Source organism: Microcaecilia unicolor, chromosome 2 (genome assembly GCF_901765095.1).
Source record: "Microcaecilia unicolor chromosome 2, aMicUni1.1, whole genome shotgun sequence".
Classification (NCBI taxonomy): domain Eukaryota; kingdom Metazoa; phylum Chordata; class Amphibia; order Gymnophiona; family Siphonopidae; genus Microcaecilia; species Microcaecilia unicolor.
The window spans coordinates 112,106,579-112,394,936 of NC_044032.1; the positions used below are offsets into that span (position 1 = coordinate 112,106,579).

At 43.8% G+C, this 288,358-nt stretch overlaps 1 protein-coding gene across 4 annotated transcripts; it reads left to right on the forward strand.

Moving 5' to 3' along the window:
• The first annotated feature begins 59,483 nt into the window (after positions 1 to 59,483).
• Positions 59,484 to 236,159, forward strand: PIK3R1 (phosphoinositide-3-kinase regulatory subunit 1). 4 transcript variants are annotated; one of them, XM_030193214.1, is made up of 15 exons: positions 59,484 to 59,988; positions 174,736 to 174,828; positions 181,061 to 181,135; positions 195,739 to 195,867; positions 196,973 to 197,174; positions 197,381 to 197,460; positions 224,734 to 224,833; positions 226,882 to 226,980; positions 227,077 to 227,257; positions 227,816 to 227,941; positions 229,271 to 229,413; positions 229,869 to 230,045; positions 230,161 to 230,229; positions 230,926 to 231,096; positions 231,717 to 236,159. In XM_030193214.1, the coding sequence occupies exons 1-15, from the start codon at positions 59,655 to 59,657 to the stop codon at positions 231,904 to 231,906; spliced, it is 2,169 nt and encodes a 722-aa protein (XP_030049074.1). In that variant the 5' UTR covers positions 59,484 to 59,654; the 3' UTR covers positions 231,907 to 236,159. The 4 variants fall into 4 exon arrangements, with proteins under 4 accessions (XP_030049074.1, XP_030049075.1, XP_030049077.1 ...); XM_030193215.1 differs by lacking the exon at positions 59,484 to 59,988 and adding an exon at positions 170,300 to 170,516; XM_030193217.1 differs by lacking the exons at positions 59,484 to 59,988; positions 174,736 to 174,828; positions 181,061 to 181,135; ... (1 more) ...; positions 196,973 to 197,174; positions 197,381 to 197,460 and adding an exon at positions 221,486 to 221,706.
• The last annotated feature ends 52,199 nt before the right edge of the window (positions 236,160 to 288,358 follow it).

Below are 288,358 nucleotides of genomic sequence, written 5' to 3' on the forward strand. Positions count from 1 at the left end.
GCCCAGCATCCTGTTTCCAACAGTGGCCAATCCAGGTCACAAACACCTGGCAAGATCCCAAAAAAGTACAAGCTTATCCCAAAAATAGTGGATTTCCCCCCCCCCCCCCCCCCCCCCAAGGCTTATGGACTTTTCTTTTAGGAAATTATCAGAACCTTTTTTAAACCCTGCTAAGCTAACTTCTTTTAGCACATTCTCTGGCAACGAATTCCAGAGTTTAATTACATGTTGAGTGAAGAAATATTTTCTCCAGTTTGTTTTAAATTTTCTATTTTATTAGCTTCATTACATGCCCTCTAGTCCTAGTATTTTTAGATAAGAGTAAACAAGCGATTAATGTCCACTCATTCCCAGAGGCGTAGCCAGGTTTTGGCGTCAGGGGAAGCAGACTTTTCTAAAATACGCGCCAGTCAGTGTCAGCCAGACGGCAGGCTGATGTTTTTGCTCAGGTGCGGTGGCTGTGGCCATCAATGATTAACACAGGTTGCCTCTGCTGCATCCTGCCTATGAGGAAACAGGAAGTTATATCAGGAGGCGGGATCCAGCAGAGGTCTTGTGACTGGCTGGAGCAGGCAGCCTGTCTTCTTAACTGCAATTAAAAATATTCAGATTGTGACCATCACCTCAGAAACAGTATATATACTCCTTCCACTGCTAGACACTTTAAATCAGATGGGCTTTTGTTTGTGTGGTGACTACAGGATGTGGAGACCACTAGTCCTAAGCATTTTTAATTTGGGTGACAACAGCTGCCAAAGGCCCAGAGCCTATTTTCAAGTAGGGCCAGACACTGTGAAATAACACAAAACCCTGCAAAAAGACACTTAAAGCATTTACAGAAAACTTACCACACAGCAACAGCCCTAATCCACCTATGATAAACAGTGCTATATAAATATGACACTGAATCCTAGAGCACCAAACTTACCAAATCATATCAGCCCTAACCCATCTATGAAAAGACAGTGCTGTAAATATTACACTGGGCCCTAGAATACCAATATACCTGCTACTGGGAAACTGGAACAAGCTGGACTGTCATAGATTCCTAGACAGACACTACATGCTAACAGAATCCTTCATCTCAGTTGAGGACATGGACAGATGCTCATCTGATACAGAATAGGGAACATAAAAACAAAAAAAACATGCAGACATGGACACGTCAGGGGGAAAGCTGAAATGGAGACCATCCCTCTTCACACCTGGCCCAAGAAAGTCAGACACTATAAGCAGTACAATACTAGTAAAAGAGAAACAATACTTTGCAAAATAAAAATAGAAAAAATATATACATTTCACAAAGCAGGAACATCTCAGTCCTTAAAAAGTATTAAAAAATATAATTGTTTTGTTTTCTACATTTGTTGTCTGGGCATTTTATTTCAACAATTAGGTTGATCCCAGTCTCTTTCCTCTTTTCATGTGTTGTCAGTCTTCTAAATTTTTTCCAGGTTGGCCTTTCCATTTCTTCTCTCGCCTCTTGTCTTCCTTTCACTCTCTACATCTGTTTGGCACTGATCTCTTATTTTATGGGGTTCCCCCCCCCCCTGCTTTTCTATACTCTGCATTTGTCCACCCATTTGATTTTACTCTATTATCCCTTTCTCTCACCTTCGTCCTTAGTCTCCTTTTCACTTTTCATCTACCTACTGGCTTTCCCCATCTCTCTCCCATTGCCCCCTCTATCCCTGTCCTTTTCCAGTCTCCTATCCCCGTCTTCATCTCTCACCCACTTCCTTACTCTCCCATTCCCATCTCTTAGTCCTCAGCTACCCTCCACTGCCCCCCATTCCCTCATCAGCACCAGCTCCATCTCCATCCCTGGCTCTCATTTCTTCCCTTGCCTCCAGGCCATTCTTATCTTTTACCCTATACCGCATGTCCTTCTGCCTTCTTCCACCATCTTTTTAACACCATTTCCACCCTCACACAATCCCTTCAGAGACCCATTCCCTTCCTGCCATACCCCTCTCCAGTACCCCATCCCTTTTCAATGCCTCTCATCCTCTCCAGTCTTCCAGGTCATTCACATTATATCTCAATCTTCCCTTAAACCTCATCCCCTTATTTTGCCCCTCTTCTCATATCCATTTCACACCTTCACTCATTCCCCCAACCCATCAACATACTCCCACTCATACCTACCAATGCCAAAATGAGCATCCCTCAAAATTCCCATGCCATCTCCTAATGCCTATCCAATTGGAACAGCTTTAGACTTTTTACAGATGGACCACACATTTATTTTTAATAGTCTTTTGCTATTGCTTTAGCATTTGCTATTGTTTTGGTTGAACTAAAGTCTGTATAATGGACTAGATAGGAACAAGTTAACCCATCTCCTGTTTTCTTCAACTTTCCTGTCCAACATCTCCTCTTTCTTCCCTGCCCCTCTCCTCTCTGGGTCTCCCACCACACAGTGAATTTTATTTACAGCATGTCCCCTTTTTAAAATTTATTTTATGGGCTGAAAAAAAGAGTGCATATGTCTGTAATCCCCACCCCCTCCCCTAACACAGCATGCATGATTAGCTCTCTGCTTGCTGGAAAGAACCAGGGGGGAGTCATTTCTGAAATCTGCCCAGGTGGCCATTTAAAAGGAACTGAAAAGATTAAAAGAAACAAACAACAAACATAAACCAAGCCCCTGTGTGAACAGATTGGAATAAGCCAGTGGAACTGTTGGGTTGTTTGCTCAGCAGTGGGTGGTTCTGGTCTCCCTATCTGCTTCCCTCCTCCCTGTCTTTCTTCTCCTGCCCACAGCCAGTGCCGCGGAGGTTGAACTCTTCCATCCCCAGCCTCACACACACAGTCAGCGAGCTAGCCATAAGAGACAGAGCACACAGCACGCACCACAGAACAGTCCCTTACTCCACTCAGAGAAGAAGAACAGCTCTCACAGCCGAGAGGCCAAGCACCAAACAACTGGGCTGTAGCCTGCACCACACACTGTCCGGGCCATGCCTGAGCTGAGGAGTACCGAGGACCCTGGACCTGGGCCCCACCCCCACAGTGCTGCCTGCACTGCGCTTGAAGCTGGGAGGAGAATGTCGAAGGGTGGAGAGAGCTCAGCTGCAGCCGCCGTTATTCTAGACCAGCCACCAGCTCTATTCCTATTGGTAAAGTATGATGGTCAGGACTCAGGAGTGTGCGGGCGCCAGGCGGCTCAGCAGTTAGCACTGCAGCAGTCTTAGTGTACTGCTGGTCAGATGACAACAATCCAGCACATTCCTGTTCTGGTACTGCGTGCGAGCGGGAAGTTGTAGGTACATGCATATAGGCGCCACTTTTTTGACAAATCCACCCCTGCGCCACCCCTAGCTACAGCACTGCCCATTCCACTCCACTCAGTATTTTATAGACCTCTATTGTATCTCTCCACAGTCATCTCTTCTCCAAGCGCTTTAACCTTTCTTCATAGAGAAGTCGTACCATCCCGTTTATCATTTTTGTCACCCTTTTCTGTACCTTTTCTAATTCTGCTATATTGTTTTTGAGATGCGGTGACCAGAATTTCGCACAGTATTCCAAGTGCAGTTGCACCCTGGAGCTATACAAAGGCATTATAACATTCTCATTTTTGTTTTTCATTCCTTTCCTAATAATTCCTAGGATTCTATTTGCTTTCTTAGCTGCCGTTGAGCACTGAGCAGAGGGTTTCAACAATTACACCTAGATCCTTTTCCTGGGCGGTGATTCTTAATGTGGAACCTTGCATCACTTAGCTATAATTCGGGTTCCTCTTTCCCATTTGCATCACTTTGCACTAGCTCACATTAAATGTCATCTACCATTGGGATGCCCAGTCTCGTAAGGTTCTCTTGCAATTTTTCACTGTCCTCTTGCGATTTAACAACTTTGAATAACTTTGAGAGGCATTTTTGATATAGCTATGTCCAGCTTTGGACATTTTGCTAAAAACAAAATTTTTGCTAATTCAAGAGGGGAATATAGACATTTTCAAAACAGAAAAACGTCTATCTTTTTTTTTTTTTAATGGTTATTTGCTAGATGTTTTTGTGCTCTGTGGATTTATCTGTTTGGTCCATTAAAAAAAAAAAATGCAAGTAAAAACTGCACAAAAGCAAGCTATTGGGATGTAGGAGGAGCCAGCATTTTTAGTAGACTGGCCACACAGACATCCCAGGAGAGCAATGGGGCACCCTAGGGGGCACTGCAGTGGACTTCAAATAAATGCTCCCAGGTACTCATTGCAACATTGACCCCCTTATCTTGTCTGATGAGCACCCCAAAACCCACTACCCGCAACTGTACACCACTACAATAGCCCCTGTGGGTGAAGGGGGCACCTATATGTGGATACAGTAGGTTTCTGGTGAATTTTAGAGGTTTCACAGTTTCCACCACAAGTGTAAAAGGTAGGGGGACATATGGGCCTGGGTTCACCTGTCTGCAGTGCACTGCACCTACCACTAGACTACTCCAGGTACTTGCATGCTGCTCTAATGGACCTGAGTATAATATCTGAGGCTGCAATAGTGGCTGGTAAGTAATGTTTTAAATCACATTTTTTGGGGGTGAGAAGGGGTTAGTGACCATTAGGGGAATAACAGGAAGCCATCCCTAATTCCCTCCAGTGGTCATTTAGGGCACTTTTTTGGTGTGGGGAACGTGCTAAATAGAAGCCTCATGGAGCTTTGGGGACTGTCTGGTATAAATGAGTGGCCTGGTGGTTAGCGCTGTGGGCTGAGAACAAGGAAAGGCAAGATTCAAATCCAACTGATGCTGCATGTGACTTTGGACAAGTCATTTAGGTCCTTATACTAAGCTGTGGGAAAAGGGCCTTGCACCAGGGCCCTTTTTACCACAGAGGGAACTCTTACAACTTGGCCATGCAGTGGGAAGCCCTTATCACACCCACTGAGGTGGTGAAAAGGGCTCCTGCACTAACCTGGTGTAAGGCGCTGCCCGACTACTGCCGTGCAAGCCATTTCTGGGGGGTTTCTTTTTCCCCTGAAAATGGTGCATGCTCGGGGGCGGGACTACAACCGCTGGCCACGCTGGGTCAGTGGTATTCCCTGAAGAGCGAGCGGTAAGCCCGCCTTGGGCTTACCTTCACTCTGTAAAGGCCCCCCCCCCCCCCCCAATCCTCCATTGCCTCAGGTACAAACATACAACTAGAATTACTAATATGCACTAATACAATTAACTCATTTTATCACAGGTTCTATTTTATGCAATGGGGCCTAGTTTGTATTAGCATGTAATAACAGCATTAAGGCACACTATGCAGTCATGCCACTAGTAACTATACCTGGGGACAGGGGAATACCTACTGATAATAAGTGTGCCCTGTTTGGTTAATCCCTGAAGAAGCGTTTTGCGAAACAAGAGGCCCTGGTTCGGTACTTTATACTGGAATCCACAAAGATAAGTTTTTGTAGTTATGTATTTTTCAATGACTGTTGGACTTGATATTTACTGCTACTTATCATTTCTATAGTGCTACTAAATGTACACAGTGCTGTACACATTATATTTGCAAATGTGAAATGATTTGTTTCATTTCCAGTTGGGCACTTTTGTTTTCTTTTTTTTCCTTTCTTTTTGGTGTAACTTTTTTACCTTCAAGCCAAGCTTTGTTTTTGTGGAGTTTTTCGGCCAATTTTGGTCTTTTTCTCCTCAAGACTTTTTATGTTGGGTTTAAGACCTATGATTGAATTGGTTCCTTTATGCCCTGGTATTCAATATAGGGTTGAAACACTGAGCTCTTTCCCACTATATTTTTTTCAATCTTCATTAGTGTATGTAATCTTTGTGGTCTTTTGGAGAATGGTAACATCTCTTGGCTTTCTAGTCAGTATTTAGCAGATTTTATTGATTGTTTTGAATATCTACATTGCCAATTCACCTTGAACAACTATTGAAAGGTATAAAATAGAATCCAGATCCCTAGAGAAGAAAAGAGACTCTGCCAGATTTTCAAGCAGCTGAAGAGAGGAAAGACTATTGAAGATGAGCCTAAATGCAGGGAGAACTAGGTGAGAGGAATATAGAATAAGACTTCAGATATCAAGTATTGGTGTGTCTGTGAATTAATGGATGAACTGTGTCACCTCAATTCTGCTGATTTTTTTTTTAGCTTGGGTTTAGTGGCCATTTTTGGTCATGTATATCACAAATATCTTTGGCTGATTTTGAACTTAACTGGCCAGCGCTGCATATTGGCTTGGCTGGTTAAGTTCAAACTGGCCAAAACTAATCTGGATAGTCAATGCCAGTCACCAGAAATGGACCGGCATTGAATATCTGGCATTACCACCTGAATATCTGCCCCTAAGACATTATCTTCAAGACTAAGGTCTTGAAGATCATTCTTCTCCCTCCCCTTAGGTCCCAACCCAGTCCCTCTGAGTGGCCATACCATAATCCACTAGGATGGGTGCCACCCACTTTACAAGAATTAAGAGTTATGATGTGAAGTTATTAAGAGGGAAACGTGAAAAGATACATTTTTGTTGATAGGGTGGTAATGCCTGGAATGGCCAATGGGCAGAGGTGGTGGCAAGCATTTCATGACAGAGTTTGGAAATGCTTGGTACAGGCACAAATGTGGCAGTTAGGGGCTGGTAAGGATTAATAGGTAGAAGAAATTAGAATGGACCTATTTGAGACAATAAATATTTGTAGTTCTAAACTGCCTTTTCAACATTAGCTCAAGATGGTTTACAACATTTTTGAGTTATAAGGCCCTTCCTCAAGAAGCTTTTACTCTAAAGGGGAAATGTATACAGAATGTGCTAATTATACACCTATTACTCTCATAAATGATTAGAGTAATGGCATATATGCATGTATGTATGCACATACGTGTGTAAATGCCAATTTTACACTTAAGTGCTATTCTGTAAATGCACACATTTTACATAGTGTGTATTTTTTTTCCGCAATTTACTACTTAATTCCAAGAATAAATCTTGTTACAGAAATAGGAAATATTAACGTAATTCTTATCTTAACAAAAACAAAAGAAGATACACCTTATCTATACTCCTATTTTAGTCCACAATTTGAAGGTGAGCAAGCACAATACTCTAAGAAATATAACAATAATTTACAAATTTGACTGAGACAGCTGGTGAGGATTGGAAGGTGCTGTGAAAAAGATGCAAGGTCCGGCTCCTTAAGAAGCCTAGTGCGAAACAGGAGCTCGCTGTTGGGCGCGGACATTCGCTATCACCTCAGCATGATCACAGCAAAGTACTTTTATAGTACCTTTGTAGCACAGTGTACATAGGAAAAATTGAAAATAACATTAAAAAAGTTTTCGCTAGTGCTTTAGAAGTTTTAGACTAATGAAGATTCTCGCCAGCGTGTGCTTTAAATTTAGCCATGCAGAGCAGTCAGCAGCCCCGTTTAAATCAGGGCCAGCTGTGACTGAGTTTCTGAAGTCTTTCCTCTATAACTTTACGGTTATCAATATAGTAGAGTAAACTTGCTTGCCCTAAAGAGTGATTGTATTTCTATATAATACTAGTAAAAAAGGCCCGTTTCTGACAGAAATGAAATGGGCGCTAGCAAGGTTTTCCTCCGAGTGTGTATGTTTGAGAGAGTTTGTGTGAGAGTGACTGTGTGAGAGAGACAGATTGAATGTGTGTGGCTGCAAGTGTGTCTGTTAGAGAGTGTTTGTGTGTGAGATTGACAGTGTGTTTGAGTGGATATGTGAGCCACAGCGAGAGTGTATGAGAGTGAGAGAGTGTTTGAGAGTGACTGTGTGACACATAGTGAATGTGATCCAGTGTGAGACATAGCGTGTGTTGTAGACAGTGTTTGAGAGTGAGAGAGACACAGAGTGAGAGAGAGAGAGAGAGTGTGTGTTTGAGAGATAGTGTGTTTGACAAAGATACATCCCCCCCCCCTCCCTCTCTGTGTTCGAAGAACCCCCTCCGTCTGCCTGTGCCACTGTGTTGTCGCAGGATCCCTCATCTCCCTGTCTGGTCAGTGTTCCCCCCCCCCCTCCTCCTCTTATGTCTCCCTGCTGTCCTCCTGTCAGGGCTGTGGATCCCCCCTCCCCCTTCGTCTGTGCTGTGAGGACCCCCTCCCCCGCCTCCATCTGTGGTCTCTGGACCTCTTCCGGCCCTCATCCTCCCCCTCCTTGTGCCTGAACTTTTGCTTAAGGGACTTTTGGGGAGGTGGGGGGGGTGCTGTGGACAGTACTGGGCAGGCACTGTGGTTTATGCGAGTGCCAACGATATTCAGCACTGACCACCCACATTGCTCACTGGGTTAAATTAGGACAGCTCAAAATTGCATAACTCTAATTCTCTGAAAAATCCCCTGATCCCCTCCTGCCACCCCCAAAAGCTCCTGCCCTTCCTATGCTTTCCCTCCAGCCAGCCAGACCCAACACCTCATCCCTCCATGGGCTGCCATATAGTTTTGTTTTGGGGGTGGGGGGGGGATCCTGCTTAGCGCCTCCTCCGCGCGATGCACCCCCCCCCGCCGCCGCCATCCCACCCACCGCGATGCACCTGGCCGCCGGCCTCCCACCCATCGTCACCATCGCACCCACCGTTGCGTAGTTTTGCTGACGGGGGACCCAAAATCCCGCCAGCAGAAGTCCTGTGTTGTCTGAGTCTGACTCCAGCGATCTTCGGCGTTGCTAGCCTGTGCAGGGCGGGGTTGTGTGCGTCTGACGTCCTGCACGTGCAGGACATCAGACACACAGAAGCCCTGCCTGCACAGGCTTGCAACGCCGAAGATCACGCCATAGTCAGCAGACAGGACTTGTGCTGGCGGGGTTTCGTGTCCCCCGCCAGCAAAGCAACGCGACGGTGGGTGGCTTGGGGGGGTTGCACCTCTTGCATTCTGCAGCTTTGGGGGGGGTGGCGCGGAGGGGCCATGGTGTTGCGCCGGGGGGGGGCGTCATTGAGCGTTTTTGCTGCATGAGTGTTATTGCTCCGCCCTCTGCGTCATCATGTTTGACGCGTGGGCGGGGCAGACAGTCATGGAGTAAAAAAGTGGTCTCAGCCGCCTCACTTTCGAACGTTGGGAAAGTGAGGCTTCAATGGAACGTTGGAGGTGCGTTTTATATAGAGAGATAAGGACAAGTACCAAGAACATTGTTTAATTTTGAATTAGTAGAATGAAAGGAAACTTACAGGAATCATTTAGTCCGATTATTGTATAGAATGTCGTAACACTTCTGAAATTGGGGGTGGTGTCATTACCTTTTTTGAATCTAAAAAAGATCTTAAATGATCGGGGTCAAAAAAGCATATTTAACAGAAGACAACTTCACCATACATTTACATGGAAAATTAAGCCAAAACAGGCCTCCTAACTGGACTACCAACGAATGTAGTCCAAGAAAACTTTTTTGCCTCTTTTGGGTCATTTTAGAGACATCAGGAAGCATCCCAATCTTATAACCCAGAAAGGTCTCTGCTCTGTCGAAAAATTGTTTAAGTATCCAGTCTCTTTCTGGTTGCAAAACAAAAGTCAAAATAAGAGTTGCTAATTTTATACCAGCATTATCTCCCTCAAGTATTTGTGTAAGATATAAAGTTTCAAAAACAGCTTCATTTCCATCAATCACAGGCTGGTCAGTTGGATCCTTTTTATATGGCTGGAGGTAATAAATTTTTGCAATTGGAGGAAAAGCTTGTTCTGGTATTTTTAATATTTCAAGCAAATATTTTTAAAGGTTACTAAAGGTGCTATTGACTCCTGTCTTGGAAATTTTATTAAACGTAAAGTTTTTGATCTTTGCTGATTCTCTAGAAGTTCAATTTTACTCTGTATCCATTTATTTTCTTTAATAATATTTATTTGAATTTGTTGAAAATTTTGTATATCCTTACTATGAATTTCAATTTTTTTCTTCAAAAACGGAAGTTTTCATTTCCAAAACAGAGATCCTCTCTTGAGGTATTTGAACTTGTTTTACAAGTGAGACCAATTTTTTTTAAAAAGAAGTCTCTAGTCCCAATAAGGCTTCCCATATCACTTCCAATGTTATAACTGAGGCTTTAGTTGGTAGGAAGGACTTACTCAGTAAAGATAGTTCAGTCGAGGAAAATCCAAAAGGTTCCGACTCCTTCCTCTCCGTTGTTAAACCAGAAGCGCTGCTGCCTTGCTGTATCACACCCATGTCTACTGGGGTGATCGGCAATCTTCTGCTCTGGTCTGCCCCCGCATTAGGGTGGACCAAGTCCTCTTCGGACCGTGGGATTCCTTGCTCATTTGCTTGCATCAGCGGCAGCCTCCTAATCTCTGGGCTGAGTGAGATGTCTACCTCAGGCTGTGGGAGCCTTTCACCTTCCACCGCTCCTGACAGCAATGAAGCTTCACAGCGTCCAGCAAGTCCTGAAGTAGTGAAACGATCCATGGGCCCCGCTTTTGGCTGAACCGGTGTTTCAGGGATTACACGCTGTTTGCCTCTTCGTTTAGGCATCTGGTAAGGAGGGAATTCTTTCGAATTATTCAAAATTAGTGTGGGTCCAGAAGCAGTCTCACTGAGTTCCTTTCATGCCACCATCTTGCTCCCCGCTGTGCCCATAGTGTGTATTTTATAGGTACACATAGGTGGCGTCTGTGCAGAGTGTGGAAAGGATTCACACATATTTAGCATATGGAATACTATAGGTTTCCGTGCGTACTTCTGGCATTTGCACACAAACATTTGCACCATCTCTATGACTGGTATAAATGCTCACACTTAATTGCATATATGCATATACAGTATACATGGTTATTCTAGTATTTTATAAAGGAAAGTAGATGGCGCTTAACTTGTGCCAGAACATCACACCACCCTCCTTGTGTTCTCCCCATTGGCTGACTTTCCCATGATCCAGCTTCTGTCTCTTTCCTTTCCCCTCCCCAACCATCAATTTGGCATCTCTCCTGGCCTCTAATCCCCTACACGTGTAACTTTCAAATGCTGTTTTTCTTGTGCATGCTGCCAGCAGTGAGAAGTGATGCATAATTAAGCACAACTCTTGCCTTTCCCATAGCCTTCACTCTGACACAGCTTCCTGTTTCCGCATAGGTGGGAAGCATCAAAGCGAAGCTGTAGGGAATGTGCAAACAGTGCTTATGCATTGCTACTTGCTGCCAGTGGCCTCAGCAAGGAAAGACATCAATTAAAATAGTACACGGATTGCTGGCTGGGAAAGGGACAGCATGTAGAAATGCTGTACCATTAGGGGATGAGGAGAGAAGGAAACAAGCCAGAACTTGGGGGGGGGGGGGGGGGAGAGAAATGCTGGACCAGAGGAGAAGGGAGAGAAAAGGACATGCTGGACTAGAAGGGTGGGGGAGAAAAGGAGACATGCTGGACTATTGAGGGAGAGATAGGGGGCATGCTGGACCATTGGGGTAGGTTAGGGTTGGGTGGGATGAAAAAGGAGATATGCTGGACCACTGGGAGTGGTAGAAGGAGACATGCTGGACCATTGGGAGTGGTAGAAGGAGACATGCTGGACCATGGGGGATGGGAAGAGAGGGAGACATGCTGGACCATTAAGAGAGATGAGGAAAGAAGACCTGCTGGACCCTTGGGGGGGGGGGGGAGGAGACATACTGGACTATTGGGATGGGATAGGGAGAAGAGAAGACATGCTGGATCATGATGAGGTGGGGAGTGAAAGAGACATGCTGGACCATAGGGAAGGGTGGGGAGAGGAGGCATGCTGCAACATTTCTCCACACCAGAAATCACTGCGGAAACCCAGGCCAAGGTATCGGCCTGCTTATCCGACATTGCTGCCTGGATGTCCAACCGCCACCTGAAACTGAACATGGCCAAGACTGAACTTATTGTTTTCCCACCCAAACCCACTTCTCCTCTCCCTTCACTCTCTATCTCAGTTGATAACACCCTCATCGTCCCCGTCTCATCTGCCCGCAACCTCGGTGTCATCTTCGACTCCTCCCTCTCCTCCTCTGCGCATATCCAGCAGATAGCCAAGACCTGTCGCTTCTTCCTCTATAACATTAGCAAAATTCGCCCCTTCCTCTCCGAGCACACCACCCGAACTCTCATCCACTCTCTCATTACCTCTCGCCTTGACTACTGCAACCTACTCCTCACCGGCCTCCCACTTAGCCATCTATCCCCCCTTCAGTCCATTCAGAACTCTGCCGCACGTCTTATCTTTCGCCTTAACCGATATACTCATATCACCCCTCTCCTCAAGTCACTTCACTGGCTTCCGATCAGATACCGAATACAGTTCAAGCTTCTCCTACTCACCTACAAATGCACTCGATCAGCAGCCCCTCCTTACCTCTCTACCCTCATCTCCCCTTTCGTCCCTACCCGTAACCTCCGCTCTCAAGACAAATCCCTCCTTTCAGTACCCTTCTCCACCACTGCCAACTCTAGACTTCGCCCTTTCTGCCTCGCCTCACTCCATGCTTGGAACAAACTCCCTGAGCCCATACGCCGGGCCCCCTCCCTACCCATCTTCAAATCATTGCTCAAAGCCCACCTCTTCAATGTCGCCTTCGGCACCTAATCACTTCATCTCTTCTCAGGAAATCTCATCTACCCCAACTTGACATTTCGTCTTTTAGATTGTAAGCTCTTCTGAGCAGGGACCGTCCTTATTCGTTAATTTGTACAGCGCTGCGTAACCCTTGTAGCGCTCTAGAAATGTTAAGTAGTAGTAGTAGTAGAGAAGTAGACATGCTGGATCATTGGGAGGGGTGGGGAGAGAAGAAGACATCCTGAACCACTGGGGGATGGGGAGGAAGGAGACATCCTGGACCACTGGGGTCGGGGAAAGGAGTCATCCTGTGCCATTGGGGAATGGGCAGAGAAAGGAGACTGCTGAACTCTGGGGAGGGAGAGAGATGAAATGCTGAACCTTTTCAGAAGGCGTTTGACAAAGTGCCGCACGAAAGACTCCTGAAGAAATTGCAGAGTCATGGAATCGGAGGTAGGGTATTATTATGGATTAAGAACTGGTTGAAAGATAGGAAGCAGAGAGTAGGATTGCGTGGCCAGTATTCTCAGTGGAGGAGGGTAGTTAGTGGGGTCCCGCAGGGGTCTGTGCTGGGTCCGTTGCTTTTTAATGTATTTATAAATGACCTAGAGATGGGAATAACTAGTGAGGTAATTAAATTCGCCGATGACACAAAATTATTCAGGGTCGTCAAGTCGCAGGAGGAATGTGAACGATTACAGGAGGACCTTGCGAGACTGGGAGAATGGGCGTGCAAGTGGCAGATGAAGTTCAATGTTGACAAGTGCAAAGTGATGCATGTGGGTAAGAGGAACCCGAATTATAGCTACGTCTTGCAAGGTTCCGCGTTAGGAGTTACGGATCAAGAAAGGGATCTGGGTGTCGTCGTCGATGATATGCTGAAACCTTCTGCTCAGTGTGCTGCTGCGGCTAGGATAGCGAATAGAATGTTGGGTGTTATTAGGAAGGGTATGGAGTCCAGGTGTGCGGATGTTATAATGCCGTTGTATCGCTCCATGGTGCGACCGCACCTGGAGTATTGTGTTCAGTACTGGTCTCCGTATCTCAAAAAAGATATAGTAGAATTGGAAAAGGTACAGCGAAGGGCGACGAAAATGATAGTGGGGATGGGACGACTTTCCTACGAAGAGAGGCTGAGAAGGCTAGGGCTTTTCAGCTTGGAGAAGAGACGGCTGAGGGGAGATATGATAGAAGTGTATAAAATAATGAGTGGAATGGATCGGGTGGATGTGAAGCGACTGTTCACGCTATCCAAAAATACTAGGACTAGAGGGCATGAGTTGAAGCTACAGTGTGGTAAATTTAAAACGAATCGGAGAAAATTTTTCTTCACCCAACGTGTAATTAGACTCTGGAATTCGTTGCCGGAGAACGTGGTACGGGCGGTTAGCTTGACGGAGTTTAAAAAGGGGTTAGATAGATTCCTAAAGGACAAGTCCATAGACCGCTATTAAATGGACTTGGAATAATTTCGCATTTTTAGGTATAACTTGTCTGGAATGTTTTTACGTTTGGGGAGCGTGCCAGGTGCCCTTGACCTGGATTGGCCACTGTCGGTGACAGGATGCTGGGCTAGATGGACCTTTGGTCTTTCCCAGTATGGCACTACTTATGTACTTATGTACTTATGTACTGGGGGGAGAGAAAATGTAAAATGTTAGACCATTGGAGGGGGTTGGATAAGGAGAAATGCTGGATAGGGGAAAACAGGATGGAAGAGACAATGCGATTCTGGAAGATATGGTCTCCAGAATTGTACACAAAATTCTAAATGAGGTCTCACCAGACTCTTATACGGGGCATCGTTGCCACTTTTTTCCTACTGGTCATTCCTCTCTCTGTGTATCCAAGCATCCCTTTAACTTTCGCCATCACCTTTTCTACCTGTTTGGCCACCTTAAGGTCATCACATACGATCACACCCAAGTCCCACTCTGTTCGCTTGGGTTTTTGCAACCCAAATGCATGACTCTGCATTTTTTAACTGCTAAATTGCAGACCATTCCTTTAGCTTTGCTAAGTCCTATTGCAGATTTTGGTGTAATCTACCAAGAGGCAAACCTTACCAGACAATCCTTCAGCAATATCACTTACAAAAATGTTTAAAAGACCAGCCCAAGAACTGAACCTTGCGGCACACTACTGGTAATATCCTTTTCCTCAGAATGAGCTCCATTTACCACTACCCTCTGTCACCTTCCACTCAACCAGTTCTAACCAAGTCAATCACTGAAGGGCCCAAATCGAAGGCACTCAGTTTATTCATTAGTTGTCTATGTAGAACCATGTCAAAGCTTTTGCTAAAATCTAAATGCCACATTGCCTCAGGTCCTGTATTCCATTGGATTCCAAAAACTACTATTCTCTGTTTTAAAAACATTTCCATTAATTTACTTACCACAGAAGCTAGACTTACTGGCCTGTAGTTCCCAAGCTCTTCTTTACTTCTGCTTTTGTGTGGTGGGATCACATCTGCTCTTCTCCAGTCCTCCAAAGACCACTCCCAACTCTAGAAAAACATAGAAAAGGTCAGTCAGCAGAGCTGCTAGAACTTCCCTAAGTTCCTTCAGTACCCTCGAATATATGCCATCTGACACCAATGCTTTGTCCACCTTTAGTTTAGCCAGCTCCTCACAAACAGTCCTCTGAAAATTATTCAAGGACTATCACCCCTCCATTCCTATTTGTGTTGTGGTCTTTTTCCTATCCCTTCAGTTGTGAAAACAGAACAGAAATATTTTTAAGCAATTCCACCTTATCTTTATCAGCCTCTACTTTTTCCTCCCCTTCACCTTTTGAGTCTCACAATGCAACTTTACAATTCCTCCTATTGCTAACATATCTACAAATAAAATGTCTTGTCGCCCCAATTTTACCATATTGGCTATTTTTCTTCCATTTGCATCTTTGCTTTCCTGACTACTGTACCAGCTTCTCTTAGCTTTTCCAGATCTTGTTGCCTGTCTTCCTCTTTCTGCAATCTCTTGTAGTTTATAAAGGCTAACCTCTTTTTCCATACCTTTTCAGCTACTACTTTTGACAACTAAAGCAGCCTCCTTTTCCTCTTACTTTTATTTACTTTCCTTACAAAAAGATTTGTTGTACTTACAATAGCTCCTGTCAGTTTAGCCCACTGCTTTACAACTTCTTCTAGATGTTTCCATCCAATTCCTTGAGACAATCTCCCATCTGAACAAAGTTAGTTTTTTTTGAAGTCTAGAACCTTCATTTTTGAATGAACCCTCTCAACACCTATCTTATTTATTTAACCACAGCATCTGGTGATCACTGGATGCCAGATTACCTACTATAACATCAGAAACACTCTTCCCATTAGTAAGCACTAAGTCCAGTATGTCCCTATTCCACATAGGTTCCATTACCAACTGCTGGAATAGTTCCCCCTATAGAAAGTCCAGGATCTCCATTTTTCTAAATCAACATCTAGAATATTAAAATCACCTATTAGTAGCACTTCTCCTTTCACAGCTATATTTTGAATGTCTTCAATTAAAGCCCTGCTCCTTTCTTCTATCTGTGAATGAGGTCTGTATCTCATGCCAGTGTAACTACATTTGTCATTCCCTCTTTTCAGATTGGCCCATAGTGCCTTTTCCTTACCATGTAGGTCCTGCAATTGTATGGCTTTAATATGATCTTTAACATATAATACCACTCCCCCTCCCTATCTTCCTACCCTGTCTTTCCTGAACAGATTATAGCTCAGTATATATCCCAGTCATGGTTCTCCATGAACCATGTCTCTGTGATCACCACTAAATCCAAATCAGCCTCTTCCATCACAGCCTCAAGATCTAAAACCTTATTTCCCATGCTGCCTCTTTTCCCCATTTGTATAGAGGTATTTAATGCTTCACTTATCTGAGAGGTTATACTTACCTGGGGGCTTTGATCACCCTGCCCCAATGATTCTAGTTTAAACCCTGTTCAGTATGTTAGCCAGTCTGCTGCTGAAGACCCTTCTTCCCTTCTTTGATAGATGGACACCATCTCTTCTCAGCAGCCCTTGGAAAAGCATCTCTGCTTAAAAGTCATTGGAAAATCATGGTCCAGGAAGCCAAAATGCTCTTGATGACAGCATCTGTGCAGCCACATATTCATCTCCAGGTTGCGAGCTTCTCCACCTTGGCCTTTACCCTCAACACAGAGGATCAACACCACCTGTGCACCTATCTGCTTCATCCTCTCTCCCAGAGCCATGAAGTCACTTTTGTTACATTCGGAGGGATACCTAGCAGCATTATTTGTGCCAACATGGATGAGCAGCACTGAATAATAGTCATTAGGCTTGATGAGTCTCATCAAGCTCTCTATAACATCTTGAATTTTGGCACCTGGCAGACAGCACATCTCCTGGGACATCATATCTGGTCTGCAGATGGACACCTCTGTACCCCTTAGAAGAAAATCGCCAACCACCACTACCTATCGCCTCTTAGTAAACTAATTGTTTTTTTAATTTTTGCCATTTACTAAGACAGAAGAATTTCTTTACAATGTAATTAATTTTTCAAGTTTGATAAGGTGAAAAGTATGTAAAACAAATAACTGGGAATTGCATTATACTGTCTGTTGTTGAGGCTTGGCAAGTGTGATAGGGATAGAAAAGAACATTTTGTTTCAAGCTGCTGTGTATTGCCATATGGTTTCCTAGAAAATGTAGCTGCCCGATTTTCTAGAAACAAGAATCAGATCCAAGGGCATCTGGTTTACTTAGGATAAAATGTTTAATTGTCAAATATTGGATTTATGGACCTTTGGTGTATCTTCAGCTATGCTGTGCTGGCAAAGACAAGTCAGGATTCATAGTAATTAGGAGACATGATTGCAGAGACTCAAAAGTATCTAAAGTGGCTCACGTGGCAAAGGTGATCTATTTAGTCTGGAAGAGATTTCAGAAGAGTATTCTTTTTCCTGATATGAGTTAATAAGTGCCAGAAACTGCTGTATCTTATCAGTTAATAGTGTTGTCTTGTGCATAGTACAAATACTCGCATGCTGATAAGAGAAAGGTACAATATCTCTGATGTAATGCAATATATTATAAATTTGCTGATACTTCACAGGCTGCTTTTTCTGTATACAAGGAAGCACTACTAGGTGTTTTCCAGTGCATGCCCTACAATAAAAGTTAGCATTTTGTTCTAATTCAGTGTTTACTGGTTGGCTACTGGTACGCTACAATACTCATTTAAGTCCAACAAACTGAAATAAAATGTTATTTCACCTGTAAATTAGCATAGAGGACCATTGTATAAACACTGTAATCAGCTGGCAAGTGACAACCTATTCTAATAAGGCCTGTTATCATGCTAACCAGTGACATGTGAAGTCTAGGGGTTTGGGAGTAGCAGGAAAGGATGGAATCCCTCCAATGACACAGCTAAACTACCAGAATCCCCCTCCAATGATGTAGTTAGCTACTAGTGGCCACATAAAAATTTAGAGGTGCTCTTTCTATTACAGCAGGGCAATGAAGGGCTCACATTCCACCCCCTAATTAGCACCTTCACTTATTAATGTCATACCTTTTGGCACAAGGACTGGGCGGTCACCCATCTTTCTCTCTCAATAGCCCTGATACCAATAGCAACATAGTAATATACATAATCTACCTCAGGAAGCAGATAAAAGCCTGGCTCTTCTCCCAAGCCTTTAATATATAGGGTAACTGGCTATATACTCACTGTGCACCAGGACTAGCTTGCTACTCCCACTGCAACTTAGACCAGTTCCATATATCTTAACTGTACAAAAAACTTCCCTTTAGTTTAGCCACCCATTTATATATATATATATAACATTTGTATCCCACGCTTTCCCACACACAGCAGGTTCAATGTGGCTTACATAGTAAAAAAAAAAAACATTACAAAAATCCTGTAAGAAAAATATTACAACTGTAATAAACATAATAATAGTAAGGTTTAAGAATATATGAATTGAATTGGATATGGGGAGGTAAACAAGAATTGGATAGGTAAGAGGAAAGGAGATTGGGAGGGGTATGGTATAGAAAGATGGAGAAGAAAAGATTGGAGGGTGAGTATAAGGAGATTAGGCGATAAGGCCAAAGGTATAATCGGTGTCAGAGTCAGTGTCAATGTCAAAGCAAGAGTAGTGTAGATGGGCTAGTAGGATTAAGTTGGGTCATTAGTGTAAGATCTATCTATCTATCTATCTATCTATCTATCTATCTATATATATATATATATATATATATATATATATATATATATATATATATATATAGACTACTGAGGCAGGCGTTTGTGTCTGCCGAAACATGGACCCATGTCGGGTCATTTCTCTGATGCCTTAAAATAAAGAACCTTTGAACATTCTTTCCCTGGCCGGAAGTCAGTTTGTCGTCCTCTGCTCCTGCTTTGTCGTTCCGTGGAGGGTTTGTCTTGCTTCTCCTTTTTGGCACTTTCTGCATTTGGCCCTCAGCTATATGGTAAGCTATACTGTAGAAAGACATTAGCATCATAGCAATGTTATTTGAATGTTCTAATTGTGTGCTTATTAGGTATTTCATTAGTAAAATGCTGACATTATATTATATGTAATTTGTAATTGTATAACCACTGGTCTGGCGATAGCCTTATCAGTACATTATAAGCCACTTTGAGTCTGCATACATGTGGAAAAAAGTGGGGTATAAATGTGCATAAATAAATAAATATCTTTGTTATTTGAATTTCAGTGTTGCTAAATGTGTATATTTTTAATCCTGTTCCATGTTAGTCCTCTTATTAGGTTTCAATTTGCTGCTTTCAAGTTGTCCTCTTTCATTGTATTTATGTCTATACATATTCATTTCACTGTTGTTATGCTGTTAACAAAATTGTAAGTTTGATGTTAAACTGTATCTATTGAACATCGCCTTGGGTGAATGTCTGGAAGCCCAGGCCAAATATATTCTGCGAATTAAAAAAGGAGGACAGAAGACCAAATGACAGCTGGCGAGGTTACATAGTGAGGTGAAGGAAGCTATTAGAGCTAAAAGAAAATCCTTCATAAAATGGAAGAAGGAACTGACTGAAAATAATAAGAAACGGCATAAGGAATGTCAAGTCAAATGCAAAGCGCTGATAAGGAAAGCTAAGAGGGACTTCGAAAAAAAGATTGCGTTGGAGGCAAAAACACATAGGTACTGTATATTAAAAGCAGGAAGCCGGCAAAAGAATCAGTTGGACCGCTAGATGACCAAGGAGTAAAAGGAGCTATCAAGGAAGACAAAGCCGTAGAAGATAGATTAAATGAATTCTTTGCTTCGGTCTTCACCAAGGAAGATTTGGGTGGGATACCGGTGCCGGAAATGGTATTCGAAGCTGACGAGTCGGAGAAACTTAATGAATTCTCTGTAAACCTGGAGGATGTAATGGGACAGTTCTACAAACTGAAGAGTAGCAAATCTCCTGGACCGGATGGTATTCATCCCAGAGTACTGATAGAACTGAAAAATGAGCTTGCGGAGCTATTGTTAGAAATATGTAATTTATTCTTAAAATCGAGTGTGGTGCCGGAAGATTGGAGGATGGCCAATGTAACGCCAATTTTTAAAAAAGGTTCCAGAGGAGATCTGGGAAATTATAGACCGGTGAGTCTGACGTCGGTGCCGGGCAAAATGGTAGAGACTATTATTAAGAACAAAATTACAGAGCATATTCAAAAGCATGGTTTAATGAGACAAAGTCAACATGGATTTAGTAAAGGGAAATTTTGCCTCACCAATCTATTGTGTATCTGGATTTTCAGAAGGCGTTTGACAAAATACCTCATGAAAGACTCCAGAGGAAATTGGAGAGTCATGGGATAGGAGGTAGTGTTCTATTGTGGATTAAAAGCTGGTTAAAAGATAGAAAACAGAGAGTAGGGTCAAATGGACAGTATTCTCAATGGAGAAGGGTAGTTAATGGGGTTCCCCAGGGCTCTGTGCTGGGACCGCTGCTTTTTAACATATTTATAAATGACCTAGAGATGGGAGTAACTAGTGAGGTAATTAAATTTGCCGATGACACAAAGTTATTCAAAGTCGTTAAATCGCGGGAGGATTGTGAAAAATTACAAGAGGACCTTACGAGACTGGGCGTCTAAATGGCAGATGACGTTTAATGTGAGCAAGTGCAAAGTGATGCAAAGTGATGCATGTGGGAAAGAGGAACCCGAATTATAGCTACATCATGCAAGGTTCCACGTTAGGAGTCACGGACCAAGAAAGGGATCTAGGTGTCGTCTTTGATGATACGTTGAAACCTTCTGCTCAGTGTGCTGCTGCGGCTAAGAAAGCAAATAGAATGTTAGGTATTATTAGGAAAGGAAAGGAAAACAAAAATGAGGATGTTATAATGCCTTTATATCGCTCCATAGTGCGACCGCACCTCGAATACTGTGTTCAATTCTGGTCGCTGCATCTCAAAAAAGATATAGTGGAATTAGAAAAGGTGCAGAGAAGGGTGACGAAAATGATAAAGGGGATGGGACGACTTCCCTGTGAGGAAAGGCTAAAGCGGCTAGGGCTCTTCAGCTTGGAAAAATGGTGGCTGAGGGGAGATATGATAGAGGTCTATAAAATAATGAGTGGAATTGAACGGGTAGATGTGAAGCGTCTGTTCACGCTTTCCAAAAATACTAGGACTAGGGGGGCATGCGATGAAGCTACAATGTAATAAATTTAAAACGGATCGGAGAAAATGTTTCTTCACTCAACGTGTAATTAAACTCTGGCATTCATTGCCAGAGAATGTGGTAAAGGCGGTTAGCTTAGCGGAGTTTAAAAAAGGTTTGGACGGCTTCCTAAAGGAAAAGTCCATAGACCGTTATTAAATGAACTTGGGGAAAATCCACTATTTCTGGGATAAGTAGTAGAAAATGTTTTGTACATTTTGGGGATCTTGCCAGGTATTTGTGACCTGGATTGGCCACTGTTGGAAACAGGATGCTGGGCTCAATGGACCTTTGGTCTTTCCTAGTATAGCAATACTTATGTCTTTTAGATTGTAAGCTCTTTGAGCAGGGACTGTCCTTCCATGTTAAATTGTACAGCGCTGCGTAACCCTAGTAGCGCTTTAGAAATGTTAAGTAGTAGTAGTAGTATTTATGCACTTATCTATATATATAAAAGGCACCTCCAACGTTCGATGAAGCCTCAAGCCGGAACTTGAGGCACCCGAGATATCCGGTTTGGCCTTCAGTGTCTGCCCCACCCTCGCGTCACGTGATGACGTCGAGGGTGGAGCAAAGACACTCGACGAATCACGGAAGCCCAGCTCTGTTTCCACTCCCCACGAGGTTCGTCACCTCCTCTCCACCCCGCCCCAAGTACGCAGCTTCCCCGCCCTCTCCACTCGCCCACGAGGTCGCTGTATCCCCTCTCCACCCCCCCCAGGTCGCCTCTTCCATTCTCCACCCCCCCCCGTTCGACGCTTCCCCTCTCCATCCGCCCGCGAGCGAGGTAGCTGTTTCCCCTATGCTATGCACCCCCCCCAAGGTCGCCTCTTTCAAACTCCATTCCCCCCCCGAGTTCGCCGCTTCCCCTCTCAACCCCACCCCCTGAGGTCGCCGCTTCCCATATCCACCCTCCCCCCTCAAACATTGCCGCTTATCTTGAAAAAAAACAAAAACAACAATGTAGGCAGCCTTCAGCCATTGGCTGTCTGCTCTGCAGCCACTCATCTCTCCTCTCACTGGTCCTGGAGCGCAGGAACAGGAAATTCAAAACAACTTCCTGGTACCTGCGCTCCTACGGGGACAGAAAGAGAAGAGAGGAGCAGCAGCACAGCACACAATCAATGCCTGAATGCTGCATTCAGTGCCTGAGAGCAAAGAACAGGGAGGGAGGAGGCCTTGGGGTGAAGAGGGAGGCGGGGGGGGGGGAGGAGGGAGGGCACACTGGAAAGTTGACGGTGAGCAGAGGGGGAGGAAGAGGAGCACAGAAGGGGAAGGGGAATGCACCACCTGCTTAAAACACTCACACATATACACACACACACTTTTTCAAACACATACACTCACTCTGAGGGGGGGAGGGTGGCCTGGAACTTGAAGAGTGACTGGGGTGGTGAGAGGAGGGGGAAGAAGAGGGGCACGGTAGGGGGAGGGGAATGCACCACCTGCTTAAAACACTCACATATGCACATATACACACTTTCAAACACACACACTCTCTCCCTCAATCAATCACTCACTCACTCACACACAAAGTCTATATATATCAAACACACACTCACATTCTTTCTCACACACACACTCTCACAGACAGCCTCACTCTATGTCACACACACTCGCACATTCACTCAGTCTCTCTCACACAGTCACTCACACACACACACACACTCTCAAACATACACACTACCGATGAAAACCATGCTAGCGCCCGTTTCATTGCTCTCAGAAACGGGCCTTTTTTACTAGTGTACTTATAAAGGCAGTTAATAAATCCCAATAAATAAATAAATAAACCTAGCAAATGTCAGCAGATAAAGACCTTAATGTTCCATCCAGTCTGCACAACAAGGTGGCTAGGGTTGAATCTGGCACTCTGCACAGGTTCTACTTCTTTATGATTATACAGTAGTATACTTAATCTCTCTCTACCTGCCAATTTTGGGGCACAGACTGTAGCAGTCTGCCCAGCACCAGTCCTACTTCCCAACTACTGGAGTTGTCGTCGACGCCCACTCCAGCATTGATCCTGATATGGTTTTTGCCATTTATGGGTCTCAGACTTCTGCCCGACACTAGTCCTACTTCCCAATCTCTGAAGCTGCCATCAAAGCTCACTCCAATTATGAGGTCATTTAAGTTTGCTTTAATTGGATTCCATCCTTTTTCAATATAATATTCCTCTGTGTTTATCCCAGGCATTCTTGAATTTTATCACCATTTTTGTCTTCGCAACTTCCCATGGGAAGGCATTCCAGGCATCCACTACCCTTTCTGTGAAAAGCATTATCCTGTAATATTTATAGGATCAAAGAAGATATCTCTCCCACGATTCTATAAAACATGTGTGCAAATTGATGCTTAGTGCCCAAATTTGTGTGCATTGTTATAGAATAAGGTCAGTTGTGCTTACAAATTAATTTAATAATTGGCTGCTAATTGGACTAAACAGTCAATTATTTGATATAATTGGTGCTAATTGACACCAATTTGCAGTTATGCATGCAACTGCCTTTAGTCGCTACCTGTATGTGTAAATTCTAGGGTGTGCATCTTCAAAGGGGGCGTTGACATGGGAGGAGCATACATGGGTCAGGGGCAGAATATGCATGCATAGTGTTTACGCCTGCACATTTGGGCTCCTGCATTTGCTCCAGCCTTAGTTACTATTCTATAATAGAACGTACATGTGTACTTTGTTATAGAACAGCTACTTAGCTCACAGTTTCCTGGTGCCTAAATGTGGGTGCTCTATATAGAATCTACCCCAAACTGCTTATTTTGATTTGTAACCACACATTTACAGAGAAACTTTAACAAGAAAGAGGCTCCTAAAGCCAAAACTTCCTGGCACATAATACATTTTTTTCCTCGCTCCTGAGAGGCCTTGTAGACGTCCGGAAAAATCCAGATTTTTTTGTCCAAGAAATAGCAGATGCTTTCGATGAAAATAGAATCTCAATATATGATTTCTATCAGAAGAGAAACAAGTCACATGAAGTGTTGCTCTTTTTAACTCCTCATCACCTGGATTTTCCAATGATCCAGACAAGTCTAAGCTGTCTGCAGAGACATCACCTAGCAAAGAACTTCCCCAGCAAACCTGATTCTTTATACATACTCATTAACCCTTGCTTGATGGTTCTCCCTTGAATACTGTGTGGTTATTTCTGTATTTACTCTTTGTTTTAAACATCCCTTTTGTGTTCTCATTGCTTGTTTCATTTGTATTCTGGCTATTGATGTTATGTGGCTGAATTCATACCCCCTTGCATTCCTTATTTTGCAGCCTAAGTAGATTTCCCCATCACTGCAAAGTATATAGGTGCTTTTTAACTGCAGATTCTGCAGCAGTTTTCAGAGTGAAAGCACTTCATTTTGAAAATTCTCTAAAGAAAAAGAACTTGTAGACACATACTCCTGTGTTACATGCAGCTGCTCTTTCTGCACAAGGTCTTGTGGTACACTTGGTTAGGCTGCTAGTCTACCGCACCCACAACCTGAGTACAAATTCCATACTGAAGTACCTGCCAGAAAACTGGCCTTTGGCCAACTCAACTGTCTATCCACTTCTGGTCAGTAAATCAGTATCTGGATATAGCTGGGGGTAAAGATGTCTGGGGAGGTCAATGGCAAAACCACCCTGCTAATAGTCTGCCAAGAAACCATCACACAAGTCGCAGCCCCCCATAAGTCATTTGCAACTTGCAAGTGGGTATGTGTTAGAGTTCTTTGTGTTATAAAAATTACATTAGATGGGAGGGTTTGGTTTTCTTTTTCCTCTCTTGCTGTTGTGAATGTTATCTTTTGGCATTTTGCTAGATTTGTGAGTCCTGAGAATTGGGTCTTCATTCTGTTGAAGACTTTTTTCTCCTCTTTGGTGTGTATCGTTCACTACATTGAATGCCTTTTTCCTGATGTTCAATGCTGGTTTCTACTGTTTATAAATAAAGTTTACAAATGAAATAGTATTGCTGTACCCAAGGAAGTTGAAGAAAACAGGAGATGGGGGTGTTCCTATCTAGTCCATTATATGGGCTGAAGCCAGTAGGTGGAGCTTTAGTTCACCCAAAACAATATCAAAAGATTATTAAAAATAAACGCATGGTCCATCTGTAAAAAGTCTAAAGCTGTTCCAGTTGGATAGGCAGTGTCTTAAAAGATGGAGGACAAAAGATTTGTTTTTACTTATTTGACAGCTTTTTTAATTTATTTGAAAGCTTCCCATATCTAGATATAAATATCATGAAATAAAAATTGAATAGCACTAAAACAGCTTAAACATTATTATAGCTAGTAGAAACAGCAGTTATAACCTCTGTATTTTGTGCTCATTTTTCTACACTGTTCTATGCAATACAGATGGCGAGATTTCACTGAGGATATTCTTTTTCTTGATGGGTTCATCTTAACTGTTGTTGTAAACTGCCTTCGGAAACCTGGTGTTATAAAGATAGAATGTATTGAAATTAAATGGAAGTAAAATTAAACTCTCCTTTCATTGGGGCACATGGAATCACATCTGCATCTGTTTTGTAGAAGCTTGCAGTTTAGATACACTACTACTACTACTTGACATTTCTAAAGCGCTACTAGGGTTACGCAGCGCTGTACAATTTAACATAGAAGGACAGTCCCTGCTCAAAGAGCTTACAATCTAAAATAGATTATTCTGTTTTTAAGCATGTTTCAGGGATAAATGGTTTTATAGGTCAAAATAAAAATAAATATTTTGTTTCATGCAGATCTCTTTTGTTTAAACATAACTAAATGGACTAAAAAGTCCCTAATGCAGTCCATTGTTTTTTCTTATATTTTGTTCTAGTGATGACTTGTACTGTGCCAAAACTGAATTTGCTTATCTCTTCTATCTGGTGATCATAAAAGGAGTTCTTTGTGAACACTATCCACCCTTAAAGGTTGGTTTCTGGCTGTACATGAAGAATTGTGATATTGAATAAATAAGTGTATGTTTCTGTCCCTAGTTATGTATCCAAAGGTTATATAATCCTTTGAAGATAACCAGTTAATCATTTAATTTATTAGTGGAACATAACCAAAGAGGCATGGTATGGTCACATTTTCAATGTGGTAATACTATGGCTCAGCTAAGGAACTGGTTAGTCATCACTGGACCAAACTTGCTTTCATTGTGCCATCACCATCCAGCTGGATAGACAGTGTCTTAAAAGGTGGAGGATAAAGGATTTTATTTTTTTACACTTATATCACACATTATCCCAAGCAAACTTGGGGTCAATGTGACTTACATTTGAAAATACAGTGAGAAAGAACAATAGAATTCAGTTATATCATGGGAGCAAGTACACGGACATGTCTGAAACATTTAACAAAGATGAGATTACCATATATATACACAGCTGGGCATTTAAAAGTCTGTCCTTTCATGATGCCGCATGTTCAGAAATCATATCCATAAGTATAGACAGTTATTCAAACATTATTACATGCATACACCAGAACAGGCACATTTAGACTGCCTCTGGACAGAACTTCTTCATGAAGGAAGCCCCTACCTCATTATTCAATATATATCTGTGAAATAGTACATAAGTATTGCCATACTGGGAAAGACCAAAAGTCCATCAAGCCCAGCATCCTGTTTCCAACAGTGGCCAATCCAGGTCACAAACACCTAACAAGATCCCAAAAAAGTACAAAACATTTTATACTGCTTATCTCAGAAATAGTGAATTTTCCCTAGTCCATTTAATAATGGTCTATGGACTTTTCCTTTAGGAAGCCATCCAAACCTTTTTTAAACTCCGCTAAGCTAACTGCCTTTACCACACTCTCTGGCAACGAATTCCCGAGTTTAATTACATGTTGAGTGAAGAAACATTTTCTCCAATTCATTTTAAATTTACTACATTGTAGCTTCATCGCATGCCCCCTAGTCCTAGTATTTTTGGAAAGCGTAAACAGACACTTCACATCTACCCGTTCAACTCCACTCATTATTTTATAGACCTCTGTCATATCTCCCCTCAGCCGCCTTTTCTCCAAGATGAAGAGCCCTAGCCACTTTAGCCTTTCCTCACAGGGAAGTCGTCCTATCTGCTTTATCATTTTCATCGCCCTTCTCTGCACCTAATAATAGTAATAGTAATAACAATTGTTCCCCGTTTCTACCTAATTAAATTTTTTTAATTGTACTTATAAATAGTAAGTCTGATTGTTAAGTACCTGATTCTTATGACATGATGTCTGTTTGATGACCCTTTACTAGGTGAACATCTCTGCATGAATACATGGAGTGCCTATAGCCAGCCCCTTCAAATTACACAATAATTTAAAATGTAGAACAAATTAGTATTCTAACCAATTAAATCAATACTTCCTCTGTGTACATCCATATGCTGCACAAGCCAGCGTATTTGAAAATGTAAGTGAAATTAAATAAAAATGCTACCACCAACAAAGAATGACAATGAGGATGCACAGCTCATAGGTTTGCTTGTTTTGTTATCAGTGTACTAGATGACGGATGCAAAGAGAAGAGGAAACAAAGGCTTATCTAAGTGACTTCAACTTTTTGACATCATCCCATCTCCTGTTTTCTTCAGCCTCATTGGCTATGCAACTCTCACTGTACATTGGATATCTGCCACAGCTACCTAATAAAATCTGCCCCCCACCGCTTCATAGTAGACCTTACATCCCACTTAAACTACATGCTTCAATAAGGTCTCTTCCCTAAGGAAAACAGCAACATCCTACTCACCCCAATACCAAAAGATCCCAAGAAAAAATCAAACGAAATCATCCCACTGGTGGGATTGATCCAGTAGCATCAATTCCACTGGTGGTCAAACTGATGGAAAGCATAGTAGCCAAACAACTTACTGATTATATAAACAAATTCACAATATTACATGAATCACAATCAGGATTTCACCCCCTCCATAGCACTGAAACAGTACTAATTACCCTCCTAGCCAAATTCAAGCAGGAAATAGCAACAGGCAAAAGCATACTTCTCCTCCAATTCGACATGTGCAAGTGCGTTCGACATGGTAAACCATAAAATACTACTAAGACTCCTAGATTACTTCGGGATTGGTGGACACATACTTAGTTGGATCAAGGGTTTCCTAACCACTAGAACATATTAAGTGAAATCAAGCTCAAACATTTCACCACTGTGGAAAGCAGAATGCGGAGTACCTCAAGGATCACCACTCAGGAAAACTTGGGCGCCCCTTTCGATCATGCCCCTCTACGTCACCTTTAATTGCTCCTTTGGACATGGTTAAAAAATATTTGATAGAGACTCTGGGAATGGATAGTGACTCTCTACCTCCTATAACGCAGGTGCAATACACCTTGGTCCCAGGAGGAACATCAAGGGAATCTCTAGAAGTTACTAGAGAAAAAAATTTTAATTTGACTGACTTCCTAGAATCTCCATTGGAAGTTGTTACTATGAGGACGACGATGGTAGTTACCTTTGATTTGGAACCAGACCAGAATGCTGTGTTAAAATTTTCTTTTACATTTGGATACACTGTTTTTAGGTTCAAAAGTGAGGATATTTCCTGATTTAGCAAGAGAAACACAAACCCTTCAGGCTAGGGGTCAGGCTTTAGGTGCCAACTTTGTTTTGTGATTTCCTTGTATGTTTAATAGTTTTTGAGGGTAAAATTTATTAATTTTTGAACCTAAGCAGTTAAATGATTTTCTTGTGGCTAAAGAAGAAGTTACTATCAATGTATAACCCTGCACATGCTGTTAGGCAGAGGCTGGGATAGAGGTAAGATAGAAAAAAATGTCTTGCACATTTTTCTTTTGTTCTTTTAATTCATTTTCTGATTCTTGGATCTACATTTTCCTTTTTGTGGTTGATAGAAAGCATTATGTAAAATTTAATAAAGATTATTTTTTTAAAAATTGATTCACATTTACCCATTCTACACCACTCAGGATTTTTTAGACCTCAATCATATCTTCCCTCAGTCGCCTCTTCTCCAAGCTGAAGAACCCTAATCTCTCATAGGAGAGGAGTTCCATCCCCTTTATCATTTTGGTCACCCTTCTTTGAACCATTTCTAACTTTTTTGAAATACGATGACCAGAACTAAATGTGATACTCAAGGTGATGTCACACCATGGAGTGATACAGAGACATTATAGTATTCTTGGTCTTACCTCTTTTGTTTAAGGTCCATTTGGTAGGGCAGGCACAAGACACTGCCAGATTCGTTGTTCCTGGTTCCTAGAAAACTGTGAAGAACCTATTTGAGGTACCAAAGACAGTATACATTGATAAAGTTACAGTCAATGTGAGAGTTAAAGAATTCTATGATAGAAAGCAAGCATATGGAGAAGACATCCATGCTTACTTCTATGGGTTGCAGGAGAAGCTGTCCCGAATTCAGGCTATAGATGAGCACTGCTTCAGTGACCCACAGAAAATGCTAAATGAGCGATTTGTGCTCAGTATCATGGAAGATGATAAAATGTTTGGAGACAAAGCCACAACTCACATTCGCCCATCTGTTGCAGAAAGCTGTAAAATGGTCTGAGGAGGACATACCCATTGACTGGGAGAGAAGTCCTCCGAGGCTGTTGACCCAAGCTCAGAGTGAGACAATGTCTCGGACTACCTGTGGTGAAAGTGGAGGTGGAGCTGAGTGAGTTAAAATAGATGATGGCACAGTTGCTAAGAGCTCCTAGGCAACCACCATGAAGCTTTGGTTATTCTTACAGCTCATGGGGGGAGAAGATGATAATCTTAGAAGACCAGAAAGAGATGGAAGTCAAAGCCAGTTCAACAGGAGTGTATGAAATCAAACAGCATCCTTGAAAAATGATCAAGGGGAGTTGGTGTGCTACCATTGTTCAGAACACAGGCATGAGGTGAGATGGTGTAGGCGCGAAAGAGTGGGAAGTGCTCTAAGGGGCCCTTTTACAAAGGTGCAGTAGGCTGTACGCATGTGCAGTGTGTGCTAAAATGAGACTACCGCCAGGCTAGTGCACCCCCAAGCAGTAATTTTGGATTTGGCGCAAGCTCATAATGCCTGGACAAATTAATTTTTTATTTCCTACCAAGCACAGTATTTCTGGTGTTAATTAGCAGTTGGCGCGTGCCGACCGGTCACCACGCATATAGCACAAGAGCCCCTACCACTAAGTCAATGGGTAGCAGTAAGGTCTCAGGCCAAAAATGGATGCATGCTGGTTTGAATTTTACTGCATGTCCATTTTCCAGCCCCTTAAAAAAAAGACCCTTTTTCCTAGACGCGGTAAAAAATGGCCCAGCGCTTGCACTACTGCAGGCCACTTTTTACCATGGCTTAGTAAAAGGACCCCCGAGTGCAGTCTAAGCTGGATTCACTGGGAATCTATCCAATGTTGAATTACCAAGTGCAAGTCCAGTGGCAACTTCTCAGGAGAAAAAAAATACCACAGACAGAAGGTATAGCCACTGCTGCAGTTATGCCTGACTCAAAATAGTCTACCTCAGCTATTTGTCTGCAGCAGAATGATTCACAGATTCAGGAACAAAGGAGGAGTAGAACTTTTGGTACGAGTCCTGTAATTGAGTTCTTGGTTGGGTTTGTTCCTGTACAATGTTGCCTGGACACTGGCTCTGAGATGTCAATCGCCGCCAGTTATTTCCAACAATACTTGGAGGACATAATTCATCTGGGAGATGCATCTTTGGTGAAACTGTCTGCAGTTAACAGTGTGAACATACCAATAATAGGATGTACAAAAGCTGATGTTTCCTGCCTGGGCCACACAGTAGAACATTGTGGCATCCTGTTCATTCATGATGATGCTGCCTACCATGTATATACCGCAGGAGCTGGATTGGAACCTTCTAGCCGATAACTGGTTATGCAAATTGGAGATGTACTGAATCTGGAGGCAGATACGGAACAGTGATAAAGAAAGAATTGGTTTTGTTAAGATGGTGGGGTTAAGAAATGCTATGTTGCCCCCATTGTCTGAATCTATGCTGCTCAGAAGCTGTGTTCAACTTCGGGAGTTTGTAGAAGCACCTGGGGTGGTGGCCAGAGCAGACTCAGCTATAATGCTTGTTGGGTCTTTATTGCTTTCACTCATGAGACCTAATAAGAACAGGAAATTGTGACTTGATTCGGGGGAATCAGTAGCCATTTAGCTACTATGCTAAGAGAGAGTAGTGCTGAAACCAAGGGGGCAATACAAACAATTTATGATCTTCACACTTAAATTGCATCTCAATTGAGTGTTCCACAAGGGGTTTCTCTATGAGTCTCTTATTAATAGCGCTTTTGTACTCTATCAGTCATTTGTTAAACACTCATTTGGTCTTACCAATGTACATCAGTTTGCATGGGCAGTAACCAGCATAGACTATCCTTTTGTTTTTACAGTTAGAGAAATGTCTCAAAATAAACTTCTCTGTCACAGGGAGTACTGTACAATACATTTAGTAGCAGTATTTACCTCACAGACAGAGAAGGTACCACAGGGATAATGCTCTAAAACACCTCTCATTTCTTTTGGAAAGTTTCTAGAGAATGCTGATGACATTAAAATATCTCACAATATTTTTCTTCTTTTATTGTAACTAACAGTTCCTTATCTGAAAAGGTGTCTATAGTAGTAATGAGGTGTCAGTGGTTCCTCAAAATCCTTGCTATGTCATTGGACAAATGGTAAATGTCAAGCTCCTCACCTTGGTGAGGGGCACTCCCGCAACGTGGAGCGCCAGCCATCTTGGCAGGTCCGGTGCTCCGGGACATCCGCTCAGCCTGCTCCATCCAGGAGGGTGGTTCGCGGTGCCGGGAGTTTCTCCTGGTCTGCTCCATCCGGGTGGGTGGTTCGCGGCGTGGCTTGCCTCCCCTGGGAACACCGGACTCTTTGCCCCACCTCCTGTTCCACTGGATTGGAGCCCTGTGGTCAGGCTCCTCCTTCTCCCTCGACAGAATGGCCAACGGGAGACTTCTCTTGCCAGCTGATTCTTGTCTCCCTGATGGTGGGGGCTATTTTAGGAGTAGCTTTACTCCACGTTCTTGCTTCGGCTTCTACTTCGGTAGGTGATTTCTTGCGCTGTCTAATTTCTGTTAACTTCTCGTACCTGACCACTGCTTGAACCCGGATTACTCTCTGCCTGCTGCCAGAACTGACCACTGCTTGAACCCGGATTACTCTCTGCCTGCTGCCTGACCTGACCACTGCTTGAACCCGGATCACTCTTTGCCTGCTGCCTGACCTGACCACTGCTTGACCCCGGATTACTCTCTGCCTGTCTCTGATTTTCCTGTCTGAGCCCGAGTACTTCCTGCTAGCTGCCTGACTCGGTCTACAGCCCGATTGGCCTGATCTCAGAATACTCCCTGCCTGCTGCCTTCTGACCCCTGCCTGCACCCGAAAGTCCTATCGGCCGCCCGCACCTGGGGGCTCAACCCTCGGGGAATGGCGGTCATCACAGGTGAAGCCTCGGGGTTGCTCGGCTGCCCAGCAGAGTGCAGGTTCTAGTCCTCATCTCTGTGTTCCTCCTGGGCACAAGGACTCACAAACGCGACAGTAAATTCCAAACAGCAAACTACTTTATCATCTATATGCTTTTCTGTTGCTTCAAGAAGTGCCTTTCTGTCTTTATCATTAGATCGCATATATCTCTCATCTATATAACGTTCAGGATATCCTCTCTCCAGAAATCTATTTTTGAGATCTCTGACATGTCTTTCATAGGTCGTGCTCTCAGACGTGTTTAATTCTTAAAAACTGACTATATGGAAGATTTCTTTTTAAAGATCTGCTATGACAGTTATCAAATTGTAACAGCTTATTAACTACAGTTGCTTTTCTGTAGATATCAGTAACTAATGTACCCCTCCTAATAATAATTAGAATATCCAAAAAAGGAATACTTTGCTTACTAAAATTCAATTGAAAGTTGATATTAAGGTCAACATTGTTGATCCACTTAAAGAAAGCCTGTAATGCATCCTCAGTACCATCCCATCCCATAAATATATCATCAATATATCTTTCCAAGATAGTATATTTTCGCTAAATTGATGTTCAGTCAGAAACTAATTCTTAAAACTAGCCATATATAAATTTATTGTAGATGCTGTCATTGTACGGACCATTGCTGTTCCTTTCACCTGTAAAGAAAAATTGTCAAAACAAAAATAATTCTGTTTTAAAACAATCTCTGCAAGGGACATCAAAAATCCAGCTGGTATCCTCCTCCAATGTTTATTCCTGAGCAAAGTCTCCTGGACAATCTGTAGGGCTTCTTCTTGTGGGATGTTAATATAAAATGACTCCACATCCATAGTAACCAAAAAAAAAAAAACAATTTTCATTAAATTTAATCATTTCCAAATGATTGATCATATTCAGAGTCCTTAACATAAAATGGCATAGCGTTGGGGCACCCTAGGAGGCACTGCATTGGACTTCACATATGTAAAGGGTTAAAATATATGCACCTGAGCAAAACCTCCAAAGTTAGACATCATATTGAAAATGCCCCTCCAAGTGGAATGAGGGTGCACTATTTCAGAAAGAGGACATACTGTTTTCCTGATAGTGCACACTTGCACACAACTTTGCATAGGTACACTAGTTTGGACATGGTAGTTCCACACTGTACATCCAATGTAGCCCTTTATCCTGGAATCTACATTCATCTATTGCACCAGGTTCAAATTTTGTTTACATAGACAGTTTCTTGTGACTACTGAGGCAGGCGTTTGTGTCTGCCGAAACATGGACCCATGTCGGGTCATTTCTCCGATGCCTTAAAATAAAGAACCTTTGAACATTCTTTCCCTGGCGTTCCGTGGAGGGTTTGTCTTGCTTCTCCTTTTTGGCACTTTCTGCATTTTGCCCTCAGCTATATGGTAAGCTGTACTGTAGAAAGACATTAGTATCATAGCAATGTTATTTGAATGTTCTAATTGTGTGCTTATTAGGTATTTCATTAGTAAAATGCTGACATCGTATTTATATCTTTGTTATTTGAATTTCAGTGTTGCTAAATGTGTATATTTTTAATCCTGTTCCATATTAGTCCTATTATTAGGTTTCAATTTGCTGCTTTCAAGTTGTCCTCTTTCATTGTATTTATGTCTATACTTATTCATTTCACTGTTATGCTATTAACAAAATTGTAAGTTTGATGTTAAACTGTATCTATTGTACATCGCCTTTTGTGAATGTCTTGATAAAGGCAGTTAATAAATCCCAATAAATAAATAAATCTAACAAATGTTGGCAGATAAAGAACTGAATGTTCCATCCAGTCTGCCCAATAAGGTGGCTAGGGTTGAATCTGGTACTCTGCACAGGTTCTACTTCTTTATGATTATACAGTAGTATACTTAGAGGGGCATAATCGAATGGGGTGCCCAAGTTTTCCTGAGGGCGTCCTTGCAGGACGTCCCCGCGAAGGGGCAGGGAAACCCATATTATCAAAACAAGATGGCACGTTCTTAAGCTCTGTAGTTTATTTATTTATTTCTGCATTTGTACTCCCACATTTTCCAATCAAAAGATGTAGGTTCAACGTGGGGTTTACAATTTATGTCGGTTAGACTAATTACATTCTTGTGTGAGCTATGTTCATTTCCGTCAGTGGTCAGGCATCGAGGTGTTTTGGTTGTTGTTCATGTTGTCTATGTTGGTTTGTCGGAGAAAAAGTTTCTGAAAATGTGGGTTTTCAGGTGTTTTAAGAACATTAAGAAGTCATTTGTTTTATGACTTTCGGTATTGTGTTCCAAATCTTGGGGAAGATGTCTGTGAAGCTGGTCGAGTATGCAGATTTGTATTTTAGGCCTTGACATCTGGGGAAGTGTAGAGTGAAGTAAGTTCTTGCATTACTGCATTGTTTAGAGGTAGGCCTATTAGGTTTGACATGTATTTCGATGCAAGACTGAATATTATTCTGTAGGCCAGAGTGCATATCTTGAAGGATATTTATTTATTTGTTACATTTGTATCCCACATTTTCCCACATATTTGTAGGCTCAATGTGGCTTACATAGTACCGGAGAGGCGTTTGCCGGCTCCGGTGAGAACAAATACAAAGTGATGTTGTGGCAGGATAAAGTTCATGGGGCACAGCCACAATTAGGGAATCGTGCAACGGAAGAGTTATGTCCATTACATACTTTAGTTTTGTTGTGTCGCAAAGATCAGGCATTTAGGTTGGATCGGCAGGGTATGCCTTTTTGAATAGGTTAGTTTTTAGTGATTTCTGGAAGTTTAGGTGGCCATGCGTTGTTTTCAAGGCTTTTGGTAATGTGTTCCACAGTTGTGTGCTTATGTAGGAAAAGCTGGATGCGTAAGTTGATTTGTATTTGAGGCCTTTGCAGCTTGGGTAGTGCAGATGTAGATATGTTCGTGTTGATTCTGATGTATTTCTAGTTGGTAAGTCGATCAAAACTGTCATGTATCCAGGGGCTTCACCGTAGATAATTTTGTGAACCAGGGTGCAGATTTTGAAGGCAATGCGTTCTTTGATTGGGAGCCAGTGTAGTTTTTCTCGGAGGGGTTTTGCGCTTTCATATCGCGTTTTTACAAATATAAGCCTAGCTGCCGTGTTCTGAGCGGTCTGAAGCTTCTTTAAGGTCTGCTCCTTGCATCCAGCATAAATTCCACTGCAGTAGTCTAAATGGCTTAGTACCATTGATTGTACCAGGTTGCGAAATGTTACCCACGGGAAGAATTGTTTCAAGCATTTGAGTTTCTATATTGAGTGGAACATTTTCTTTGTTGTGGATGCCACTTGGCTCTCTAGTGTTAAGTTACGGTCTAATGTAACGCTGAGGATTTTCAGGCTGTCTGAGATAGGAAGGGTGTAGTCTGGGGTGTTGATAGTTGTGGGGTTGTCCGCGCTGTGTTGGGATGAGAGGATGAGGCAATGTGTTTTTTCTTTATTGAGTTTTAGCTGAAATGCATTTGCCCATGAGTCCATGAGTTTGATTTCGTTGGTGATTTCAGTCAGTTTGGATTTGTACGGAATGTATATTAAGACATCGTCTGCATATATGAAAGGGTTAAGACCTAGGGTGGATAAGGACTTGGCTAGTGGGGTCATCATTAGGTTGAAGAGGATTGGTGATAGCGGTGATCCTTGTGGTACTCTGCAGTCTGCTTTCCACAGTGATGATATGCTAGAGTTTGATTTTACTTGGTAGGTTCTTGTAGTTAGGAAGCCCTTGATCCAGCTTAGTATGTTTCCACCAATCCCGAACTTATCTAGTAATCTTATTAATATATTGTGATCATAGGCGGTCGGTGGCCCAACTTTTTGGGGAGGCTAAAGGGGGTGGGGTTAGGGTGGAGCCAGGGGCGGAGCTTATATCCATAATTGTCTGATAACACACAGAAAAAATAAATAAAAATAAAATAATCACAATTAATACCTTTTATTAAATTTAGATATTAGATATGTATCATATGTCAAAGAATAAAGTGGTTGCTCAAAGCATATTCTAAGCACAATCGCTCAACTGCAAAACACTATGCACAACTTTGTGCAAAAACACTCTCAGAACCTTACTGTACCATAAATATTACACTGGGCAGAACCTAATACACCAATATACCACCCATACGGAAAATGCGGACCGTCAACAATATGAAACAAGGGATCATATCATCACAATTCTCATGTAGAGCCACAAAACACCCTAATTCATGTTTAGTGTGGGATAAAATGCCATAAATAAGTAAATAAATATAAACTTTTAATGTTGAGCACCTGATTCTCAAAGTGGACATATTCCAAACACTATAATGAAAATAAAATGATCTTTTCTACCTTTGTTGTCTGGTGACTTTGTTTTTCTGATCATGCTGGCCCAGTATGATTCTGCTGCTATCTGTCCTTAGTGCAGGTCAGGAAGTCATCCTGGTTAAATATCTCCCTGGCAACCCAGGACACCTCCAGCCAACCCCCCCCCCCCGCTCTCCCAGCAGTAAGGTAAACAAACCATAAACCAATTTCTACAACTGGACAAGGCTAGAGGGCTTTCACTGCAGCTCCTGCTTTGAGGATGGAGGTAAATCAACAATTTAAACCCCTCAGAACACAGCAGGGGAGGCTTAGCCTGTCCAAGCCTCTTATACCAGGCGCCTATGATTGTGATTTACCATGTCGAATGCACTAGACATGTCGAATTGGAGGAGAAGGATGTTTTTGCCTATTGCTATTTCCTGCTTGAATTTCGCTAGAGTGAGTACTGAGTAGTACTGTTTCAGTGCTGTGGAGGGGGCGAAAACCTGACTGTGATTCGTGTAATATTGAGAATTTGTTTATATAATCTGTAAGTTGTTTGGTTACCATGCTTTCCATCAGTTTGACTACTAACGGGATCGATCCTACTGGACGGTAGTTAGTGATTTCATTTGTTTTTTTTCTTGGTGTCTTTTGGTATCGGGGTGAGTAGGATGTTTCCATTTTCCTTGGGGAAGAGACCTTGCTGATGAATGTAATTTAGGTGGGATGTGAGGTCTTCTATGAAGCGGTCAGGGGCGGATTTCATTAGGTAGCTGGGGCAGGTATCTAGTTTACAGTGAGTGTTGGAGAACCTGCTAATCACCTGGGTAACTGTTTCAACGGTAAGGAGGACGAAGTTTTGCCAGGTCCGGTCAGCCGGGTATGCTCCAGTGGTAGGGTCCAACTCATTAAGGAAGTGATCGATGTCAGTGGTGGCTCGAGGTAGCGTATTGTGTAGGTTAAGAATTTTTTCATTGAAATACTTAGCAAATTTATCTGCTGACGGGATGTCTGTATTCATTGTAGTGACCGAGTTGGTGTCTAGGAGTTTGTTTATGAGTTGGTATAATTTCTTTGTGTCATTGTAATCTGTCCCTATTTTAGTTTTATAGTAAGATCTTTTGGTCTGCCTTATTGCACATTTGTATTTTCTTTGTATCTGTTTCCATGTGTTGAGCGTGTGTTCATCTTTTGTTTTTCTCCATGCTCGTTCAAGTTTCCTGGAGTGTGTTTTTAGTTTTTTCAGTTCATCCTTGAACCATGGTATCAAGTTATGCCTGCATGAGGTTCTTGTTCTTAAGGGTGCTATTTTATCTAGTATACTTTTGCATCTTTAGTCCCATTCTATGAGGTAGTATATGGAGTCTGTTTGTGCTGACTATTCATTATTGTATATCAGTTGCCAGAATGTTTTCGTGTCTACTTGACCTCTTGCGCTGTAGGATGTGTTCTTGTATTCGTTGTGAACCCTTCTTCCTCCAATGTAGGGACAAGTTTAGTTTGTAGTGGTCAGTCCAGGGTGTTTCTATCCATTTTGTTCTGATCTGTTGAAAGCTTGTGTGAGATGAGGTCAAGTATGTGCCCTTTGATGTGGGTTACTACTACTACTACTACTACTATTTAGCATTTCTATAGCGCTACAAGGCATACGCAGCGCTGCACAAACATAGAAGAAAGACAGTCCCTGCTCAAAGAGCTTACAATCTAATAGACAAAAAATAAATAAAGTAAGCAAATCAAATAATTAATGTGAACGGGAAGGAAGAAAGGAGGGTAGGTGGAGGCGAGTGGTTACAAGTGGTTACGAGTCAAAAGCAATGTTAAAGAGGTGGGCTTTCAGTCTAGATTTAAAGGTGGCCAAGGATGGGGCAAGACGTAGGGGCTCAGGAAGTTTATTCCAGGCATAGGGTGCAGCGAGATAGAAGGCGCGAAGTCTGGAGTTGGCAGTAGTGGAGAAGGGAACAGATAAGAAGGATTTATCCATGGAGCGGAGTGCACGGGAAGGGGTGTAGGGAAGGACGAGTGTGGAGAGATACTGGGGAGCAGCAGAGTGAATACATTTATAGGTTAGTAGAAGAAGTTTGAACAGGATGCGAAAACGGATAGGGAGCCAGTGAAGGGTCTTGAGGAGAGGGGTAGTATGAGTAAAGCGACCCTGGCGGAAGATGAGACGGGCAGCAGAGTTTTGAACCGACTGGAGAGGGGAGAGGTGACTAAGTGGGAGGCCAGCAAGAAGCAGATTACAGTAGTCTAAACGAGAGGTGACAAGGGTGTGGATGAGGGTTTTGGTAGAGTGCTCGGAAAGAAAGGGGCGGATTTTACGGATGTTGTAAAGAAAGAAACGACAGGTCTTGGCGGTCTGCTGGATATGAGCAGAGAAGGAGAGAGAAGAGTCAAAGATGACCCCAAGGTTTCGAGCTGAGGAGACAGGGAGAATGAGAGAGCCATCAACAGAAATAGAAAATGGGGGGAGCGGGGAGGTGGGTTTGGGGGGGAAAATGAGAAGCTCGGTTTTGGTCATATTTAATTTCAGGTGGCGTTGAGACATCCAGGCAGCAATGTCAGACAAGCACGCTGAAACTTTGGTTTGGATGCAAGGTGAGATATCAGGGGTAGAAAGGTAGATTTGGGAGTCATCAGCATAGAGATGGTAGGAAAAGCCATGGGATGAGATTAATGAACCAAGGGAAGAAGTGTAGATAGAAAAGAGGAGGGGACCAAGAACAGAACCCTGAGGTACGCCGACAGGCAGAGGGATAGAAGTAGAAGAGGATCCACCAGAGTGAACACTAAAGGTGCGGAGGGAGAGGTAGGAAGAGAACCAGGAAAGGACAGAGCCCTGGAATCCAAGTGAGGACAGGGTATCGAGAAGTATGCTGTGATCGACAGTGTCAAAAGCAGCAGAAAGATCAAGAAGAATGAGGATGGAATATTGACCTCTGGATTTAGCCAGTAATAGGTCATTGGAGACTTTAGTAAGTGCAGTTTCGGTTGAGTGGAGAGGGCGAAAACCAGATTGTAATGGGTCAAGAATATCATGTGAGGAGAGAAAATCAAGGCAGCGGCGGTGAACAGCACGCTCAAGTAATTTGGAGAGAAAAGGAAGGAGGGAGATGGGTCGGTAATTAGAGGGACAAGTAGGGTCAAGTGAAGGCTTCTTAAGGAGAGGTGTGACCACAGCATGTTTAAAGGCAGCAGGGACAGTCGCAGTGGAAAGTGAGAGGTTGAGAATGTGACAGATAAAAGGAATAAGAGTAGGAGAGATGGCATTAAGAAGGTGGGTGGGAATGGGATCAGAGGAACAGGTGGTACATTTTGAGGAAGAAAGGAGAAGTGTAGTTTCCTCAATAGTAACTTCAGGAAAGGAGGAAAGGGAATGAGGGGAAGGAGAGAGAGGGGAACGGACTAGTGGAGGGAGAGCTGGTGAGGTAGAGAAAGCAAGGTTTATCTTTTGAACCTTGTTGTGAAAGAATTCAGCAAGGGTCTGAGGAGATAATGAAGGGGGAGTTGGGGGAGGGGGCACCTTGAGGAGAGAGTTCAATGTGGTGAAGAGAAGTCGAGGATTAGAGCCAAGAGAGTTGGTCAGTTGGATATAATAATCCTGTTTGGCACGTAAAAGAGCAGATTGGAAGGAGGTCAGCATGAACTTAAAGTGTAAGAAATCAGCAAGGGCCCGAGATTTCCGCCAGAGGCGTTCGGCGGAGCGGGTACAGGAACGTAGGTAGCGGATATTAGAAGTCAGCCAAGGTTGGGGTTTTGTACGCCTTACAGGGCGGGTCATCAAAGGTGCAAGAGTGTCTAAGGCAGAGGATAGAGTATTGTTGTAAGAAGAAACAGCCTCGTTGACAGACGTGGATGGTGCCACAGTAGAGAGGAGGTTTGAAACATGGGAGGATAGAGATGAAGGGTCAATATCCTGAAGATTCCTAGATAAATTAGATAGGATAGGACGGGACTGGGAGGGAGGAGATTTAAGTGTGAAAGTTATAAGATGGTGATCAGAGGAGGGATGATCAGAGGCAAGGAAACTAGAAGGTGAACAGTTGGAGGAGAAGATGAGATCAAGACAGTGACCATTTTGATGAGTGGGGGAGGTGGAGCATAGTTGGAGATTAAAGGACGACGTTAAAGCGAGTAACTTGGAAATATAAGAGTTGGAAGGATCATTAGCAGGAATGTTAAAGTCACCAAGGATGAGAGAGGGAGAGGAAGGATCATGGAAGAAGGCAAGCCAGGCGTCAAAGTCACAGAGAAAGGATGAAAGGGACTTATCAGGGGGACGATAAATGACCGCTATTCGAAGAGGCAGAGGAGAGAAAAGGCGGATAGAGTGGACTTCAAAGGAGGAAAAACAGTGAGATTGAGGTGGAAGAAGGGGTTGAAATCTGGAGGAGGGAGAGAGAAGTAGTTACTTGCATCTGTGGCCATTTGAGATCCCATGAGAGGAGGAATTCCTTCCCTATATGTGCTTTTATGGGTAGCCAGTGTAGGTTTTGAAGCAATGGTTTGGCTCTTTCAAAGAGGTTAGTACTGCATATTAGTCTTGCAGCTGTGTTTTGTGCTGTTTGCATTTTCTTTAGTAATTGTTCCCTGCATCCGGTGTAAATTCCATTGCAGCAGTCAGCATGGGAGAGAACCATGGATTGGACTAATAGTGGAATATATTTCTTGGGAAATAGTTTTTTATGCACTTGTTTACACACAGTTTGGAACATTTTCTTCATAGTGTTTGAGATTTGTTTGTCGAAAGATAGGTTGCAGTCCAATGTGATTCCTAAAATTTTTAGGTTGTCAGTTATTGGGAGGGATGTGCCCATGACGCTGATGTTTAAGAACTGATCGGTATTGTGTGATGAAGAGAGGACCAGGCAGTGTTTTTTCCTTGTTCAATTTGAGCTTGAATAATGATACCCATGATTCCATTATGTTTATACCTTCTGCTATCCTGGTCACGATTTCGTGCAGGTTCTTTTTGAACGGGATGTGTATTGATACATCATCAGCGTAAATAAGATGGTTGAAACCATGTTTGGTTAGTGTTCGGGCAAGAGGGCCCATCATCAGATTGAATAGTGTAGGTGATAGTGGAGAGCCCTGGGGGAGTCCACATTCCGCTTTCTATGGAGGGGAGAGAAAGGATTTCATCCTCACTTCATACAGGAAACCTAGGAACCAGTCAAGCACTTTTCCTCCAATACCAATTTTATTGAGTATTATTTTGAGGATTTGATGGCTGACCATGTCAAAAGCACTTGACATGTCAAATTGTAGTAGAAGAATGTTTTTTTCCATTGGTGATTTCCTCTTTGAGTTTAGCTAGAAATGTGATCAACACTGTGTCAGTACTGTGCAGAGGTCTGAAGCCTGACTGTGATTCATGTAGTATGGAAAATTTATTGATGAAGTCAGTTAATTGGTTGGCTGCTATCCTTTCCAGTATTTTTGTTGTTAGATGTAAGGATGCTAATGGATACTACTTGTCTGTAGTTCGAGTTGTTGGTGTGTTTCTTAGTGTCTTTCGGGATAGGTGTGAGCAGTACTTTACTTTTTTTCCTGTGGGAAGCGGCTTTCTTGAAACGTGATTCAGATGGGAGATAAACTGGTCTATGAATGGTCTGGCATTGCTTTTAAAAGGTGATTGGGGCATGTGTCTAGTGTGCAGTGTGTGGTAGAGAATTTTCCTTAGCACTTGTGCTACTGACTCTTTTGTGAGTTGTATGAAGGCGGTCCATGTTCTGTCTGCTGGGGCTTCTTCTGGGGTGTGGTTAAGTTCATCTATGAGAGTTTTGAAGTTTGTGTCATCTTGTTATTAGGTTCTTTCCGATATTGAGGATTTTTTCTTCGAAGCACCTGGCGAGTTCATTTGCTGATGAGTGGTCTTCGCTCTTTGTCATCACAGGTTTGGTGTTTATTAGGTTATTTATGAGTTTATATAATTTCTTTGTGTCTTTGTAGTCAGAACCTGTATGTTTTGTACAGAATTTCGTTTTAGCCTGTCTAATTTTGGTCTTGTAAATGGTTTGTGCTGTCCTCCACACAAGTTTGTGTCATTTTTGTTTTTTGTCCATGCTTGTTCAAGTCTTCTTCAGTGGCTTTAGCTGTCTTTAGTTCTTCGTCATACCATGGTATAGCTTTGTGCCTTTGTTCCTTTTTTTTTTTCTTCAAGGGGGCTATTTTATCCAGTATGCTGGTGCTTCTTTCATCCCATTCTGATAGAAATTCTTCTGTGTTAGTCTTTGGTGACCAGTGGTCTTCGTATATGGCCATCCAGAATTTGATTGTATTGATCTTTCCTCATGATTCGTATGATATCTGTGTTTATGGTAGGAGGGTTTTGTGTTCTTTCCAGTGAAGGGCCACGTGTAGTTTAAAATGATTAGACCAAGGGATTTCTGTCCATCTCGGGTCCTGTATTCTGAAGTTGCTGTCATGTGAGAATCTGTAGGCTAGCAGGTCCATGGCATGGCCTTTGATTTGAGTAGTATTCACTGGTGGTCTTTTGAAGTCCCATAGCTGAAGGAATTCATCACATTCTTTGGTGTTGTCTGATTTCTGATCATCTAGGTGTAGATTAATATCTCTTGTTTACAAGGTATTGGAGTTAACAGTTGCACTATCCCAAATGACGAATCACTATTGTTAGTTTTTACCCATAGCATATTTGTCTTATCAGGATTTTCAGAGAATGATTGGACATCCAAACAAATATCTCCATAAAGACATCATTCATCAAAAGTTTCACAGTTGATAAGCCAGAAATAATGGGAAAAATCAAAACTATATCATTTGAATAAGAAAAATAAACAATTTCCCTTTTCCATAACAAATAATCTAATTCATTCATGTACAGATTAAAAAGAGTAGGAGAAAGAGCGGAACCTTGTGGCACATCCTGTGTCATAAGTGATGCCAAAATCTGTGAGGAGTGCCAGAGAATGTGGTAATGGAAGTTAGCGTATTTGGGTTTAAAAAAGGTTTGGGCAAGTTCCTGGAGGAAAAGTCTATAGTCTGTTATTAACATGGACATGGAGGAAACCACAGCTTGCCCTGGGATTAGTAACATGGAACGTTGCTACTATTTGGGTTTCTGCCAGATACTTGTGACCTAGATTGGCCACAGTTGAAAGCAGGATACTGGGCTAGATGGACCATTGGCCTGAACCAGGGGTCCTTTTACAAAGGTGCGCTGAAAAATGGCTTGCGGTAGTGTAGGTGCAAGTTTTGGGCGCACGCCGATCCATTTGTTAATGCGCCTGTAAAAAAGGCCTTTTTTAAATTTTTGCCGAAAATGAACGTGTGGCAAAATGAAAATTGCCACGCGTCCATTTTGGGTCTGAGACCTTATTGCCAGTCATTGACCTAGCGGTAAAGACTCACACGGTAACCGGGCGAAAATGATCTACATGCGCCAAATGCCACATGGCGCACGTCCATTATGCGCCCCCGAAAATAAATTCTTATGAGTGTGAGATAGGAGTAAGATTCTGGAGACAGGGTCTATCCCATTCTCTGAAAGATGACTACAAGTCCTGAAAGTGGAAAAGTATTTATATAGGAGTAGAGAGGGCTCCAAACAAATCCACCTGTGAAGGAGTACAGGAGATACAGAACAGAGGAGAGAGCACATCTCAGGGGAGACTTTAAATACTTTGAACAAGTTTGATATTTTTTGCTGTCACTTTACTCTGGTTTTATGGACTTTATGTCTCACTATTTTTATAGCATGACTCTTGTATTTATTTATTTGTATTTAGCTCATGCCTTTGTAGTAGCCCAAATTGAGTTTCATTCAGGTACACTAGGAGGCATATTTTCAAAGCCCTTAGCCTTCCAAAGTTCCATAGAAACCTATGGAAATTTGGAAGGCTAAGTGCTTTGAAAATATGCCTCTAGGTATATTTTGTATACTCGATAAGGCCCATGTGAATGGGAGTTTTATTCCGATCCATACCAGCCTCCCTCAATATTTTTTTCCAGTACAAGTTTCTTGTGCCTCTCCAGGCTATTCATAGAATATAGCTAGCCATCAGGGGACTCTTCTACCTGTTCTATGTGCTTGGGGACAGGATGTTGAAGGAGACTATTTTTATAGCCACAGACACTAAAAATAACATGTGTATCCATCCCTGGGGTGTCACCCTCAGCCTTAGTGCATTAGAAACCCAGCTACTTTTACTTAAAATATATACCTACTTATCTATGCCAGCAAGCCAACAAGTTAAACATATTCATTCAGTCATCCTAAGTTGCTTCTTCTGTCAAGGCAATGTGTCTCACGAATGCATCATGTGAGACAGTGCTTGACTCTTAGCTAAGTACCCATGAAACTATTTGTGCGAAGCATCTCTGAAGTTATACTACACAAGCAGAATTACTCTGGGTCCACACTCAAGCTGTTTTTTTCCTTTTGTCCACTGGCTTTGCATCAGTGAAAAAATGTACTCAACATTCACATAGTAAGAAGAGACAGCAAAAAAGAACTGCGTGAACTTCAACAGTTCCAAGTTACACCCAGTATATTGCACAGGTTTCCACCTCAGTTCAATTTAGCGTCTCACTCATAGAAAACCACATTAAGTAAGAGAAGTCTTGAAGATGGTCTGTCAAAATCTTCAAATATTTATGCATGTGCTATACAGATTTTGAACTCTGTCAAAGAATATGTCACCATCTTGTGATTCTGGATTAGAATTCTATTCACTTTCTGGAACATGAGGTGCTGGCTCTTGTGATCAAGGACACTGTGAACTGAATTCAATTTTCATCACTTCCACAATGGAATTCCTTTCCCATTCCTACTCTTCAATGTAGAAACACAGAAATATGGAAAAATGCAGGCAAAGACCATATGGCCTATCCAGTCTGCCTATCCATGCCATTTACTCTCCCTATCACTCCCCTAGAGATCCTATGGGCTTGTCCCAAGCTCTTTTGAATTCAGATACTGTTTTCATCTCCACCACTTCTACCGGGAGGCTGTTCCACGAATTCACCAGCCTTTCCATGAAGAAGTATTTCAAGTTACTTCTGAGACTATCCCCTTTCACCTTTATCCTACGCCCCCTTATTCCAAAGTTTCCTTTCAACTGAAAGAGCCTCGCTTCCTTTCCATTTATGCTGCATACGTTTTTAAATGTTTCTATCATATCTCCCTTTTCCTGCCTTTCTTCCAAAGTATATAATAAAACTTAAAGGGTTGCATATGTGTTTCCATGTCAAGTATTGCTTAGATGGCAACTCTGGCTGCATCAACTAAGGCCGGTGCTGGGCTGGCTTGTACAGTCTGAGTCCTGCATATGGCGATCCAGTTTAAGGTGGGCTGGAGAGAGCTTTAACAGAAACGCCAGTGGCTTGGAATGTGAGAACAGTGCTGGGTAGACTTTTACGGTCTTTGTCCTGCAAATGAGAAGACAGATTTGGATAGGCTGGAGTGGGCTTTAATGGCAACTCCAGTAGTTGGAATATTATTAAGGACAGAGCTGAGCAGACTGTGGTCTATGTCCCAGAAACACCAAAGAAAGACCATGATCAAGTAAATCATATCATGTTCATTGTTGATTTAAATCTTGAATTGATAATGGATGTGACTATTGGGCAGAATGGATGGGCAATACATGTCTTTATCTGCTATCACTTAGTATGTTACTATATATATTGAGATCTCTAAGTCTGTCCCTAAATGCTTTATGACCATTTTAGTAGCCACCCTCTGGACCGATTCCATCCTGTTAATATATTTTTGAACATGTGGTCTCTAGAATTGTACACAATATTCTAAATGAGATCTTACCATCTTATACAGGGGCATCATCATCTCCTTTTTCCTACTGGCCATTCCTCTCCCTATGCACCCGAGCATCCTTCTAGCTTTTGCTGTTGCCTTTTCTACCTGTTTGGCCACCTTAAGATCATCACATACGATCACACCCAAGTCCCGCTCCTCTTTCATGCACAAATGTTCTTCTCCCTCTAAACTGTACTGTTCTCTCAGGTCTTTGCAGCCCAAATGCATGACCCTGTATTTTTTAGCGTTAAAGCTGAGCTGCCAAATTCCAGATCATTCCTCTAGTTATGCTAAGTCCTTCCTCATGTAATCCACACTATCAGGGGTGTCTACCCTATTGCAGATTTTGGTATCATCTGCAATGAGGCAAACCTTACTAGATAGCCCTTCAGCAATATCGCTTACAAAAATGTTAAAAAGAACCAGCTGAAGAACCGAACCTTGCAGAACACTACTGGTAACATTCTTTTCCTCAGAATGAGGTCCATTTACCACTACCCTGTGTCGCCTTCCACTCAACCAGCTCTTAACCCAGTCAGTCACTTTAGGGTCCATACCGAGGGTACTCAGTTTATTTATTAGTCATCTATGCGGAATCCTGTGAAAGGCTTTGCTAAAATCTAAATACACCAACCACATCTAGCGCTCTTCCTTGATGCACCTCTCTGGTCACCCAGTCAAAGAAATTAATCAGATTTGTTTGACAAGACCTGCCTTTAGTGAAACCATGTTGCCTTGGGTCCTGTAATCCATTGGAATCCAAAATCTTTTTTATTCTCCGTTTAAAAGCATTTCCATTAATTTACTTACTACAGAAGTCTGACTTACCAGCCTGTAATTCCCAACCTCTCCCTTACTTCCGCTTTTGTGGAGAGGGACCACATTTTACTTCTCCAGTCCTCCAGGATCACTCTCAACTCTACAGAAGCCATGAAAAGGTCAGCAAACGAGGTCGCTAAAACTACCCTAAGTTCCTTCAGTACCCTCGGATGTATGCCATCCATCCCCATCACTTTGTCCACCTTTAGCTCAGTCAGCTCCTCATGAACATAATCCTCTGAAAATTGTTCAGGAACTACCACCCCTCCTTTTCTATTTGTGTCCTCCATTCCTATTTGTGTTTGTCTTCTGTGATCCTGCTCCTAGCCCTTCAGGTGTGAACACAAAACAGAAATATTTGTTAAGGAATTCTGCCTTATCTTTATCAGCTTCTACATATTTCTCCCGTTTACCTTTGGAATATGTGAATGCGAGAGTGCATGTGCCACTGAAGTCATCATCAAGCATTGACTTAAGCAGAATAGGTGGTCTGTCTTGAGTCAGGAAAAAAAGAAGCAGCCTTCTACTTCCTGGAAAAGTAGGATAACAGTAGTTCATCAAGACCCAGGTGTATTGAGGCAAGTGGTGACATAAAGAGATTGAACAGGATAGGTGACAGGGGAGATCCCTGTGGGACCCCGCAGTTAGGAGAACAGCAGTTGGAAAGTTGGTTGTTTTGCTTGACAGAATAGCTTCTATTTGAAAGGAATTTACTGAACCATTTGATTACAGTCCCTGTTACTCCTATGTGGTCCAGGCGTTCGAGTAGCAATGTGTGGTCAACCGAATCGAACGCCACCAATATATCGAACTGGGGAAGAATTAACTAACTTGGTCGCCTTTGCATAGGTGTTGTTTGCCATACGTAGTTAGAACTAGCAGCAATGTTTCCGTACTATGTGACGATCTGAAGCCAAATTGTGACCAGTGTAATATAGAAAATGTTTCCAGATATAAAGAGAGTTGTTTACTGATGTAGGTTTCTAATACTTTAGTAAAAACAGGTAAGCTTGCAAGCAATGTTACATCTAGCTCAGATCCCTTCAACAATGGAATGAGAACAATTTTGCCCATATCAGGAGGAAGAGAGCCAGTTTTTAACAGCTCATTGAGATCACTGAGTAACCAGTTTACTGCTTTCATAGGGATGGATTTGAGTAGGTATTTTGGGCATTGATCCAGGAAGCAGTTGGCTCGGGAGCATTTCAACAGCAGTGATCTTACATCCTCAACTGTTAGTGGTTGAAAAGATTCCCAGTTTTGGTCAGTTTTGAGTCCTTGGATTGTAAGATCTTCAACTATTGAGACTGAACCAAGGGTTGGACTTTTTTCCTCTGTTGGATTAGCTTTAGATAGTTCAGACCTAATTTGGAGGAACTTATTGGCGAAATGATCAGCTAGGTCTTGGGTGGTGGGACATGTTTTTTGTGAATGTTCATCATCATTAGTGGAAGCTAGTTTTTTTTTTTTTTTTTAAACTAAGGAGAAATGTGTTTTGTTGTAAATATCATCTTCACCAATTAGGCTGCTATAGTACTGATGGTTTAAATTAGCTATCTTCTTTTTGTAGCGTTGGAAGGCTGACTTCTATTTGGATTTATCAGTAGTATCTTTGTTCTTTCTCAATTGCTTTTCAAGGTGTCGACAATCCCATTTTAGGATGGATAGTTCCTCTGTAGACCATGGTGAATTTCTGGACGTCTCGATCCTTTTAGTGGTAAATGGAGCAATTTTGTCTACTATGGCTTTCACCCTGGTATCCCAGCGGGATTTGATTGAACAATATGTAGGACATGAGGTAGTGTGGGAGTCTGTTAGATCAGACCAGAAAGTGACCTTGTGGATTTTACCTCTGGTGGAGATGAGGTTGGAGGACTTGTACCTGGTTAAGCTTGACATACAGATATCAATGGTGAAATCCAGTTGGAAGTGGTTAGACCATGGTACTGGCTTCCATTTGAATGAAATGATCAAGCTATTAGGATAGAAAGTTGTGAAGTCTAACATATGGCCTTTTTCATAAATTGAACCCTCGGAGAATGTAGTTAGTTCATAGTCCTTCAAGAATGATTTGAAGTTGTGAACATCGGTGTCCACATCATTTTCCAAGTGAAGGTTTAAGTCTCCCAGGAATATAATCCTAGAAAATTGGGACATGGCAGAGGAAGTAATCTCTACAAGTCAAGGTTCTACATTGGACCAAGCTCCCGGAGGATGGTAAATGAGGAGTAGGGCGATTTGATTTGCCTCTTTTGAATCATCGCAGAATTTGCACAGCATATTGTCAAGGTGGTGCCCAGGTTCCTTGCTCTCAGTCACCTCGCCCCCCCGGTGGTTAGACCTGGTGGCTGCTTTGAACTGATGGCTTACTGTTTCCCATTTTCCAGAAGATATGCTGGTCCGGATCTTCCAGCCTTCCAGATTGTTTTGGGAGTTTTTTGGAACTAAGCAGTACCCATACTTGGTGAACTCCCTTGTATGCTGCCTTTATTAACCACATGGGAAGGTCTCTAGTTTGCCTTGCAACAGAGGTCCTCAGAAGAGTTTCCTTTGGTGAGAGTTCGTTGCAGTGCTGCTGTGCTATTTCCTGATTGTGGCTTTGACCCTGCTTGTCTCCTGGTTTATTCTTCTGTCTGCTGCCCACCCAGACCCGGCTTGTTTTCTGGTTTTATCTACTGCTTGCTGCCTGCCTGGAACCCCGGTGTCTTTTCTGGAAGTACCTGCTGTTCGCCAGCCGGCTGCTGTTCCTGCAGTTCTGCCTTCTTGCCCTGTCCGGTAACTCCTGTCGGCCGCCTGCACCCAGGGGCTCAACTCCTGAGGAACGGTGGTTAAGTGCAGGTGAAGTTTGGGCTGAATTCCTGTCCTGCTTGCTCTAGCTTGCGTTGCCTCGGCTGCAGTCCTCGCCTGGTAGTTCCTGTCCTGAAGTTGATGGTACGTCTGTTCTGCCTTGTCTGTGTTTGGGTGATTCCTCCTGCCACTGCCGCCCTTTGGCAGTGGCCCAAGGGCTCACTATAACCCCGAGGTTCCATGAGAAGCATGACACATATATTCCAGTTCAGGGAAAACCCCAGAACTAACTAAAGATATGTGGTAAAAACTCTTAAATATAAGTGCAAGTCCACTGCCTTTTTTTACCCAGTCTTGGAGAGTGAAGAATACCATAACCGGGTGGAAAGACCACAACCATTCCTTGCAAAGGCTCTTAGAGTGGCGCGGATTAAAAAATAACTGTGCTCTCTGCAGCTTAAGCCATCAAATCTTTTTACCCTTTACCCTCCCTTGCATTTCTTCTCAGCATGAGGCACAAATTCCCTACAGCTATGAGCATTTCTAATACACATTCTACATTCAGCTATTTTTTAAATTTTTATTAGCAGCTTTTCCTCTTGTTTTTTTTCCTTTTTCTTAGCCCTGATGTTTTAATTTAATTACGTGGCCAGACTTTCCCTCTCACTCTCAGCACATATACACATGTTAAGACTCTCATAGACTTATTACTGTAAAGTCATGAAATCTTAGAGTATAACCTTGGCACACCAATCACACCTAGAGTCTCTATTATTTTTCTGAAGTATCTTTTATTTCAATAAATCACAGATAATTTACTCACAGACAGATGTTCAGAAGTGCTGCTCCAGGGCACAGAGACTCCTTAATCTGAGAGCTGTTGGAGGTGGAGATCTGAGGAGAGGTAGCTTTATTGCAGCGGAGAAAGATAGTTGAACAGGTAGAAGTGGTTCAAAGCTGGGTGACTGGAATGTGCGATATCTCATTAGGGAGGAGATATTTTCAAGGTAAAAAACCAAGTTCATTGCAGGGAGTTTCAGCAGGACAGAGCTGTGTGGAATAAGATGCTGCATGCTCTATGTCTCTAGCAAGATGGTGGAATGCCATGGCTGAAGGGACAAAGAGGTGTTGAGCCTCACACAAGCTCAGGGAGGAGCAGATAGAGACCAATGGGGACAGAGCCTGCCATCGGGTAGCAAGGGGTGGTCCTAGAGGACGGCTCTCGATCGGAGGGAAAGGTCATACCTGGCTGACCTCTCAGGACAGAGATAGTAAGACTGAACAGGAAATGATAGCAGGTAGACACAGGAGCCAGGCTTGGCTGAGAGAGAAAAGAGGTCTGGGCAGCCTCACAAGCAGTGGTAACCGTTCTTATTCATACAGACAAGTGTGGTTGCATTGCCTGTGAACTACATTACACACAATGCCTTGCTCACCTATCTTTGCAGAGGAAACTAAAACAGTGAAGGTCCTTAGAACTGAGAATAACAGTAAGCATTACACACATTTTAGAATCACATTATAAACTAGTGCAAGGCTGTCAGAGGACAGAACTGTTGGATTATTTGTAGTAAATAATTAGCAGATTTTAGTACACACAGCTTCAGCTTTAGAAATGTTAATTTCTTTTCTTCATCTCTCTCTCATTCACCCCAGAATAATTCACTGCTGAGTCACTTTAAAGTTGAAGTAACAAAACATCTGTTTACTCACAGTTTGTAGTTAGATTATATTCAGACAGGCTTATATATACATAATACTATACATTTGGATTATCAGCTCTTTCCATGTGCTTAGATGGTAATGGATGCTCACACCACCATAGATCCTCAGGTTAGGAGAGATCATGAGCTCCATGTGCTGTGTCTAACCCCCACAGGAAGTTGCATGGGTGTGACCTCTCTAAGTAATTCACATCAGAGGTCACAGAGTAATCACAGAGAAAAACATTTCTGACAGGCAATGCATGTAAAATACAATACATTCCAACAAACCCCTTCTCATGCATAACTGTCATGCAATTATTAATTCATACAAAGTCCAAGCTTTATACGCAGATTCTCAAAACGTTCTCTGGGTAACGGTTTGGTCATGATGTCAGCTGTCATCTCACTGGTGTGACAATAGTGTAGACTGATGACCCCTTCTTTCGCCAACTCTCGCACGTTGTGGTATTTCGTTGCGATGTGCTTGGTGCGTGACTGAACCTTGTCATTCTGTGACAGTCGGATGCAGCTCTGATTATCTTCCATTATCTGGATTGGTCTCTGTTCAGCTATTCCAAAATCCAGCAAAAGTTTTTCAATCCACATCAGTTCTCTGCATGCTTCTGATACAGCCACATATTCAGCTTCTGTAGAAGACAGACTCACAATACTTTGTTTATGACTGGCCCATGAAATTTGTACATTTCCATACATAAACACATATCCACTTGTGGATTTATAATCAGAATGATCCCCTGCCCAATCTGAATCACAGTAACATATTAGTTTTGGATTACTATTGGCTGAAATCTTTAATTTACAATCAATGGTACCTTTTAAATACCTTACCATCCTTTTAACTGCAGTCCAATCTGATTTGGTAGGTGAGCTGACCCTTCTGCTCAAAATTCCTAATGCATTTGCTATATCAGCCCTGTATGTGGTAGTTAGATATAAAAGCTTACCTATGGCTGATCTATATTGGATGTTATCTGGTAAAGGTTCTCTTACTGTTTCATCCTTCAGAAAATCAGTGATCATGGGAGTGCTTACAACTTGGGCATCTTGCATACCTAAACTTTCAATAAGCTCATTTATTTTCTGCTTCTGGCTTAGAAGATAAGAACCATCATTTTGTTTCTCAATTTCTATACCAAGATAGTATGACACATTACCAAGTTCTTTTATCTCAACATTCAGGTTTAAATATTTTACAATGTCCTTGTACTCTTGCTCACTTTCGCTTGCAATGAGCAGATCATCAACAAAAGCTAAAATGTATGCATATTGTCCATTTCTGCACCTAGTGTACAAGCATTTATCTGCTTCACCTTGCTTAAATCCTAAATTTGTCAATATTTCATGCAATTTGTCATTCCAACATTTTGCACTTTGCTTTAATCCATAAAGACCTTTGTTTAATTTACACACTAGCTGTCTTTGTTTTGTATTTATGAAACCTGTTGGCTGTTCCATGTACAAGTCTTCAGTTATATCTCCATGAAGAAATGCTGTTTTCACATCAATGTGGTTGACTTGCATGCCTTTTGAGACTGCAATGCTCAGAAGTGTTCTAATTGTCGTGTGTTTCACTACAGGTGCAAACACTTCATCAAAATCTTCTCCATATTTTTGAAGATATCCCTTTGCGACTAATCTGGCTTTATACCTTTCCACTTTTCCTTGTGCATTCCTTTTTAACTTGAATACCCATTTGCATCCTATAGCTTTCTTGCCAGGAGGTAATTTTGTAAGAATCCAAGTATTATTTTTATCCAATGCATCAATTTCTTCTTGTGCAGCTTTACGCCATTCAGCAGCTTCTTCTGCTGGCATTTTCTCAATCTCATCCCATGTTAAGGGCTCTTGAGCTTCTGCTGACTTTGTTAGGTAAGACAGTCTTGGGGGTGGAACACCTTTGTTTTCCCTGGATGAGCGTCTGACAACAGGTTGGTCTGACCTTTCCGCATCCTCTAAATCTGAGAGTCCTTCTCCAATTGATTCCCCTTCTCCAACTGTACTGTCTCCTGCAATGATCCTTTCTGTGTCTGCTTCCTCTGCCTGTTCCTCGTTAGATACAGATGAGTTGCTTTCAGACATCTGCCTTGGTATGGCATTTATATACACTGGCATGTCTATTATGGTTCTAGTTTCATATTCTGGATGATAAGGCTCATCTGGGATAATCCAGCCTTTATCAACCCTTTTGTTTTCATCAAAATATGTAACATGTCTTATGCCAACAATGCCAGTTTTCAGATTCAAAATTCTATATCCTTTGTGTCCTGGAGCATAGCCAACTAAAATGCCCCTTTCTGTTGTGGAATCCAGCTTATGCCTTCTTTGCTTTGGTACATGAGCATATGCTGTACTTCCAAATGTTCTTATGTGTGACAGGTTTGGCTTCCTACCATGCCATGTCTCATGTGGTGTGCGCTCAGCGCCTTTAGTTGGCATTCTGTTTTGTAGGTACACTGCTGTGAGAATGGCTTCCCCCCATAGTCTTTTAGGGAGATTGCTATCTGACAGCATACATCTGGTCATTTCCACAAGTGACCTAAATTTTCTCTCTGCAACAGAATTTTGCTCTGGTGTATAAGCTACTGTTGTGATATGCTGAATGCCTTCTTGTTCTAGAAATGTGCGCATGCTTTGTGAAGTGAACTCACCACCATTGTCGGTCTGAAGAACCTTTGGTTTTCTTTCAAATTTATTGCTCACCATGGCTACGTATTTCTTCAGCATGTCTGTGACTTGACTTTTTTCTTTCAGCAAATAGGCCACACAATATCTAGAGAAATCATCCAAGAATATTAGCACAAATCTGTTATTTCCCAATGATGGGATATTAAACGGTCCACATAAGTCACTGTGTATTAAGTCCAGTACTTTATTACTCCTATTTCCTGTGTATGCAGGAAATGAGGGTCTCACACCTTTTTGAGTAACACAGTCTATGCATTTCTCCATTTTACCAGTATCTGCACTTATCTGAATGCCAGTGGCTAGTTGCCCACTGTGAAGATCCTGGATCACCTTAAAATCACGATGTCCCAGGCGGCGGTGCCAGATTTCCAGACTACATTTACCATCATTCTTCCTTACTTGCGCCAGATGTGAGGCTTCACCTGAAATGCTCAGTTTATAAACATCATTATGCATAAAAGCTTCAGCATACACTTCATCATTTTTAGAGATTGTGCACTTACTGTTTTCAAAATGAATCGCAAATCCCTTCTTATCTAATGTAGATACACTAAGCATATTGCAAACTGCTTGGGGAATATACAAGACATCACTTACAGGAATTTCTTTAACTTCATTAGACACTTTGCATTTTAAGAATCCAATGCCTTTTGCTTGGATCTGAGTAGTCCCTGCGTTTGCAGTTTGAAGAATACCTTCTTCTAGACACATTTCCTGAAAGAAATCCTTACAATTGGTTAAATGGCATGTGCTCCCCGAATCCAAAATCCAAGTACTTTCAGTTGAATTATTATTTACCATAGTCAAAGATTTTTCTACCATTAGAAAGCCCTTATGTTTATCATTGTCTTTCATACATTTTCTGCTTGGAAAGTTCTTTTGTTCCATTGGCTTAGGTGAGCTAGAGGGGGTGTTTTGTATTTCCTTACACCATTTAGATACATGTCCCTCCTTTCCACATGAATAGCAAATCAGCTTGCCCTTGGGTGGAGTTTTCCCATAGCTCCGCCTTCCTCTGTTCTTTGCCAAGAAATTTGTTTCATTTCTCTCTGACTTGCTTTGAGAACACATCTCCTCAGAATCATTAATTATGCATTCCTGCCTCAGTTTTGATGCTGCCTGTTTAAAAGATTGCCCTTCAATGGCTTCATTTACAGACCTAAAAACATCAAACTTCTTTGATAGTGAGGTAAAAAGAAATGCTCTTTTCAATGCATCACACATGGGAATTCCAGAAAGTTCTAACTTTTGAAATGAAGACATAAGATGCATAATGTGATCATTACACTTACTTTTATCCCTTAATTTGGTTTCATTCAACTCTGCCAACCAAATTGGTTGCTGTTTTGCATATGTAGTTGCATACATAGTTCTCAGTTTATCTAACATTTCATTTGCTGTATCTTTTGCCTCCACTAATATGGCTTGTTTCTCTGAGAGAGCTTCCAAAAACATGCACTTCACATAATAGTTTGCATTGTCCCATTCAGCCATATTTTCAGCTGTTCTGTTTTGGTCTAAACATATATTTAATTTCTTTGCTTGAAGGAGACATATGAATCTTAGTTCCCACTGCTGATAATTAAATTCAGTTAATTTAGGCACCTTGAGAGAGTAGAACAATGGTGAATTTCCTCCCTCAGCCATTTTCTTAGCCTTCTGTTTGGTGTGTGGGGGGAGAGAGAGACAGACTGAATCTTTCTTTTAAAACTTAAGAGAAAATATTTCTCTTCTTCCTTTTTCAATTCCTGGCCCTGGGCCCATAACCCTTTTGTTGGATTATTTGTAGTAAATAATTAGCAGATTTTAGTACACACAGCTTCAGCTTTAGAAATGTTAATTTCTTTTCTTCATCTCTCTCTCATTCACCCCAGAATAATTCACTGCTGAGTCACTTTAAAGTTGAAGTAACAAAACATCTGTTTACTCACAGTTTGTAGTTAGATTATATTCAGACAGGCTTATATATACATAATACTATACATTTGGATTATCAGCTCTTTCCATGTGCTTAGATGGTAATGGATGCTCACACCACCATAGATCCTCAGGTTAGGAGAGATCATGAGCTCCATGTGCTGTGTCTAACCCCCACAGGAAGTTGCATGGGTGTGACCTCTCTAAGTAATTCACATCAGAGGTCACAGAGTAATCACAGAGAAAAACATTTCTGACAGGCAATGCATGTAAAATACAATACATTCCAACAAGAACAGATCCAGACGGTTTAACGACCACGCTATTCAGCAGACAATGCACAACCGGGTTCTGTGGGCTGTTTTCCATCCGCGATGGCAGCCAATGGGAATTGAATGCAAATGAGCTGATCAATATTCAAATGTGCATTCCGAGGGATGCACAGCCGTTTTCTGAGTGTTGCACAGAAGCTGCCCCTTTTACAGGGAAATTTTAACGGGAGTTTAGCTGTCAGTAGTGGTTGGTCTCGCCTTTATGATGGACTGTATAGTATCTCCAAGTGGGACATCATTAAAGAAAGGAGAACAGTCTAGCTGACGTGCCCTGAGCTCTGTTACTGCGGATCTTGTGCAAAAGCACCTTTCTGTAAGAGGCGCTAGTCTGCTTCCCAGGACACACCTTACAGCTTAAATATCGTTTCCCTTGAAGTGCACACTTCTTTGTCAGCCATCACTTACCAGAGGGTTTTCTTGTGCCAAAGCATATGTCTTTATTTTAAAAAGGTGTAGCGTCCAATTCCTGATCAAAAATATTTGCATGCGATTTTTTTTTAATTGCTCGCTATTACCGGTGGAAATAGCGGTCGATGTTTTACGAGGACTTTTGTACATCTCCTTCTCAGTGGGATTTTCAGTGTGAGAGCCAATCCCCACTCCCGCACTGACAGGAAGGGGGGGCCATTTTCGCAATGAAGGGAAGATTAATGTGGCGGCATACTACTACTACAAGATTTCTATAGCGCTACCAGTCGTACGCAGCGCTTCACAGTTGAACATGAAGAAAAGACAATCCCTGCTCAAAAGAGCTTACTACTACTACTACTACTTAACATTTCTAGAGCGCTACTAGGGTTATGCAGCGCTGTACAATTTAACAAAGAGAGACAGTCCCTGCTCAAAGAGCTTACAATCTAATAGACAAGTGAACGGTCGGTCCGATAGGTCGCTTTTTTCTGACAGCGCGCACCTTTTAAGATGGTTTTGGATTGCACATCGCTTGACTTGTTTGTTCTTTGCCACTTTTTTCTGCTGCTGGTTTTCATTGTTTACTGCATCAAGGTGCCAAGCTCGTATTAGAAGCTGTGCGTTCACAACTTTAATGAGCATTAGCCCCACAGTGCTTTGTGTAAATTCAAAACTAGGGATGACCACAATGTCTCTCTCCTGGAACTGGGTAATGTGGCCGATGCATGAATTCCCGTTTGCTGTCACGGAATCCATGTTCTATGGAGCAGAAAGAGGAATCAAAACATTCAACAGTTGAGTACGCATTATTATTATTATTAGCATTTGTATAGCGCTACCAGACGCACATAGCGTTGAACACCTGATACAAAGAGACAGTCCCTGTTCAAAAGAGCTTACAATCTAAATAATACAGACAGACGGTTACGGGTGAGGGAAGTAATGGGTGAGAAAGGAGGAAGGGACAAGGGGAGGGCGATTGTGGCTAGGAGCTAAAAGCAGCAGTGAAAAGGTGGGTTTTCAGCATAGATTTGAAAACAGGTAGAGATGGAGCTAGACGTATAGGTGCAAGAAGTCTATTCCAGGCATAAGGTGCCGTGAGAGAAAAGGAGCGAAGGCTGGAGTTAGCAGTGGAGGAGAAGGAGGACAAGAGAGACTTGTCCAGTGAGCGGAGTTCACAGGGAGGAATGTAGGGAGAGATGAGAGCGGAGAGGTAATGGGGGGCTGCAGAGTGGATGCATTTAAAGGTCAGTACGAGAAGTTTAAACTGAATGCGGAAGCGGACAGGGAGCCAGTGAAGTGACTTGAGGAGCGGGCTAGTGTGGGTATAACGATTCTGGTGGAAAACAAGTCGTGCCGCAGAATTTTGGACAGATTGGAGAGAAGAGAGATGGCTGAGCGGAAGACCGGTGAGAAGTAAATTGCAATAGTCCAAGCGAGAGGCGACAAGGGTGTGGATAAGGGTTCTGGCAGCGTATTCAGAAAGGAAGGGGAGAATTTTGCTAATATTGTAGATAAAGAAGCTACAGGTTTTGGCGATCTGTTGAATATGGGCAGAGGAGAGAGAGGAATCAAAGATGACTCCAAGAGGTTACCAGCCGAGGAGACAAGAGAGGATTTGAGAGCCATTAACAGAGATAGAGAAAGGGGGAAGAGGAGAGGTGGGTGAGTTTAGGGGGGAAATGATAAGTTCAGTTTTGGTCATGTTGAGCTTTAGATGGCGTTGAGACAGTTTAAACGTGCATATGTACAGAAAGGGGCGTTCTCTCTTCTTCACGAACACTTGCGGCTTGCGAGAATGAGGCACCGTAAGATTCTTGGCGGTCATATTTGATTTGGGCAAAGAAAGTAATGGTATGCAACAAGTGAAGACACATATTTGGCTTCTGTATTATGTATTTATGATATCTTGGCCGTTAAGATATAAAAAAGGAAATTTCAAACACAAAAAAGTGGATTTAGTATAACTGTTACCTTCAGTCACGCTACACACTAATGTTCTACCATCAAGCGATTGTATATACGCATGCGCACAGAGACCTTGGCCGTGGCTTTTTGCCTGCATCTGCGTCGTGCGGCTCGTGCGTTGTTAAACCAGAGGAGATTTGATGGTTAAACTATAGAGTTGGGCGGGCGCTCTACTGGAGACGGAGCTGTCAGGGTTTGTGCGAGTCTGTGCCTGCAATGTGAGGCGCGCCTGAGTCGGCCAGCGCTGTCAGCCCCCCCTGTATGCAAAACAGCCCCCCGGCTCTTGCGTCCTTCTAACTTCCACCCGCCTGCTCCAGCACCACCATGAGCACGGAAGGCTACCAGTACCGAGCCCTGTACGACTACAAGAAGGAGCGCGAGGAGGACATCGACCTTCGCGCTGGCGACGTCTTGACGGTGAACAAGGGCACGCTGCTGGCGCTGGGCTTCGGCGACGGCGAGGAAGCCAAGCCTGAGGAGATCGGTTGGCTGAGTGGCTGCAACGAAAACACGGGCGAGCGGGGCGACTTTCCGGGCACCTACGTGGAGTATATCGGCAGGAAGCGGATTCACCCCCCGACGCCCAAGCCTCGGCCCGTCCGGCCCCTGCCCGTGGCTCCGGGCTCCTCCAGAACCGAAGCGGACGGAGAGCAGCCCGGTAAGTTTAGCTGCGGCGGCGGCTCTCACGCCAGCGCCGGTTTGCTTTGCACGCTCTGGTCTTCCTGGTGGTGTGCTGTCCGCCTAGGTTTTCCTTAATTTTGCAGTTCCCCCCCCCACCCTGTATAGCTATTTTCTGTTTGTTCCCTGTTGTGACGTTTAAAGCCCCGGTGAGGGACCGTTTTAAAGAGGGAGAGGTAGCAGCAGCAGCTTGGCAGAACTGATTGACGAACCCGTTATAGAAACCTACTTCAGAACGGGGAGACGTAGCCTTAAAGTTTCTCGCAGTACCGATCTGCGTGAGATGCAGTGGTATTTAATATTCATAATGAATAAACCTAACTTAATAAAGCCGAATTGCTTAGCTGTTCCCAGGAGTAACTTATTTGCTTTACCCACAAAAAGTCATGCAGAGCTGCTCTGCATCAGATGCACGGTCTTTAAAGCTAGGCGAGAGCTCTGTGCGTGCGGGACCAGAGGGAGCTAACCTTCCCTCGGGACGGGAGCCCTCATCTCAGCACCTCGATCCTTTGGATGGTGCAAAGGGTCCTCTTCCACCGGTGTCTGGTATTGTGCGAGTTTCTAGACGCCGGCAATTTGACGAATGTGGTTGCTGTGTTAAAAAAAAAAAAAAAAATCCCCGTGGGGCAAAGCGTTAAAGCGTCTGTTTTTTTCTGTCTTAAGGCCTGTATGGTCCGATAGACTTTCAGCTTGGACTTGGCCAAATACAAGCATTTTCCAAATAAGCAAAATACCCTTTGGCCGGGAGTGAGGGGGGGAGGGGGGGAGATTAAACTTGTTTCAGCCTTCATCTCCTTATCCAAGGGTTCTGCAGTGAAGGCACAGATGCATTCCAGGCTGTGGCAGTCTGGCGCCCTTATATTTTAGTTTTTCTGTTGTCTCTCATGTTTATAAAGATATTTCCGTGTGAAGAGGGAATGCTTAAGTGTTCACTAAAGTGAGTGATAAAAATGGCGACGGAAGTTAGATTTGACATAAGTGCCACCTACTGGCCTGAGACTACAGAGTAAGACTCGCACAAGAAAAGTTAATAGATGTTTTAAGTAGAACTCGCATTCCTTTAGGTTTTGAATATATCAAAGTGGCTTAAGGTTGTTGAATCTTTAACACCTGATAATGACATTACCCCCTCATCTTTTTTTTTTTTTTTTGTCCTGGTATATCATAGCAAATTTCATTTGGGTATCTATTTCATAGGCCATTTCAAATAGTCTATAGTAAGTCATATTATAATTCATCCCTGTCAGATTTAATTGTTTTTAAGCCTCACTTAATTCTGCTGTGTCTACTTAGAATAGGAGTTTAGGAGTAGCTTAATGGTAAGTGCAGTGGTTTGAGAGTCTGGCCTAATGGTTAGTTCAGTTCCCACTGCTTGTGACTCTGAGCAAGTCACTAAATCCTCAGCTGCCTCAGATACAAAGTACATGTATATAATATGTAAGGCAGTATGTCAAATACCATTCTGTTGAGTAATGAAGTTGCACACTGCATATAATGGATTCTGGGTGGAATATCCACTTCACCAACCCAACCAGTTATGAAAGTCCACCTCTACAGTTACCCGCCTAATCACTTCCTCTTTTTTCCCTTACTTAATCTCTGCACACTACTAACTGTATCAGATATTCCGGACTGACAATGTCATAACAAAACTATGTAAGCCACATTGAGCCTGCAAATAGGTGGGATAATGTGGGATACAAATGCAATAAATAATAATAAGAAGAAAGATGACCATTTGTGTCCTTGGGGTATAGAATTTGTTGACCTTTCTTGCAACTAAAAATGGGGAAATCTTTAGGTGGAAGGAGAAGGAACTTGATAGGATAAAGGGCCTGATTCATTAAGCTTTTTTCCATAAACAGAAAGCGAGGAAACACTTGGTATACCAAGAGGCTGGCGTTACATTACTGCTTGCAGACTAGTAGTAGTAGTGGCTTTGATATGGTGGATTAGCTTTTAGTTTTCTTTGTCTTTAGATTGCTGAACCTATAGATATTTAAAAAAGTCTTAAGACTAACACTTGAAAACAATATGCTGAGCCACCGGTACCTGTATTCAGAAATATGTTCTTGCTTTATGAACCAAAGTCTGTTTTTTCACTGTTAACATGCAGTTTATTAATGTAAACATACATTTATACTTGCAAGTTAATGGCAGCTTGAAAATTCTGTCATACGTTAACTGTCATACGTTAATGTATGTACCTATTTTTGCAGGTTTGCTGAGATTAGTTATCGGTGTCATGCACATGTTTGCAAGAATCTTTGATATGCGTCTTAAAAATACTTTGACTTGTGAGAGATTCATTATTGTCATGTACAGAACCAATCCATTAGGAGCCATTATGCCAGAACTGAAATAGCTGGCAACTTGCACTTATTTGAAGCAAAATTATCTCTGATACATCATGGCTCCTGTACTGAATGAAGGTGGGCTTGAAAGGCTTTTAACAAAACATTGTATTATGGAATATGACCACTAGAAGTTAATATGTACGATAATTTATTGAATATTTATTGGATATCGCTTTTTAATGTGGATTTGCTATAAGGAGGACTGTCTTAGGAAGAGTAAACCCACCAGACAGACAGAGCTGTCCTGAAATAAGAGAAGAAACATCTCAAGCACTGTCTAGCTTTTAGGAGGACTTTGGGCACAGCTGTTAACACATGTTGTTTTCCAGTTGAAAACTTTTTTGAATTTCATGGTATCCTTTTGTTTTGCATAACTTCCTTTTTTAAAAGAAAAGACAAATTGGGAACCCATGATGTAGATAGAGAGGGTAACTTTCTCATTTATTTACTTTTGAACTGAAAAAGGGCTTATGCTAGTAGTTTAACTTCTCACCAAAGGGAGAGTGACCACCTGACCTTACCATGCCTTGCAGCATTATGGGGGTGGTTCTGCTTTATGGAATCCTTTTGGGGAAAAATCACCTTTATAATGCTACTAGTGGAACCAAGCCCGTTTCGCCAACAATGAAACGGGCCCTAGGAAGGCTGTCATGCAAGTGGTTTTTTCTCTCTCCCCCTGCCCTCCCCTCCATGTCCAGCGATTCTTCCCTCCCTTCCCATCCCATGCCCTCCATGTCCATTGATTCTCCTCAGCTCTGCCTTCCCTCCATGTCCAGCGATTTGTACCTGAATGTTCTCTGACTGACTGGCTTCCGTTCCGTTCGTAACATCCTGACGTCAGCTCGCCTCCAGCATTCCCTTCCCTTCCCTCTCATTGTTCTGCCCTCCTCTGACATCATTACGTCGTTACACGAGGGCGGGACAGTGAGAGGAAAGGGAATGCTGGAGGCTTGCTGACGTCAGGAGATGTTACGAAGCCAGCCAGCCAGAGAACGTTGGAGGTACTAATTATTATATAGGATGAGTCTGACTGATCCATGCTTTTTTCCTTTTCATCAGTTTTATAAATCAGTTTTGGGCACTTTGATAGAAAGCCAAAAACAAAAACTACAATGTTTATAATGAGAGGCTCAAAACTAAATAAAAGTAAACAAACTAAAGGTTGGCGAGAGGATGAAAAACTACTTTGAGGACTCAAAAGTGGAATATTTTTTTGAAAAATATAAATCTAAAAACAAATTTAAACTGATGGCAGTTAACAGTGATGAAGAATTATATTGACTTTGGAAGAAGCAAAAGATGGTGGTGGGCATTCTAGAGGAATGTAACCTAGGTAGGGGATGGTTGAATAAAGCATGCAGCCAAAACCTTCCAATGCAGTTGATGCAAATTCAGTTTATGATTTTGCAAGCAGAAAAGTTGCAAGGAAGAGAGAACAGCAGTGGTCTGGGGCAGACCCCTGTTACAGTGGGTAGAGATACTGCTGTATCTTTTTCCAGACACCAGATTAGATGGGAAATTGGTTGCAGGTGGTAGAAGATGCTGGAAAGGGAGAGGGAAGCAAGAAGAGTGCTGCTGGAGGGGAATAGGCCAAGGGAGGAAGGGGAACAGCAAAAGAAGAAGAAAACTAAAAATACAATGATGTAAACAAAAATTCAGAATTAAATTGTATATTTCCTTGGTGCCTGAGCATTTTTGTTGGGGCTCCAAGTATTAAAGAAAAATATTTTGGCCCTTGTCTGATTGACAGATATGTGAAAGTCATATGTCATGTACAGTGACCCACCACCAATGACACTGAAGTGCTGTGAGTGCTGTCAATCTAGAAATGATTTCTTCTCTGATATGTGAGCTGGGTGCATTCCCACTCTATCTGTGCTCTTTACACTGAAGGGGTCAAAAGGACAGATGTCATATTTTGGAGGGAGGGGTAGTTCCTTGGTTTCTAATGCTGGCAACTCACACTAGTACAGTTAAACATTCAGTTGGTATTTGGAATTCTTGAGGACTGCAAACTGGAAAGAAATTGTTCTAACACTATTTTATGATGGCCATAGTTGTAATTTTGTGAACAAATAGGTAAATACTCTACAGAGCAAATTTCATATATAGGTAATAGGAATGGCAGAAGTGAGCTACAGGCAGGAACAGTAGGTGTTTTTTTTCATATAACCTAGGGGATTTACAGTATAGGGTCCTGGTTCATGAAGACCCTTTCCCATGGAATTGGGGGAGGGGAGCCTTAATACAGTCGGCTCAAAAATTTAGGTCCCAGTAGCTGAGATTACTCGTCCCATCCCTCCAGCATTATCTAGCATTGTCTTCAGTGAATGTTTTGAGGGAGAGGGAGGCATGAATCTTCTCGCAGATCATTTTAGAAACTGGCTTACTAAAGCTCTTTTTCTATGCATGTCTGTGGGCAAAGAAACTTTAGTACATCAGTCCTTTAAGGTGCCTCTCTAAAATTACTGGCAGCTTCCTTCCCAAACATGTCTGCTGAGTGACAGCAGTCCCTTGATAGGAGAGTCGCTTACTAGTCTTGATCCAGTGTGTCCCTTGCTCACATCCCTCCTCCCCCCTCCCCATCCCAGCTTTTGTCCAGAGTCTCTCTCTCTCTCACACACACAGTACTCACTCCCAGGCAACTATTGTGTTTGGGAGTCTGTCACCTGTGCAAATTGTAGGCAAGAACATTATTTTGAGGCCAGGTCTCCCAGGTCTGCACCACACTTCAGCTGAATGTAAGCTTGAGCTGCAGGGTGCAGGCAGGAGTTCTGGATGTTTTGTCGGACTTTCAAACTGTGAGACCAGTGTAGACCTGAGAGATGCTTTTTGTGAGACTGCTCTGCAAAATAAAAAGAATAATGGGGGGGGGGGGGGGGCATGAAATCCAGGGTATAATTTGTAGGGGTTATGGTGACCTGACACCTGGGGTTATTCAAGCCCTGCCTTAGTGAGAGACCCTAAGTTTGTAGCTGAGGCCAAAAGCCACAAAAAGCATCATCAAGTTTTGAATTCGGCCTGCTGTTCTGTCTGCTAATCTACTCATTATTGATAATTTGTAACTTTTCTTAAAAACTGCTGCACCGATTCATATATTTTTTTTTTTTAGGTTCTATGAATATAACTACAGTGATAGCTGCTACTTTAAGTTTCTGGAAGTGTTTGCAAGTTTGTACAAGTTTGGTGTTCTGTAGACAAAACCACAAATGGTGTTGATTATCTCCATATCAGCTTTAACTCTGGGCAGCATGCCAGAGAACCTCTTCCCAGGATGAAGATACATATTTCTGTCCAGTGCTTGCACACACACACTGAATGTATTGCCTTGTCTATAGTCCAAATGGCTTTGTGTCCCCCAGTGGGGTTGGATGGCAGGATGTTAACCTGTTTCTGACCACCACCATTCTGGAAGGTCTCATTTTTAATCGGATATCACTAAGAGACTGATCTCAGCTCATGGCTCATATTTTAAGATTGTTCTTGGTTGAAAAGCATTCCAGCTGTATTTCCCTGAGGGTGCTAGTCTGGGAAACTGGATTGAAGTTTTGTTTGTTTTTTTTCAAGGTGGTGAAGTTTTGCTTGAAGACAGCTTTTATTCTGGTGCTTATTTTTCTGGTCTGTAACTTACAAGCATTTGGCCAGTTTTGCTTTTCCTTATAGTTTTTAACATTTAAATTGGAAGTTTTGAAAAGAGATACACTTACTCCAGGTAGATCAGTGTGGTTATTGGTATAGGCTTGGTTATTATATAATGACCATGTCTGAGCTTGATAGACTGCTTTCAAGGCTACATATGCATAATCTGTATTTATTTATTTATTAGGATTTATTTACTGCCTTTTTGAAGGAATTTACTCAAGGCGGTGTACAATAAGAATAAATCAAACATAAGCAGTAGACAATTACAGCAGTGAAAATAGTCAATAACAATACATATTATAGGATAGTATACGACTTAAAATATCAACACAATATGTAATAGAAGATTTTAATTGACATTGCAGGGTATAAGCAAAGATGGAACATATAGATAGGTAAGAGGAGTTAGAAATTAAGGTGACTGATTTAAAGGAAATTGCGCATGAGGTCAAAGAGATGGTTAACTATTATCTCAGCTTGGGTAGGAATGGATAAATGTGTCCTGCTTCAGGATGCATCCTGTGTCACTCCTTGTGTGTGTGAATGAGACTGAGACCAGTGTTGCCAGGTGGAAAATTTTTTTCCCACCCAATCCAGCATAAAAACCGCCCAAAACCCGCCCAAACTCAAACCCCGCCCCTGACACCCCCACCCCGCATCATCAACCCCGCCTCCCACGTCACCGGCCCCGCCTCCCATGTCATCGGCCCCGCCTCCCACGTCATCGGCCCCGCCCAAAACGTCACTAACCCCGCCCAAAACGTCACTAACCCCGCCCCCCGCGGCCGAAAAAGCAGCCCAAAAAACCGCCCTGAAGCCCAAAAAGCAGCCCAAAAAACCGCAACCCGCCGCGGGCAAAAATTTCCCGCGGCGGGTTGCGGAAAACCGCCCAATTGGGCGGGAAAACCGCCCATCTGGCAACCCTGACTGAGACTAACAGTTGCCAAATGGAAGAACCTGGAGAAGTCAAACTGTTCATGTGATATTTTAGGCTTTCATTGGTGGCAAATGTTTTAGTGCACAACTTTTGGGAGGAGAGCATTTCTTTAAAAAACAAAACAAAAAAACAACCCTTTCACTTTACACATTTTTATCTCCAGACCACTGGAGATCAGTGATCACTTGGGCACTTAATGGCTTTGGAAGGTGTTCATGCCTGTCACCTCAGCTTTACATTGTGTACCTTGTAGGTCATCTTGCACTGACAGAATGCCAGTGTGGGAGGAAAAAGTTAGTGCCACAGTAGAAATAAATTGTAAATGTGTGCCAAAATGTGTTCTATGCATTCTCCCCACATGCCCCCTTTTTTTTTTTTTAGATTTATTCCAGGACACTGTATTTAACAGGCTGCATCTTAGATTTGGATTTAAAGTTTAATTACTTGCTATCTCTTCTTGATACCTACTCAGGGTTAACCGACCTGCTTAAGTGCTCCTAAACTGGCAGCCACCATTGCCTCCAGGCAGTTATCTCTCCCTGAATGTTGTTCCTTACTACTTTCTAAGAACACTTACTCTGAAACCTAGAGCTGTCATGCAAACCAAATAGAAAAAAATGACTTGGGATCACTGACCAGTTAATCAGCTTTTCAATTTATTAAATATATCTCTTAACAAGTAGTTAGAAACGGTAAACCTCAAAAGTGAGGTCTAATTCTGCAAACAGACAATCCTGCTAAACGAATCCTTTATATTATCTAGATAATTTTCACTGCACATAAATGTCCAGGCATGTGCAGATAGGTTGGGACTTTCCAGACTTGTCCTGGGGACCCCACAGCCACATGGGGTTTCATGATAATAAAGATTGAAAATGCATGCGATTAATCTGCATTTAATAAAAGATCTTGTTCATGCACATTCATAGCAGGACAGCAACAGTGAAATATGCATGAGAAGTTGACTGGCTGGAGCATCCTCAGGATAGGTTAGGAAAGCCCTAGGATAAGCTAGGATATGCAGAGCTGGGATCTAGAGAGAGCAGGAGTCTTCAACCCAGTCCTTGAAACACACATTAGTCAAGTTTTCAGGATACCCATAATGAATGTGCATGAAAGATTTGCATAGAATGGAGGTGATACTTTCATGCTTATTCATTGTGGGTATCCTGAAAACCTGACAAGCTAGGTGTGTGGTCAGGACTGGGTTGAGAACCCGTGAGAGGGCTTCGTTTTCACACAGACCTGCTTCTGTTGTGCTTCTAGTCCAATATTGGAAGGTTCTAGCAAACTGGTGGCTAGTTCTGCTTGTGCTGTCACTGAAAGATTTTCTGACCAGTGCCACTGTACAGTGTTACGGCTCCTGGAAGATACTGGAAAACATCATCGATGTCTGATTTTAGTGTTGCAAAGGGTTAGAACAGCACCTGTAGGCTAGCTTAAGGGGAAGTAGTTGGGGTGCTCCCATTCTCATCATGAGGTCTTATATGGGGGAAGGGGGAGGTTTGGGGGCAAAACAAGTAATCTTGGTGCACATAACTCCCATTTCACTGTTCTCACTTGTTCCACTTCTTGTTCTTAGAATATATTGTATCCGAGGAGATAAGAGTGTAGTGGTTGTGTGGGAGAAGTAGGTTTTGAGCCCTGGCTGCTACTCTGCCTTTTGCTCTCTTTTCTCTATTGGATCAGGACAACTGCTTTCTTCTGCTGTCTACCATTCATGCATGAGACTTTCTCTTGCACTTTCTATCTCATTGTTCTATTTTGCACCCACTGCTCTCAGAACAAATTAATTCTGCCTGAGCCTCTTTGTTGGCCCAGAATTAATTTTGAGCTGTGACAAAAAGCAAGGCGTGTCAAATATTTATATTCTCTTTGAGAAATGTGTCTTCTAATGTTTTGATGTGGCATCTGGGCAGGTTGGTTGATAACTAGTTTGCAGCTAAAGGAGGAAGTTGGCCAAGCTGGTGGTTAGTAACTGGAGAAAACAATGTTTCACCAGATCAATGTGAAAACAATGTTTTTATTGAACTAGCTTGCATAGTAACATAGTAAATGATGGCAGAAATAGACTAAGGTTACCCATCCAGTCACCTAGTAAAGTGATTTAAGGTTGTAACTGCCATGTCATACAGATTAGCCCCCATACCTTCTCTGAAGTTTAGAAGTGATTTAATTATTTCTTTGAGTGAAAGTGCTGTGTGCTTGGTTTCCATCATCTTGCCATTTAGAGCAGTACTCAACAGATCCTGGGCACCATTACCATGGCACCTAAATATTGAACCCTGGTGCACATGGCTGCCAGAGACTTGAAGATTATATGTACCTTGCATCTGCCATGGCTGTTGGCAGCTTTAAGCAGCATAGTACAGAATTGTCCGGGGTAAGCCATGCAAGACTTGAGATGGTGAAACCTGAACCAGAATTTCTGCACCATGCAAGTAGAATTCCTGAAGGATGCAAGGTACATGTAACATTATTTTCTTCTGCAGCTGCTGCCTGAGTGAGTGCCTGGGAGGTGGGTGGGTGTAGTTTGTGTGTGGAGTGACAGAGGGGTGCCTGAGAGATGGGAAGGGTTGGAGTGTGACTGATTGTTATGGGTTGGAACTGTTGTGGGGGCATATGAAAAGACAGATTGAGTGAGGGGAAAACAAGAGGAAACGACTAGGTGAGGGCAGGATGCATGTTGCTGACACCGTGGTGGTGGGGGTTTGAGAGTGTCCTTTGGCTTGATTCATTAAGCTTCTGAAAACAGGATGTGGAAAATGGTTTTAGTAACTCGGGCCCTAAAGGAGCTGTGATAGAACTTTGGGGACAGGGGAAAAGCAAGAGGAAGGATGAGGTATTGTGTGAGGTGAGCTGTTCAGGCCTGAATTCTTACGTTGGCTTCTAAATTCAACAATTTGTCAAGGCTTGATTTTAGGGATCCATTTCGTTTTGAATCCCAACACATTTTCCATCTCTTCCATTGGGTGGACATTCAAGACACTCGCCACCCTTTCTGTTATGAAGTTGCAAGGAGTTAAATACAAAAAATCATGTCCTCTGGTTTGATAACTTCTCCTTCTTTGGAAAACATATGTTCATGAATACCTTTTAAGTATATTAAGCATGTATCATATCTTCTGTTTTTCTCCTCTCCCTTAATATTAAACATATTTAAATTCTCAATTCTTCTGGCTCTTTCCTGTGTACCACTTCTAGCTCTTTCCTGTGTACCACTTCTAGCCTTTAAGAGCATTCTCTCTGTCTCTCTGTCTCTCTGTCTCTCTCTCTCTCTCTCTCTCTCTCTCTCTCTCTCTCCAGCCTGACATCCATCTGACTTTGGCCTTTTCCTTGTCAAATTGTTGTTCAATCTTGCAGTCGATGTAAAAGCAATTTTTTAAAAAGGGTTCCAAGGTTGATCTGAAAAACTGCAGACCAGTGAGCCTTATGTCAATTTTTTCTCTCTCTCACTATCTTGTAAAGAACAAAGTTCTGAACATGTAAATAGTCATGGTTTACCAGAACAAGCTATCATTGATTTTGCCAAGAGAAGTTTTACCTCGTGTGTGCGACTTTTTTTTTTTTTTTTTTGGGAAGGCGTGGATAAGTGAGATGCTTGATACCTTCCTTTTCAGAAAGTCTTTGATAGTCCCGCTCTAGATACTACAAGGGGAAACTTAAAACATTGTGGGATAGGAGGCATTGCTGTCTTGTGGATAGGGAATTGGTTAAGGTGGAAAGCAGAGCAGGACTAAATGATGAATTTTCTCAATAGAGAAGGTGAATAGTGGTGTGCCCTGGGGTTCTGTGCTGGGACCCTTGTTTTTTAACACGTTTTATAAATGATCTTCAAATGGGAACAAAGTGTGGGTAATCAAATTTGCAGATGACGCACAATTATTCAAGATTGTGAAATCTCAAGCAGCTGTGAGAAAATAGCAGGCGGACCTTGCAAGTCTGGGCATCCAAATGGCAGATGAAATTTAATGTGGATAATTGAAAAGTGATGCACATAGGGAAGAATAACCCGACTATTCAAATATCACTTTACATTGCAGGGTAGCAGGCTAGTTCTGTCAACACAATGCACAGTAAAACATAATAGCAAGTGAGAAAGTGGATGTGGAACATATAATATGATAAACAGAAGTATAGATAGATAAGGGTGACTAATGAGGAAAAATTGCACATAAAAGCAATTGCAGTCATAAAAGCAGTTTATAACTGATCTCAGCTAGTGTATGTGTGATAAGCGAGTCCTTCTTTCTGTAGGACGTGCAGCCATTGTTAGTCTATGTATGTGTTTGACTAGTTAACTGCCTCTTCTATTAAATACAGGAGAAAAGCATGTATGAAGTTGAGAGAGTCCAGTGTAAGGTGAATCCTTTGTTTGGTGTGACAGTGGACAAAAAAGCTAACAAAGTTAGGAATTTTGAAAGCAATAGAGAATAAAACCGAGAATGTCCTTGTCTCTGTATTACTCCATAGTGCGACTGCACCTGAGTACTGTGTGCAATTCTAGTCAATACATCTCAAACAAAAAAAAATTCCTTAGCTCTTTAGCAGAAGAATCCATAAACTGGTGGATTGTGTCCATTTACCAGCAGGTGGAGATTGAGAGGCTGGCAGTCTGATATTCTCTATCACTCTGTATATCTCTGTCTGCAGCAGATTGTGGACGGCTTCTCACCAGCTCCTGGATTCCCAGTGTTTTGGGAGCTCCTGGGCTAGTCCCTAGCCAGTGGAGCCAGGGGGCGTTTGACCAAGCAGAGCCGCCTTTGGGGGCAAACTTGGTATTCTGGGTCCCTTCCTTACCCTAGGTTTCCCTTCCTCCCAGTTTCTCTATCCTGGTTTGCTTCTCTGAGCTGTAGCCTTCCTCCTCCCCCCCCCCCCCCCCCCACCAAAAAAAGAAAGTCTTTACAGTCGGGTAACCAGTGGGGGGACCCTGCGTCTGGCAAAAGGGTTCTTCCTCTTGAGCCTGGTGAGCCTGTTGGGTGGTGGGCTCCATCCTTGGGGGGGGGGGGGGGGGGGGAGAGACATCTGCTAGCAGAGACCTGCACTGGCCCTTGCAATTGTAGTAAGTGACTTCTTTAATTTTTCATTTGTCTGGGAGGTGTTCGCGGTGTAGAACATGGTAGCGGAGACAGTAAAGTGATGCTCACGCTGCAGTAAGAGGCGGTTGTCAGCGAGAATCTGTGTGGCAGGATGCTCGGAGGATCTGGTGGGGAAGTTGTTTTCTCCCCCGACTTGTCTGTTTCTGATCAAAGACGCCAGGTACATGCACCATCGTGCCTTCTCCCACCAAAGCGGTTCCAGCCAGACAGCAGTCAGCGGACTTGGAGCCCTCATGTTCAGGAATTTTTTTTTCTGGATGTTGTCGCTGGTGATGCGATTGCAGGGGTTCCCCTGGTACAAAATAAGTACCTGAATATATGTAAACTGCTTTGAATGTAATTGCAAAAACCTCAGAAAGGCGGTATATCAAGTCCCATTTCCCTTTCTATGTGGACAGCGCTGAGTGTTCAGGTTCTAGGGTCTCTGGATAATTTTTATCTCCTGAATTTGTGCTGCATTTGCACTAAGCCTGCTTATTGAAGAAGTCCTTGCCTCTGTCTCAGCCAGTTTTGGTGGTTATAGCCCCTGGGGTCCCTCTAGGGACTTGGGGTAGCTCTCGCATTTCTCCTCTGGGAATCTGGCGCAGATGTGGAGGCAGATGGCCTCCATGTCTGAGGGAACACAGTTCCGTTCCTGACTGATTTGCTGCAGTTACTGTAGGTTTATAAGGAAGGCTTCCAGAGTGTTTTGCTCTTGGTTCTGTTTTGATGAGACATGAACTGACTGGTATCATTGTCTTCAGTACAGTATTCTCCATATCTGCCTGCTGGTAGCGAGTCCAGGAACTGGTGGGTTATGTCCATCTGCTGCAACTAAAGGAAAGATGTCAGGTAAGGCATAATTTTGCCATATAAAGCAGAATTAGAAAAGGTACAGAGAAAGGTGACTCATGATAAAGGAGATGAAGGCACCTATGAGGCTGAAGGGATTAGGGTTCTTCAGTTTGGAGCAGATTTGACACCTCTTCAAGAGGCATTAGTTGCTCTCTTTCAGTGGTAGGATGACCATAAACTGGTTCTGAATCCTTTGAAATCAATTGCATGTTGGGCAACTGGTTCTCTAACTCCCCCTGCTATTCTGTTATGATTATGTGGTATATTGGTTGTGCCAGTTTCTTCTTTCTGCTATCTTGGGGTGATCATTGATTCAAAACTTTCCTTTGATAAACACATTTCTCTTGTAGTAAAAAAAAAAAAAAAAAAAAAAAAATTTAGTTAAGCAAGATTAAATCGTTCGATTTAGATGTTACTTGGATTTTGCTTCTATTCACACTCTTGTATGTGTTTGTCCTTTCCCAAATTGACTATTGTAACACCGTTTACTCTGGGCTTCCAAAATTTCAGTTAAGACATTTACAGACTCTTCAAAATACGGCTGCTAAAATTCTTCTACACGTTTTGATTCGGTCACCCTTCTTCTCTCGAAATTACATTGGTTACCAGTGCTCTTTTGTATCCATTTTAAAGTTCAGTTGTTGACTCAAAGTTCTTCATGCTGGAGAGCCATCTTATTTGTCCATTGTTGTTATTCCATATACCCCTTCTTGCTATGTTTGTTGTCTAGACTAATCGTCTTAGTCTGCCTTCACCTAGGTTTGCCTACCTGGAATCAACTAGGTCAACTGCCTTTTTCTTTCTATCTCCTAAACTTTGGAACGATGCCCCCCCCCCCCCCCCCCCCCGATATTCAAACTGAACAGTCTTTATCCAATCTTAAAATCAAATTAAAAACTTCATTTCTGGTGTTTGGGTCATAGTACTGTAGAGGGTTCCTATGGCAGGTTTAGAGAATTTGGGCATTGATTGCTGGGGCCTATTTATTTTGTATTTAGTTAAATATTATGTGATTTCTTCTTTAGTTTGAGTGTAACTCTTCTTTCCTATCAATTAAAGGTGTTCCTTTGCTTATTTTTATTTTATTGTATTTTATTTGCTTATTATACTTTTGTAAACTGCTTTGATCTTGGCTGAAGTAATAGTGGTATATCAAGCTTTAATAAACACTTGTTTACAGTTGGAGATTCATCTGTCAAATATCGGCATATCCTGTATGCAGAAATGGTTAGATCAGAAGTGCTGAAGGGGCTATCTTCGGACAAATAACATAAATCGCCAGGAAGGAAGCAATACTATACCACTGATAATAAATAGAAAAAATTCATGTCAGTTTTCAATTGGATCACTAGGGGGTCAATGATCAGAAGCAAACATGGGCGCTAGAGGCTATTGACACCATACCAGCGCCCGTGTTTGCTTCCACCCCATAATCTGAGCTCACCATCGTGTGAAACATGCTAAACGGGGCATTAACTATTCCTTCCCAGTGCTCAGCGGGCATAGTGCCAAACATTGGCGCTGCTTCTGCGGCAAACCCTACGCCAGCTCTGAGCTGGTGGTTGGATTTGCAGAAAATGGGGAGCCATGTCTAGCATGCATTCGCATGCTTACAGGCTTACACCCCCTTGCCCCCCACACGCAAGGGGCTGGAGATCTGGTGGACCTTCAGCCCCCCCTAAACCCCCCAGACATGTTTTTCCTTATCCCCATTTTGGCACAAGGGACTGGAGGTCTGGTGGACCTCTAGCCCCCCCCCCCATCCCCCTTACCCCAAAAAAATGGTCCCTGGTGGCCCAGTGGGCAGCCCTACTCCTGTGCCCTGGTGGTCTAGTGCCCCACAACCCCCCCTATACCTTTCAAAGAGAGTAGCACTTCCTCCTCCTAGGGCACCACCTTCAAAATGTTGGCACCCTGCCTGGTGTATCCTGGGATGCACTGGGCGGGGCTTCAATAACAAAAAGGAAAAGCTCCCTTATATGGTATTAAAGCCCCACCCAGTGCATCCTAGGATGCACTGGGCAGGGAGCAGCCATTTTAAAGGTGGTGCCCTAGGAGGAGGAAGTGCTACTTTCTCCTTTCAAAAGGTTTGGGGGGGGGGGGGTGGGGGCTAATGGTTGGGTTGCCCATTGGGCCACCAGGGACAGTGGTTTTTTTTTTTTTTTTTTTTGGGGGGGGGGGGTTGGGGGTTGTTTTTTGTGTTGGGGGGGTTAGGTGTGCTAGAGATCCACTGGACCTACAGTCCCCTTGTTTGGGGGAGGGAGAAGGCCACTGGGCCACCAGGGAAACTTGTCTTGGGGGAGGGGGTGGAGGTCAGCCCCTTGTGTGGGGGGGGAGGAGGAGGAGGGGAGACCACCTGTTTGACAGGTCCGTGTTTTTTTTTTTTTTTTTTTTGACAGCCCAGACATGTCAAACAACATCTGCTGGAGGATTATGCCTTTGGGATTGTGGAAGAGTAGCCTAGTGGTTTGTGCAGCGGACTTTGATCCTGGGGAACTGAGTTCGATTCAACTACAGCTCCTTGTGACTCTGGACAAGTCAGTTAACTCTCTGTTGCCCCAGTTACAAATAGGTACTTACATATACTATATGTAAACCACTGTGAATGTAGTTGCAAAAACCACAGAAAGGCAGTATATCAAGTCCTAGTCCCTTTCCCCTTCCCCCCTACAACAGAGTGGAAACTCTTGAAGGAGTAGGCAGAGTAATTTAAAATAAATTGAGGAATGGTCAAAATCATGGCAGTTAAGATGACTCATGCATTAGGCTACATAAATCTAAGGGATCATGATCCAGTTAGGGGTGAGGTACTGAGACTTCCCAAACATTTTTTTTCTGGTACCAGTTGTCATTTTTAGTAGCTGCTGGGGCATAAATGTTCTTACTGTTTTTGCTTTAAGTTTAAATTTAACTTGACTGCCTTTTAGTACCATCCTTCAAAATGGTTTATAATATGTATTCCATTTGTTTTACAAATTAATGATGGTCTCACAAGTTTATCAGAATGTGAAATTATTATGTGAACTATTGGCTACTCATCCAATCTTTTGTCTATTTTTCCTTCTTAAGTTTGTTTCAAATTTTTTTTTTTTTTGCTTTCTTGTTTTGTCATTTTGGGAGTTCATGTTAACAAGCTTAGAACAGCTGAAATGTATTTTTAATTGCTTTGCTATTCCTGTAGTTTCTCATCAATGTTGGGATAGTGGGAGCATTGATATGTTAGACCAAGTCTGCTGCAGCAAATGCGCTTCCTTTGTTTGGGTCCTGCCAGAGCAGAATCTCTTCCCTAGTCCTGCTGCTGCAACCCTCTTCCAGCCCAGGCATTTTGGGTAAGAGTTGAAGCCAGGCACCAGTTTTAAGCGAAGTTTTCCATTGCTAGAATTGGGCAGATCTGGTGGGCTTTATTATACTTACCCTCTTCATGTTTTTGCTTTGTATTTGCAACCGCACTTCGAAAATTGTGTTCAATTCTGGTCACCGTACCTCAAAAAAGATATAGTGGAGTTAGAAAAGATACAGAGAAGGGCAATGAAAATGATAAAGGGGGTGCGATGATTTCCCTATGAGGAAAGGCTACAGCAGTTAGGGCTGTTCAGCTTGGAGAAAAGATGGCTGAAGGGAGATGCGATAGAGGTCTATAAAATAATGAGTGGATTGGAATGGGTAGATGTGAATCGCTTGTTTACTCTTTCCAAAAATACTAGGACTAGGGGGCATGCAATGAAGCTACAAAGTAGTATATTTAAAACGAATCGGAGAAAATATTTCTTCACTCAACATGCAAATAGGTGGGAAAATGTGGGATGCAAATGCAATAATTAAGCTGTAGAATTCATTGCCAGAGAATGTAGTTAAAAGCATTTAGCAGAGTTTAAAAAAGGTTTGGATGACTTCGTAAAGGAAAAGTCCATAAACCATTAATTTAATTTTATTTATAACATTTATACCCCACATTTTCCCGCTCAATGTGGCTAACATCAGTCCGTAAGGCATTTGCCAATCCGGTAAATAAACAAAGTATGGTAAGGTGAATAGGTAGGATAGTAATTACAAGGGGGAAGGGATTTAATAGAGTCTATAAGGTGCATAAAGTAATTGTAATCCAGGAGTTATGGATTTGGGACGGAACCATTAGGATAAGCCTTTCTAAATATGTTGGTCTTAAAGAGATTTTCTGAAGTTCTGGTGGTCATAAATAATTTTCACAGATTTAGGCAATGCATTCCATAGTTGAGTGCTAATGAAGGAAAAGGTGGAGGCGTAGGTGGATTTGTATTTGAGACCAATACAGGTGGGATGGTGGAGGTTTAAATATGAACAGGATGATTTGCTAGAATTCCTTGATGGCAAATTGATAAGGGTATCCATGTAACCTGGTGCTTCACCGTAAAGAATTTTATGAACCAGTGTACAAAGTTTAAAATTAATTTGTTCCTTTACTGGGGCTGGTGGTTGGGAGGCGGGGATAGTGCGGGGCAGACTTATACGGTCTGTGCCCTGAAGAGCACAGGTACAAATCAAAGTAGGGTATACACAAAAAGCAGCAAATATGAGTTATCTTGTTGGGCAGACTGGATGGACCATGCAGGTCTTTTTCTGCCGTCATCTACTATGTTACTGGAAGCCAGTGTAGTTTCTCATGAAGGGGTTTAGAGCTGTCGAATTTTGATTTTCCATAGATTAATCTGGCAGCTGTCTTCTGGGCGGTTTGGAGTTTCTTCAGAAGTTGTTCTCTGCATCCTGTGTATATTCCATTGCAGTAATCAAGGTGGCTTAGTACCAGTGATTGAACTAGGTTACGAAATATTTCTCTGGGGAAATAAGGTTTTATCCGCTTTAGTTTCCATAGAGAGAAGAATATTTTCTTGGTGGGGTGGAGTGAGTTTGGTTCACGAGTGATAAGTTACGATCAACAATTACCCCAAGTATTTTTAGGTTCTCAGAGATTAAGGTTGGGGGTTTGAACTTATTATGGGAAGAAGAAAGGATGAGGCAATGAGTTTTCTCAGTGGTAAGTTTTAATTTAAATGAGTTTGCCCAAGTGACCATTGTTTTTAATCCAAGATTAATTACATCGGTGATTTCAGATAAATCTCTTCTGAAACGAATGTAGATTGTGATGTTGTCCGCATAGATGAATGGGTGCATGGAACTCGGGGTGGGGGGGGGGATGAGAGAGGGGGGAGGGGGACATGGAACTCGACCGGGAGGAAAGGGGAGGGCCGGGAAATGAACGTGGGGAAAATGAGGGCGGGACCAGAGGCACAGCTGAAACAAAAGCGAAGGCAGTCTGAAGCGCCATGCCTGCTCGACTTCACTGTTGCTGGCGGACCACGAGGTAAAAAGTTTTAGAGAACACCCGGCAGGCACAGTTGAAACAGAAGCGAAGGCAGTTTGAAGCGCTGTGCCATTCCTGCTCCACTTCACTGTTGCCGGCGGACCAGGAGGTAAAAAGTTTTAAAGAACAGCTTCGACTTAGCACTTACGAAGGGGAAAGGCTGCCACACACGTCCTGTTTGCACTCGGAGGCCACAGAGAGGGAGGGAGGCACGGGGCGGTGGAACTTTGAGGAGAGGGGGGCGTGGAACTCGGATGGCAGTTGGAGGGAGGGAGGTAGGGGGGCATGGAACTCGGGGCGGTGGAACTCGCAGGAGAGGGGGGCTGTGGAACTCGGATGGGAGTGGAAGGAGGGAGGGAGGTAGGGGGTCATGGAACTTGGGGGCTGGTGCTGGCTTCCCTCCCCTCTCACTTCCCATTGGTCCGCCCTGTGATGTTATCCCCAGAGCGGACCAATGGGAACTGTGTTACGAACCCAGGCATCCAGACGGAGGTGCAAATTATTATATAGGATATGTACTTTGCAGTGCCATTGGAGGTGACAGCATAAAGATGTACTGTATTCTACAGAAATATGAAAATGTGTGCCATTTTGCTGTTTCACTGTTGCTTTTCCTTCTCTTGTGTAGTAGGTTCTTCTACAGTCTGAGCACCTTCATACATAAAAAGCATTAAGACATCCCTTTGACTAATGGCTTTTGCTGTGCTGTATAATTTGTTTTTGTCTCTAGGTATAAGCTTGAGAAATAACTTTTGGGTTTGCCTACGTTGCGTGTCAAATCTCTTCACTGCAATAGTTTGGCATTTAATTCCTGCACTTGTCTTGCTCTTTATAAAGTTAATGTATTAGTTACACACTGGCAAACATTAACTTAACTGCAACATGTTAACTGTAAATGCTAATTCCAGTTCTTATTTCTCCAGCCAGTAAACTGGTGTTAAAGTGGAATCTGACAAAAATAATGGTAGGACTATAGCACTATCATGCTAGAGCATCTAGAAAAATAATTTTACTAATGTAACTGTAAGGGTTATAGTAATCACTACCCACTAGTAATCTCAGGATATCCTTATGTTGGTGAGCTCTAGTATTGTAAAGAGAATTAGGGTTAATACAACAATCGTACAACTCCCATCAGTAGAATAGGATGTTTTAACATCATTATGGCTTCTTAATACTGGAAGACTACTGGGATGCCCTTTCAATTCAGCTTTTCTATGGGATTACGTTTTCCAGAGTTGAATTCTGTTCTCCGAGGACAAGCAGGCTGCTTGTTCTCACTGATGGGTTGACGTCCTCGGCAGCCCCCTCCATCGGAAAGTTTACTAGCAAAAGCCTTTGCTAGTCCTCGCGCGCCCATGCGCGGCCGTCTTCCCGCCCGAAACCGGCTCGAGCCGGCCAGTCTTCTTTCGTCCGCGCTCGGTACGGTCGTGTTACGCCGTTCGTGCCCCAGAGAGTCGACCTCGCGCGTCCTTTTCGACGTGTTTTCATCTCTTTTTTCTCAAAAAAAGTTCGGGAAGCGCTCCGGAAGTGTTCCGGAAGGCCCTTCGGGTTTTCTGCCCTTCCCGTATTTCTCAGTTTTTTTGCCCCGTAAGTTTTCTTTCGTTGTCGGGGTAGGCCTCTTTTGGCCTCGGTAGAGATTTTTCTCCCTCTAAATTTTGGTGCTTCAATTTTCGCCATTTCGGCTTTTGATTTCGCCGGCGTGATTTTTCCGCCCATGACATCGAAGCCTTCCAGCGGCTTCAAGAAGTGCACCCAGTGCGCCCGGGTAATCTCGCTCACTGATAGGCACTCTGCGTGTCTTCAGTGTCTAGGGTCCCAGCACCGCCCTCAGAACTGTAGTCTGTGTTCCCTGTTACAAAGGCGGACTCAGGTAGCGAGATTAGCCCAGTGGAACGTTTTGTTCTCGGGCTCTTCGTCGGCATCGGCACCGGAGGCATCGAGTGCATCGACGTCGTCAGCGTCCGGACCATCTTCCTTGGCTGCCGCTCCATCGACTGCATCGAGGCATCGGGCCTCTGCATCGGCGCCGAGGCATCGGGCGACTGTATCGACGTCGGTGGTACCGAGACTTCGTCTGCTGATGTCGTCGGACGGAGGTGCATCGTCAGGAGTGCAGGTGAGGGCTGTCCATTCCCCTGCTGGTGGCGGTGAGCCTTCGGGTGGGTCTCCTCCTACCCTGAGGGCTCCTGCGGTACAGCCCCCCCGGGATCGACCTTCTTCGGTCTCGGCCCCGAGGAAGCAACGGATGGATTCTACGTCCTCCTCGTCGGTGCCGGGGAGCTCCGGTGACATGCTTCGGAAGAAGTCGAAGAAGCATCGACACCGGTCGCCTCCCCATGTTGGCACCGAGAGCTCTGGGTCGCCGAGGGATTCGGCACCCAGCAGGCATCGGCACCGAGAGGACCGCTCACCCTCTGTTCAGGAGGTGTCGATGCGCTCCGCTCTGGACAGCCCGGAACAGCCTCCTCGCCCGGAACAGGTTCTGACGTCGACGCCTGCATCGACCTCTCAGCCTTTCTCTGCAGCCGCTCTAAACGAGAGCCTCCGGGCCGTTCTCCCAGAGATTCTGGGAGAGCTGTTGCGCCCTACCCCTCCGGTACCGGCGGTGCCTGCGCCACCGGTACCGTCGAGCGTGGCGCCGGCTGGCCCATCGCCCAGGTTGAGGTCCCCGACGTCGGTACCGCGTGCGGTGCCGACCGCGGCCACCTCCCAGGAAGGCTCCCCGACTACGTCGGCGGAGGGAGCTTCGCCGATGCGGGCGAGGGAGTCTACCTCTCGACGCCCCCACCGTGGACGGGGTTCCACCGAGTCGAGCAGGGCGAGGTTGCAGACACAGGTTCGTGAACTTGTGTCTGACACCGAGGGTGAGGCCTCGTGGGAAGAGGAAGAAGACCCCAGATATTTCTCTGACGAGGAGTCTGAGGGTCTTCCTTCCGATCCCACTCCCTCTCCTGAAAGACAGCTTTCCCCTCCTGGGAGTCTGTCTTTTGCTTCCTTTGTCCGGGAGATGTCTACGGCCATCCCCTTCCCGGTGGTTGTGGAGGACGAGCCCAGGGCTGAAATGTTTGAGCTCCTGGACTATCCTTCTCCATCTAAGGAAGCGTCCACTGTTCCCTTGCACCATGTCCTGAAAAAGACATTGCTTGCGAACTGGACCAAGCCACTAAGTAATCCCCACATTCCCAAGAAGATTGAGTCCCAGTACCGGATCCATGGGGACCCAGAGCTGATGCGCACTCAGTTGCCTCATGACTCTGGAGTTGTGGATTTGGCCCTAAAGAAGGCTAAGAGTTCTAGGGAGCATGCTTCGGCGCCCCCGGGCAAAGACCCTAGAACCTTAGACTCCTTTGGGAGGAAGGCCTACCATTCTTCTATGCTCGTGGCCAAGATCCAGTCTTACCAGCTCTACACGAGCATACACATGCGGAACAATGTGTGGCAGTTGGCGGGCTTGGTTGATGCTCTTCCCCCTGAGCAAGCCAAGCCTTTTCAGGAGGTGGTCAGGCAGCTGAAGGCGTGCAGAAAATTCCTGGCCAGAGGAGTTTATGACACTTTTGATGTTGCGTCCAGGGCCGCTGCTCAAGGTGTGGTGATGCGCAGGCTCTCATGGCTGCGTGCCGCCGACCTGGAGAATAGACTCCAGCAGCGGATTGCGGACTCGCCTTGCCGTGCGGACAACATTTTTGGAGAAAAGGTCGAGCAGGTGGTAGAGTCTCTCCACCAGCGGGACACCGCATTCGACAAGTTCTCCCGCCGGCAGCCTTCAGCCTCTACCTCTACAGGTAGAAGATTTTTCGGGGGAAGGAAGACTGGTCCCTATGCTTCTGGTAAGCGTAGGTACAATCCTCCTTCCCGACAGCCTGCGGCCCAGGCTAAGCCCCAGTGCGCTCGCTCTCGTCAGCAGCGTGCGCCTCAGCAAGGCCCCGCGGCTCCCCAGCAAAAGCAAGGGACGAGCTTTTGACTGGCTCCAGCAGAGCATAGCCGACATACAAGTGTCAGTGCCGGGCGACCTACCAGTCGGAGGGAGGTTGAAAGCTTTTCACCAAAGGTGGCCTCTCATAACCTCCGATCAGTGGGTTCTGCAAATAGTCCGGCAGGGATACACCCTCAATTTGACCTCAAAACCTCCAAATTGTCCACCGGGGGCTCAGTCTTACAGCTTCCAGCACAGGCAGGTACTTGCAGAGGAACTCTCCGCCCTTCTCAGCGCCAATGCGGTCGAGCCCGTGCCATCCGGGCAAGAAGGGCTGGGATTCTATTCCAGGTACTTCCTTGTGGAAAAGAAAACAGGGGGGATGCGTCCCATCCTAGACCTAAGGGCCCTGAACAAATATCTCGTAAAAGAAAAGTTCAGGATGCTTTCCCTGGGCACCCTTCTCCCCATGATTCAGCAAAACGATTGGCTATGCTCTCTGGACTTGAAGGATGCCTATACACACATCCCGATACTGCCAGCTCACAGACAGTATCTGCGATTTCAGTTGGGCACACGCCACTTCCAGTACTGTGTGCTACCCTTTGGGCTCGCCTCTGCGCCCAGGGTGTTCACAAAGTGCCTAGCTGTGGTAGCAGCGGCACTTCGCAGGCTGGGGGTGCACGTGTTCCCATATCTCGACGATTGGCTGGTGAAGAACACATCCGAGACAGGAGCCCTGCAGTCCATGCAGATGACTATTCGCCTACTGGAGCTACTGGGGTTTGTGATAAATTACCCAAAGTCCCATCTTCTCCCAGTGCAGAGACTCGAATTCATAGGAGCCCTGCTGGATTCTCGGACGGCCCGCGCCTATCTCCCAGAGGCGAGAGCCAACAACTTGTTGTCCCTCGTCTCGCGGGTGCGGGCGTCCCAGCAGATCACAGCTCGGCAGATGTTGAGATTGTTGGGCCACATGGCCTCCACAGTTCATGTGACTCCCATGGCCCGCCTTCGCATGAGATCTGCTCAATGGACCCTAGCTTCCCAGTGGTATCAGGCCGCTGGGGGTCTAGAGGACGTGATCCACCTGTCCACGAGTTTTCTCGAATCCCTGTATTGGTGGACGATTTGGCCCAATTTGACTCTGGGACGTTCCTTCCAAATTCCTCAGCCACAAAAGTGCTGACCACGGATGCGTCCCTCCTGGGATGGGGAGCTCATGTCGATGGGCTTCACACCCAAGGAAGCTGGTCCCTCCAGGAACGCGATCTACAGATCAATCTTCTGGAGTTGCGAGCGATCTGGAACGCTCTGAAGGCTTTCAGAGATCGGCTGTCCCACCAAATTATCCAAATTCAGACAGACAACCAGGTTGCCATGTATTATGTCAACAAGCAGGGGGGCACCGGATCTCGCCCCCTGTGTCAGGAAGCCGTCAGCATGTGGCTCTGGGCTCGCCGTCAAGGCATGGTGCTCCAAGCCACATATCTGGCAGGCGTAAACAACAGTCTGGCCGACAGGTTGAGCAGGATTATGCAACCTCACGAGTGGTCGCTCAACTCCCGAGTGGTGCGCCAGATCTTCCAAGCGTGGGGCACCCCCTTGGTGGATCTCTTCGCATCTCGAGCCAACCACAAAGTCCCTCAGTTCTGTTCCAGGCTTCAGGCCCACGGCAGACTGGCATCGGATGCCTTCCTCCTGGATTGGGGGGAGGGCCTGCTGTATGCTTATCCTCCCATTCCTCTGGTGGGAAAGACTTTGTTGAAACTCAAGCAAGACCGAGGCACCATGATTCTGATTGCTCCCTTTTGGCCGCGTCAGATCTGGTTCCCTCTTCTTCTGGAGTTATCCTCCGAAGAACCGTGGAGATTGGAGTGTTTTCCGACCCTCATCACGCAGGACGAAGGGGCTCTTCTGCATCCCAGCCTCCGGTCCCTGGCTCTCACGGCCTGGATGTTGAGAGCGTAGACTTTGCCTCTTTGGGTCTGTCAGAGGGTGTCTCCCGCATCTTGCTTGCTTCCAGGAAAGATTCCACTAAGAGGAGTTACTTCTTCCTATGGAGGAGGTTTGCCGTCTGGTGTGACAGCAAGGCCTTAGATCCTCGCTCTTGTCCTACACAGACCCTGCTTGAATACCTTCTGCACTTGTCTGAGTCTGGTCTCAAGACCAACTCCGTAAGGGTTCACCTTAGTGCAATCAGTGCATACCATTACCATGTGGAAGGTAAGCCGATCTCGGGACAGCCTTTAGTTGTTCGCTTCATGAGAGGTTTGCTTTTGTCAAAGCCCCCTGTCAAGCCTCCTACAGTGTCATGGGATCTCAATGTCGTTCTCACCCAGCTGATGAAACCTCCTTTTGAGCCACTGAATTCCTGCCATCCGAAGTACTTGACCTGGAAGGTCATTTTCTTGGTGGCAGTTACTTCGGCTCGTAGAGTCAGTGAGCTTCAGGCCCTGGTAGCCCAGGCTCCTTACACCAAATTTCATCACAACAGAGTAGTCCTCCGCACTCACCCGAAGTTCTTGCCAAAGGTCGTGTCGGAGTTCCATCTGAACCAGTCAATTGTCTTGCCAACATTCTTTCCCCGTCCTCATTCCTGCCCTGCTGAACGTCAGCTGCACACATTGGACTGCAAGAGAGCATTGGCCTTCTATCTGGAGCGGACACAGCCCAACAGACAGTCCGCCCAATTGTTTGTTTCTTTTGATCCCAATAGGAGGGGAGTGGCTGTAGGGAAACGCACCATATCCAATTGGCTAGCAGATTGCATTTCCTTCACTTACGCCCAGGCGGGGCTGGCTCTTGAGGGTCATGTCACGGCTCATAATGTTAGAGCCATGGCTGCGTCGGTAGCCCACTTGAAGTCAGCCTCCATTGAAGAAATTTGCAAAGCTGCGACGTGGTCATCTGTCCACATATTCACATCTCATTACTGCCTGCAGCAGGATACCCGACGCGACAGTCGGTTCGGGCAGTCAGTTCTTCAGAACCTGTTTGGGCTTTAGGATCCAACTCCACCCCCCGAGGGCCCTGTTTGTTCTGTTCCAGGCTGCACTCTCAGTTAGTTGGTAAATTTTTTAGGTCAATCTCAGTTATGTCCTCGCCGTTGCGAGGCCCAATTGACCATGGTTGTTGTTTTGAGTGAGCCTGGGGGCTAGGGATACCCCATCAGTGAGAACAAGCAGCCTGCTTGTCCTCGGAGAAAGCGAATGCTACATACCTGTAGAAGGTATTCTCCGAGGACAGCAGGCTGATTGTTCTCACAAACCCGCCCGCCTCCCCTTTGGAGTTGAGTCTTCCCTTGAAGTGTATTGTCTTGCTACATACTGGACTGGCCGGCTCGAGCCGGTTTCGGGCGGGAAGACGGCCGCGCATGCGCGATGCGCATGGGCGCGCGAGGACTAGCAAAGGCTTTTGCTAGTAAACTTTCCGATGGAGGGGGCTGCCGAGGACGTCAACCCATCAGTGAGAACAATCAGCCTGCTGTCCTCGGAGAATACCTTCTACAGGTATGTAGCATTCGCTTTTTGAATTGTCTATTTAGATTGTTTTATAGATCATTTGAAGTTTCCTAAGTGCTGAAGAGAAATAAAGTATCTACAATTTGATGTTTCTCTCTAGCCATACAAGGGGACATATATTTTCATTTTGCCTCCTAACATCTTTTCAATCTTAGTTTAAACAAGGGCCATTTTAGATTTTTAGTGTTTCCAACAGTTTCAGGGATTTGTGAGTTAGTATGTCAAGCAGTTATAGTTTCAAAGAGAGACATTTTAGAGTGAAATGTTCCTTCTCTTAGGAAGGACAGGAACATGTTTAAGATTCTGTTCAATGTTAACGCTAGAATGAAGGATGACCACTGGTGAACAAAATTAAAAATAAGGCGTTAGATAATTCCACTTTCTGTGATGGATCACAGCTTACATGGAGTTCTTTATTTGGATTGTGTCGTCTGTGGGTTCATGGGTACATGTGCAGAATTTCTGGATTTCATTGAAACCGCCATCGCCAACCAATTGTAAAAGAGAACACACTTTGGTGTGTGCATTTCCAACGCGTGTCCCAAAAAGCTAATACCTGTAAGCGCAAATGGAATGACCTTAAAATAAGTTTCATTTTAGTTCATTAGTTCACCGTTTTCCAATGTCATTAAGAAGTTTGAATTTCAGCTATGCATGATACCTTACAGCCACTAAATAGTGGATATTTAAGAGAATTCCTGTAGTAGTAGCAAACTGCTATGGCCAGGTTAGACTTTATAAAGTGGTACTTAGGCTGCCTATTTCCCACCCCCAATTCCTTTGTATTTTGTAAAGGAATGCAGATCTTGGCACTGTGGCTGGTCATTGAGTGTCCTACATAATATATTTCTCACTCACTGGCAGGATGCCATGATGGAGAACCATTACATTTAGTCTGAAGGTTTCAGTTGGGAAGAACTATAGTTTGAGAAAGGGGCAGCTTTTTGCTGACAATTGCTTATGCAACAAGGTAGTTTGTTAAAGCTTTTATTCAAGAAATGTTTTTATTCTGCATCTAGTGCTACAAGCCAAAACAATAGTAACATTCATTTATATTTGGAACAGCTAGAGAATAGCCCTTGAGGCAGATGACTAGAAATTAGAGAATAGCCCTGGAGGCAGACGACTAGAAATTAAGATGGACATGTCTTTACAAACTGGTTAGGGGCATCTGGGCTAACTGGATGGACCAATAGATCCTTATCTGCTAACTAACTAATGATGCCTTGTAAAATATATTTTGCCAGCTAGGCTGTGTCAAGGACTTCCTTCTTTGCCGTTTTCAGCACCAGCCTTGCAATATTATTCTTGGGATTATTCTTTGCATGGGAAATCCCGAGATTAATATTGTAAAATATATTAACAGGATTCAGATTTTTCCAGCCAGCACTGATGTTAGTTGAACCCTCACTTTTTTACCCTGTTGATTTAAAGTATTGATTTTAGTACTTGTAAGTCCTTTTCACCCCTGCACCTGGATAGTGTATTTTATTATTTAGATTTTTTTTTTTTAAGGGAGGAGAAAAGGATTTGGCGATTTAATGCAGGGAAGGTCTAGAAGGGAAAGCGGATGGGATTTGACATACTGCCTTTCTGTGTTGTATATTGTTTGGCCACGTATGGCACAATTGCACATGTAGCTACATTTTATTTTAGGAGAGTGTGGGGTGCTGGCTTGCAGGTTGGATCTCTGGACTGGAGAGGAGAGGGAGAAAAGCTTTGGGGGTAAGATGGAAGGAGAGTGTCAGACTTGAAGGTCGGGGAGGATTTCTTCCACTTAGTCTCCTTTGTCAGTCTTGCTCATCTTCCTGCATGCTGCAAACCTATAGTCGGGCTCCAGGGGAAATTCATAGCCCCACGCACTGCTGCTGTTCTCCCAGTGGGAGGTGATGAAGAGGTGGGATGTGTATGCATTTGTGCTGATCAGCTTGTGCCCTCCAGAACCACCCTTGGCTCCTACAGTTTCTTGTAGTGTCAGGTGCCCTGATTCTGACACTTAAGTGTTACTAGAACTCTAGTTTTGTTGGATACTGAATTTTAGTTAATGCCTGTCATTGGACCAGCTTTAGAAATAAGTTTATGAATTTTCTTGATCACAGAGGATGTATTGCAGTATTTTTTGATTTATGTTTAGTAAAAGCTAAACTATTGATTTCCGTGTTTAAATTTAGAATAACTTGGAAAATGTTTGTTAGCTGTCCTATGCTTCTCAGTTATTCATAGTGTTCGATTACTTTAGGTTTGAAATTGTAAATTGACGTTTTCTTCTGGGTTACCCTGCTTCAGATGTGTACAATTTTGTGCATTAGAAGTGTGACGTGACACTGAAAGTGATTTCCATTATTGGCACCTACCATGGTTTTCTGTTAGAGAAAATGGCATTCATATGCATGGCTTCATGCCAAGCTGAAGTATTTTATTCCTCCATGTGCTCTGTTTTCCAAAGATGACTTTACCCTTTTGGCACAGAATTGAAAACACTTCTTGTGTTGTGATACCTTTTGTCTTCTGTCATCTGCCCTTAGTGTCTCTGGTTTTTGTAATGCGACTTGTGCAGGGAAAGTCTTAGTAGATTGATGCAGAACTTAGAGAAGAAAAAAACAAATTGGAAATTGATGTAATAAGCTGTGCACCAAAGCTTTGACTGTTCCCTAAGGAGAGAGAACTTTATGCCTGATGCAGTAAACAGATTGGCATACTCTCCCATGTTGGTGCACATTTTTGCATTCAATCACTGTAGGCATACATAGACATACAGTACATACATAGTTTGTACCAGAGGTGTGTTTTACGGTGGGAAGAATTCAGTGGTAGCATCGAGGGAGATCTTTGAGGTCATCTCAGAATGTTTTGTAGATCATACCTACAGTGAGAGAGATGAAGAGAAAAACTGCTACTAAGGGCTCTTTTGGTGGAGAACCCCAAGTTATAAAATGCCATACCACTGGAGTTGCTTAGAGGAGAATTATATGAGGTTTTGTAAACACCTCTAGATGTGGATATTTGGGGAAGGGTTAGATCTGTTCAGGTAATTCCATTAGTACTATGGGAGCGCTGTGTAGTGATGGGTATATTCTGTAATAAATTGGTAGAGCTGCAAATGGTTCAAAAGGGTGGGTGATTTAAATTTTGTGTTGCACTGCTGCACTGGGCAACATTTTTACTGTGAGTGCAGTATATAAGAAGTGTAAATAAAATGAAATTAGGTTATACACAAATCTATGAAGTCATAAATTTTATTAGTATAATGGTATCAGATGAAGGTGTAAGAGAAACATAGGTATAATTTTACAACCCATAGTGTAAAAAAAAAAAGTAATTTAAAAAATCCATCTTCCTCTCCTGACATTGTACACACTAATCTGGATATTGGATTTTTGTCCCAGGCATGTTTTGTCATCGTAGCTTGCATTACCTGGTTAAAATGGAGAAGGTTGACTGGTACATTTCCACAGACAATTCTTAAAAGTATTCTGGAATGATTTTCTTTACCCAGAAAGTGTCAGGTGCTGTTTAGTTCACCAGTCCAGGTGTGGTGTGCCCATGAGTGCTAATAGGATCACTATATATTGGGATAAAATCGCCTTTGAGCACAAATGATACCAGTGCACCATATCTATTGGCAGTAGTCCCAGCAGCAGTGTTGTCCTGAACTATGCACTGCCTGCTTACAACCTAATGATGGCTTCTGCTGGGGCTGCTGGGTCCTCTTTCCTCTACCTCATTGTGTTGGTCTCTGAAAAATCTTCACAAATGCTAGCCATGGAAGAATGAACTAAACTTTTATTCCTCGGACCGTGTGCTAAAACTCTAGTTTTAGAAAACGACATGTTTTAAGTCTTGCTCTTGTACACACTTCTCTGCAATCAAGTTTAACATCTAATGTCTTAATTATCATTAGATTTAAATGAACAGTGCACTAATATCTATGCATTTCATAGTGTGCTAAAGTCATCTGCATAGGGCAGCTAATTCTGGTTAGGAAAAGTGTGCAGAGCCTGTGCTAATCTGTGATCTTAAGATAGAGCCATGACCTCATCTAGTAAATTGCGATGATTGTTTTTGGAATTTCTTTAAACATAAACATGATGGCAGATAAGGGTCAAATGGCCCACCCAGTCTGCCCTTCCTCAGTAACCAGTAACTCCTCCTTTTCCTAAGGGATGCCACGTGCGTGTCCCACGCTTTCTAAAATTCTGCATAGTCTCCTTCTCCAATACCTCCATGGGGAAGCAATTCCACGCATCTACCACCCTTTTTGTGAAGGTGTATTTTCTTAGGTTCCTCCTAAGCGTATGTCCTCTCCTTCCAGGGTTTTCTTTTTTTGAAAAAGACACACATCCTGTACATTGATGCCACTGAGGTATTTAAACATCTCTATCATAGCCCCTCTCTTCCAGTGTATAGCATGTTGAAGTTCATAAGCCTGTCCCCATATGTTTTATGACTGAGACTGGTTACCAGTTTTGTAGCTGCCCTCTTGACCTACTCCATCCTGTTTGTATCTTTACATAGGTGCAGTACTGTAAATGGGGCCTCACCAGAGACTTGTACAGGGGCACTATCACCTCTTCTTTTTTTTTTTTTTTTCCCCCTATTGGTCATTCCCTCCTTATGCACCCAAGCATCCTTTAGGCTTTGACCATCGCCTTTTCTACCTGTTTGGCCACCTTAAGCTCATCAGACACAATCACCCCCAAGTCTTCAAGAATAACACTGGGCTACATTTGAAAATGTATGCTGGAGCTTGGGGGAGGGTTGTGAACGTTTTATTCTGAAGGTTTTCATATATAGCTTGCAGTGGTTGATGTGATGGTGCCCACTTGAGACCTATAAACACGTTTTATTTATTTATTGTACCCTGAATCTTACTGGTGTCACTGTAGTGCAGTTGCAGGATTTAACCTTTACTGTTCACAGCCAGCTTGTTTAACAAGTGCCCAGACTGGGAACTAAATCTGGATTTCCTACATGTGAACTTACAACACTGACAGTGGGCCACCTAGGCAGCCCCTGCTTATTTTTAATTCAGAAGCTACTAATCTAAAAGAATTTTTGTCTGACTTCATATGTAAAATATAGACACACACATACATTCTGTTCTTACATTTTGTTGTCTCTCATTCTCTGTGCTACTGTATATGAGACAGGACAGTCTATAGGCTCTCTCCCTTAATTGCGTAGGGTCTGATAAGTAAGACATCTTATCCACTGGAGAAAAAAAAAAAAGCTAAGTAAATCATTGCCATAGTCTATATTATCCTGTCCTATGATCTGATCCTCTGACTGTGTCTATATCCTCTTGATCTTTGTGGGAGGGAGAAGATTGAGTGATACTTCTATGTGGATGTTTTAGGTAGGACTTCTTGATAAAAGCCAAGTCTTGTATAAATGAACAACAGCTTCAGGATGTGGGGTTAGGTCTTTAGGTCCTCTAGTTTCCATCCCTGTTTCCAAGGTGGGGGGGGGGGGGGGGGGTGGAAGGTGGGAGAATTATTGTGTAATTTTCATTTCTCTTCACAGTGAAATTGGTCTGTCTTCAGAAGCTGTGACCATTCCAGGGTGGAAGAAAGGGATGTTACTCTTTGCTTTTGATACTATTGGATTATTTTGTCAGTCTACTCTCCCTGTTGTCTAATTTAAAAATAGCACACGTGTTATAAAATGGCAAGCGGTGAAAGTTAGCCCTGTATTACACTTTAAAGAGTCTCTCTTCAACCAGGTGACCATTCTGGGAGGAGCAATCTGGCTGCTGAAGTTTTTTGTTCTATATCTATATAGTTCATGGAAAGATCAGGTGGACCTTCATAATGCATTCGTGTGTTTTGCTAAGTTCCTCTTGAGTTCAGCCCTAAAACTTTCTCAATCCTTACTTGAATTCCTAAACATTTTAGCCTACTTAATATATAGGCACATCTTTTAATGACTATCTTAGGAAGATTTTTTGTTGTTTTTGTTTGGCAAGATGCTTTGCTGTTTGTGTTGTGGATGTACATTTCTCTGTTGACGTGTTCAGTCAAGGAGACGGTGTATCCCTAGGTAGAATATAATCTTTATTTCTTGGACAATCCTCACCACGTAAGACGTGACATCAGGCCTCCTACTGTGGCTATCATGTGAAGGGGGGGGGACACCAGTCTAACCCATTCAGTAAAATTACAAAAAAAAAATTTGTTTTTCAGTTAGAGTACTATAATTTTTGTGCAAATCTATTTTCCAACCCATATAAAGATATTATACATAAAACTGATATACTACACCTTTAGCAGTTACAGAATTGCCCTCTTTCAAATGGCCTATCCCATTTTCTCTGTTCTCCTGGTAAACATACTCGGAGCCAACCGGAAAAGTCTGCTCTAAGGGGGGAGGAGTCAAGATGGCGGCTCGAGCTGGAGGCTCCGCGGTTAGCATGAGCTGAAACTCTGTTTGTTCAACCTTATTTCGTCTCTCTGTATGCCGCATACTAAGAGGAAGGGGGTGGTAAAGGGTTTACCACCGTCAGCCCGATTACCTGCCCCCGGTCAGCAAACGCTTCTGCGTTATGTCTCCAGCACCCCAGCGAGAACCGGTGAGAGGGACCCCGCATTTGGATTTGTGGAAGGAGCGACATCTCCATTAGGGGTAGAGACATCGCTATCCCCACCGGACTTTAACCCACCGCTTTGTCCTGCAATCCAGCGGTCGAGTATTGAGGACCCGAAGGAACCGGAAGTTGGGGACCGAAGGCCCTCAGACGGAGGTACTCTGCCCCAGGAAGCAGACGTTACAACCATGGAACAAGCGGTTCCACAAGCGGTAACTCTACAATCCATTTGGTCAGCCATTCAACAACTGACGACTCTGGCTACAAAAACTTCTCAGGATATGACTTTGCTGGTAAATAAAATAGATGCTTTAACGTTAGCTCATGAGGATGTTAAAATAGACTTGTCTAATCAAAAATCTGATTCTACGGATTTTAAATTTTCCTGTTTTACCTGGTATCGCCCCGATTGATTTCTTGAAAAAATATTTGATGGAAGTTTTGGCTTATCCTCAATCTGCAATTCCGCCGATAAATAACATTTATTATTTACCTGAATCTAAACAATCTAAGGCGAATCCAACAGAAAAGATACAGACACCTGAACTGAATTTACAAGATTTATCAGCATTACTAGAGGAATCTATATCAGAAGTATCAATGCGAAGGACTCTTTTGATATCATTCGTTTTTGAGCAGGATATGAATGCCTTATTAAGACTTTACTTTAAGAACTCAAATAAAGAATTTTGTGGTCATAAAATCTGGATCTTTCTAGATGTGGTTAGATCCACACAAGATCGTAGAAAAGCATTTCTTGTCTACAGAGAGGAGGTTAAAGCATTGGGAGCTTCCTTTGTATTGGCTTATCCATGCAAATGTTGTATTAAATACCTGGGAAATAAGTACATCTTTTTTGAACCAGGTCAGCTTAAAACGTTTATAGATAGTAAGAAACTGTCCAGATAGTGATTGATGAGTATTAAGAAATAGTATAAAAAGCTGGGGGTATACGAGCCAGGCCATTTACTATGTCTCTCCTTTAACTAGATGTCTCCTCTCCCTATATAATTGTGGTCTAAGAAAGCGATTTATCTTTTCTTTTCTTTTTTTGTTTACTTTGCCTATTTTTTTAGAGAGAGCAAAATAGTTGTGGAGATTAACATTTTTCCTTTTTGGATATGGATGAATGATGCTACGTCTCTAATTACTTTGCTGTATTTCCGATTTATAAGTATTATCTTGTAAATTTTGAAAACTTAATAAAGAAATTCAATACTCTGAGCCAACCCATACCCAAACACACAAAGAAATATCTATACCTGTGGTCCTCCAGCTACCTAGCCAGTCAGGATTTTAGATTACCCACAATGAAGATTCATGATATTTGCATGCAAATTTATCTTATGCATATTTTTGATGGCAGTACTGAAATTATTTTCTTGTGTGGGGGCAAGGGAGTAGGCGTGTCCTGCACTATTCAGGTATCACAGACACTTTACAGCACACTACCTGATTAGGGCAGGAGTAGTGCGGGAGCCCTTACCACCTCCTGAATAGGTGACGGTAATGGCCATGTGCTAATGAGGAAATTATGAAAACCCTCCCGAATGTGATCATTTTTCAGCCACGCTAGAAAGTAACTGGAGCGTGAATCAAGCTCACACACTATTTGCAGTTTCAGCCACTTTCTAGCGCAGCTTAGTAAAAGGACCCCCTAATGTTTGAATCACAGCAACCAGTAGCAACCTAGTGGTGGAGGAGAATGCTAATGCCATGCCACAGCATTCTATGATTAAACTTGTAACTCCATCCTTTGACAGCAACATATCACTTCCAGCAAAACGTACAAAAATGTGATGTACTTCTGGCATTAAGATTTTAACACGTGTAATTCCTCTATGATTACTAGTCATCTTTGAGCTATATTGGTTTAAGAATTTTAAATTTGGATTTACATTTGGCCATATGGTCTCTGCCTTCATTTTTTTCTCTGTTTCTATTTTTAATTGTGTGTAAACTATCACCAATTTTTAAATTATGTACTATGAACATTTTTGGAAATGGACAACAAACTTAACCAGCTCCTTCAGCTTCTCCCTCCTACCGCCCCCAATTTTTATCCATCCTTCTGGATAAGAAGAGTTTTGTTCAGGGTTCTGCTGATGGACCAATCATTATTTTTTACACTTTGCGTTGTGGTTGACTTGGATAGGTACTATAAACCGAGACAAACTTCCTGATTGCTACAGACCTGTAACAAATCAAGAGTTCACAATTCTGCAGTTTTTTGCATTGTACGTCTTTCTTCCCTAAAATTGTCTGGTTTAATTTTTACATTTCTTGTGATGGTATAAGACCTGTAGCAATCTGAGGTAACAGGTAAGTCCTTAATATACTTCATTTTAGAATCTTGCTAATGGTAGTATGATTAATCCAAATTCAGGACTTTTTTTTTTTTTGGGGGGGGGGGGGGGGGTTATCTTAGAATGTGATCTAGAGTAGCACATTTTGCATATTTTTGAAGTATCCTGCAAAAGTCACTTTGAAAATATGTAGGACTTCCCAGCCAGAGTGCTTCACGACAAAACAGTAGCAAAGCTGCTAGTAATCTGTTCATCACAGCTCTGTGCTAAAGAGGTAAAATTACTGCTAAAACAGATCTTTAGAAAGATTGCTCTGTATAAAAATGATAGCCAAGATGTTTAAGGATTGACAGGGTTTTTTTTTTTTTAATGCCATCAAAAGTAGTTACCAGCCATCATCCCTAGGAGCTGTAAGTGCAGTGAGCCGTATTAGCTATGAAATATGATTTCCAGTCCTTCCTTTTGATTTTAAAGTCCTGTTGGAGTCCATGGAGCCCATCATATTCCATCCAAGCATAGAGATTAGGCACAGTTTACTGCCTCCTAAACACTTGAGAAGAATTTCTGTGTGACTGAAGAGTAACATTGGTTACCAAATGCAGTGGCATTTATTCCAGAGGTGTGTGTTGAGTAAGCACCTCCCCCCCACCGCCCCTCTCATGCCTTAAAATCATCTCCCTCCAGTGTTCGCCAGCTAGCAGCAGCACTAATAGGCAGCCTGCATTGGGTCTTTCTCTATGAACCATCACACCCCTTCTGATGCAACTTCCAGTGAGGCTGCAGGCAGCCTATGAGTGCCGCTGCCTGGGCAAAGCTGGATCACACCGAGGTGATTTTAAGGTAATGGGGGGGGGGGGGGGGGAGTGCATACTGTTAAATAATTTCTGCCTATACCACTGACCAAATGCACAGTGGACTAGTGTAAATGCACTAGATGAATCTTCTGTTCCTTGTCATCAAGCAGATGAATCCATTACGAGTGGGTTGTGTCCATCAACCAGCAGGGGGAGATAGAGAGCACTGAAAAACCATAGTGCCTCTTGGCCAGCTAGCTCCATCTGCCTCTTCAGTATTCTCTCTCCCCAGCAGGGTGGTTGCAGCTTGTTCCAGCTCCTTCAGAAAATCTGCCTGGGGTGGCTCCTGTGCTTTTGCCAGTTGTAGCAGGGGTGTTGTGGCTGATGGTGCCCACTTTAAAGGCAAATAGGTTAGCCCTTTCCCTGCCTTACCCGGCCCCCGATGTGGAAGTAGACAAATAGGCAAGCCCTGTCCCTGCCCACGCTGTGGATGCAGGCACATAGGTTCGCCCTTTCCCTGCCTTTCCCACGCTACTGATCCTCCGGAGTTGGAAATTTGCCTCTTTCGCTGTTGCCTCAAACTTTCCTCACAGCGTAAAAAAAAAAAGGGGGTGTCGCGCTTTGGCGCTGCGATCCCAGAAAAGAGGTTTTCTTCTGATTGTGCAGCTTGACCGGAGCTCGGAGACTCGGTCTGGTGAGGTAAGAGCATTTTGTAGCTCCTCCGGGGAGGGCCCGCGTTCGGGACGATTTTGAATTCCACTGCTTTTGGCGATGGCTGCTGAGAAAGTAAAGCGCTGTTCCGTTTGTGGCAAGCGCAGATCTGCAGCGGGGCTCTGTAAGGCGTGCTTTTCAGATGGTAGAGCCGGCCCGAGCATGGCGAGCAATATTCCTTCCCACTCCGTGGAGCTGGCAGCAGGCGCCATTTTGGAGCAGCATGGTGCGACTCCCGCTGAGGCCGGAGGGGTTTGAGCCTGGAGGGGCACCTCGTGTAGAGGCCAATAAAAGAGCTGTTTCCCCCGGACTGGAACCGGGAGGCCAGGGTGAGCCATTTTTCCCTGAATTTGTTTTATTGCTGAATAATGCATACATGTTAAAAAGAGCTCTTCCGCAGGGGTCCACTGCGGCCCTGCTTTCTGTATCCCCTCCAGTGGAGTCTGGCCTTGGATTACTGTCAGGTGCGTTTTCCCCTGACAGATGGCTGCAAGACAAGCGCAGAAGGGTGGATTCCCCTTCAGAGAGTGGTACCCCCCCCCCCCCCCGGTGGTCGGGATGTGAGGACTCTGAGGGATCTGGCAGGCCTTCGTGGTCTGGAGAGCCAGAAGAAGGTGCAGGATTGCCACCGGATCCAGATGATCCTTTCGCGGTGAGGATTTTCCACCGCGATGAGCTGCCAGCGCTTATTACTGATGCCTTGCATGTCCGCTCTATAGAAGACCCTGGGAGTACTGAGACCTCCTCCGGTAATCCGAGGATGGCAAGTACTAAGAAGCCTGCTCGAGCCTTTCCTTTGCATGACTCCATCCAAGAGCTTATCACGGCTCAATGGGCTGACCCCGAGGGGCCTTTGAAAATTGTCAGGGCTATGGGGCAATTACACCCTCTAAGTGAGGAGCATTTGGCGCGCCTAGCAGTGCCTAAAGTGGATGCCCTAGTCACGGCTGTGACAAAGAAAAGTAACCTCCCAGTGGAAGGAGGAGTTGCCCCTGAAGGACATGCAGGACCGTCGCCTGGAGGCAGCTATGAAACGGTCCTTTGAAATTTCAGGCCTATCCTTATGGGCGTCTGCATGCAGCTGCTACGCTGCCCGAACCTGCCTCGCTTGGTTATAACAGGCAGTGGAACAGCCCGGAGATGGAGCGGAGCCCCTTACGGAGGTGGCACCGTGGATGGAGTCGGCCTTGTCTTTTTTGGCTGACGCCCTTTATGATTTAGTCAGAGCTTCGGCTAAACAGATGGCTGTAGCGGTGGCTACTCGCTGTGGCCACGGCATTGGGCAGCTGACATGGCCTCTAAGCAAAGGTTGGTGAAGTTGCCCTTTCAAGGCCTTCTCCTGTTTGGTGAGGAGTTGGAGAAAATTGTAAAAGGCCTGGGGGATGCCAAACCCCAGCGCTTAGCCGAGGATAGGCCACGGCCTTCTTCCAAGGGTCAGGCGGTTCCCTCCTCTTACAGACCTCGCTTCCGTGAAGCTAGAAGGTACCGCCCGGGGCGTTCTGCTGGGTTCACTTCGCGTGGCCGTTTTCAGCAGAGGAGCTCCTTTCGCTCGGACAAACGTTCCGCAGCAGCAGGCTCAAGACCTGGGGTTCAAGGGCGACCCTCTCAGTGATGGTGCACCGGCCCCCTCCTCGATTCCTGTGATAGGAGGACGACTTTCCCTCTTTCTCGAGGAGTGGGCCAAGATTTCCTCAGATCAGTGGGTCTTGGACCTGATCAGAAAAGGCTACAGAATAGAATTAAATGCCCCGATAAGAGACGTGTTTGTGGAGTCCCGATGCGGTTCTGCCGCCAAACGGACAGCGGTAGAGGAGACCTTGCAAGGCTTGATTCACATAGGGGCGGTTTCCCCCATGCCTCCCGCCGAATGCGGCTCTGGCCGTTACTTCGTGATGCCGCGAAAAGGAGGGTCTTTTAGGCCTATCCTAGACTTAAAAGAAGTCTACAAGTCTCTGAATGTGCAGCATTTTCACATAGAAACCCTGCGCTCCGTCATAGCGGCGGTACAGCCAGGAGAGTTTCTCACGTCTCTGGACCTGAAAGAAGCTTACTTGCACATGCCAATTTGGCCCCCGCACCAGAGGTTTCTGCGTTTTGTGGTGATGGGAAAACATTTCCAGTTTCGGGCCTTGCCTTTTGGCCTCGCCACAGCTTCCCGAACCTTCCGGGGTAATGGTGGTGGTAGCTGCTTTTCTCAGGCGAGAGGGTATCCGGGTTCACCCGTATCTAGACGACTGGCTCATCAGAGCAGACTCTGCAGAAGAGAGTCATCAGGTTACAGCCAGAGTGGTCTCAGTACTGCAGTCTCTGGGTTGGGTCGTCAATATAGCCAAAAGTCACCTGACCCCCTCTCAATCTCTAGCATATTTGAGAGTCCAGTTCGACACAGCCTCGGGGATGGTCTTCCTACCCGAGCAAAGGCGGTGCACGCTTCAGAATCAGGTCTGTCTGCTCCTGAGGATGCCTCGCCCGCAAGCTTGGGATATAGTTCAGCTGTTGGGGTCGATGACAGCCACTTTGGAAGTGGTGCCTTGGGCGAGAGCGCACCTGAGACCTCTGCAGTACTCCCTGCTTCAAAGGTGGTCTCCTATATCTCAGGATTATCAATGCAGACTCACGTGGCTTCCTGCGGCCCGGCTCAGTATGGAGTGGTGGCTCTCAGCATGTTGCGGCGAGGAATGCCGCTGGCGCTCCCCTATTGGTGCCTGGTGGTAACAGATGCCAGCCTGAAGGGCCGGGTGTGCACATTGCCGGGGAAGGCATGCCCAGGGTCTTTAGACACCCGAGGAGTCGGAGTGGTCCATCAATCGCTTGGAGTTGAAAGCGATTTTCCAGGCGCTTATGGCCTTTCAATTGACCCTGGAAGGATTGGCTGTCAGAGTTCTGTCGGACAACACGACAGCAGTGGCCTACATAAATCGCCAAGGAGGCACTCAGTGCATTGCACTAGCAGCGCAGTCCGCGCAGATTTGCCACTGGACCGAGCTTCATCTGCGGTTTCTGTCAGCAGCTCATATTGCAGGTCAGAGCAACGTGCAAGCCGATTATCTGAGCAGGAATCAAATCGATCCAGCGGAATGGGAACTTGCAGATGAAGTATTCCTGCAGATATGTGCCAAATGGGGAAAGCCCGTAATGGATCTTATGGCATCAAGCACAAATGCCAAAGTCCCGTGCTTCTACAGCAGACGGAGAGATCCTCGCTCGGCAGGGTTGGATGCTTTGGCTCAACCCTGGCCTTAGGGCCTCCTGTATGTGTTCCCTCCGTGGCCCTTGATAGGGCGAGTACTCCTGCAGATTCGGCTCCACCAAGGAGAGGTGGTTCTCATTGCCCCGGATTGGCCCAGGAGGCCGTGGTATGCGGACCTCCGGCGGATGCTGGTAGAGGATCCCCTGCCATTACCTCTGGTACCGCATCTGTTGTCACAGGGCCCGGTGACCATGGAGGAGGCCTACCGTTTTGGTCTTACGGCATGGCTATTGAGAGGGCACAATTGAGAGACAAGGGATATTCCAGTAAAGTCATTTCCACTCTCCTACAGGCCTGCAAGCGTTCCACTTCCGTGGCTTATGCCAGGATTTGGTGCCAATTTGAGGCTTGGTGTGCTTATAAAGCGATCACACCCATGCGGGCTTCTGTCTCACCGATACTTGACTTTTTGCAGGATGGTTTACAAAAAGGCTTGGCCTATAATTCCCTGCGTGTTCAAGTGGCAGCCTTAGCATGTTTTCGAGGGAAGGTCGCTGGCCTCTCTCTGGCTGCTTGCCCAGATGTGACACAGTTTCTTAGAGGGGTGCTTCGGCTCAGTCTTCCCGTGCGGGCCCCGTGTCCGGCCTGGAACCTGGGGTTAGTTTTAAAGGCCCTTCAGTGTTCGCCCTTCGAGCCGCTTAGGCGAGCTTCGGAGAAGGATGTGACCTTAAAGACGGTCTTTTTGGTGGCCGTGACATCGGTGAGACAGGTATCTGAGCTTCAGGCGCTGTCCTGTCAAGACCCATTTATGCAGTTCTCAGAGTCTGGAGTAATGGTACGTACGGTGCCTTCCTTCATGCCTAAGGTGGTTTCAGCGTTTCACCTAAACCAGCCTATTTTTCTGCCCTCCTTTTCTAAAGAGGAGTTTCCAGAAGCCTATGAGCAGTTGCACCTTCTGGACGTGCGAAGGGCTCTGTTGCAATATCTACGCATGTCAAATGCCTTCAGGACCTCTGACCATCTTTTTGTTCTTTTGTCAGGTCCGCGCAGAGGTTCTCCAGCGTCTAAGGCCACTATAGCCCGTTGGCTTCAAAGAAGCTATCTTTTCAGCATATCTGTTATCTGGCCGGCCTCCGCCTGAAGCCTTTAAGGCACATTCCAGAAGAGTAATTTCCTCTTCTTGGGCTGAAACTGGAGCACTCTCTCTTCAAGAGATATGTAGTGCAGCTACTTGGGTTTCGAAGCTCTCTTTTGCCCGACATTACAGGCTGGATGTGGCTGCCAGGAGAGACGTGCATTTTGGAGCACAAGTGCTGGCGCGTGGTGTGGCTTGTTCCCAACCTATCTAGGGATTGCTTTGATACATCCCACTCGTAATGGATTCATCTGCTTGATGACAAGGAAGGGAAAATTAGGTTCTTACCTTGGTAATTTTCTTTCCTTTAGTCATAGCAGATGAATCCATGAGCCTGCCCTCAGTGGTTCATGTTACTTTTATGTTCAGTTTTTCCTGTAGATATGTTCCCTCATTGGGAGAAGTTGGAATTGGGAAAATTGGAAAACAGTCTTCAGGATTTCAGTTCAGGTACAGGAGGATGAGTTCATTCCCTCCTTTGAATTATAGCTCCAGTTTTGGGGTGTTCATCCATTGTGAGGAAAGTTCATGTTGTTATGCTTTGCGGTGTTACACTGCTTTGAAAGCTTCAAATACTGAAGAGGCAGATGCAGCTAGCTGGCCATGAGGCACTATGGTTTTTCAGTGCTCTCTATCTCCCCCTGCTGGTTGATGGACACAACCGACTCGTAATTGATTCATCTGCTATGACTAAAGGAAAGAAAATTACCAAGGTAAGAACCTAATTTTCCCATGTTGGTTACGTTTATGGATCAGAGGTGAATCAAAACTGTACTGGGACTGTTTATCTCAGTTTAATAAAAAGACAACAAAAAAAAAACTGTTCACACGCTGAAAGATGGCAAACAGGTTTTGTGTGCCAGAATAGCTTCAAACAGGACATGCCTTTGCTTGTTTACGAAGGTGAGGGTAAATGTTTTCTTTTAAATAGAATTCTAATATATTTTACCAGACCTGCCAGTTGCTTTATTACGACTAGGTTACTTGTGTGTGTTATTTATATATATATTGTGTATGGAAACAGCTGGACTGCTGCTACTTAGGCTGCTTGTTGAGCCTATTCATTATGTCTCGGAATGTGCTTTTTTCCTTACTGCCACTGTTTTACAAATGGCCTAATCCTTTTTTTCCCATTATGTTCATTCCCATTATTCCAGGACGAATGGGTAGTTATGTCCATCGACCAGCAGGTGGAGATAGAAAATACAGAACTGAACACCACTACATAGCTCCCTGCTAGCAGCTCAGCTTCTCAGTATCTTCTTTCTCCAGCAGGCGGATGGACAGACTTCCTCTGTCTGTGGTTCTGAGGCCTTGCTCCTGGTCCAGTTGGTCAACTGGTTCCCAGTTGAGCAGACATACCTGGTGGTGCTGGGTCCCTGTTGTGCCTTCCTCCTGGGGTGTTCTGCACCTTTTCCCTGTTTTGTCCTCTGTGTGAGAGCCCGCTCAGCAACCAGTCTATTCAGAAGATGAGGAGTCGCAGGCAGCGCAGAGAGTCTGGCAGGCCGGTGCTGCTGCCGTGCCCTGCTCTGAAAAGGGGGGTGACTGTGTTCCCGGGTAGTGTGGACCCAGGGTGGTAAAGAATATAATATAACATAAATATAATATAAAGAAAGAGACTGAAGGGCTCACCATCTTCCACCTGCTTGAGACTGAGATTGCTGGATCTTTCTCTTGTTGCCAAGGGCTCTTATTGGCTCTCTCTAGAGTCACAGTTTTTTTTCTTAGTCTCCACCTGCTGGAAGGCGTGCACAACCCATCAGTCACATTTTGAGCTGGTCCGGACGGACGCTAAGGAAGGGTGTCTTTAGCATTTTAGCGCACGCTAAAAATGCTAGCGCTCCCTTAGCATAGCTTAATAAACAGGGCCTTTAAAAAAATAAGCTGCACCCTCTTTCACAGAGCTGCCGTTATGTTTATTTTGAATGCATCCTCTGTTGAATTTTGAGATGTAAGGAGAAGATTGTGGAAAGGAAAATTCATGGCCATAAGAGACATCCTTCTGAAAAAGTCTGATTAAAGGTATTCAAAATGTAAACAGTGCAACAAAGAAATGGGAAGCCCTGGCTTCTCAAATGAAACACCATGACGTTTGCTCCTACTGTGAATACTGAAAGGAGCTTGTCTGAACATGGGCTAAAAATATTTACTAATTTGAAATCTATATCTTTTTTTTCTCTTCGATAGACTGTCTTCCCCAGCCATAGCTTTTGGTTGGGCTCCTTAATTTACTGTTGAATTCTTATATTGGAGCAAAAATATAGGTGTTTTTTTTTGTTTGTTTTTTGTTTTTCTTTGTGTGTGTGTGCTCATTTTTTATACAATTTAAATTAGGAAGATGTCTCTTACATTTTAACTTTCTGTGCCTAATCTTTTTGCTTTGTGATTTTAAATCTATTTGGACCTTTTAGCTTGGAGAAGCCAGTTAAGGGGAGATATCTTAGAGGTCTAAGAAAATAATAAGTGGTGTGGAATGGGTAGACGTGAATTGCTTGTTAACTCTTAAAGCAATTCACATCTACCTGTTCCACACCACTTAGTATTTTCTTTCCAGAATACTTGGAGTAGGGAGCTGCAATGAAGCTACTAAGAAATAAATTTAAAACAAACTGGAGTAATTATTTCTTCACTCAGCGTGTAATTAAACTCTGGAATTCATTGCCAAAGAATGTGGTAAAAAACCAACATAGCTGGTTTAAAAAAAAAAAAAAAGTTTGGACAAGTTCATTAAAAGAAAGTTCATAAGCTGTTAAGATGGATTGAAACTGGTGCTTTGTTTCTAGAATGAGCAGCATAAAATCTGTTTTACTTGGGATCTTTCTAGATACATGGACCTGGATTGGCCACTATTGGAAACAGGATACCGGGCTTGATGGACCTTCAGTCTGTCCCAGAATGGCAATTCTTATGTTTTTACGTTCTTAAATATGCCTTGATTCACATCATAGGGTAGAAGTGTAAATTTTTGAATGCCTATATTTTTTTCACAAAATTAACCTTCACAGAAATTATTTTGTAAGATAAATTTCTGGAGACTCCAATTACAGGATGAAACTGCATTTGTGCTACCTAAAAATTTAGTCTGGATAGTAGCAGAGGCCAGAGTTGAACCTTTCACAGGGAAAATACCTCGGAGCAAAATGATTATTGTAGGGTTAGGTTTCAGCTAAATAAGTGCTGATCGAATGTTTCAGCTACTGCTTACTTTCTGTAGGAGAACATCCTCCCTCAGAAGTGCTTTTGGGTAGTTTATCGCATAAAGAAATCTCTCCCCCAGTAGACTTCTGGTATAGTGTTTGGTAATAGATCCTTAAAGGCTTTAATCTGCACAACGTGGCCTCCCATTTTAAAGGAGCTTTGCTACACCCTGACACATTATGCATATGACTTTCGATTAAAACATTTGTTCCTTTGACGGCACATGCTGCTGTAAGCTGCCTTAGCTTCACATCGGACACTGTACATGCATGTGTTTTGTGCATACCCAGTTGTACTTTTGAGCGATTTTTCTTTTTTTTTTTTTTCTGTTGACTTGTTGGATCATAGCTGATAATAATTATTTATTACTGGGACCTCTGATGCAGGCAGGTTGCAGAAACGTAGACCATGTTGGGTCTTTTAATAAAGCCACATCTCGACACTAGCCCATTCCTGGAGGTCCTTTGTGCTTTTTTATCTGTTGGTTTATGTTTAACTAGCCGTTAAGCCCGTTAAAACGGGCGCGTATTGGAATGTTAAAACGGGCGCTGCTGTAAGTTGAATAACGAAGAGAGGGCCCGGGCCGGGTGAAGGGGGGGGGTGGTGGCGACTCCGGGGGGGGGGGGGGGCGGTAGCGGTAGCGACGTCAGCGGTTCCCTCCCTCCACTTCCGCGCAGTTTCCCTCTCTGTCCCGCCCCCCTCCCCTCATCAGCACGTCTTGACGCGGGGGCGGGACAGAGAGGGAAGTCTCTACTGCGCATTTGCAAGTGAGTACGGTCACTTGCCTTTTATATGTTTGATTATGAGCATGTGCTTGGTTGCATATAGTTGAGTAATTGAAGAGCACTTTTCCAAACTCGGGTCATCAGCAGAAGTTTTGAGAGAGATATAGTGGCTTTTGAACTGAGTGAGTTTTGCATAGTGTTCAATACAATCATTAGAATACCATGGACTTAGTGAATTTTGGTACAAGAATAAGCTATAGTAAATGAATCTTGCATTGATGAACAATTAATCACATAACTCAAAACTGACAAAATGGACTGAGTGAGTTTTGAAAACGGCCTCTTCAGTAGGGACGAAGAAGGCAGAATGTTCTATTGTATTTGTAAAAGCCTAAGTGGGCTACATCGAGAGGTCAGACAGGCCCGTCATTGGATACTACAAAATAAAGTAGCCATTTACTAAGGAGGTGTTTTCTGTCAGGTATAAAAAATTGGCCAGTGCCTAAGCGTTTTTGTGTTGTATTTTTAATTTTTCACCCCTATGCATACGGTATAAGATACAGAAAAAAAAAACAAACAAGACAGACAAAATGCTTTTTCTACACCTTTGCATGTCTTTGTACTCTTTGCTAGTTTTTCTTTGTACAGTTTGGCATCCTATATCGTACCTGTTCACACAGTCATCCGCAATTAAAATGCCTTGAGCTGCTTGGCACAGAATGAAGAAGTTGTTGTGTTTAGCCAGGGTTGCATCTCTTTGACTGCATTGGTTGCACTCTTGACATTGGATCCTGTCAACCCAATTTTTTTCACCCCTTCTTCCTCTGCCTCCAGCTTCATGGGAAGAAAATGTGAAGAATATGCTCAGGTAGAGGTATTAGGGCAAACAAAGCAGTTTGCTTTTGGGACTTCCTCCCCTCATTTGTCAGATTCAGACTGATTTGCTTGTGTCAGCTATGTGTAGATCACACTTCTGGTGTGTTAAAACCGCTGTAGAGATTCCCACTGTCAATAGATTAGAAAATAATTACTACTAGGGCCAAAGCTGCTCACTTATGTGTGTTGGGTATGTTGGCTGTGTGTACATGTGACATTCCTTCTCATTGCTGCAGGTGTCCTTTTATCAATGGATACCAGCCACATTCCCAGCCCACAGTTTTCAGCTAGTGCAAATTGTTCTAAATTGGCCAGAACCTCATTTTTCTTTTATAAAACTGGTACTTTGTGTTCATAAACTACATAGATGGGGGTTTTCCCCTTTTCTTTCATTTTTCCTTCTTTCAGAGGAAGCCCTCAAAGAAGAGCCTTGCTAAAGCGGTAGTGTGTACTTGTTTTTATTTTTACTTGGTATACTTCTATTTGTTGCATCCCACTTTTAGTTCAAAGCTTTTCTATAGAAAGTTATTGACTGCTTTTATTTTTGAAAGTTCAAAATTTTAGTTGTTCAAGCAAAAATGTACAGTATGTTATCACAATCTACTTGTATTATCTTCTAACACATTGCTGTAGTCAGACAAGAAGTGAAGCAATAACCTTCCCCCTGGTTTTTGAATAAACTAATGTGTTATTTCAAACCACCAGGAATTTGAAACTTGCATTTCTTGGCATCACCTGCATCTGCTTTACAGGCAAAACAGTATTTGTTAATTAGCAAAACTTCTAGCTGTTCAGATGATTTTAGAGAGGTATAACACATATTCAATAATTCACTAATTATAGTATCAGTAAAGAGGATAGGGTCCACATAACTTAAATGACAAATTATGTGAATTGTACCTTTTACAGTTAAAGCACTTCTGGCTGAGATAAAGCTGGCAGTTTTCTTCAGCATCAAGGTGGGCTGGGCCGCAGGGGCAGTTTGGAGTTGCTGTGGTTTTGCCCTCTGCAGTTGCTTCCTGCCATTTTAGGGATGTGGCAACCAAAGCTGCTTGCAAATGAGGAAATGTTTGATATTCTTAAAGTTCTGCTGTTTTCAACATTGAACTGTTGCTGATAAGTATGCTGTTTTGTATAGACAGCGCTTGAGGATGGTATAACTAAACATAATACAGTCTTTTGAGGTTTTAGATGTTTACTTTTTATTGGTCTGGATGGAACTGAAGTAAATAAAAATGCTACGGAAAGGTTTTAAAAATGGTACGACTAATTTCTGGAGGAAGGGAAAAAGAATGCATTGTAGCTACCAACTGCCTCAGTGGCTGGTATTTACTGCAGGAGCTGCATGACTCTTCAGGGGCCAGAAACTCCAGCTCTCATTTACATCATAGAATTCTTAGGCATTCAAAATTGGATTCTGGAAAATACTTTTAATGGGATAGTCAAGAAACTGGCTGTCTTCTTCCATGGTTCAGTGGATGGCAAAGGTTGTAGACTACAGTGTTCCTTTGCTTCTCTATAGCACTGCTTTATGGTACTTTTGAACTTGTAATGAAGTATTTTCAGAATAATTCCGAGTAGTTTCCTCTATTTCTGCTGCTATCAGGAGTTGGAAGTTCACTGTTATACTCTTAAAAACCTATATGGTGTACTAACATTAAATGCTGCATAGCCACATTTCGTAAGATGGGCAACAAAAGAGGAAACCAACCCATGGGTTTGACCCTCCTTGTGTGCTTTTTTTTTTTTTTTTTTGAGTGCACTGCTTTCCTTGTGGTCTTCACAGTCTAATATTAAGCGCACATTCTTTAGGAGGGCTGAAGTATTGCAGTTGGTCTGAGAAATTCCTACTCTCTGGCAGCCTAAATCTCTGCAGTTGGCATGTGCCAGAGTATAATGGTGCTGATTGAGTCAGTGTGTCTGAGAAGCCTGGTTATGTTTGCAGAGGCAGTCATCAGAAGAAACCAGCAGCTGCTACAATACTACAAAAAGATCTTTGTTTGAAACTGATCATTGGTTCCAGTTCTAAGATTTAAAAAAAACAAAACAAAACCCTGATCAGCAAAGTTTCCTGTCCCGGGTTTTAGGATTGGCAGGGGCTGCCTGGACTGTTTGCTGACACTTCAGTTCTGAACTGTTGAATGTGCTGGTGGTAGACTTTCTGCTTCAAACTATTGCGTTTTTTTTTTTTTCTTTTTTCTTTTAAAGCAAGTGATAAAATTTTCATACATTACCTACTGTTAACAGTATATAGTCATTAATTTGACATCCTCAGTCCCTAGTGATAGGTTTGAAAGATTTTGAGAGCAGTGTAAATTTGTTTTAGTGTGAGAAATGTAGGTAAAATTGCATCTCATTTTTCCCTTGCTAAGTATCGCTCCTCCTTTTATGTTAACATGTGCAGCAGAGACATGCTGCCATCTGTCAGACAAAATAGCATGGTACGCAAGAAGATGTACAGTGCTTTGTAAAGGGCCTTCACATTCTTGTATGTTTTGCATATTCTGCTTACTTAAAAATAACTCCAGTATTAATGCATTTAAAATTTTTCTTCACTGATCCACACAGCATGCTGTATATATTCAATGTGAAAGGACAATTTTAAAAAATATTCAAAAATTAAGTGCAAGTCTTGATTGCATAAGTCTTCACATCCTTTGTCATAGCAAACCCAGATTTGCTTCAGAGGCCATGGTATGTTAAATAGAGCCCACCTATGTCCTGTCATAATAATTGAGCTGATTCAAATATAACTGGATGAAGAATTAAGTTGTTTCTGTTGTATGAAGTAAACTTGAAGCAGAAGTCTAAACATACCAAACAAGGAGCTGTGGAAAGAACTCCAGGTTAAAGTTAATCAAGGGTACAAAATGGGGGGTGGGGGGACAGAAAATTCCAGTGTGTTAATACCCTTTGGATCACTAAGGCCCACTTACCATCAGGGCCCTGCATAGATCAGTCTTTCCAAAGTCCATAGTCATGGGTAAAGAACACTGCTGTGGAAGGTCACTCTGAGGCATAAGATTTAAGTGCTACAGAGGTCAGTGGCTTTGAAGGGAATAGATGCCATGGCTCAGGGAGGAGCCCCTTTACATCTTTCCGCAGTGGCCTCTGGCCAGGTAATTCACAGAATTACATGTCATTCCTTTCTGGTCCTTCTGTGGTGGCTCTACATTGGTCCCAGAGCCCGTGGTACAGAGATCCGATTTGACTGCTAGTGGGGGCTCTGCTTCCCAGGGATCAAGAACTCCTTGGACAGGATTCAGTGGAAATGGAGGATCCAGAGCCCTCCTGACTTGTTTGACCCTTGAGAAGCAGCACCTAGCACAGAAAGGTTTTTCTTCTGTAGTTATTATCTTGCTCAAAGCCTACAAGTCATCCACTTCTTGGCTTACATCAGAGTTTGGAAGGCTCAGATCTCAAAAGTGCTTGGTTTTCTGCAGCAGGGATTTAACCAGGGGTTAGCACTGAACTCTCGAGGACCAGCTGGTGGTCCTCATCAGGTAAGCTTCTGGGGCTTTCCCTGGTAGTTCATGGGGACATTGTGTAACTTTTGGAGAACTGGGTGTTCCCTAAGATGGATGCTCAGTAATGGCAAAGGTGACCGCCATTCCTGTCCGGGGGGGGGGGGGGGGGGGGGGGCTCAGCCCTCTAGGAACTTCATGATGGGTGGAACAGTAGTTCTGCCTGCATTCTCAGTGTGATGTCCAGCATTCAGGCTGCACCTGTGGCAGCTATGTGGCTAGAGCTATGCTGTTGGTGGGCTGCCGTTGGCTGTCATGGATGCGGCTTCTAAAAAGCTATTGAGGTAACAGCCCTTTAGAGGCACTCGCTCTTTGGAGAAGACTTAGAGAAGTTAGTAAAGGACATAGGGGGGAGACAAGACCTCTTCACCTCAGTGAGTTGAGGCAAAAGGGTGTGCAGAGATCCAGGGGGCAGTTGAAGTGGGTGCAGGGGATCAGTTGAAAGGGATGGGTTTCTTTTGACCTGCTTGGCACTCTTCAGTCTTTGGTCCTGACAGGGGGGAGGAGTATCGGGGGTGATCCTTCAAACAGGGTTCCTTTTGTGCTCCCAAGAGATCCAGGCCTTCAAGTCCCTTTGGTGAGACACCACACATCCAGCCTTTCTAATAGGGATGTGCCGATCCTTCATTGGTCTCGGTGGAAGGCAGACTGTCTCTCTCGGGGAGAGTGGATCAGTATCACTTCAGACCAATGGGTCCTGGAGGTGGTTGATCAGCGTATTCTCTAGAGTGACAGGGTGTCACACTTAAGCTGTAGCATTTGTGCAGTCTGGGGGGTGAGGAACATGGCCTGGTAAGGTATTCCATTTATTTTGTGGTCCCAAAGAAGGGTGGTTTCTTTTGCCCCATCGTGGACACTCATGGGTATGAATATTCATCTTGAGGGTCTAGCACATTTTGCTCAGAGATTCTTTGTTCAGTTATTGCATTGGTGCGGCCGGGCGGGGAAGTTCTTGACTTCCCTATCTCCATGCCCCTATTGCTCTTCACCACAAGATTTATCTGTGCTTCAGTGTGTTGGTGCAGTACTGTTATTTTCAGACCTTGCCCTTTGGCCTGGCTATGGTGCCCCATACATTTTCCAAGGTAATGGTGGTGGTGGTGGCTGTGCATCTCTGGTGCTTGGGGGGGGGGGGGGGGTTGATCTGTACCTGGAAAACGTGGTCATTCGTGCCGATTTGGCCATGGAGGCCAACTTGGTCACCTCTCAGGTTGTTTCCCTCCTGGAATCTCCTGAGCAGGGTGGTGAAACGGCTCAAGAGCCATCTGGTGCCATCTTGGTCCCTGCAATGTCTTGGAGTCCACTTCAAGATGGCCAAGGGGATGGTGTTTCTTCTGGAGGAGCAGGTGAAGCTCTACAAGCAGTATTGCAGGTTGTGCAAGCTCCCAGAACCCTCTATCTGGGATTATTTGCAGCTCTTGGGCTCCATGGCTGTGCCTCTGAAGGGTAGTACCCTGGGCAAGGGCTTATATGCTTCCTTTTACAGTGGACCCTCTTGTGGTGGGCTCCAGTCTCGCAGGCCTTCTGTTGTCCTGTGCCTCTCCCATCCAAGGTGAGACTCAGTCTGGCATGCTGGACAGTCCAGCTCACTTGACGAGGAATCCTGCTGGATACCCCTCAAGTGGGTTGTGATAGCCATGAATACAAATTGTCTTGGTTGGAGAGCGCACTGCTTGGGCATGGTGGCCCAAGGATTCTGGTCAAGCTGAGAGGTGTCCTGGTTCATCAGACATCTGGAGATGGTGGTCTGGCTAGTCCTGCAGGAGTTTTGACTGCTCCTGAAGGAGAAAGTGGTCAGAGTGATGTTGGAGAATGCCACAGCAGTAGCTTACATCAACAGGCAGAGCAAGACCAAGAGTCAGGCGGTGGTCCTAGAGGCAACATGTCTGTCAGTGGACAGAGACCCATTTGCAGACCCTCTAACAGTCCATATTGCAGGCAAGTAAAATGTGCAGGTGGACTTTGCTCAGCTGATCGATCCAGGAGAATGGGGAGCTGGGGCATCAGGCCTTTCAGTTCATTGTGAATTGATAGGGCCCCCCTCCCCCACCCCTCTCCCACCCACACACACCTAATAGCATCCAGAGTCCAGGCGAAGGGGGAGCGCTTCTTTAGTTGTTGGAGGGGTCTTGGGGAATCGATGCCTGGTTCAACCTTGGCCAGTGGAGGAGCCTCTTTGTCTCGCCTCTGTGACATTTGATAGGCTGGCTGTTGCACAGGATTGCAAGTTATCCTTATCTAGTCCTGCTGATGGCTCTGCACTATGTTTGCAGGTCCTAGTATGTGGATCTCTGGCGCCTTCTGGTGGAGGAGCTTCTTCCAGTTCCAAGGGGTCGGGGTCTGCTTCAGGCACAGTCTGGTAGAAATGGAAGATTAGAATTCCTTCTTGCTTACAGTCTGGCCATTAGGAGGAGGCATTTGGAGAAGTGAGACTTTTCCTGCATGGCATTCTCTCTGCTGCTCCTCTCCAGGAAGTCTGTGTCCCTAGCTTATGTAAGGGTGTAGTGTGGGGAACTTTTTTTTTCTCCTTTGGAGGGCCCAGATCCCCGATACTTGGGGTTCCTCCAGCAAGGCTTGAATCAGGGATTGGCTCTGAGCTCCCTGAGGGTCTGGGTGACTGCACTTTTCCAGCTTTCAGGGGAAAGAGCAGGGCACCTCTCTAGCACTGGAGGTGATTTGTTTCCTGAAGAGTTTAGAGCATCTGTGACCCCCGCTTCATCCTACCTTTCCTCCATGGGATCTTAGTTTGGTTCTCTGGGTGCTGTCCAGGGTCCAGTTTGAGCCCCTGCAATCAGCTTCCATTAAGGATCATACTCTCAAGACAATGTTTCTGATGGCTGTCACCTCTGCTCCAAGGGTTTCAGAGCTGCAGGCCCTCTCGTGCTGGGACCCTTATCTTCTCAGAGGATTCAGAGGCAGATGCAGCAACCAAACGTAAAAAAATCTAAATCGTTAAAGTCCCTAACGATTTTAAAATAACGAAAAATGCACCAAAAAAAAAAGTCACACATGCTGAGATCGGTAGTGAAACGTACAATGTATCAAAGAATCACAATACACATCGTTAATCGGCCCCCAAATCATGCGCAGAGCAGCCAAGCGTTATGTTAGCTGCTCTGCGCATGCCACAAACAGTCAAAACACAGTCAAATCGCAAGCACATGGCTCCCAAATAAAAACAAAAATAAAAAAAAAGGGTCGGGAGGGGGCAAGGGCGCTCATCAGGAGCGTCCTGTACAGACGGCCTTGCCCCCCCCCCCCCGCTGCTCCCCACTTTCCGCCGCTCCCCCCACCCCGAAAAAGCAAACTTCTAGAAGCCCCTGCCCCCCTCCCTTCCTCACTACTCTCTCACCTCAGCTCCGCCTCCCGACATCCTCCGTCCGTGCCCCGCCCCCTTTTGGGGTCGTCGCCGCCATTCCCCTCCTCCATCGGGCCCCCCTTCCTCTTACCGGGCCCGTGCAGCGCCTCTCTCCTCTGTCCGAAGGCGCTGCACGGGCAAGAAGAAAGCTGAATCAGCTGATGCCTGCCTTCGCCTAGCTTCGATAGAGCGTCTTTCTCCTCCTGGGCCCGCCCCTGTCTGACGTCAGTAACCTACGTAGGTTACTGACGTCAGACAGGGGCGGGCGCAGCAGAAGAAAGACGCGCCATCGCGAAGGCAGGCATCAGCTGATTCAGCTTTCTTCTTGCCCGTGCAGCGCCTTCGGACAGAGGAGAGAGGCGCTGCACGGGCCCGGTAAGAGGAAGGGGGGCCCGATGGAGAAGGGGAATGGCGGCGACGACCCCAAAAGGGGGCGGGGCACGGATGGAGGATGTCGGGAGGCGGAGCTGAGGTGAGAGAGTAGTGAGGAAGGGAGGGGGGCAGGGGCTTCTAGAAGTTTGCTTTTTCGGGGTGGGGGGAGCGGCGGAAAGTGGGGAGCAGCGGGGGGGGGGGGCAAGGCCGTCCGTACAGGACGCTCCTGATGAGCGCCCTTGCCCCCTCCCGATCCTTTTTTTATTTTTATTTTTTTATGTGTTTTCTGAGGTCCTTTGGACCAATCACAGCGCTTTTAGCTCTGCTAATGCGCTGGGATTGGCTCAAAGTTTGTTTATTTTTTCACTTAACACTTTTTCCTGCCACGGAGCTGTCCTAACGAGAGGTCCAGACCTCTCGTTAGTTTTCCTGCCTTTTTCCTGCGTAAAGGCAATCGGAAAAGGTTAGTGCATGTCGTTTCAATGGGGTTTTCACACTAATTGCTCATCTCCATTCCGTTTTCGTTAGCTGCTACTGTCGTCGGAAAATAGGCTTAAGTGCATGGAAAGGATAGGAAATTCTTCCCTGAGGGCTCATTTAACGATGAAAAACGTTTAGTGCATCTACCTCTCAGTGTCCTTGCATACTGATCCCTCCTTTCTTCCAAAAGTGGTATCTACATTCCATGTGAGTCAAGAGGTCTGCCTTTGACTTATGCGGACCAGAGACTCCCACAAGCTGGATGTCTGTAGGACCTTGCTCTAGTACCTTCAGGAGACGAATGAGTTTCGTCTCTGACCACCTCATTGTACTATTCTATGGCCTCAGAAAGGCCAGACAGCCTCAGCCCTCCCTTGCAAGGTGGATCAAGACAGCTATTGAGTCCACCTACATCTGCAAGAATCATCCAGTGCCTTGAGCTCTGAAGGGCCCACTCTACTATGGCTCAAGCTGCTTCCTGGGCAGAGGCCCACGTGTTTTCCACTGAGGAGATTTGCAGGACAGCAACTTGGGTCATCCTCACCATTCCTGTGCTAAGCAGTACATTTTGCATTTGTTGGCCAGAATCCGCTCAGTCTTTGACAGAGCTGTCATTCGGGGGTCCTTACATAAGTACATTAATATTGCCATACTGGGACAGACCAAACGTCCATCAAGCCCAGTATTCTGTTTCCAGCAGTGGCGTAGCTACTATGGGGCCACGGGGGCCTGGGCCCCTGTAGATTTGGCCCTGGACCCCCTGCCGATGACCCTCTCAACCCCCCCCCCCTCCCGCCGTCAACCCGCCATCTGCTACCTTTGTTGGCGGGAGACCCCAACCCCCACCAGCTAAAGTCGTCTTCCTTCGTTTTGTTTCTGTGGAAGGAAGGAAGACTACTTCGGCTGGCGGAGGTTAGGGTCCCCCGCCAGCAAAGGTAGCAGATGGCAACGGCGAGTTGGTGGCTGGAGGGGGGGTTGGGGGGGGTCAAAGTTGTTGTTGGTGGTGCTGACGGGGGGGGGGGGGGTCTCCGGCGCCAGGGGGGGCTAAAATGTGCCCCCTCACCTTGGGCTCTGGACCCCCCTCCCGCCAAAGCCTGGCTACGCCCCTGGTTTCCAGTAGTGGCCAATCCAGGTCACAAGTACCTTGCAAGATCCCAAAGCGCAGTGTCTTCACCTGCCAAATAGATCTGTTTCGGTACATCCCATTTGTGCACAAAGGTGGAGTTGATTGTAAGAGACAAGCAATTGTCTTACCAGATAATTTTCTTTAGTCAGCATCGCCATTCTGCAATCCCACTCTTGGAAGACCTTGGCCTGGAATTCTGATTGTGCTCTGTACTTTTTCAGTTCTTCAAAAATAATTTCTCTTTTGATTGGCAGCCATACGGGGTTCCTGTGATATGACTATATCCTGGTATATGCATGGTAGCCAAGTGCCACTCTGTGATGGTTTGCATGCTTTATGATTTCTGCTGGGACTGCAGCTACGGTGGTTGATTGGGCTGGGTGCAATACTAAAAAAGTATCTTCAGCTGCTTGGGCAGATTTTGCCAGACAGTACCACAGGTTGTACCAGTATTGTCATTGGCAGAATTCAGTTTTTTTGCTATCTCCACCTACTGGTAGGAAGAGAACACCTGTTTGTGCCAAATGGTGTTGCTGACTAAAGAAGAGAAAATTGTCTGGTGAGACACAATTTCTCCTTTAAAGATACAACTTCCCAGAAGTTAGAGAACTGGAAGAAATTAGCTTAATTTCCCGTAACAGGAAATGCCTGACGTGTGTGTGGCTGTTAACTTTTCAATATAGCAGTACAAATTATTTTAAATTATTTTTGTTTACAGTATTGACCTTTTCAGATAAACACAAATAAAATTATCACATGACATTTATATCCCATACATACCTTCGGAGTTCAGAGTAGCTTACATAATAAAAGAGCTAGGCAGATCCCAGGAGCATTATAAAAGGAGACAAAGAGGCTCATTTTCAAAGCACTTAGCCTCCCAAAGTTCCATAGAAACCTATGGAACTTAGCCTCCCAAAGTGCTTTGAAAATATGCATAAAAGCGTACAACCAATTACAGGTTCAATTCTAAAACTAACCTAAGTACTTGTGTAAACCATTTAAGACATTTTTGTTTAAAAACACAATAATTATTTTGGGCTCTAATCTCCATAGGCAATTTATTCCAATAACTAGCTGCTTGATTATGCAAATACATTAGAAAAAAACATTTTATACATTATCTTTGTTGGCTCTGGATAATAAAGAATTAAAAAGCACCTTGACTCTAGGCATGCTTTTCTAACTGATTGATGAATAAGGCCTGTCATGTAGGCTGCAGCATCACCCTGCACAATAATAATAAAAAAAGAATACACATGCAAGCACTGGCAACCAATGCAATTGCACCAACAATGGTGTGGCTCTATCAAACTTTAGTGCCTTAAAAATTAAGCGGTCTGTAATAATATTTAAGTTTGAAGTTTCTTCACAAGCATGTCTTTCGGAGTCCATATGAACAGTATTGCTATAGTCAGTGTGAGCCAATGCCAGTGTTTGTGCAATCATTCTAAATACCTCAGGCTTTAAAATTGGATCTAATATAACGTAATTTCCATAACATGCTAAAAACCTTATTTGCTAGTGTTGTTAGCATTATATATAAGAACATAAGCATTGCCATACTGGGTCAGACTGAAGATCCATCAAGCCCATTATCCTGTTCCCAACAGTGGCCTATCCAGGTCACAGGTACCTGGCAAGATCCCAAAAGAGTAAAAACAGATTTTATGCTGCTTTATCCTGAGAATAAGCACTGGATTTCCCAAGGCTGTATTAATAATGGCTTATAGACATTTCTTGTAAGAACTTGTCCAAACCTTTTTTTTTTAAACTCTGCCAAACTAACTGCTTTTACCATATTCCCTGGCAGCAAACTACATACTGAATGGAGAAATATTTTCTACATCCATTCTTCTGTATGAAAAAGTTCTCTATTTTCATGGTTTTATTGCTGGTTCCAGTAAGCTGAATAAATACAATGGACAGAATTCTTCCCTTTTATTTTTGTGTGAGAAGGCGAGCAGTACTCTTCAGCGTTCTCTGACTTTGCCACGGTGGTTTTTCCTTTGCAGTCTACTGGATTTTGAAGCCACCCAAAGATTTGTTGCAGGATGTTTGTGGTTTCTTTTGGAAACCCAACTATGCACCTAGATGGTTATGTCCTACCTGTTTTAACCCCCACCCACACACACACACACACACACACACTCACACACTGTGTGTGTGTGTGTTATGCTTCAGTAGGAGCTCTGGAAAAATGGTTGCAATATCAGCATCTCAAACTTTTTAGCAGAGTGTGTTGGGGTTATATGGAGGAGGAAGGAAGGAGAGTGCTTGAGTGAAGGGATATTGTTCCTGATTTTAAGCCTGAAATAAATCTACAAAAAACTGCTAAGCTGCAGTATCCATAGCATTTCTGCATAGTTTTGACATTCAGCTTTTAATCTGCTACTTTGCTGTAATTTATATTTTTATTCTGAAAGCAGAGGCTGGGTGGTGGTGGTGGTTTGAAAACTGAATCTCTGCAAACTGCCTCCAGGCCTTTTACTGTCTGACATAAAACAGAGCTTCATAGATTGCCTACTTTCTAAATGCTGCAGCCTTGTCACTTTTTCAAAATTTAGACTTCCTTGTTGGATTACAATATTGAACTCAATCAACATTTTCAACTCTTATGTAATGAAATTAACGGCTATGTGAATTGTAAAAAAAAAATTGTGATTTCATATTTAATGCCATTCAAACTTCAGTTTGTATCAGCAGCAAGAGCTCAATGTAGAGAAGCTGAACTGGAAGAAAACTGTTTTATTGGTTCTAGACAACTGCTCTGCACAAAATGTTGGCATTTCTTTAGCGTCCCTCCGGACCGGACCAGGATTGGACCTTTGGGTTATGCCCGCCTACCAGCAGGTGGAGACTGAGAAAAACTCTGACTCTAGAGAGCCAATAGGAGCCCTGGCCATGTGACCTTAGCAGTGTTGCCAGGTGGGCGGTTTTACCGCCCAATTGGGCGACCCGCCGCGGGAAATTTTTGCCCGCGGCGGGTCGCGGTTTTTTGGGCTTCTTTTTTTTCTTTTCAGGCGTTTTTTTCGGCCGCGGGGGGCGGGGTTAGTGACGTTTTGGGCGGGGCCGATGACGGCGGGGGTGATGATGGCGTGGGCGGGGGTGATGACGTGGGGGTGGGGGTGTCAGGGGCGGGGTTTGAGTTTGGGCGGGTTTTGGGCTGTTTTTAGGCTAGATTGGGTGGGAAAAAAATTTTCCACCTGGCAACCCTGGACCTTAGCCTCAGTATTATCTCAGTCTCTCAGCAGGTAGGAAGTGAGCCCATTAGTCTCTCTTTTTCTCTATAAGATATTACAGATATATTTATAATACTTCTTCTGTGCCTGGAATCGTAGTTAGAGGCTTGACAGAGTTTCTTTTCTTTCTTTGGCAGCCTCTGGGGTGTTAAACTCGGGTGTCTCGAGTCCACCCCCCTTCCTCCCCATCTCCCTGGCTTAGCAGGGAAGGGCCGTCCCTTTCTCTGGAAAGGTGTACCGTCTTTGGGAGAGGCAGCCACTTTTAATAGGCAGCTGTTTTTAAAGAATTAAATCAAGTAAAAGAAAATTAAAAGAATTAATTCAATTGAAAGGAATTTAAAGGAAGTAGTTTTTGCTTTCCCCAGGCTTATAACGAGCAGGTAGCTCTTCTGTCTTATTCTGTTTGAAGAGTCTTTATTTTCTTTTCTGGCGGAGCTATTTAAAAAAAAAAAAAAAAAGTGATAAGTCAGCGTCTGTGACTTTAATCGGCGGTTTTTTATCTTCTTCATTATTTTTCCTCTGCTATCCAGCGTTGTTAGCGGCGGTAGTTGTAAAAAAAAAAAAAAAAAAAAGAGGCGTGAACTGTTAAGCGCGTGCTCGCTCTTGGACGGGTCTGTATAGCTTGGGAGCTGTATTGACGGTTCCTGTTCGGGCCAGAGGCTAAACCATGTTTTGTGCGCCATCGGAGGCTATCTGTTTTTCGGCGGCACGGATTTCCTGCTTCTTCGTCGGTCCGGTCAGTGATTTTCTCCCCCGAACTTTATTCTTCTCATTTTGGTGCGCTTGGCCGCCATTGTTTTGCCTGCAGCTGCAATTTCCCTTGACGCGGCAGCGTTTTTCTGCTTTTACTGTGTTTGGCTGTTTGTGCAATGGAAAGGAGATATTGTTTCTCCGGTAGTTGGGGCAATTGGTAGTATATTTTCCCCGCAATTAATTTTTACATGTATTTTTCAAGCTATTAAAAAAAAAAAAAAAAAACGAAATGCTACGATGCGAATGGCACTCATTTTGTTTTTCCCTCTGTTTTTTCTCCGTCGGGGACTTTTTGGTTGCTAGCAATGTTGTGAATTGAAGTGGAGCTCAGTTGGCGATTTCTTTGTTCTTGGCAAGACTCCGATTCAAAGTGCAGCTCAGTCGGGAATTCTCTGTTTTTGACAATGGGGCGAATTAAATTGTATCTCGGCTCCAAAATAACCATTTTCCTATTCCTTTCCCTTGTGTGTGATGTTTATAGGAAAGGTCTTCGCTATTGTCTAGCGCAGTTTTTATGGGGGTCCAGTGTACGTCACTCTGTGTCTTTCTCATTTCCTGGTGAATAGGACTACATTGTCTAATAGTCAATTGATTAGTACTTTACAAATCTGGCCATAATATCTTAGTTCCTTTCAAGCATTTCCCTTCATGGCTATGATGTTATACAGTGTTTTTAAGACCTTAACAAACATTTTCTATGGCATAGGCTATCTGGTTCAGGTGCCATGTGGATAGAACTACATTGCCGGATAGTCTATTGTTTGGTACTTTACAATGCTGGATATAAGATCTTAATTCCTTTCAGGAAATTTTCCTCCGTGGCTATGTTCTTATACAGTGTTTTAAGATATTAACAAACGTTCTCTAGAGCGTAGGCTATATGGTTCAGATGCCATGTGCAATGAAATACATTGTCGGATACTCAATTGTTGCGTACTTTGCAATTCTGGACATAAGGTCTTACTTCCTTTCAGCAATTTTCTTTCATGGCTATGCGTTCTCTTTGGCATAGCAGAGGACAGCTGCATAGGCTACATGGTTCAGATGGTTCTCATATTCTAGGAGACTCAGTCCTGTCTATCTAGCACCCAGTTTTCTCAGCTGCTTTAAAAGGCATGTTTTATTTCCGCCAGAACCGATATACTCATATCACCCCTCTCCTCAGGTCACTTCACTGGCTTCCGATCAGATACCGCATTCAATTCAAGCTTCTCCTTCTTACCTACAAATGCACTCAGTCTGCTGTCCCTCACTATCTTTCTACCCTCATCTCCCCTTACGTTCCCGCCCGTAACCTCCGTTCACAAGATAAATCCCTTCTCTCAGTACCCTTCTCCACCACCGCCAACTCCAGGCTCCGCTCATTCTGCCTCGCCTCACCCTATGCTTGGAACACCCTTCCTGAACCCTTACGCCAAGCCCCCTCCCTGCCCGTCTTCAAGTCTTTGCTTAAAGCCCACCTCTTCAATGCTGCGTTCGGCACCTAACCCTTACCGTTCAGTGAATCCAGACTGCCCCAATTTGACTGCCCCTATCGGACCGACCGTTCACTTGTCTATTAGATTGTAAGCTCTTTGAGCAAGGACTGTCTCTCTTTGTTAAATTGTACAGCGCTGCGTAACCCTAGTAGCGCTCTAGAAATGTTAAGTAGTAGTAGTATTCACGTCTTCTCTACTTTCCAACTGTCTTGGAGTTTCTCATGTGTTATCTTAGTTTTCTTCTAGGACTTACAAGATATATGTCCACTTAGGGAGTAAAGTTATCCGGTCAATTTGCATTTTCTCCCACTTAACTGTAACTAAATTTTGCATTAAATGCTTGGCACAAACTTGGGTGATCAACGATATTTGAAAATGAACCTATAGATGAAGGTTTCCAAGTCAGTGATGAGAAGCTGTTGATATCAAACCTCACTGCTTACACTAGAAGTCTTTATTGACCAAAAGTGTTAAGTTAGAGGCAGTTGATATCGAAGTGCTAAATATTGACAATGATGCACCTCTTGTGCATTCCTTGAGTGATAGACTGCTGAATCTGGAAGAAGTATTTTTAAAAGGCCGTCTTTCATTGCACTACTGAACTAGAGAACACTGTTCCTGCATCAACCTTGGGTAGCTGACTGCAAAGATGATGCATATTAAGCTTATTTTGAGCCTGTTTTATGTTTGAGAGTACTGCTCCAGTTCCATCAGCATATGACTGGCTGACCTGAGATGAAGCACGTTTTTAGCATGGTTTGAGCTTATTTGTGTTAAAAGTTTTACTTAGAAATAAAGTATGCTGGTAACTTTATGATCTTTTTCTGACTTGACCATTCTGAAATTTGAAAAATTCAAAAATACAGAATGTGCATGGTCCCATGGACTTCTGATAAAGGATTGTGTACCTGTATATACGCCCTCTTACTTGGCCAACCAATACCAGTAGGAAGAGTTCTAGTTGGTGAAATACAGTTTTATTGTTTTCTGTATAGTTTGCATTTGCATTTAATGTGCTTGAAATAGTGCATGCTGTTTCAAAACAAAACTGTTTCTAGTAGCAAACCCCTGTTTCTGTGACGCCCGTTTTCTTTCTTACACTGGTTTGCTAGTATGCAGAACTAGGATACTCAGATGCATGCCTCTGTATTAAGAATGTGTTTTGATTTTAGTGTTGGCGCACGAAACAGGTTAAGATGACTTTGCACAGTCATTTCATTGAGCATGTGATTAAGCATTTATGGAATAAATTCATAAACAGAAACTAAGATGTCAGAACTTTTTTGCTGCTTCTCGTATATTTGCTCTGTTTCCAACTTGCCCATTCCAGAAGGGTTGATGGATTCATGGAATAGCCTCTCAATACAGATAGAGAAGGTGGAAATGGTGCTGGAGTTTTAAACAGCTCTTAGAGCACTGATATTAGCAGTGTGTGTGTGCAGGTAAGGGTGAGGTCAGAAGATCTTGTAGAATAGTATTCTTTAATGCAAGGGCCAGTGGCAGCCCCCCATCATTCTGTGTTTTCTTCACTAATCTTTTCCCAAGCTTGTGACAGAAGTGTGGGGGGGGGGGCATATACTTGATGGACAAGTTATTTCTCAATAAAAGAAAAGAATGCATTTGGAAATGCTCACCTCTTTGAGGATAGGTGGCCTGATAGGGATGGATGTCACTGATGTACACTGTTTAGCAGTGTCACAGCCCAGCATGGGGAGATATTTGGCAGCTGTCCTTCAACTCATTTGGATCCAAAGTGGCCCGACTTCAAAATTAGTGAAGACCATCAGTGTAGAGTATAACGGTAGGAAAGGAAAATGGGTAGACTAGGAAGCCATAAATTGTCACTTTTTTTTTAGAGGAGGGGGGAATAACCTTCTTCCTCCCTCTCCCCCTCATATATTATTCCTATGCATTCTTCCCCTATGCTGCTTTTCTTTAAATCCTTCTTTGGACAAGTGGTTTAGATTCATTTGAAAACAAAATATACTGTACATTAAGCAGTTGCTGTAACAGGGTAGTAACCTATGGGGTGTTGGTAGCTATGATAAAGATGGGTTAATGTGTCTGCCTAAACTAGCTAAGTGCATATAAGTACATAAACATCGCCGTGCTGGGACAGACCGAGGGTCCATCGAACCCAGCATTCTGTCACCGACAGCGGCCAAAAGAACAAGCACTTTGTCCTGCCCATCCTAGAAATACTGTATTATTCCCTCGTCCCGCCACATTTTTCTTGGTTAATAATTTGCAAATGACATCATTTGCCATCCAAAGAGTCCTTTCCTGGTGTACATACTAGATATTTTGGAAGCATACTAGTGCTGTCTCTCTAAATCAACTTTGGCTCCCTTACACATCTCGAATGTGGAAAGTAAAGGAGCACACTGTTCCTCATGTTTTATTTGTCATCTTAGAATTTTTTGGCATGCAGTCTCAGGTTAAGCATAAAATACAGCAGAAGCTCTCTCTTGTTTTTTTTTTTTTTGTTTCTTTTTGGTCTTTTCACAGCTCATTCTGGGCCTATTTGGGTCTGTATTTGCTCCCTTTTAAAAAAAAATGTTATGGCTTAAACACATGAGAATCCAGTTGCCTTGTACAGATTTTCCACTAGAAATCTTTATTACCTATAGATGAAATATGGTGCATGAATTCTAACAGTTAAGGTTAAACACATTTCATATACCAGTTTCCATGCAAGCATGTACTTGCGTGTTTCATTATTTGATTGCCTAAGAAGGCTGATGTTTAAGTTGGCAAATTATACTTATTAAAAGCAAAGCTTGTCTGCTGGCAAGATTATAACATGTTAGAAACTGACCAATTGTTGAGGGAAAGGGAGGGGAAGAGTTCTGTGTGTGTTCAAGTCTAGGGAAGTTATAAAGTTCACAGGGAAGAAAAGAATCCAATGTGGTTTTAATTTGTTGTACTAGGCTCAAGATTATAGGAATTCGGTAGTAAGATCTATACTTTTTTCATTTCATGTTCATTACTATAGAATGGAAAATCTAGAATTCCCTATTACTGCTGTTTCTGCAAGCATTTAATGGATTGTGTTTCACTTTTGAGGGAAGGCTAGAATCTTGATGAGTGTATGTAAAACTGAAAAAAAAATATTTGGTACGTCAATGCTCTTATTGTATTTACATGGCTAAAAATATTGCTCTTTGAAAAAAAAAATTAAAGGAATACTTTTTAAAATTTTTAGCCCTTTCCAGAGAGGCATATAACCAAAGTGCACCTCACTGTTTAATCGTTCCTCTATAGCCGGGGTGTAATACAAAATTGCAATGTTCAAAAATGTTATGTTCAGATCACTGAGATAATGCAATGTATTTATTCTTCAGAGCTGTTAACTTAGGGTGGCTATTTCTATAGTCCATTAAGTGTCAGGACCTCAAAAGAATTCTTGGGATATTGTTTTAAATGATTGTCAAATGCATGATGAAGGTATTGTCACCAATAATACCAAAGTCTCTGGATGTGCAGGCTTGTAGAGGGACAATGTGACTTCAGGTTCCAGGAAGGAAGGAAGTGATGTCCTTCCAGTTTTCTGTGTTGGCTTTAGATTAAAACCCAGAGCATATCGCTTTTTCCATCATTGGGGGGCCTTCATTTCTAGTTTATTTTTCATGACAATTGATCAGTATGTATTACAATAAGAACAGGGGAATATTAGTGACAACTTTTTTCCAGCATTTTGGCATCTTCTGTCGGTGTGTGTGTACTGTGTTGACTCATCCCCATGCTTTGAGGTCTTCATTCTTAAATTGCTTTGTGCTTCTTAGGCTGGCGGCATGCCACTGTTTGCCATTCTTTTGGTGTTGTGGGGTCTACTAGCAAGTTCTAAATTAGAAAAAAAAAATAGCTTACATTAAGTAGCAGTTCTCATTGAATTACATTCTCAGATTTACACCTGAGATACGTAGCAGTGGGATTTAAACTCTTGCTTTCCTGGTTCTCAACCCACTGCTCTAACCACTAGGTCACTCACTCCATTTTGAAAACCCTGCTGTTTACCGTATTGGCTTTAATGGAAATGAATCATTCAGTATCTGAAAACAAACCAGTGTACCCGAATGTAACTTACCGTGAGCTACTACTGAAAAGGTGTGAGCAAAAACTAAAATAAATATTGGTTTCATTTGAAATAGCAGTGCTGAGCACAAGACATTGCGACTCATCTAAGCTATTTAGATAGTAAAACTATACTGCAGTGCTATGCAGTAAACCGGTAAGGTAGCATCCTTTTTGTAATTCCTTTCTACCTTTTGTTTTATTGTACACCGCTGTGATCTGCAAGTTAGTTAATGGTGGTATAGCAAACTATAAACTATTTTGTATATTTCATTATTTAAAACAGCTAGGCATATTAAGGTCAGTATTAAGCAGTGCAGTCTTCGCTTACCTTTTAAATATATGCCTGGGCATTTAAGGTTATACCTAGGTTTTAAAATGAGCATTTCTACAAAAAATTGTTTTTAAAAATATGCATGTGCTGCTTTGCAAATCCACATATAGCTTTAAAAAGCCAGTTGTTATACCTGCTATTTACATGTCTTCCCTTGAAGGAATAACTTAATCACTCCCCTCCACCCTTTTACATATAACTTTGACCATTCTATTTGCAAAATGGTTAGTTTTATACATTGAAATACTATGGATTAAAAATATATATAAAATTGTGGTCAGTTGCACTGCCGTGGACCACAAACACTTTAGAATATCAACCTTACTGTTGCTTCCAGGGATTTGAGGAGTTGTTGTAGCAGGTTAAATACATTCAGAAGACTTGACAGTAACTAATTTTTATGGTACATATAGTTGTAAAAATGTTCCTTTTCACCTCTGCTAGACCAGTCTAGACAAATTAGGTTACTGAAATAGTTCAGTAAGGGCTGGTGCAGCTTGTAGTCCCTCCAGTATTTCTCTACCTCTAGCAGATGGTGCAGGTTAGACTGAGAACAATATGTATATATCTAATGGTTTGGGGGTACCCGTCTTAAAGAAAACACAATTCCTTGTCATCAAGCAGATGCAGCCATTACAGATGGGTTGTGTCCATCAACCAGCAGAGGGAGATAGCGAGCACACTTTTTTCAGTGCCTCATACCAGCTTGCTCCACTGCCTCTCTTCAGTATTCTCTATCTCCCCTAGCAGAGTGGCTGCAGCTTCTTCGAGCTCCATCTAAAATCTGCCTGGAGGTTGCACCTGTGCTTTTGCCAGTTGTTAGCAGGGGTGTTGGAGGCTATAGCAGCTTCACTTTAAAGGCACATAGGTTCGCCCTTTCCCTGCCTTACCCATACCTCTGTGGATGTGGACACATTGCTTAGCTTTCCCTGTCCTTCCCCACCAACAGTGGATGCAGGCACATAGGTTCGCCCTTTCCCTGCCTTTCCCACTCACCTGAGCCTCCGGAGTTCTATTTACCTCTGCTTTCCTCACAGCGTTAAAAAAAAAAAAAAAAAAAAAAGCGCAGAGATTTTTCCTTGCCTTTTTCTGTGGGACCGGAGCTGTGATACTCGGTCCAGTGAGGTAAGAGTGTTTTCTGACTCCTCCGGGGTGGGCCCGCGATCGGGGGGATTTTGGCGCGAACCGCCATTTTGAACTTTACCGCCGTTTTCGGCGATGGCTGCGGAGACAGTAAAGCGCTGTTCCAAGTGTGGCAAGCGCAGATCAGCAGTGGGGCTCTGTAAATCGTGCTGTACAGACATTAGAGCCGGCCCGAGCATGGCGAGCGACGATTCTTCGCGCTCTGAGCTGGCAGCGGGCGCCATCTTGAATTTACCACATGGCGCGACCTCCGCTGAGACGGAGAGTCCTGAGCCCGGGGGGAGGCCTCGGAGTGAGGCTGATATGGGAGCTACTAGCCCCGGCAGAGATCCGGGTGCCCAGGGTGAGTTTTTCTCCCCTGATTTTGTGTTATTAATGCATAAAGCATACATGCTTAAAAGAGCTCTCCCACAAAGCCCGGCATGGGCCTCTTCTAATACCCCCCCCCCCCCCCCCCCGGTGGATTCTAGCCCGGGTATGCCCTCTGAGGCGTTATTCCCTGATAATTGGCAGAATATGAAGCGCAGAAGGGCTCATTCCCCTTCAGAGAGTGCTGCACCTGAAGGCCGTCTTGTTAGTGGCCATTACTTCGGCGAGACGGGTGTCAGAGCTCCGGGTGCTGTCCTGTAGAGACCCTTTTCTGCAGTTTTCAGAGTCCGGGGTCACGGTTCGGACTGTGCCTTTCTTCTTGCCTAAGGTGGTTTCAGCGTTTCACTTAAACCAACCTATTTTCTTGCCCTCCTTTGTCGAGGAGGAGTTTCCAGAATCTTTTGGGCAATTGCACCTGTTGGACGTGCGCAGGACTCTGCTGCAGTATCTGCGAGTTACTAACTCTTTCAGGACCTCTGATCATCTGTTTGTTTTGCTATCAGGTCCTCGCAGAGGGTCTCCAGCGTCTAAAGCCACTATTGCCCGCTGGCTTAAAGAATCTATCTTTTCAGCTTATTTGCTTGCCGGCCGGCCTCCGCCTGATGCCTTTAAGGCGCATTCCACTAGAGGAATTTCCTCTTCTTGGGCTGAAACTGGAGCACTCTCTCTTCAAGAGATTTGTAGTGCAGCAACATGGGCTTCTAAGCTCTCTTTTGCCCGACATTACAGGCTGGATGTGGCTGCCAGGAGGGACGCACATTTTGGAGCGCAAGTGCTGGCGCGTGGTGTGGCTTGTTCCCACCCTACCTAGGGATTGCTTTGATACATCCCATCTGTAATGGCTGCATCTGCTTGATGACAAGGAGGGGAAAATTAGGTTTTTACCGTGATAATTTTCTTTCCTTTAGTCATAGCAGATGCAGCCATGATCCCTCCCTGTCTGATGCTATCTGCTGTAAATCTATTTCAGGTTCTGTTCGTGTTTCCTGGAGATTCCGTCCTTGGGAGAAAGTCGGAAAACAGTCTTCAGGATTCTTGTTCAATTAAAGGAGGATGACTTAATTCCCTCCAGTTTCATGTTTTGGAGGATGAGTTTATGCCCTCCGGGAGGATGTTTTATTCCCTCCAGTTATGTCTCAGTGGAGGATGAGTTTATGCCCTCCGGGAGGATGTTTCATTCCCTCCATTCTGAGTTAATGCCCTTTGTTGTAGGGCCATCGTTCGCTGTGAGGAAAGCTCATGTTATTCCCATTGCAGTTTGCCATACTGCTTTGGAAGCTTCAAATACTGAAGAGAGGCAGTGGAGCAAGCTGGTATGAGGCACTGAAAAAAGTGTGCTCTCTATCTCCCTCTGCTGGTTGATGGACACAACCCATCTGTAATGGCTGCATTTGCTATGACTAAAGGAAAGAAAATTATCACGGTAAGAACCTAATTTTCCCATTTATATGTTGCCACTTGAAGTTCATTACTGAACGTTACACCTTTTTTGCCCACCCTAGCTTCTCCCCAAATCACTTCCTTTTTCTGGTTGTATTACTTTAGCCGTTTTGTGAATAAAATGGTCAGTTAAATGTTGTCAAATTTTTCTGAAGTCTTTGGAATTGATGCTACCATTAACAGTATAAATGTTTGCAGTGTGCTTCAGTAAATTATGCAGTATCCCAGATTATTTCCATAAACATTCAGAAATAAATGGCTTACAAGATGTGGTCTAGGGTCAAATTCGAGAATCATTCATTTGCCACTGTCAATTCCACTAGCTGTCAAGTAACGTGAATGAGACACCAAGCATCTTCAGGTATTCTAGAGAGATTCAAATGACTGAAAATCTTCACCAGATTTTCATTTCATTTATTGACACTTGTAGCCTACATTATCCAAAACATGTTCAGTTCAATGTGGCTTACATTCATGATAACAATACAATCACTTAGACAACCGGTATAGCCATAGAAAAATAGGTATTGTGAATTATTGTGTAGCCATAGAAAAATAGGTATCATGAAGAAGCAATCGAACATTAGTACAAAGGATAAAAATTGGCATTGGAGCATATCTAGATTTAAAAAGAGATCATAATCATGGTTACTGGCTATTCACTAGTAAGATATTTTCTAAAAAATAAATAATTTATTCTTTCGTAAAATGCTTAAGACTTATCTATACATCTTATCTCCTTAGGAAGAGAATTCCACCTTTAGTTCCCTGATATGAAAACCCAGCGGCAAAGATGGATTTATAAACTACCCTCATGCAGCAAGGAAAATGAAGCCTGTTGGAAGTACTATCAGAGTTTGCATATAATCTGGAGCAGTTCTGTACAATATTTGATAAACAAAAACAGAGTTTAAAAACAACCCTAGTCTTTATGGGGAGCCAATGCAGAGCTTGCAATAATAGTGGCACTCTCTCTCAGCGTGAGACTCTGAAAATCAAACGCTCCGCAGTATTTTGAGCAGTTTGCATTTTTAAGGTCAGATCTTTGCAACCAGTTTAAACAGTACTGCAGTAGTCAACCTGACACAGTACTAATGCTTGTATGCAAAACGTCACAACAGAGAAAAAGGTTCTTATTCTTTTCAGTTTCCATAGTGTACTAAACACCTTAGTTACTGCTGTAGACACTTGTAAATCAAATGTTAAATGTTGATCAATAATTATTCATAATATTTTCAAACATGTTTCATGATCAATAGTTAAGCTAGTGCAGGAAGTAGGGTGAAAAGGACTTGTTACCACTAGAAATTTAGTCTTTTCTGTATTTTACTTTTGAAGGTTGAAACCCATGTTTCCATTATATCTAGCCCTCGTTTGATATTGATCAGTATATCATGAGCAACTTTAAAAGGAAATATACATTCACATCAGCATAGATGAATGATTTAAACCCTCTCAATTCCAATTTCCTCCCCAGTGGTGCCATCAAGATATTAAATAAAATTGGTGAAATTGGTGAACCCTGTGGTACACCACAATCTGGAACTCAGGGGGAGGGAATAGATCCTGATATCTTTACCTGATCTACGTTTCACATTCCTCTGGACACTTGTCCACTAATCCTGAAATAATCTAATAAGCTTAATAATATCATGATCTACCACATCAAAAGCACTTGACATAGACTGAAGCACAATAACCTTCTTTCCCTCATTAATGTTTACTAAGATCTGAATTTTACTTTTATCCAGTTCATCTGGAGGTAAACCACTTTAGGTACTCAATAAAGAGGGCATTTTGTTGAAGGGTTGTCTGCAGCTGTCAATACTGTAGAAATAAGCATACCATTTTAACAGTATAGAGAGGGCAATGATGACATTACTGAGTAAAATGAAAACTTAAGCAAAGACGTTGTGGCGGGTAGCAGAAAATACCCCCTCTGACAAGGTAGGAAGGCTATTTATAAAACCTATTGTTCAGGATTGCTATAAGGCTCTAAATATTCCACTAGCAGCTACTTGTGGAAAAAATATGAAAGATTTGGGCTTAGTAGCATGCTGAACTGTTTTTTTTTTTTTTTAAAATCCTAAATAACAATTTAGGATAAAAACACAGTTGGCTGACTAAGTATCCACTTAGGGCAGCACAATTTGGGAGAGTGGTGGCTTAGATCTAGCATGGGAGAACCTTTCTTCTATTGGGCCTGCCACGGCCTTACCACCTCCCAATCCGGATCCAAAGCTTTGAAAGTACTGAGTGCTGTTTGTGCTTGGTAAGTGAAGGCCATTGTCGAACGCTGTCATACACTGCCTCTCTCCAGTGAAGACTTCTTGTCAAGAGGGCAGCGTACAGCAATGCTCAAGTCTGGGCCTACACTTAAAAGGCCCACACAGAAGTTGGACCTGGCTTTTGGGGGGGGGGGGGGATGCAGTGACAGGGGTCCCAGAAGGGGAAGGAGAAAAGAAGATGTTGGCCACAGGGGTTGAGGGTAGGGATGGTGAGAGGAGATGGCTGGACACCAAAAGGGGGGAGGCACATGGCTGAAGATTCACTTAAGGTGTCTGATAACCTTGGGCTTGCCCTAACCAGGTACACAACTAGCAAATAAGATGCAGTATGTTGTGTTATGTTGCCCATAGACTCACAGGTAGTCATCCTCTAGGAAAAGAAATTGTGGTTCAAGTAGCTGATTGCCTCAGTCTGGTTCTGAAATTGAAATTAGTAGTGACAGTGATTCTTCAAATAGCCGTCATGAAAATGGAGGTACTGCTTTGTCCTCAGTGAAAGAATGAGACTGTTGAAGCAGATTAGTAAACAGAGTTAAGGTATGTGCTGCTCTTTGGGTGTGATAAAATGAGACATTTGGAAGATTTATTATTATTTTTTTTAATCTGGATATCAGACCAATCAGTAGAGATGAAATTCTCAATTCGGAGACCCACAGATCTGGGACTCCTGACCAAGGATCCCTTTTAAATGGCCCAAGTTCTCAAGAACTCTGCTATATCTATTGCCACCATCTCTCATCTACCCATTTATTTGCCCACCAATTAATTCAATGCTTGGATATGTTAACTTCCACCTTTAACTACTGAAGTTAAACTTCGGATTCAGGCACATTTGTAATGTCTTCTAATATTTAATACAAGTTAAAACAGTTGTTGACACTGCATTGGACATATATACTAATGTTTTATTACATGAGCCAACGAGAGAGCTATAGACAGAATCATCAGCCAGGAAAGCCATTGAACTCTAGTCTGAACCTCACTAAAAATGCTTTGGTCCTGCCTGTAGTGTTAAGAATGCAAAGAAGCTCAGTAGCTCTTGTGCTTTTCAGAGTAATGGGCAGTTGAGTGACTCTTAAACTAATATTTACTTATTTACTTAAGTATCATTTATAGATAACACGAAAAGAATGAATTCTTAATGGAAAAGAAAAACTAATCACGGTCATTTCCTGGTCTCCTTTTCTATGAGCATTCAGTTCATTAGCAGTTTGCAAACAAGCCTCCTAATTCTATAAATGAATGCTCAGTTAGGCACGCATTTGGGCATGTGGTCATAGAAGGGGGTCAGTTATGCACGTAACTTAATTTGATAATTAGTTCTAAGCCACTTGGTGGTAAATATCAATTAGACTTAATGAGCACTAATTAGCAATAATTTGGCATTAACACATTTAATTGACATAGGCCCCTATTCTCCAAAACTGAGCATGGGCGGCTCAGAGGCATGCCAAGCAAATTAGGCATGATATAGAATATTGTCATTACGTGTCTGCCAATACGTAGGCATTTACATCAGCGTGTGAGCTGGCATAAATGCTTGCGTCTAAAGTTTAGGTGTGAAAATGTGGACTTACACTAGTAACAGCAGTTCCATTCAGAACTACAATATTATAGTATTTGTTTTTAGTGCGCATCATTTTGGCACCATTTTTTGAATTTACCCCAAGATGTGTGAAGGGAGAAGACTTTTGGGTAGTCGTCCTGTATTCACTTTTTTCCTTTCCTCACTCGGCCACAAGTCGTCTTTTTATGGAACCCAGCTCAAGTCTTGAGGCAGCTAGTACACTTGACATCTCAGTTAGATTCATGAAAACTTTAGATTGAAGTTTAAGTAGAATACAATAAAATGTGCTAGCTTTTCATGGGAGACACCCAAAATTTAAGTAATGAAAAGTTACACTGTTCCAAAAGTTGGTGTGTGGTTTATTGTCCTATCCATTTCATGGTTCTGCAGAATGACATATGTGGGAAAGCTGAATATAGTCCTCCTGCCCTCTTTGAAAAGCAGGCCTAGGTAAAGATTATTTAGATTGGAGCCAACAAAAACCATCTGTTATCTTATTTATAGTACCTATTTCTAAGAAGTCTACTCTATAGCAGATGAATAAGTGGATGACAGCTCATAATTCATAAAGCTACTAAGGCCTACTCTGATGAGAATACTATGTACAAAACCTAGTATGTCACACTGATACTGTTCTGCTTATCATAAGAGGTAGAAATGTTCTTTTAAGGGAAATTTATCAAATTTTTTAGTTGTGGATCTTTGACCAAAGTATTGATTGTATTGATTATGGACAGGGCCAGCCCAACCACCAGGGGGGGCTAGGCACCTGCCTAAGGTGGTAGCATTAGGGAGCATCATCTCCCACTCTTGCCTGCCCCTGCCACTACTGCTGTTCATGTTTTCACACCTGCACTGAGGTTGCTATTACTCGGTGCCTGCGAGGCAATTAAACACAGGCCCATGCTGATGTGGCAGCCTTTGAGTGTGGGCCTGTTACTTGGTGCTGATATACAGCCTTTTAGTACAGACCCACGCTCAAGAGCTGCTGCATTTTGCTCTCCTCTGACACCAGAGTGAGGGAGGGCGGGATGCAGCAGTGTTTAATCATACCGTACTGGTGCCAAGTCTAATTTTATCTTTGACCTAGGTGTGGAAAGATAAGGTAGAGAAGAGGAAGGTGATGCTGGACATGGGGTGTGGATAGGTAAAAGGAGAGGAGATGCTGAATGAGAGGGTACATAAGTACGTAAGTGTTGCCATACTGGGATAGATCGAAGGTCCATTAAGTCTAGTATCCTGTTTCTAGCAGAGGCCAATCCAGGTCACAAGTACATATGTAAGCATTTATAGATGAATAACTCTTCTGGGCAAAGCTACCCAATGAGTAATTCCCAGGTTCCGTTTACAGGAGTCTGGCTAAACCAACTTCCTAGCTCTGTCCAGGGGTTATATGTTATAAAGGAGCCTGGCTGTTCTGGGCCTACACCAGAACTTTTCTTCTGTTAGAGAGAACTGGAATAAAAGTAAAGTCACTGCTGTGAAATATATTAATTTATTATATAGGTAAGAAAATAGAATAGTACACCTACACTACAGCTCAGCTGTACAAATGTAGCTCCCTTATGCTGATAAGCAACTGTAGAATGTATTGTGTAACTAACACTGATATCACTGGTTACTAGGTTATTACACAGTCCTGATTAGTAGTACTGACTAGGTCATGAAGTAATACAGTTAGCAGCACATCTTCCTGATCACAAAGTTCTGACTAACCCGCCTTTGCTGAGGTAAGAACCCACTAGCTAATCCCCGACTATAGGAAATAAATCCCCGTAATTCTCACCGAGCTGACTCTAGGTGGTCTCTCAGATGAAGTGGACACAGGGTTTTCCCTTTAGACTCCAGCTGTTTTCCACAGCGAGTCCACGTCTTAGGAAACAGCACAGGCTCTCTGCAGCATGCAGGATTACAGTCTGTCTGGCCGGTAGAGCTGAACCAACAGGTACTTTCTTCAGATGGTCAGTTCACAAGGTTGTGGACCACTTCAGGTCTCGCTGGTCTTCTTGCCAGCTACCCTTCTTCCAGTAGAACCAGACAAATTCTTCCTTTCTTCTTTTCTTTCTTCTTCTGTCTGTCCTCTGACTCCTCTTTCTGGTCCCCGCTCTCTGCTTATAAGTGAGCTGTAAATCTTGAATAGCAGCTTCACGGAAACCTGACTCCTTTAAGTTACCAAAACAGTACAATACATTTTATGCTGCTTATCCCAGAAATAAGGAGTGGATTTTCCAAAGTCCATTTTAATAATGGTTTGTGGACGTTTCTTTTAGGAAGCTATCCAAAGCTTTTTTAAACCCCGCTAAACTAACTGCTTTTACCACATTTTCTGACAATGAATTCCAGAGTTTAATTACATGTTGCGTGCAGAATTATTTTCTCCGTTAAGTTTTAAATTTACTACTTTGTAGCTTCATTGCATGCCCCCTAGTCCTAGTATTTTTGGAAAGAGTAAACAAATGATTCATATCTACCCGTTCCACTCCACTCAATATTTTATAGTATAAGGTAGAAAGTGGAAAGGAGGATGCTGGCCACCTAATTGGGAGTTAGGGAAGGGAATAGGGGAGATGCTGGTCACCTAGATTTGGGGATAGGGAGGGCCTTGAATAACTTTAGAGGATGCACAGCTGAAAGTTTACCTAAGGCATCAAATACTCTTAAGTTGGCCCCTGATTATGGATTATTCCTAATCTCCGTTTGACATGTTGGTGAAGCCTGCTTTTAAATAAACGGTAGCAGCAGGTTGCCAGATAGAACAAAACTGAGTCACCACCTCCCATCGCCATTTTCCAAATTCAATAATATTTTATTTCATTCTAAAGTAATCAATAGCTGCCTAATTAGTATCTCCCGCCACTGTATCTATTGATGCATCTAATCATTTTAAAAAAATCAAAGCGTAGCATTTTATATAATGTTTAGATATAAAATGGATCAAAGAAGATCAAAAGAGGAAGCAGAAAAACCATAGGTTTTTTTGAGGAACAGAAATCGGCACTGCTTGCTTTTAAATGTTTAGTTTGTCTTTGAATTTAGTCTGAGCTCCCCATACTAGCTGAATATTTTCACCTCACCCATCTTCCCATCACAGCTAATAAGCAAAGTAGGATAGAGGCCTGATTGAATTTTGACTTTGGTACTGAAACAGGCCCCAAAATAATCCATATTCTGTAATGTTTCAGACAAAAATGCTGTACCCGTAGCTCACATGCGCCCCCCCCCCCCCCCCCAAAAAAAAAAAACCTCCTGCCTATATAGAGGCCTGTCTGAATTTTGGCTTTGGCACTGAAACAGACCTGAAAAAAATCCATATTCTATAATGTTTCAGCGAAAAATGCTGTACCCAGACTTCATCTCCCCCCCCCCCCCAAAAAAAAGGGGTATCAGTCTCGGCCCCCTCTGTGCCCCTTGTGGTTTAGTGGCTAGTCAGGGTGGAAGTGATACCCTGTCGCTCCTGCCCATGCCAGCAACAGTCTTATGAAACTGCTTCTGAAATTCTCAGCAGCCATTTTGACATTGGAGATGACAGGAGTGATTGAGGTTCACTCCTGCCCTGACAGCCACTTAGACCACCAGGGACTCTAAGGTTAGGCCAGGATAAAGGGGCCGGTGATGCTACTTGTGTTTGGAGAGAGGGGGCAGCGGGCTGCCTTTTCAAGTGTGAGAGGGAGGAAGCTGCTGCGAGAGTGGGTCTGGCTTTGATTGAAACCAAGCAGCAAATTTCAACCTCTGATTTGGATTTATTTGAGACTGAAAAAAAAATTGTGTTCAGCCTTTACAATAATACTGCAAAATATTTTTCATCTCTAAAAAATAATACTCTGAAAGAGCCTACTTCTGCCATCTGTACTCTTTGTGAAACAAGGGGAGGAAATTAGTAAGTATTTCCTCAGATTTGAGCAGCTTACATGGTAGATGCTCATTTGCTGTTTTTTTGGGTTCGTTGTAATGGAGGTTGGTTGGAGAAAAACTTTTGGCTTGGGGTATTCCACAAGGATCCTCATCCCCCTTGCTTTGTAATATTTATATTTGGGGACTTCCATTTTATACCCTACACCAGTAATCATCAGTTGCTGTTGCTGATCAATGAGAGAGAGTAGATGGTAATGGATGGATAGCCTGGATAGGCTATATGGCATCTGCTGTCAGTTTAAAGTTTCTGTGTTTGTGTTCTTTTGATTGTCAGGTTTGTCCAGTTTCATTCCTTTGTTTTTCAGGCTAATTAGGCAGATACTTGTAAAAATAATTTAGGCTCCAGCTTAAATATGACTGGCAGTGCACCTTTAAATTGTTTCCACTTACAGCACGAGTCTAGAAACAATTATCATATGTAAGTTCTCCCATATTCTCTAGCCAGTAAGAGGCTAGAATCCTAGACAAGGCAGAAAAGTCAGTCTCCATCCACAAACAAGACTGAATCAGGTACACAGGTGGGTGAAATCATCCAGCAAAAATATGGAGAAGCTCTCCCAGAGCTCAGAATGGTTCTGTACCTTTTCAGGTTTTTACCTTTAAAGGGTGTTGAAACAATGCTCCCCTAGGGCCATAGCTAGAATTTACTTAGGAGTGCTAGGCTATATACAGTGGTGGAAATAAGTATTTGATCCCTTGCTGATTTTGTAAGTTTGCCCACTGACAAAGACATGAGCAGCCCATAATTGAAGGGTAGGTTATTGGTAACAGTGAGAGATAGCAGCACATCACAAATTAAATCCGGAAAATCACATTGTGGAAAGTATATGAATTTATTTGCATTCTGCAGAGGGAAATAAGTATTTGATCCCCCACCAACCAGTAAGAGATCTGGCCCCTACAGACCAGGTAGATGCTCCAAATCAACTCGTTACCTGCATGACAGACAGCTGTTGGCAATGGTCACCTGTATGAAAGACACCTGTCCACAGACTCAGTGAATCAGTCAGACTCTAACCTCTACAAAATGGCCAAGAGCAAGGAGCTGTCTAAGGATGTCAGGGACAAGATCATACACCTGCACAAGGCTGGAATGGGCTACAAAACCATCAGTAAGACGCTGGGCGAGAAGGAGACAACTGTTGGTGCCATAGTAAGAAAATGGAAGAAGTACAAAATGACTGTCAATCGACAAAGATCTGGGGCTCCACGCAAAATCTCACCTCGTGGGGTATCCTTGATCATGAGGAAGGTTAGAAATCAGCCTACAACTACAAGGGGGGAACTTGTCAATGATCTCAAGGCAGCTGGGACCACTGTCACCACGAAAACCATTGGTAACACATTACGACATAACGGATTGCAATCCTGCAGTGCCCGCAAGGTCCCCCTGCTCCGGAAGGCACATGTGACGGCCCGTCTGAAGTTTGCCAGTGAACACCTGGATGATGCCGAGAGTGATTGGGAGAAGGTGCTGTGGTCAGATGAGACAAAAATTGAGCTCTTTGGCATGAACTCAACTCGCCGTGTTTGGAGGAAGAGAAATGCTGCCTATGACCCAAAGAACACCGTCCCCACTGTCAAGCATGGAGGTGGAAATGTTATGTTTTGGGGGTGTTTCTCTGCTAAGGGCACAGGACTACTTCACCGCATCAATGGGAGAATGGATGGGGCCATGTACCGTACAATTCTGAGTGACAACCTCCTTCCCTCCGCCAGGGCCTTAAAAATGGGTCGTGGCTGGGTCTTCCAGCACGACAATGACCCAAAACATACAGCCAAGGCAACAAAGGAGTGGCTCAGGAAGAAGCACATTAGGGTCATGGAGTGGCCTAGCCAGTCACCAGCCCTTAATCCCATTGAAAACTTATGGAGGGAGCTGAAGCTGCGAGTTGCCAAGCGACAGCCCAGAACTCTTAATGATTTAGAGATGATCTGCAAAGAGGAGTGGACCAAAATTCCTCCTGACATGTGTGCAAACCTCATCATCAACTACAGAAGACGTCTGACCGCTGTGCTTGCCAACAAGGGTTTTGCCACCAAGTATTAGGTCTTGTTTGCCAGAGGGATTAAATACTTATTTCCCTCTGCAGAATGCAAATAAATTCATATACTTTCCACAATGTGATTTTCCGGATTTAATTTGTGATGTGCTATCTCTCACTGTTACTAATAACCTACCCTTCAATTATGGGCTGCTCATGTCTTTGTCAGTGGGCAAACTTACAAAATCAGCAAGGGATCAAATACTTATTTCCACCACTGTATCCTCTACAGTGCACTTAGTCCTTCCTTGTCAGTGGATCATTCCAGGTATTTATTTATTTCATTTGTATCCCACATTTTCCCACCTCTTTGCAGGCTCAATGTGGCTTACAATACATCATGAATAATGGAAATACATGATAAGATAGATATTTAGTATTACAGACAGATCTTGGATGACATGATTATGATAAGACAAGATAGTAGTCTAACAAGCAGATATAATAAGTCTTTTCTGGATACTTGTGGAGAGGTTTACATGTGTTGGTCTTTGTGGTATGTCTTGTTAAAGAGATGGGTCATCAGTAGTTTCGGAAGTTAGTAAGTTCATAGTTCGTTTTTAAATTGTGCGGCAGCGCGTTCCAGAATTGTGTGCTCAGATAGGAAAAGGTTGATGCATCCATTAGTTTGTATTTTAGACCTTTGCAGTTGGGGAAGTGAAGGTTGAGGAATGTGCGGGATGATTTTTTGGCATTCCTGGGTGGTAGGTCTATCAGGTCTGACATGTAGGCTGGTGCATCCCCATGAATTATTTTGTGAACTAGGGAACATATCTTGAACGTGATGCGTTCTTTGATTGGGAGCCAGTGTAGCTTTTCTCGTAGGGGTTGAGCGCTTTCATATTTTGTTTTATCAAATATGGGTCTAGCTGCAGTGTTCTGGGCTGTTTGGAGTTTCTTGATTATTTGTTCTTTGCAGCCAGCATATAGTCCTGAGTGGAGGAGTGGCCTAGTGGTTAGGGTGGTGGACTTTGGTCCTGGGTAACTGAAGAACTGAGTTAGATTCCCTCTTCAGGCACAGGCAGCTCCTTGTGACTCTGGGCAAGTCACTTAACCCTCCATTGCCCATGTAAGCCGCATTGAGCCTGCCATGAGTGGGAAAGCGCAGGGTACAAATGTAACAAAAAAAAAATCTAGATGGCTGAGTACCATTGATTGCACCAGGTTGTGGAAGACGGACCTTGGGAAGAAAGGTCTTACTCTTTTTAATTTCCACATTGAGTGGAACATTTTCTTGTTTGTGTTTTTCTTATGGTTCTCAAGGGTTAGGAGTCGGTCAATTGTGACTCCAAGGATTTTTAACGTGTCTGAGATTGGAAGATTCAGTTTAGGTATGTTTATGGTGGTGAATTTGTTTGTGTTGTGCTGAGAGGTGAGTATTAGGCATTGGGTTTTTTCTGCATTGAGTTTCAGCTGAAATGCATCCGCCCATGAGTGCATGATTTGTAGACTTTGGTTAATTTCTTTGGAGATTTCCTTTAAATCTTGATTGAATGGGATGTAGATCATTACATCGTCTGCCTATATGTATGGGTTGAGATTTTGATTTGTTAATAGTTTGGCCAAGGGTATCATCATTAAGTTGAATAGAGTCGGTGCAAGGGGGGATCCCTGTGGGACTCCGCATTCAGGTATCCATGTGGCTGATGTGGTCGATTTGGATGTCACTTGGTATGATCTTGTGGTTAGGAACCCCTTGAACCATTTGAGAACGTTGCCTCCAATTCCGAAGTACTCAAGGATATGTAGTAGTATTCCATGGTCAACCATGTTGAAGGCGCTAGACATGTCGAATTGTAGAAGTAGTATGTTCTTTCCAGTTGCGATCATTTGTTTGAATTTAGTCATGAGAGTGACTAGTACTGTTTCTGTACTATGGTTTGAACGAAATCCTGACTGGGAGTCGTGTAATATTGAGAATTTGTGTAGGTAGTGTGTGAGTTGTTTAGTCACCATCCCTTGTGGGTTATGTCCAGTAGTGTGCTGGTAAATGTTTAACAGGCTCTCTCCCCAGTCCCCCTTTGCGCCCCCTCCCCCCCAAATTGCAGAGCTGGCTATAGCCGGGGAGAGAGCCTTGGAGGGGGGTGGCATTGCATTACTCCAGGAAAAAAAAAATTAAATGATCCCAGGTTCCAATCTAATTCATGTTTAATGTGCGATAAAATGCCGTAAATAAATATAAACTTTTAATGTTGAGCACCTGATTCTTAAAGTGAACATATTCCAAACACTATAATGAAAATAAAATGATTTTTTTTCTACCTTTATTGTCTGGTGACTGTTTTTCTGATCATGCTGGCCCAGTGTCCGATTCTGCTGCTATCTGTTTAACTTCGTTTCCAGGGCTTCCTTTCCATTTATTTTTTTCCTTTCCTCATTTCTTCTTCATTTCTGGTCCTCAGCTTCTGCCTATTTTCTTCATCCATGTGCAGTTTTTCTCCTCTCTTCCTTTTCCCTCATCTCATCTCCTTCCTCACTCTTCCCTCCCCTCCATCCATGTCCAGCATTTCTTCTCTCTCCCCTCCTCTCCTCTCCCCTGCCCTCCATCCACCCAAGTCCAGCGACCCTTCTCGCCCCCTGCCCTGCCCTCCACCCATGTCCAGCAGTGACCCTCCTCTCCCCTGCCCTGCCCTCCATCCACCCATGTCCAGCAGTGACCCTCCTCTCCCCTGCCCTGCATGCACCCATACCCAGCAACCCTTCTCTCCCCTCCATCCACAAATGCCCAGCGACTCCCTTCTCTCCCCTGCCACCCCCTCCCAAGTTGTTCGACGAATTCTCCTCCCTCCCTCCGGATCCGGTCCCTCACGTCACCGACCCGACCTGACTCTTCGAATTCTTCGGGGCAGGCAAGACTGTCAGTGCTGACTCTCCCCCGCTGGCGCTGCCAGTTCGCGCTTCAAAATAGCCGCTGAGACTTCAGCAGAAGTCTCGCGAGGCCACCTCTGGAAGTCTCGGCGGCCATTTTTAAAGTGCAAACCGGCAGCGCCAGCTGGGGGGAGTCAGCGCTGGCAGCGGGCAGGCAAGACTGCCTGCCCCGAAGAATTCGAAGAGTCAGGTAGGTGACGTGAGGGACCGGATCCGGAGGGAGGGAGGAGAGCTGGCTCGCGCGTTTCAACAACCGGCCTGCAAGTCGGAAGCAAAGTTAACAACCGGCTCTTGCGAGCCGGCTCCAGCACACCACTGATTATGTCCGTCTTGCCAGCAGGTGGATATAAGAGAACACTAAACTGAAGTGTGCCATATATAGGACAGTATGCTCCTTTGTCAGTATGTTCTCTATCTCCACAGGCAGAGGACAGGCACTTGCAAACTCCTGGTCTCATCTTCAGCTATCGCTCCTGTTCTGGGTTTTTCTGATTCAGTTGAACTTGAGGGCATTTAGGCTGCTTGGTGACTGACTAAGAGTACACCTGGTGGTTCCAGGCCTCCCCCCCCCCCCCCCCCCCCCCGCCACTTCTTCACTTCCTTACTTCTCCACTTCTTCCTCACAGAACTCCAAGGGGAGGGAGGGAGCCTAAGGAAATAAAAATGCTGCTGCAGCAAGAGGGGTGAGCTCTCTGTGTGTACTATGTTAAATTGTAATTGCCTGTCTGATTGATTCCCATGGCTGCTGAGGCTGTTAAGTGCCGCTCCTACTATGGAAAGCGGAGAGCAGCATCGGGGCAGTGCATGAGTTGTTTTTTTGGGTTCAAGATGCATCAGACTTGGCATGGGAAGCAGTGGGGCTGTCGGATTCCCATGCGATAGTCTTTGCCACACTCTGAACAGCTATGTCCCTCCCCCTCTGCCTCTGTGCTGGCAACCACGGCCATCTTGGACTCCCGCGATGCTGTTAATCTGGATGAGTGCTCTTTAGGAGATGGACAGGCTCCTGTTCCTTCTTTGGAGTCCAGTTCTCTCTCTCCTGTCTCCTCTTCTGGTGCTACAGCTTCTTCACAGCCTTTCTTCCCAAAGTTTGGCTAACTTATGCATCAGGCATTCTTATGAAAAGGTTTCACTCCTGTTTGGGGTCTGTTAATGCCTCTCAGCCTCTACCATCAGACCCCCTTTCCAAGAAGATGAATGGATGCGGTTTCTTAGCCAGAATAGGTCTATCCTCTTTCTCCTGCCCCTTCTGAAGGGAGTGTTCTCTTGTTTGTCCTGTTTGTCTGTCCTAATTAGATTGTAAGCTCTGTTGAGCAGGGACTGTCTCTTCATATTCAAGTGTACAGCGCTGCGTATGTCTAGTATCACTATAGAAATAAGTAGTAGTAGTGTTTCTGTGGCGGTTTTGCCTTCCATTTTACCTGAGGAACTGGAAAAAGGTAAAATTTTTGCAGGATGAGGCAGGTGATCCACGGCTATCCATGTATTTCATAGAGAGGAACTGCTCTTTCAGCACTAATGTCCTGAATATTTTGCCTCCTGACGTTCAACACAGTCTTCATCTAATCCTAAAATGGCTAGTACAAAGAAGCCTCCAAAATCCTTTCTGGCCAACGGAGCCAGTTAAACTCTGCACAGTGGGCCTCTCAGGATGGCGAGGTCGATGTCTTGCCTGTATCCCATTTCTCAGGAAAAATTGGAGACGTTTAAGTTGCCTAAGGTGGCTACCCTGGTGGCCATAGTGACTAAAAAGATTACCCTTCAGGTGGAAGGTGGCATAGCTCTAAGGATGTCCAAGATAGGAAGCTGGAACCCTCTTTAAAGTTGTCCTTTGAAGTTTCAGCTCTCTCTCTCCAGGTAGCCATTTGCAGCTCTTATGCAGCTACAGCCTGTCTTAGCTGAGTCTAGCAAGCGGCAGATGCGTACTGATTCAGAGCCTCGGGCTCCTTTTGAGTTTCTTGCTATGGAAATGGGGTTGGCCTACCTGGCTGACTTTGTACAACCTTATCAGAGCTTCGGCCAAGCAAATGGCCTTAGCAGTTGCCGCTAGACACTTGTGGCCGTGTTGCTGGGCTGCAAATACTGCTGTCAAGCAGTGGCTTAAAAAGTTTCCCTTTCAGGGGACACTTCTTTTTGGGGAGGAGTTGGAAACTTAGTCAAGAATATGGGGGATTCTAAGTCTCACTGTTTGCCTGAGGACAAGCCTCGAAGCTCCCTTAGGTCAAATCAGACATACTCTCGTCTTAAGGACTCTTAAGCAGTACAGGCCCGGTTGCTCAGGTTCTTTCCAAAGGCCCAGATAAGCAGTCCAAACAACCCTTTCATTGGGACAAGCAAGCAACGGCCCATGCCATGAGATCCATCCCTTCCTCACAATAACAGGGTTCTGGTTCATTCTTTGTCAGAGATCATGGGGGGAGGGGGGGGGGAATCTCGCCCACTGTTATGAGGCGTGGACCAAAATTACTTCAGATCAGTGGTTACAAGTTCTCTCCCGTCACAGATTTGTTGCTTGGAATCCCCATGCAAAGCCTTGCACAAGCCAGTGGCAGCCCACTCTCTCTCTTTGGTCTCTGCAGGAGTTAGGAGCAGTTGTTCCTGTTCCTGCCCATGAGCAGGGTCAGGGCTACTATCCATCTACTTTGTTCTTCCAAATAAAGGAGGCTGTTAACGCCAGGTGCTTGATCTCAAGCTCGTCAACAAATTTCTGCAGGTCAGGCATTTCCGCATGGAAACCCTCCAATTGGTAATGGCGTCTGTGAGGCCGGGAGAATTTCTGACCTCCCTGGATCTCAAGGAGGCATACTTTCATATTGCCATTTGGCCTTCTCATTGGTGCTTCATCTATTTTACAGTTCTAGGGAAGCTTTTTAGTTCTGATTGATGCTGCTCAGACTTTCTACTGCTCTCCGAACCTTCTCCAAGGTAATGGTGGTAGCAGCGTTTCTGAGGAACGAAGGTATAGCAGACTGTACCTATCTGGATGACTGGTTGATCGGGGCCTCACCTCCAGAGTGACCCTTAGTCGCTGGGATGGATTTCTTCAAGAGCCATTTGATTCCCGTGCAGTCTGTGGAGAATTTGGGAGTTCGCTTTGATCTGTCGCAGGAGGAAAGTGTTTAACAGATCTGACTAAACAAGATTCAAAGTTAGATTTGTTTGTTCTTGGAGAGACTGAATCTGAAAACATGTGATTATGCTCAAGTTCTGGGTTCCATGGCAGCAAAGATCTCTGTAGTTCCATGGGCCAGGACTCGCATGCATCCTCTTCAGCAGTCCTTGCTGACCCATTGGTCTCTCAAGTCCACCTTCCCTGGACTCGGCAGGCGAGAACCAGCATGCTGTGGTAGCTGCATTCAGCCATTCTCAATTGGTGGGGGGGGGACCTCTCTATTCTTCCTGTCTTGGGTGGTAGTAGTGACCAATGCTTGAGGAGCCCACTGCCTCGGTAAGAATACCCTGGGCCTCTGGAACTTGACCCATTTATCCGGAACTTTGGGCGGTCCGCAAAGTGCTTCTGGCATTCCGGTGCTTTCTGACAGACAGGCTAGTGTGGATTATTTTGTATTTCATAATCGTAGCTTTTATCAACAAACAGGGAGGCACTCACAGTTTTCAGCTGGCAATGGAGTCTTGCCTCCTGCTGTCCTGGGCAGAAACACACTTGCCAAGATATCTGCAGTGCACATAGCAGGATCTCGCAGTCCAGGTGGATTTTCTGAGCAGGAACTCCCTGGATCCAAGGGAATGGGAGCTCTCCACAGAAGTTTTCAGCTTTATAACGAGGAAGTGGGACACTCCTGTTCTTTATCTCAATGGAATCTCTGCACAACGCCAAGGTTCCCAGATTCTTCAGCAGAAGGAGAATATGGTTCCGAGGGAATCAACATTCATGGCAGAAGAGGGATCTTCTCCGTGTTTCCTCCTTGGGCTATGATGGGAGAGTCTTTCACAGAATCCTTCTTCATCCAGGCCTTCTCATTGCCCTGAATTGGCCCCGAAGACCTTGGTATGCGGATCTGGTTCATCTCTTGGTGGCCTCCCCTTTCTGCCTACCGCTTTTTCCAAATTTTATGGTTCAAGGCCTGGTCCAAATGGAGGATCTGTCCCTCTTTGGTCTTATAGCTCATCCCTTGAAAGGTCAAAGGAAATTTACTCTGATATAGTCATTAGCACTTTGCTGCAGGCAAGGAAGCAGTCTGCCTCTTTGACGTAGGCTAGAGTTTGGAGACTCTGTGAGGCTTGATGTTGAGCGACGGTGGTGTCTCATTTTTAAGCGACTCTTCCTCACATTTGGAGTGGAGGAGTGGCCTAGTGGTTAGGGTGGTGGACTTTGGTCCTGGGGAACTGAGGAACTGAGTTTGATTCCCGGCACAGGCAGCTCCTTGTGACTCTGGGCAAGTCACTTAACCCTCCATGGCCTGCCGCATTGAGCCTGCCATGAGTGGGAAAGTGCGGGGTACAAATGTAACAAAAAAAAAAATTTTTTTTGCCTTTTTGTAGGAAGCCTTTTCAGAAGGGTCTAGCTCATAACTTCTGTAGGGTTCAAGTGGCATCCCTGGCTTGTTATCATGGTTGGCTTAAAAATTCTTCTTTGGCCACACATTCTGAATATTTGTTTCTGAAAGGGGTTATCGTCTCAAGGCACTGCTTTTCCATCCTTGTCCTGAATGGAATCTTAATTTGGTCCTACTCTTTCTTCAGAGGGCACCATTTGAGCCACTTCGGTAGGCTGCTTGAGACCTTACCTTGAAGTTTTTTCTGATGACTATAACATCTGCTCGGTGGCTTTTTGACCTGCAAGAGCTGCCTTGTCAGGATCCCTTTCTTTGCTTCACTGAGTTCGTTGTCAACTGTTACTTCTCTCCTTCCTCAGGTGGTCTCTTTCTTCCACCTGAGCCAACCTTTTTTTTCCATCCTTCATGAATGAAGAATATGGGAAGAATTTTGTCTTCTTACGTTTACTCGATGTACGCCGTGTTCTCATTCAGTAGCTGCAACCTACTAATGAATTTCGATGCTTTGACCACCCATTTGTGCTCTGGGCATGTTGAAATCTGGGGGCCATGGCATCTAAGCCAATCATCACTTGTTGGATTAAAGAATCCATTTCTTCTGCTTATATTCTTTCAAGCAAGCAGCCACCAGCTTTTCTCAGGGCTCATGTAACCAGAATTCTTAGACGACCTAGAAAATATTTTGGGCATACACTCTTGATGAAATGTGTAGAGCAGTGACATGGTCCTCTTTGCATACATTTTCTAAGCATTATCACCTGGATGGTGCCATGTGGTGAGATGCATCCTTTGGGGCCTCTGTGCTCTCGGGTGTCTCTGATTCCTGCCCTGTTTGAGGACTGCTTTGCTACATCCCACCAGTCTCTGGATTCATCCACTGCTGATGACAGGGAAGGAAAAAATTATTCCTTACCTGATTATCTTTCCTTTAGTTTCAGTGGATGACTGTAGAGTACCACCCTGGTCTGTTTTCTCTGGCGTTCTTGTTGCAGTTTCCTAGGTGCATTGGGTTTCTGATATTCATGTTTGATTCTGTGAGGGAGAAGTGCTGAGCGAGCTACAATTGTTCTTTTTGCTATGTTATGAGAGATACTGATTGGCCAAGGAGCATTCTGTCCTATGTGTTACACTTCAGTTCACTATCTTCACCTGCTGCTAGATGGACATAACCCACAAGTCTCTGGATTTATCATCTGTGAATAAAGGAAAGAGAATTCAGGTAAGGCATAATTTTTCCCTCTTGCATGCTTGAAAATTGTCTTAGTAGACCACAGGTTTCCATGGAATCATGTCACCAACCATTTTATTTTTCCAAGATGCAGCCATGTGCCTCCCTTCAGATCGTGCTGCAGTGGTGATCCACAGAAGTAAACATGCTCAAGAGCATTGTTGTCCTTTTACCATAGAAATGCTTCCAGCAGAATCTGGGAAGCTCACCTCGTCTTTCCTTTGACTTACTCGGTGTCCAGCAGAAGCTAAAATACTGCTTCATTTAATTATCTGAACTTAGTGATCTTACTCACTATTGAATATTCCAACTACCTTCCAGTCAGAAAGGTAGCAATGCTTATATCAACAAACAAAGAGATGCAGGGTCCCTTTTTGATTATATTGAGGAGCAGCATTAATATAGGACTTTAATCCTCAATTACATGGCCAAAGTTATTTAATCCCAGGAAACCAAAACTATCTTGCCAACAGTCTTCAGCCTTAAAAGTGGTCCCTGGATCCATGCTGTACAGTGCATATTTCACAGCTAATGCATTCCCTTCAATGCTTGGCTGTCAGCAGAGAGACTATGAGCCCACTAGGGACAAAGTATTTGTATGTAATAATATAAACTGCTTTGGTTGTACCACAGAAAGTCAGAATATCAGATATATGATCCATGCCCCTCCCCCATTTTTCATATGCCTGTCTGCTCTATCTGGCACAGGACCCTCTAGCCCAGGCATTCTAAACCCAGTCCTTGGGACATACCAGGGTTTCAGGATATACACAATGAATATGGATGAGAGAGGCTTACATTCAATTGATACAGTGCATGCAAATCTATTTCATGCATATTCATTGTGGATATCCTGAAAACCTGACTGGCTAATTGTCCTGAGGGCTGGGTTGAGAACAACTGTTCTAGCCATAGACTCTATCCTTCTAAATTTATCCACGAATCCCTTGACAGACCATACACAAATTTCTAAGAAGCCCCATTATGATTAGTGTAGCACTGTTCTGACGTTTGACAGTGGAGTGGAGGAGTGGCCTAGTGGTTAGGGTGGTGGACTTTGGTCCTGGGGAACTGAGTTTGATTCCCGGCACAGGCAGTTCCTTGTGACTCTGGGCAAGTCACTTAACCCTCCATTGCCTGCCGCATTGAGTCTGCCATGAGTGGGAAAGTGCAGGGTATAAATAAATAAATAAAACTGTTTTCCTCTCTTTCAAAAACCTGTAAACTTGCCTTAATGCAAGACAGGAGCGCACTCTTGCATTCTAACCAAAAGACTCTGCCTCTGGCAGTATGGAAGTGCATACTGTACCTAGTTGCCTCCTTAGGGCTGCCACTTCTAATTCAAGATATTTTATAGGTAACAAGTACATTCCATCTGCTTTCAAATGAGAGGTTTTTCATCTGGTGGTGTGATGGTCAGGACCCCTTTTTGTCATCCACCAAATACAGTGCCATCTCATCCAACTAGAATGTGCAGCATCTATCAGAGTGCATCTCTATGCCCTTTCAGCCTATAATGTCCTACTTTAGCTGAGGCTTCTCAGTTTGCCATTGTATCCAAATTCATCATGAAAGGCATTAATTTGAAGCCTCCATTCCAGAAGCCTCTAATCCAGAGGTTCTCAGTGCAGTCTTCAGGATAACCCAGTCAGATTTTCAGGATATGAATATGAATGAGGGAGATTTGCATAACATGGAGGTAGTATATGCAAATTTATCTCATGCATATTCATTGAGGATATCTTGAAAACCTGACTGGCTAGGTTGAGAACAACTTCTCTAATTCCATGGGACTTAATAATGTTCTCAGTTTTATGAAACTGCTATTTCAGCCAATCGAATCCTCATCCCTGAAGAATCTAATGTACTTTTCTTAGTGACAGTTATTTTAGCTGGTAAAATGAGTGAGCTTCAAGCTGTAGTCACCTATGAGCCCTTAGTATTTTACATAGAGGCATAGAGAAATGCAGGCAGGCAAAGACCATCCGGCTTATTTTCAAAGCACTTTGGGAGGCTAAGTTCCATAGGTTTCTATGGAACTTTGGGAGGCTAAGTGCTTTGAAAATATGCCTGCATATGTCCTATCCAGTCTGCCCATTCATGCCATCTACTTTCCCTGTCACTCCCTTAGAAATCCTATGTACTTGTCCCAAGCTCTCTTGAATTCAGTACTGTTTTCGTCTACATCACTTCACCAGGAGGACTTTCCATGAATTCACTACCCATTCCAGAGTTTCCTTTCAATTGAAAGACTTGCCTCCTTTGCATTTATGCCACATAGGTGTTTAAATGTTTCTATTCTATCTTCCCTCTCCCGCCTTTCTTCCAAAGTATACATATTGAGATCTTTAAGTCTGCCCCCATATGTTTTGACAAAGACCACTGACCATTTTAGTAGCCACCCTCTGGACCAACTCCATCCTGTTTATCTTTCTGAAGGTGCAGTCTCCAGAATTATACACACTATTCTAAATGATCTCAGAGTTTTATACAGGGGTATCACCACCTCCCTTTTCCTACTAGCCATTCCTCTATGCACCCAAGCATCCTAGCTTTGACCCTCACCTTTTCTACCTATTCGACCACCTTTAAGATCATCACATACGATCACATCCAAGTTTTGTTCCTCTTTTGTGCACAAAAGTTCTTCACCCTCTAAACTGTACCGTTCCTTTAGGTTTTTGCAGCCCAAATGCATAACCCTGCATTTTTTAACTCTAAATCTAAGCTGCAAAATTCCAGACCATTCCTTTAGCTTCGCTAAGTCCTTCCTCATGTTATTCACACTATCAGGGGTGTCTACCCGATTGCAGATGTTGGGATCATCTGCAAGAGGCAAACCTTACCAGAGAGCCCTTCAGCAATATCGCTTACAAAAATGTTAAAAAGAACCAGCCCAAGAACTGAACCTTGCGACACACCACTGCTAACATTCTTTTCCTCAGAATGAGGTCCATTTACCACTACCCTCTGTCACCTTCCACGCAACCAGCTCCTAACCAAGTCAATCACTTTAAGGTTCATACCAGGGGCACTTAGTTTATTTATCAGTCATCTATGCAGAACCCTGTCAAAGGCTTTGCTAAAATCTAAATACACCACATCTATCGCTCTTCCTTGATGCACCTCTCTGGTCACCCAATCAAAGAAATTAATCAGATTTCTAGTAAAATCATGTTATCTCGGGTCCTGTAATCCATTGGATTCCAAAAACTTAACTATTCTCTGTTTTAAAAGCTTTCCTGTTAATTTGCTTACCACAGAAGTCAGACTTACTGGCCTGTAGTTTCCATCCTGTTCCTTACTTCTGTGGAGAAGGACCACATCTTCTCTTCTCTACTCCTCCGGGACTACGACTGACTTTAGAGAAGCATTGAAAAGGTCAGCCAGCAGAACCACTAGAACTTCCCCAAGTTCCTTCAATACCCTTGGATGTATTTAGTTTAGCCAGCTCCTCATGAACACAGTCCTTGAAAATCTTTCAGGGTGGTCATTCTCCGGTCCTTCAGCTATAAACACTGAACAGAAATATTTGTTAAGCAACTCAGTCTTATCTTATCAGCTTCTACATATTTTTCCCCCTCACCTTTGAGTCTCACAGTTCTGTGAACTCCTAAGTTCTGCCAAGGGTAGAACATTAATGATAAAGCCTTTCTGCCTGCTTCAATCCTAAACTTCATAAGCATCAGTGTTAGATTTTCCATGCTGTAGATGGGCTTTTGCAGATTACTTTTAAAAGGTCAGAGTTCATCAGTGTTGGTCTTGCTCAATTCCCAACAGTCATTAATTCTATTTGCAAACCATACATTAGCTAGCTAGCAAACTGTATTCGATCTTGCTATGATCAGACTGGTATAACTCTAACCAGCACAAATCGGTCACTTCTGCTACTATTGCTCCATTGAAATCTGCTTCTCTAGAGAAAATCTGCAAAGCAGCTAGTTGGTCGTTGAGCCTTACATTTACTGTGTCCTGTTGCCTGGACCAGTCTTCAGTGAAGACAGTATATTCAATCATGCAGTGCTTAAGAAATCTGTGTTCTGATCAACTGTCAGATCATATGTGAATGAAAAAGTTGCTACACCAAGAGCTAGTAGCTCAGTGTGCTAAGAGAAAATGCTGCAACCGTGAGCTATGGAGTCATGTGAATGATTCAACTGGATTGTCTGCAGAGAAAACAGTTGATCACTTGTAACACATGTTCTCTGTAGTCAGCACAGTTAGTTGGCACATAATCCCAGCTGCACCTCCCCCCCCCCCCCCCCCCCCCCCCCCCCCCCCCAGGGTTGGTCACGAGCTGTAAATAAACTGAGGCAACAGAAATACTACTCTGTTCAGCCCAAGTTGTTATATGTTGAAAGGACCACGCATGGCTTAGAATATTGCACTAGTTCTGAGCTCTGGAGAGCCATTCATATCGGCATTATCTGATATACCATCCACTCGTGTGCTTGAGTAATCTTGTCTATGGAGGAATATCTGTTAACATGGAACAACTAACTGTGCTTTCCAGACCCTTAACAGGCATTCCCAAAAGGTGAAGCATACTCTCATTGAAGGTGCAAATCTTTTCTTTTGGGGCAGCAAAGAAAGACCTAGCTGATGCTTGGGGCACTATTTATTTAAGGAGACTAATAGGGGAGGGAATTATGACATCTGAACTCCAAAGTATGCACTTTTCTGTTCGTTTGGAATGGCCCAAAGTGTTGACTGTAGTCACGCACAACTTGATCATCCTTTGTTCCTAAAGCAGATTAACCAGGTTTAAGTGAAATGAAGTGTGTGTTGCTGATTGTTAAAGAGTACTTTGATAAGAATTCTCCATGTTAATGCCCTTTTGGATTAATGCTGCTCTTGCATTACAACAGTTTCTTTTGGATTCATCTTACCTTTTTCAGTAGCTCAAGGTGAGTTATGTACAATAGGCATTTCCCTGTCTCCAGAGGGTTTACAATTTGTTTTTACCTGAGGCAGGGTCACAAGGAGTTTTGTTTGGGTTTTGCAACTGTGAAGTTTTTAAATGAAGGTACAAATTAACACTTAACATGGTGACACAGGTTGACGCGGTTACCACTGCTGCCCAGGGTTTGCCGACTCCGGGAGCCGCGTCGTGGACGGGTCCGGGTTCGACCCTCCATCGCTGCGAAGGCCCAGGCTGTGAGACGGCCGCGTACTGCCGGGCGCCGAGTTCACCGAGTCCGTGAGCGAGTCCGTGTCGGATGCCGCGCTCCCCGGCAGGAACTGCCCGGGACCGTATCGGGTGAGAGCACCGTGTGACCCGGGTGAGTTGGAGTGAGCTCACCTGCGACCTCGTGGCGCGAGCCCGACCCGACCCAGCGATCCAGGAGACCCACCGCACCACCACGGCGCTCCCGGGCCCGGCAGCCCGACGCCCACACTGCCCGTCCTCCCGCGGCCTGCCCCCATCGCGGTGGCCGAGTCCTCGGAACTAGGGCAGTCGTGGTAGGGCACTGTGCTTCCACAGCGGGGCAGACTTCCACGTGCTTTGCTGCTCTGAAGGCACCGAGTGTAGCTGCTCCAGCTTGCCCTATTTCACCCGCCCCAGCTTCTCCCTGCTTGCTTGCTCCAGCTTCCCCCCTGCTAGTTCCAGTTCATCTGCTCCAGTGTGTTCCAGTCCGCCTGATCCAGCTTCTCCCTGCTTGCTCCAATCCATCTGCTCCAGCGTCTTCCAGCTCGTTTCAGTCCTCCTGATCCCAGCTTGTTCCAGTCCGCCGATCCAGCTTACCCCCGGCTTGTTCCAGTCCATCGGCTCCAGTGTGGTCCAGTCCGCCTGATCCAGACTCTCCAATCCATCTGCTCCTGCGTGTTTGTCTTCCTGATCCCAGCTTGTTCCAGTCCGCCGATCCAGCTTACCCCCTGCTTGTTCCAGTCCACCGGCTCCAGTGTGTTCCAGCCTGCTCCAGTCCGTCTATTCCAACTTGTTCCAGTCCGTCCATTCCAGTCCGACTGTTCCAACTTGTTCCAGTCCGTCCATTCCTGCATGACCCAGCTTGTTCCAGTCCGTCTGTTCCAGCGTGTTCCAATCCATCCATCTCAGCGTATCCTGTTGTTCTGTCGTCTTCTGGTCCAGCTCGTCACAGTCCATCTGTTCCAGCCTGCCCCGGCTTGTTCCAGCCTGTCCGTCTGCTCATCCTGACACAGTCCATCTGTTCCTGCTTGTTCCGGCTTGTTCCAGCTTGCTCCTGTCCATCTATCCCAGCTTGTTCCTGACCGCTTGTTCCAGCTGCTACCTGCCTGCCTGTTAACACATCGAGTAACCTGCCTGCTTGCGAGCCTCTCAGCCATTGACTTACCTACCTGCCTGCTAGCTTGTCAGCCATTGACTTACCTACTCGCCAGTCCAAAACCCAGCTTTCCAGCTCTATCTATCTGCTTAACACCTCAGTCACCTCAGTCACTACACAGTCACCTGTTAACACCTGTTAACTGCTTAACACCTCAGTCACTACATAGCCACCTGTTACACCTCAGTCACTACTTATGGCCCCTGTCCACGTTCTCTTCCTTGCCCTGTCCCTTCCTAATCTTCTTTCCCCCCCACTCCCACTGTCTACCACTAGAACTCGCTGCCCTGCCCGCCACGGCAATACCCTATTCACCCTCATCCCCCACCACCTCACCATCCCTCTTGTCTCCCTCTTCCTTCCTAGCTCTTAACTGTCAACACTTCCTTCCTGCCATTAACCCATCTCCATTCCTCCTAAGTACACCCTGTCTTCGTCGCCTTCGTTCTCTCGTCCTCTCCTCCTCCGGCTCACCCTCCAATTTCCACGCTTCTGCTCTTCCTCTCTCTGATCACCTGATCACATTCACACTTCTTTACCCCCCCTCCTCCCCCCCGCCCCGTCCAACTTTAACCACCACCTCCAGGAATCTCCAGGCTATTGACCCCCCCCCTCCCCACTTTATCCTCTAGTATCTCTAATCTCCTCCTCTCCATCATGTCCTCCGAGACTGTAGACAAAGTGGTCTCCGCTTACAATGCCGCTCTCTCCTCTGCTTTGGACACCCTCGCTCCATCCACTTACCGTCCCACAAAGCGTACTAATCCCCAGCCTTGGCTGACCCTTTGCATCCGTTACCTTCGCTCCTGCACCCGATCCGCTGAACGCCTCTGGAGGAAATCTTGTACCCATTCAGACTTCCTTCACTACAAATTCATGCTATCCTCCTTCCATTCCTCCCTATTCCTTGCAAAACAGGACTATTACACCCAATTGACCAATTCTCTCAGCTCCAACACTCATTGTCTCTTCACCACCCTTAACTCCCTCCTCAAAGTGCCCCCCGCTCCCACTCCCCCTTCACTCTCTCCTCAATCACTGACTGACTACTTCCGCGACAAGGTGCAAAAGATCAACCTTGAGTTCACTACCAAGCCACCACCTCCTCTTCACCCTTTAACCCTCTCCCACAACCAACCAACCCAGGCCTTTTTCTCCTCCTTTCCTGAGATCACCGAGATGAAACCTCCCGCCTTCTTTCCTTTTCGAAATGCACCACCTATTCCTCCGATCCCATCCCCACCAACCTACTTAACACCATCTCCCATACTGTCACCCCCTCCATCTGTCGCATCCTTAACCTTTCTCTCTCCACTGCAACTGTCCCTGACACCTTCAAGCACGCCGTAGTCACACCTCTCCTAAAAAAAACCATCACTTGACCCTGCCTGCCCCTCCAACTACCGCCCCATCTCTCTCCTACCCTTCCTCTCCAAAATACTTGAGCGCGCCGTTCACAGCCGCTGCCTTGATTTTCTCTCCTCTCACGCCATCCTCAATCCACTTCAATCCGGTTTTCGCCCTCTACACTCGACAGAAACAGCACTCTCTAAAGTCTGCAACGACCTGCTCCTCGCTAAATCCAGAGGCCACTATTCCATCCTCATCCTCCTCGATCTATCCGCCACGTTTGACACTGTCAATCATGATTTACTTGTTGCCACACTGTCCTCTTTTGGGTTCCAAGGCTCTGTCCTCTCCTGGTTCTCCTCTTATCTCTCCCACCGCACCTTCAGGGTACACTCTCATGGATCTTCCTCCACTCCCATCCCACTATCTGTTGGAGTTCCCCAGGGATCTGTCCTTGGACCCCTTCTCTTCTCAATCTACACCTCTTCCCTAGGCTCACTGATCTCATCTCATGGTTTTCAGTATCATCTTTATGTTGATGACACCCAGCTATATCTCTCCACATCAGACATCACCGCGGAGACCCAGGCCAAGGTATCGGCCTGCTTATCCAACATTGCTGCCTGGATGTCCAACTACCACCTGAAGCTGAACATGTCCAAAACCGAGCTCCTCGTCTTTCCACCTAAACCCACTTCTCCTCTTCCTCCACTCTCTATCTCAGTTGATAACACCCTCATCCTCCCCGTCCCATCTGCCCGCAACCTCGGAGTCATCTTCGACTCCTTCCTCTCCTTCTCTGCGCATATCCAACAGACTGCCAAGACCTGTCGCTTCTTCCTCTTCAACATCAGCAAAATTTGCCCTTTCCTCTCTGAGCACACCACACGAACTCTCGTCAACGCTCTCGCCTTGACTACTGCAACTTACTCCTCACCGGCCTCCCACTTAGCCATCTATCCCCCCTTCAATCCGTTCAGAACGCTGCCGCACGTCTTATATTCCGCCAGAACCGATATACTCATATCACCCCTCTCCTCAAGTCACTTCACTGGCTTCCGATCAGATACCGCATACAATTCAAGCTTCTCCTCCTTACCTACAAATGCACCCGGTCTGCGGCTCCTCACTACCTCTCTACCCTCATCTCCCCCTATGTTCCCGCCCGTAACCTCCGCTCACAGGACAAATCCCTCCTTTCAGTACCCTTCTCCACCACTGCCAACTCCAGGCTCCGCTCATTCTGCCTTGTCCTCACCCTGTGCTTGGAACAATCTTCCTCAACCCCTACGCCAAGCCCCCTCCCTACCCATCTTCAAATCTCTGCTTAAAACTCACCTCTTCAATGCTGCTTTCGGCACCTAACCTTTCGAGAAATATAGTATGCCCTATCAGATTGACTCTACACTTGTCTTTTAGATTGTACACTTGTCTTTAGATTGTACAGCTGTCTTTTAGATTGTAAGCTCCTTGAGCAGGGACTGTCCTTCCATGTTAAATTGTACAGCGCTGCATAACCCTAGTAGCGCTTTAGAAATGTTTAGTAGTAGTAGTAGTAGTAGTGATGAAAACGTAAAGTTTGTGGCAAATTTTAAAATACAGAATCCTAAAGCGTCTTCACTTAAGTTGCAGAATGCACATGTCTCTACTCATGAGTTAAATCTTGATAGGAAGGTGTTCGAAACATAGTGCTTTGATGCATCACAGTACATAATTTGGCAGGGCATACAGTCATTAGACAGTGAGACAGATTCTTTTCTCACCCTAATTAATTACTTTTTAAAGGAGCTGTTTTGGCAGGCTAGACAGTCTGTTGGCATTTAGCCATGATGCAATCCTGCTGTTAAGTCCCATGAATTGTTTAGCTCAGTGTTCAATAACTGAAATCTTTCACCAGCCTGCAGTCTTCTGTGGATTATGCAGACATGCATAGTCATTAAAGAATCAATTCTTCGTAGAACCAAGGTGTACCCTTCAACACAGTATTTTTGTCAGTCTCTTCTTCAAAGCAATTTTCAGAGCCAACCCTTTTTAGCTTTTGAGAACTTTTTAAGGGGTATACTCCTCTGGTGTATCGGTTTTGAAGTCTATATAGGTATTAATTTCTGAAGCACTGCTTGATATATGCAGTGCTGGCAGGGACCTTCTTCTTTTCAGTTTACACCTGTTTTTTCTTGATTTTTATCATCTACATTAGGTGCCTCTTTTAAAACTTGATCATGGCCACGATTGTGTCCCTAGCCTCAGCAGAGACTCTTGTTAGTCGTAAGAATAGCCATACTGGGTCACACCAGTGGTCCATCTAGCCCAGAACCCTGTTTTCAACAGTGGCCAAGCCAAGTCACAAGTACCTGGCTTATAGTGGCAACGTTCCATGCTAAATCCCAGGGTAAGCTACCTCTTCTCCATGTCTGTCTCAGTAGCAGAGTATGGTCTTTTTCTCCAGGAACTTGTCCAAACCTTTTTTTTTTTTTTTAAATCCATATATGCTAACTGCTGTTACTACGCCCTCTGACAAAGAGTTCAGAGCTTAACTATTCGTCGAGTGAAAAAATATTTCCTCCTATTTGTTTTAGTCCAGCAGAGGAAATGCGCTATTCCTTGTCATCAAGCAGATGAATCCATTACGAGTGGGTTGTGTCCATCAACCAACAGGGGGAGATAGAGAGCACTGAAAAACCATAGTGCCTCTTGGCCAGCTAGCTCCATCTGCCTCTTAAGTATTCTCTATCTCCCCAGCAGGGTGGTTGCAGCTTGTTCAAGCTCCTTCAGAAAGTCTGCCTGGGGTGGCTCCTGTGCTTTTGCCAGTTGTAGCAGGAGTGTTGTGGCTGATGGTGCCCACTTTAAAGGCAAATAGGTTAGCCCTTTCCCTGCCTTACCCGGCCCCCGATGTGGAAGTAGACAAATAGGCAAGCCCTGTCCTTGTCTTTGCCCACGCTGTGGATGCAGGCACATAGGTTTGCCCTTTCCCTGCCTTTCCCACGCTACTAATCCTCTGGAGTTGGAAATTTGCCTCTTTCGCTGTTGCCGCAAACTTTCCTCACAGCGTAAAAAAAAAAGGGGCATCGCGCTTTGGCGCTGCGATCCCAGAAAAGAGGTTTTCTTCTGATTGTGCAGCGTGACCGGAGCTCGGAGACTTGGTCTGGTGAGGTAAGAGCATTTTGTAGCTCCTCTGGGGAGGGCCCGTGTTCGGGATGATTTTGGCACAAATACGCCATTTTGAATTTCCTCCGCTTTCGGCGATGCCTGCTGAGAAAGTTAAGTGCTGTTCCGTTTGTGGCAAGCGCAAATCTGCAGCGGGGCTCTGTAAGGTGTGCTTTTTAGATGGTAGAGCCGGCCCGAGCATGGCGAGCGATGTTCCTGCCCACTCCGTGGAGCTGGCAGTGGGCGCCATTTTGGAACAGCATGGCGTGACCCCCGCTGAGGCGGAGGGGTTTGAGCCTGGAGGGGCGCCTCGTGTGAAGGCTAATAAAAGAGCTGTTTCCCCCGGACTGGAACCGGGAGGCCAGGGTGAGCCATTTTCCCCTGAATTTGTTTTATTGCTGCATGATGCATACATGTTAAAAAGAGCTCTTCCGTAGGTGTCCCCTGCGGCCCTGCTTTCTGTATCCCCTCCAGTGGAGTCTGGCCTTGGATTACCATCAGGCGCATTTTCCCCTAACAGATGGCCGCAAGACAAGCGCAGAAGGGTGGATTCCCCTTCAGAGAGTGGTGCACCCCCTCCCCCCCCCCCCCCCCCCCCCCCCCCGTTGTCGGGATGTGAGGACTCTGAGGGGTCTGGCAGGCCTTCGTGGTCTGGAGAGCCAGAAGAAGGTGCAGGATTGCCACCGGATCCAGATGATCCTTCCGCGGTGAGGATTTTCCACCGCGATGAGCTGCCAGCGCTTATTACTTATGCCTTGCAGGTCCTCTCTATAAAAGACCCTGGGAGTACTGAGACCTCCTCCGGTAATCCAAGGATGGCAAGTACTAAGAAGCCTGCTCGAGCCTTTCCTTTGCTTGACTCCATCCAAGAGCTTATCATGGCTCAATGTGCTGACCCCAAGGGGCCTTTGAAAGTTGCCAGGGCTATGGGGCAATTATACCCTCTAAGTGAGGAGCATTTGGCGCGCCTAGCAGTGCCTAAACTGGATGCCCTGGTCACGGCTGTGACAAAGAAAACTACCCTCCCAGTGGAAGGAAGAGTTGCCCTGAAGGACATGCAGGACCGTCGCCTGGAGGCAGCTATGAAACGGTCCTTTGACATTTCAGGCCTATCCTTATGGGCGTCTGCATGCAGCTGCTACGCTGCCCGAGCCTGCCTCGTTTGGTTACAACAGACAGTGGAACAGCCCGGAGATGAAGCAGAGCCCCTTACGGAGGTGGCACCGCGGATGGAGTTGGCCTTGTCATTTTTGGCTGACGCCCTTTATGATCTGATCAGAGCTTCGGCTAAACAGATGGCTGTAGCGGTGGCAGCTCGCCGTCTTCTGTGGCTACGGCATTGGGCAGCTGACATGGGCTCTAAGCAAAGGTTGGTGAAGTTGCCCTTTCAAGGCCTTCTCCTGTTTGGGGAGGAGTTGGAGAAAATTGTGAAAGGCCTGGGGGATGCCAAATCGCAGCGCTTACCTGAGGATAGACCGCGACCTTCTTCCAAGGGTCAGGTGGTTCCCTCCTCTTACAGACCTCGCTTCCGTGAAGCTAGAAGGTACCACCTGGGGCGTTCTGCTGGGTTCACTTCACGTGCCCGTTTTCAGCAGAGGAGCTCCTTTCGCTCAGACAAACGTTCTGCAGCAGCAGGCTCAAGACCTGGAGTTCAACGGCGACCCTCTCAATGATGGTGTGCCGTCCCCCTCCTCGATTCCTGTGATAGGAGGACAACTTTCCCTCTTTCTCGAGGAGTGGGCCAAGATTACCTCAGATCAGTGGGTATTGGACCTGATCAGAGAAGGCTACAGAATAGAATTCAGTGCCCCAATGAGACGTGTTTGTGGAGTCCCGATGCGGTTCTGCCGCCAAACGGGCGGAGGTAGAGGAGACCTTGCAAGGCTTGATTCACATAGGGGTGGTTTCCCCCGTGCCTCCTGCCGAATGTGGCTCTGGCCCTTACTCCATTTACTTTGTGGTGCCGTGAAAAGGAGGGTCTTTTCGGCCTATTCTAGACTTAAAAGAAGTCAACAAGTCTCTGAACGTGTGGCATTTTCACATGGAAACCTTGCGCTCTGTCATAGCGGCAGTACAGCCAGGAGAGTTTCTCACATCTCTGGACCTGAAAGAAGCTTACTTGCACATACTAATTTGGCCCCCGCACCAGAGGTTTCTGCGTTTTGCGGTGATGGGAAAACATTTCCAGTTTCGGTCCTTGCCTTTTGGCCCGCCACAGCTCCCCGAACCTTTTCCAAGGTGTAATGGTGGTAGTAGCTGCTTTTCTCAGGCGAGAGGGTATCCGGGTTCACCTGTACCTTGACGACTGGCTCATCAGAGCAGACTCTGCAGAAGAGAGTCATCAGGTTACAGCCAGAGTGGTCTCAGTACTGCAGTCTCTGGGCTGGGTCGTCAATATAGCCAAAAGTCACCTGACCCCCTCTCAATCTCTAGAATATTTGGGGGTCCGGTTCGACACAGCCTCGGTGATGGTCTTCCTACCTGAGCAAAGGCGGTGCAAGCTTTAGACCCAGGTCCGTCTGCTTCTGAGGATGCCTCGCCCGCGAGCTTGGGACATAGTCCAGCTGTTGGGGTCGATGACGGCCACTTTGGAAGTGGTGCCTTGGCGAGAGCGCACCTGAGACCTCTGCAGTGTTCCCTGCTTCAACGGTGGTCTTCAATATCTCAGGATTATCAATGCAGACTCACGTGGCTCCCTGCGGCTAGCGCTCCTCGATTGGTGCCTTGTGGTAATAGATGCCAGCCTGAAGGGCTGGGGTGCACATTGCCGGGGAAGGCATGCCCAGGGTCTTTGGACACCCGAGGAGTCGGAGTGGTCCACCAATCGTTTGGAGTTGAAAGCGATTTTCCAGGCGCTTCTGACCTTTCATTTTACCCTGGAAGGATTGGCTGTCAGAGTTCTGTCGGACAACATGACAGCAGTGGCCTACATAAATCGCCAAGGAGGCACTCCGTGCATAGCACTAGCAGCGCAGGCCGAGCTTCATCTGCGGTTTCTGTCAGCAGCTCATATTGCAGGTCAGAGCAGCGTGCAAGCCGATTATCTGAGCAGGAATCAAATCGACCCAGCGGAATGGGAACTTGCAGATGAAGTATTCCTGCAGATATGTGCCAAATGGGGAAAGCCCGTAATGGATCTTAAGGCGTCAAGCACAAATGCCAAAGTCCCGTGCTTCTACAGCAGACGGAGAGATACTCACTCGGCAGGGTTGGATGCCTTGGCTCAACCCTGGCCTCAGGGCCTCCTGTATGTGTTCCCTCCGTGACCCTTGATAGGGCGAGTACTCCTGCGGATTCGGCTCCACCAAGGAGAGGTGGTTTTCATTGCCCCGGATTGGCCCAGGAGGCCGTGGTATGCGGACCTCCGGCGGATGCTGGTAGAGGATCCCCTGCCGTTACCTCTGGTACTGAACCTGTTGTCCCAGGGCCCGGTGTCCATGGAGGACTCCTGCCGCTTTGGTCTTGCGGCATGGCTATTGAGAGGGCGCAATTGAGAGACAAGAGATATTCCAGTAAAGTCATTTCCACTCTCCTGCAGGCCCGCAAGTGTTCCACTTCCGTGGCTTATGCCAGGATTTGGTGCCAATTTGAGGCTTGGTGTGCTTCTAAAGCGATCACACCCATGCGGGCTTCTGTCTCACCAATACTTGACTTTTTGCAGGATGGTTTACAAAAAGGCTTGGCCTATAATTCCCTGCGTGTTCAAGTGGCAGCCTTAGCATGTTTTCGAGGGAAGGTCGCTGGCTTCTCTCTGGCTGCTTGCCCGGATGTGACACGGTTTCTTAGAGGGGTGCTTCGGCTCTGTCCCCCGTGCGGGCCCCATGTCCGGCCTGGAACCTGGGGTTAGTTTTAAAGGCCCTTCAGTGTTTGCCCTTCGAGCCGCTTAGGCAAGCTTCGGAGAAGGATATGACCTTAAAGACGGTCTCTTTGGTGGCCGTGACATTGGCAAGATGGGTATCTGAGCTCCAGGCACTGTCCTGTCAAGACCCATTTCTGCAATTCTCAGAGTCCGGAGTAATGATACGTACGGTGCCTTCCTTCATGCCTAAGGTGGTTTCAGCGTTTCACCTAAACCAGCTTATTTTCCTGCCCTCCTTTTCTAAAGAGGAGTTTCCAGAAGCCTATGGGCAGTTGCACCTTCTGGATGTGCGAAGGGCTCTGTTGCAGTATCTGTGCATGTCAAATGCCTTCAGGACCTCTGACCATCTTTTTGTTCTTTTGTCAGGTCTGCGCAGAGGGTCTCCAGTGTCTAAGGCCACTATAGCCCGTTGGCTCAAAGAAGCTATCTTTTCAGCGTATCTGCTATCTGGCCGGCCTCCGCCTGAAGCCATTAAGACACATTCCACAAGAGCGATTTCCTCTTCTTGGGCTGAAACTGGAGCACTCTCTCTTCAAGAGATATGTAGTGCAGCTACTTGGGCTTCGAAGCTCTCTCTTGCCCGACATTACTGGCTGGATGTGGCTGCCAGGAGAGACGTGCATTTTGGAGCACAAGTGCTGGCGCATGGTGTGGCTTGTTCCCACCCTATCTAGGGATTGCTTTGATACATCCCACTCGTAATGGATTCATCTGCGTGATGACAAGGAAGGGAAAATTAGGTTCTTACCTTGTTAATTTTCTTTCCTTTAGTCATAGCAGATGAATCCATGAGCCCTCCCTCAGTGGTTCATTATGTGATTCATGTTACTTTTATGTTCAGTTTTTCCTGTAGATATGTTCCCTCATTGGGAGAAGTTGGAAAACAGTCTTCAGGATTTCTGTTCAGTTACAGGAGGATGAGTTCATTCTCTCCCTTGAATTATAGCTCCAGTTTTGGGAAAGTTCATGTTATTATGCTTTGCGGTGTAACACTGCTTTGGAAGCTTCAAATACTGAAGAGGCAGATGCAGCTAGCTGGCCATGAGGCACTATGGTTGTTCACTGCTCTCTATCTCCCCCTACTGGTTGATGGACACAACCCACTCGTAATGGATTCATCTGCTTTGACTAAAGGAAAGAAAATTACCAAGGTAAGAACCCAATTTTCCCTTTTTGGTTATGCCAAACTGCTGACTCTGGGCTTTTTGCTGCTGTTGAACATTTGGAGCTGTGCAGTGATTGACCGGAGCTATGAGGCTTTGGGTGCAGCACACAGCCCAGAGTGTGAGAAGTACCACTGAGGAGTGACAGCAAGCAATGAGATAGAAAAAGGATGTAGGTATAAGTGAGCAATGGGGTGGGGGTTGTGGTTGGTAGGAACACAGCACCAGGAATGCAGGTAAAGTATTCATTTCTTTGTAAGCATTGTCATCACATGAAGGTATATCATATTTCCACCATTTTGGGCCAGATATGTAGTTTCCTATTTGTGTTTTTCTTTTCTTTTCTTTTTTTTTTTTTTGCTGTAGGTGTCAAATGGGAAAACAATTGGTAGATACACGATATCGGATACATAGGGGCTTTTCAAAGGGTTTCTCCCATTTTGTGGTTATGATAGAGCTTAGTAAATAAGGCTATAGGCTTTCAAAAGGGCCCATTCAGTTGAAATTCTAATTATGTGTTCATAATTTTAGCACACTGTGGTGCTCATTTTCAAAGCAGATGGATGCCTCAAAATGCCTAAAGTCCATCTGCTAAAAACATCCAAATCCTGATTTTAGAAAGTAAGAATTTTGACATTTCACACTGCAGTTCATCCAAATAGCAAGGGGGCATATTTTGGGCATGCCTAGGAAGGGCTCAAAAGTGTCCAACAGCGATTTTCAAATGGGAAGAAACATCCATTTTTAAAAAGGACGTTTTTATCTTCAACTGTGTGTCACGTCCAAGTTACAAAAAGGTGCTCTGATTTAGACAGCTGACCACTGATTTAGGCTCCTCGGTAATCCCCTAGTGGTAGATGCCCCCCCCCCTCCCGAAAAGGGAAACCAGGCTCTGTCAGCTGCAGGTATTATGGCCACATCTTAGCATCAGCTCCACTGTTCTTCACAAATGTGTGTTATCCCTTCCTACTAGCAGTGGAGGTAGAGAAAACTGAAATTCTGCCTGTGACATCACCATGAGATGCTCCCTGGAACAATAGGTGATAGGTTGTGCTGATAGGCACCCCTGGCCTATGGTTGTGACCACACAGCATGGTCAAGCCTAACGGTTGCTCTCCGGTCACAGTCTCAGGACCGTACCTGATTGAGTTCGGAGCTTGGCTCCACAGCCCCCAGTCACATTTTATAGTGCCACTGTGTGAGGCTTTGGTTTGGTCCTGCGGGGCATTGCTGGGTGCGGGTCTCCATCCCCCCCACCCCTCTTACCATTCACCCTGTTTGGATGTACTCCTCATGGGCTCCCCCTATAGCTCCCAGGAAGCAAATTAATTGAATTGGCCTGGCTAGCTTTATGCCCTTGTGACAGAGGCTAATGCTATTGGTTATTGTAAAGAACAAAGTAGGGAATTTCCTTCTAGGTGCACCCATGGACAGGGAGATACCAGAGCCCCAGGCCGAGGTAGTCAGGTACTACTACTACTACTACTACTACTTAACATTTCTAGAGCGCTACTAGGGTTACGCAGCGCTGTACAATTTAACAAAGAGAGACAGTCCCTGCTCAAAGAGCTTACAATCTAATAGACAAGTGAACGGTCGGTCCGATAGGGGCAGTCAAATTGGGGCATTCTGGATTCACTGAACGGTAAGGGTTAGGTGCCGAACGCAGCATTGAAGAGGTGGGCTTTAAGCAAAGACTTGAAGACGGGCAGGGAGGGGGCTTGGCGTAAGGGTTCAGGAAGGTTGTTCCAAGCATAGGGTGAGGCGAGGCAGAATGAGCGGAGCCTGGAGTTGGCGGTGGTGGAGAAGGGTACTGAGAGGAGGGATTTATCCTGTGAACGGAGGTTACGGGCGGGAACGTAAGGGGAGATGAGGGTAGAGAGGTAGTGAGGGGCAGCAGACTGAGTGCATTTGTAGGTAAGAAGGAGAAGCTTGAATTGAATGCGGTATCTGATCGGAAGCCAGTGAAGTGACCTGAGGAGAGGGGTGATATGAGTATATCGGTTCTGGCGGAATATGAGACGTGCAGCAGAGTTCTGAACAGACTGAAGGGGGGATAGATGGCTAAGTGGGAGGCCGGTGAGGAGTAAGTTGCAGTAGTCCAGGCGAGAGGTAATGAGAGCGTGGACGAGAGTTCGAGTGGTGTGTTCAGAGAGGAAAGGGCGAATTTTGCTGATGTTAAAGAGGAAGAAGCGACAGGTCTTGGCTATCTGCTGGATATGCGCAGAGAAGGAGAGAGAGGAGTCAAAGATGACTCCGAGGTTGCGGGCAGATGAGACGGGGAGGATGAGGGTGTTATCAACTGAGATAGAAAGTGGAGGAAGAGGAGAAGTGGGTTTTGGTGGAAAGACGATAAGCTCGGTCTTGGACATGTTCAGTTTCAGGTGGCGGTTGGACATCCAGGCAGCAATGTCGGATAAGCAGGCCGATACCTTTGCCTGGGTCTCCGCGGTGATGTCTGGTGTGGAGAGATACAGTTGGGTGTCATCAGCATAGAGATGATACTGGAAACCATGAGATGAGATCAGGGAGCCCAGGGAAGAGGTGTAGATTGAGAAGAGAAGGGGTCCAAGGACCGATCCCTGGGGAACACCAACAGATAAGGGGATGGGGGTGGAGGAAGATCCATGAGAGTGAACTTTGAAGGTGCGGTGGGAGAGATAGGAGGAGAACCAGGAGAGGACAGACACCTTACAATTAATAAATTTAGAAAAAAAAATAATTTTTCCACCTTTGTTGTCCCAGAATTGCCTTGGTCCAGGTGTCTGTCTTCTGCTTTGCTATTTTTTCTTAACTCTCTTTCCAAGGTCTCTGTTCTTTTGACATTTCTTCTCTCTCTCTCTCTCTCTATGTCCACCATGCATCTTTTCTGTGTGTCCCTTATCCATTCTGTCCAGCATTGTTCCTCTCCCAATTCTCCTTCCATGGCCATCATTCATTCTCTGTGTTTCTGTTCTTGTTTTTACCCATATCCAGCTTCTTCCTTCTCTCCCTTTGCTCATGCATCCCCTATCCGGCATCATCATTTCTCCCCTTCCCTGTCCTGCAACCCCCTCAACAATGAGACCACTATTTCTCCCTCTCTCTCCCCTGATACACCTGCCTCCCACCTACCTACCTACCTACCCACCCACCATGGGACCAGCATATCTCTCTTGCACCCTGAAATCCTGTCTCTGTTGTCTGGTGTCTATCTCTCCCTTTCTCTATCGGCCAAGAATCTCTCCCCCATTTCCACCTCTTTCTGATCTGGGTCAGTCCAGCATTCCTCTTCCTCTCCTTCCCCTCATCCCACTTCCTTGCGGATCCAGTAGGCCCATACATGTCTACCACATGGTAGGACATGCAGGCCACCACACACCACATGGTCTTTGAGAACCAGCAGCTGAGCAAGAGTAATGGATAATTTTCATAGTCTATAAATGTGGCTCATTCAGTTTGTCTTCTCTCAGTGAGTGTTTTACATGTGCTGTTCTCCTGTCTGTAGCTCAAATGGATACAATTCTCTGTTTCTGCCAAGGCATATTGGCAGTTAGAATCCTCTCTTCTCTCTCAATTCACTCAGACAGGGAAAATAAACCCCTGGTCATGTGGCAGGCCTTTTCATTCCTGCCCACCCGAAGTCCCTCTGCAGGGAGGTCCCTAGGGTCCCCAGTGTTTTTGGCTCCAAAGCTTGATGCAGATAGTAAAGCAGGCCCTGCATTAAGACCTTACCAAAACCCTCATCCTCTTGTTTGGGGGGGAGGGCTCGTTTTGGGCGTCTCAGTGCCATAGAACGGACCTAGTCGTGGTCCAGGTTCTTTGGAGGGAGTGGAGGAGGACTCAGAGGTCCTCTTGGGTTCACAGTCCCCTGTGGACTCTGATGCTGTTGACCTTCCCTGTTGAAAAGCTGCCATGGGGAGCTGTCTTATTTCTTAGATGAGGTGATGGAGGCCTTGGCTAGGCTTATGCCTCCCGCTGCAGGCTTCTCGGGACTCCTAAGCATTTTCCGCTCCATAAGGCCCTCAGCCACATGATGGTGGTAGAGTGGGAGTCCCTGGATGGTCCCCTCAGGGTAGCTGGGACTCTTGATCATCTCTCTTCTTTCACTGAGAAGGTTGAGAAATGTTGGGTCTTGCCAAAGGTGGATGCCTTGGTTCCCCGAGGACAAGCAGGCCTTCATATTCTAACAACTGGTGATGTCATTGACTGAGCCCAGTGCAGACGGTGACTAGCTGTATTAACAAAGAACTTTCTAGCAGTGTCCCACCATGCATGTCAAGGTGCCTTCTTGCCTGACGTGCAAGTGCAGGTCTGTCAGCCTTCTGTCTTGCTGCACCCTACGCCTGGAATAAACTTCCTGAGCCCCTATGTCTTGCCCCATCCTTGGCCACCTTTAAATCTAGACTGAAAGCTCACCTCTTTAACATTGCTTTTGACGCGTAACCACTTGTAACCACTCGCCTCCACCTACCCTCCTCTCCTCCTTCCTGTACACATTAATTGATTTGATTTGCTTACTTTATTTTTTGTCTATTAGATTGTAAGCTGTTTGAGCAGGGACTGTCTGTCTTCTGTGTTTGTGCAGCGCTGCGTACGCCTTGTAGCGCTTTAGAAATGCTAAATAGTAGTAGTTTTTCCACGGAGCAGGGAGGATGCATCTTCGTGTTCTTAAGTGCATATATTTTTCTCTTGTGACTTTCTGTGTGGGGTTTCAGCAGATCATTTCTTCCTTTTAATTTCACTTAGTTTTTCAGCCCTTATTTTTCTGTGTTGCTAAGCCCTTTTAGGCCGGAGCCCTGACCTCGAATTGAACACTGTCCCTTTTTTCTGGTTCAAAATTGAGGACTTTAATTTGGCCATGATCCTTTTCTTGATGTCCAAGAAGATCCCCAGTGGCTTCAAAAGGTGTACTCAGTGTAATCTGATGATTTTGTTGATGGACCCACACAACTGGTACATTGGGTGCTTTGGCCCTGACCATGAGCCTAACTCTCATTCTCTGTTTGCAAATGCAGCTGAGGTCACAGTGCATGGCAGGTTCAACAGGAGAAGCTTTTTGGCTCTTAAAGTCCCTGACATTGTCGCTGGAAACATCAGACTCAATGGCTGCCAAAACTTCAGCATCCACTGGGAGTGTACCAGCATCAAGGAGTTCTCCACCTCCCTTGCCATCAGGTGCTAAGAGTAGGTCCCGGGATCCATCAGCATCGGACCCAACGCTGAAGGAACGTACAGGTTTGACATTGTCCTCGTCAGCACTGAAAGACCACAATATTCTGCATTGGGTGAAGCACAAGAAGCATAAGCGTTGGTCTTTCTTGACACATGGTGCCGTGAGCATTGGGGTATTGGCATTGTCAGTACCTGAGAAGTGCCAGCACCAAGAAGAGCACTCCCCCCTCCTTGGAAGAGGTGCCTGTGTGCAAGTGTCTCTGCAGCCAGGTCCCCACTACTGGTCTGACACTGACACCTTCTCAGACTGCCTCTCTTCTGGCTCCCCTGCTTGTGTGATGCCTTCCTTTGATGAGCTGTTCTGAGCCATGCTCGGGGAGTTGCTGGCACAGATGCTGCAGTTGAAAACCATGCAGGCATCGAGGGTGCTTGCCCTGACTGCGAATCCAACCCAGATTCTTCCTGAGACTCCTTCCATACCAGTGCAGAGATCTTTGACGCTGGCACCTCATAGGGTCGACCTCAACGCATACAGTACGGCTCTCAATGTTGGGGGAGGAAGTGTCCCTGGAGTCGGAGAATATACCTGAACGTTGACACTCTTTGGGCAATGGACATAGATCCACATAGTTGAGGCAGGCACAGATTCATTCAGTATAACGTAAGCATGGTGAAGTCTGAATGAATGGGACTGCTCATGGGATTCAGAAGAGGATCCACATTACTTCTCGGAGGAAGGGTCTGATGATATACATTCTGATCCCTCACCACCTCAAGAGAGACTAAAATATCCACTTGAGGGTCTTTTTCACCGGTTTTATCAGGGAGATGGTTTCTCCAGCTGCTTCTGCTTCCTTTTCCTCACTGAGGTTTTCGAGTGGGCCTATATGGCAAATCGACTACTACTTAAAGGCATAGGTTCCCGCCACCTTCCCTTCCCACTCTGCCCAGCAGCCCTAGGCCCAACACACTCAAGCCTTGCAAGCCCCGCCCTCAAAAGCCCCAGCCAGGGCCTCAGTCAAAACAAGGGACGAGCTTTTTGACTGGCTCCAAGAGAACATAGGTGCCCTCAAAGTAACTGTCCCGGATGGCCTTCTGATAGGGGGGAGGCTGAACTTTTTACTATCACAGGTGGCCCCTTGTAACTTTCGACCGGTGCATTCTTCAGATAGTCTCTCAGTTATGTCCTGCATTGGCATCAAATCACCAGATTGCCCACTGAGAGCATCATCACTCAACTCTCAGCATGAGGGTACTTGTAGAGGAAATCTCCATCCTTCTACAGGCCAAGGCGGTCAAACCAGAGGAAGAAGGGAAGGGATTCTATTCCAGGTACTTGTGCACAAGAAAATAGGGGGATTTCATCCCATCCTAGACCTAAGAGCCCTGAACAAATTCCTGGTCAAAGAAAAGTTTGGGATTTCCCTAGACACCCTTCTCCCCATGGTTAAGGAAAACAATTGGGTATGCTCTCTAGATTTAATGGATGCCTATACCCACATTTTGATATTTTCCAATCATACAAACTATCTCAGATTTTGAATAGGGAAACACCATTACCAGTATCATATACTGCCATTTGGTCAGCTCCCAGGGTATTTACCAAATGTCTATTGGTAGTAGCTGTGTATCTATGCAGACTGGGAGCGTAAATGTTTCCCTATCTGGAAGATTGGCTGGTCAAGAGCACATCACAGGAGGGGGCAGTAGTCAGTGCACCTATTCAGGTGTTAGAATTACTAGGGTTCATTATTAACTACCCCAGGTCCCACCTTCTCCCAGTCCAACAATTGGAATACATAGAAGCCTTGCTAGATACATTGCAGGCTCAAGTTTTTCTTCAAGTAAGAGCAGAGACCTTATTGACACTCGCCTCGCAAGTCTGAAGCAGCAAGCAGGTCACAGAACTCAGCAGATATTGAGATTGATGGGCCATATGGCCTGGATAGTACATGTCACTCCCATGGCACATCTTTTCACTTGAGAGAAGCCCAGTGGACCATAGCTTCCCAGTGATCTCAGGTGCCTGGGAACCAGCGGATGTCATCCAGATTCATCCTGAGTTGACTTCTCATGCCCTTTACTGGTGGGCCATTTGGACAAATTTGACTGTGGGACTACCATTCCAAATTCCACCACCTCAGAAGGTGCTGATGAATGTATCCAACCTGGGATGGAGAGCTCATGTAAATGGCTCCACACTCGTGGGACATTTCAGTCTCTTTGAGCTCTGGGCCATTTGGTGTGCTCTAAAGGCTTTCAAAGATTGGCTGCAAACCCAAATTATTCTCATCCAAATGGGCAACCAAGTTGCAATGTTTATGTAAGCAGAGGGGTACGGGATCCTACCCCTTGTGTCAGAAAGTAGTGGAGATGTGGCAGTGGGCCCTCCATCACAGGATGGACCTCCAAGCCACATATCTCCTAGGAAAAGACAACTGCCTGAGCAGACTTTTGCAACTTCACGAGTGGTCTCTCAATATGGATATAGTCTGCAAGATCATCAGAGTGGGGCACTCCCTTGGATCCTTTTGCCACTCATCTCAACAGCAAGGTCCCCCAGTTCTGTTCTAGTCTCAGATCGCATGGCAGACTAGCATCAGATGCCTCTCTCCTACATTGGAGGAAGGGACGTCTGTATGCATATCCTCCAATATCTTTCATAGAGAAGACTTTGCTGAAACTCAAGCAAGACCAGGGAGCTATGATCCTGATTGCGTCTTACTGACCGAGACAGATCTGGTTCCCTTTTTCTGGGTTTATCTTGCAAATATCCGTGGAGATGACTATTTTCTGACGTTCATCATACAGAAGAGGGGTTTCTTCTACATCCCAATCTCCAGTCCCTGACCCTCATGGCTTGTATGTTGAGAGCATAGAATTTGAAACCTTAAATTTACTGGAGGGTGCCTCCTACGTCTTGATTGCTTCCACGAAAGACTCCAGTAAGAGGTGTTACTCATTTAAGTGGAGGAAGTTTGCTGTCTGGTGTAAGGGCAAGGCCTTAGATCCCCTCACGTCCTACACAAAAACTGCTTGAATACCTCCTACACCTCTGTCTGGTTTGAAAACCAACTCTGTAAGGGTTCATCTCTGTGCAGTTAGTGCTTATCTACCTGTAGGGGTATGCTTGCTTCGTGCAAGGTTTGTTATTGACAAAGCCCCCTATCAAACCTCCAACTGTGTCATGAGATTGGAATATTGTCCTCACCCAGCTGATGAACGCTCCTTTTGAGCTTCTAGATTCCCTGTCATCAAGTATTTGACCTGAAAAGTTGTATTTCTAGTGGCGCTCAGTTCAACTCACAGGGTCAGTGATCTTCAGACCCTAGTAGCGGATCCACCTTACACTAAGTTTCTTCAAAATAGCTCTCTGCACGCACTCTTATGTTCCTTCCTAAGGTAGTATCAGAATTCCATCTTAATCAGTCAATTGTTCTAACATTTTTTCCCAAAACCATAAGCCCATCCAGGTGAGAGTGTACTGCATTCTTTGGATTGCAAGTGAGCCTTAGCCTTCTATCTGGAGTGGACCCATAGACAGTCCACCCAGCCTTTTCTGTTCACTTTCATCTTTCAGACAGCAGTAATAACAAATTTGGCGCAGGTACATTTGGAACGTTTATCAGAGCTTTAAATTTCCACTAGGGTTTGCCAGGTACTAACTCTAAAATATCTCTTTCTACTGAGAACTCCTCCAAAAGGTGCAGCTGTGAGCTGGTTTCATCTTGCACTTTGTAGCTCTCTTGGCAGCATTTACATGTAAGGTATGTTGAAGTCTCCCACATGCTGCTGCTGTCGTTGCCTTTAGCACTGCCTCTACCCATGTCTCTTTAAGGGTAGATGAGTCCAGAGATTGGAGGGACCCTGGCCTACTCTTGCATCCCATTGGCTGTTCCTGTATCAAAGTAAAAATAGACTTAATGGAAAATGCCTGAATATAATGTGTCATCAAAAGCTTTCTCCCAATGTGGGATGCGTATTGCTTCACACATTACATGGTAGCTGATAAAGAGGTTTCTTGTAGTACCTAAAGACAACTTGACTGTATTGTAACTTGAAATTGTGGAATTTCACTACCTTCAGGGGAAAAAAAATGATAGCCTTAAGTGAAAAATTAATATTTGACTGTAGCAAAGGAATCAGCAAGGTTGCCAAGATTCTTAAAGATGGACTTAATGCCCCAAAACTGTATGCGGCTCTCCAGCAAACTTCAAAGACATCGCTCATCTTAAAGACAGGTTCTCCAGGTACATAAACCTTTTTGTTGTTTTTAATGTGTATGCATACTTTAATATTAGCTGGACAAAATATTCTTATTTGAGCTCAGTTTTACGATGCCTTCAACTTCCTGGCTGAGATTTTACTTTGAGTTCAGCCAGCCAGAGCTCATTCTGTTGTGTTTCTTTTCCTGTTGGGTTTGTGGAAAGGCACAAGCAGAAAATCCATTTTTAAAATGATGCTAAATTAGTTTATTTAAGGATATGGTTTTTTGATGCACATTGTCATTTGCCAAATCTTGAAGGTTATTTAAGATCCTGTATGTGGCTAGAGGAAATGTTAATGTTTTTTGTGGTATTATAGTAGCAATGTATGGGAAATCCTATAATTGTTTGACCAGTGTTAAGAAAAATTCTCACAGCAAAATATTTAACTAATCTGACTGACTATACAGCCCATTGTGTCAGTGGGTTTATCAGCAGTTACTTCTGTGTTGCTGGTATTATTCAGGGAGAATGCTTTAAAATAAAAACACATGTAATAGAAAAATGATTTGCTTTTTTATCCATAATAGTTTGTTTGAAATTCATGCCTATCTGCAGTGGAAATGTTTTTGAGAGCAGTGATTTTTGTAATTTATTTAAGGGTCGATGCAGACTTAAAATTCAAAAGAAGTTAGTGTCTCACATGAAATAAAATTGTTATGGGGCAGCTCGGGGTTTTTTTCCCAGTTTGTGACAAAAATCTAATGTACATCAGGAATTCAAAAATTATGGGCAAAAAGCCAGTTTAAGCATCTATATATTACTTCCACAATAAACATACATATGAAAGCAAAATATTTCACTTTGGCTTGTGAGTTTCCATCAGATTGAAGATAGGAGACTTGAAACATTGGAGCTAATATAGGGGTCTGTTTACTAAGCCACACTAGCGGCTGTCCTGGCGCTAATGCCGGCAGAGCTCATTTACTTCGAATGGGCTCTGTCGGCATTAGTGCCAGGACAGCCGCTAGCGCAGCTTAGTAAACAGGAGCGATAATGTGTAATTTCATTCATGGCATGGTTCAATCTCTCCAACCCTCCATGCTGTCACTCATACATAATTATTCAACCTCATACTTCCACATCAAATGTCAGAGCATTCAAATAAAAATTAAAAAAGAAACAAAACTTAATTCTTTATTCTTCTAGTCCAGTCCAGACAAATGGGATATGCTCCCTAGCCAGCAGGTGGAGGCAGAGAATACTGACATTTCAAGGTTTGATTTTGATATATTGCATATTCTAATTAAGGGTTAAGGGGTCATGGATTTGATATACTGCCTTTCTGTGGTACAACCAAATTGGTTTACATTAATGCAGGTACTTTTAAAATCATCATTACAAGAAAATAAAATTTGGGGTATGAGCATAAAACAGGCACATAAGGAATAAAAAGTTCAGTAAAAATAAAAAAATGTAAAAGGAGTTAATTTAATATCAATTACAAATAGAAAAAAAAAGATATAGGAAGAGATATATCACCAGATAAGGTGTGGTGCAGATTGTGCAGGTTAGACTAAACAACAGATTTCAAGGCAAGCCTGACTCCCACAAGGGAGCCCTTTGGGTGAATCGTGTGTTGGCTCAGCCCTGCGTTCCTTGGTGTTCAGAGCCCTTCCTCTTAGGTCTCTGAAGCAGTCGGTAATGTTGTACCCATATCTGTTTTTCTTACCTTAGGTTATAGACACAGGTTTCAGAAATGAGTTGTCCTTCTGGTGACTCCTTGCAGTTCGTGGGTGCTTTCTGAGGTTAGCTTCATTTCGTCATTATTCAAGCATTTCAGGGTTGCCCACTTAGTGTACAGCAGGGTAACAGAGCAATGCCAGTTACATTTTCTGATGGCTTAGGTGAACATTGGGCTTTGTTTGTCTAGGTTTGTTCAAGGGATTTGGCTGTTCTAGGCTTCCTTCGATGGTAGTATGAACACTGCCTTCAAGTGGAACTGAGGCGGGAGTGCATGAGGCTAAGGGCAGTACACCTTCTTTGGGTGTTTCTGCTCCTGTGATTGAGCATCACGATGGAGATGCTTAAGATGTGGGAGATCTCACTCTGAAAGAATTGTATGTATTGGGGCCTGGTTTTCCTTCCACCCAAGTTCCTTAGAATTTGGTCTTGGTTTGGTCTGTCAGGATGACAGGAAGGTGAAATTTGTTACCTGCTAATTTCCTTTCCTTTACTTAAGTCCTACTCGACCAGTCCAGGACCTACCTAGGAAGGCTGTGGCTACAGATTTCCTATTAATATTGTCAGGTTGCATAATGAACCTCACTCTGAGAGGGCTATGAACCTGATGCAGCTCTGTAGTTTTCAGCTACGTTTATAGTGTAGATCCATAAAATCAATCTCTGATGTTCAAGTGTGTCAGATCTGCTTTGGGAGTACTATACTAGTATGTTCACAGCTACACCTTCCCACTTTATTTCTTTCTGGAAGCTAGCTGTTCTTCTAGCCCAGAAGTTGCTTCTCTGTTATGATATGAAAAGGCTCCCATGTTTGGTTTAGTTGGATACTTGTGTTTGCACATAGTTTTGGTTTTGGTTGTGCTTAGTTAAGTCAGTTATCTGATCTTTGGCATGCTTAGTAAGAATCACGTTTGAAAGTTTACTGCTTCTATCACTCTTGTCAAGGATGTGTTTTTCTAGGATGATAAATATGAGGTGATGGTTTTTCCATAATGATCGTCCCGATTTTCCTTCTGTCTGCTCTGCTGTCAATTTCCAGCCATAATAGCAGACCAAGCCTGGCAGTGACATGTCTAGCAGGGGAAACATGGAAATATTTAGTGACAGATTTTAAGTTATATACTGTGAATCAAAATCTGCTATCGCTGTGTTTAGTGTTCCCATTACCTTTACATTTATTTATTAGGATTTATTTACTGCCTTTTTGAAGGAATTCACTCAAGTGCACAGTATGAATAAATCAAACATGAGCAATAGGCAGTTACAGCAGTAAAAATATTCAAATAACAGTACAAAGTATGGCATAGTATACTACTTACAATGTCAACACAACACTTAATAGAACATTTTAATTGAAAGTAGAGAGTATAAGAAAAGATGGAGCATATAGATAGGCAAGAAAGAAGAGTTAGAGAGTAAGGCGACTAAGTTAAAGAAAGTTGCACATGAGATCAGAGAGATGGTTAACATATAGATAGGAGTTAGAAAATAAGGTGATTAATTTAAAGAAAGGTGCACATGAGAATCAGAGAGATGGTTAAATATTATATCAGCTAGGGTAGGGGTAGATAAACATTGCACCACTACATTCAGTGCTCTGCCACCTTTACATGGCACCACTATATTTAGTGCTCTGGCAGCTTTACATGGCACCACTACATTCAGTATAGAGACTATCTTCAAATGGTCACAGAAAATGTTGACACTGACCTGTAAATATATATTATGACTTGGACATGCTTTGACGACTATCTTTTCTTTCTCTGAACATAAACTACTCTTTGGAAACTATTGGGGCAATTTTTCTATTGGCAAACTTAGTCTTCCAGAATATAGTGTTCTGTACACAAATTATGTAAATAAATTTCACTTTTGTGTGAATACAGGAGTGCTCCAGACAGAGGCAACTTTCAGGACTGATAGTTGGAGTGAACTTGAATACTGATGAATTTAAATAATAAAGTAAATGTTTAAGTTCTGACAGGTGATTGTTTCAGGCTTTGTGGAACCAGTGAGCTATCTAAAGTAGCAGATTCCTTTCCTGTTAAGTGTTGCTGCTAAGAAAATATCTGAAATGCACTTTTGAATATTAAATCGTCCTTTTGGTGAAGTTGCCAGTGAGGTTGTAATTCCTGAGCCTGCTACCTGCATGTGCTGATTCTTTACTGTATGCGGTCCTTGGTTCTGGCAGCATATGCTGGAGCGCCCTCAAGTGGTGCGTGCTGCTAGCTAACCCGAGTAGGATCTCTGCTCGGTTGATTTTTCTGTTCCAGATTAAATGTAGAATGCAGTGACAAAGAACTGGGATTGTGCAGTGCCCTCATTTCCATGCATTAGAACTGACAGTTTAAATGTTAGCATTTAGGCTTGAATCAAGATAATGTGAATTTGTTTAGAGTTTAAAAATTAACTTGTCACATTTATTTGTTGATATTCATAAAACCGAAATTGTATTTTACTGTAATCTAACTGGTCTCTCTCTCTCTCTCTCTCTCTCTCTCTTTCTCTCTCTCTCCTCTCAGCTTTTGCACTTCCAGATCTTTCTGATCAGTTTTCATCTCCTGATAGTGCACCACCAATTCTTATCAAGTTACTCGAAGCCATTGAGAAGAGAGGTATGCCCAGCTTTTAATCTTTCCATGCTTTTTCTTCAGTTGAAGCCTTTGTGTTTTATTTTTAAATATATCATTCCATAGCACATAGCATCCCACAGATCAATTCAGAGACTCGTGGGTTATGTCCCTCTGACAGCAGGCGGAGATAGAGAACTTCAGAGGTATTCTATCTAGCGAGGGGGGGGGTGTACATAACGTGCAGCTGTGGTTTGATCTGGCTCCTGGCCCATCCCTCGGGTTCAGTAGAGCCTGGATTGGGGTTGAGGTTCCTTGTCTTGGGTGTTCAGGGTATACCTGGTGGGGCCAGGTCCCTCCCTTCCTTTCCCCACCGACCTCAGTCTCCCTTTGCTCTTTCTGAGTTTCTTTCACTGTGTGTCGGTGGATTTCTGTCTCCAGTTGGCTCTCCTGCATCAGGTAAGTGGCTGTAGAGATCATCAAACTCCCAGTAATATATATAAAAAAAAAAAAAAAAGTAGGGGACCAAGTGAGGGAGTGCTGTTCGGCGCTAGGACCGTTTGTGTGTGTGTGGGAGTTCTCTTCAACGCTTCTCTCATGTCAGCGTTGGAAGCCACGAAGCGTTGCTCTGGTGTGGGAGGCGGAGAGCAATATCTGGAAGCTGCGAGCCTTTTGTGCACCAAGCTGTTCTGGATTCGCCATGTTCGGCAGCAGGGGGCAGTCTTGGCAATCAGTCGGTGGCACTGGGTCCTGTTTTGGCGGGAACCTTGGGCCATGCTTCAGCGCATGTTCTTGTGGGCACCATTTCTTCCCCTGCCTATGCGTGCTTCACATGTGGCAGCGCAGCAGCCGCAGGGTGAGCACTTTCCTGCCCTGGAAGTGTCCACAGTGCAGGGGGAGCCGTATGGGTGTGAAGGGGGAGATGGGGTCCCGTTTCCCCCTGAATGTGTGCTAATGCACAAAGCCTTTTTATTGAAGCGCTTAGGGGCTCCCCAGCTTTCTGGCTTTTTTCTCCTGCACCTGAAGCACTGCCTTGTCAGCAGCCCCCTTTGCTCAGGAGACTGCAGTTTGGGTCTCTTTCTGATTTGGATATGGTCTCCGTTGTCTCAGTTGCAGATGACTGTCTTCTCGCTGGAGATTCCTCTACTGGGGCTTCAGATGTCTTGGAAGAAGGTGAACTGCCACATGAGGAGGGGGATGACCCCACGGTGGTGTCTTTTTCAGAAAGACGAGCTTCCCGCTCTTATTGTCCATGTGCTTGAAGTTTTAAATATTTCTTCCCCAATTTCCGCAGTCAGCCCCCTTCCTCCTCCCCCCCCCCCCACCCCCGTGTGCCCCTTCTATCATGTCAGGGACCAAAAGCCCCCACCACCACCACCAAGTCATTCCACGTTCATGAGGCTATAAAAGTCCTCATTTCCACACAGTGGCACGCTAGAGTCTGGCCTGAGGGTGGCACAGGCGATGTTGCGCCTGGAGCAGAGGAGTAGCCTAGTGGTTAGTGCAGTGGACTTTGATCATGGGGAACTGAGTTCATTTCCCACTGCAGCTCCTTGTGACTCTGGGCAAGTCACTTAACCCTCCATTGCCCCTGGTACAAATAAGTACCTGAATATACTATGTAAACCGCTTTGAATGTAGTTGCAAAAACCACAGAAAGGCAGTATATCAAGTCTCATTTCCCTTTCCCTTTACGTTCTTCCTGAGTCAGCTATGGTGTCCCTGAGACTCCCCACGATGGATTCCCTGGTTACTGCAGTCACAAAAAGACTATGCTTCCAGTGAAGGGGGGCATGACTCTCTCGAAGGACCAGAAGTTGGAGTCTTCCCTCAAATTGTCTTTTGAGGTGGTGGCGCTCAGTCTCCAGGCATCCGTTTGTGGGTCATATGCAGCATGTGCCTGCTTTTGATGGGTTCAGAAAGCTTCTTCTGCAGAGGAGCTTGTTAGTTTCTTGCCGGCTTTGGAATCAGGCTTGGCTTGCTTGGCGGATCTGCTCGCCGCTGGATCTGGTTGAGATGTTGGGCGGCTGAAGTGGTGTCTAAATTGTGCCTTGCGAGATTGGCTTCAGGGGGGATTTGGAAAAGATTAAGGCTCTTGGTGACTCCGAGTCGGCGTCTCCCTGAGAATAGGGCCAGGGTGAGTTTCTGTGCTGGATCCTTTTGCTCCCGCTTCAGGGTTTCTAAGTGTTACTGGCCTGACCGTTCTGGAGCCTTTCAGAGGCTTCATTTTGAGCAGAAGTCAGTTCTTTCAAGGGGAATGCCATTTGGCTACCTCCGGATCTAGAGCACAGCTCGCTTCTAAAGCTTCCCAATGATGGGCCCCTTTACCATTTTCTGGGGGAATGGACCAGGGTAACTTCAGATGACTGGGTCTTGGAGGTCATCCGAGATGGCTACAAACTCGAGTTTGCCTGTCCTCTGGCAGAATTCTTTCTTGGAGTTGCCCTGCAAGACTGCTGCCAAAGGAGCTGCAGTCCAGCAGACCTTTGCCAACATTGATGCGGCTAGGAGCAGTTCAGCCTGTACCACAGTTTGAGTTGGGCCTCGGCCATTACTCCATTTACTTCGTGGTGCCCAAGAAGAATGGCTCCTCTCAGAATCTCAAGGGTGTAAACAAAGCCTTGCTGGTTCACCACTTTCGGATGGAAACTTTGCGGTTGATCATTGCAGCAATTCAGCTGGGAGAGTTCTTGACCCACCCTCAATCTCAGAGGCATGTTTGCACATTCCTGTTTGGCCTCTTCATCAGCTTCCTTTGCTTTGTGGTGCTCAGTCTGCACTTCCAGTTTCAGGCTATGCCTTTTGGGCTGCTAATGGCATCCAGGAAATTCTCCAAGGTCATGGTAGCCTTCCTCAGAAAGGAGGGCATTCAGGTCCATCCTTATCGCAAAGAATTGGCTTATTCGGATGCCATCTTACGAGGAGAGTCGACAGGCGACAGAGTGATTCGGCTGCTGCACTCCCTCGTTTGGGTGATGAACCTATCTCTCTCGCAGTCTTTGGAATACCTGGAAGTGACTTGTGACACAGTTAAGGACAGTGTCCCTTCTGGCACTGTGCCAGCTGCAGCTCTGAAGTCAGCTGGCGGTGAGTTCCGGCTCCCAGAGCATGGGATTTTGTGCAGGTATTGGGCTCCATGGCTGACACGTTGGACGTGGTGCTCTGGGAAAGATCCCATATGTGGCCCCTGCAGGCACTTCTACTCAGCCGTTGGTCTTCTCTATGGAGGATTACCTGTTTCAGATTTCGTGGACTTTGCATGCCCATTTGGCTATGAGCTGTTGATTGACCTCAGAGAACCTGGCAAGAGGTGCTCCCCTTTCGGTGCAGGATTGGATGATTGTGACCACAGATGGCAGCCTCTCCGGTTGGGGAGCACATTGCCAGTAGTCTTGGTCCACAGTGGAGGTGTCCTGGTCGATCAGCCGCTTGGAGTTGCAAGTGATTCGTTTCACTTAGCACTTTGGAATTTTCTTCTGATCCTGCAGGGTCATCCCGTGTGGGCCCTTTCGGACAATGTGATGGTGGTGGCTTATGTCAACAGACGGGGGGGGGGGGGGGGGGGGCACACAGAGTGCTCCGCTGGAGAAGGAGGCAGCTCTGCTCTGTCTTTGGTCAGAGAACCACTTGTTCATGCTCTCAGCAGCACATATTGCAGGAGCTTCCAATTGCAAGTGGATTTCCTCAGTCAGACCCAGCTGGATCCAGGAGAGTGGGAGCTCTCACCACAGGTGTTCACTCAGATCATGGAATGGTGGGGGGTTCCAGTGTTCTATCTGATAGCCCAGAGAGCCAACGCGAAAGCTCTGTGGTTTTTCAGCAGAGGCAGGGAGTTTGGGTCAGTGGGGATCGATTCCCTTCTCCAGCAGTGGCCCCAGGTCTCCTGTATGTGTTAACTCCATGGCTCAAGATAGGGAGAGTATTGGGGAGGATTGCCAGGCATCCAGGTCCAGTGATTCTGGTGACTGTGGACTGGCCCCGGCATCCGTAGTATGCAGATCTTGTTAGGCTCCTGGACGATTGTCTCCTGCGCCCGTCTCCACAGTGCGGTCTTCTGAGTTAGGGACCCATTATAATGGAGAATCCCTCCCCCTTTGGTCTTGCAGCTCGGACCTTGAGAGGGCATATTTAAGGAGGAAAGGGGTACCCTGACAGTTATTGCTACTATGCTGCAGGCACGGAAGCGCTCTATTTCTGCTGCTTACCATCCTTGCCTTCTTACAGGATGGCCTTCGTAAGTCTCTTTGAGTTACTTGAAAGTCCAGGTGGCAGCCTTGGCCTGTTTTCTGAAGTGCCTTCAGGGCTCCTCGATTGCTGCGCACACAGATATTGTGCGTTTTCTTGGTGGGGGGGGGGGGGGTAAGCCATCTGCGGCCCTCACTGTTGCCTGTTGTTCCGTCCAGGAACCTGAACCTGGTATTGCAGGTACTGCAGAGGCCTCCATTTGAGCCTTTGGGTTGTTTTTACGTCAAAGACTATTTTCTTGGTGTCAATTGCCTCCGCCAGGAGGGTGTTTGAGTTGCAGGCTTTGTCTTGCAGGGATCCTTTTCTCCTTTTTATGGAAGTGGGTGTTTCCATGCGGTTGGTTCTATCCTTCTTACCCAAGGTGGTGGTGGTGTGTTTTCATCTTAATCCATTTCTGGTACTACCAGTGTTTCACCTGCAAGACTATCCTTCCGACTTCCGGGGCACTGCAATGTCTAGATGTCCAGCGAGCTCTTCTTTACCTAGAGGTCACCAATGATTCCGTCATTCGGATCACCTTTTTGTCCTCTTTGCAGGCTGAAAAAAGAGTGAGATGGCATCGAAGGCCATGATAGCTCGGTGACTACGGAAGGCAGGCAGTTCAGCTTACATTTCCATGGGTCAGTCTCCTCCCTTGCAGGTGTGAGCACAAACTACTTCTGCTGCGGAGTGTCGCTTATTGTCAGAGGAAATTTGCAGAGCAGCCACACATGGGCTTCCATTCATACTTTTACCAAACACTACAGATTGGACGTAGTGGTGTGTCAGGATGCGCCCTTTGGAGCCTTGATCCTCACTTCAGGGGTGGCACAGTCCTGCCCTACTCCCACAAGTCTCTGGATTGATCTGTGGGATGCTATGGAAGGTAAAATTAGTCCTTTACCTGATAATTTTCTTTCCATTAGTCCCAACAGATCAATCCAGAGGTCCACCCTTTGTTCCGTGCGATCATGTTTTGTTACGGATTGTTACAATTTTGGGGTTTTGGTTTCTGGTTTCGGACAGGTTCCTTTGGTCTATGTTTCAAAGAAACAAAAACAAAGGAGACAGCTCCAAGTTGGGATATACTGCTTACAGATTGTGCTGCTGGTGTGTTATCTGCTGTAGGAGCGGTTGAGATGTTCACTTAGATTTCTGGAGGCAGGAGAGGGTTGTTGGTTGGATTTCTATTTTTCCACTGCTTTGGTATCGACCATACTGAAGTTAAGCTGGCTTCATATGCTCATATATGCTGAACCTCTGACGTTTTCTCTATCTCTGCCTGCTGGAAAAAGACATAACACACAAGTCTTTGAATTCATCTGTTGGGAGTAATAGAAATTTATCAGGTAAGGACTAATTTTACCATCTTTAAAATGTAATAGCTTTTTCTTTTACTCCTGAGGTAGTATTTGTTTGGAACTGTCGTCCCTCTCAAATGTGACCATGAGCAATGGAAGCTTTGTGGGGAATTTTTTTTTTTTTTTTTGTAGGGTGGGAAGAGATTTTAAATTTTTAAGATTGTGTGTGAATGGAGCCACCAGCATCCACAGAAAGACAGTAAACTGGGGTATTCAATGGACCTGAAATTAGTGTATTGCCCAGACTTGTCCAAACATGTCCTTGCAGTGCACCAGAGCACTGGGGGAGGAGAACTGGCCCAGCCACCCTCTTTTCTGAAGATCTAGGAAGTGGCCTTGGGCAGAGTGTCTGCTACTAGTATTGAAGTGCTGGCATGATGAGCAAAGCTTTGGTTGTTTTGAAGGTGATTGTGATGATTTTGAGAAGAGGTAGAATACCTGAATATGTCTGCTTAAGCTGTAAGTTTATTTTAATCATGAAAAAATAGGCATTGCAACACAACTCAGAAATGAGGAATTACCCTGTTAGGACTGTGTAGGATTTTAAGAGCTCAACAGCTAACAGAGGAGGAAAAAGAGCTAGAGTTCTCTGCAAAACTCTACCCAGAATTGTTAATATACAGGGAAAAAAGCCCCCTCAGCGGCAAGCATTTTGCTCATGTAATTGTGGTAAACTGGTGTTTGTTTGTTAGGTGTGGAATCATCAACTTTATACAGAACACAAGGATCAAGCAGTGTGACAGAGCTGAGGCAGATTCTCGAGAGTGGTAAGCATCACCACTTTAGCTTTTCTCTACAACATATACAAGTAGCTTGTTCACATGATGTGTATTTGTGCTATTCAAAGTTAAACTTGTTTCAGCAAAGTATAGATAATTAGAATCAGGGCTTAATTTCTAGACAAAAAGGAAGTGGAACTGGGGGTGGGGCCAGGACTGGAAGTAAACTTGTACACACACAATATTCTATTAGTACAAGAACAGTGCTGGGCGGGCAGACTTCTACGGTTTGGGCCCTGAGAATGGCAAGAACAAATCAAACTCGGTTATACATATAAAGTATCGCATACCATGTAAAATGAGTTTATCTGGTTGGGCAGACTGGATGTACCGTACAGGTCTTTACCTGCTGTCATTTACTGTGCTACTATATATGCTTTTATTTGTGGATTAAAAAGAAGCTGATATGTACATATACTTGGGAAAAATTCTTATTTAATTTTAAAAATGTTATTAAACAATATCACCCACAGTAGTACAAATTTGCAACATTATCAACAAAAGCTTGGACTAATCAGTGTTTTTCTCAACATTTATACATTTGATACCATAGTGTTCTCAGAAATATTTGACAGACAGGTGGCATGAATGAGTACTGACCTGCAATGGCAAAAGGAAGCAAGTGTCTATTTTTACTGAAGCACTTGCTTCCTTTTGCCATTGCAGGGCAGAGTAGCTGGGTTGGGGAAGAGGAATGCTTAAATTTCCAAAGATCTGTGCTCTGACACAGTATAGCAGTTCTTATGAGTTAAATGTAAAAGTGCTCTGTATCCACAAAAATCCTTATCTCCATTTTGCTGCTTCTCTCAAATGCGAGATGGCATACCACCCTCCCCAACCCCATATCTTTTCTAAGCTTTCTTCTTGTTTTAGAGGTTGCTGGCAGTGATTCACAATGCGCTGCTCATACCGACATCAGATCCTTCGGTCTGATTTTCTCGCCTATACGGAAACTGCAAGTTGCATGAGGCAGAAGGCTCAAATGTTGGCACAAGTAGCACGTTGTGAATCGCAGCACGTTCTGACCCGCTGCTGGCAACCTGTAAAAGAAGACTGCTTTGAAAGGTATGGGGGGGTGGTGGTAAGAGGGAGGAAAAGGGATGCCATCACACATTAGAGAAGGAGCAAAAGGGGTATGAGCTCAACTGCAGGGAGGGGGAGGAGGAAGTCATGAGCCCAAAGAAGTGCAAGAATGTTGTTTTGCTGTGTTCTGGCACAAATTAAGCCATCCTAATTTTTTAATATGATCACCTGGTGATAACAACCGCAGTGGCATGCAAGACCTGGATTGATTCTCTTAGTTTCTGACATTCTCTCCTAAGAGAATTGTCAGTTTGTCTTTTTAAGAAAGAGCCACTCTCACTTTCTGTATGTCACTGCAGTCACGGAACATGTCTATAGAAAAGAGAAGTGAGCTTTGCAGTAATAAGCCAGGGAAGTAGGACCTGAAAATTTTGTATTTACACACAGGTGACAAAAGGCTTTTATTCCAAATGATTTTAATGCCCCAGAAAGTACTTTTTGAAGGCCTGATTTGAGGCTATCTCTCATCAAATCATTCTTCTAGATGCTATGTTTGAATTTGACCGAAAAAGCAGCGTTTGCATTTCTTTTGTTTTTGACGAGAAATTGAGGTGAATTATCCTGTAGGCTGCTGTTTATAGAATTGGGCCTCCAGGAAGAAGAAGCTGATGAACATGTCCTTTCCATTGCTGTCCTTCTCTAAGATCGTTTTCATGGGTTTTCCCACTGCATACGTTTGTCTCCAAAAAATAATTTATAGGTGGTAGATATGGCTTGCTTTTACTACTACTTTAGTATGATTTCCATGTTAAATGCATTGAAATGGATTAAACAACAAAGTTTACGTTTTTATTGGACTGAGTTGGAGGGGCATAATCAAACGGGGTGCCCAAGTTTTCCTAAGGACGTCCACGCAGGACGTCCCAGCGAAGGGGCAGGGAAACCCGTATTATCGAAACAAGATGGGCGTCCATCTTTTGTTTCGATAATACGATCGGGGATGCCCAAATCTTAACATTTAGGTCATCCCTAGACTTGGTCGTTTCTGATTTTCGGCAATAATGGAAACCAAGGACGCCCATCTCAGAAATGACCAAATGCAAGCCCTTTGGTCATTGGAGGAGCCAGCATTCATAGTGCACTGGTCCCCCTGAGATGCCAGGACACCAACCGGGCACCCTAAGGAGCACTGCAGTGTACTTCAGAAAAAGCTCCCAGGTGCATAGCTCCCTTACCTTGTGTGCCCCCCCTCCCAAACCCCACAACTGTACACCACTACCATAGCCCTTATCGGTGATGGGGGGGGGGCACCTAGATGTGGGTACAGTGGGTTTGTGGTGGGTTTTGAAGGGGGGGATGGGCCTGGGTCTGCCTGCCTGAAGTGCACTACAAAACTGCTCCAGGGACCTGCATACTGCTGTCATGGAACTGGGTATGATATTTGAGGCTGGCATAGAGGCTGTCAAAAAATATAAAAAACATTTTTTTGAGTGGGAAGGGTTAGTGACCACGGGGGGGGGGGAGGAAGGGGAGGTCATCCCCGATTCCCTCCGGTGGTCATCTGGTCAGTTCGAGCACCTTTTTGTGACTTGGTCGTAAGACAAAAAGGACCAGGTAAAGTCGTCCAAGTGTTCATCAGGGTCACCCTTTTTTTTCCATTATGGGTTGAGGACAGGACTTGGGCGTGCCTCCGATACGCCCCCAGGAACTTTGGTCGTCCCCTCGACGGAAAGCAGTTGGGGACGCCCAAAATTGGCTTTCCATTATACCAATTTGGGCGACCCTGTGAGAAGGATGCCCATCTTGCGATTTGTGTCAAAAGATGGGCGTCCTTCTCTTTTGAAAATAAGCCTGTTAGTGTTTCTGTGACTTAGTGCAGTGTTTCCCAAGTCCAGTCCTGGAGTATCCCTTGCCAGTCTGGTTTTCAGGATATCCACAATGAATATGCATGAACTTGGTTTGCATACACTACTTCTACTATATATGCAAATCTTTTTCATGCATATTCATTGTGGATATCCTGAAAACCTGACTGGCAAGGGGTAGTCCAGGACCAGACTTGGGGAAACACTGGCTTAGTGTATGAGCTTTATTTTTTAAATGTAGCTTACACCTTTTCAGCAATACCTCAAGGTGAGTTGCATTTAGGTAGGTAGCTGTTTCTCTATCCCCAGTCTATAACTGAGGTAATGAAATGTTAGATGACTTGCCCGAGATCACAAGAAGCATCAGTAGGGGAAAGAGGGATTTGATTACCTGGATCATAGTCTCAGCCTGCTGATTTAATTGCCAGGGTAATAACTCTGAACATCAGTTAGATTCCTATTCCTGTTGGAGTGGATTATATTTAAGATATGTGGTAGTATCACTATAGACCAATGGAAAAGAATGATCTTTTATGTATATTTAAATATTTCTATGTATTCAGGTAGATTTTAACACTGCTACTTCATCTTGATAATGGAAACTGTGCAATATGGATAGCTGTCACTAGGTGGCAATATATTATAAGGGTGTTTCGCTGACAGCTTGTAAGTTAGGTTTTATTTTCCTGATTTCTATGGCAGTGTCTCCCAAACTTCATAGCTTCAAACCTAATTTTAGTGAGGCAAACGAGCGTCGTAGCCCCAGCTCTAACTTGCCTGTCATGTCTCTGCTCCTTGCTCTTGGGTATTGTTGACAGACACTTCTGTACATCCCCTAATTCTTGTTGAGCCTGTGCAGGCTGAGGAGATGTGTCCTGTATGGGCTAAAATGACAGTGTTTGCCTGCCGTGATCATGACCTCATTTGGGTTGTAACCCACAGTGAGAAGTGGCAGTATAGTATAAGCAAAGTAATGTGCAGTGTTGTACTCAAGACACATAATGGAGTGTCTCTACTCCTTAGAGTTTATAGTCAGTCACGACATACACACAATGGAAAATGGTAGAGGCTATTATCAAAAACAAAATTACAAAGCACATCCAAGGACATGGATTACTGAGACCAAGTCAGCACGGCTTTTGTGTGGGGAAATCTTGCCTGACCAATTTACTTCAGTTCTTTGAAGGAGTAAACAAATGTGGACAAAGGGGAGCCAGTTGATATCGTGTATCTGGATTTTCAAAAGGCGTTTGACAAGGTACCTCATGAAAGGCTACAGAGGAAATTGGAGGGTCATGGGATAGGAGGAAATGTCCTATTGTGGATTAAAAACTGGTTGAAGGATAGGAAACAGATATTGGGTTTAAATGGGCAGTATTCACAATGGAGAAGGGTAGTTAGTGGGGTTCCTCATGGGGTCTGTGCTAGGACCGCTGCTTTTTAATATATTTATAAATGATTTAGAGATGGGAGTAACTAGCGAGGTAATTTAAATTTGCTGATGACACAAAGTTATTCAAAGTCGTTAACTCGCGACAGGATTGTGAAAACTTACAGAAGGACCTTACGAGGCTGGGAGACTGGGCGGCTAAATGATGACGTTTAATGTGAGCAAGTGCAAGGTGATGCATGTGGGGAAAAAAGAACCCGAATTATAGCTACGTCATGCAAGGTTTCACTTTAGGAGTTACGGACCAAGAAAGGGATCTGGGTGTCGTCGATAATACACTGAAACCTTCTGCTCAGTGTGCTGCTGCGGCTAGGCTAGGAAAGTGAATAGAATGTTGGGTATTATTAGGAAAGGTATGGAAAACAGGTGTGAGGATGTTATAATGCCGTTGTATCGCTCCATGGTGTGACCGCACCTTGAGTATTGTGTTCAGTTCTGGTCGCTGCATCTCAAGAAAGATATAGTAGAATTGGAAAAGGTGCAGCGAAGGGCGACTAAAATGATAGCGGGGATGGGACGACTTCCCTATGAAGAAAGACTAAGGAGGCTAGGGCTTTTCGGCTTGGAGAAGAGACGGCTGAGGGGAGACATGATAGAGGTATATAAAATAATGAGTGGAGTGGAACAGGTGGATGTGAAGCGTCTGTTCACGCTTTCCAAAAATACTAGGACTAGGGGGCATGCGATGAAACTACAGTGTAATAATTTTAAAACAAATCAGAGAAAATGTTTCTTCACCCAACGCATATTTAAACTCTGGAATTCGTTGCCGGAGAACGTGGTGAAGGTGGTTAGCTTAGCAGAGTTTAAAAAGGGGTTAGACGGTTTCCTAAAGAAAAAGTCCATAAACCGCTACTAAATGGACTTGGGAAAAATCCACAATTCCAGGAATAACATGTATAGAATGGGAAGCTTGCCAGGTGCCCTTGGCCTGGATTGGCCGCTGTCGTGGACAGGATGCGGGGCTCGATGGACCCTTGGTCTTTTCCCAGTGTGGTATTACTTATGTACTTATGTAATAAGAGGGCTTGAGTTAAAGCAGAAAGACCATGGCTGACCATATTTAAGATACATTGATGATGACCACTTTTCTAGTTGCCATCAGATAAGACATTTGGAATTATCACTTTCTAAGCATCACACTACAATTGTCTGTAATTTGGTTTCCATAACCAGTTACATTTTGTTCCTTTCTCAACTTTGATGCTTGACTACAAAGCTGCCCAGATACAGCAGGCACATAAAATATAGAGCAATTGATTTGGTTCAATTCCTTAGTTTGTTCTGAAATAAGCAAAATTTCACTTTTTAGCCCCATTTTTTGTAAATTTCATTTCCTTAGCATCTCCAAAGGGTTAATCCATACTTGTGGATTGTGCTTATCTACAACAGGTGGAGATAGTGAATTAGAACTTTGTCATGTAAGGCTGTTACAAGGAGACTGATGGCATGATGTAAAAAAGTTGAAGCTGTTTCCCTGCATGTCTGCCATATACCCCAAACAAACAAGCTATTGGCATAAGGATGTACACAGAGGAACCATCAAAACTGTAACCTGAGGTTAAATTCTCTTTTTTTTTTTTTTTTTTTTTTTAAACCTCTTGGGGGGGCCTGGAGAGGTGAGGAGACTCATGTTTGTGCTCTTTGGGGGGGCCGCATGAGCCATGGTCCTGCCATGGGTGCGGGTGCTTTGGAGTGACAGACTTGTTTTTGGAGCCATGGGAGGCTCTTCTTTTTGTAGGGGGCAGCTTTAAGAATGGTCCTAGCTGTGCCTGAGCCTCAGGGCTGAGTTGTGGGAACTCCTGTGGCTCTAAAAACATGTTTGCCACACGGGAGCACCAGTTCCCATGATGGGATCGCAGCTTCCCCCCCCCCCCCCCCCCCCATCTGAGGTAAAAATAATAATAATAATAATTCAACCTCAAGATACAAAATGGAATTATCTTTCATTGCTTAGAATAGTAACACAAAGTTTCCCAAGACAGATTACAGCAACAGTTAAGATGAAATTATTAAGAAACATGGTATCTTCATTGAAATTTGGTCATATATTACTGTATTCTATAGAACAATGTAGAAAACTGAACACAAAATAGTTTATTACTGCAGTTTCTACCAGCTACAATACATTTTTATGCTGTTTTTAGTGATTTTCAATTATATTTCATGATGTATATCTACATATAGGAACCTTTCAAATAAAAAAAAAATCCACGCATAGGCAAGCATAAGCATTTGCTATAGTTTTTATATAGAAATACCTTTGTCATCATAAGCAAAAATAAAGGCATATAGTGCAGAACTGAAATCCACAATACAGTATTGTAAATAACAAAGCAAGCTCTTGAGCACTGACAGAACATTTTGAATATAACCCCCCCCCCCCCCCCCCCCCCAACAGAATACAAAACTAAGGAGGTTTACTAAAACAATATAAACCACAAGTTTGCTATTTTCAGTAGCATCTGCAAATGTTTGGTGTTGCTCAATATGGTGGCAAGCTCCGGCCACTGGCTTCAGCCCACAGAATGAGCCAGAAAGGCTCATGCCATCTTCTGTCTTATTTAACCTCCTTGGGCTGCTATGTACTAGGTTCCATTCAGTATCCTTCTCCAGCAGGCAGCAAAACCTCGCTGTTCAGTTCTGTCTCGGTCTATGGTGGGCTCCTGTTTCCTATCTGAGGTTTCAGTTGAGCTTCTGGGGCAAAGGCTTTATATATTGGCCTTTTGAGTATAAACCTGGTAGTGCTAGGTCCCTCCCTTACCATCTCTCCACTCCAAGGCTTCTCCTGCCTCTTTAAAAAGTCTGATTCTGTGGTTTCTCTTTTTAGAGATTTTATGGTAGTCTGACCAGGAATTTTACTTCAGTGCTTTGTGCCTGGGAACCAGAAATCATCTGTTCACTGTGGTCAGTTATTTAGGTTTTATTTGTGGTTGCAGAGGTGGTTAAATGCTGTCCCCAGTGTGGGAGCCAGTGAACAGCATCAGGGCAGTGCATCTTGTGTGTTAGGTCCTCTGAAAGTACCTATTTAGTGTTCCTGTATTAACATAAGAATAGCCATACTGGGTCAGACAAATTGTCCATCTAGTCCATTATCCTGTGTCCAACAGTGGCCAGTCCAGGTCAAAAGTACCTTTTATTTAAAGGGCTTGAGTCCCCTTAGGTTTTTGACTGACAGTTACTTTAAAAAAAAAACTCGCTGAAAGCTTCCTTTGCTTCATTTCTTTTTGTTACCAGAACTCCTGTATTGGCAGTACAAGTATTCCTTCTTTCAGCACCTTTACAAAGGAGTTTAGTATAGAGTCGAGCTTAGTGCTATTGGCTCCATGTGTCTGTGAGAAATTTTACAACTTGAGTTTTTCCTGACCGTAGTGCACTGTTCTCATGTCTCTCCTGGTCTCCATGGTAACCATGGAAAAGTGGAAACCTCAGTGCTGCCATGATGGGATTTTCTCCAGGTGTGGTGTTAGTGCTTAGAGAGGCAAAATAGTTTATTCTGTAAGGTGGCTGGCTTCCAACCTGAAGGACACAGGTTCAAGGCTGGTTTGTGCATAACATTAGAAGCTATGGAACTCTGCTGTGTTTCAAATGGGGCATATTGTACTTCTCTAGTATGTTGCTTGCCTTGACAAGCAGTTCATTGCATGGCTAGAGCAACTAAAACTATGCTACAGTACTAAAGGTTAGCTGTGTTGGTTTTCCACAGCAGCTGTACTCTGATTTTGCACACTGAGACTGGTCAAAACTATAGCATACCAGCTCCAGCTACGACTGTATCTAAGTGGCTCCACTAACTATATGCAGTAGTGTCCCTAAATGCTTCTATTGCACTTTTGCATAATGGTACAAACCAACTATATTCTGCTACACTGCCTAGGTGTGGCTTTCAGCCACACCAGCTATCTCTAGTGCATCCACACCAGCCAGTTCTTGACACTCTGTAGAAGTTGGCTCAGCTGATATGGTGTCTAAGTCACATTTAGCAAAACTACCTTTTAAAGATAAACTTCTGTTTGGAGAAGATCTAGAGAAGTTGGTTAAAGACCTAGGGGACTCCCAAGTCTGAGATTGCCAGAGAACAAGCCTAAAGATTCAAGTATCATGAGGCCAAGTACTACAGACCAGGCAAATCTAAATTTCAGCATTCCCACTTTCAACAAAGACAATCCAACTTTTGTACTGATAGAATTTGGCTTCAAACTCTTACCAATGCCTCCTGTGCCGCCCAGTGACAGGATCTTTGTTCACTTCTTGGGCTTCATCATAGGTTCCTCTCCAGGTTCCATGAGAAGTGGACCAAAATTACCTCAGACCAGTATGTCTTGGAAATAATAAAGCAGAATTACAACCTAGAGTTCTTCCATTCCATTGCGGAATCTTTTCTTGGCATCTCCATGCAAAGCTCCAGCCAGATGTCAAGCAGTTCGACACCTTGCAAATGCTCTTTCATTTAGGCACAGTAGAGCTTGCCCCCAGATGCAATTGGAGAACAGGAAATTATTCCATTACTTTGTAGTTGCAAAGAAGGGAGCTTCCTTCCACCTGGGTTTGGACCTCAGAAGAGTCGGTGTTAAAGGTTCAACGTTTCACAATGTGAACATTTCAGTCTGTAATAGTTTCCGTCTAGCAAGGAGAGTTTCTAACCTCCCTGGATCACAAGGAAGTGTACTTTCATATTCCAATTTGACCTCCTCACAAAATATTTCTGTGATTTACAATCCTTGGAGAACATTATCAATTTATGGCAATACCATTTGGCCGTTCCACATCACTAAGAACATTTTCCAAGGTCATGGTGGTAGTGTTCACTTTCCTTCACAAGGAGGGAATTCAGGTTCATCCATACCTCAATGATTGATTGGTTTGCATCTCTTCAGTCAAGAGAGTTTCCAAATTTCATCTAAGGTAGCTGCTGTTCTTCAGTCCTTGGGTTGGTAATCAGTTTCACCAAGAGTCAGTTGTTTCCCACGCACATCTGTGAGTATCTGGGAGTGATATTTGACACATGTTTAGGGAAGACATTTCTTCCTGTTGCTCGTCAACAAAAGATTCACACAGAAATCGGTTTCTACTTTCCCTTCCATGTCCCAGGATCTGGGACCGTGTTCAAGTTCTGGGCACAATGGCCTCTACCTTGGACATTCTTCCATGGGCCAGATCCCATATCAGACTACTTCAGCAGTCCCTTCTCAGTTGTTTGTCTCCATCTCTCTTGGACCCTCCAAGCCAAATTCTGCTTTAGCTGGTGTATTCAGCACAGCCTTTCTCTGACGATTCAGAATTGTTTTTTAGTCACAACAGATGCCAGCTTATTGGACTGCACATCTCTGTCTGCTTCGTTCAGTCCAAGGCCAATGGTCTGCACTTGGTACATCAGCTGTCTAGAGCTCAGAGCCATTCAAAAAGCCTTGCTTTCTTTTGCTCATCATCTTTGAGGGAAGCCAGTGAAGATTTTCTCCAAGACAACACAATAGTTATTTCTTATGTTATCAGTCAGTGGGGAGCCAACAGTGTTCATCTAGCCACAGAAGCAGAGATTCTTTTCTGCTGGGCAGAGATCCACATTCTTCTAATTTCAGCAGCTCCTATTGTAGGAACTCTGAATACTCGAGCGGATTTCTCAGCAAACTTTCTCTGCTTTTGGGGAAGTGGCAGTTAAGCTATAAGCATTCCATCTGATTATGTTATGCTGGGGAATCCTGGAGATAGATCTAATGGCATCCAGGAAGAATGTTCAAGTTCACAGATTCTCAGCCATTGGAAGAACCCCAATATGGAGGGTCTGGATGCTCTTCAACAGTAGCAAACAGGCCACCATTGTTTTTTCTCCTTGACCAACATTAAACAGAAATCTTTTTCACATTGCTCATCATCCAAGGAAAATGATCTTTTTAGCTCTGGATTGGCCAAGGTGTCTTTAGTATGCAAATCTGATATGGTTGAAGATTGTTTACTCCACTGTCTCTACCCAATTACAGAGGCCTTCTGATTCAGGGTCCAATGCCAGTGGATGATCCTTCCCAGTTTGGTCTTGCAGCATGGCATGGAACAAGTCATTGCTACTCTTCTACAAGCCTAAAAAAGATAATCTACTACATATGCTTGAGTATGGAGAACCTTGGAATCTTGGTGTTCAGAAGCCTCATCTAAAGTGTCTGCCACAAATTCTAGCCTTTCTTCAAGAAGAGTTTAAAGGTCTTTCAGTTAGTTACAATTTATATACCGCTAATACCAAAAATTGGTTCAAAGCGGTTCACAGTAAGTTAAGAATCAAATACAAAAAGGAAATACTAGTAGGAGAGCTCAACCTAAAGAAATTAAAAACTCATTAAAAAAAAAAAGCAGTTTTAAGTAGTTAAAAAAATAGTCATAATTGACCAAAAAACATTTAGTGTATAAACGCCATATTTTAGGGGCTTGATAGGCAAGCAGTGTATTCTAGATCTTCAACCGTTTCATCCCCTTAACAGAAGGAAATGCAAAAGGACAATATAGAGCTTGTCTATTTCTAGAAGAACTTAGCAGTTTGAAATGAGATAAACATATATGTTGGACATTCTCCGTGTAGTACCTGAAACATAAAGCAGGAAATCCTAAACCTGATTTTTTCCTCAACAGGCAACCAATGAAGGTCTGTGTAAAATTTAGTAATCCCAACATATTTACAGAAGGAGTATATTAACCTAACTGTCGTGTTCTGAACCGTTTGCAAGTGAAGGAGATTATATCTCGATGTTCCAAGAAATATAAGGTTACAATAGTCTAATTTTGACAAAAGAAAAGCCTGGACAAGTTGTCTAAACTGAACAATTTTAAAGAACTTTCTAATTCTTCCTAGGCTCTTTATAAGAAAAAGCAAACTCTTTACCAAAGAGTTAACATGTGGATCCAGGAGCAACTCCCAAAATGTTAATACAAGGGGAAAGAGAGTATTTTTTTCTTTATCTACAATAATATTGTCAATTAGAGAATCAGGGTTATTGTCCAAAAGTAAAAATTTAGTCTTATCTGAGTTGAGTTTAAGCTTATACTTTAACGTCCAAGCACCAATTGTAGACATATAGCTCTGAACAGATGATGAAATAGATTCTAGAGAATCAAGTATTGGACTGACAGTGATGTCAGTACAATTATGATCAGCTTAGGCCTCCTTCTAGACAGGTCTGTCCTGAATGGAACTTTGATACTTTTCTGAAGGCCTTTCAAAAAGCCTCTTTTTGAACTCCTACGCAAAGCTACTCTTTAAGAGTCTTACTTTGAAAACGGTTTTCTTAGTAGCTATGTCTTCAGCCAGAAGGATCTCGGAGCTTCAAGCCTTATCTTGTACAGACCCCTTTCTGTGTTTTACTGAAGCTGGGTGTGTCTGTCCATACAGTCCCTTCCTTACCTATGGTGGTTTCTGCTTTTCATGTTAATCAAACTTTGTATTTACACTCCTTTTCTGAAGAGGATTATGGATAAGAATTTTCTTCCTTACTACTCCTTGATAATTGCGCTATTTAGAAATCACAAATGATTTTAGGCACTCTGTTCATCTTTTCATTCTTTTGGGACCCAAAAAGGGTTTGTGCACGTCTAAAGCGACAGCAGCTCATTGGTTAAAGTAAGCTATTTTTTTCAGCCTATTTGTTAGCAAGGAAAAGAACTCCCTTCCATCTTAAAGCTCATTCTGCAAGGGCTCTATCTATTTCCTTTACGGAAGCCATACTGTTTCTGTAGGTGAAATTTATAAAGCTGCTACGTAATCCACATTTCATAAATTTTTTAAGCATTATCGTCTAGATGTGGCAGCTAGTGCAGAAGCTTCTTTTGCAGCTTCTGTTCTTGCGGAAGGGTTATCGCATTTCCTCCCAACTTGAGGATTGCGTTTATACATCCCACAAATTAATCACTGGAAAAAGGAAATTTGATCATGTTACCCCGCTCTTGACAGCTGCCTGTTGGCTCCCTCTGCCTCACCGCATTATTTACAAGATTCTATTATTGGTTTACAAGACCATTTATCTGGTGAACCACCATACCTCCCCCATTTATTAACCCCATATTCTAATCAAATATCCCCATCTTTTCGGGAAATCATACATGACCACACCAGGGAAACGATTTCCTCTGTTCAAGACCATGAATATTAGAATAAACTACCATTCCTTCGTTGTCAAACTTCAGACATTCAAATTAGGGAACGTAAGATTTTCCTTTTCTCAGACGCATACTCCTAATTCTATATTTACTATATATGGGGATTGACTCAATTGACAATACAGTTTTGAAGCACCCCCCCCCCCCCCCCCAAAAAAAAAAAAAATCCTGTCTGTATTGTAGTCCTACCTTTCTTCCCTTTCTAGTCATGTGTAGTTATTATATACAATTGTGATATATTATTTTTTTTATTAATGTAATTTTTTAGAATGTAAGCAGCCTAGTCATATGTTTGATGGGTGGAATAGCAAATCCTAAATAAACTTGAAAGAGAGAAAATTATCAGGTAAGAACTAATATTTTCCATACCATGGTGCAGAGTTCATACATCAGTGTCTTTGAATGATAAGACTCTTTTAGTGAGATCTCTGTTCAATGTGCCAGTTCCCTTCACCACCACCCCTCAAAAATAAAAGCAGCCATTTATGTTGGTTAAAATACTTGGTAAGAACTGATTGTAAAGAAATGTGGAAACAGAGACAGGGAAACTTCTATGTAAAGCATAGTGTGCAGTCAGGTTTAGATGCACTTCATTCAGCATACCACCAAAGATGCATTACTGGCCTTATGGAGGTAAGGTAGTCCATTGAATGTACTGAATTACTTCCATGGTTAGTAGGCAATTGAGTTTCTCCAAAAACTAATCCACAAATGTTGCATCCATTTATCTAGTTATGTTGCACTTAATCAGGCTCTTAACATACATAGGATAGTAATTGAGAGCAAAGATGACTGCCAAGCCACATGATACTTTGACTGCCCACCAGGCGTCGCTGATGTATTGTGCTTGTGGGATCAGTTTGAGTTATCTTGCATTGATTTAGTAGGGAAACTTAGTATAACCTTGCTGCCTAGCAGTAAGGGAGTGTAGTTTTTACTTTAACCTTAAATATAGGTTTCTTCTTAGCTTCTGTGTTTGTATACAAAATATTTACATATTAAACACAAACCTGTTCAAGTGTCTAACAGCCTTGTAGACGCACAACAGCTCACTTGTATTGCCGCAAGCTCTAGTTGTAACATTCATGTTGTAGGTACAATAGTAGTTGAACTTTTTCTTTTTTTTCTTTTTTATTATTACTATTCTTTCTCTATGCTACCTAAAAATGCAAATGTATTCCTCCTCCACTAAAACTTTCCATGTAGATGTAGTTGAGTATTACCTAGGCTTTGTCGATCTAGCAAAATTGAGCATTTTTCTGTTAGTCTTATTTTTTAAAAATCCTTTATTAGAAAGCACTATTTGACTGAATATTAAAGAATCTTTCCTCTCATAATTTTGGAAAGTGGCATTGCCATTGTCCTCTCCCTTAGGCTTATTGCTGTGATATCAGCTTCCTCCGTAGTGTGTGATTCTGTACAACATTCAGAATTGTAAGTATTTTAAGCAGGGTGACTGGGAAACCTGTGACCCTTGATGGTTTTTGGAGGGGGGGAGATTAGTAATGGATTGAAATATTTGGACAGCAATCCATTAGGCATCCTGGTAATCCCACAGGCAGAACATAAAGAAAAGACAAAATATAAAATAAACTAAAATATCAAGTATATGATAGATGCTACTAACTATTGAAGACCTGAGATCAAAGTTCTTGGTTTCTGCCATGTCGCCTCCCCCCACCATCCTGAAGTACAACTTCCTTTTCTAAAACTCTGTTGCAAGCAGAGCCAGAAAAGAGCTCTTTCAAATTACAAAGTAAATTATTCAGCTACAAAAAGAGCTCAATTTATAGGAACTTTTAAGAAAATACTGAAAGCATCTTAAGCTATAAGGCTCTTACTGTTACTCCCTAGGAGTCAGGACCTGTGGTAACTACTATTTTAGCCAGAGTAATTGAGACCAGCAAATTCAAATTGGAAGTTGTTAGAGCACTCTTGTCCCACTGCCAGCTCCTTGAAGAGACTCCAAATATCTTCTAATCTCACAGCTTTCCATGCCCTTATAGGATGTGACTGTCCATTACTTAATTCTTCAAAGTCAAATATTTTACCAGAGTTCAGATATAATTTGTAAAATGTTTTTGTTTTGTTTTGTTTTTTCTTTTTGCACTTAGATTTTGGTTCAGTGGATTTTGAGCAGCTTGATGTACAAGTTCTGTCAGATGCTTTAAAGAGATTTTTTCTGGACCTACCAAATCCCATCATTCCAGCATCTGTTTATAATGACATTTCTACTGCTCAAGGTATGTCGGTGGGGGGAAAGAAAGGGATTCAGAATGTATGCAGACATTATCTTAGCACTGTATAGAAAGGTCTAGTAGAGAATGAGCATATATTTTTTTTTATAGTAAATTCTGTGGCATTAGCCAGAGATTTATTTTGAACTGAGCTCTTACAGTGTAAGAGTATTTTGAGAGTATTCAGCACTTGTTAAGGGAGGGCAATGTAAAATACTTGTGTGCGTGACTTTTTTTTAATAAACAACCTCGGTATTCCTTTATGTATATTTATTGTTTTACTGTTTATACATAAGGTGCCAAGAGACCACCTCATATCGGTGTGTCAAAATAGCTGTGGTATGTGTTAACTGTCCTTCTGTGTTTAGAATACATTGTGTAGATTCTGCTATCTGGCTGAGAGAGAGTCTCAAAAAAAATGTTTGCATGCAAAACTAGGAGAACACTATTGCACAGCGCTTATTTTATTCAAGCTTTTAACTGCATAATATTCCTTGCAAAAAAGTAAGTTGGTGTATGTAAGAGTTAAAAAAATATCAAGGACTTCTCTGTATGCAGACAGGGCTAATTGTTAACCTTTTTCTTTATCAGTACTGGCAAAGGGGGGAGTGTATTTGGGGGAGGACACACTGTTCTTTGGCTTAGCAGCAATTCTATTGAACTGGAACTGGGGAGTACTGGACGCTAGCATTGATAATATACAGTTTATATTGTAGCATAGTGGGTACAGAAAATGAAATGTCTAAATTTCTAGCCTGTGGACCCGACATTGTCACGTGTTGTAGAAACAGGATATTGTGGCTGATAACTTTCAGTGTAAGAACAAAACCTGTAGGACTTGGCTGCTACATTTAGCCAATCGCATGGGACAACCCAGCACAAGTCTACCCTATAGCAGTCTGCTCAGTGTTCTGTGGTTTACATCAGACATCTCGGTTTCCATTTGATCTATATCATTTATTTTCTCTTCTCCATGGAGATTTATATTCATGATGAGGTCTACATTTACAAATGAATACAGTGTTCGGACTTCTCTACAATTTCATACCATTGAGCACCATCCACCTCACTGTGCAGACCTGAAATGACATTTCATCTTCATTTCCTGCAGAAGTGCAAAACCCTGAGGAATATGCCCAGCTGCTGAAAAAGAACATCAAGTCTCCCGGCATACCTCAGCAGAATTGGCTCACACTCCAGTATTTGCTTAAGCATTTCTTCAGACTTTGTCAGAGCTCCAGCAAAAACCTTTTGACTGCAAGGTCGCTAGCTGAAGTTTTCAGCCCTTTACTTTTCAGAAACCAGATAACAAGGTAGGTGGAAGAATCTGAGATCTCACTGCAAAGTGTGTTTATTGAATGATTCACTAATGTAATGTGTGTGTGTGTGTATATATATATATATATATATATATATATATATATATATATATATATATATATTCTAAAAAAATTCTAGCATAAAATTTTAATTGGATTGTTAGAGGAATTGTCCATTTAATATTACTATTATTTTACAGCTCGGATATTGCTGAATACCATACAAAAATTATAGAAGCTTTAATAACAAGTGAATGGATTGAGAGAGAGTCTGCTCCAGGTAAGGAAGGCTTTATCTAGAGTATAGCTAATTAGCTGCTACTAAACTGAACAGTAAAACTATTTTATTTGATCCATTATGTACTGCCTTTCTGTGGTGCAATCCAAAGAAGTTTACACATTGCATTCAGGTACTTTCTTTGTCCGTAGTGAGCTCACAATCTAAAGTTTTATACCTACCCTTGATTGTTAAGGGCAGGTTAGAAGAGGAAATTAGCTACTTGCAATGTGCAAGTGCTTTGCTTTGTTGAAATGGTGTGATGAGGAAGCAAGCTGGTTTGTGCATTTGTTAATGTTCTTGAAATGTGGTGGTGGTGGTGGATTTAGAAACAAAATCTAGCCATAGCAGATTCTTCCACTGTTAGCTAAGTCACTCATTTGTAAAATAGTTGCCTTTTTAGGTGTAGGTTTGTAAATGTTATATGCCAGACAGCTTTTGTTTCTCTGTTTAATGCTTTTCTTGAACATCAACTGACCCGTTTCGGTGGGTGGTCAAACACCTTATGGTCATGTGCTGCTCAAAATACTTTTTCTCCAACTAGAAAAAAGTCTGGTCTAAAGCAAAAACTAAATCAACAATTGTCATTTGCTAAAATAGTTTTAATTGTTTTAGGAGGGAGAAAGTGGGAGGACCTGCATAGTTGGATTAGTTAAGACAGACTAAAAAGTTTAGACGGGAATGAAGTATGGAGTGTCTCAAGACTCCATACTCTCCCCTTTGAAGTTCAGCCCATAGATGGGTAGGCCTTAGGGTAAATCACAAATTGTCAAGTGTATTGTGGCTTTGGCTGTAGTCACAGGTGAACACAGGATAAATGAGTTTTTGAAAGTCATTCTTCAATGAATGTTAATACATTTTAAGCCTGACCTATCCTAAAGCAAATTCTTTGGTTATGAGGACCTTAGATAAAAGGTGGTCTCTTTCCTCTTCCCTGTCCTTCCCTACCAGCCTCTACCCAAAGTGTTAATGGTGAATCAAAATAACCCCAAGCAAGGAGGCTAAAACTGGGAATAACACTGTATTCTCAATGAACTATGCAGACATGTCTGGGCAACATAGTTAAGGCCTTGTTTCTCACTTGTATAATATCTTTAATCTACATCCTTTCTTGTAGAGTGATGATCTGGTGTCAGTCAGGACTTTGATCACATTGTGTTTGCAGTATGGTAATATTTCATAGTTTCTGTACATAGAGACTGTAGCTTATTCAGAATGCAGCATCTCTTCCTTTTATCGGGTTGGAAGCTCAGAGACCACATTACGCCACATGTAAAAAGTAAAAACCTTGCCCTGGCTTCTAGTCTCATTCAGGGTAGTTGCTTAAACAGGAGGAGTGGCCTAATGGTTAGTGTAGTGATCTGAGAATCTGGGGAACTGGCTTGATTCCTACTGCAACTCCTTGTGATTCTGGGCAAGTCACTTAACCCTCCATTGCCCAGGTACAAAATAAGTACTTTTTTGATATAAAAGGTGGTTTAGCAAATCTCACCCCCTTTCTCTATTTAAATTATATGTATTCCTTGTCATCAGCAGCAGATGAATCCATTACGAATGGGTTGTGTCCACCTACCAGCAGGGGGAGATAGAGAACACTGAAAACCATAGTGCCTCCTGGACGGCTAGCTCCATCTGCCTCTCAGTATTCTCTATCTCCCAGCAGGGTTGGACGCAGCTTATTCAGCTCCTCAAGAATCTGCCTGGGGTGGCTCCTGTGCTTTTGCCAGTTGTAGCAGGGGTGTTGTGGCTATTGCAGCTCCACTTTAAAGGTACATAGGTTAGCCCTTTCCCTGCCTTACCCTTCCCTCTGTGTGGATGCAGGCATATAGGTTTGCCCTGTCTCTGCCTTTCCCACTGTCTTCTGTGTGGATGCAGACACATTGGTTCGTCCTTTCCCTGCCTTTCCCACTCTTCTGGACCTCCGGAGTGCCTCTGTAGCTGTTGCCTCTAACTTTCCTCACAGCGTTAAAAAAAAAAAAAAAAAAAAAAAAAGCGACGCACTTGTTAGCGCTGCGATTCTGAGGCTATCTTCTGTCTGTGCAGCGTGACCGGAGCTCTGGGACTCAGTCTGTTGAGGTAAGAGCATCTTGTAGCTCCTCTGGGGAGGGCCCGCGATCGGGGCATTTTTTGGCACGAATCCGCCATTTTTGACATTTTCTGCCGTTTTCAACGATGGCTGCGGAGGTTGTTAAGCGCTGTTCACGTTGTGGCAAGCGCAGATCAGCAGCGGGGCTCTGTAAATCATGCTCTTCAGACATCAGGGCTGGCACGAGCATGGCGAGCTATGTCTCTTCCCGCTCGGTGGAGCTGGCAGCGGGCGCCATCTTGGATGCGCTGCATGGTTCGACCCCCGCAGGAGCGTCTGAGGCCGGAGGGGAGTCTCGGATGGAAGCTACCAGAGGAGCTCCTTGCCCGGATTGGAACCAGGAGATCAGGGTGAGCCTTTCTCCCCTGAGTTTGTGTTGCTTTTGCTTTTACATAAAGCGTTCATGTTAAAGAGGGCTCTGCCACAGGTGTCTGACTCTGCGTTGCTACCTGGCTCCCCTCTGGTGAAGGCGAGTCCGGGATTGCCGTCAGGCGTTTTTTCCCCAGACAGTTGGCCGCAGGACAAGCGTAGAAGGGTAAATTCCCCTTCAGAGAGTGGCGCACCTCCCTTCCTCCCCCCCCCCCCCTCCCCATGGTCGGGCTGTGGGGATTCTGAGGGGTCTGGCAGGCCTTCGTGGTCTGAGGAGCCAGAGGAAGGTGCCGGATTGCCACTGGATCCAGATGATCCCACCGCAGTTAGGATTTTCCACCGCGATGAGCTGCCAGCGCTTATTTCTGACGCCTTGCAGGCCCTCTCTATTGAAGATCCTGTGCTTGGCGAGGCCTCGTCTAGTAATCCGAGGATGGCAAGTACTAAGAAGCCTGGCTCTCAGACAGCAAGCTGCGGTGAGGAATGCCATTAGCACTCCCCAACTGGTGCCTGGTGGTAACCGATGCCAGCCTGAAGGGCTGGGGAGCTCATTGCCAGGAGAGGCATGCCCAGGGTCTGTGGACACTCGAAGAATCGAAGTGGTCCATCAATCGCTTGGAGTTAAAAGCAATTTTCCAGACGTTGCTGGCCTTTCAATCGACCTTGGAGGGATTGGCTGTCAGAGTGCTGTCGGACAATATGACAGCAGTGGCCTACATAAATCGTCAAGGCGGAACGCAGAGCATTGGCCGCACAGGCCGCTCAGATTTGCCACTGGGCCGAGCTGCATCTACAGCTCCTGTCAGCAGTTTATATTGCAAGTCAGAGCAACGTGCAAGTCGATTATCTAAGCAGACACCACATCGACCCAGCAGAGTTCCTTCAACTCTGTGCCAAATGGGGAACGCCCGTAGCGTATCTGATGGTGTCAAGCACAAATGCCAAAGTCCCGTGCTTTTACAGCAGACTGAGAGATCCTCGCTCAGCGGGGTTGGATGCCTTGGATCAACCCTGGCCTCTGGGCCTCCTATATGTGTTCCCGCCTTGGCCCTTGATAGGGCAAGTACTCCTGCGAATTCGGCTGCACCAGGGAGTGGTGATTCTCATTGCCCCAGATTGGCCTAGGCGGCCCTGGTATGCGGACCTCCGGCGGATGCTGGTGGAGGCTCCTCTTCTTTTGCCTCTAGATTGTAAGCTCTCTTGAGAAGGGACTGTCCTTCCCCATGTTTAAACTTGTACAGCGCTGCGTAACCCTGGCAGCGCTATAGAAATGCTAAGTAGTAGTAGTAGTACCGAACCTGTTGACGCACGGCCCGGTAACCATGGAGGATCCCTGCCGTTTTGGTCTTACAGCATGGCTATTGAGAGGGCGCAATTGAGAGACAAGAGCTATTCTAACAAGGTCATCTCCACTCTCTTGCAGGCCCGCAAGCGGTCCACTTCCGTTGCGTATGCCCGGATTTGGCGCCAGTTTGAGGCCTGGTGTGTACATAGAAAATCAAATACATTAGCGTTTAACTTTAAAAAAGGAGACTATGTGATAAAATGAGAAGAACAATGAAAAAAAAAGCTTAGAGGAGTGGCTGTGAGGTTACATCAGGCATGGATGCTGTTCAAAAACACCATCCTGGAAGCCCAGGCCAAATATATTCTGTGTGTTAAAAAAGGAGGACAGAAGACCAAACGACATCTGGCATGGTTAAAAAGTGAGGTGAAGGAAGCTATTAAAGCTAAAAGAAAATCCTTCAGAAAATGGAAGAAGGAACCGACTGAAAATAATAAGAAACAGCATAAGGAATGTCAAGTCAAATGCATAAGAGGAACTTCGAAAAAAAGATTGCGTTGGAGGCAGTAATACATAATAAAATCTTTTTTAGGTATGTTTAAAAGCAGGAAGCTGGCAAAAGAATCCGTTGGACCGCTATATGACCGAGGGGTAAAAGGAGCGATCAGGGAAAGCCATAGCAGAGAGATTAAATGAGTGCTTCAGTCTTCACAGTGGAAGATTTGGGAGAGATACCAGTGCCAGAAATGGTATTCGAAGCTGACGAGTTGGAGAAACTGAATGAATTCTCTATAAACCTGGAGGATGTAATGTGGCAGTTCTACAAATTGAAGAGTAGCAAATCTCCTGGACCAGATGGTATTCATTCCAGAGTACTGATAGAATTGAAAAATGAACTTGTGGAGTTATTGTTAGTAATATGTCATTTATCCTTAAAATCGAGCATGGTACCGGAAGATTGGAGGGGGCCAATGTAACGCCGATTTTTTTAAAAGGTTCCAGAGGAGATCCGGGAAATTATAGACTGGTAAGTCTGAAGTTGGTGCCAGGCAAAATGGTAGAGACTATTATAAAGAACAAAATTACAGAGCATATTCAAAAGCATGGATTAATGAGACAAAGCTAACATGGATTTAGTGAAGGGAAATCTTGCCTCACCAATCTATTACATTTCTTTGAAGGGGTGAATAAACATGTGGATAAAAGTGAGCTGGTTGATGATTGTGTATCTGGATTTTCAGAAGGCGTTCGACAAAGTACCTCATGAAAGACTCCAGAGGAAATTGGAGAGTCATGGCATAGGAGGTACTGTCCTATTGTGGATTAAAAACTGGTTAAAAGATAGAAAACAAGAAAGGAGGGTTAAATAGTCAGTAATCTCAATGGAGATGGGTAGTCCAGGAGTGTGTGCTGGGACTGCTACTTTTTAACATATTTATAAATGAGACCTAGAGATGGGAGTAACTAGTGAGGTAATGACAACACAAAGTTATTCAAAGTTGTTAAATCGCGAGAGGATTGTGAAAATTACAAGAGGACCTTGGGAGACTGGGCGTCTAAATGGCAGATGACATTTAACGTGAGCAAGTGCAAAGTGATGCATGTGGAAAAGAGAAACCCGAATTATAGCTACGTCATGCATGGTTCCTCGTTATGAGTCACTGACCAAGAAAGGGATCTAGTAGTCATCGTTGATAGGTTGAAACCTTCTGCTCAGTGTGCTGCTGCGGCTAAGAAAGCAAATAGAATATTAGGTATTATTAGGAAAGGAATGGAAAACAAAAATGAGGATGTTATAATGCCTTTGTATTGCTCCATGGTGTGACCGCACCTCGAATATTGTGTTCAGTTCTGGTTGCCGCATCTCAAAAAAGATATAGTGGAATTAGAAAAGGTGCAGAGATGGGCAACGAAAATGATAACGGGAATGGGACGACTTTCCTGTGAGGAAAGGCTAAAGCGGCTAGGGCCCTTCAGCTTGGAGAAAAGTCAGCTGAGGGGAGATATGATAGAGGTCTATAAAATAATGACTGGAGTTGAATGGGTAGTTGTGAAGCGCCTGTTTATGCTTTCCAAAAATACTAGGGCTTGGGGGGCATGCGATGAAGCTACAAAGTAGCAAATTTAAAACTAATCAGAGAAAATATTTCTTCAGTCAACGTGTAATTAAACTGTGGAATTTGTTGCCAGAGAATGTGGTAAAGGCGGTTAGCTTAGCAGTGTTTAAAAAAGGTTTGGACGGCTTCTAAAAGGAGGTGTTCATAGACCATTATTAAATTGAGCTTGGGGAAAATCCACTATTTCTGAGATAAGCAGTATAAAATATTTTGTACTTTTTTAGGATCTTGCCAGGTATTTGTGACCTGGATTGGCCACTGTTGGAAATAGGATGCTGGGCTTGATGGACCTCTGGTCTATCCCAGTATGGCAATACTTATAACCTACGAAACAATCCATACTGCTAACTTTTAATATCGAAGCACTAAAATTTGGAACTCCTTACCTAAAACGATCAGATGCACCGATAATTGATTGTTATTCCAGCCTTTAAGGAAATGAGCACTCTTCTGAAATAAACTCATGGCATTAATTTTTACCTTATCCCACTCCCACTACTCCTGTCTATCCCAGTTAATCCTAGCCCTTTACCTTTTTCCTCCATATTTCAATTGTCTAGCTTAAATCACTAAGTATTTATATCTGTTCCTCACTCAAGTTTTACTGGTCTAACATTATATGATGTATTTTACTTTCTATTTTGAACATATTCATGCTTTTCTAATTGTTTGCCACATTGAACCTGAGTTCTGCTCGAGCTAATGCAGGTTATAAATGTCATAAATAAAACAATACACTTGCACTTCAAAGGGGTTAGATGCAGAAAAATGTCAAAGTATTTCTTCACAGAAAGGTGGTAGATACTTGAGCAGTCTCTTGGTGAAGGGAAAACAGAATTGGTACAGAAGAGCCCTAGTTGAAAAGAGGTGAAGAGAAAGCTAGATGTCAACTTGGGCCTATTCCATCTGTTTCTGAGCGCTCTCTCACATGCATTCACTTTAAAAAGTGCCCTCTCCACTAACTAGAAGACAATTGAATGGTGGGCATGGTTTGCTTTTTTTATTTATTTATAGGGGGGAGGGGGAAGCAAGGGACAAAGAGCTCAAATTTGTGGTGGTGGAGGGAATGTGGAGTGGAGGAGTGGTTAGGGTGGTGGACTTTGGTCCTGAGGAACTGAGTTCGATTCCCACTTCAGGCACAGGCAGCTCCTTGTGACTCTGGGCAAGTCAATTAACCCTCCATTGCCCCATGTAAGCCGCATTGAGCCTGCCATGAGTGGGAAAGCGCTGGGTACAAATGTAACAAAAAAAAAACCCTCCATTGCCCCAGGTACAAATAAGTACCTGTATATAATATGTAAGCCGCATTGAGCCTGGCATGAGTGGGAAAGTGCGGGGTACAAATGTAATTAAAAAAAAAAATGTTTCCCCTCCTCTCAGAATGGCATTGATAAGCTTTCTCTTCCCCCTGCCCCTCACTGATTGTCTTTCAACTTGTACACACAATGCCACTCTCACGCCTCTATATTACCCCCCCCCCCCCCCCCCAGCAGCACTCACCACAAGGCTGAGCTTCTGAGGGAAGAAGGGAAGCAAGTCTTAGCCCTGACACTATACAGACAGGGGAGGTGGGGCAGAGGCAGCATTTTATTTTTTGTCCTTTTGTTTTTGTTTTGTCTCCACAAATATGGTAACCCTAGTATTTCTGTAGTCTCTCTATCCAGTAGGTGGGTGGATGGTTCCTCTCTAGCTCCTGGCTTTCTGCTGCTAGCGCCTGGCCTTGGGATTCTGTAGAACTGTGGAGTGTGCGGCTGAACAACACCACCTTTGTGGGGGGGTCATACCGGGTCACCCCAAGTCCCCTACGCCACCCAGGATCACTGTCCTTTCCTGCCTCCTTACTCCTTACTCTCAGCTTTTAAAAAAAAAAAAAAAACACTGGTTCCATATCATCAAGCTGATCAATCCATAGACTGGTGGGTTGTGTCCATCTACCAGCAGGTGGAGATAGAGAGCAAACTTTTGCCTCCCTATATGTGGTCATGTGCTGCCGGAAACTCCTCAGTATGTTCTCTATCTCAGCAGGTGGTGGTCACACACAGCAGCAGCTCTGGCTAGGCCTCCAAGCCTAATCCTTAGGTTTTGTTGAGGCCTGGGGTTGAGGGCTCTTTTGAGCAAGTGCAAACCTGGTGGTGCCAGGTCCCTCCTTTTCTCCCCCCTCCCGCTGGCTCCGTTTAAAAAAAAAAAAAAAAAAAAAATTTTAAACGTCTTTAAAGGCGTTTATTTTGACGTTTATTTAAACGTTCATTGCAGCTACTCACTGGGAAACCAGTTCGTTACAGCTCGGAGCGGCAAGCAGGTAATTTTACCTTTTTATAGCGGGCAGGGGGTTCCCCGATTCTTCTCCTCGTGGCATATGGCGTCGGAGGGCGAGGGCGCAAAGGGTCGCTCCCCGGATCGCTGGAGCGCTTCTAGAGGGGATGCGGGGGTTTTGCAGCCTGATTCGCCCTTGATGGGTGACAGTTTAGTGACCAATGAATGTCCCGGTCCTTCCTCCGGCGTGGCGGTTTTTCCCGCCATAAACGCCCATCCCCCGCTCCTCGCCTCCGCCATCTTGGCCGGCCACGCGGCTCGGACGGCTTCTTCGGGGGCCGCCCTTGAGGTTGGAGACATTAATGCCATGAACGCCCTTAATTTGGGCGACGGCACAAAACCGGCTAATGTTAAGAGCCGTTCTTCCCGCGCGGCTCCTTCGCGGAGTTTCGCGCCGGACGCCATTTTGGATGCGCAGCATGTCTCTCCCCCGCTATTTCGAGCGCCGGTTGAGAGTGCGTCTAGGGCTGTTGCCCAGGCTGCAGAAGTGCACAGTCTGGGGGGTTTCTCCCCCGAGTTTGTTTTGCTGCTGCATCAGGCCTTCCTCATGCACAACGCTGCCCCTGCTCCCTCGTCTGGTAAAGAGGTTGAGGTTCCCAGAGGCAAACGCCCTCGGGTTGATTCCCAGGCCTTGGAGGAATTTGTCTCCTCCGATGTAGATGAGGGCAGCGTGTCTGAGGTCTCCCAACGGTCCTTTGCGGATTCCTTGGAGGAGACGGATCCCCGCTCGGTTGGAGCGGATGACCCCTCTGCAGCGCGGCTTTTTAGCCCAGAGGATTTGCCCAACCTGTTGTTACAGGCCATGGACACTTTGAAGATTTCCTCTCCGGAGGACGTCTCTCCCTCAGCCCCTGTTGGCTCTGCCATTATGCTGGGGACGAAGCGCCCGCCTAGAACCTTCCACGTGCATGATGCCATGCACACCTTAATTTCGGCTCAATGGGATGCCCCAGAAGGGAGCCTTAAAGTGGCTAGGGCTATGTCCCGCCTCTATCCTTTGGCTGTGAGTGAGCGTGAGGCCTATCTGTGGCCTACCGTGGATTCTTTAATCACTGCGGTGACTAAGAAAACGGCGTTGCCGGTGGAAGGTGGCACGGCCCTAAAGGACGCCCAAGACAGAAGATTGGAGGCAGCCTTAAGGTCGTCCTTTGAGGCGGCTGCTTTAAGTTTGCAGGCCTCAGTTTGCGGCTCCTATGTGGCCAGGGCGTGCCTGACTATGGTGCAGCGGGCTTCCCCCTCGGATCATTCCTTGAGGGCTGATTGGCCGGCCCTGGAATCGGGCTTAGCCTATTTGGCAGACTTGCTGTATGATGTCTTGAGAGCCTCAGCTAAAGGCATGGCTCAGACAGTCTCTGCGCGGCGGTGGCTTTGGCTGAAACATTGGTCTGCTGACCACGCCTCTAAATCCCGCCTGGCTAGATTGCCTTTTAAAGGCAAGCTGCTCTTTGGGGTCGAGCTGGACAAAATCGTGACCGATCTCGGCACGTCTAAGGGCAAGAAGTTACCAGAGGTCAGGGCTCGGGCTAGTGCTCGTCCCGGTACCTCCAGAGGACGGTTTCAGGAAGCCCGTCGGTACCGCCCGGGCAGATCGGGTTCTTCTGCCCCCTCTTCCTTTAAGAGGAATTTCTCCCCCAAGCAGCATTCCTTTCGCAGAGACCGCCGTCCCGGAGGTGCTCCCTCCGGTCCTCCCCCAGGGTCTCGTACCCAATGACGGGGTCTTGGTCCACGCCCCAGTGCAGATTGGAGGACGGCTGTCCTCGTTTCTGGGCGAGTGGACCACAATAACTTCAGACGCTTGGGTGCTGGAAGTCATCAGAGACGGCTACAAGCTAGAGTTCTGCCGACCCTTAAGAGACGGGTTTGTACTCTCTCCCTGCAAGTCTCCGGTCAAAGCTGTGGCAGTGCAGCAGACTTTGGACAATCTGATCCGCCTGGGTGCGGTCGTTCCGGTGCCAGAAAGTCAGCTTGGCAAGGGGCGTTACTCCATTTACTTTGTGGTACCAAAGAAAGGAGGTTCTGTCCGGCCTATCCTCGACCTCAAAGGGGTCAATCGGGCCTTGAAAGTGCGGCACTTTCGCATGGAGACTCTCCGCTCTGTTATAGCGGCAGTGAAGGCAGGGGAGTACCTGGCATCCTTGGACATCAAGGAAGCATACTTGCATATTCCCATCTGGCCTCCTCATCAACGCTTTCTGCGTTTTGCAGTCCTGGGCCGACACTTCCAGTTCAGAGCCCTCCCTTTCGGGTTGGCTACTGCTCCGCGGACCTTTTCCAAAGTAATGGTGGTCATAGCGGCCTTCCTGCGAAAGGAAGGAGTACAAGTCCATCCTTATCTGGACGACTGGTTGATCCGAGCCCCCTCTTATGCAGAGTGCGGCAAAGCTGTGGACCGGGTAGTTGCTCTTTTGAGCTCCCTGGGATGGATCATCAACTGGGAGAAGAGCCAGCTGCGCCCGACTCAGTCCCTGGAGTATCTGGGAGTTCGATTCGACACCCAAGTGGGCAGAGTGTTCCTGCCAGACAATCGGATTGTCAAACTTCAGGCTCAGGTGGACCAGTTCCTAGTAGCCTCTCCTCTTCGGGCTTGGGACTATGTGCAGCTGTTGGGCTCTATGACGGCCACGATGGAAGTAGTGCCCTGGGCCAGGGCTCATATGAGACCACTTCAACACTCTCTGCTGCAGCGCTGGACTCCGATGTCGGAGGATTATGCTGTGCGCCTTCCCTTGGATCCAGCAGTGCGCAAGGCGCTGAGCTGGTGGATGCAGACAGACAAGTTGTCTGCGGGAATGCCTCTGGTGACCCCAGAGTGGATTGTCGTCACGACGGACGCCTCTTTGTCGGGCTGGGGAGCCCACTGTTTGGGAAGGACAGCGCAGGGGCTCTGGTCTCCTGCAGAGGCAAAGTGGTCTATCAACCTCCTGGAACTCAGAGCCATTCGGTTGGCGCTTTTGGAGTTCATCCCGGTACTGGTGTTGAAGCCTGTACGGGTCCTGTCGGACAATGCCACGGCTGTGGCCTATGTCAACCGCCAGGGAGGTACCAAGAGCGCCCCTCTAGCCAAGGAGGCTATGAGTCTATGCCAGTGGGCAGAAGCGAACCTGGAACAGCTGTCAGCGGCCCACATTGCCGGAGTCATGAATGTCAAGGCGGACTTTCTCAGTCGCCATACCTTGGAGCCCGGAGAGTGGCAGCTATCTGCTCAGGCGTTCTTGGACATCACGAAGCGCTGGGGCCAGCCGAGCCTAGATCTGATGGCGTCATCGGCCAATTGCCAAGTGCCGCGCTTTTTCAGCAGAGGACGGGACCCTCGATCCCTGGGAGTAGATGCTCTTCTCCAACAGTGGCCGACACAAGAGCTTCTCTATGTGTTCCCGCCCTGGCCCATGTTGGGCAGGGTGCTAGACCGGGTGGCAAAGCATCCCAGCAGGGTAATCCTGGTGGGTCCGGATTGGCCCAGACGTCCCTGGTATGCGGACTTGATCAGGCTCTCAGTCGACGATCCTCTGCGGCTGCCAGTGGAGCAGGGCCTGTTACATCAGGGTCCCGTGGTGATGGAGGATCCCTCCCCCTTTGGTCTTACGGCCTGGCTATTGAGCGGCAGCGTCTGAGGAAGAAGGGCTTCTCAGACAAGGTCATCGCCACTATGCTGAGGGCGAGGAAGCGCTCTACTTCTACTGCTTACGCCAGGGTTTGGCGTATCTTTGCAGCGTGGTGTGAAGCAGGCTCACTTTCTCCTTTCACTGCTCCAATTTCTTCAGTGTTGGCGTTCCTGCAAGAAGGTCTGGACAAAGGTCTGTCGCTCAGTTCCCTTAAAGTCCAGGTAGCGGCTCTGGCTTGCTTCAGGGGCCGCCTGAAGGGTGCTTCCCTGGCTTCGCAGCCAGATGTGGTGCGCTTTCTCAAGGGAGTTAATCACCTGCGCCCTCCTCTGCACTCAGTGGTGCCTGCGTGGAATCTCAACCTGGTGCTAAGAGCATTGCAGAAGCCGCCGTTTGAACCCTTGTCAAGGGCATCTCTGAAAGACCTGTCGTTGAAAGCAGTCTTTTTGGTGGCTATCACTTCAGCCAGAAGAGTTTCCGAGCTCCAGGCGCTCTCATGTCGAGAGCCTTTTCTGCAGTTCACTGAGGCAGGAGTGACTATTCGCACAGTGCCTTCCTTTCTGCCCAAGATTGTTTCTCGCTTCCATGTGAATCAGCAGCTCTGTCTCCCTTCCTTTCGTAGGGAGGACTATCCAGAGGAGTACTCTGCTCTTAAATATCTGGATGTGAGACGAGTCATCATCAGATACTTGGAAGTGACCAATGATTTCCGGAAATCGGATCATCTGTTTGTCCTGTATGCAGGTCCTCGTAGGGGTCTGCAGGCTGCTAAGCCTACAGTGGCAAGATGGGTCAAGGAAGCCATTGCAGCGGCTTATGTGGCCGCGGGGAAGGTGCCGCCTATCCAGCTGAAGGCTCACTCCACAAGAGCTCAGGCGGCCTCGATGGCAGAGGCCGGTTCCGTCTCCTTGGAAGAGATATGCAAGGCGGCAACTTGGGCTTCGGCCCATACATTCTCCAAGCATTACCGCTTGACTGTGGCTGCTCGGGCGGAGGCCCGGTTTGGAGCTTCAGTGTTGCGGTCAGGGATTTCTATGTCCCGCCCTGGGTGAGTACTGCTTCGGTACATCCCACCAGTCTATGGATTGATCAGCTTGATGATATGGAAGGTAAAATTATGTATAATCATACCTGATAATTTTCTTTCCATTAATCATAGCTGATCAATCCATAGCCCCTCCCAGATATCTGTACTGTTTTTATTCTGGTTGCATTTCAGGTTCAAGTTCAGTCTTCAGTTACTTCAGAAAGACTTCGTGTTCAAGTTTTTTCACTTGGATTCTTCAAGAGTTGAGACGAGTTTGTGTTACAGTGAGCTGCTGCATTCCTCTCCCCTCCGTTTTACGGGGCTGGATTGAGACTTAAAATTCTGCCGGCACTCCCTCCCGCTTCGTGCGGCTGTAGGGCAGTTTTGTACCCCTCCCGCTTCGGCGGTGTTAGGGTCAGTCAGCTCCTCCCGCGGTTGCGGTTGCAGGATAAGCCAGATCCCCCCGCATCGGCGGGTGTGGTGTCCCTCCCCCGCTCCGCGGGGATGAGCTGGACGGATTCCCCTCCCCCACTTGTGTGGGGATGAGCTGGGTTAATTCCCCTCCCCCGTTTCGGCGGTGGTGAGCTGGGCAGAGTGTCCCTTCGTGGGTGTAATTCTCTAAGTGCTGAGTCCTGCGGATGGAGCTTTGATATCGACATACTGAGGAGTTTCCGGCAGCACATGACCACATATAGGGAGGCAAAAGTTTGCTCTCTATCTCCACCTGCTGGTAGATGGACACAACCCACCAGTCTATGGATTGATCAGCTATGATTAATGGAAAGAAAATTATCAGGTATGATTATACATAATTTTACCTTGAGCGAGTTTCTGTCCGGTGCCTGGTGGAGGTTTTCCCTTCAGATTGGGAAGTTGAGAGTTGGGCACAAGAGTCAACAGCTCCACGGACCTCAGAGCGAGTCTCCCCTTTTGGCGGTGAGTTTTGTAGCGCCTTCAGCTCTGCAATGGCAGCGGAGCTCGATAAACGCTGCTCTCGCTGTGGGAAGCGGAGAGCAGCATCAGGGCTGTGTCCTTGGGGCTGTGATGTTTCCCTGGCAGCAGATGGGGTTGGTTCTTTCGCTGTCTAAGGGCAGCATGTCAGAGGCCAATTTACAGCATGGTTCGGATGTGATCGGATGGGCCAGCAGTGATTTCTCACAGCATTCTGGCACAATCTGGCATGGCGATGGTGGGGTTGGATCCCCTGGCAGTGCAGGCAGCAGGAGGGGGAACAGAACCCTTCTTCCCCGAGTTTTTGTTATTGCATCACACCTACCTTGGATTGGGTCAGGTTGCGTGGCCTATTCTGGATGTTCCTGCTCTGAGGGAGGAGGTTCCTGCTCCTAAGAGGCACTGGTTGAACACAGACTTTGTGGCACCCCTCTCCCCCCTCCCATTCAGAAGGGGCTCTGTCAGGGCCTTCTTTGTTGTCTCAACTCCGAGAGGGCTTAGAAGAGGGTAGGCTTTTACTGGAGAAACCAGATGACCAAGCTACATTCTGGGTCTTTCACAAAGAGGAGATGCCTGCCTTTATTACTAAGGCCGTCCAAGTCCTTAATATTTTGGAACTGATGGTGGATACCCCGGCAATGGCCAATCCTAAAATGGCTAGCACCCATTGTCCTCCTCCACGCCTTTCCAGTGAATGAGGCCCCTTTCTGTCCGAGCACTCTACCAAAACCCTCATCCACACCCTTGTCACTTCTCGCTTAGACTACTGCAATCTGCTTCTTGCTGGCCTCCCACTTAGTCACCTCTCCCCTCTCCAGTCGGTTCAAAACTCTGCTGCCCGTCTCATCTTCCGCCAGGGTCGCTTTACTCATACTACCCCTCTCCTCAAGACCCTTCACTGGCTCCCTATCCGTTTTCGCATCCTGTTCAAACTTCTTCTACTAACCTATAAATGTACTCACTCTGCTGCTCCCCAGTATCTCTCCACACTCGTCCTTCCCTACACCCCTTCCCGTGCACTCCGCTCCATGGATAAATCCTTTTATCTGTTCCCTTCTCCACTACTGCCAACTCCAGACTTCGCGCCTTCTGTCTCGCTGCACCCTACGCCTGGAATAAACTTTCTGAGCCCCTATGTCTTGCGCCATCCTTGGCCACCTTTAAATCTAGACTGAAAGCCCACCTCTTTAACATTGCTTTTGACTCGTAACCACTTGTAACCACTCGCCTCCACCTACCCTCCTCTCTTCCTTCCCGTTCACGTTAATTGATTTGATTTGCTTACTTTATTTATTTTTTGTCTATTAGATTGTAAGCTCTTTGAGCAGGGACTGTCTTTCTTCTATGTTTGTGCAGCGCTGCGTACGCCTTGTAGCGCTATAGAAATGCTAAATAGTAGTAGTGGTAGTAACGCGCAATGGGCTACCCTAGATGCTCTGTTGTGGGTAGCCAAAGCCATGTCTCTGCTCTATCCACTCCATGTTCCTAGGATTGATGCACTGGTGATGGTAGTCACTAGGAAGACCACATTGCCTGTTGAGAGTGGAGTGGCTTTAAAAGATGTCCAAGATAGGAGGCTTAAGGCCTTGCTCAAGCTTTTGAGCTCTCTGCGCTCTTCCTGCAAGCGGTAGTTTGTAGTTCTTATGCCACTTGAGCTTTCTTTTGAGCTCTCTGTGTTCTCCCTGCAAGTGGCAGTTTGCAATTCTTATGCTGTGAGGGCCTATCTTTGTTGGGCGCAGGAAATAGCGGATTCTTCACAGGGGGATGTGTTTGGCATTCCCGTGGACTTATCAGATTTGGAGACTGGTTTGGCATATTTGGTGGATTCCCTTTGACTTAATTTGAGCATCCACTAAGCAGATGTCTTTGGCGGTCACTGCTCACCGTTCTCTGTGGTTACGTCATTGGGTGGCAGACTTTGTTTCCAAGTAGTGTCTGGTGCGACTACCTTTTAAAGGACAATTGCTGTTTGTGGAGGACTTGGAGAAGTTGGTCAAGGACCTGGGCAATTCTAAGTCTCACCGTCTACCAGAGGAAGAGGACAAAACGTAGTCAAAGCCTAAGGCTAGCACGTCCAAGCCACAGTTCCGGTACAAGTGTCGTTATCATCCGGGTCAGGCAGGTGCTTCTCAGCGTGCGCTCATGCCCTGTACCGACAGCACTTTCACTCAGAGAAGTGTCCTCTCTCGGCCGCTGTCCTGCAGTCTTCCTCCTCTTGTCCCGCTCAATGATGGGGCGCCGAGCCACCCCTCGGTTCAGTTTGGCAGACGACTGTCCCTGTTCTTCAAGGAGTGAGCCCGCTTTAACCACAGACCAAGTGGGTTCTGGATATTATTCGAGACTGCTACAAGTTAGAATTTGCCTCTCCAGTTGCAGATTTTTTCTTGGAATCCCTGTGCGGGAACTTAACCAAGCAATTGGTGATTTGATCGACGCTCGCCTCCTTTCTGGCCTTGGGGACAGTTGTGCCAGTCCCAGCAAGCAAGCGCCAGAAGGGCTGTTGTTCCATTTATTTTGTGGTTTCCAAGCAAAAAAGAGATGCTTGTCGTTGGCCGGTTCTAGACCTCAAACAGGTCAACAGTCAGTTTGGACCTAAAGCAGGCCTATTTGCATATTCCTATTTAGCTCCTTCATCAGAAGTTCCTTTGCTTTGCGGTCCTCTGCCAACATTTCCAATTCCAGGCCCTGACTTTTGGGCTGGCCACGGTGCCCCAGACCTTTTCCAAGGTAATGGTGGTGGTGGCTGCCTGGTTGCAGTGCCAGGGCGTTTGTGTTCATCCTTAACTGGGCGGTTGGCTGATGGGAGCCGCCTCCATTCAGGAGAGTGAGCAAGTGATGTCTCAAGTTATCACACTTACAGTCTTTGGAGTGGATAATCAATTTCACCAAGAGTAAGCTTGTTCCCTCTCTGACTCTGGTATATATGGAAGTGCACTTCAACACAGCTCAGGGCAAATTGTTCCTACCATAGCCTCGCCGCTTCAAACTACAGCGGCAGATTCAGATCCCAGCTCTTCAGGCCTGGGACTATGTGCAGGTGCTTGGGTCCATGATGGTGACTCCCGAGATACACTGGGCTCGGGAGCACGTGCAGCCATTGCAGCAGTCACTGCTCACTCGTTGGTCACCAGCGTCTCAGGATTAGAAGAGACCGAGCCAGTGGATGGATTCAGCGTGCAATGATGGCTTTTGGATGCCAACTTGTACAGGGGTCTCCCATTGGCGACTCGAGTGGATGGTGGTTATCACCATCATCTGGCTAGGAGGCTGTTCCTGCGTCGGGTGACTTGGGGCCAATGGTCCCCAGAGGAAGTTTGGCTGATCAATTGCTTGGATCTTTGGGCCCCTGAGTCAGGGTAAGGTGGTAAGAACCCTTTCAGACAACATGACGGTGGTGGCTTACATCATCTGGCAAGGGGGAACACGCAGTGCAGCGTTGGCTGTCGAGGCGCACTTTGTCAGGTGGGCAGAGGTGCACCTTCTACAGCTCTCAGCAGCTCACATCACCGGAGCTCAGAATATGTAAGCGGACTACTTGAGCCGGCATGCCTTAGACCTCAGCGAGTGGGAACTGTCAGACTCTGCATTCCAGCTGATCAAGGAAGGGTGGGGGACGCCTGTTCTGGATCTCATAGCAATTCATCGCAATGCCAAGGCTCTGTGGTGTCAGAAAAAGACCGCAGGTCGGAAAGGCTGGATGCTCTCCTTCAGCTGTGGCTGAGCAACCACCTTCTTTACATCTTTCCTCCGTGGCCCATGTTGGGCAGGGTTCTGCATGCATTCTCCATCCAAGTTGAGTGATTCTAGTGGCAGCAGATTGGTCTCGTCATCCGTGGTATGTGGACTTGGTTCAGGGCCCTATTCAGATAGAGGATCCCTCCCATTATGGTCTTACAGCTTAGCTATTGAGTGGGTGAAATTGAGGAAGAGGGGTTATTCTTCAGTGGTGATCGCTATGTTGTTTCAGGCGAAGAAGGTTCGACCTTGGCAACCTATGCTCATGTATGGAGGCTGTTTGAGTCATGGTGTTCGGATTGGGAGTTTTCTCCCCTCTAGTCTTTCCTGTCTCAAATTTGTTGTTCTTGCAGGATGGCTTGGAGAAAGGCTTTGCTTATAATTCCTTACAGGTGAAAGTTGCAGCTTTGGCTTGTTTTAGAGGCCGACTGCTTGGTGCGTCCTTAGCCTTGCATCTGGATGTCTGTTTTTTGAAAGGGGTATGTTATCTTAAGCTGCCATTGCATCCTCCGTGCCCGGAGAGGAATCTGAATCTGGTTCTTCAATCTCTCCAGAAGTCTCCTTTTGAGCCGTCGTGGCTTTCTTCGCTGAAAGATCTCACCCTGAAAACAATTTCTGGTGGCTGTGTCATCGGCACGCCCACCTTAATCAGCTGTTGTTTCTTCCCTCTTTTCGGGAGGACTTAACACCTGAGGGATTATTGTTTCTTTCACTTTCTGGACGTTCGGTGTCTTAACTTTGGTATTTTGAGGCGATTAATGAGTTCTGGAGGTCAGACCACCTGTTCGTCCTTCACTCCAGTCCTCAGAAAGGGGATGTGACCTCTAAGGTGACTATCTCTTGCTGGGTGTGAGAGTCCATCACCTCAGCGTATGTTCTTGCGGGGAAACCAGCTCCTGAGCACCTGCAGGCCCATTTGACTCAGACGTGGGCTACTTCCTGGGCAGAGATTTGTTTGATTTCTTTGAATGAAATTTGTAAGGCAGCAACATGGTCATCCCTCCATACATTCTCCAGGCATTATTGTCTGGATGTTGCAGCCCGAGCAGATGCAGCCTTTGGGACATCGGTGCTGGCTTCGGGAGCGTCTGTTTCCCACCCTAGTTAGGACTGCTTTGGTACATCCCACTAGTCTCTGGATTCATCTGCTACTGCCACTAAGGAATGTAAAATTGTCTTACCTGATAATTTTCTTTCCTTTAGGCGCAGCAGATGAATCCAGAGGGCCCCCCTCTCCACCCTTAGTTTCCTGTTGGTCTGTTGTTGCAGGTTGTTTTGGTACTGCTCATATTTACTTTGGAACTAGTTTGTTGTTCTTTATTGCTGTGAGAGAGGATAATACGTCTGTTCCTGTTTCCTTCTGCTTTATTAAGAGAAATACTGAGTTGTCAGGAGCTCTCCGTCCCATGAGACACTTCCGTTCAGTGTGCTGAATCTCCACCTGCTGGTAGATGGTCACAACCCTCCAGTGTCTGGATTCACCTGCTGCGCCTAAAGGAAAAAAAATTATCAGGTAAGACATAATTTTACATTCCCTTGCATCATTGTTAGTGACGGTGAAATGTCATGTATGGTTTTTCTTTGTTCAGGTGTGACTTGTGTTCGGTGCATCACACATATGAGCATTGTTGTGCTGTAACACACCTGACAAACGGTGAATCACTGCTCTAGAGCTTTCACAGTATCTTTTTTTTTTTTTTTTTTTTTTTTTTTTTAGCTTTCTGCCTTATCTAAATGAACTGAAATTAGTTTGCCATTAGTGCTGTTTTAAAATGTGTTCCTTCTAAACATTAGTGCATAAAGATTGTGTTTTCACACACGGTGCATACTGAGATGAGTAGTGGTTATAGCAGGCAATACAGATGCAATAATGAGGATGACCTTGTAGCCTAAGTTAGGGAAACATTCATATTGCATTCTTCAGTACTATTAAGTGGATGATTATACTCCCGGTTCCGCACAGAAATATCACCATCCTTGGAGGAGAGGAGAGTAGTACAGCACACATGGAAAATTGTTGCATGACAAAGTCTACACCAGTGTTTTCCACATTTGTCCTGGAATACCCTTTTGCCAGTCAGGTTTTCAGGATATCCACAATGAACATGCATGAAAAATTTGCATACAATGGAGGCAGTGTATGCAGTTCACACTTTTGTGCATAGCCTGAAAACCTGACTGGCAAGGGGGTACTCCAGGACTGACGGGAAGCACTGGTTTACACTGCTGGGCTGTTGTAGCTCTGTGTAGAACCCCCAAAAAACATAGAAGCATTTGTTTTCTCATTCCCAATATGTTGCACAAACCTTGATGTGCAAACTGCACGTGTTGGTGCTGGGGTTTGTGATATAGCAGCATTTTTATGTACAGATGCAGCTTCAGAACGGATGGCATTATGAAGTTTACTTAATAGGACCTTAAAGTGCTTTTGCTCAAAGCTGGAGCTCCAAAATAACTACTAATCTGCACACATTTTCTTGATGTTTAGATATAATCACAATACTAATTTAGCTTTCTTAGGTTTGTGGCAGGTTATATACAGTCAGCCAGTGGTGTAGCTACGTGGGGCCTGGGGGGCCTGGGGCCTCAATCCCCGCCAGCCGAAGTTCTGTCTTCAGCCCGTCTCTGGGCCAGCGCGGTGCTGCAGCCTGCAGCAGCTGATCTGATTCTGCAAGCGGGAAGCCGATTCTCTTTGCGTGGTATGAATTGTCCTGACATGCAGGACGTCAGGACGGGCTGAAGAGTCTTCAGTGAAGACACAGAACTTCGGCTGGCGGGGATTGGGGACCCCCGCCAGCACAGGTACTCGACGGCGATGGGGGAGGGGTCAAAGATGGTGTCGGGGGGGGGGTCAAAAATGGCAGCGCGGGGGGGGGGGAATGTGCCCCCTCACCTTGGGCGCTTGTCCCCCTCCCGCCGAAGTCTGGCTACGCCCCTGCAGTCAGCAGGGGACTCCCTTTTTAAGCCAATAGAAAGCATAAGATTTAGTTCTCGTGTACCAGGGAACCAAACAGATTGCAAGTCTGGATAGTAACAAGAAAATCTGCCTTGAATGTTAACACTATGTGTAGATTACTGCTTGCGTGTGCTCTGTATTATGATTTTTAAGTGTTAAAATTCTCTAGCATCTTTGAAACCTTAAAATGTTTTTAAAATGAATCCTGTTCAGAAGGAAAGGATCCTCAGGAGCTTAGCCAAGATTGGGTGGCAGAGCCGGTAGTGGGAGGCGGGGATAGTGCTGGACAGACTTATACGGTCTGTGCCAGAGCCGGTGGTGGGAGGCGGGGCTGGTGGTTGGGAGGCGGGGATAGTGCTGGGCAGACTTATACGGTCTGTGCCCTGAAAAAGACAGGTACAAATCAAGGTAAGGTATACACAAAAAGTGGCACATATGAGTTTATCTTGTTGGGCAGACTGGATGGACCGTGCAGGTCTTTTTCTGCCGTCATCTACTATGTTACCTAAATTTTGCTGAAAGTCCATTTACAATATAGTATTTAAGGTTAGATTCCTAATCTTGTTCACCAGACACCTTTATTTCTAACTTTTCACAGCCTTGATTTGCCCTAAAAGTTCATTTTAATCGTCCAAATGTAATGCCTAGTGAAAATGACTTTCTGAATTTAGGAATTCTGTCCCTGTGGGAGGGGGTTGGATTTAGGTGCCCAACACTCCTACATAAACCCCTTGAAACTGACCTGATATGGATCTTAGTATTTTATTTATTTTGTTTATTTGCATTTGTATCCCACATTTTTCCCACCTATTTGCGGGCTCAGTGTGGCTTACAATACATTATAAATAATGGAAGTACAATCGGTTGCAGTACAATAATGGGTTACAATGTGAAGAGTTATATAAGACAGAGTAAATGCAGGATATTATTAGGGGATGGAACAGTGGAATATAACAGTGGTGAGTTGAGAGGGGGACAGAGCAGTATCGAGGGAACAGGGAGGTCTGACAATTTTATCTGTGGGTAGGGTTTAGGAGTGGTGAGAGCGCGGGAGAAGAGATTTCAGAGAGTGTATTGGCGCGTGTCTATGAGATTGTATGGGCTTCATGTGTTTTGATCCTTGCCGTAGATTTTCTCGAAGAGATAAGTCTTTAGTAGTTTGCGGAAGTCGGTCAGTTCGTAGGTCGTTTTCAGGTTGCGTGGTAGTGTATTCCAGAATTGTGTGCTCATGTATGTGAAAGTCGATCCGTGCAGTACTTTGTATTTTATGCCTTTGCACTTAGGGAAATGGAGTAAAGATTAGAGAGACTGCACTCCCCATCCTCCTCTTACTTAGCTGCACAGTTGTCAAGGTGAAAGGAACTTTTCATGTAACAAGGATACCATGGTAGAGAGGAGGGTGGATTTTCAAACCCTGTACAAAGTTTACAAGTATCAAAACGAAACTCTGAAAATTCAGTGTGAGAGGGATTCAAGGAATACTTTATACTTTTGGCCATTGAAAAGAAAGGGCAGTTGGCAACCCAACAAATTTACATGGGTAATTTTGTTTAGTTCAAAAGCCTTAGGTGGCATGTCACATTTTTGTTTTCTTGTACAGTGCATGTAGCACAATGAAAAGCATCCAATCTTACCCCCATCTAAAAGCAGATATTTTGGTAGTGGCACTAGTTAAATCTGTAACTGATATGTGCACAAAACTGACTAGATGCATGCTAGCACTTTATGTAGCTGTTGGTGGTTTAATGCTACTGCGATTAGAGCAATAGACTGAGAGCCAGGGTTCTAATCCCTTTTCTTCCAATGATGCTCCTCATGACCCATGAACGCTCACTTTATGCTCCATTGCCTCGTGTATGAGGAAGGTTTCTGTATTACTACAACTACATCTATTCCTCTTACACTTCCATATGGCCCAGGTAAATTCTGCACTTAGCAGCCAAAATGGTCATGATCTACTAATTAGATAAGCCACAATTATAGTAGGGTGCATACTAGAAAACTTTCATTGGTCATATCATTCCATTTGTCGTCTTTTAAAAATTGTTTCTTTTCATTATTAGTGTGTGCTTTTCTTCCATAGTGCAGACTAAAGTAAGAGTAGCACATGTTGTAGACCACAACATTTTGGTGGTGCTGGAGGGAGGTTTTTTTTGTTTGTTTGAAAGCCATAGGCTTTATCCTAAGTTGCTTTAAATGACTGCACACCCCTGTTGCAGAGAACTATATTCATAGAGTAGAGCTTTTCCATCAGTGTTCCCTCTTGAGGCTATTGAGGAAAAAGCTTGGCACAAGACTTAAAATTCCTTCCCAATTTTTTTTTTAAGTCTAAGGTCAAGATGATACATAGTTTATGTACAGTAAGTTAGGTCCCTTCCCTAGAAGTCTTAGTCTGAGATCCCTTTTAAAGTCTGATAATCTTTTGCACATACTACACTTTTTACCAGCAAAACTGTAATGCATGCCAAGTGCAAAGTCTTTCACCTAGCATGTCCCCTGTAGTCACAGCAAAGAAAAGTTCTTTACTCTGGGTAGTTTATTAAGTTACTGCTGGGTGTGCTTAGTGCCTCCTGTTGGACAGTGCACCGTAAAGTACCATGTGCTAACAGCAATGTACAGTCCATGCCTCTAGCCCGTCCAGTTCCCATTCCTTAACAACATGCCTTTAACATATGAATTATAATGCTGCATGACAGGTACTGCGCTTATGCGCTAACAACATGGGCTAATTTGACTATTACCTAATTAGTCCACTTTAGTAAAATGCCCCCAAGTTTAAATCACTTTAGCTTTTGTACATTTCAAATGGCCAGTGTATCCATACCCAAATTGAAGTTAAGATAAAAACATTTCTATAAAGAAAAAAAAAACCTGAAAGGATATGGAATTCATTAATTCCTAGAACAAATCTCTCTCATCCTCTGTGTCATATGTAATATCAGACTGTGAATGTTTGACCTGCAATTTCGAATCTTTTACTCCTCGACCCCCCCCCCCTCCTCTTTTTTTTTCATGGTCCAAGCATAGTGCACCTGCACCAAGAAGTGTGAGGGCACAGTATTAGAGCTGTGTACAATGTATGCAGGAGCAATGGAGGGGTTAAGAGCTGTATTGTGTGCTTTCGGAGAGCTACTGAACTTTTACAAGGAAAGCTTTGATTCTATTTTTTGCTGAACTTGCTAAGCCACTTCCTGCATTTGACTGCTCATAGTGCTTCACTTGACTGTCGCTTACTTTAATAGAGCACCCGGCAGCCAGTTACAGAGGTTATTTTAAGTCCCCTCACAATGGCCTTCTCATTTACAAGGCTAAAATGAGCAAGTTAGCCTGTATTGGCCGCTTGTTAGCTGACAACTTGGAAGGACTGCCTTCCCTCCTTTTCCCTCCCCCACTTGAAATCCCTGGCTCAGCAAATATTTGAACCAGCCAGTTAATCATGAAGCCAAGATCTTTATCGGAGGGAGAAGTTTAAGCTACCAGGCTGCTTTTTTTTCCTCCTCCCCCCCCCCCCCCCCCTTTCCTTCTACAGTTCTGAATTTGGACTCTCCTTCTTAATCATTAACCAGCAGCCAGCTGCTAGATTTCTTTGCATCCAGCAGGTTTTTAATTCATGAACAGGACAGAGGTTTTGCTTTTCTGTCTGAGCATTTGCTGGATGTTATGTAGCATCAATTAGATACTGAGTACTATTTTATTAGGTCCAATTCTTATGACTAAGACGCAGAAGATACTACGAATTCAGAAACTGCTTTTCTGTTTAAAATATTTCTATTTGGATATATACGTATTGATGCCATGCATAACTTACCAGGTAAGTTAGGTTTCTAATTTGTGTGTATCTTATTCTTCCTTGGGGGGGGGGGGGGGGGAGGGAAGAGACACAGGTGAATCTGTTTCTCCTCCTTTAAGTAAGGTTTGTACAGTTGGAGGTATTGCAGCCCTGGCGCCCTTGTAAAGTTGAAGCCTTGCCAGGTTCTGTAGAAGCAGTGGAAAATCACCTGTGTTAGTATCCTGCCTGTGCTGGATTGGTGTTACAGTGGCACATCATGCTAGACTGGTTTGGGTTGAGCATTAACCTGATTGTACAAGCACACCTTCAGAGAGGTTGACTGCTTTTGGAGAGAATTTCTTTATTTCCTGACCTAGATTGTGATTGCTTTTAATTGAGCTTGGAGCAAGAACTTTCCTGCTGTGTTCAGTATCTGAAAATGTGCTTCAGTTCTTTTCCAAAAATTAGATGACAGTTGGACAAAATGGGGATGCTTGAGTCTTTTAGCTTTGCGCTGCAAGGAATTAACTGGGTAGGGTTGCTGTGTGAGCCTCATCACGTATAGTCGAAGGACTGGGTTGTGGTGTCAGCTTGTCCTCTGGTCATGGAAGGGAGGGGGCAACTTAAGTGAAGTAGCTTGCATAATACTGATGTCATTAGTAACCCTGTGGTGTGTATGTGAGTAAAGCTATCTCTACAATGGAGAAAGTGGGGACATGATTCTTTTCTTTTCTTTTGTCCTATTTCCTGTTATAATTTAAATCTTTGGTTTGCTTCTTGAGAATACTTCTGAGTTGATTTGTGGGCCTTGGGCCAAGAAGACCCTTTTGATGACGGTGATAATGAGATGGAACAAATCTCCTGCATTTTTATTTGGTTTTTACACTGCTAATTTGTCTGTATATTCACAACATAGAAGTAGCTGGGCAAGACATTAGCATTTATGATCAGCTTAATAGCTGTCTCTTATTCTTGGCTTTCTTGACCAGTCTGATCTGTAAAGTGACCTGAAACATTCATATAGTATGTTGAAACAATTTGAAATGCAGAAGATGCCAGCATTCTGTGCCTCATTTTAGTCCATGAATCAGTTTAGTTCATCTTACTTGGCCGTCCTTGGGAATGGGGGAGTGTGCTCCTGAAACGGCTTGTATCCTTACAAAAAGCTGCTAAGTAGATTAACACAGGCACTCAGGTTGTGAGCAGAACAATTTCCATATAGTAACTTGCAGATAGCTCGGAGAAGAATTTAGAAATTTACAAGTGACCAAGATTTCTCTAAACTAAGAATACACTTAACAAAAAAAGGGGGGGGGGGCTGTGTGCTGCAGCATATCAACATTGTCAGCCTGCCAGGAATGGAATGTACCATGCTGCAATCAGTCATCGGCAAGAATTAAAAAAATAAAACCTCATGTTTTCATATTCCAGCAATCAAATTAATGCTGCTTTTAGAATAGCAGGCATAGGTTGCAGTTCTTCTAAATGTATATTCTCTCTAACACAGAGATCATTGGCTGGTTAGTGTAGGAAAGAGAGAATAAAACAGGGGTGGTCTGGTGATATTCTTCTGACTTGATTGGCTTGAGATGTATGATGTAATAGGTTACAGTGCAGCCCCTAATAGGTTTTAAAATGAATTCCAAGACACCATTACAAAGAGCCTGGCTATATTCTTATGACCAAGCCTGGTCAGTGAAACAGTAATACAAATGTACAATACAGTTTGGAATATGGAGGAGCTGGAGCTTGATTATCCAAAAACAGAGAGATATTGTGGAATGGACTTGATGTTTTACATAGAAATGGATCCACCAGGTAATGCTGCAGTATTCTTGCAAATGACTTGTCTTTTCTTCTGCTGGTTTTGTGTTGCAAAATGTTCTTTAGGGTTTCCCCGTTTCAATATTTATTTACTTCTCATAGAATTTAGCTTACAAAAATTCAGTGTTTTCATGTTGGCAGGTTAGCAAACAAAATTACACTAGAAATGTTTTGTGTCCTTGATCCGAAACCGCTTTTTAGCTCGGGTTTGGGATTTCAGCCCTAGCCCTTTGCTTGTGCTGCGCTGTCAGTATACCATATCAGTGCATCGTGTCTGCTTTGTTTCTTTGTTCCATGCAGGCAGTCCTGGATGACATTATAGGAGGAGGGAACAGCTGTGTTGTAAGACTGTTCACGTCAATAGAGAGAGAGAGGATAGTTAAATCTTTTCTTGGCTGGTATCTTAGAATGGCAGTAAAATACTTATAGACCTGATCTTTATTATAGGACTACTTCACTGTAACTAATTCCGGTTGAAATAATTCCCATGGAGGTATTGCTTTAGAATAGAATACTATACACCCTTAAAAAAGGGACACATTTTTAAAAGTTTGAAACAGCTAGTTAGGAATATTTTAAACTCTGTAGTCACAACTAAAATAATTTTAAACCTACTAATCATTTAATGCTTTTAAATTTTCCTCTCCTTCCCCAATATCCTGGGGGGAAAACTAGTCAGAAATGTTGCAGTATGTGTGCAGCTTTGCAGATAGAAGAGCAGGATCAGGGGATTGTAGTCTGTTCGGCATTTAGAACATAATTCACCCTGTCAAATCTGAAGATTAGCTGCCTGAATATTTGAATGGAGCTTTTTAAAGTGATTTCTTTTTGCAGATCCACGTACAAGCTGAGGCTGAGAAATTCTCTGTTCTTCCTCATTAAACGCTGTATAGTATGCATCCTGCCTGTGATATACACAGCCCAGCTTCATGCAGGAATATTTCCTTTTTAATAACACAGATGAGGATTGGATACAAAACTGCACACAGCTTCTGGTAGTTGCCTGGATATAGACTATTGTAATGAGTAGGGGACAGGTTTCCTTACAGCTTATTGCTGGTATGTCCACAATAAACTTTCTGTGAAAGATTCTGAATTAGGGTACAGGTTGTCAGCTGATCTGTTTCAAATAGTTTTATGCTATGGATCAGAGCTCTTACCACTACAGTTTTAAATTTGAATGTGGCATTTAATATGTAGCAGGAGGTTAAAGTAAGTTGGGGTTTGTTTTCTCCTAACCTGCAGCACTGCCTCCAAAACCTCCAAAACCTAGCACTGTAGTGCACAACGGTATGCCTAATATGTCTCTGCAAGATGCCGAGTGGTACTGGGGTGATATTTCAAGGTAAGCATATTTTTAGAAATATATATATCTACATATGTCATTGTGGTTTAATTTAAATCAGGTAGTAGCAGGATTTCATATATACAATTTGAGGTTGGCGCATTTTATCTTAAAATGATCTGCTATGACTCTCACTAATAGTTTTGAAATCTTACAAATCATAACTTAACCTGTTAGTCCACAATTATTACCTCTTCTGCAATATATGAAGCATTACAGACTCTCTTCCAGAAGTGGCCAAATAGTGATGCTTAGAAGCATGGTGTCACTTGGAAAACAGCTCACAAAATGAGATATGTAAAATGCTGCAGCTAATGATTTTAGTTTTTTATAGTGCAAACTAAAGGCAGGTCATTCTTACAGTTTATCCTCCATGGCGTGCTGGAACCTCCTGTTTGGTAGGGTGCAGTTGTGTCACACAGAACGACACACTGTCCCAGGGAAAGGATCCAATAAACCCTTGCAGATGGCTGTATGTCTTTTTCTTTTAAAGTAGTTGAAAGCAGTGATGAGCTTCAGGGTCAATGACTGGTCTTGCAGCTTTTGGAAAGCAGATTGATGCCGGGATCACCTCTGTAAACAGCTCAAAAAAACAGCCACACTGCTGAAAAGCACACATGGCAGCCATTTGTAAATGATAACATCGGAAACCACTGATATATATCTGGGTTTCTTCCTTAAATGAAAAACTCACTATATGTATGTCTAAGATCAGATCATTTGTAAATTTTAATGTGCAGTTTATTCCTCCTCCCCCCCCCCCCCCCCAAACAAAAAAGTATCTAACACAGAACAGGAAATAGTATATCAGTTACTAGAGAGCAGTGTATAATAGTGCTGAATGTGATTACTGAACATTGTCATTTTCAATGAATACTGTTAAGTATTTTGTATAAAATCAAGTGTATGAACTGAATTGATTTTCTTCCATTGTCTCCTGTCTATAAACAAACTTATGTCAGTGTCTGGTGGTGTATGTAAAACACTAGGAAGTTAATCTACAGGGATTTACTATTACTACTACTATTTAGCATTTCTATAGCGCTACAAGGCGTACGCAGCGCTGCACAAACATAGAAGAAAGACAGTCCCTGCTCAAAGAACTTACAATCTAATAGACAAAAAATAAAGTAATCAAATCAATTAATGTGAACGGGAAGGAAGAGAAGGAGGGTAGGTGGAGGCGAGTGGTTACGAGTCAAAAGCAATGTTAAAGAGGTGGGCTTTCAGTCTAGATTTAAAGGTGGCCAAGGATGGGGCAAGACGTAGGGGCTCAGGAAGTTTATTCCAGGCGTAGGGTGCAGCGAGACAGAAGGCGCGAAGTCTGGAGTTGGCAGTAGTGGAGAAGGGAACAGATAAGAAGGATTTATCCATGGAGCGGAGTGCACGGGAAGGGGTGTAGGGAAGGACGAGTGTGGAGAGATACTGGGGAGCAGCAGAGTGAGTACATTTATAGGTTAGTAGAAGAAGTTTGAACAGGATGCGAAAATGGATAGGGAACCAGTGAAGGGTCTTGAGGAGAGGGGTAGTATGAGTAAAGCGACCCTGGCGGAAGATGAGACGGGCAGCAGAGTTTTGAACCGACTGGAGAGGGGAGAGGTGACTAAGTGGGAGGCCAACAAGAAGCAGATTGCAGTAGTCTAAACAAGAGGTGACAAGGGTGCGGATGAGGGTTTTGGTAGAGTGCTTGGAAAGAAAGGGGCGGATTTTACGGATGTTGTAAAGAAAGAAACGACAGGTCTTGGCAATCTGCTGGATATGAGCAGAGAAGGAGAGAGAAGAGTCAAAGATGACCCCATGTCTGTAGAGTGTCGAGAGCAATAGATGCTAGAATATTTATTTTTTAACCCATTGACCTTCCAGCTACAGTATTCAAATAAGCCTAATATCTTATGAATGAGCAGTTGGGTTAACTTGCATGCCATTTTGTCACCACTTGATATACATTCTTACTGCTTTATTCCTTTAAAGAAGGCTATGTTAGGAGCTGGGACAGATTTAGCTAACAAGGTATTGTTTGCCGGTACCTTGTTTCCCTCTTTTCTCAGGGAAGAGGTGAATGAGAAGTTGCGTGATACCACAGATGGCACCTTCTTGGTACGAGATGCATCCACAAAAATGCATGGAGACTACACACTTACACTAAGGTAAGATGTGACATGCAGTTTGTACCCTGATACCTACCAGTGCTGTTGTGTGTTTACTTGGATGTACATGCTCAATGTTTGTCTATTTATTTACAGGAAAGGGGGAAATAACAAATTAATCAAAATCTTTCATCGAGATGGAAAGTACGGCTTTTCTGACCCATTAACCTTCAACTCTGTCGTTGAGCTAATAATCCACTATCGGAATGAATCCCTGGCTCAGTATAACCCTAAACTGGATGTTAAATTGTTGTATCCAGTTTCCAAATACCAGCAGGTAAATATTTTATTGGGGAATGATAGTTGAGTAATACACCTAAATGGGTTTAGTTCTAATCCAGTCTCTGACAATGAATAAACATGGAATAGTTAATTCTGCCATCTATGGCGTATGTTCAACAGTGCATGTACTGTGAGCTTTGTTTGTAGATAGAAGACTGCTTGATTGTGTATTACCTGAAGCAGCGGCATACCAAGGGCAGGGCGGTGGGGGTGGTGCGCCCCGGGTGCATGCCGTTGGAGGGGTGCAGAGCAGCCGCGCGCCTGTCGGCTCCGCTGGTTCCTTGCTCCCTCTGCCCTGGAACAGGTTACTTCCTGTTCCGGGGCAGAGGGAGCCAAGAGCCGCGCAGCTGCTCCCAGCAGCTAAGAATGCAGCGGGGGGGGGGGGGGGTGCGCATCGGCAATCGGCCCGGGTGGCAGCCGACCTAGGATCGTCCCTGACCTGAAGTGCTCTGTAAATGTCCAAATAGTAAATTGTACTGATATGCTTCCATAAGGAACTCATGTAAAGGCCTGGTATAAAACTAGTATGTTGACTGACTCATTTGATTTGCAGGATCAAGTGGTAAAGGAGGATAGCATTGAAGCAGTTGGGAAGAAGTTACATGAATATAACAATCAGTTCCAAGACAAGAGTCGGGAATATGACAAACTCTATGAAGAGTATACCCGAACATCTCAGGTGAGACATTCTGAGCTTTTTATTTTAAACTTTGACACATTTGGTAGCTGTTGGTCCAAACAGTTTAGATTAAATGCTTCCTGAGGATGTATAGGATTAATATATACTACCATACCTATTTTGGGCGTGCAGTGAACCCTTCTTTCAGCTCCAGCAGCACTCTAAGCCCTTGCCAAGCCTCCTCAAGAGTCTTTAGGTGTTATGAATGCAGCTGTGGTACCAAGGGCCAGCCCTATATTCTGAAGAGAATATGAATCCTAGTTCCTCCTTTTTCTGTATTATATTTTCAATATTAAACCACCTCTGGCAGCATTTCAACTTGTGACCAAGTATGAAATTAAAATGCCTCTAAGAAAAGTGTTATTTATTGCATAGTATGGACAAGAAATTATAGGGCCTCTTACTAAATGGTACTAGCAATTCCCTTGCAGCAAATGAGACATAGCCCATTCGCCATCCAGGAATCACTAGTGCGGTTTAGTAGAAGAAGCCCATATAGTAAATTGTTTTGTATGAGACTTATAATGTATTCATTAATGTGCTTGTACAGAGAGTAGTATGCTTGTCAAGAAATATGTTGAACAGTCCAGATTGAAAGAAATCTGAGGTTGGAGGGAGTTTTGGGACTGGCATATTTGGTTCTGGGCCATTTTGATGGGGACACACATTTCCATTTAATGGAGATGTTCTGTAAGGGGACATTTCCTATGCGTATATAAATAAGGCTGTTATGTTTAGGTTTTAATGATAAAACAAATCTGTTGCAAAAATAAAGAAAACAATTATTGGAGAAACAGCAAAACATCCCTTGTTCCCCCTAGTACTCTTTCACCCTTTGCCTGCTTTGGGTCCTTCAGTTTCTTTGTGCCCTTTCCATACTGATGCACAGATGTACTTATTTGATTCAACTGAAAAAGGTACCTATACTGCAAAAATCTGTGCTTTTATAAACAGTGGTTTTATATACTCTTTTAAAGAACCCCTAATTTATATGTAAATTCACTAGTTTTAAACACCTAAAACTAGTAGCCCTATATAGAGACAGAGAAGCTGCTAAAAAGATTTCTTCTATATGTTCAAGTAGTAGGGGAAAGATTTAAAAGCACAAAGCATTAACCGCCCCCCCCCCCCCCCCCCCCCCCCAATGGCTGGCTGGACATTAACACCTGTTGACTATAAAACAGTATCCCAGGCCTTACCAGTATACAGCACAGCTGGGCCCGAAGATAGACTGGGTTCAACAAGTTTGTTGCACTTATTGTTCTGCCAAACATAACACTCTTCCAGTATCCTTATGCCATAGCTGTAAAAGAGGTGTCTGTTTTGTAGGAAATCCAAATGAAAAGAACTGCCATTGAAGCTTTTAATGAAACCATTAAAATATTTGAAGAACAGTGCCAAACACAGGAAAAATACAGCAAAGAATATATAGAGAAATTTAAACGTGAAGGAAATGAAAAAGAAATACAGAGGTAAGTGGTGACTTTGCCTACTCTTCTTTTTTTTAATAGAGGGGTGTTTTTCAAATATTTGTGAATTTGATATATTCACAAAGAGAAGAGTACACTAGATGGCATTAAAATATTTAGTAAGATTGTTACTGAGAGGTCAAAAAGTTAGTTCAACTTCTTCCTGGATCTGCCTGTAAGCCAAGCATGGTTGCGGCAATGTCTTCATCCTGATGCAGATTGCAAAAGTTGCACCTATAATTGGGCAGTAATTATTTTGTCTCTGCAAAATAATTTTGTAGGAAAGCAGTATGTAAGCCGACTATTATATGTGTGTAACGAAAAGCAGGCAGTGTGCTAAAGGGAGTGAAAAGCAGCAGTATGTGCTTTTTCAGTAAATGGGATCTATAAATGGGAAGGCATATATATTGAAAGGCTGTACACTGAATCTTACTGTGTATGTATCTTTCTTTATTCAGGATCATGACCAATGCTGAGAAGCTAAAGTCTCGAATCAGTGAAATTGTGGACAGTAGGCGTAGGCTGGAAGAAGACTTGAAGAAGCAAGCAGCTGAATATCGTGAGATTGACAAACGCATGAACAGCATCAAACCAGACCTTATTCAGCTGAGAAAGACCAGAGACCAATACTTGCTGTAAGGCCACTTTGCTGAAACCTCTTGCAGAATATTCATAATCTGGTAATAATCTGTGCATTATTCTTAAATATTTAAAACCAACACTAAATTTTCTCACTTTTTAACCTCTCAGATGGTTGACTCAGAAGGGTGTTCGACAAAAGAAGTTGAATGAATGGCTGGGCAATGAGAACACAGAAGAGTAAGTAATATTGCTGTATGATGCCATCTTTCTCTGAGCTTAAGGATGGATTTGCAGTGGTCCGAATCAAACTTCCCTATAAATAATAATACCTTCGAGTTAAGTTACTACTGCTACAGAGCCTGCTCATTTTCTGAGGTATCTGACTAATCAGCCTCTGATTGGTATTGATTGAGGCCAAAAAAAAAAAAGAAAAGCTGTGATATGTTTTCTTGATGTTAGTGACCTGTTCTATTTATAGCATTAATAATATATCCAGAAAGGCAAGCCTAGATGAGTTAATATGTAGTTGCAAGGGCAAGCACATGCTTTCCTGCCTGTGTTTGTGCCTTGGAAAAAGATGAAGCAACTGACTGTGTTGAATAATTCAGTATTTTTAAATTAGTTTTGCATACAACAGGTTCTCTAGAAAGAGGGAAGTTTGGATCTGCCATAATAACAGATCTGACCACTAGCAGCAGTGGGGTGGTGTGCTACTTACACACCACTTGGCTTTGGAGAGCACAGTGTCAAAAAGGAATCTGTTATGGTCACAGCATCTGTGGTTTAGAAGAATCGGAGAAGGGGTTGCCTTGAAAAAGGCAACATGTATAAATTGAAAAATTAACGAGAAATAATAGGCATAGGGCTTTCTTTAGAACTTACATTGCCCTCTTATTGTTACTAACATTAAATTCATAATTTTTTACGTTTTAGTCAGTATTCCTTGGTGGAAGATGATGAGGATTTGCCACATCATGATGAGCGAACATGGAATGTGGGAAACCTCAAGAGAAGCCCAGCAGAAAATCTGCTGCGGGGGAAACGGGATGGAACATTCCTGGTGCGAGAGAGTAGCAAGCCGGGGTGCTGTGCCTGCTCGGTAGTGTAAGTATCTTGGAACACTGTGGTCCGTCTTCTGATCTCCTCCTGTGAATAATGCAAAATGTGTGTCTTCAGAATTTTAAATCTTTAGGCCTGCTATTCAGTGGCATATTTCTGAGTAGGAGCAAATAAGTGCCACTCACTGGGGCCAGATTTGAATTTTCAGTAGCCTTATTTAGATAAAGCCACCGAAAATCTAGAGGTATTCTCTCTGAAAATAAATGCAACTGGGTGTAGCAATTTATCTGGGTATCACCGATATTAGCGAAGTACTTGTCCAGATAGTTGTCCAAGTGCCAGCACTGAATTTAGGCCATACTCTGATAATTTTGGCAGCTAATCAGTGCCAATTTTGAGTATAACCTTACATTGCAGTCAACATTTAATGCAGTGCTGACAGTGGAGTTTTAAAGATGGGTTGAGGGGTGGAGGTTGTTTTGCACACAGCATGTTTCTTAAACATTGTGGGAATTCAGTCTTAAACTTTGAGCATGCTGTGAGTGGTAGGTGTAAAGTTTAGAGCATTTTAGAAAAGAGTGCCTTTAAGTTTTATCCAGACAATCTGTATTTTATTTCAGAAGCAAAATGTAACACTACTTTTTTTTTTTTTTTTTTTTTTAAAGGGTGGATGGTGAAGTAAAGCACTGTGTTATAAACAAGACTCCAACTGGTTTTGGATTTGCAGAGCCATATAACTTGTACAGCACTCTTAAAGAACTGGTGCTACATTACCAACACACGTCACTGGTGCAGCACAATGACTCCCTTAATGTCACACTAGCTTACCCAGTATATGCACAGCAAAGGCGATGAAGACTAATTCACATGCTGGGTTTGTGGTTTTCCTAATCTAACAAGATTGAAGCTATGGAGGAAGAATCAAAAGGTCCCCTTCAGCCAAACTCACGAATATGAGCTGCAGTATCAAAACTGTCTTCAGACTAAAGCTTTCTTCACTTAGCTGTGGGAGATGTAACAGTGTTAAGCTGTGAATGTATGTTCATGAACATAAGTGTTCTGTTAAGAAAAGCACAGCAGCAAGAAAGACATGCTAAAGCTGTCTCCTTCAAGGATGTAGAGGCCTTTCACCATGGTGCTTGTTTACGATCTGTTTCGAAGCTTTCACCGCCTTTATTGGTGGACCCACTGCAGGTCCAGAATTTTGGCACATTTCTCCGAGCTGTCAATGGGAAATGCTAGGTCATAGCCTGCTTCAGACTATCTTGCTGTGCTCCAAGGATCTGGATATATACAGCATTGTGGATTGCTCCTCTGATTTTCCCTCCCCCATAAATGAATTTGTAGCAGAATGGCACTTTCATTTTGTAAATGAGACACTTTAAAAGAACATAAAGGCTTCAGAGAAATCGCTGGAGAAGTAGTGTCTGTTTCATTTCGGAGCAGAAAAAAAACTGTCAAGTTTCAAGAACTTCAGACTGAAGAAAACAGAACTTCACATGGCATACAGCATATAAAATATGTACATAATAATGGATGAATAACTATAACATAGGCCCTATCAATACCAAATTGTTTTTCTGTTTCTGTTCTGCCGAAGGCCGAATCTTTACAGTACTGCGTAATGCTTAATTTTCTCAGAACTGTATTTTGTTTTCCATGTACCAATGACATAAGCTTTCTCTCTTGTTACCTGAAAGCGTGTGTGCATTTTGTTAATAGTCATTGTCCTTTTGAAAAAGGGAATGTATAAAATGCCAGTGGTATTGACTTCAGAATTAAAACCATGAAAAAATTTACAGTCCTTGTATAGAATACGTGACTGTTAGCCCAAGGAAGTACAGATTTTTTTTCTTTTTTTTTTTACTAAATGTATTGTTGGGCAGGGCCTGATAAGCTACAAAGCAGATTTATTTCAATTGGAAATAAAGTAAGTAAAATCTATAAACATTATAAAGTGATAGTCCAACACAATTGTGTTTAAGGTTCTTTTGCAGTATGGTACTGTCAAAGTATTCATTTCATGCACAAACTTAGTCAAGTTATAAAAAAAATACACGGTTGAGTTGTTGGAGTCTGATTTAGTTTGTTTATGAAAAAAATGGACATCTTCTCCTACTGGTCATTGAAATAATTAGATAGGGAAAGACCAGATCAATCTAGATTGGTTCCCAAAGATCAGATCAATCTAGATTGGTTCTCATTGGCAGAGTAACTACATGTGTGTGTGTGTTTGTTTTGTGGGTTTTTTTTTTTTTTTTTTAAACTGCCACTAAATATTTATGAATGAAGATCCTAAAGTTTGACTGTAGGTTGGTGTTAAATTAAGATTATTTGAAGTTCATTAAAATGCCTATAATAAACATCACATTTTCTTTTTTGATTTTCTTAACTAGTCTTGAGAGGCTGTTGCATAAATGTTGCTACATTAAGCTATCTTACAATGGGGATAGTCACTGAGTAATAATCTGTAGTCTGCTTTTCATGGTTCCCATGTTTGAGAGAAGATTGTGTACATAGGATATGAATGGAGTGAAGGAGTTGAGAACTGGAGCTGCTCCTCCTTACTATATTGAACTAATGTGGGTTTCTGGAATGTAAATCTGCTCTTAATACCTGTAGGTGTTCTAACAGTGTTTATGCTACTATTTTTTTTAGTTTTTGTAACTAGAAAAAAAATGGTACTGAAGGAGAAAGTATAACTGAATATATTCAGAAGCATAGGTATTGCATTAATACTGTGATGCCTGAAAAAATGTCATCTACTTCTTATGCAGTTTTGCTTATCAGTTTATCCATAATTGATAAGCAGATACTTATATTGAGATTTTTTTCAGTAAGAACCTAGTGGATTTTGTAGGCATGAATAGTACTGCAACTTATGGATTTTATTTTTGCTCATTTGCAACACTGTTAACGTGCATAGGTTTTGCATCAATTTCTTTTCATTACCTGATTTGGATGGAATTGGGAAGATATAGGAACTGTTTACCTGCAGAACTTTTATCTTTTAGTATACACTAGTTTCAAATCAGGAAGTGAAGAGAATAAATGCTATATTGATGATATCAACTAATACTTATCTCCACTCCATACCTGCCTAAATTTATCTCCTTGGAAAATTGTTTTAACTGTGACCTTTCTTCCCTAAGTAACTTGATATTTTCAGTCTCGAGTGGTCAAGGATTGTTATAGTCCCATAAAGTGTGCCAAAGTAAATTATGAGCAGTACAGACCATACTCTTGTTTTCAAATAAACTGAAGACATACAATTATTCTCAGTTGGCAAACAAAAAAAAATTGCTGGGAGTTTTCATGTACAGTGTGTTGTGCAGTGCTCAGGCAATGGGTACAAAGTGCAAGAGGTTCTGGGCAGGGGATAAAGACTACTAGAAAAGATCTTTGAGCCATATTTTGTATTGTATCTTAATTGGGATATGCCATAGCAATGAGTATATTAAGGTACATCTCCTTATCTTGTGACTTTGGAGGAACAAAGTAGCTTCAGTATTATGCAGAGTTCTCCAAGACTTTACAACTGTGTTCCCATTACTAAATTAAAAGCTTTTTTTTTTTTTTTCATTTATGTGATTTCCCTTTTAGAAACTGAGGTTCAAAATAATGGTTATTTAAAAAAAATAATAAGAGCAAAAGACAGAGGACACTGAGGGGGATAATTCCATAACTAGATGCATCCATTTAAGCACCCCCAAGGGCGGGCAATAAAGAGCCTATTCTATAACATAGCCGAGGTGCCGAGATTCTGTTAGGCAATACTAGCATAACCCAGTATCAGTGTGTTTAATATTTAGTTACCCACAGTTACACCAGCTATGGAGCTGTCTTAAGTGCAGATGCTTAAATGTGGCAGGGACATGCATAACTTACAGTAGTCTATAAGTGACTTGTGCAAGTGGGATCATCGCCTGTGTCATACAGATGTTGCACTTTTATGTATGCCACCTTGTAAATGTGCTTTGTAAGTTAAGCAGGTATATGCGGAATAGTGCCTAGGTACACTGCTAGCACTTATGTGGGTACAGGCACACACAATCACATAAGTGTTAGTATTGTAAACATTTATGTGCGTAATGCATGCCTAAGTGTGGGTGCCTAGGTTATGTTGGCCTTCAAGTGCTATATTCTTTTGCACATAAAATATTACTATAGGCAAGAAACCCTGTTACCAGAAGGTTGCATCAGTTGGTGGACTTTTCAGACCTAAGTGTGTGCATGAAGTGGTGTCCAAGTCTTGCATGTATCTCATGTATCTGTCACCACTAAGCATTCATAATTTTTGTTTAATCATGCATAATGCAGCTACTAACTAAAAATCTTCTCTTGTTTGCTTCCTTCAAGGAGTTAAATTGTTGGCATGAGGGCTAACCAAGTGTGACTTTTTTGCACCCCCCCCCCCCCCCCCCCCCCCCACACACACACACACACACTTTTGTGAATAACTGGCTTATCTCAGACACCTTGCCCCCACATTCTGTAAAAGTCAGCATTTGTTAATATGAGTTGCAGTGGTAAACTGACTTCTGCTTCTGTTTGGGGGAAACCTGCTGTTTTGTAATACTGCTTTTTGCTATGCACGGTACACATTTGGGAAAGTCAGTCCTGATACTGTTCAGGCTCATGTGACTTCACATACAAAATGGGCAACTCCTAAGCACAATGCTTCACATGGGACAAAATTCACACACACCAATTTTTTTGTAAAATTTGAATATGACAAAAATAGCCAAATGCACTGCTAGTTAAATTGAACTTGGTATGTCAGTTTATAAGCTTGCATTACATTTGTCACCGTGAGACTGCATTAGCTGCCCAAGATGCTGCTATTTTTTTATTCCTGTTTCAAAAATGTCCTGTTAAATGTTTTTACATTAAAAAAAAGAAAAACCTCCTTTGTGGAAAAAAAATTGGTCTTGTGTTTAGTAGGGAGCAATGAGGTGTACTTCTTGCCTTTAAAAGGCAATCATGAACATGTGCCTCCTTTTTTGAATTTTGTTTGGGCTATGGCTTTGATAAAGCTCTGTGTCTTGTTTAAGTTGCTTAAAACATTGTATTAGACCTTCAAAAAATAAAAGTTGTTTTAAAACTGCTGTGTTTTGAACTCGGCTCTTCTCTGTGTGTTATGCTGCTGCTTAATAACATGAAGTGAAGGTAGAGAAATGGAAAGAAGCCCTACATGATTGTGAACAGTAGGGGTATGTTTCTGAACACTGGGAAGGGAAACATTAAGGTACTCGTTTTCAAATCATGTAGACTTAGAAAATTACATAGTAAACTATCAGGCTCATTTTCGAAAGAGAAAAAACATCCAAAAAGTGGCATACGTCTGCAGTTGGATGTCTTTCTCACAAAAACGTCCAAATCAGAAACCTATTTTTAGATGTTTTTCTCTGAAGTCTGCCAGAAGCGCGTCCAAATCTCAAGGGGGAGTACCAGGGGCATGTTCAGGGCAGAACTTGGGCGTTCCTAAGATTGACATTTTTGAGCCATAATGGAACAAAACAAAAACGTCCAGGACTAAAACTTAGACACTTAGATGTTTTGAGCTATATCTGTTTTTACTACAAATAAGGCAGAAGAAGGTGCCCTAAATAAACAGATGACCACTGGAGGGAATCAGGAATGGCCTCCCCTTATTCCCCCAGTGGTCACTAACCCCCTCCCACCCCCCAAAAATGTGATGAAAAATATTACTTGCCAACCTCAGATGTTATTCTCAGGTCCATTAGAACAGCATGCAGGCCCCTGAAGTAGTCTAGTGTTGGGTGCAGTGACACTTGTGAAGGAAACTGTGAGTCCTCCAAAACTCACCAGAAAACCCACTGTACCCACATAAAGGTTCCCCCTTTGCCTGTAAGGGCTATGGTAGTGGTTTACAGTTGGGAGTAATGGGTTTTGGGGGGCTCAGCACACAAGGTAAGGGAGCAATGGTGAGATGTGTACCTGGGAGCAGTTTATAAAATCCACTGCAGTGCCCCTTAGTGGCCCCTTTTGCTGTCCTGGGATGTCAGGGGGACCAGTCTATTAAAAATGATGGCTGCTCCTACATCCCAATGGCTTGGTTTTGTGCGTTTTGCAGTTGGACGTTTTTTTGTGGGGTTTTTTCGAAAATGGACAAAAAAAGTTCAAATCATAAAACGTCCAAAAAGCAAAACATCCACAGTATTTTTGAAAAAAAAAATGATAGACGTTTTACTCTTTTGAAAATGACCTTCTTTCCTATTTGGATTTTGGATGTTTTTTTGCAAAACGTCCAAAGTCAGACTTACACGTCATATCAAAAATGCCCATCTAACTGTAAATCTATATGCTTCGAAAATGAGCCACCACTGGTGTTTGAACTGATAAACATCCACATGCAGTTAGAACATTTCTCATTCCTCTACACAACTCTTTTCTATGATTTGAAGCTGTTATGCTCCATGTGAATATAATGCAGACTGTTTTAAAATGGTCGCTATGACATAGTTGAGGTTTTTGTTTTTAGAAGTGATTTGTTTAGAGATCTTTCCTGGCCTAACTGAGAGCAAAGGTCCTTGCCATAATAACAGCAAGCCCACCATTCTTTGAAGTGGAACAGGTAGACGTGAATCACTTGTTTACTCTTTCCAAAAATACTAGGACTAGGGGGCACGCAATGCAACTACAAAGTAGTAAGTTTAAAACGAATCAGAGAAAATATTTCTTCACTCAATGTCTAATTAAACTCTGGAATTCGTTGCCAGAGAATGTACTAAAAGCAATTAGCTTAGTGAGCTTTGGTTTGGATGGCTTCATAAAGGAAAATTCCATAGACCATTATTAAAATGGACTTGGGGAAAATCCACTGCTTATTTCTAGAAAAAGCAGCATAAAATGTACTGTTTTGCGATCTTGCCAGGTACTTGTGACCTGGATTGGCCACTGTTGGAAACAGGATGCTAGGCTTGATGGACCTTCGTTCTGTCCCAGTATGGCAATACTTACGTACTTAGTTCTCTTGAAATGAATTAGTGAAGAGCCCTACTTTTTTCTTGCAATTCTACAAAAACTTAAAGCTATAATAAACAACCACACTTGAATATTAAAGTGTCAGAATCATATTAGTTCTGATATAGAAAGACTTGGCCATGTAGTTTCTAGGGTTATGTGGATAGATTTTGGCTTTTAAAAACTACAGCCTGCAGACAGCTTGTATTTTTTATCGCAAATTCGTTGAAAGGAGGAAGGGAGGGATGTGCTGGAGCTGTGGTTTTATTTTGACCACATAGCACTGAATATCAGCATTATATCATCAGTTAATTGGGTTAGTTGAGTGACCCACATATCTGTCCTGGAGTTAACGGGATAAATTATCGATTTATCTTTCTCAGGGTGTATGTATATGGTGTCTTGATATACTAGAGAAATGGACTCATTTTCATAAGAGAAAAACATCTAAAAAGTGGCATAAAGCAGAATTTGGATGTTTTTCTCACAAAAACATCCAAATTGGTATTTTCGAAACCAATGTTTAGACATTTTTCTACGAAGTTTGTCAGAAGTGTGTTCAAATCACATGGGGATTTGTCAAGGGTGTGTTAAGGGCAGGATTTGGGTGTTCCTGGACGTTTTTCTGCCATAATGGAACAAAATAAAACCATCCAGGATTAAAAACTAAGACATTTTGAGCAAGACCTGCTTTTATAACGAATAAGGCACATAAGGGTGCCCTAAATGAGGAGGTGACCATGGAGGGAATAAGGGATGACCTCTCCTTACTCCCCCAGTGGTCACTAACTCCCACCCCCCAAAAATGAGATTGAAAACATTACTTGCCAGCCTCATGTTATACTCTGGTCCATTAGAACATCATGCCAGGTCCCTGGAGTAGTCTAGTGGTGGGCGCACTGCACTTCAGACAGGTGGACCCAGGCCCATATCTCCCTCTACCTGTTATACCTGTGGTGGAAACTGTGATCCCTCCAAAACTCACCAGAAACTCACTGTACCCACATATAGGTGCCCCCTTTACCCATAAGGGCTATTGTGTACAATTGGGGTAGTAGGTTTTGGGGGGGGGGGCTCAGCAGACAAAGGAGCAACCGTTGAGATGTGTACCTGGGAGCATTTATTTGAAGTCCACTGCAGTGCCCCCTAAGGTGCCCAGTTGCTTTCTAGGGATATCTGGGGGACCAGTCTACTAAACATGCTGACTCTTCCTATATCCCAATGGCTTGATTTGTGCATTTTGTACTTGAAAGTTGTTGGGTTTTTTTTTTTTAATGAACCAAAAAACAAAATATCAAAAGCACAAAACCTTGTTCAAAACAGTATTTTTGAAAATAAAAAATAGATGTTTTTCTTTTTCGAAAATGACCTCCTTTCCTATTCAGATTTTGGACGTTTTGTGCAAAACATCCAAAGTCGGACTTAGACGTCACATCGAAAATGCCCCTCAAAGTAACTTTAACCAAATATACCAAAGAAAACTTAGAGATGGTGTCATGTTGGTGTACTGTAAATCTCAACACACTGGGCAACTAGAGAACCTTCTGAGTCTCACCTCAGACTGGACCAAATGAGTATAGTGCTGTGTGTGCACTAGGGGAACACCATAGAGAATGATGGCAGATAAAGACTATCCAGTTTGCCTATCCATACCAACTACTAACCTCTACAATCCCTTCTACCTGAGAGAGCCCCTGGTCTTGTCCTATGTTTTCTTAAATTTGGATGCAGTCGTCATTCCTCCACTGCTGGGAAGCTGTACACACATCTGTCATCCTTTCTGTAAAGAAATATTTCCTTACATTTCACCTTCAGCCTGACCCCCCCCCCCCCCCTACACACATACACACACACCCATTCCAAAGCTTTTTTAAATTGAAAGAGGCCCACGGTGTATGCGTTTATGCCATGGAGATATTTAAATGTTTCTTTCCTTGTTGCCATACCAGACCAGCCCAGACAAATGGGTTATGACCATCTATCAGCTGATGGAGACAGAGAAAAGAATGCTTCTTGTGATTTGCCACTTTAGGGTATCATGCAGCCTGGAATGTTCAGTATTTTCTCTCTCCAATCAGATGGTGGATGGCCTGTGAAGCATCGCTGTAGTACTTTTAGCCATTTCCTGCCCCAGTTCAAACTGGATGTCAGATGAGCAGGGGGTTTCCTCTTGAAGGATTTAAGCTCCTTTAATTACATTCTGTTCCCTCCCCCACCCCTCACTCTCTGCTAGTCAGCCATTATTGTGGTTTTATGAGGCAATAAACAACCTGCTCTACTTCTGGTGTAACCTGACTAGCTTTCTGACAATAGGTATTATGGTTTAGTGACCCTTTCTCGACTGGCAAGTGCTGCTTCTAGTGTGCAAGCTAGGTCTGTCTGATTCTTACTCTCCTTTCTCAGTGACTGCATTTCAGCTGCTGCCTCAGTATGCCAGTTGTGACTCTATTTCTGTCTTCCTCCTGTGCTCCTTGGTCACTCTTCACCTTCTTAGGCCTTATCTTGGGAAGCTTTCTATGCTGTGGGGGTGTTTTCTTTGGGCCTTTCTGGGCAAGTCTTGGTGTGGGTAATTGCTCTTTGGCACTTTTTTTTTTTACCACCTAACTTTCCTTATTGGGTGCTTGTTCTCTTTGACCCTGCTTGGGGTGGGAGAGATTCATTTCCTGAGCACATTTACGGCTTCTGACTGTGTTCTCGGCTTTTTGCAATTTGGGCACTATCAGCCGACATGGGCATTTTGTGCCTCTCAATGCATTGGAGACCAAAGCACATGGTAAAAACAAAATTTTAGGTATATTAAAACCAGGAAGTCGGCAAATGAATCAGTTGGACCGCCAGATGAGCGAGGGGTAAAAGGGGCAATCAGGAAAGGCAAAGCCATGGCAGAGAGATTAAATGAATTCTTTGCTTTGGTCTTTATCTAGGAAGATTTGAGAGGGATACCGGTGCCAGAAATGGTATTCAAAGCTGACGAGTTGGAGAAACTGAATGAAATCTCTCTAAACCTGGAGGATGTAATCGGGCAATTTGACAAATTGAAGAGTAGAAAATCTCCTGGACTGGATGGTATCCATCCCAGAATTGAAAAATGAACTTGTGGAAATATTGTTAGTAATATGTAATTTATCTTTAAAATTGAACGTGGTACTGGAAGATTGGAGGGTGGCCAATGTAACACCAATTTTTTAAAAAAAGGTTCCAAAACTGTTCCCAAAGTGAATTTACTAGAGAAAGATTTAAGAAAGATTGAGGAAAAGACTAAAGATATGGATAGTAAAGCTGAAAAGGTTGACCAAAGGATTATGAAACTGGAAACACTACAACCTTTGATGACAAACGACTTGACTAATCTTAGGGAAAAAAATGGAAATATTTGATAACTATACTAAAAGTCACAATTTAAAATTTGTAAATTTTCCCAGGATAAAGACTGTTCCTCCTCTTGATATGTTAAAGAGATACTTGCGAGATATTTTGAACATACCAGATCAGAACTTACCACCATTTACTTCTGCTTATTATGTCCCAGGAAAGGAACTGAATCAAATTCCTGAAACTCCAATAGATGTATCTCTTTTGCTTGAGACTTCTGATTCCGAATCAGCAACGGCAGCAACTTTGGTTGCTACCGTTGCATTGTTACCGGATAAAAATTGGATCTTCCGTCTTTTCTTTCGCAATAGAGAAAAACCCTTTTTGGGTTATAAGATATTATTTCCTGACGTCTCTAAGGAGACGGAGGAAACAATTCTTGCTCCTTAAGTCTGAAATAATACAATTGGGGGGCACCTTTTTTTTTAAGATACCCCTGCAAATGTATAGTAAGACTTGATGGGAAGAAATATGTGTTTACAGAGCCCGCACATGTATCAGCCCTTATAACTTCGGCAAAAAAGGATAAGCGTTAAAGGAATAAGTAACTCATTTCAATAGAATCTGCGTTAATTTAATTTAATTTCCTAAATTTGTTTTTCCATTCTCCTTGTATTCCTAAATCTTGGATTTCCAATTTATGGACTTGAGTATCAATAATTACCTAATAGATTGTTAATCTTCAGTGATACATGTTAAATTTTTATGTTGCTTTTCCAACCAAGATGTTTTCTTATAATTTTGATGAAACTGAATAAATAAATAAATAAAAAGGTTCCAGAGGAGATCCAGGAAATTATAGATGATGAGCCTGACGTTGGTGCCGGGCAAAATGGTAGAGACTATTATAAAGAACAAAATTACAGCTCATATTCAAAAGCATGGATTAATTTATTTTTGTTACATTTGTACCCTGCACTTTCCCACTCATGGCAGGCTCAATGCGGCTTGCATGGGGCAATGAAGGGTTAAGTGACTTGCCCAGAGTCACAAGGAGCTGCCTGTGCCTGAAGTGGGAATCAAACTCAGTTCCCCAGGACCAAAGTCCACCACCCTAACCACTAGGCCACTCCTAGCCAACATGAATTTAGTGAAGGGAAATCATGCCTCTCCAATCTATTATGTTTCTTTGAAGGGGTGAACAAACATGTGGATAAAGGTGAGTCGGTTAATTTTGTGTATCTGGATTTTCAAAGGGCATTTAACAAAGTACCTCATGAAAGACTCCTGAGGAAATTGGAGAGTCATGGGATAGGAGGTAGTGTCCTATTGTGGAATAAAAACTGGTTAGAAGATAGAAAACAGAGAGGTTAAATGGTCAGTATTCTCATTGGAGAAGGGTAGTTAGTGGGGTTCCTCAGGGGTCTGTGCTGGGACTTCTGCTTTTTAACATATTTATAAATGACCTAGAGATGGGAGTAACTAGTGAGGTAATTAAATTTGCTGATGACACAAAGTTATTCAAAGTTGTTAAATCGCAAGAGGATTGTGAAAAATTACAAGATGACCTTACGAGACTGGGCATCTAAATGGCAGATGATGTTTAATGTGAGCAAGTGTAAAGTGATGCATGTGGGAAAGAGGAACCTGAATTATAGCTACGTAATGCAAAGTTCCATGTTAGGAGTCACCAACCAAGAAAGGGATCTAGGTGTCATCGTTGATGATACGTTGAAACCTTCTGCTCAGTGTGCTGTGGCGGCTAAGAAAGCAAATAGAATGTTAGGTGGTATTAGGAAAGGAATGGAAAACAAAAATGAGGACGTTATAATGTCTGTGTATTGCTCCATGATGCAACCACACCTCGAATATTGTGTTCAAATCTGGTCCCCGCATCTCAAAAAAGATGTAGTGGAATTAGAAAAGGTGCAGAGAAGGGCGACGAAAATGATAAAGGGGATGGAACAAGTTCTCTATGAAGAAAGGCTAAAGCAGCTGGGGCTCTTCAGCTTGGAGAAAAGACAGCTGAGGGGAGGTATGATAGAGGTTTATAAAATAATAAGTGGAGTGGAAAGGGTAGACATGAAGCATTGTTTTACTCTTTCCAAAAATACTAGGACTAGGGGGCATTCAATGAAGTTACACAGTAGTAAATTTAAAACGAATCAGAGAAACGTTTTCTTCACTCAACATGTAATTAAACTCTGGAATTCGTTGCCAGAGAATGTGGTAAAGGCAGTTAGCTTAGCGGGGTTTAACCTAAAGGAAAAGTCCATAGACCATTATTAAAATGGACTTGAGGAAAATCCACTGCTTATTTCTGTGATAAGCAGCATAAAATGTTTTTGCCAGGTGTTTGTGACCTGGATTGGCCACTGTTGGAAACAGGATGCTGGGCTTGATGGACCTTTGGTCTGTCTCAGTATGGCAATACTTATGTACTTAATGCAATCCTTCTGGTCAACTTGTGCTGGCTTCAGCTTGCAGTGCCAGGCTTTTCTCCTGCATGTTTTTTAGGCATTTTTATTGAACATCACTCTGCTTCAGCGTTCTGTCACAAGATTTAATTTGGGTGACGCCCAGAGTAGTGTCTAGTTATGGCCAGGCTTGGTCCTCTTGGGAGTAAACAGCTTATTTCTCCAGCAGGGTGTTGCGATGTTTGACTGAAGGGCATTTCGCTGCCTTGGTGCAATGAGTAGTTAGTTTCAGATCTGGTCTCCATGTCTTTTTGCTGTGACTGCTTTACAAACACATTATTGAGGAGAATGTTTCTATCCTGGATTCTTCATTATTCCAGCCCCAAGGGTGACACTAAATTCCACCATCTTAGAAGAGCCCTTTGGTCTACCTTCTGCCGCAGAGGTTTTTCCTCAGTTGGCCCGCTGTCCTACTTACTTTAAATTGTTTGCAGTTCTTTGTTGTAGAAAGGAGTTGCAGGTATATCAGCTGTGCCCTTCACTGGAGATCCCTTTCTCTGTGTGTGTCTTTGAGTGTGTGTATATATATATATATATATATATATATATATATATATATATATATATATATATATATATTGCATTTGTATCCCACATTTTCCCACCTATTTGCAGGCTCAGTGTGGCTTACAATAAGATATGAATAGTAGAAATACATTTGTTACAACATATCATTGGGAATATAACAATGGGACATCAACTTGGAAACACTGGAAAGAGACAAAGGGAAAAAACATTCATTGTTATATATACAGTGCATGCCATTTAAGTGCACGTTGGATAAGTGCATGCTCTGTTTAACTGCATGCCGTACTTCGATTCCATTTTTGGTGCCATCAATTTCTATGGGGACAAACTTCGATTTAGCGCACCACTGATAAGTGCAAGATTTGTTTATATACATAGTTTAAGACTGCTCCTCTGCAGGAAAGACTTCGCATAAGCGTGCACACGGAATATGGAAGCCAATTGTCGCCTGACAACCAACAAGATTTCAAATTTACCGCCCCTTTAACTGCCACAGGCAGAATAAGCGAAAGAATGTTGTTGGAGTGTACACGAGTCGTCGTCGCGCAACTGTAAGACTTTAACACTGGCTGAAGGAATAGAAGTTCTTAAAAAATTAGAAAACAAAGTCAAGCATCTATTGCTAAAGAATGTGGTGTCAATCCCAGTCAAATTTCACGTATCTTGAAGCAGAAAGACCAGCTTCTGGAAGACTGGCAAAACAATACAAATCCACACTGGAAACGAAAACGGGTGGGAAAAGCTGAGGAGGTAGAAGATGCTTTTCTTCGGTGGTTTTCTCAAGTCCACGAGCAGACAGTTTCCTGTCAGTGGTCCACTGCTTATGGAGAAAGCTAATCAGCTAGCTGAAAATCTTGGACTAACTGAATTCAAAGCCGCTGTTGGATGGTTGGAAAGATGGAAGGAGAGGAACAACATAAAATTCAAGAAACAGCATGGTGAAAAACAAGACGCTGATGACTTTGGTGCTGAAAATTGGGTTGTTTCAGTTCTTCCTACCATCTTGAACGAGTTTGCACCTCGTCACATTTTCAATGCTGACAAAAACGGTCTCTACTGGTGAAAGATTCCTGATGGAACACTTGCATTCAAACAAGCCGAAACTACAGGAGGTAAAATGTCAAAGGGACCGACTGTCTATCCTCCTTTGCTGCAATATGGATGGGAGTGACGTTGGAACCACTCGTCATTGGAAAGAGTAAACAGCCCCGTTGCTTCAAGAATGTTAAGTGACTTCTGTGTCATACGAGGCTAACGCAAATTCATGGATGACTGGGGAAATTTGGAAGCAGTGGCTAAAGAAGTTAGACACTAGAATGCGGGCACAAAAGCATCAGATTTTGTTGCTTTGTGATAACTGTGCTGCACACAGTGATGATGTCAGGCTGTCTAACGTCAAGGTGGTCTTCCTGCCACCAAACACTACCTCTCTGATCCAACCTATGGATCAGGGCATAATAGCCAATTTCAAACAACATTATTGGGCTCTTGTGCTACGTCATTTGATGAGCGTTATGGATGACCAGACTAGCAAGGATAAACGTGCTGTTGAACTGGCTCATAATCTATCACTGTTGGATTCCCTAAATATGCAGAAAGAAGCCTGGAATCATGTTACACAGACAACCATTGTGAACTGCTACAAGCGGGCAAGCTTTGTTAGGGATGTGGAGAGGGACGAAACAGATGCAGCTGCTGCAAACGCGTCAGATGAACAGGCTATTGACATCCCAGCCTGTGTTAACTGAAGAGGAGTTTCATCACTACGTAGCTGTTGATTACGATCTACAAACAACTGACGACAACACTGATGTCCAGATATGCGCCTACACGCAGGCAACGGCTGATGATGAAACAGATGATGAAATGAACAGCGAGGCACATGCTGACGAAATTCAACAACCTCCTGTCACTTTTGCAAGAGCGCTGGAGAGTCTCAACACCGTGCAGGCCTATCTGGAGGCCACTGGATGTCAGTGCTATGACAGTTTTTACCGTCTGGCAGACGTAGTCTATGGAACTCACAGACACAAGAGTGTACAGAGGACTATGACTAATTACTTCAAGTAATCCTAACGTCAGTTAATGTAGACTGTATTATGTCAGTTAATGGAGACTGTATACTATATGTATAATAAACAGTACTGTACGTATGTTTATCAGATGTCAAGCTTCTTTGGATCACAACGGTTAAGTGCACACTCCGGTTAACTGCATGTATTTCTTTGGTCCCAGACCATTGCACTTAAGCGGATTGCACTGTATATGTTGCACCCTTGTTAGTAAGGTGCCGGGGAGCCTATGGGAATTGTCTGCATTTCTTTCTGAGTGGCAACTCTAATGTTTTTTCAGCAGGGCATGATGCTCTGTTGCCTTTTAGTGCAGCTTCTTGCTTCCTCTATTGTGTAGCTCAATATCTGTATCTTGTCTCTGGGGTTTAGTTCCATGCTAGATGGGCAGTATAGCGCTCTCTGTGTGGGGAGCTCCAATTGTCATTGTAGCTCTCCTCTGTTTCTGCCTATGGACCAAGTTTACTTAGAGCCATGTTGCAGATGTATAAATCTTCAGCATACAGCACTTCTCCATCTATGTAGGGTGGCTCCATCTTTGACTCTAGAGCACAGCTCCTTTGTCTATAGAGCATGGATCTGGAGCACTGGTTCATCTCTGTTTATGGAACACAACCTCATTTTTGGCTGTGGGACACATCTCCCTCTGAAGTTGAGGCAGCCCTGTCTCTTGTTGGTAGAATGCAGCTCCATCCTCCTCTTTGGATACAGAACCTTCATCTTCATCTCTGGGTGTACTGCCTAACTTCTGTTCTGAATGCATAGTTCTGTGCAATGGTGAGTTCAGCTTCAAGAGCGCAGCTCCATCGCTGGAGGTGGGCCTTTCCACTCAGACAGCATTGTGGAATCATTAGTGCCACCATAGGGGTATACACCACCAAAGATAAGCAAGCAAAAACAAAAAAAAATCTTTCATAGCTTACTTGCCAGGTCATGGCCTTTAAGGTCAGATGGATGATCAAAAAAAACCTGTAAAATGAAGCATTCAGAAACAAATTCTGCCAGTACAGACTCCAAGTTCAGCAACAGTGCTGATTCCTATAGGATAGTTGGGCCAGTGGTTTCATTCTGAGAATAGAACCACACCCGGGGACAGTCTTAACAAGAGATGCCGAATTGGGCACACCATCGCATGGAAGGTTCTCTCAATAGCTTAAACCAGTGATTCCTATGACTCTAAGATAGTCACATTCCTGATCTAAGCTTTCACTCCCTAACCTGGTTCCTGAGCGCCACAAACTCCCACCATACAGATGTGGCTATCCTCACTTCTATTCTGATGTGTTATAGGTGCAGTAAAGACATGTCACACATTTAAAAGTGTCCTTGGGAAACAGTCTCAAACTGGTCAACAAAACCAGTGAAGAAGCTTACTGGATGTCTCACGTTCTCCAGACCTCATCTCCCAGGGACAGGAAACTTCATTGCTGCCAAGCCTGAGCATTGTCAATAAATGCAAGAAAACCCCTTTTACCACCAATGGGCCAAGATTCTCTTATCACCCCTGCCTACGCTTCTTTCTTACCTCAAAAAAAAAAAAAAAAATGGGGAGGAGTGGGGGAGCAGAGCAAAAATCTCTGTTAGGCTGTTTTATCCCCAATGATTTTCCCTGTGACCACAGTCAGATGGCAGATCTCATTGTGACAGCATTCTCACCGCAAAATCTACTACACAAATGCAGCAAGTCATATTTCTACTTTTCCACTCTCTTCTGCATGCCAAAAGTACTTGCAGGTAGCCAATAGGCTCATCAAAGTACTTTTAGCAGAGTCCACACCCTTCAGCTCTCATTTCCTCCAATGACAGCTATCACAAGTCAAAGGCCTTGAGGTACAAGCAGTAGGTCATTTTCCAAAAGGCCTTGTGGTATAATCAGTAGGTCACTTGCCTCATGTGCCCTTGACCTGAGTACAATTCCTACCTTAGGATTTCAGTCACGTATCCAGACTCTGGCCAAATCAGCCACTCATCCTCTTTTGGTTGGGAAATGAATACCCAGCCTTAATCGGAGAATGGGGTAAAGATGACTATGGCAAACAGTAGTAAAGCACCTAATGGTCTGTCAATGAACCATCACAAAAGTGGAAACCCCATAAGTCTCCCACAATTGGGTACATGGTTACTGGGGATCTTTCTATAATTGGCTTTCCAGCACACTGACTCCAACTGGTTCCATCCACTTGATTCCCCTTATAGTGGTGTTGGTTTCAGATTCTTAAATACACCAGCCTTATGGTGTTCACAGTGACTACCTGACTCTGTCTAGCTCTTCACCTCCCTTACCCGGATGATCTGAGCTTTAGGAGAGCTAATCTGTTCATGGAGCTGCCTAATGATAACCCATGTGTGGCTGACTTAACCTGCTCTCTACGGAGAACCCCTGTTACTGGTAAGTAACCTCACTTTCCTTACTCCAGATCTGGCTTTAATCCAGAGAATTTAACTCTAACATTCCAGGATTTCAAAGCACAGATAGAAGTAACCAAAGCCTTAAACTGTTCTGTCAGAAAAGGATCTGAGGCAGTGATTTTTGACTGTTGTGCTGCTGTGGGGGGTGGGGGGGGGGGGGGGGGGGGGGGAGAGAAAACAACATGGTGTGCCTTGACAATTTTAGTGCTTTGTCAGTGTGCCACAAGATGAATGGCTGAAAATCACTGCTCTGAGGATTCAGTCTCCAAATGTGAGGAAGTTCCAGAAGACCCAAGATCTTTAATATAGGAGAGATAAGTATGTTCACCAAGTAGAGAACAGTACTACTCAAGCTGATATCTAAAGAGCCATGAAAGGATTAAGGGTCAGACCTGATTTCTGGACACAGTAGTTAATGAGAACCAATCCCATCTGGATTTCACTTTTCATGGGGTGTCTGCATTAAGATCCATCTGTGCTTGTCAGACTGCCTGGATTTAGTAGCCCAATACCAGATCTCAATGATACTGTTGTTTTAGTTGAAGACTCTGCCCTCAAATAGCTACAGTGGACATGCATCAACTACTATTTTTCTTCTAACAGGCATTACTGTGTTTGATGTACACGTCTGGAGCATTATAAGTAGACTTAGTAAATAAAGGTAAATTTATTTTCCTGGTGTTTGAACTCTGTTAGCTCTGGTTTCACTGTTTGTAAAGTATCTGTCAGATGTTGCCTAGGCTCAGAGCCCCTGGTTTCCTGTGGTGGCACATGTAAATTCAACAGCAAAGTTCTCAATTCTGTACTAACATAAATTTCCATAAAAATTACACTTTAAATGTTAAATGTACAAACTAATATTAAAGCTGTATTCTTGTCTGGGCATTTGTGCACCCTTCTCCCCTCCCCCTCCCCCCAATTCCTTTTAGCATTTTGATTTTTATTTTTCATTTTAATCACTTTTTCACCTATTTTTTCTCACACCTCATACTGTAGTCTTTTTCCTCCTCAAATGAACCTGTTCATGGCTGCATCTACTCCTCTGTTGCTCTCTTCCTTCTGTCATATACGTCTTTTTCCAATCTCTCGTCTGTTTCATCTTGATTTTCCTCTCAGTCTCATCACCCAATTCCTCATCCTTCCCATTACTCTCTGCTTCTCTCAGCTATACGTACCCTCATTTCACTGTACCTGAATGTCACATGCCATAATCTTTTAGAGAAAGGGTGAGAGCGCTAAATCTACATCAAGCAGATTGTAAGTCCTCCAGAATGTAACTCACTTTGAGCTACAACTGAAAAAGGCATGAGCTAAATCCAAACTCCAGTACCAAGCATACTGTGAAGTAATACAAAACCCTACAAATTCACTCGGGACCTATAAAGCAATTATACCATACTATAACAGTACTAACTTTTAGGGGTCACACAACAAGGGTAAACACTGCAGTGGGAAGTTGAACATCAATACACCTACTGTAAAACTAAACAGGCCTCCTATCCCTGAATCAAATACTCCCCTCTTTTGATCCGGTGTCCCTCGTTTGCTTCTCCTAGTTCTTTTGTTTTGCCCTCATCTTTCATTCTGTTCCTTTCGCTAATAGGAGCCAGAAGTGTGGTGCTTCAAGTCTCAGCTGCCTAGACCAGACTTAGTGAACACACAGAATTCCATAGATACCTAAACTGGAGCATAGGAGGTAAACATGATGTAAAGTGCTACCTTATTCTTACAGATCAGGAGAAAGATTGCATATATGATGATCCCAGAACTGAATATAAATACTTTTTGTATATGTGTGAGTTGGGGGGGGGGGGGGGGAGATTGTTATACATTTAATACAAGCATTCACTTCGATACTATGGGTATGGGATATTATTGAAATGATTAATGGGAAGACTCAAGTGTTTTCTTATATCACATAGGAAGTCTGATAGTAAACCTTTTGGGCAGTTGATCCAATTTGTATATTCATTCACATCCTTTGAAGTCTTTTCCTTCTTTTGTATGAAAAATGTTAATATATTTAAGTTTTTATTTTCTTGTGAGTCCTTCTAAAAAAAATAAACAAATTGAGGGGTAAGGTGAAATTGCAGAAGTAAAAATTGGAGCAGATAAAGGAATCGTGATCAGGTAGCACAACAAGCCATTGGGTAGCTAGCTTGTCATCTGTAGGCTACAATTCAAAGGTGGTGGTGACTCAGCTGTTTGGAGAGGCTAAAGTGGGTGCGGTATGGGACAGAGTGAAATAGAATGCAGCAAGTTAAAATCCTTGGAGAGTAGGGCAGCACCAATGTCAGCAGTAAAAGGACAGTGGGGCAAAGAAGAAATTCTTCATGTGTGGCTCTGGTGCAGCTGTCTCCCCAGTACCTCTGCTACTGATAGTTATATTGCACATTGAATACATTCCAGGAATTACATGTCAGAAAAATGAAAATAGTACACCAAATTCGTACAATGTATTAAACAGAACAATATTTTCAGTATTCTAGAAATATATGCAAATACTTTCAACATTTATCTCCCAGACAGACCTAACTCCCCAGTCCAGCATCTTCCAGTTGACCATCAGGCTCATTTTCAAAAGAGAAAAACATCCAAAAAGTGATATAAGTCTGCATTTGGACGTTTATCTCACAAAAACATTCAAATCAGTATTTTTGAAACCTCTTTTTAGAAGTTTTTCTCTGAAGTCTGTCAGAAGGATGTCTAAATCTCAAGGGGGGCATGCCAGGAGCGTGTTACAGGTGAGACTTGAGCGTTCCTAAGATGTAGATGTCTTTCAGCCATAATGGAAAAAAACAAAAACATCCAAGATGTTTTGAGCTAGACCTGTTTTATAACAAATAACTGCAGTGGGAATTGAACCCACTTTCCCAGGATCAACATCTGCTGCACTAACCACTACTCCACACAAGAGGTGCCCCAAATGGCCAGATGACCACTGGAGGGAATCGGGGATCACCTCCCCTTACTCCCCCAGTGGTCATTATCCCCCTCCCACCCCAAAAAATGTGATTAAAAATATTACTTGCCAGCTTTAGATGTTATACTCAGGTCCATTAGAAGAGCATGCAGGTCCCTGGAGTAGTCTAGTAGTGGTGCAGTGCACTGCAGACAGGTGGACCCAGGCTTCTACCTCCCCCTACCTGTTACACTTGTGGAGGAAACTGTGAGCCCTCCAAAACTCACTGTACCCACATATTGGTGCTCCCTTCACCTGTAAAGGCTATGGTAGTGGTGTACAGTTGGGGGTAGTGGGTTTTTTTTTTTGGGGGGGGGGGGAGCTCAGCAGAGAAGGTAAAGGAGAAATGGTGAGATGTGTACCTGGGAGCATTTTATAAAGTCCACTGCAGTGCCCCCAAGGATGCCCTATTGCTTTCCTGGATGTCACTTTTCCCCTATTCTACCTGATGCCAAGCTTTCTATTTTTTTTTTTTTTTTTATAACATCTGAGCCTTGTGTCTATTGTTTATCATTAGATTTGGGCTTTGAATTCAGAGTGCTATTTTTCCGTACTTCATAGCAAAAGTGTACATGCCCCAATTAGCTGTCCCAATGCAACTGAAGCTTTCACCTCCTCAGTGCAAGTAAATGGTTTCATCCCTGTGTGGATTCTCTGATGCCATGTGAGGCTTTCTTTCCAACCAAAGCTTTTACCACACTCAGGACATGTAAATGGTTTCACGCCTTTGCGTATTCTCTGGTGCATTGTGAGGTTTATCTTCTGACCAAAGCTTTTACCAGACTCTATACATGCAAATGGTATCTCTCCCGTGTGGACTTTCTGATGCACTTTGAGATTTACATTACAACCAAAGCTTTTACCACACTTAGAACATGTGAATGGTTTCACTTTATTGTGGATTTTCTTGAGTATTTTGTATGTTTTGCATTTGGATGTATTTGTTTGAAAATGTACCAAAAAATAAAACATCCAAATCACAAAACATTTTTCCAAACAGCATTTTCAAAAGGAAAAGAGAGACTTTTTTTTTTTTTAGAAAATGACCTTTATTATTCTGATTTTGGACGCTTTACGTCCAAATTCAGACTTAGATGTCATATCCAAAAATACTCCTTGTGCATTTGACTTGCCCAAAGTCACAAGCAGCAGCCATGTGAATTGAACCCATGTTGTCAGGATCAAAGCTCGCTGCACTAACCATTAAGCCATTCCTCCGCTGTTTTGGACATTTTGCATTTGGACATTTTTTTGTTCGAAAATGGACCAAAAAAAAAAGGAGGTCCAAATCACAAGACATCCATAGCATTTTCAAACACAAAAGATAGACGTCTATCTTTTTCGAAAATGTCCTCCTTTCCTGTTCAGAATTTGGATGTTTTTGTAAAACGTCCAAATTCTGATTTAGATATTCTATCGAAAACGCCCCTCCATGTGAACAAATTTGTTCAGCAACACTGTAACAGAAATCTAGTGGTTTAATGGCAACCATAAAATGATTTTCCTTTTTTTTTTTTGACTGGTTGCCAAATAGCCACCAGGCTTCAAATCTTCTGGCCTTTAGTTTATTCTTGAGTTAAGAAACATATTTGGAATATGTTTTATCTGTATTAGCTATACCTAGCAACCTGAGAACCAGAGAGAGATCTCGGACAAGTCACTTAACCTTCCGTGACCTTGGGTTCCAACAGATTGTTAAGCCTTCCAGAATGTAACTCATTTGATCTTCAACTGAAAGCGGCATGAGCTAATTCCAAACTCCAGTACCAAGCATACTCTGAAGTAATATAAAATCATTCAGGACATATAAAGCAATTTTACCATACCATAACAATACAACTTTCAGGGGTCACACAACAAGAGGCTTCCTACTAGATAAAGATAGCATCGTAAACACTGCAGTGGGAAGTAGAACATCAATACACTTACTGTAAAACTAAACAAGCTGGATTAGTACAGATCAATCCTACACAGACATTAAATGCTAACAGAATACCTGGCCTTTTCCACACACAAACACAGGTAGATCCTCAAGTATAGAATAGGTAACCACAAACTAAACATAGAAATATTTAGACAAAAATTAAAGTGAATTCCAAAGAAGCCAAACTCTGCATATGGTGGAACACCAGAGAAATAGAAACAGAGACACGTGTCCCTCTGTACTGTGTAAATATAAAGAGAGCAGATGTAAATTTCAAAAACTGACATAGTCCCATTGCTGCATTATAAATTAACAAATATAGGGCTCCTTTTACAAAGCCGCACTAATGATTTGAGCGCGGCAAATGCAACGATGCCCATTCAATTCCTATGGGCTTCATCACATTTGTCATGCTGAAATTGCTAGCATGGCTTTGTAAAAGGAACCCAAAATGGAAAATAAGATCATACATTTTTTTGGAGGGGACTGCTAAATACCTTTTGGACTAGCTTGTTTAGGTCAAAACCACCTCCTTCAAATTCTAAACAGTATACTGCTGTTATAGTATGCTTGTCCTGACTTAGGGAGGAGGTTTGGGCTTAAGACAGCTAGTCAAAAAATGTATTTAGTCCAATAAAAAGGTGTTGCCTTAATTTATATTTTTTTCTTTTATTTCTATTTATTAACTTTTAAAGTGGACTAACACGGGAGAATGTGACATCATCAAATAATATGGCAGCCTGAGAGTTTTGCTCCGAACAAACCCACAGCAACTTTCTCAGCAGCAGATGCAATCGAGAGTGATCCTCTTTTAATCTATGATATTTACTGCAGTTTTGCTATATAGTATTGACTGGATGAGTGGGAAGCTGCATTTGTTGGATTTAACGGAGTTCACATACACCAAGAGAACAGGGCCGAATTGTATGGCGGAGGCAGGAGGCGTTCCATCCACCTTGGCGGATATGCCGCCGCCTCAGATGGAATTATTTACATTGTATGAGATGGCTGGAATAGCTGACCTGGATCCAATCTCTGAAATCCGGGACTGGTTGAAGGAAATTAAATCTGACATAAAAGCAGTGTGGGAGGAACTGGCAGCCCTGGGAACTGACTTGCGTGGCGAAATTAAAGAGAGAGGCCACAACGTTGAAGAAGCTGCACAAAGGTTGGATGAGCATGAAGAGGCCTTGGGAACATTAGATAAAAAGATAATGGAGGCCCAAACTGAAGCACGGAATATCTATGATAAGCTGGAAGATTTGGAGAATCGGAGCCGCCATTGTAACCTGCGATTCTGCAGCGTCCCAGAGACTCCAGAATATAATAAAAGTGAGGAGGTGATACAAAATTGTTAGCACTATGCATACTGGCAGCCAAAAAGAGCTGCCCCCAGAACAAGTACACCTCGACTGAGCTCACAGAATGCTGGGGACGCCACGCAATAACAGGCCCAAGGACATTATTGTTTGTTTCAGGGATTATAAACTGAAAGAGCGGATGCTGCAAGTGGCACGCTCATAGGATAAAATACTAGGGGATAGATACCAGGTGGAAGTATATCAGGATTTGGCAGGAGCCACACTCCAACGGCGGATGGATCTGCGCCTTTTCACACATTACTTGAGGTCTTTAATCATTCTATATAAGTGGGAACATCCATTTGTTTTACTGTTCTATCATGAAGGTAAGCTCCAACAAGTACGTTCCCTGCAGTTGGAGCGAGCACTTTTCATGGGATCGGCAGAGGCCGCTCAGGCCCCCATGGCGACATCCAAGGACACAGGAGACCCAAAGCAACCCCTAAGTAGCAGAGGGCCCCTAATAATAAACAGCTGAAGAGGCAGCACTGAGCACTACTCTCCACGTTCAGCAAGAAGCATGAACTGAAAGGCTGGCTTATTTTTTTTTAGAAGCACACTCTTTCTGCTGGATACTAACAATCCACTAAGTGGGCATTTTCAGAGCGGACTGGAAGCCTGACATACCCTGCAGTGGGCTGCACAGGTTTTATGAGCTTTGAGCACATTTGTTTACTGTTATTATATTTTAAGCTATTGCCAGAACAATAGTACTTGTTTCTTTTAAGATGTTTATTCCATGAAGCGAATTATCTCAACAATGAATATGTAGGGAGATGTAAGATGACATTCCGCCAGGGAAGCCTCCTTTTGAATGAATGCGGTTTCTAATAGGATGCGGGATGAGGGGAGGGAAGGGTTGGATGGGTTGGTGGGTGGGATGGGGGGGGGCGCATGCGTTGTATGGGATGGGTCAGGTTGGTCTGTAAGATATTCATTGATTTTGAGCACCTCCATCCTCACCTTTGTTCCCATACGCTGATTATATGTTTTGTTTAACTTGTGTGACCCTGAATGAGCGGGGACCGAACTTGCCACAGAAGCGCCAGCTCATGTTCAAGGAATTAACATATTTAAAGGCAGACATGGCATTGATTCAGGAGAAAAGTGAGAGAAGATCCACCAGCAAGCGGAAAACTCAAGCACCCCACGGTATCCTTGGTCGTACTCCCACTTTTTACAAATTATTGATTCAGGAGACACATTTGATTACAAGGAATGAGCATCTTTGTGCTTCTAAGAAATATCCTTTGATTTATATTTTCTCTAATAAGCAAAGCACTAAATCCAGAGGAGTGCTGGTGACTTTTTCACCCATGCACAGGTGGAAGATAAAAAAACAAAGGTTATAAGGGAAAGAGGTGGGAGATAATTTTACTTATCTTACAGTTGGGGTCTATCACTTTTACTCTCTTGAATGTTTATGCTTCAAATGATTCTCCACAGGTCTCCTGGAAAGATGTCTACTACTACTACTAATCATTTCTATAGTACTACTAGAAATATGCAGCGCTGTACATATTATATGCAGGTACATTTTCTGTCCCTAGAGGGCTCACAATCTAATTTTTGTACCTGGGGCAATGGAGGGTTAAGTGACTTGCCAAAGGTCACAAGGAGTTGCAGTGGGAACTGAACCCAGGTTACCAGGATGAAAGCCTGCTGCAGTAACCATTAGGCTACTCCTCCACTCCTAGATCACCAAGATGTCTCCACATTGCTGCTTGCTAATCTTGAGGGTGAGCTTCTTGTGGGTGGGGACTTCAATCTGACATTGCTTCCACATATAGATAATTCAGCAGGGGGGGCACAATATGCTCAAACTACTAGTGTATGTTTTCAGAGCTTTTTGGCATGCTGGAATTCCGTTGATATCTGGCTTCATTTTCATCCATCTCAGTGAGACCATATTTATTATTCTTCAGTACATAGATCCTACTCTAGAGTAGACTATTGGTTTGGATACTCGTCTATGGTGCGCAGCGTGAAATTATCTGATATCTTACAATATACTTGGTCTGACCACGTCCCATTTATACTTGGGCTAGACATATTACTTGCAAAAGTAGGGACCACATACTGGCAACATAGTGATGCACTTTTGGGGATGCTTGAAAATGTGCAACAAATAGAGAAAGAGATAATGGGATGCCTGCAATTTAATGATACGGGGGAAGTTACTGTGGATGTTTTCTGGGAGGGCCTTAATTGGGCGATCCGGGGTAAACTCACTGCTTTGCAATCTCGCCTTACTAAAACCAGACCCTGCCAGGAAACTGCTTTGTTGGCTCAACTACAGGGCCTGGAACAACAAACGAAGCAACAGGGATTGACTTCAGCCCTGTGGCAATCAATTCATTCCATTCAGATGGGGCTTCAGACGCTCTGTATGGCAGAGATCGCAAATACTCTTCAGAGAGTACGTCAATCCCATTTTGAATTTGGCAATAAGGCCAGCCACTTATTATCACACAAGTTGCACTGTCTTCCTCTAGAGTATCCAAAGTGGTACACTCTTGTTTCATGCCTTCTATAATTTCTATGACCTTCCATTTATATAAAAAGTTGTGGAAAATATTGTTTTAACACAGCTACAAGACTTTCTTGAAAAAAAAAACAATATACTTCACCTGCATCAGAGTGGATTTCACCCACAGCACAACACAGTATAACAGTATTTATCTTGTACCATCTTGATCATGGTAAAACAGTCTCTTTCACTTGACTTGTTGGCAGCATTTGACTTAGTTGATCACTCTCTTTTCCTAATATGACTTAGGGGCTCATTTAGAATTACAAAGTTCCATAGGTTACTAAATGCTTTGAGGGAAAGCTTTAAATGGTTTTGTTCACATCTTGTGAATAGAGACAATGTGGTCAACTGGCAAAATATTCTTTCTAAACACTATTCGTTAACACGTGGAGTCCCACAGGGCTTCATCCTAGCTCCAATCCTGTTCAATGTATTTCTTGCACCTCTTTTAACTCCTATACAATCTCAGGACATGATCCCTGATGATATTCAGATCCTCAACTGCCTAGACCCAACTAGCATATCAGAAATGCAAGCTCTCAACTTCAAGCTAGATTTAATAGCATCTTGGTTATCCAACAATAAAATGATTCTGAACCTCACAAAATGCAAGGCACTCATGATTTCAGAACAAGGTGCTTCTATTCCTATTACACCTCTACTTATGAAAAGATTAATGCATATGCTGTGGAGGGATCTGCTTCCCCCTCCTCAAAGTAACCTGTTAGTGCATCCTTAACAATTCTGGGTATGCAGTTTGTGATGGAATCTTCTTTGAGGGTATTAGGGTTAATTCTTGATAGTCAGCTATGAAGAACCAAATCAAGCAACTTACCAGGAGAGTTTTTCTCAAGCTGAGACAGTTACAGCACATAAAAACTGTTGTAACTCAAGAACACTTTCAAGTAGCTGTAGGTGCAAAACAGATGCACTCTGTTTTGGGGTTTTATTAGAGTACCTGATACTTAGTGCAAGTTATAACAAAAACAGGTCCAGACCAGACTAGCCTTGGTTAAGGAAGTGTCAGAAGTAAATGTATCACCCCCATGTCCTTAGATCCAAGCCCACTGTGCCAAAATAATAAAAGAAACTAACTCCACACCCAAATATTATAAAAATAGGATCTTATTTATAGTAGCATGCAAATGACATAAACAGGAATAAAGACAAAGATAATCCTATAACAGACATAGCTTGGAGTAAAGGTATGTACATCCTTAGCTACAGTGGCGTACCAAGGTGGGGGCGGTCCGCCCCGGGTGCACGCTGCTGCTCTGAGTTTGCTGACTTCGCGGGTCAGAGGGAGCTGCAGCGAACGAGCGAAGTCAGGGAACTCTGAGCAGGCGCACGCTGCGGCACCCCCTTCCCCAGCGGCGTGCACCCGGGGGGGGGGGTTCCGCGCTGCATCGGGGGGGGTGCTGCACCCGGGGGGGGGGGGGGGGTTCTGCGCTGCATCGGGGGGGGGGGGAGGGGTGCTGCACCCAGGGGGGTGGGGCGCCGCCCCGGGTGTCCGCCCCCCTAGGAACGCCACTGCTTAGCTAGACTCTAAAGAATCACTGTAACCACAGGGCACTATGTAAGGATGCTTGGCACATATACAACCTGGTGTATTCCTTCAGATGTCAGTCTGGTCTAATGCAGATCTTACTCCTTGGATGTGATGTTCACACATAGCAGCTAACCCTGGAAAGAGCTGCCTTTTATGGAGAAATTGGGATCCTTATCTCTCTTACTGATGTATTTTCTATTCTTTGTCAGCAGTGCCGTGCATCAGCCGCTAATGTGGCTTTGTAAACAGGGGAGTTAGTTAGAAGTGACTGAATTAAGATTAACTTCTAGTTATTTGAAGTTCCGTAAGCTATTAAAAACACAATTATGTGACATATCTGTAATTCTAATATTTGAGGTGTTTATTCAGGTATATTGGAAATTTATTCAGGATGATGTTCCTTCCTAGGGTTGGCCTAGCTTCTTTTATATATTGTAATCCACATGGATCCAGAAATGGTAGTAGCAAAATATAAATCTTATTATATTGAATTGTATCCATCTGACTTGTTCTGTTTTTCAAACAGGAAGTATATTGGTATTATAGGGTGCTGCATTTTTTTATAGGGACAGCTTTGCTTTTTGAGTCCTAGACATTAATGTTGCTTTATTATGACAGGTTTTCTAAAGAGGTCTAGAATATGTTTTTTTTAGCTTTACAGGGTTTGGTTACTAGAGCTGTGAAGGGGTTCCACCCCACTTCCACCATCTCATTTGGAGAGATGGGGGTCCATCTTAATTTTTCTGTCCAGGGTCCATTCTGTCCTAGCTACACCACTGCTTCTGGGCCATGTTCTCAGCCTAAATTATCAGTGTCACATGATCCAGCTCCTTATCCTATCTGCTAGCCTGGGATTTAAGAAGGCTTAGCCTCCCCTAGCCACCTACACTGGGTGCCTGTAGGCTGGTGGTGGCCTAGTGGCCAGTAGTTTTTTTTTTTTTTTTGTTACATTTGTACCCCATGCGTTCCCACTCATGGCAGGCTCAATGCGGCTTACATGGGGCAATGGAGGGTTAAGTGACTTGCCCAGAGTCACAAGGAGCTGCCTGTGCCTGAAGTGGGAATCAAACTCAGTTCCTCAGTTCCCCAGGACCAAAGTCCACCACCCTAACCACTAGGCCACTCCTAGTTCATGCAGCAGTCTCACTTGGCTTGGAAGCTATTTAGATTATAAAGATTAGTGCTAAGACATGGGAGGGGAATAGGTGCTAAATTAAAATGAAATGTCTGTTCATCTATGTGGAATAGTAGGTATCTAAAAATAAGAACAATATTGACCTTGAACCATGACTGATATTCTATGAAATGGTCAGGTTTCTTTGGCTGGGAGCTGCATTCCTCTTTGGCAGTGTGAAATTTTTTTAACTGGGCAAATTGGATAGGTTCAGATGACTCATGAGAAAATACTTCATTATTGAAAAGGTGGTAGAAACACAAAACTGTGACAGGTTTGAAGCTTGTGCTACTACTAACAGACTTCAAATTGTTTGAGGTAATGGTTCTCTATAATTAGTGCAAACATGAGTATAGAGGGGACAATCTGCCTTGTGCCACTTTAGTGTGCAATCTGTTCTGATGTTATTAACTACTAACTTAGCTATGGATTGACATATTTTAATCTTGTAATTTGGAATGAAATAATAACCTCCAGGTAATCAGAACAGAATGAATGCCTTACTGGGCCCTATTCAAACAAGTTCATTGAGGGACCTTGTTGTATATAAATACATCTTTAAATTCCCACACCCTTATCCTCATGCCCCCATCAGCAAGCAGCACTTCTCACCTGCTGCTGCTTCCTCCTTCTCCACTGCAGTTAGAACTACCTTGAACCAGTGAGTTTCAGGAAAGCATGGCTCTAACAGCAGAGGAGAAGCTGCAGCAGGTAAAAATTACTGCTTGCTGACTCTTCCTACTGTCTGCAGAAAAACATGCAGGGGATGGGAGGGTAGGTGATCTGAGCATACTGGTTGGGAACTGCTGAAATAGCACGTATAGGAATCTCCAAAGTGTTTGGGCCCTAAAAACGTGTGCCCAGTTTGTCTATGCTTTAATCCTGCCTTGCAGGAAACCCTGCCAAATGCCTTTAAGCCAGCAACATGTCTTTTTATATTTAGGGTTACCATATTTGTGAAGATAAAAAAAAAAGGACACAAAAAATAAAATGCTGGTCTGCCTCAGCCCCGTCCTGCTGCACCATACCACGCCGCACCCTGCTGCACAGTCACCTTGACCCCGCCCCCCCCCAAGAAAGATTCTGTAAGCAGTGAAAATAGTAACAGAAAGGTACAATTTATAACTTAGATTGTAAGCCCTTTAGAAACAGTGCAAAGTACCTATAATAGAAATTGTAAACTGCATAGTCACCTCAGGGATCACTTGTGGTATATCAAGTGTTGAAAATAAATTGCATTTTCTTCCATACTCTGCTAAATACAACATTAGAAAATATGTACATTTCCAAAATAGCAAACATCCATGAGCTACATGTCCCCTTTTCCTTTCCCCCTCATTCATGAGCAGTGGCCTCACAAGACTTCTGCGGAAGTTTCAGCAGCCATTTTCAAGAGATGGTGGCAGCGGGCAGGAAAGAGTGGGGTTCTTTCCTGCCCCAAAGAGGCCCCTAGAACACCAGGGTGCATTACAGTAAGCTCGGGGGGGGGGGGGGGGGGGGGGAGGGGGAGAGAGAGACCAGCCAGCCTACCTGCCCAGAAATCCAAATGGGCAGGCTGTTAAAAACTGTCTGGACCCCCAACAGTCCCTTGAAAAGGAGGATATGTCTGGGGAAATCCGGACCATTCAAATAGTAACAATATGATATCCTCTATCTATGTTTCAATATTTTTATTATACATTCCATGTATACATCAAGAACACCTCTTGTACAACTAAGGAGAACAGTAAGTACACTTTATACAAGAAATAACCCCCAATTTACAATCCCGCCTCCCACATTAGTCCACAACATGACCAACCAAGCCTCAATTCTGGGAAAATTAAGAAATACCCCCCTTACCAAAAAAGGATACAGAAACACGGCTCTAAAGGGAGATGTGAAAGACTACCATAACTAAGGTGTAGATTTCATCTCTGCTCCAGGTGATAGTGAAGGAGCACCCTCGCCTCCCCTGGAGTCCAGGAACGCTTTCAACTGCATAGGTTCAAAAAACACATACTTAACAGCCTCCATCTTCACCACACATTTACAGAGATAATTGAGCCAAAAAAGGCCCCCCAACTGAAACACAGTAGGGCGCAGCTTAAGAAAAGCTTGTCGCCTCCTCTGCGTTACCTTGGGCACATCAGGATATATCCGTACTTGAACATTCAAAAACTTTTCTTTCCGAAATTTAAAGAACAACTTCAAAATCCGGTCTCTATCAAAATGGGAAACAAATGTCACAATAAGAGTGGCTCGCTCCTCTTCGCCCTCCAACTCCCTAATAAACTCCAAGGTGTCAAACCGCACAGCAGACTCCTCAACACCGGCCTGCTCGCCATGCACCACTCGCTTAAAAGGTTGTAAATAGTATATCTGCGAGATAGGCGGGCATGCCGGTTCCGGCACCTTTAACACTTCAAAGAGATACTTCTTAAAAGTCAGAATTGGTGCAGTCAGTTGTTGTTTAGGGAAATTTATCACTCGCAGAGTATTAGCCCTCTGCCGATTTTCAAGAGCCTCAATCTTCCCATGCAACCATTTATTTTCTTTAATAATGGTAGCTTGCACCGACTGAACTGACTTAATGGCCAACTCATGGGCCTCAGCTCGTTCTCCCACTTCTTTCAATTGCTGTCCCAATTTTGAAACAGTCTCAGTTGGGAGCTGTGAGGCCCGCGACAGGAGTAACATTTTCTTAGAAAGAGAAGTTTCCAAAGACATCAACGCCTCCCATATAGTCTCCAAAGTAAAATTCGGCGGTTTAGGCAAAAGTGAAGACTTACACAATTCTTCAGTACTCCTCTCAGACCCCAGGGAAAAACCGGCCTCCTCCTCCAGCAGTCTTCCCCCCGGAGCACCGCCTCCCTGCACACTGAACCTTCTCCCTTCCGGAGTGTGCAGCTCTCTCCCATCCGATCCAGGTCCTGTCCCAGGGCCTTCCGCCCCCTCCTCGGAGGCCAGGAGACCCTGTCCGCCTGCCTCGCGCACCGACGCCGGCATGGGAGGCGGATCCCTCACCTCCGGGCTGAGCTCCGTCTCAAGCGGCTGGGACGCTTCGCCTCTCTCCGCCCCTCCCGACAGCAAGACTCCCGAGCTCCGCCGACTTCCTCCCACCACAACAAAGCGATCCATCGAGCCCGAAGCGGGCCCCGCGAGCGCCACAGGACCAGGCACCCGCTTGCCCTTCCGCTTCGGCATTCCTCAGGTAAACGTGTTTTAGGCAAACAATCACCTCCGAGCTACCTTGCCGCTCTCCCTTCAGGCCGCCATCTTGAATTGGTCCAATATCCTCTATCTATATTTTGAACAAGATGGAAGAAGTATATAGTGGCCAGGTGGCATCAATGAGGCACTTTATGGATCAGCTCTTATGGATAAGCCTGGATGATTGCAGTGTCAGTAACTAAGAGGAAGGAAAGGACGTTACCAATAAGTTCTGGGAGCCTGACTGAGTGCTGTGAATATGGGGTGCAAAGTCCCCAGTGTTTCTATCTGCCCGTCTTTTCATATGCATGGGTTCTTGATAAACACCTATAGGCAAACAAATAATAGGCATATTGCTTTTATTTCTGAAATGTATCTAAAAACTTCCAAGTTACTCAGTTTCAGGAAGGAGATTTTAGTATAGTCCTAGATTTCTGGCCACCTTATTTTGTTGCATTTTGGGACATGCAGGACTGATTTCAATTGGCTGAAACCAGAGACTACAAATTCCACACTGCTTTGGGATGCAAGCTGAAAACCAGGATGGGCCAAAAAGTTATCCTCCTGGCACTCGGTAACTTAGCATCTCTGCTTTTATAAATAAATCTTGGTTGATTGGGGTGAATTATCTCTAATCCAATCTAATAGCTATAATGTTGGCTAGGATTTTATAATCTATAATAAGTGGTACTTGAAGGGTATAGGAAGCATATTCTGTTCGATCCTTTCCCTTTTTCATGAATTAGTATTATGGTGGCAATAAGCCATGTCCTGCAGTATATCCATGAATTCTTTGTAAAATTCTACACAGAACCTTTCTGATCCTGGTGATCTATTTCCATTTAAGTTATTAACTGACATGTTTATCTCATCTAAGATTATTGGATTTTCAAGTCTTTCCCAATGGGAGTGAGAGGAGTGGAAATGTGAAGAATCGATTGGAGTGTACATATGCATTATAGGCTGTTGCCCTGAAGGATAAGTCTTCAGTGTGATTTGGTTATATTGATGTGACCCTGGCAGAGGTGAGGGGCTTAATTTGCTTGCTATTGTATAGGGATGTGCAGCAGAAAAATTTCTTTTTGTGGTATTTCCCATGTTTAGAACAATTTACATTTTGTTCTGGGGTCCCCCCTTTATATTATCACACATGACGACACAAAATGAAAATTTTCTTGTCCCTTCCCGTGGCCCCCTCCCTGCAAACCAAACCCCCTTCTGGTCCCCCTCCCCATGGCTGCCACTTCTGACCCCCCTCCTTACCTCCCAATAGCCCCCCTGGGCCTACCTCAATGACCTGATGGTCCAGCGGGGGATCATTGGGGCAGGAGCAATGGCAATTTACTCCTGCCCATGGTCAAAGCTGCATCCAATATGGTGGCTGTGACCTTTCACCCTAGTTTTGCCATATGGGTTCTATATGTAAATTGATTCTGCCCTAATACCAGCTTTGTATACCCCATCCCCCACCTCCATAGAATTACAGGGGAAATCCCATGTTTACTTGGTAATTCTAAATATATCTGTGTATAACCTCCCTCCCCACCCAACGCAAACCATGTCCTTACCAGGAAGGACGTTCCCAATATGGGACTGCTGAGTCCTGAATGCACTTTACTTGCAGGAAGCAATCCTGGGACTGTTTTGAAGAGTGAGGAGCTTTAAGTTCAGGGGCTTTAAGCTTAGGATTTCTACATTCCAATAAAATATTCTTCAGGCTAGAGTTGGTGTTCAGTGAACAAAACCTGTAGTTAAAGTTTAGCTATTTCTCTAGTAATCATTTGACATAGTACACATTTCTTTGGAGATAGACATGTTTCCATTCCAAACTGAAATTTCACTACCACACTCTCTAAGGATCCCCACAGCTTTCCTTTTTTTCGAAGGTTAATGAGGAAGGTTTACATTACATTGTGATTCTTGCATTCCGCAATTACCTTTACTGTTCTATCAAGAACGCAAAACAAGAATAATAGGAATTACATACAACACTCCAAATATATAACAGCTAAATAAAAGTATCTCGTAGATCAGTGGTTTCCAAACTTTGTCCTGGATGCACCACAGCCAGTCAGGTTTTCAGGATATTTACAATGAATATTCATGAAAGAGATTTGCATGCAGTGGATTGTCTTAAATGATTGTTATAGTTGTCCGGGTCTTGCCGCGTCTGACTAAGTGGAACTGACATTTTAGCATCATGATGTAGCTTTCATCACGGTATGCTGTGAGGTCTGCAGTTTGTCTTTATATATAGTGAGTTTTCAAACCTGATTGGCTGTGGTTTGAAGTGAGTAGTTTCCTCAGGAAGGAAGGAGATTTTGGCAGGAAACTGAGGTGACCAATGCACTTTCCTAGCAAAATTCAAATGCATTCAGTTTTGTGACCAACAAAATTCCCTGGCAAAATTCAAATTTGTGACTAACAACATATTATAAAGTAATACAAAATCCTAGAAAAGACACTAATAACCAAAACTCACACAACTAGGACCCTACCCAGAGTGGTGATGACGAATGTGGGGAGATGGTCACAGGGGAGATGCTGGACAGGAAAGTATAGGGGACTCGGAGAAGGGAGATGCTGAACATGGGGAAAGATAGGTACATAGACATGGAAGATGGATGTGAGCCTGGAGAAAGAAGAAATGTCAAATGGGCAGAAGACCCTGGAAAGTGAGTTGAGAAGGCAGAAGGAAACAGAAACCAGAGCCTGGAACCAACACGATTTGAAAAATAAATGACCAGACAACAAAAGGTAGAAAAAAAGTTTTATTTCCTATTTTGTGATTAGAATATGTCAGATTTGAAACGTGTAGCCTGCCAGAGCTAGTGTTAGACGTGGCAAGAGCCCAGGCAGAAAATTCGGAGGGGACCTCCAAACCCACTACCAGGCCATACCGCCTTCAGTTTTCAGCAGACTTAGGGCTCTCTCTGCCCTGGTGGCAGTTTACCTAGTTGCACTCCCCTAACACCACCCCTGGCATGTATGATCTTTATAATTTGCACGGTTTAGGAGGAAATGCATATCTTTCCATTTCTTTGATGTGGCTTCTTAGGGTTTTGGTTTAATATATGTTTATGATTTATTGTCAACTATTATGTATTTAGCATTTGTGTTCTGTTTGTGACCAAGGTATTCTGTTAGCATGAATTTTCTATGTAGCATTCTGTAGTAATTTGGCTTGTTCAGTTTTCCCAATAGTGGAAGGGATATTTGTGAGGGGGGAGAGAAGATAGGGTTTTTTTGTCCTTGTTCTGTATTGTGATTTATAAAACAACAGTTGTACAGAATATTGTTTCTTTTTATATTTTAATAAAATGATTTAAATATAAAATCATAACTGTTCAAGGCTTCTGCGGATGGGATCAGACAGAGCTCACAGGGACAGAACTCACAGGGATGGGGTGGGGACGTGGTCAGAGCTTGCTGGGATGGGGACAGAGCTCATAAGGACGGGACAGGGACAAACTTTGTCCCTGCGTTATTCTCTATTTTAAGCCTCTGTAATAATTCAGCTTGTTCAGTTTCCCAATAGGCGTATTGATGCTCTAGGTCTGACTGCAATATTTATTGTGTTGCATTATCCTAGGTAGGGTCCTTGCTGTGTTACTTCTGTAAGTTAGTGGTGTTATGGTAAAGTAGGTTAGCTCTATAGGTCCTGATTGATTTTTGTAGGCTTTGTATTATAGATACAACATGCTTGGGACTAGAAAGGATCTATATTTTTATTGAGATTACACCAAAATCAACTTTTTTTTAATGGCAAGTTCCTGGGGAAATGCCCTTTTTCTGCTTTTCATCCATTCTTAGAGGAGGAGCTATGGGGATTTCTGTGGATGCAAAATATATGTTTAAATTAATAGCTCAATAGTCCAGTGTGCAGTGTTAGGGGTTGGTATTTTTTATATTAGATTTCTTAGGCTATATACAGTGGGGGAAATAAGTATTTGATCCCTTGCTGATTTTGTAAGTTTGCCCACTGACAAAGACATGAGCAGCCCATAATTGAAGGGTAGGTTATTGGTAACAGTGAGAGATAGCACATCACAAATTAAATCCGGAAAATCACATTGTGGAAAGTATATGAATTTATTTGCATTCTGCAGAGGGAAATAAGTATTTGATCCCCCACCAACCAGTAAGAGATCTGGCCCCTACAGACCAGGTAGATGCTCCAAATCAACTCGTTACCTGCATGACAGACAGCTGTCGGCAATGGTCACCTGTAAAAAAAGACACCTGTCCACAGACTCAGTGAATCAGTCAGACTCTAACCTCTACAAAATGGCCAAGAGCAAGGAGCTGTCTAAGGATGTCAGGGACAAGATCATACACCTGCACAAGGCTGGAATGAGCTACAAAACCATCAGTAAGACGCTGGGCGAGAAGGAGACAACTGTTGGTGCCATACTAAGAAAATGGAAGAAGTACAAAATGACTGTCAATCGACAAAGATCTGGGGCTCCACGCAAAATCTCACCTCGTGGGGTATCCTTGATCATGAGGAAGGTTAGAAATCAGCCTACAACTACAAGGGGGGAACTTGTCAATGATCTCAAGGCAGCTGGGACCACTGTCACCACGAAAACCATTGGTAACACATTACGACATAACGGATTGCAATCCTGCAGTGCCCGCAAGGTCCCCCTGCTCCGGAAGGCACATGTGACGGCCCGTCTGAAGTTTGCCAGTAAATACCTGGATGATGCCGAGAGTGATTGGGAGAAGGTGCTGTGGTCAGATGAGACAAAAATTGAGCTCTTTGGCATGAACTCAACTCGCCGTGTTTGGAGGAAGAGAAATGCTGCCTATGACCCAAAGAACACCGTCCCCACTGTCAAGCATGGAAGTGGAAATGTTATGTTTTGGGGGTGTTTCTCTGCTAAGGGCACAGGACTACTTCACCGCATCAATGGGAGAATGGATGGGGCCATGTACCGTACAATTCTGAGTGACAACCTCCTTCCCTCCGCCAGGGCCTTAAAAATGGGTCGTGGCTGGGTCTTCCAGCACGACAATGACCCAAAACATACAGCCAAGGCAACAAAGGAGTGGCTCAGGAAGAAGCACATTAGGGTCATGGAGTGGCCTAGCCAGTCACCAGACCTTAATCCCATTGAAAACTTATGGAGGGAGCTGAAGCTGCGAGTTGCCAAGCGACAGCCCAGAACTCTTAATGATTTAGAGATGATCTGCAAAGAGGAGTGGACCAAAATTCCTCCTGACATGTGTGCAAACCTCATCATCAACTACAGAAGACGTCTGACCGCTGTGCTTGCCAACAAGGGTTTTGCCACCAAGTATTAGGTCTTGTTTGCCAGAGGGATTAAATACTTATTTCCCTCTGCAGAATGCAAATAAATTCATATACTTTCCACAATGTGATTTTCCGGATTTAATTTGTGATGTGCTATCTCTCACTGTTACCAATAACCTACCCTTCAATTATGGGCTGCTCATGTCTTTGTCAGTGGGCAAACTTACAAAATCAGCAAGGGATCAAATACTTATTTCCCCCACTGTATTTAAACTGCTACTTAAAAATTATGTACCTGTTTTATTAATACAGCTTATTAAGGTGTTTATATTTATTATAAAGCAAAGTTGAATTATTTTGCAGGATACTATGATGCATGTTGAGATGTTGACCAGACTTAACTCTACTACAATGGCAAAGTTTAAGTTATGGGATAATGCACATTTATTTTAAAATGTCAGTGTTTCCAAAGGGTTCCTTTCACAAAGCTGTGGTAGTGATTCCCACATGGCAAATGTGACAAAGCTCATAGGAATTGAATGGACTTCGTCGCATTTGATGTGCCTGGAATCACTACCGTGGCTTTGTAAAAGGAGCCCATAGTTTTCATAAGTATGTATGGGGTTTATGTTTGGTGCAGAATAGACTCGGAGGAGAGAAAGGTGAGTAGTGGAGTGGCTCAGGGATCGGTGCTGGGGCCGATTCTGTTCAATATATTTGTGAGTGACATTGCAGAAGTGTTAGAAGGTAAAGTTTGCCTATTTGCGGATGATACTAAGATTTGCAAAAGAGTGGACACCCGGGAGGGAGTGGAAAGCATGAAAAAGGATCTGAGGAAGCTAGAAGAATGGTCTAAGGTTTGGCAATTAAAATTCAATGCGAAGAAATGCAAAGTGATGCATTTAGGGAGTAGAAACCCATGAGAGACTTATGTATTAGGCGGTGAGAGTCTGATAGGTACTGAGGGGGAGAGGGATCTTGGAGTGATAGTATCCGAGGATCTGAAGGCGACAAAACAGTGTGATAAGGCGGTGGCTGTAGCGAGAAGGTTGCTAGGCTGTATAGAGAGAGGAAAGGAAGTGTTGATGCCCCTGTACAAGTCGTTGGTGAGGCCCCACCTGGAGTATTGTGTTCAGTTTTGGAGGCCGTACCTTGTGAAGGATGTTAAAAAAATAGAAGTGGTGCAAAGAAAAGCTACGAGAATGGTATGGGATTTGCGTTCCAAGACGTATGAAGAGAGACTTGCTGACCTGAACATGTATACCCTGGAGGAAAGGAGGAACAGGGGTGATATGATACAGACGTTCAAATATTTGAAAGGTATTAATCCGCAAACAAATCTTTTCCAGAGATGGGTAGGCGGTAGAACGAGAGGACATGAAATGAGATTGAAGGGGGGCAGACTCAGGAAAGATGTCAGGAAGTATTTTTTCACAGAGAGGGTGGTGGATGCTTGGAATGCCCTCCCGCGGGAGGTGGTGGAGATTAAAACAGTAATGGAATTCAAACATGCGTGGGATATACATAAAGGAATCCTGTGCGGAAGGAATGGATCCTCAGAAGCTTAGCCGAAATTGGGTGGCGGAGCAGGTGGGGGGAAGAGGGGTTGGTGGTTGGGAGGCGAGGATAGTGGAGGGCAGACTTATACGGTCTGTGCCAGAGCCTGTGATGGGAGGCGGGACTGGTGGTTGGGAGGCGGGGAATCCTGCTGGGCAGACTTATATGGTCTGTGCCCTGAAAAAGACAGGTACAAATCAAGGTAAGGTATACACATATGAATTTATCTTGTTGGGCAGATCATGCAGGTCTTTTTCTGCTGTCATCTACTATGTTACTATCCAGCTTATTTTCGAAAGTGATAGCCGGCCATCTTCTAAAAGCGGCCAAATCGGTATAATCGAAAGCCAATTTTTGGCCGCGTTTAACTGAACTCCGTCGCGGAGCCGGCCAAAATTGACGAGGCCATGTCGGAGGTGTGGTGAAGGCGCGACTGGGGCGTGGTTATGGGCTGGACAGAAATGGCCGGCTGTCATCGATAATCGAAAAAAATTAGCCGTGTTTAGCGAACATTTAGGTCACTTTCTTTGGACCTTTTTTTTTCACGACCAAGTCCCAAAAAAGTGCCCTAAATGACCAGATGACCACCGGAGGGAATCGGGGATCACCTGCCCATACTCCCCCTGTGGTCACCAATCCCCTCCCATACTAAAAATATAAAAACATAAACCTTTTTTGCCAGCCTGTATGCCAGCCTCAAATGTCATACCCACCTCCATGAGAGCAGAATGTGTTGTATGGGCTTTTGGTGGTGGGTGGGGGGGGGGGGGGGTCAGCTCCCAAAGTAAAGGAGCTATGCACGTGGGAGCTTTCTGAAGGCCACTGCAGTGACCCCTAGGGTGGCCGGTTGCTGTCCTGGCATGTCAGGGGGGCCATTGCACTGAAAATACTAGCTCCTCCCACGGCCAAATGCCTTGAATTTGGCCAGCTTTGAGATGGCCGACATAACTTTCCATTATCGCTAAAAAATGAAGCCAGCCATCTCAAACCCCGGCCAAATCCAATGCATTTGGCTGGCCGGAACCGTATTATCGAAACAAAAGATGGCTGGCCATCTTTTTCGAAAATATGGGTCTGGCCAGCTGTTTGCGGCGCCGCCAAAATACATTGCCATCCATGTATTTCGCCGGCGCCGTTCGATTATTCCCCTCCATGTTACTTAGAAATCTGTGATCAAGTGCACACTAAGGCATTATTTAGGAGTATACCAAGCACTGCTCACACCTATATGCCTAGTGCCCTTCATGTTAAATCTGGCCCCCCCCCCCCCCCCCCCCTCCCAATGTCAAGTCTGGCTGTGCCACTGGTGCAAGTATGAGAGAATAGGAAGTTACGGTATTCCTTTTCTGAGTTTTTAAAGTTTAGGTTAATAGCTACATACCTGCAAGGATCAGCGCTAGACATTGGAGAAGGGCCTCACTGTGCAAGAAAGACCAAGACAGATCAGCTAAGTGAATCCTCATCACCTGATCACAGTGGGACTGTATCTCTTTTAAGCATTTCTCTGAGAGGGTAGGCGTATTGGATGGGATTGTAATTACAACCATACTCACCTGAAGGAGCAGGGTCTGGGATCCGTAGTAGGTCTAATACCTGTAGAAAATAAAGTGAACACAAAGAATCATTTTCTTGCAAGAGAGAAAATTGTTAATAACTTGTTTGAAAGAGGTATAACGAAATTATTAATAGTACTTATCTGTTAGCTTTCCTCAGAAACTCAAGTTCATACAAGCTGGGGGTACCCTTTATTTAGATATAGTAGTCTGCAACCGTTAAGCAACTGTTCACTGAAAAATACCTGTAAAACAAGTTTGAAAATTGGTAAAACCATTGTTTTATGTGAGAAATCCTGTTATTTAACTTAGAATTGGAACCTTTTGATTAAAAGAATTTACACTTTTGAAGCTGAATTGGTGTCTGGCTCATTAAAGACAAATCCTGTAACTTAGTTTAATTTCTTGCATTGATTCAGATCAGGTGTACATGGTTAGTAATACTGAACCGCCTAGTGGTTAGGGTGGTGGACTTTGGTCCTGGGGAACTGAGGAACTGAGTTTGATTCCCGGCAAAGGCAGCTCCTTGTGACTCTGGGCAAGTCACTTAACCCTCCATTGCCCCCTGTAAGCCGCATTGAGCCTGCCATGAGTGGGAAAGCGCGGGGTACAAAAAAAAAAAAACCTACACTGAACATGGACAAGCTTGAGGAAAAAGGGTTACTCAGTGGCGTTCCTGGGGGGGGCGGTGGGGGCGGTCCGCCCCGGGTACACGCCGCTGGGGGGGTGCCACGTGCCTGTCGGCACCGCTCGTTCCATGCTCCCTCTACCCCGGAACAGGTTACTTCCTGTTCTGGGGCAGAGGGAACATGGAATGAGCGAAGCAGACAGGCGCGCGGCACACCCCCCCCCCCCCCAGCAGGTAAAAATGCCCCCAGGGGGGTTCGTTTCGCCTGGGGGAGGTGTTGTTTCGCCGGGAGGGGAGGCGCTGCACCCGGGGGGGGGGGCGCATTAGCGATCCGCCCCGGTTGTCAACCACCCTAGGAACGCCACTGGGGTTACTACTACAGGGTTAAGTAGAGCTTGTACACTTCTTTAGGAAGGGGGGGATTTCACTAAGGTAGACCTGAGGAAGGCCTATGGGCAGTTCGGTGGGATGAGGGATGAAAAGGTGATGGAGGGGGGCCAATTCTGGGGTTGGGCTCAGGAGGGGACTAAGAAAGCAAATAGAATGTTAGTTATTATTAGGAAAGGAATGGAAAACAAAAATGAGGACGTTATAATGCCTTGGTATTGCTCCATGGTGCTACCGTGCCTTGAATACTGTGTGAAAATAATTTAGGAAATTAATTTAGGATAAAGTAATGTGGTAGCTGTGTTAATAAAGGTTAAGAAATACAAATAAAACATAAAATAGAAAATAAGGTGATACCGTCACTGATTTTAAAACATGAATCGCTTGTTTACTCTTTCCAAAAATACTAGGATTAGGGGGCACACAATGAAGCTACAAAGTGGTAAATTTAAAACAAATCATAGAAAATATTTCTTCATTCAATTTGTAATTAAATTCTGGAATTCATTGCCAGAGAATGTGGTAAAAGCAGTTAGCTTATTTGGGTTTAAAAATGGATTGGATAATTTCCTAAAAGAAAGTCCATAAGCCATTATTAAGATGGACTTGGGAAAATTCACTGCTTATTTCTAGGATTGTATTGTACTGTTTTGGGATCTTGCCAGATACTTGTAACCTGGATTGGTCACTGTTGGAAATAGGATGCTGGGCTTGATGGACCTTCGGTCTTTCCCAATATGGCAACACTTATGTTCTTATGCTCTTGGGGGGGGGGGGGGGGGGGGCAGTTTCCTTTTCAGTTTTGGTTTCTGCCAAAACCGAGTGGCCAATTTCGGTGACAGATTTGGTCAACCTCTTATATATATTCCTTTATAAGCTAGACTCAATCACAACAGAGGTAAGGTGCTCTTTGTTCCTGTGGTCTAAATCCAGTGACTGCAGAAAAACTGTAGAGAGCAGGAATTCCTGGATCACTTCTTCCCAGAGGCGTAGCCAAGTTTTGACATCAGGGGGAGCAGACTTTTGTAAAATAGGAACTGATATGAGGCTGAAGGGCTGGGAGAGAGGGGAGGGTTAAAATCTGTATAGACATAGGTAGTTGGTGACTCAGATTCTTGAGGAAAGTAAAGTGGGGTGGAGCTGAGGTGGGGCTAGGGCAGGATGGGATAGGGTATGACAGGTCAAGTTTAAATCCTTAGGGTGATGACACCTCTCTCAGCAGTAAAGGAATAGTGGGGGTACTTTTGAACATAGCAGGGAAAGACCCCTTCACTATGTCACTCTGGTGCAACTGTACCAGCTGCACCCCACACCCTCTGTTATTGATGGTAATATGCACACTGAACATATTCTATGCAATTATGTGCAAAAAAAAGCGCACTGTAACAGAAATCCTGTGTTTAATGGCAACCACAAAATGATTTGCTTATCAGTGTTTTTGGTAGGTTAACAAATGACCATCAAGCTTCAGATGTACTGCCCTTTAGTTTATCGTTGACTTACCAAACATGTTTGGAATATGTATTATCTGTATTAGCTGTATGTACCTAATTGTTAGAGCAGCAGGCTAAGAACTAGGGAAGCCAGGGTTCAAATTCAACTGTTGCTCCTTCAGATCTTGATCACTTAATCCCCCCACTGCCATAGGTACAAACTTCATTTGTAAGCCCTCCAGGGACAGGAAAATACCTATTGTACCTGAACATAACTGAGCTACAAGTGAGAATGTTGTGAGCTAAATCCAAATCCAAAATCCAGTATTAGGCATATTATGAAATACAGTAATACAAAACTATAAAAAGGATACTAAGGACCTATAAAGCAAATCTACCATACTATAATAGCATTAGCTTCCAGGAGTTACACAACAAGAGCCTACCTATGAAAATGTAGCACCATAAAAGTTGTGGGCAATAGAACATCAGTACACCATTAGGAAAACTAAACAAGCTAAATTAGTACGGATCAATCCTATATAGACATTCAATACCTACAGATACCTGAATACAAACAGACCCTCACCAAATATAGAATATATAACCACAAATGAAAAATATAAATATGCAGACAAAAATTTAACTGAAATCCCAAGAAGCTAGACTCTGCATACAGTGCAACACCAGAGAAATAGAAACAGTGATGCATTTCCCTCTGTACTGTACAAAATACATAGACAGCAGATATAAATGTCAAAAACTGGCACATTCCACTCACTGAATTAAAAAACAAGAAATAAACATTAAAAACAAAAACAAGAAATATGATCATTTATTTCTTGGGATTTCTTGGTCATGTCACGAAATGCCTAGCCACCTGCCTGGGGTTACCCAGTGGCCACTTAGAGGGTTTATCCCCAGCACAACTCAGGTCCACCTGCCATTTGTCCTCTACATTAGCACCCTTCTCCCACCAACTGGGTCACAACTGTCTCTGGGCAAGTCTCCCACGCTCAAATTATCCCCAGTGATTTATAGGTTACTGGCGCCACACTCCCAATGGTCCCATGGTTCCCAGGAAGCACTCACAGACCAAACACACAAACCACCATGATTCTTTATCAGTCCAGACAGGCAGAACGAACAATTGTGTTTATTCTCAGAACTTGGAACAGTGGACAAAAATGTGCAACTGGTAAACAATAACAGGTGACTGAAATATGGATTAATTATAACACTAACTAAACATCTATATTCTGTCAAAACAGTACCTGGGAACATCAGGACATATAATTCACGGAGCCTCAGCAAAGAGATCTATCTTTTTTCCTGGCTAAGGCTGAAGCAATAGCCAGCATCTTCTGGGTAATTTTCAAAACTCCAGGCCAATCAGAGCCCAGAACAGTCAAGTTTCAAATATAAACTGGTTTATTTATTTATTTATTGCATTTGTATCCCACCTTTTTGCAGGCTCAATGTGGCTTACAGAGTGTTGTAATGATGCAGTCATTACATGATCTTAAATACAGTTGATAATAAGCTGAAGGTAGGTGATTTAGATGCAAGGTGCTAGGTAAGGTGTTGTGAGAGGTGTTTTTGATGCACCTGAGTACTTTGAGGAATTATTTATTAAGGATGTCTTTAGTAGGCTTTGTTGAAGAGATGTGTTTTCAAAGATTTGCGAAAGCTGGTTAGATTAGCCATATTCTTCAGGGCCATGGGTAATGTGTTCCAGATCTGTGTGCTTTTATACGCAAAAGTCGTAGCGTATGACTGTTTGTATTTAATTCCTTTACAGCTGGGGAAGTTCAGATTGAGGAATTTGTGGGCCAATCTTTTGGCGTTTCTGGGTGGTAGGTCTACTAAGTTTAACATATAGAGTGGGGCGTCTGCGTGGATGATTTTGTGGACGGTTGTGCAGATCTTGAACTCGATTTGTTCCTTGAGTGGTAGCCAGTGTAGTTTCTCTCTTAGAGGTTTCGCCCTTTCGTATTTAGTTTTTCCAAAGATGAGTCTGGCTGCGGTGTTCTGGGCTGTTTGGAGTTTTTTAATGGTCTGTTCTTTACAGCCTGCGTACAAAGTGACTCTGGGCAAGTCACTTAACCCTCCATTGCCCCATGTAAGCCGCATTGAGCATGCCATGAGTGGGAAAGTGCGGGGTACAAATGTAACAAAAAAACAAAACAAAAAAAAAAGTGTTACAGTAGTCCAGATGACTTATTACTAATGACTGTACTAGGGTACGGAAGATGTTTCTTGGGAAAAAAGGTTTTATTCTCTTGAGTTTCCAGATCGAGTAGAACATTTTTTTTCGTTATATTCTTCACGTGGGTATCGAGTGTGAGGTATCGATCAATAGTGACTCCAAGAATTTTCAGATTTTCTGAGATAGGGAGTGTGCAGTATGGTGTGGTTATGGTAGGGTAGTTGTTTGTGTTGTATTGGGAAGTGAGAACTAGACATTACGTTTTTTCTGCGTTCAGTTTTAACTGGAATGAGTCCGCCCAAGAGTGCATGATTTGGAGGCTCTGGTTGATCTCGTTGGTTATTTCATTTAAGTTACTTTTGAACGGGATGTGGATCGTGACATCATCCGTACATATGTAGGGGTTAAAGTTCTGGTTGGCTAGAAGTTTGGCTAGTGGTATCATCATAAGGTTGAAAATAGTTGGCGAAAGGGGGGATCCCTGAGGAAATCAAGGACAGCTTCATGGAACAGCTAGTTCAGGAGCCGACAAAAAGAAGGAAAAATACTAGACTTAGTCCTTAGTGGTGCTCATGATCTAGTGCAGGGGGTAACGATACGAGGGCCGCTTGATAACAGTGATCATAATATGATCGGTTTTGATATTGGCATTGAAGGAAGTGAAACTAGGAAATCAAGTACGCTAGCGTTTAACTATAGAAAAGGTGATTACGACAAAATGAGAAAAATGATGAAAAAAAGACTGAAAGGAGCAGCTCGCAGAGTAAAAAACTTGCATCAGGCGTGGATGCTGTTTAAAAACACCATCCTGGAGGTTCAGGACAAATATATTCCACGTATTAGAAAAAAGGGAAAAAAGACTAAACGTCAGCCGGCGTGGCTAAACAGTAAGATAAAGGAAATCATTAGAGCCAAAAAACAATCCTTCAGAAAGTGGAGAAGAGAACCAACTGAAAGTAACAGGATAGATCATAAGGAATGCCAAGCCAAATGCAAAGCGGAGATAAGGAGGGCAAAAAAGGACTTTGAGAAGAAATTAGCGTTGGAAGCAAAAATACATAGTAAAAATTTTTTTAGATACATTAAAAGCAGGAAACCGGCCAAAGAGTCGGTTGGGCCGCTGGACGAAAATGGTGTTAAAGGGGCGATCAAGGAGGACAAAGCCGTAGCGGAGAAATTAAATGAATTCTTTGCTTCGGTCTTCACCGAGGAGGATTTGGGGGGGACACCGGTGCCGGAAAGAATATTTGAAGCGGGGGAGTCGGAGAAACTAAACAAATTCTCTGTAACCTTGGAGGATGTAATGGGTCAGTTCAGCAAGCTGAAGAGTAGTAAATCACCGGGACCTGATGGTATTCATCCCAGAGTATTAATAGAACTAAAAAATGAACTTGCGGAGCTACTGTTAGAAATATGCAATCTGTCCCTAAAATCGAGTGTAGTACCGGAAGACTGGAGGGTAGCCAATGTTACTCCGATTTTAAGAAGGGTTCCAGAGGAGATCCGGGAAATTATAGACCGGTGAGTCTGACGTCGGTGCCGGGCAAGATGGTGGAGGCTATTATTAAGAATAAAATTGCAGAGCATATACAAAAACATGGACTGATGAGACAAAGTCAGCACGGATTTAGTGAAGGGAAGTCTTGCCTCACCAATCTAATGCATTTTTTTGAGGGGGTAAGCAAACATGTGGACAATGGGGAGCCGGTTGATATTGTATATCTGGATTTTCAGAAGGCGTTTGACAAAGTGCCGCACGAAAGACTCCTGAAGAAATTGCAGAGTCATGGAATCGGAGGTAGGGTATTATTATGGATTAAGAACTGGTTGAAAGATAGGAAGCAGAGAGTAGGATTGCGTGGCCAGTATTCTCAGTGGAGGAGGGTAGTTAGTGGGGTCCCGCAGGGGTCTGTGCTGGGTCCGTTGCTTTTTAATGTATTTATAAATGACCTAGAGATGGGAATAACTAGTGAGGTAATTAAATTCGCCGATGACACAAAATTATTCAGGGTCGTCAAGTCGCAGGAGGAATGTGAACGATTACAGGAGGACCTTGCGAGACTGGGAGAATGGGCGTGCAAGTGGCAGATGAAGTTCAATGTTGACAAGTGCAAAGTGATGCATGTGGGTAAGAGGAACCCGAATTATAGCTACGTCTTGCAAGGTTCCGCGTTAGGAGTTACGGATCAAGAAAGGGATCTGGGTGTCGTCGTCGATGATACGCTGAAACCTTCTGCTCAGTGTGCTGCTACGGCTAGGAAAGCGAATAGAATGTTGGGTGTTATTAGGAAGGGTATGGAGTCCAGGTGTGCGGATGTTATAATGCCGTTGTATCGCTCCATGGTGCGACCGCACCTGGAGTATTGTGTTCAGTACTGGTCTCCGTATCTCAAAAAAGATATAGTAGAATTGGAAAAGGTACAGCGAAGGGCGACGAAAATGATAGTGGGGATGGGACGACTTTCCTACGAAGAGAGGCTGAGAAGGCTAGGGCTTTTCAGCTTGGAGAAGAGACGGCTGAGGGGAGATATGATAGAAGTGTATAAAATAATGAGTGGAATGGATCGGGTGGATGTGAAGCGACTGTTCACGCTATCCAAAAATACTAGGACTAGAGGGCATGAGTTGAAGCTACAGTGTGGTAAATTTAAAACGAATCGGAGAAAATTTTTCTTCACCCAACGTGTAATTAGACTCTGGAATTCATTGCCGGAGAATGTGGTACGGGCGGTTAGCTTGACGGAGTTTAAAAAGGGGTTAGATAGATTCCTAAAGGACAAGTCCATAGACCGCTATTAAATGGACTTGGAAAAATTCCGCATTTTTAGGTATAACTTGTCTGGAATGTTTTTACGTTTGGGGAGCGTGCCAGGTGCCCTTGACCTGGATTGGCCACTGTCGGTGACAGGATGCTGGGCTAGATGGACCTTTGGTCTTTCCCAGTATGGCACTACTTATGTACTTATGTATAACTCCACATTCCGGTGTCCAAGGTGGTGATCTGTCATTATTCGTTGTTACTTGGTAGGATCTGGTGGTGAGGAATCCTTTGAACCATTTGAGAACTGGGCCTCTGATTCCAAAGTATTCTAGCAGGTGTAGTAATATTCCATGATCTACCATGTCGAAAGCACTAGACATGTCGAATTGTAGTACGAGTATGTTCTTGCCGGTTGCAATTGTTTTTTTGAATGAATTCATTGCAGGCACTAGTACAGTTTCAGTACTATGATTTGATCTAAATCCTGATTGAGACTCATGTAGAATTGAGTGTTTGGTTAGGTATTCTTTGAATTGTTGCGGCACTATGCCTTCCATCAGTTTTGTTATGAGCGGGATCGAAGCAACTGGTCGGTAGTTGGTTAGGTCCATTGTGCTTTTCTTGGCATCTTTGGCAGTGGAGTGAGAAGGATATTTCCTTTGTCCATGGGGAAGAGACCATTTAGGAGCCTGTAATTTACTTGGTTCGTGAGGTCTTTTGTGAATTGTTTGGGGGCGGCTTTTAATAGGCTAGTAGGGCAGATGTCAAGTTTGCATTGAGATTTGGCATATTTTCCGAGCCAGTGTGTGAGTTCGTCTACTGAAATCAAGTCAAAGTTGGTCCATGATCGATCGGCTGGATATTCCCCAGGTTTCGGGTCTAAGCATTCAAGGATGCTTGTGTACTCAGTGGTATTGCTTGGTATCATGCGTCGGAGCTTTATGATTTTTTCCTTGAAATAGTTCGCTAGGTTGGTTGCCGATGGGGTTTCTATGCTATTTGAAGTGACCTGTGTGGTTACATCACTACAGGCACTTCCTATTATCTGTGTGTCAAATAAAGAAAAAAAAGAGAAGTCAGTCCTCTGTAATAGCTTTAAGCATAAACATGCACCATCTGCTGGCCAAACAGGATTTTTTTACAAACTTTCAAATGTGAACACTATCTTCCTCAGGTCAGTAAACTATCCTGAGCTGAGGAAGGAGGTTTTAGTCTCCAAAATCTAGTCAAAAAATGTATTTGGTCCAATAAAAAAGGTATCACCTTATTTTTCATGCTTTGATTTATTTTTATTTATTAACCTTAAAAGTGGACTAACACAACTTTCATAATATTTCAGCCTAAATTAAAAATAAATTATTTTTTCTACCTTTGTTGTCTGGCCATTTAATTTTTAAATCATGTAAGTCATAGTCTGTGATTGCTGTTTTCTTGTCTTCTCTTAATTCTTTCTAGGGTTTCCTGTCCATTTGTTATTTTTCTCTCTTTTCCTCTTCAGTACATGCATCTCTAACAGTGATATTTTCCTTTCAGCTTTCTTCTAGTTTTCTGCCTTTCTGTCCACTCAGATTTCACTCATTCTTACTGTTCTCTCTTCAATCTTCCTTTTCTTTTGTTTTGTTACTGCTTCTACCTATGGCTTTCCACCTCTTTTCCTCACCCAGGCCCTCCTATTCTGTTGGAATGTAATTGTATTTTACATGCATTGCCTGTCACCTATTATTTCTCTGTGATTACTCTGTGACCTCTGATGTGAATTACTTAGAGAGGTCACACAGCTATGCAACTTCCTGTGGGGGTTAGACACAGCACATGCAGCACATGGAGCACATGGAGCTCATGATCTCTCCTAACCTGAGAGGATCTATGGTGGTGTGAGCATCCATTACCATCTAAGCACATGGAAGGAGCTGATAATACAAATGTATAGTAATATGTATATATAAGCCTGTCTGATTATAATCTAACTACAAACTGTGAGTAAACAGATGTTTTGTTACTTCAACTTTAAAGTGACTCAGCAGTGAATTATTCTGGGGTGAATGAGAGAGAGATGAAGAAAGAAATTAACATTTCTAAAGCTGAAGCTGTGTGTACTAAAATCTGCTAATTATTTACTACAAATAATCCAACAAAAGGGTTACGGGCCCAGGGTCCAGGAATTGAAAAAGAAGAGAAATATTACCAGGCAGAAAAAAAAAAAAGGCCACATTTTTCTCTTAAGTCTTTAAAGGAAAGATTCAGTCTGTCTCTCTCTCCCCCCACACAGCAGACAGAAGGCTAAGAAAATGGCTGAGGGAAGAAATTCACCATTGTTCTATTCTCTCAAGGTGCCTAGATTAACTGAGTTTAATTATCGGCAGTGGGAACTAAGATTCATATGTCTCCTTCGAGCAAAAAGATTAGATATATGCTTAGACCAAGACAGAACAGCTGAAAATATGGCTGAATGGGACAGTGCAAACTATTATGTGAAGTGCATGCTTTTGGAAGCTCTCTCAGAGAAACAAGCCATATTAGTGGAGGGAAAAGATACACCAAAGGACATTTTATATAAACTGAGAACTATGTATGCAACTACATATGCAAAGCAGCAACCAATTTGGCTGGCAGAGTTGAATGAAACCAAATTAAGGGATAAAAGTAAATGTAATGATCACATTATGCATCTTATGTCTTCATTTCAAAAGTTAGAACTTTCTGGAATTCCCATGTGTGATGCATTGAAAAGAGCATTTCTTTTTACCTCACTATCAAAGAAGTTTGATGTTTTTAGGTCTGTAAATGAGGCCATTGAAGGGCAATCTTTTGAACAGGCAACATCAAAACTAAGGCAGGAATGCATAATAAATGATTCTGAGGAGATGTGTTCTCAAAGTCAGTCAGAGAGAAATGAAACAAATTTCTTGGCAAAGAACAGAGGAAGGCGGAGCTATGGGAAAACTCCACCCAAGGGCAAGCTGATTTGCTACTCATGTGGAAAGGAGGGACATGTATCTAAATGGTGTAAGGAAACACAAAACACTCCCTCTAGCTCACCTAAGCCAATGGAACTAAAGAATTTTCAAACCAGGAAATGTATGAAGGACAAAGATAAACACAAGGGCTTTCTAATGGCAGAAAAATCTTTGACTATGGTAAATAATAATTCAAATGAAAGTACTTGGATTTTGGATTCAGGGAGCACATGCCATTTAACCAATTGTAAGAATTTCTTTCAGGAAATGTGTCCAGAGGAAGGTATTCTTAAAACTGCAAACGCAGGGACTGCTAAGATCCAAGCAAAAGGTATTGGATTCTTAAAATGCAAAGTGTCTAATGAAGTTAAAGAAATTCCTGTAAGTGATGTCTTGTATATTCCCCAAGCAGTTTGCAATATGCTTAGTGTATCTACATTAGATAAGAAGGGATTTGTGATTCATTTTGAAAACAGTAAGTGCACAATCTCTAAAAATGATGAAGTGTATGCTGAAGCTTTTATGCATAATGATGTTTATAAGCTGAACATTTCAGGTGAAGCCTCACATCTGGCGCAAGTAAGGAAGAATGATGGTAAATGTAGTCTGGAAATCTGGCACCGCCGCCTGGGACATCGTGATTCTAAGGTGATCCAGGATCTTTACAGTAAGCAACTGGCCACCGGCATTCAGATAAGTGCAGATGCTGGTAATATGGAGAAATGCATAGACTGTGTTACTCAAAAAGGTGTGAGACCCTCATTTCCTGCATACACAGGAAATAGGAGTAATAAAGTACTGGACTTAATACACAGTGACTTATGTGGACCGTTTAATATCCCATCATTGGGAAATAACAGATTTGTGCTAATATTCTTGGATGATTTCTCTAGATATTGTGTGGCCTATTTGCTGAAAGAGAAAAGTCAAGTCACAGACATGCTGAAGAAATACGTAGCCATGGTGAGCAATAAATTTGAAAGAAAACCAAAGGTTCTTCAGACCGACAATGGTGGTGAGTTCACTTCACAAAGCATGCGCACATTTCTAGAACAAGAAGGCATTCAGCATATCACAACAGTAGCTTACACACCAGAGCAAAATTCTGTTGCAGAGAGAAAATTTAGGTCATTTGTGGAAATAACCAGATGTATGCTGTCAGATAGCAATCTCCCTAAAAGACTATGGGGGGAAGCCATTCTCACAGCAGTGTACCTACAAAACAGAATGCCAACTAATGGCGCTGAGCGCACACCACATGAGACATGGCATGGTAGGAAGCCAAACCTGTCACACATAAGAACATTTGGAAGTACAGCATATGCTCATGTACCAAAGCAAAGAAGGCATAAGCTGGATTCCACAACAGAAAGGGGCATTTTAGTTGGCTATGCTCCAGGACACAAAGGATATAGAATTTTGAATCTGAAAACTGGCATTGTTGGCATAAGACATGTTACATATTTTGATGAAAACAAAAGGGTTGATAAAGGCTGGATTATCCCAGATGAGCCTTATCATCCAGAATATGAAACTAGAACCATAATAGACATGCCAGTGTATATAAATGCCATACCAAGGCAGATGTCTGAAAGCAACTCATCTGTATCTAACGAGGAACAGGCAGAGGAAACAGACACAGAAAGGATCATTGAAGAAGACAGTACAGTTGGAGAAGGGGAATCAATTGGAGAAGAACTCTCAGATTTAGAGGATGCGGAAAGGTCAGACCAACCTGTTGTCAGACGCTCATCCAGGGAAAACAAAGGTGTTCCACCCCCAAGACTGTCTTACCTAACAAAGTCAGCAGAAGCTCAAGAGCCCTTAACATGGGATGAGATTGAGAAAATGCCAGCAGAAGAAGCTGCTGAATGGCATAAAGCTGCACAAGAAGAAATTGATGCATTGGATAAAAATAATACTTGGATTCTTACAAAATTACCTCCTGGCAAGAAAGCTATAGGATGCAAATGGGTATTCAAGTTAAAAAGGAATGCACAAGGAAAAGTGGAAAGGTATAAAGCCAGATTAGTGGCAAAGGGATATCTTCAAAAATATGGAGAAGATTTTGATGAAGTGTTTGCACCTGTAGTGAAACACACGACAATCAGAACACTTCTGAGCATTGCAGTCTCAAAAGGCATGCAAGTCAACCACATTGATGTGAAAACAGCATTTCTTCACGGAGATATAACTGAAGACTTGTACATGGAACAGCCAACAGGTTTCATAAATACAAAACAAAGACAGCTAGTGTGTAAATTAAACAAAGGTCTTTATGGATTAAAGCAAAGTGCAGAATGTTGGAATGAAAAATTGCATGAAATATTGACAAATTTAGGATTTAAGCAAGGTGAAGCAGATAAATGTTTGTACACTAGGTGCACAAATGGACAATATGCATACATTTTAGCTTTTGTTGATGATCTGCTCATTGCAAGCAAAAGTGAGCAAGAGTACAAGGACATTGTAAAGTGTTTAAACCAGAATGTTGAGATAAAAGAACTTGGTAATGTGTCATACTATCTTGGTATAGAAATTGAGAAACAAAATGATGGTTCTTATCTTCTAAGCCAGAAGCAGAAAATAAATGAGCTTATTGAAAGTTTAGGTATGCAAGATGCCCAAGTTGTAAGCACTCCCATGATCACTGATTTTCTGAAGGATGAAACAGTAAGAGAACCTTTACCAAATAACATCCAATATAGATCAGCCATAGGTAAGCTTTTATATCTAGCTACCACGTACAGGGCTGATATAGCAAATGCAGTAGGAATTTTGAGCAGAAGGGTCAGCTCACCTACCAAATCAGATTGGACTGCAGTTAAAAGGATGGTAAGGTATTTAAAGGGTACCATTGATTGTAAATTAAAGATTTCAGCCAATAGTAATCCAAAACTAATATGTTACTGTGATTCAGATTGGGCAGGGGATCATTCTGATTATAAATCCACAAGTGGATATGTGTTTATGTATGGAAATGTACAAATTTCATGGGCCAGTCATAAACAAAGTATTGTGAGTTTGTCTTCTACAGAAGCTGAATATGTGGCCGTATCGGAAGCGTGCAGAGAACTGATGTGGATTGAAAAACTTTTGCTGGATTTTGGAATAGCTGAAAAGAGACCAATCCAGATAATGGAAGATAATCAGAGCTGCATCCGACTGTCACAGAATGACAAGGTTCAGTCACGCACCAAGCACATCGCAACGAAATACCACAACGTGCGAGAGTTGGCGAAAGAAGGGGTCATCAGTCTACACTATTGTCACACCAGTGAGATGACAGCTGACATCATGACCAAACCGTTACCCAGAGAACATTTTGTGAATCTGCGTATAAAGCTTGGACTTTGTATGAATAAATAATTGCATGACAGTTATGCATGAGAAGGGGTTTGTTGGAATGTAATTGTATTTTACATGCATTGCCTGTCACCTATTATTTCTCTGTGATTACTCTGTGACCTCTGATGTGAATTACTTAGAGAGGTCACACAGCTATGCAACTTCCTGTGGGGGTTAGACACAGCACATGCAGCACATGGAGCACATGGAGCTCATGATCTCTCCTAACCTGAGAGGATCTATGGTGGTGTGAGCATCCATTACCATCTAAGCACATGGAAGGAGCTGATAATACAAATGTATAGTAATATGTATATATAAGCCTGTCTGATTATAATCTAACTACAAACTGTGAGTAAACAGATGTTTTGTTACTTCAACTTTAAAGTGACTCAGCAGTGAATTATTCTGGGGTGAATGAGAGAGAGATGAAGAAAGAAATTAACATTTCTAAAGCTGAAGCTGTGTGTACTAAAATCTGCTAATTATTTACTACAAATAATCCAACATATTCCGCTTCTCTTATTCCCCAGTCTGTCACTAACTCTACCCTCTCCTTACTCCCAGCCATGCAAAACCTCCTCTGTTTATCTGCTTATTTATTTATTTATTAGGATTTATTAACTGCCTTTATGAAGAGATTTATCCAAGGCAATGTACAGTAGGTACAGTTTAACTTAAAATTTATAATTTTGTTAACAGCATAACAATAGTAAAATAACCAAGAATAAACATAAATACAATAAATGAGGTAAACCTGAAAACAGTAAATTTAAACCTAATAATAGAACTACCGTGAAACAGTATCAAAAATATACACATTTAACAGCACTGGAATTCAAATTCCAGAGATATAATACAATACTAGTATAATACTAATGATACACCTAATAAGCATGCATTCGAATTTTCAAGTAAGATAGATAGGATGCTAAAGATTTTCTACAATACGGCTTACCATATAGCTAAGGGACCAAGAGCAGATAGATATATGATGGGAACAAGATGCGTGATACAGAGTCAGTTGGGATAATTTGACAGTTAGTTAAACTAAAGGTTAGTTTGTTGCATAGTTAAGCAAGAGATGGAGTGGAGGAGTGGCCTAGTGGTTAGGGTGGTGGACTCTGGAACTGAGGAACTGAGTTCGATTCCCACTTCAGGCACAGGCAGCTCCTGGTGACTCTGGGCAAGTCACTTAACCCTCCATTGCCCCATGTAAGTCGCATTGAGCCTGCCATGAGTGGGAAAGTGCAGGGTACAAATGTAACTAAAATAAAAATAAGGAACTGATCTAAGTTACAGAATATGTAGCAAGCTAGTCCAAGTGTAGAATGAGAGTATAGTCAGTCACCCTATGTATTAAAGGCTTGGAAGAAGAGCCATGCTTTCACCTGCTTCCTGAAGTACAGGTAGTCTCAAGGCAGTGGTGTGCTGGAGCCGGCTCACAAGAGCCACTTGTTAAATTTTGACAGCTCTTGCGAGCCGATTGTTCTTCGGGGTGAGCCAGCTCCATTGTACGAGGTAAGCATGGCAGGAGGGTGCCATCACAGGTCATGCTTACCTCCCCTCCCGCTCCCAAACATGTCCAGCGATGTCCTTCGCCCCCACCCTCCCCTCCCACTCCCATCCGTCAGTTTCTATTACCTCCCTCGAAGTGCTGCGTTATTTAAAGCCCTGCTGCCCGTCTCCAGCCTTCCCTGCTTGCTTCTGATGAGTTTGTGCCTTTAGTCCCGCCTTCTGATGTCATTGTGACGTCATTTCCTTTTTCCGTGAAGGCGGGACTGAGGGAACGAACAAACTCATCAGAAGCAAGCAGGGAAGGCTAGAGATGGGCAGCAGGGCTTTAAATAATGCGGCGCTTTCAATGGAGGTAATAGAAAAAGATGGATGGAGCGGGAGGGGAGGGTGGGGGCGACGGAGAATCGCTGGACATGGATGGGAGCGGGAGGGCAGGGGAGGGAGGAGTTCATATTTCCCAAAAGATATTTTGAAGTTTGGGTATTTGTCCACTTCTGTTTGGTACCCAAAGAATTTCTGTTTTGTTTGGGTTCAGGCAAAGTTTGTTGTTGTTTGCCCATTCCTGAGTTGCGTTTAGGCAGGCAGTTTACTCAGAGCTGTGGGTAGGCCTCATTCAATGGGTATGAGTAGTTGCACGTCATCAGCATAGATGTAGAATTTTGTGTCCATTGACCAAAGCAGATCAGCCAGAGACTTGAGGTAGATACGGTGATACCTCGGTTTTCGTCGATAATCCGTCCGAAAACAATCGGCGAAATCCGAAACCGACAAAAACTGAGGCAATTATTTCCATATGAATCAATGAGCAGGAGAATGTGTGGGTCGCCCTTTGTTTTCGCAAAATTAGCAGCGAGGTCACGTGGGCACACCAACGAAATCTGAGGCAACCGACAAAATCCGAGACAAATTTTTCATGGAAAAAATCGACGAAATACCGAAACCGACGATAACCGAAGTCAACGAAAACCGAGGTATTACTGTATTAAATAAAATGGGAGACAGTATGGATCCCTGTGGCACCCCACAGTCCGGTGCCCAAGGTGATGATGTGCTATTGCTGAACAGTACTGATTGTTGTCTATCTGATAGATAGGATTTGAACCATGTAAGTACTGTGCCACTGATACCTGCTTCTGCCAGTCTTTTAAGCATAATATTATGATCACTGTGTCGAAGGCTGCTGAGAAATTGAGCAACATTAGTATTGAGGCAAATTCCA

Coding starts and splice junctions, on each gene's coding strand:
- PIK3R1 (XM_030193214.1), top strand. CDS start 59,655: ATGAGCACGGAAGGCTACCAGTACCGAGCCCTGTACGACTACAAGAAG. Junction 230,046..230,160: donor ACCAGAGACCAATACTTGCT/GTAAGGCCACTT, acceptor TTAACCTCTCAG/ATGGTTGACTCAGAAGGGTG. Junction 231,097..231,716: donor TGCTGTGCCTGCTCGGTAGT/GTAAGTATCTTG, acceptor TTTTTTTTAAAG/GGTGGATGGTGAAGTAAAGC.